Source organism: Phascolarctos cinereus, unplaced genomic scaffold (assembly GCF_003287225.1).
Source record: "Phascolarctos cinereus isolate Bilbo 61053 unplaced genomic scaffold, phaCin_HiC Scaffold_726;HRSCAF=1367, whole genome shotgun sequence".
NCBI classification, from domain to species: domain Eukaryota; kingdom Metazoa; phylum Chordata; class Mammalia; order Diprotodontia; family Phascolarctidae; genus Phascolarctos; species Phascolarctos cinereus.
In genome coordinates this window covers 179059518-179347875 of record NW_027556098.1, presented here as the reverse complement: position 1 = coordinate 179347875, position 288358 = coordinate 179059518, and the positions used below count along the sequence as shown (strand labels likewise).

Below are 288358 nucleotides of genomic sequence, written 5' to 3'. Positions count from 1 at the left end.
TTATTGTGAAGATATAGGAAGATTGTAAGTACAAACTCCCTCTCCCCACTCCTCTACACACACACACATACACACACACACCCCAGATCAAATTTCCCCATACTAATTTTTTTTGGTCATCATATCATTTCCTTTTTTTTAGATTTTTTTTTGGCATTTGGGGTTAAATGACTTGCCCAGGGTCACACAGCTAGTGAGTGTCAAATGTTTGGTTTGAGGCCGGATTTGAACTCAGGTCCTCCTGACTTCAGGGCCGGTGCTCTATCCACTTTGCCACCTAGATGCCCTTCCTTTTTTTTTTAAAAGTAAATAGTATTTTATTTTTTCTTATTACATGTGAGGATAGTTTTCAACATTCATTTTTTATAAGATTTTGAGTTCTACATTTTTCTTCCTCCCTCACTCCTACTTCCTCTCCTTCTCTTCATCCCCCTTCCCAAGATGGCAAGCAATCTGATATAGGCTATACATGTAGCACTTTTTATTATTCTATGAATTAAGATTAGAAGGGACAGTAGTGATTATCCGGTTCAATTCCCTGGTTGGAATGAGGAAACTGAGGCTCATTGCTGGTCACAGGCAGTAACCAGGCCTTAAACTCAGCTTTTAAAAAAAATTTTCATTCCAAATCCAATGTTCTTTCTATAGCACCAAACCATCCCTTTATGTAGAGTATATCTCCCCACTTTCATCAATAGTTATGCTTGTTGAAGACTCCCTAGTACAAATATGGTGGTAGTAGAAAGAGCCCTGGAATGGGGTTAAAAAAGCCTTCATTCAAGTCTTCACTAGGCCACTCATAGGTCTACAGAGCCATTGTGGTGACCACATTGTTGTATGCTTGTGAAACCTGGATGGTATATTAGCACCATGCCAGGAAACCGAATCGATTCCATTTAAATTATCTTAGGAAGATTCTAAAGATTACCTGGCAGGATAAGATACTAGACACTGAGGTCCTTTCTCAAACTAAACTGCCAAGCATTCAGACTCTACTGCAGAGAGGGCAGCTGTGATGGGTAGGTCATGTTGTCCCAATGAAAAACATATACTTGCCAAAAAGACTATTTTATGGAGAATTCAGACAGAGCAAGCACTCACATGACAGAAGAAACGATACAAGGACACTATCAAGGTTTCTCTCTTTTTTAAAAAATTTATCTTATTAATTTATTTTGATCTATCAACAATCACTTCCATATGCTTTTGAGTTTAAAATTGTTCTCCCCCTTCCTTCCCACCACCCTCCCCAAAATGGTGCACAATCTGATATAGGCTATACATTTACATTCCTATTAAATATATTTTCACATTAGTGATGTAAGTAAAAATTAAAACCAATAGGAGGAGCCATCAGAAAGAGGAAACAAAACTCAACAGAAGAGAAAAAAAAAAGATAGCGATTCAACTTCCATAGTTCTTTCTTTGGATGTGGATAGCATTTTCCATCACGAGGCCTCTGGAGATGTCTTAGATCCTTATCTAGGTTTCTCTTAAGAACTTTGGAATTGATTGTGTGACATGGGAAATACTGGCACAGGACCACCCAGTACAAGCGCCCTCATGTCTGAACCTCTATCCTCACCTCTGCCCTCATCAGAGAAGGTGCTATGCTCTATGAGCAAAGCAGAATTGAAGTAGCTCAACAGAAATACAAGATGCACAAAATTAGAGAATCCACCCCAAATGTTCACATGGACAAAATGTGCCCGACCTGTGGTAGAGCATTCCAAGCTTGTATTGGTCTGATCAGCCACGGTCAGATGCATTATAACTTGACTCTAACACACTGATGTCATTTGATCCTCTTCCAGAATGAAGGACCATAACCAGGCCCCTCACTCAATTCCTGTATGAAGCAAATCATCTCAGTTTGCCGGGCTTGAGTTCCTGAAGGTGTAAAATTAGATTAATGTCATTTCCAGTTTGGGAATAGAGATTATTTAATTGTTTTGGTCTTTTTCTCCCCAGCGCCTGGTACACAGTTGGCCCTTTTGAATACTGATGATAATGTTCTACGAGTTTTGGCCTATTAATGGAAAAAAAAAGTTCCTGGCCCAGAAAAAGTGGTCTAATCTAGGTCATACAGCAAGCAACTGGCAAAGCTGAGACTTGGTATTCTTCCTTTCCTCTCTCCTTCCCTTCCCTCCCCTCCTCAAAAACCCCGGTGTTCTTTCTATTACAGTAAACTTCTCAAGTTTATCAAGGTTCATGTGTTGATCCAAAAAAGATGTGTGTGTATGTAGTGATGGGGGTTGGAGAGGTGAAGTTGTTTGGTAATGGAGGACTGGTGGCTAGAAACATGGAGGGCATCTAATTAAGGATGGAAGTGGGGAGGAGAGAGTTCTGATGGGACTTAATTAAATTACAATGGAGTAAATTTTTTTTAGGATGAAAAAATAGTGGTTTACTTTTTCCTACAATGGATGGGTAGGGTGTGGGAAGGTGGTTAGATACAGGTAAAGGCCTTTATCACTGTTTTATTAAGGTTGCTTTGGGTTGGTCCTTTGTCCACCAGATGGCAGTGTCTGTTTGCAATAGGAACTCTAGTAGGAAATGCTGCAATGTCCATCCCTTCCTCCCTCCTCCCCATTTAACAACTGCAGATTGCCATTTTTTTAATTATAAATTTAAAGACAATCAATAAAAGCAAATAATCAAATAAACAGACACAATAAGGTAGAAATCATGCATGAGATGCATCAGTTGGCAAGCTAAAACTAAACAGGCAAATACTGTTTTTGTTCTATTTCCTCTTCCAGGCTTTGCTGAAAGTTGGCTACCTCTGGCTGGCCTTTCTAGTTCTTATATGGCTGTAGTCATAGTCATAATCATAGAGGCAGCATAGCATTGTGGATAGAGAGCCGGCCTCAAGAGTCAGGGGACCATGGGTTCAAATCCCACCTCTGAGGCCTATTGACGTACGATTCTGGGCAAGTAATATAAATTCTCACTCCCTCAAGCAACTCTCCAAGCCCCTCCCCCTTTCTCCTCCTCCAAGTTGCGGAGACATCTGAATCGGAAGTTCTTTACCCAGAGTTCTATCCACTGATGAAATCAGTGTCTATCCAGTGGGGAAAAAAAAATTAAAATGGTTGTATTTGATGTGTCATGTACAACAGTTCTACTGATTTTGCTTCACAGAAGATTCTCATTTCAACGAGGCTGTAATCTGGAATGTAATGAATGCTGTTCAAGGAACTCAATTCTGAACACACCCAAGGCATAGCATGTGGCATGTTAATAATGAAAGGGCAAGAAATAAGTATGTCTAGCTGCTTCCAAAACATAGGACTGAAAAGAATAATCATAGCGGTAACAACAGCAACAGCAACTAAATAAATACAGCACTTCAAGGTTTGCATAGAACTTTACAAACACTGCTTCACTTTGTCCTCACAATGATCCTGGGTGGTAGGTGCAGAAGAAACCTTAAAGCTCAGTAGTTCTACGACCTTATTTTAGACATGAGGAAACAGTCTCACCAACGTGAGGTGACTTGCCCAGACCCACACGGTTGCAAGGGAAATCTTCAGGAACGGCATGTGTCTGGCAGTTCAGAAAACAGGTTCCTGAAACTAGTTCTTGATGAGGCTGCTGTCTGATCTGGGGCTTTTGGCTTGGCCCTGTTGCTACTCAGCTGTTTCAGTTGTGTATGACTCTCTGTGACTCCATTTTGAGGTTTTCTTGGCAAAGATACTGACGTGGTTTTCTAGTTCATCTTATAGATGAGGAAACTGAGGCAAACAGGGTTAGGTGACTTGCCCAGGGTCACACATTTAGGATGTGTCTGAGGCCAGATTTGAACTAAGCAAGATGCCTCTTCTGAATCCAAACCCAATGCATCACTAGGCACACGATAATATTGGTTTCAGAGCAGTCCTATGGACCATAGGATCATAATTTTGGAGCTGGAAGGAATGACAGAAGTCATCTACTCCAGCACCCTCATTTTACAAGACCCAGAGTGGTAAGGGGATTTGCCCAAGGCCACACAGTTAATTGGCCCATCTGGGATGAGGGCAGTGTGGAAAACAAGAAAAGCTAAGCCATACGACATGGAAATTGGATTGAAGCAGCTGCATCCTTAAGAGTCCGAACTCAGTCTTCTCCATTTCTCTCTTCTTCCCCTCTCCTTCTTGTCTTACCACTCCCCCACCCCACCTCTTTTCCCCTAGGCTAGGAGTTTATAATGTGTGTGTGGACCCCTTTGGCATTCTGGTGGGGGTGACTTGCCCAGAGTCACACAGCTAGTGAGTGTTACATGTCTGAGGTTGGATTCGAGCTCAGGTCCTCCTGACTTCAGGGGCGGAGTTCTATCCACTGCTCCACCTAGCTGCCCCTGGATCTCTTCAGAATAATGTTTTTAAATGCATAACATAAAATGCATAGAATCACAAAGGAAACCAAAGGTTGGTGAAAAGAAAGATTTTTTTTCTCATTTAAGTTCATGAATACCCAGAATCTCTTCATGGATGCCAGCAACTGATTGGTTTAAGATTGGAAAAGGAGTATGATGAGGCTGTATATTGTCACCTTGTTTGTTTAACTTAGATGCAGAGTACATGATGTGAAAAGCCAGGCTGGATGAATCAAAAGCAGGAATTAAGGTTGCTGGGAGAAATATCAACAATCTCAACTATGCAGATGATACCACTCTGAAGGCAGAAATTAAAGACAAATTAAGAAGCCTCTTGATAAGGGTGAAAGAAGGGAGCGTTAAAGCTGGCTTGTAGTTTAACATTAAAAAAAAACCCATTGGGTTCACATCCTGTTTCTGAGAATTTACTGGCTATGTAATCTTGAGTAAGCCATTTAACTTCTGAGCATTCTCTGTCATTCTCTAAGATGGTATTGCTGATGTGTATTGTTAAAGGGAACCTTATCATGGGAGTTCTTTACATTGATTGAAATCACAGAGAAGAACAAAAAAGGAGGAGGGCAGGAAGGATTTCACAAGCATATCCCCAACATATGCATATTTTTTGTACTGCTTAAGTTTAATATTTTATATGCCAAAACTTTTTGCCATTTAAAAAACCATTAAACTTCTTAAAATGGATTCCATGCTGTGTTCAAAATGATAAATATCTTTTGTTTTTGAAAAAAAAACCAACAAAAACAAAACCTAAGATCTTGGCATCTGGTCCCATTGGTGGTGGAGCCATTTTTCAGTCATGTCTGACTCTTTGTGACCTCCATGGGGAATTTTCTTGGCAAAGATACTGGAGTGGTGATGAAATATTATTCTGCTATATGAAATGATGAGCTTGATGATTTTAGAAAAACGTGGAAAGACTTGCACGAAATAATGAAGAGTAAAATGAGCAGAACCAAAAGCACATCATATATAGTAACGGCAATGTTATTTTAAGAACAACTTTGAGTGATCAAGTCACTCTATTATAAATGTCCAAATTAATTATGAAGGTCCTATGAAGGAAGATGCTGTTTGTAACCAGAGAAAGAACTGAGTGCACACCCACATATACACATACATACACATATATACATATTTGTGTCTAATGGTAGCCATCTCTAGAGTGAGGTGGGGAGAAAGGGAAAAAAAGAAAGTTACATAATAACTTCGTTGTGTATTTAAAAGGCATAGCAAGTTGTATATAATATGCAGTTTCCAGTGCAATCCTTTTTTTCCTATTCTACTTTGTTATGGAAATATTTGTTTTATTTCTTAAGTTCAGAACAAAAAAAACCCACTGAAATTGTTTGCCATTTCCTTCTCGTGCTCATTTTACAGATGAAGAAACTGAGGCAAACAAGGTTTAGTGAATTGCCCAAGGTCACACAGCTAATAAATGTCTGAGGCCAGATTTTAAACTCAGGAAGACGAATCTTCCTGACTCCAGGCCTGACGTTTTATTTACTGTACCACCTAGCTACTCACTGGTCCCATCATTTCTTGGCAAATAGAGGGAGCAGAAATGGAAGTAGTGTCAGATTTTATATTCTTGGATTCGATCACTGCAGCCATTAAATTAAAAGATGCTTGCTCCTTGGAAGGAAAGCTATGGCAAATCTGGACAACATAAAGTCCATGCAGCCAAAGCTTTGGTTTTTCTGGACTTCAGTGACTCCAGAGGAGAGAGTGAGGCTGACAACTTTGCTCAGCTCTGCCTCACTTAAATCCAATTAATTCAGAAGTCCTTGGTCCTCTTCAAGAATGAAGGAAGAGCAGTCAATACTTAAAGAAATTAATTAGGACTGTTCACTGGAAGGCCAAATACTAAAGCTGAAATACTTTGGCCACATAATGAGAAGACAGGATTCACTGGAAAAGACACAGATGTAGGGAAAGATTTAAGACAAGATAAAAAAGGGGTGGCAGAGGATTGAGATAGGTAAATAGTGTCATAAAAGCAAGGAAGTGAGCTTGGACAGACTTCGGGGGCCTGGTGTGTCCATGGGGTCACAAAGAGTTGGACACACCTGAAGGGCTGAACAATAACAAACGCTTAACCCTCCCCCTTTCTCCCCTCCCCAAATCAGACTCCTACAGGCTGAAGCATAAATCACATGCCTAATTTCTCCTAATTATTCCCATCAGCCTGTACTGAAGTAGAAAGGAAGTATTATAATAGCCAAAGTCTATATTTTTGTTCTTCTAATTGCAATTAAGGAATTAAAAAACTGTAGTCACATAGAGGTATTTGTCTTTTTTCCCCCATTTTGTTTGATTTTTTTTCCCATTTTTAAAAGCATTTATTTTCTCTCTCTCCCACTCCCATTTAAAAGCAGAAAACAAAACGAATGTGCATAGTTAAGCAAAACTCCCCGATTGGCCAAATCCAAAAATATGTTGCTTTCTGCACCTCTGTGTCAGGAGGTATGAGTCATCACCAGCCCAGCGGAATCATGGTGGGTCTTTGCATTGATCAGAGGTCTTAAGTCTTTGAAAGTTATGTCCCGTTAGTACCAACACCCCTCCTCCTCCAGCCCCTGTCTGTCTTTTAGCCTTTGCTCTAAGACCAAGGCACCTCCCTCTTCAGACGACCCTCACCCCCAGTCCCTACCATCCCTCCCAGCTCCTTCCCCACTTCCCAGCAACGCCTAATTCTATTATTCCGAGTGATTTCCCTGTGGGCAGCAGTTTATTTCTGTCATCAAGTCTCTGATGAAATCTTTAGCCAAGAAATGTTTAGTCCAATCCCAACAAATCGCATATAGTGTTAACATGTCACAAGCCGCCCGCCGGCCTGCATTAGGGAGTAATTTGAAAGCGAGCGAAGCGATAATGCGCGGCCAGGCGGCTTCTGTGAGCTCGCATTAATGGAGCTGCCGGCCTGGCAATTGACAGCCCATCGACTGGCACTAACCGTGCACCGAGGGGGCGGAATTGGGCCGAGGCAGGGGAGAGAGGATATCGACTGGTCGGGCCGGCGGGCGGGGTCCCGGCAGCTTTTAATCTATTATTGCCCTCGATGGGGCTCTTTTAATGCAACTTCGAGGTCAAGTGCATTTACTTCCACCCACTTTGCCCGCTGCGCAGAACTGGGAATGGGGGGTGGGAGGGCACAGCTCTCAGAGGGGCCCAGGGCTCCCGGGCATCGATCCTGCGGGGGCTAGGGGGCATGTGTGTGAATTATAATTATTTCATTAAACCCATTAACGGGGATCAGAAAGGAGCCTTCAGATGGATTCCCTCCCCCTTTTACCCCCGTGGCTGGGGTGACCGGTAAGTCGGGATTGCATTATCTCTGGCCACCGAGATCTTGTTGGCACTGAGTCCCGCCTTCCTTGGCCCGTAGGGTCTTCCCCTGATTATCGCAGTTGTGGTCTTAGCCGGGAGCTGGTCAATTGATTCACTGGAGACAGAGGCTGATTTGGGAGGGGGGCGGCGGTAAAGAGACCACAGCCCAGCTGATTTCAACTCCTTTAATTAAGTCTAAGTGACTACTACTAATTACTGCTTCGAATCTGCTAGCTAACTGTTTAACTGTTCCCACCTGTGTTTAGCACAGTGCCTGGCACCTAGTAGGCGCTTAATAAATGTTTATTGAATTGAAAATAGTCTTTGTTGGAGGCCTTGGGAAAAAGGGAGACTTCTGTGAAGCCTTTGGGGTCCTTAAGCGGGGAAACCACCTCGGTAACTTTCTCTGTCCTCTTTACACACCTCCTAGAGTTGATATATTTATGCGAAAGAGCTACATTAGTCTGGCAGGCACTGGGTGGTGATTTTAATGTCCATTAAAGTGCTTTTTTTAAATATGCAGCCTGTTTATTGTTGTTTTTTTAATGCCCAGTCTGTCTCAACCTTTCTGGGTCTCAATTTCCATATATAAACAGCACTTAGCAGGGTGGCTGCCATTTAGTAGGTGCTTAATAAATACTTATTGACTCACTGACTGATGTTCACACTTGTTCCTAGAATCTCAGAGTTGGCAGAGAGGTCTCAGAGGAACCCAAGCCTAATACAGAGCTGAGGACGAATACTTGACAAAGGGCCATCTGATCTTCCCTTGAACACCTCTGTGATGCTGTTCACTATCTCTTAAACCCAAATTATTAGGATGTTTATCGTGTGTCAAGCTGAAAGGTACTACCCTGTAACTTGGACACATTGTTTCCAATTCTCTATTCAGAAGCTAAGCAATGCAAATTGAATTCCTCTTCTGCCATTTGCTAGCTCCATTGCCATAATCACCTAATCTCTAAGCCTCAGTTTACTCATCTGTAAAATAAGGGTAAGGATAGTTGTAGTATCAGAGCTAAAAGCAATCAATCACTTAATCAGTGTTTATTTGTGCTAGGCACTGTGCTAGGTGATGGAACACTTTGTAAAAGCCTTTGTAAGCTAGCAAATGCTCTTTGAAAAATTTGTACCCATGACACACTTTTTTTCAGTTTTTCTTTTTTAAAATTCATATTCTCATGGCCTAGCAGAAAGTATGGGAAATGGTGACTGACTCTAAAATTGCCTTGCTATAAATATGTTTAGAACATCAATTAGAAGAGTAAAATATTAGAAACACTTAATGGTCAGCAATTTTCACATTAAAGGTTTAAACATTTTTTACTTATTTAAATTTTAATTTGTGCACCCATGACACACTTTTAAATTTAATCTCCATGACTAACATTTTCTCCATTACTTTCTTCTAGACAATCAGCAAAACACTAAATCAAGCCCTGATGTGTAGTGTTTGCGGGTTTTGAGTTATGAGTTCCACCTGTCTGGCTATTCCATTTGTCCTCCTATGAAGGGAGCTCCAGCTCACCTTTTAAAAATGTGGTGCCTTCGAACTGACCACAGTAGTATTCCACAGGTAATCTATTAGTATGTAGTAGGACTATCATCTCCCTTGTTACTTTTGCCTGAAATCACAATAGCTTTTCGGCTGACACGTCTCACTGTTCAATTAAATTCACCAAACATTTATTAAGCACCTACTTTGTGCTTAGGGGTGGGGTGGGAGGACATTACCACTCAACCGACTTGAGCTACTACATTAGTTGAAATGAGATCACCTGATTAACACATCACCTTTAAATATTCCCAAAAATAACTTTGTGGGAAAGGAAGTAGTCCCCTGCAGTGGGATAATATAAAGTAAGGAGAACTTCCAAATTCTGTCTAAATCTAGTCTTTCGCATGTGTTCTGACTCTCCCTTAAGCCTCAGAGATACGAAAATAGTTTTCCCCTATTAGACTGAGAGCCTTGTTAGAAGAGGATTTGTATGTCTCCCAATAAAACAGGAATTGTCTCACAGTGGAGATTCTGTGTTCTCTTTCCTCTTTATTTTCCCCATAGCATTTAGCAATTAATCAGTGAGTTAATCAACCAGAATTTATTAACCCAGTACTACTTGCTAAGTTTGAGGATACAAAGAAAGGCAAAAACATGTCTCCTCCCTGCAAGGAGCTCACATTCTAAGGGGGGAGACAAACATGCAATTATACAATATACAAGCTAGATATACCATGTAAATGTAAGGTAGTCTTAGAGGGAAGGTACTGCAAAGGCAGAGACAGGGGAAAAACCTTCTGCAGGTAAGATTTGAACTGAATTTTGAAGGAAGCCAAGAGTTGACAGTGAGGAGAAAGAGCATTCCAGGAATGGAGGACAGTCAGTGAAAAGACATGGAATTCAGATATGTAAATTCTTACTCAGTGGGAAGACAGTATCTGATGCCAATTGATTAAGGCCCTTCAAGCTTTTGGCCCCTTCACATAAAGTGGTGGTTCTTAGCTATTCACTTTCTTAGCAACCAAGTCGCTCTCTGTCTCTGCATCTCTTTCATTTCTCCCCTTCCTCAATCCTTCGACTTACAACGAATATATGAAGAAAAGTTCAGAAGTGCTTACATCAAAATCAGCAAACATGACACGACATGAATACAACATGCTAAGACACACCAACAACATACTAAAAACATATGATGCTGCACCAAGAAAATACTACATGCTAAGAACATGTGATCACATTGTGAGGCATATTGTGGTGTGGTGGGGCTCACTGACACGCTGTAGGATCACGTAGTATAGTGTAGCAAGGCGCGACACAGACACAACACGCCAACAAACATGCCATGACACGCGCACAACATGCTAAGAACATGTGGTGACATGCCAAGGGCATGCGATAGCTTGTGATGCCATGTCAAGAGCGTGTGGTGGCGTTGTGGGGCGTGTTTGGGTGTGGCGCGCCAACATGCTGTAGGGTCGCGTAGTGTAGCGCAGCAAGGTGTGACATGGGACAAAGACACGACAGCCCAAACATGCCATGACACGCTCACAAACATGCTAAGAACATGTTAACGACACGTCCTTAACATGTGGGAAACACACACAAAGAACATACCACAACACACCAAGAACATGCGACTGCACGTGATAACATGTTAAGAGCGTGTGGTGGCGTTGTGGGCGTGTTCGGGTGTGGTATGGCGTGCCCACGCTCGGTAGGGTCGCGTAGTGTAGTGCCGCAAGGTGCGACACGGGACAAAGACAGCAGCCAACAAATATGCCATGACAGCCACAGCATGATAAGAACATGCGACAAACATGCTAAGACGCGACAACAAACCATTAAGACCACGTGATAAACATACAAAGAAACACATGGCGAACATACTGAGAAACATGTGATAACATGCTAAGAACACGCTATAGTGTGGTGCCATGTCAAGAGCGTGTGGTGGCGTTGTGGGGCGTGTTCAGGTGTGGTATGGCACGCCAACATGCTGTAGGGTCGCGTAGTGTTGCGCAGCAAGGCATGACATGGAACAAAGACACAACAGCCAACAAACATGCCACGGCATGCGCACAAACAACATGTGACAACATGCTGGGAACATGCGTCGGCATGCCAAGAGGATGTGGTGGCATTGTGGGGTGTATTCGGGTGTGGTGTGGCGCGCCGACAAGTTGTAGGGTTGTGTAGTGTCGCAGCAAGGCGTGACATGGGACAAAGACACAACAGCCAAGAAACATGCCACGGCAAGCTCACAACATGCTACGACATACTAACAACACGCTAAAGAACATGCATCAAACATGTCAAGACACATTAGCAACACGTGGTGATCATGCTAATAACATGCGACAACATGTCAAGAGCATGTGGTTGCGTTGCAAGGTGTGTTGCGGTGTGGTGGGGTGCGCTGACACGCTGTAGGCTCGCATATCGTAGCAAGGTGTGACACACGACAAAGACACAACGTGCCAACAAACATACCATGATGTGCCACAAACATGCTAAGAACATGCTATGACATGCCGAGAACATGCGATCGCATTGTGAAGCGTATTCCGTGTGGTGGGATGCACTGACACGCTGTAGGATCGCGTAGTGTAGCGTAGCAAGGTGTGACACGCGACATACACAACACGCCAACAAACATGCCATGACACGCTCGCAACATGCTAAGAAACATGCTATTGAGGGCAGCTAGGTGTCTCAGTGGGTAGAATGTTAGGCCTGGAATCAGGAAGATTCCTCTTCATGAGTTCAAATCTCAGATATTTACTATTTATGTGACCCTTGGCAAGTTACTTAACCCAGTTTCCTCAGTTTCCTCAACTGTAAAATGAGCTAGAGAAGGAAATGGCAAACCACTCCAATATCTTTGTCAAGAAAAGACTCTACAAGAAGTCAGAAATAACTTTGACATATTTATGCCGAACTTAACTTTTCTCCTTTTCCATCCCACTTATAGGGTAAGCGATTTATTCCTACTCCAAGAAAGCTGTGATAAGTGCAAGAGAATCATAAGCACTCATTAAAAAATGACTCAGTTATTATTATTAGCACAGTCAGTTGAAAGGACAATATTTAAGCCGTTGGGACATAGAAATTTCTGCAATACTAGTAATTAGCTGTTTCATATTCCCCCTCTGTACCGAGCATTGTCCCAATCAAATAGTCCCAACATGATTTTTTTTTTTTTTGTGAGGCAGTTGGGGTTAAGCGACTTGCCCGCAGTCACACAGCTAGTGAGTGTTATATGTCGAGGCCGGATTTGAACTCAGATCCTCCTAACTCCAGGGCCCCCAACATGATCTTTTCAGTGGTCTCTCTCTGATGCCGACGCTTTCTTTGTCCCAAGCCCAGTACTATTGTTGCTGTCACAACTGTATTCACTCCCATAGATTCTGCCTTGGTTAGTAGTCAGCTCCTGCTACTGCTAAAACCTGAAGAACCACCAACGGCGGAGCAGCCAAAGTCCCCTTGGATAGGTTCACTGGGTTAGTTTCCAAGGCCTAGATACCATATGAGTGAACTCACCATGACCCCAAGATGGGGAGGGCTGCCTATATACAGTATAGTTGTTGATTGTTGTTCCTGAAGAGGACCATGACATCGGGGAGGTGAAACCATGACTTACAAGTGAATCGGATTTAAGTGAGGCAGGACTGTGCAAGGTCATCAGCCTCACTTTTTCCTTTGGAGCCATCTGGATCTAGTGGCAAGATATAGATCAAGTCAACTGGAGATGGCTCTGGAGGCAGTAGGAGGCCTTGGCCTTAGGTCTCAGTCAAACTGAGACAATACCCATTCAGCCTTTAAGACTAGGTAAGAAATGAGGCAGAGAATGACCTCTTTACCTACACACACACACACACACACACACACACACACACAATCTGGGAGAGGAAAACCCTCAGGATTTCTGGCCAAAACAGAAACAATTGCTATTTACATTCACTCTGAGCCAATCAGGGCCCAAACAAAGATCAAGCAGGGGTTGGGACCTATTGGCTAATCAATGAGAGCCAGAGTGATTTGGGTTTAAGGCATGGTCCTTAAGAAAAAGTTTCCTCGGTCAAAATTTACATTCCTTTGGGCACAGCAAGATGAAGAGAGAATCCTTGAATTTACCCAAGGAGAGGTTCCCCAAAGCTTCTGGTATAGCAAGCTGGGAACAGGGACATGATCGAGATTGCCTGCTCCTCCTATGTCTTTCTTCCCAGACTCTTTTCCTTCAGTTGCCAGAAGCACCCAAAATTAAAAAAGACTCAACTCAAAGAAAGCTCCATTTTCTCTCAACAACTCCTACCTACTCCTCAAGCCAATGAATAGAGAGTCCCATACCAATGGGAATTTGGGACTGGAATTACACCAGTTTCTATACAGAGTTTCTATATTTCCTTTTAACATTAATCTTCTCCCCTTGTCTTATAAGTAGTCACGTGCTACACAATTTTTACTTGGCATAGAAACACTAGTGGGCCTAAATCCTTTTTTATACTATGATTGTTACTTTCATGAAGCTATTGAGGACTATTCTAAAAACCATATTTCTTAGGGGAGGAAAATTTTCACCACAGTAGTCTTCTGTAAAATGGGAATAAGACCTCACCGTGCCTATGCATGGGATTCTTATGTGGACAAAAGAGGACACATATGATGATGCCCTGAGTTGTTCAGTTTAAGTGGCAGAAGGCACATAGGAAGGACTATATGTGCTACCCAGAGCAGAAATTATGTTGAACCTGAAAACCTGGAATAACAATATTTAGGAGAACAGATAGATACAATTCTAGCCTGGTACTCTTGCTCTCTGAGGAGAGTGGCTAAGCTGCTGTTGGTCTGAACCACCTGCTTATGCCCCTGGCAGGAATTAAAAGTCTCCCTTGGAGAAGGGGATGAGGAGGGGGAGAAGTCTCATCTCCCTCTCTTCAAACCACTGAATGATATCCCTACGCTGCACACACGAGTGGCCAGCCCTTGCTAGCCACACTGGGATTCAGTTAGGCAGAAATGTCAGCACATAGACTAGCTTTGAAGAAAATGAATCATCCCCAGGACAAATAGTATAAATGGTTTCAGGGAGCGGCCCAAATGGATTGCACAGAAAGCTGGAGAGAAGCTTGATAAAGGAAAGACTGATGGGGAAAACCACTGAATTGGAATTGAAGTGACTGCAGAGAGGACAGTTTCAACCTAGAATTGAGGGCTGGACTCAGGAGCCACTAACCTTTGCCCCATTGGGTGGTGGGTGCTGGAGGAGACAGCTACCCTGGGCTGGTTTCCTCCCATGCCCATTGAGTCCCTAGGAGGGAAGGTGGTTTGTGCCAAATCAGACAGCCAGATGAGGGAGCTCAGCAGTTTCAGGGATGAGGCCACTAGGAAATCTGTATTCTGCGGAGCTGCCATGGGCAACACATTTGTTTCCCTACCTTTTCATTTACAGCAACCTGACGACAGACGTGGCTTAATTTGAACAATGCGGAGCTGGTTTCCCAGGGAGAGAAGCCTGTGCGTTCTCAGCCCTCTATCAGTATTCTCTTCAATCCTCTGACAGCTGCTCGCTCTAGGCTGCCTCAACCTGCACTGACCCCATCTTCTCTCACAGAGCAGCGGAGGATTTGGACAAAATTAGTTACATTAGCAACTCCCTGAAACACTCCGTTTATTTGTGATATGACAAATATTTCAGCCATTAGGATCTCTCTCTCTTATCATCTTAAATGCACTCACTTACATTCCAAATCACTGCTTAATTTAAAAGCCTATTTGTTGAGATTGTCATAGGCCCAGGGAAAAGGGGAGATGCAAGGCTTGCTCGGCTCCTTTGGAAATAGAATCAGACCTGGAACTTTGATTGAATCTTTCTCCCCAAGACTTTATGCCCAGTCAAGTACTACCTAAACACTGAGTAGGCAAAAGAAGCTTAAAGGAGAACCTATCCTGGAGAAGTTTCAAAGATCTCTCATGCTGCTTAGCACAGTACCCAGCACATAGTAGGTGCTTAATGAATGTTTATTGATTGATGAAGTGACAACAGGACTTAGTGGAAAGAGAACTAGAGTGGTAAATGCTAAACAGGTCACTTCAGGTTTCTGGGATGCACTATCCTATTCTATAAAAGAAGAGGGGCAGCTAGGTGGCTCAGTGGATAGAATGCTGGGCTGGAGTTGGGAAGACTCATCTTAAGTTCAAATCTGGCTCCAGACCCTTATTAGCTGGGTAACCCTGGGCAAGTCACTTAACCTTTGTTTGCCTCAGTTTCCTCATCTGTAAAATGAGCTGGAGAAAGACATGGCAAAACACTTTGGTATCTTTGCCAAGAAAACCCCAAATGAGATCACAAAGAGTCAGACATGACTGAAAAATGACTGAACAATAACAGTAAGGACCAGAACAATCTCCAATGTTCCAGCCAGCTCTAAAATTCTGTGATTATACAGCTCAACAAATTGGTTTCCCAAAGTTATTAGGCCTGTTCCACCCAATGCCTCAGACTAATTGAAGTAGCTAATATTGCAAAGAGCTTTACATGTATTATCTCATTTGATCATGAAAAAAAACCTATGAGATGGGTGCATTTATTATCTTGGTTTTACAGAAGAGGAAACTGAGTTGCGAGGGATCTTGGAGGCCGCTGAGTCCATTTTACAGATAAAGAAACTGAGCTATGAAGAAGTTAGTCAACTTTCCCAAGGTCACCCAGCTAGTAAGTATCTGAGATAGGATTCAAACTCGGGTCTCTATCTACTGGAAAGTCAGCTAGGTACAGTATATAGAGTGTTGGAATTGGAATCAAGAAAACCCAACTTCAAATTCTGCCTTCAGCTCTAACTGTGAGACCCTGCAGAAGTCACTTAGCTTCCCTTAGCCTCAGTTTTCTCATGTATAAAATGGGTCTAATAATAGCACCTACCTCCTAGGGTTGTTATGAGGATTAAATGAGATAACCTATGTAAAATGCTGTGTAAAGGCTAGCTATCATAACTATTATCATTATTGTTATTACTAGTGGTCTCTACTAGATAATCTCTGAAGTCCTTTCCAAGCCCAAGATTCTGTGATTTCAAGTTTATGCAACCATCTTCCCTGAAACAATAAAGTAGAACTTCCCATTCAATTTGGAATGTGTGGTGAAGGCCTCCACCTCCATGCAAAGGAAAAGGGACTGGAATCAATTCATTTGAATTCAAATAGCATTTATAAAGCTCTATTATGTACTCTGTAATTATATTAAGGCCCTGGGAATACAAAGATGAAAACATGACACAGTTCCTACTGTTAGGGAGGTGAAGGAGATGCGTACACAATAACTATCATTGAAGTCAGGATGTGATGGATTGCCCAGGAGAGGTCGGAAGGGCAGGAGAGATTCCAGGAGGAGAAATCACGTCTAGTTGGGGGGGGGGGTCTGGGAAAGCTTCATGGAGAAGATGGCCCCTTGAGCTGGATATTGAGGAGGGGGAAGATGTCAGAGAACGAGGATAGGAGTAGTCACTCCCGGCTACGAGGGACAGAGCTGTGCAAGGGTCTAGAGGAAATGTGGAGGACAAGATTGAAGAATAGCTAAAGTCTATTTCGGCTGTACAGCAGAAAGTGGATTCAAGCTCTATATCTCTCCTCAACTCCCAAATGCTGATTTTTTTTTAATTCCTTTTCCAAGACCCCAAGCCAAAATGTTCAATACAAACCAGCTTCCAGTCTCATCAGCATCCATTTAACACTCCACACTCATATTCACCTTTCCACCTTTGCTCATTTTCTTCTTTCTTGACATGCGATATATCCATTCTCAATCTTTTCAATTCTCCTCCATCTATCCACAACCTTTTCAGATCTTCTTCCATGAAGGCCCATTGATTACTTCAGCTTGTAAAGCACTTTACATGTATTATCTCATTTGATCCTCACAAAATTCCTGTGAGATGGGGCCAGTTACTATCCTGGTTTTACAGATGAGGAAACTGAGGTAGAAGGTACCTTTTCCTCCTCTGAACTCCTATCACACGTTTTCTGTAACACATCAGTTAATTGTAATCAGCAGGCCTTTTCATCTCCCTGGCTTATACATGGTCCTAACATAGACTCAACAATTTCGTAATGGCTGGTGGTTGCAGGAAATCTCCTTCCCTCTCTTTTGTCTTATTGCGGATTTCCCTGCTCTCTTCCCTCCCCCCTCCTCCTGTGGCTGCTGCCATCTGGGACACATACCCCTTCCTAGTCTCCACTTTTAAGTTTCTGTTAGGGCAATGGGTCTTTAGTAGCAACAAAGCCATTCAAACTAACATTTTCCACATCTGGGGCAAGTGTCACAAAATGTACCTGAGGCAAGCAGTGTGAAAGCAGTCTCATATCAACTCTGTAAGGCCAATCAGTTGGGGTGGGAGGCAGAGCTTCCCAGGAGACAGTGAGGCTGCTATGGAGGTTGGGGTAGGGGATGGATATCAGCTGGGGTGTGGCAACAGAAGGAAAGTAAGCCCTTTCCATCTGCTAGCTTCCTATTTTAAATAACTATTTTTCCTAACTAGATACCGTCTAGTTTCCTAACTAGATACCAAGTCCACCCCCAGCCAGAAGATTCATTCTCTAAAGCCCCGCCCCTCTGCCTCAGTTCCTGAAGTGAATACTGTATAAAGTTACAAAGGCCTACCATTCACACCAATGTGTTACGTTTCCCCTCACTACTACAAGGAGTCTTAACTTGTGATCTGTGAACTTGTTTTGTAAAATATTTTTGATAAATGTATTTGACTTTCTGTGTAATCCTATGTATTTCATTTTATGCATTTATTTTTGTGCATTTAAAAACATTCTGAGGAGTACCTAGACTTCACCAGACTGTCAAGGGAGTCTCTGTTACAAAAAACAAACCAAAACAAAACAAAAACCAAAATGGTTAAAAGAACCTCTGCTCTACGGTATTTGTGAAAAGAGAAGGGGAAGAATAGTGGTGGTGATGGGGAGGGGAAAAGGGTCTTTTTTTTATTTCTTGTTTCTTTTTTTGTTCTTAACAGTTAGAAAAGAAAAGAAAACTCTCAGGAAGCTTTAAAGGGCTGCTCATTACTATTATGAAATGGTCCAGAGAAGGAATGTTGGAAGAGATAAGTGATCACAACGGAGAGATGACTGTGAGACTGTGGGCAGATCCCTTCATCTTTCTAGGCCTCAGTTTCTTCATCTGTAAAATGAGGAAGGTTGGCCAAGATTACCTCTGAGGTTCCTAAAGGCCTTAGTGGATCAATCATCCCTCAGGCTGGAAGAAGAAAGGAGATGAACAAGCTTAAAACTTAAATTAAGCTTCAAAGTGATGATAACTTACGGTTTACCAAGCGCTTTACAGACATTGTCTTATTTGACCCTAGAAACAGCCCTGTTGCCAATGAGGGCTGTAAGCCCTACTTTACAGATGAGGAATCTGAGGCTTGGAGATAAAGATGTTCAAAGACACCCAGCTGGTTGGTGGCAGAACAAATACAAACCCAGGCCTTTTGACTCCAAATCAGGTGCTTTCCACTAATGTCAATCAGCTCCAATGATTTATACCAGGAGGAGGTTCCAGCCTGATACTACTTCCTGCATCCCAGGCCATCACCAATTGTCTCAACTTTTGTCTCGTCACTGAACTTTGATGACTCAGGAAGAGTGAGGCTTTGTGAAACTCCACCTCATTTAAATCCAATTCACATGCAAGTCAAGACATTACCCCATGATGTCATTGGTCCTCTCTGAAAATGAAGGATGAACGACAACTTTATTGACACCTCATCAATCCCCCCAGACTCTCTGTTCTTAAGCTCTTCTCATTGCTCCTACTAATTATTATATACCACTCAAACGTCAGCTTACTCAACCCCTTGGGCCAAGCCGTGCCCTGCACTGACTTACCAACAGGCGGCCACAGGAGCTGCCATTACTACCAAAGCCTTGGAGCTGGGGGCGTTTCTACTTCCTCTGCCCACTGTGGTGTAGTGAAGAGGAGTAGCCCCACACGGATAGAGATGCCCATGAATTTTGAAGCCTGTTGTTGTGTGGCTCAAAGGGAGGCATAATAGGCATCTGTAGCTTCTTTTCCCCTCACCCTTCTCTAAGGGAGATTTTAATTCCTGGCCGGAGGAAAAGCAAGAGGCTACCATTCTGCTCTCCTCAGAGAAAGGGGGTACCAGGCTACAAGCCTGGTTTATCTGCTTATTTATTTATTATATTATATATTTGCTTATTTATTTATCCCATTTATCTGCTCCCTTAAACATGGTTCATTTAGGGGATATGATTGGATTTGAACTAATTTTGGTTGCTTAGTCACTTCAGGGGAGCAGGTAAAACCCTAAGCCCTATACCTAAGGCTTGACCCCTTTCCCACCTAATACCAGTTCCACAATGAACACATATAAAGAATAGGAAAGAAACCCATGTATCAAAATCATAACAAAATAGAAATCGAGAACGTTCACACAGGAAGATATATACCAGACAATACAGAGTGAAGGAGCTCTCCCATCGGGATCAAGGTCCTGGATCCCACCCAAGGGGAAATTCTCCAAAGCTTGTAGAGTAGCAATCTAGCAACAGGGACATGATGAGACTACTCATCTCTCTCATGTCTTCCCAGAGTCTTATCCTTCAGCAACCTGAAGTGGGGTTGGCATCCTCCATCTTCCCTCTCAAAGCCGGAAGTCAGAAGCACCTGAAGCAACTCACCACTCCAAGAGTCCTGAAGATGTCTGGTGCTTCAAGCATCCCAAAAGGGACTGGCCCTGCAGAGTCCAGAAGGGGACTGGTGAAGGCTGAAGCTCTTTTGCCTCTCTCCAACTTCTTCCTGCCTTCACAAAGGGCAAGCAATTCATTTCCACCAATAAAGAGAAAGTCCCATACCTACGGGCTTTGGGACAGGGGTTACAGTGGGGAGAAAGAAAGTCTGTAATCCTACAACCACAGCTTTGGAGATATATATGTTTTTGTCCTCCCAAGTTGGAACTTAAGTCATTTTTTCATAGAATCATGGCTGTACATAGTTTGTGGGTCAAATAGGCTTTTGTTGACAGAGCTGGGGACCTAATAATTATGTAAAACATAGGGAAATTATGTGGTTTGGTGAAATTAGGACTAGATTTGGGAGCCAGAAGACAGGTTCAAAGCCTAGCTCTATCACTTATCAGCTGTGTGACAATGGGAAGGGGATGCCCCTTCTAAACCTCAGTTCCCTTATCCTCCATATGAGTGGTACAGTGGAAAGAATCTTGTGAATCAAGTCAGAGGGAATGAATTCAAATCCTGACTTTGCTACTTAGTACTACCTGTGTAACCTTAGACAAGGAACCTTCTGATCCCTGAATTCCTGATTTGCAAAATGAGGAGGTTGGATTTGGCAGCCGCTAAAGTTCCCTACATCTGTAAATCTATGCTCTATAACTCCCAGCTCTTGATGTTTAAGATTGTTTTTTTTTTGTATGTGAGGCAATTGGGGTTAAGTGACTTGCCCAGGGTCACCCAGCTAGTCAGTGTCAAGTGTTTGAGGCCAGATTTGAACTCAGGTCCTCCTGACTCCAAGGCCAGAGCTCTATCCACTGCACCATCTAGCTGCCCCAAGATTGTTTTTCTAATTGGAAGTATGTTCTTAGAACCAAATAACTGACTCATTTATAAAATATTAGAACTAAATCAAATTCTCAGTTAAGAGGTAACAAATCTCACCTTCTATAGGAGACCTTTCCTTGTCTCCCCATATGTTAATACCTTCCCTTTGAGTTTATCTTCTGTTTACTTTGTATATAACATATCTTTTCTATTAGTAAGTCAGTCAGCCAGCATTTACTATATGCCAGATGGGCAGGTAGATGGCACAGTGGATAGAGTGCCAGGCCTGGAGACTTGAGTTCAATTCCTGCCCTAGACATTTACTAGCTGTGTGACTGTGGGCAAATCACTTAACCCTATTGGCCTCAGTTTCCTCATCTATAAAGTGAGCTGGAGAAGGAAATGGTCAATCACTCCAGTGGCTTTGCAAGGAATGCCCATAAAAAGGGGTCACAAAGAGTTGGACACAACTGAAATGACTGAACAACAAATGTGTCAGACACCGTGCTAAGCACAAAATACAAGCAGAAAGAAAGTCTCTGCCTTCAAGGAGCTTACATTCTAATGATGGAAGTCAGTATATAAAAGGAAGCTGAAAAGTGAGAGCATAGGGGAAGAGATGAAGGTACCTTAGGTGTGGGCAAGACAGAGAAAGTTCAGAGTCAGAAATGAAGCTGAGAGAGGAATGAAGACGTGGTTTGACCTAGGCATCATCCTTAAAATGGAAGTTCCGGGTGGATCCAGCCAATTAGAGGGAAAAAAATCAAAGGGTACTTCTAATGCGTAAAGTCTAGGGGTGGATTAAGCTTCCAGGATGAAGAGATTTCTGGGGCCTTGCAGAGAAAGTCAAGAAAGTCAGGAGTGTAGCCTGGAGAGGAAAGAGAATAGGGGTTCCTTGAGGACAGGGACTGGTTTTTGCCTTTGTTTTCTTAATTCTTAGCACAGTGCCTAGTACTTACTAGGGGCTTAATGAATGGTTGTTGACTGACTGACAGTATAACCACTTCTTACACATATGGCCTTTCTCACAGTTGAATTATGAGCTCCTGAAAAGCTAGAGCATTTCTAGCACATCCTTGTGTCCGCCACAATAGCTAACCCAATACAGGCCACCTAACAGGTATTTCTTGAATACTTTTTCAATTGAATGAAAGATGCAACCTGAATGTTTGGCCTTCCCAACTTGATTTTGTTTAATTTTTTAATTTGTAATTAGTATTTTATTCCCCTCCCCCCAATGTAAAGATAGTTTTCAACACTCTTTTTTATAAGATTTTGAGTCCCAAATTTTTCTCCTTCCCTCCCTCCCATTCTCCATTTCTAAGCAATCTGATATAGGTTATATGTATATATGCAATCATGTTAAACAGATTTCCATATTAGTCATGTTGTGAAAGAAGAAACAGAACAAATGGGAAAAACAAAGGGAAAAAAGTGAAATTATATGCTTCAATCTGCATTCAGACTCCATAGTTCTTCCTTTCTTTTTTTATTGTCTACAATTATTTTAATTAATTTTTTTCACTTTTATAAGATTTTTGAGTTCCAAATTTTTTCTTCCTCTCCATCCCTTTCACCAAGATGGCAAACAATCTGATATAAGATATACATGTACAATCATATTAAAATATTTCCACATTAGTTATGTTGTGAAAGAAGAATCAGAACAAAAGGGGAAAACCATGAGAAAGAAAAAACAACAACAACAACAACAAAGAGAAAATAGTATGCTTCAATGTACGTTCAGACTCCATAGTTCTTTCTCTGAATGTGGGCAGCATTTTCCATCATGAATCTTTTGGAATTGTCTTGGACCATTGTATTGCTGAGAAGAGTTCAGTCTATCATAGTTGATCATCACACAGTGTTGCTGTTACTGTGTACAATGTTCTCTTGCTTCTGCTCACTTCACTCAGCATCAGTTCATGTAAGTCTTTCCAGATTTTTCTGAAATCTTCCTGCTCACCATTTCTTATGGCACAATAGAATTTTATTACATTAATATACCACAACTTGTTCAGCCATTCCCTAATTGATGGCCTTGACTTGATCTTAAGGACATAGTCTATGATTTCTATATTTTTTATTTGTTTATTTGAGTCCTCCCCAGCAGCCAGCACTGGGTTCTGCATTTGTTCAAAGATAATGAATGCTTCTCAGTGAAATGAATGGTTAGTTAATCTTTTGTGTCTTTGCTCACCTTGTCCCGAATACCTGGTATGGATTCACCCTCACTACTTTTTTCAAGGTACAGCTCAGATATCGCCTTCTCCATTATTCCCAGGTCTGCTTGCACCTATATTACTTTGGCTTGTATCATAGTTCTTTGTGTGCATGTCTTTCCCCTTAGATTGTAAGCTCCTGGAAGCTATCAGCTTCTAGAACAGACAAGGCTTTGCCTGGAGTAGGCATTTGATAAATATTTGTTGAATTGAATTGGCAAGATTTTACCTGCCATTTGTATTCAAATTTCTCTGCACAGGTCAAGAAGCCTGCCACTAAATTGGCCAGATTCTCCCAGTATATAAGTTGTCCACTTAAGATTATAACTCACAAGCCTCTACTGATGTGCTTTTTTTCTAGTCAGCTGGAGGGAAATGAGTTAAAAGGAAAGGCATTTAATGAATATTATACCAAGAAAACTTTAAACATGACATTCTCCCCATAAACCCAGGGTACATGCTCTCACAAATATATGTATGCAGGTATTTATTTGATGTATAAACATACATACATATATATGACACACACAATACACACACACACACATATATGTGTACATACATAAGCATGTGTAGATGTATGTCAGTAGGGAGAGTGAATACTCATAAGTCTATGGATAAGGAGTTCACACATGGAGATGGCGTCCTTGTGATACTCTCACTTGAGCCTCTCCAGAAAAGGCCCATTATTGCATTGGGCTGAACAGACCTCCTCCTCACTGAGGTACCATATCTGCTGGACATTGCTCCCTGCTGCCATCTTCTGGGCTCATTTCTTCAAGACTAGTTAAGTTCCAGTAGCTTCATTCTGCTAGGATATAGTGACTAGGAACTTTCTCTAATAAGGGTAACCAAGCCTGTTGTTCATAGCCTCTACACCCAGCTGACAAAAACCAAGCAGGGTGCCCCAGGCTAAGATTAGTTCTTTCCTTTTTTGATTCCTGTATTTGGGTGAAGAACAAAGCTCTTTGTCACAGCAAACTATTATAGTGTTATGATACTCTGACATATTCCAGAGATTCTTACTGACAGCTGCAAATGAAAATGAGCCTGAACAAAAAGGTAATGAGAAGAAATCCTCTATTTCCTTAGCTAGAATTCCTGTCTTTATTATGAAGATCCATCAGTAGCAAAGGCTAATTACTTGGATGCTATATTTTGGACAGGGAAAACCCAAGTTCTTACAAAGTCGTTAATGCCAATTAAAATAAACAAATATATGCAGGTATGGAGATAGAGTAATAGAGTAGAAACAGCCAATCCTGCCTCTGTCACTGAATCTCTCTGTGCCTCAGTTTCCTCATCTGTAAAATGAGAGGAGTGGACTAGATGGTGTCAAAAGTCTCTTCCAGATCTGTGACGTCTGTTTTTTTTTTTTAACAATAGACATTTAATGCCAATTATTTCCTAGACTCCAAGTCTGTCCCAGGCACCATTTAGGTGACACCCAGGCACCCAAAGGGCTCTGGCTATGGAGAAAAGCCATGATTGCCATAGCCTTTGTACTGACCAGTTACTCCTTCCATGTATACCCATCTTAATCCCTCGATGATCTCCACCTCCTTCTGTTGCTCTTTTTGTTACCATGCTAAGAGACTATAAGTATGTGTCTATATACAGAGTGTGGCTGTGGGCTCCAAAGAAGTTCTCATGAATAAGAAACTCAACAGGGACAAAAAAACAGTTTGTCATCTGTATACTTAAAAAAAAATCATGATTCAGTAATGTTTAACATAATAAATGCTTAATTATTTTATTCATTCATTCATCCAGTTTGCTCATTGAGCATTCTGATTGACATAGTTAGTGGGACCCACTGACTGTTTCTTTGTTCCTAGATATATGATTCTTTCTCCAGCCACCTCAGTGAGACTGTGACAACTTCATTGAAATCTTGAGTCTAGGGGGGGCAGAAAAAACAGAGAAAAGTGTTTGGAATCATTACTTCAGCTGATTATAGAAGAGATCCTGTCAATTGAGCCAGAGAGGGATAGACGTACTCAGAGGAACACAGCTAGTAGGGGCCTGGAGCAGTTTCCCTGGCAAGGAGTCCATTACCTGGGTTGCCACCCCGGTGACCTGAGCCCCCTGGCACTCCTGGATATTTTTAATCTCAATGATAATGGACGGTGACCAAACCTGAAAACTATTTAATTCTGTTAGACAGTCAGAGAGGTGCTTGATGAAGCCATTAACTGGGGTTCGTGTCTCCATTCTACTTATAAGACTCCAGGAGAGCAAATGCTGATGGAAATTTATTGATTTATTTTTCTGCCTTTACCGAAAGGTTCAAAACCATGGTATAACACTGCTGGTTCCAATTAAAATCACCTGTTAACTTACAAAGGTTCTTTCTCTTCACCCCCTCCCCCACCCCATCTAAAAAGGGTTTAAAAGATTTTCATTTAATTGATTTGCTGTAAAATGCCCTTTACAATTACCCAGATAAACTAGGCATCACCTGTGGAGTAAGAGCCAATTTGAGCTGTTTATCAAGACTTCGCCTCTGCCTACTTTTCACACTGTGATCTCAAGTCTCTGTATTGATAACTTGCATCTGTCAACATCGGATATTTTTAGTGGGCTGTTGAAAGCTTTTAGGGAGATTGGGATGATGGGGTGGGCTCTGGAGCAGGTGAACAGTCACCAGAGAGCAAGATGGTGGTTTTCATATGAAATAGGAATCTACAACTATGCTGGCAGCTATTTGGAAAAAAATCTGTAATTGTACCATGAGCCTAACACAATGGGGGTGGGGTGAGCTCCCTACCAAAAAGCAGGCAACTAGAAGCATGGTTAAAAGAAATTGGTAAATTAAATAAATATAGAGTGCCTGGTATGTGCAAGACACTGTAGTAGGTGCTGGAAATGCAAAGACAAAAACGAAATGGTTCCTAATCCTCAAGGAAGTTGAATTTTACTGGGATGATACTACATCCATTTTTCTTTCTTTCTTTTTTTCTTTCTTTCTTTCTTTCTTTCTTTCTTTCTTTCTTTCTTTCTTTCTTTCTTTCTTTCTTTCTTTCTTTCTTCTTCCTTCCTTCCTTCCTTCCTTCCTTCCTTCCTTCCTTCCTTCCTTCCTTCCTTCCTTCCTTCCTTCCTTCCTTCCTTCCTTCCTTCCTTCCTTCCTTCCTTCCTTCCGTGATACTACACATTTCTAATGGAAGAGACAACTTTTAGCAGGAGAGTGACATGGTCAGTTCTGTTGTTTGACAAATATTAGTTCGAGGCACAGATCAGTAAATACAAATAATGATTTTAAGAGGAAGAAAGTACTAACAATTGTGAGAGTGACAAGAGAGGATCAGGAAAGATTTTGGGTTTGAAGGGGCTCTTGAGCTGTGTTTCAAAGGATGTTAGGGATTCCAGAAGGCCATTGACTGGAATGAGCAGGTAGCCCATTCCAGTTATGGTGTATCCCCTGTGCCAGTGCACTGAGGTGGAAGATGGAATGAGGATGAATTAAGGTGGAGAATGTATAGACATAATTTATAGGAAAGATAGGGTGGGGACCAGATTGTGAGGGGCTTTAAATGCCAGGTTGAAGATTTTGTATTTTATCCTAGAGGCAACAGAGAGAGACTGTTAGTATACGCCTATGCTCAGAGAGAGTGGTCCCGGCCCCAGAAGTTCCCACCTCCAACAAGGAGACACTGAAGATTTTTGAGTAGAAAATAACCTGGTCAGATCCATGTTTTAGGAACATCAGTTTGGTGGCTGAGTGAAGGCTAGATGAGAGAGAGAAGAGATTGGAAACAGGGAGACTAATTAGAAATCCAGGTGAGAAGAGATAAGGGCCTAAATAAGAGAAAACATTCCAAGTATAGAGAAAGGGACAGATGCTGGAGAAGCTGTGGGTGACTACAGGATCAAGGACCACATGTCTAGTTCTTCCAAGTTGATTTTTCTTTCTTTCTTTTTTTTTTTTAAAGGCAATTAGGGTTAAGTGACTTGCCCAGGGTCACACAGCTAGTAAGTGTCAAGTGTTTGGTCTGAGGTCAGATTTGAACTCAGGTCCTCCTGACTTCAGGGCCAGTGCTCTATCCACTGTGCCACCCAGCTGCCCCTTCCAACTTGGTTCTTCATGAGGATTGATGCCTGGGGTTGGGGAAACCGAGTAAGTTAGTTGTAAATTTGTATTCAAGATTTGGAAACAGAAGGAACCTCAGAGGTCATTCAGTCAAACCTTTTCATTTAAAGATGAAGAAACTGAGATCCAGTTACTTGCCCAACATCACAAAGGTCACAAGTGTTAGAAGCAGGATTCAAACTCAGGTTCTCTGATTCCAGAGCCCTTACTCTTTCTTCTGAACCATGGGCTGAAGGAGAAAGGGAGCATGAGAGGAAGGTGACAGGAGAGGGAGAGCCTTGGGAAACACAAGGCCAATGAAGGAAAAGGTGACTTCTGAGAGTACAATGCAGTAAAATGATCAGAGAAATATTATCTATAATCTTTGAAGAATCCTAGAGAATTGAAGAGGTGTCAGAAGATGAGAGATTGAGGTAGATCATGGAAACTACCCACTAGTGATATTGTAGAATGAATTATTAAATACTTTGTGAACATTTTTTAAAAGGAAATAATCACTAGAAGCTAGCATGCATTTACTAAAAACTAGTCATATTAAACTAATTTCATTTCTGGTCACTGATAGGGCCAGCTGAGTGCTACTGGAGTAATGATAAGAGTGAGATAGAGAGGATCATATACCATATAAATCTGAGGCATACAAAGCACACACACATTGTATGACATTTTTAAGTGTTTTAAGATATTTATTCCTATCTTTTGTTTTTAGATCATCTAAATGTAAAGACATCTTCCAGAAAACCATCCCTTATAATAAAGGATATCAAAAAGAGAAAAAATTCAGTCAATCTAATTGACACATCAAAAAAGAATAATACTATATGCAATGATTTACACCCATAGACCCTCACCTCTGCAAAGAAGGTAGGGAGATGTTGTTTTATATCTCTTCTTTGAAATTGTGCTTGGCCATTATAATTTCACAGCATTTGGTTTAGATTATTTTGTTGTTATTATTTTTTCCATTTACATTGTTGTAGTAAAGTTGTCAACAAGCATTCATGAATGATACGCGCTAAGCAAATAAAGGCAAAAAGCAGTCCCTGCTCTTAAGGAGCTCACAATCTAATGGGGGAGACAACATGCAAACAACTACGTACAACTAGACATGTATTAAATAAATTGGAGATAATCACGGACCGGAAGGCTCTAGCGTTAAGGGAGATCTGAAAAAAGGCTTCTTGCAGAAGATGGGATTTTAGTTGAGACTTTAGTTGAAACCCCATCATCCCAATCTCCCTTAAAAAACAAACAAACAAACAGGGAAACCAGAAGGTGGAAATCAACAAAGAGCATTCCAGGCATGGGGGACATCCACTGATAATGCACAGTCGGGAGCTGGAGTGTCTTGTGAAGGAAACAGTCTGGAGGCCAGCGTCATTGGGTCTGAGGGTATGTGTCGGGGTGTAAGGTGTAAGAAAACTGGAAAGATAGGGAGAGTCCAGGTTATGCAGGGTTTTAGAAATCAGAGGATTTTATATTTGATCCTGGAAGTAATGGAAAGCCACTGGAAGTTTTTTGAAGGGTGGGGTGACATGGTCAGACTTGTGCTTTAGAAAAATCACTTTGAGAGCTGAGTGGTGGATGGGTTGGAGTGAGGAGAGACTTGTGGCAGGGATACCAACTAGCAGGTTATTGCAATAGTCCAGGTGTGAAGGCCTGTGCCAGTGTGGTAGTCACCGTGTATGGTGTTTTCCTGGATCTCCTTACTTCGATTTGCAACAATTCATACAAGTCATTCCGTACTTCCCTATCTTCATCATATTCATGGTTTCTGTAAGAAATGATTAATAGATAGGTAATATTCTTATAGTCATATTCCCTTACATTCTTTTTTTGGCAAGGCAATTGGGATTAAGAGACTTGCCCAGGGTCACCCAGCTAGTGTCAAGTGTCTGGTCTGAGATTGGATTTGAACTCAGGTCCTCCTGACTGCAAGGCTGGTACTCTATCCACTCTGCCCCTACCTGCCCCACCTTTACATTCTTGTACCACAACTTGTTTAGTTATTCTCAATCGATGGACATCTTCTTGGTTTCCATTTCCTTGCTACTACAAAGAGTGCTGCTGTGGACTCCTTGGGGAGGTCGATACGCCTAGCAGTGGGAACTCTGGGTCAGAAGGTGGAGACATTTTAGATGATTGTGATGGTTGTTTGGATGGTCGTGGGAATGGCCCCACAGTGATAAATAAGCCCTTGGGTGAGACTACATGGAACATTGCTGCACATGTTTGGGACATCTTCCTTCCTGGCCAGAGCATCAGTTCTCTCCACGAAGTCTTCTTTGTTGGAGCAAAGGAGAACCCATAGCTTTCTTGAATGGTACACTGGCTGGATCTGGATCTCTTATGACTAGTAGACCTCTTTCTTCTTGTCACGTCATATGTTTGATGTGAATGTGCATATCACAACATGTTGTGTCTGGTTTGGTTTGCCTTCCCATCTCACAGTGGTGTGTCCCAGTGATGTGGCCATCCACTAGCCAAATGTCGAGAGCAATGTTGTCAGCCTCAGAAGAATAGGGCCGTGTTAATCCATAGGAATTGCCTTTATACAGTGCCAACAAGTGCTTGATAAACACTCCTTTTGATGATGCCAAAACATGACCAGCTAGCTAATATTCCTCTCCACCAGAATACAAATGAACCATCTAGTGTTCTTTACCTCTCACCTGGCATAAATGTGACAAATGGCTGTTGGCAGATCATGAAACTGATTCCAGGAAATGACTCTTGGAAATGGAAATGGCCTTGATTCCAGGTTTCTTTGCTTATATTCCACTCTTCCCGTATGACCTCCTCTTCAACTTTTGAAGATTCTTTGACACATAATTTCTGATATCTTTCCCTCCCTCTCTTCCCATCGATGTCTTCTTCCCATTCAAATTGTTCCAAAGATGCTTTCTGAACCCTGAAATATAGTGTCCCCCTTTAAAAATAATGATGAAAACAGCAACATAATCTCAAGTGAATCTGTGGTTGGGGGAGGAGTTGCCACTATGTTTGCACTTAAATGGCCAGGTCTGCTAGAATAGATGAAAATATTTGTGAACAACTGGGCTGTTCTTATTCTGGAGTGTGTAGGATGCTTGCCTCTACCTCCTTCATCTGCCAGAGCACCATGATTGGTGAAGGTAAGGGAAGGTCATTTCTTTTCTCCTCTTCCTGCTTTGTCCACCATCCCCAGGCATCCTTGGCTTCAATTTTAGGCAGAGTAACATGCTGGTAGGAAATATGGAGATCAAGATGGAATAACTTAACATTTTTTGTATGTATTTATATATGTATATGTCTCTCCAAAAGAATGTGAGCACCTTGATGACAGGAACAGTTTCATTTGATTATATATATTTCGTCATCATCATCATCATCATTGCTAGACTTTGTAGAGTACTTTAAGGTTTTAAAAGTGCTCTACATATATAATCTCATTTTATCCTCACAACAATGTTGGGAGGTAGATTCTATTATTATCCCCACTTTCCAGATAAGAAAACTGAGGCTAGGAGAAGTTAAGTATCTTGCCTAGGATCATACAGCTGCTAAGGGTCTAAGGCAGAATTCAAACTCAGGTCTTCCTGCCTGGAAGCTCAGTACTCTAGCCTTTATGTCACCTAGTTTAGTTAATAGAAAGCTAGCCTCAAAGCCAAGAAGATCTGAGTTCAAATCCTGCTTCTGACTTGTATTGGCTATATGACTCTCGGCAAGTTATTTAGCCCCTCAGTTCTCCTGGATAACAATTCTCAAACTTTTTGGTTTCAAGACCCTTTACATTCTTAGAAATTATTGAGGACCTTAAAGAAATTTTGTTTATGTGGGTTATAGCTACTAAAATTTACCACATTAGCAATGAAAGTGTCTTAGTATTATTATAAAAATAGTTTATGGGGCCTTATAGGGCCTCCCAGGAGTCCCCCACTGCACTTTGAGAACAGATGCTCTTGTCACCTTTCTAAGTTGTAGAGAAGGTATTAACCTATATGGCTGGAAGGAGTCTCCTCACTTGGAGGAAATGACTAATGCTAATGAAATCACAAAACTAGTCCCTATCCCTAACTCTAGTACCTAACACAGAGCCCACATAGAGTAGGTGCTTAATAAATTGACTGAATATAATAAATTAATTGAATTAATTAATAATGATTGACCAAGGCTCAAGGGCTGAGACTGGCCTGCACAAAGTCATATAGCCAAAGTCTAAGCAGAGCTCCAACTGGGTGGGACCCAGGTCTCAGATCTTTTCCCCATCATTATAATGTCCACAATCAGCCTTTGTAAAGACCTTTGAAGGAGTCTCCTTAGGTGCATGAAGATCCTCAGTGACACTTGCCTTGGTGTGGGTACAAAAATAAAGAGAGAAGAAGGAAGAAAGGAAAGAAAGAAGTAAGGGAGAGAGGGAGATAGGGAAGGAGGAAGAAAGAAAAGAAGGGAAAAAAGAAAGGAAGGAAGGAAAACGGAAAGAAGAAAGGAAAGAAGAAAGAGACCTCAATGAGACATTATAGAAATACACAGGATACAAACAGAAGCCCAGAAGGGGACACAAATAGGACAATTTTGTTTCTTCTGTGTTAAATTTAGTATAATTTTAAAAATCCAGAAATTTAAGGTTTCACACACAATCTTTTAAATGTTCATGTTTATTGATAATTGTCAAGGCTCAGCTAAAGTCCTTCCTTCAACAAGAAGCCTTTCCTCCTCAAGTTTAGTGCCTTCCCTGAGACTGCCCCAATTTATACTCCATACAGCTTGTTCATGTAGTTGTTTGTAGGCTGTTTCCCCCATCAGACTGTGAGCTCCTTGAGGACAGGTACTGTTTTTTGCCTTTCTTTGTGTCCCCAGTGCTTAGCACATTGCCTGGCACAGTAGACACTTAATAAAACAGTCAGTTGACTAATTAAAAAATAAAATTTTAAAAGGAGGTTCAGGAAAAAAAAATCACTAGATGCCCTTTAAGGGCTGTAGCCACTAAATCTCACCTTGACCCTTTGCACTAAGCTCACACATGTGACCTCTCATTTCATACCACCTTCCTCCCCACGGAGTCCATCTTTCCAGTAATCTGACCCACCGGGAATGACCTACCTGTTTTGATCATGGCACTGCCGCTTTCTTTCCTGCTTGAGCTAGAAAAAACCACCAGGTGGCCCCCCAGAGTCATCTCTTGTCCAGACCTTTAAAACAGAGGCAACCCTTTTCAGCCAGAAGAATAACTCTAGGAAGCCCTTCTCTCTGTGTCTGGCCATGACAGAGGGCTTTCCTGGACTAGATTTTCTGACCCAATCCCAATAAAAATGGTGAAGTAGGCAAAAGTTGTCTGGACCTGGAGTCAGCAGTGACCTACAAATCCTGCATCTGGTGCTTACTGGCTAGGTGACCATGGACAAGTCTCTACCACCGTCTGAGCCTCAGTTTCCTCATTTACTAAATGAGATTAATAGCTGTAGAAACTAGTTGGTGGGGGATCAAATGAGAAGACGTATGTAAAGCTCTTTGTAAACCTTGAAGCACCGTATGTTAATTATTATCATTATTATTTATTATTCAGTCCCCGAGCCTCACCTTTCTTCCTAACCACTGGCTTCCCTAATTTCTTCCTCTGTCCTCATCCCAGGTGCCTAGGGCTCTCTCACTTTCTCTCCCATCTCTAACCTTCCTTAGGAAAGGAGCTGACAAATTTAACTATGTTCAAATGAAAAGGGCTGATAAGTCATAATATGCTATCTCCATCGATTTGGAACAGCTGCTATATGACCTATGGGGAAATGCCAGGCCCTGGGACACAGGAAACCTGGATTCCAATCCTGTCTTAGCCATTAACTGTTTGTGTGGTTATGAGCAAATTGAACAACAAACATTTATTAGATACCTTCACTCGCTGTTCAGTTGTTTTTAAGTCCTGTTCAACTCCTCTAGACTCCATTTGGGGTTTTCTTGGCAAAGATACTGAAGTAGTTTGTCATTTCCTTCTCCAATTCATTTTTATTTAAAAAAAAATTTAAAATTAATTAATTTATTTTTAGTTTGCAACATTCACTTACACAAGATTTTGAGTTCCAAATTTTCTCCCCATCTGGTCCTCCCCCCACCCCAGGATGGCATGCATTCTGAATATCCCTTCTCCTAATCTGCCCTCCCTTCTATCTCTTCCCCCCTTCTCTTATCCCCTTCCCCTTCAATTTTCCTGTAGGGCAGGATAGATTTCTATACCCCATTTCCTGTATATCTTATTTCCCATCCAACTCATTTTTACAGATGAGGAAACTGAGGCAAACAGGGTTAAGTGACTTTCCCAGGGTTTCACAGCTAGTAAGTATCTGAGGCCACATTTGAACTCAGATCTTCCTGAGTGCAGGCCTGGTGCTCTATCCATTGTGCCACCCCACTATATACTAAATGCCGGGAGGACACACACAAAAATAAGGTAGTTTCGCTTGTCTGGGCCCCAGATAAATAGAGTTTTCCAATCTTTATAATGAGGGGGTTGAATTAGATAATCTCTAGGTTTTTTCCTCATTTCACTTCACCTCTGCTTCCTCATCTGTAAAATGAAGAGATTGAAAGAGACCCCTTCTGGCTCCAGCTCTCACATTCTCCATACAACTCCACTCCTGATTGTGAATCCTCTGCTCCAGCTGCTCTCCATTGTGTTCCTCCCCCACGTCTCTGCCCTCAATATACTCAGTACATTCCCACCCTGGAGCCTTCAGTTTGTCCTTCTTTCCATATGGAATGTCTTTATGGAATCTCAAAATTGAAAGGGACCTCAGAGGCCACCGAGTCATATTCATACCTGGAAAAGAAACCTCCATGCAGCACACCTGAGCAGTGCATTCAGCCTTTGCTCTATGAGCAAAGTAAGGGCAACCTCACTGCCTCTGGAGACTGTGCATTCCACATCTGGATGGAAGGTTTTCCTTACACCAAGCCCAACTCTGCTTCTTTGCAACTTCTATCTATCATTCCTAACTGTGCTTTCTTTCTTCAGGGTTAAATGATTGGCCCATGGTCACACCGATAGTGTGTCTGAGGTCACATTTGAACTCAGGTCCTCCTGAATCCAGGGCCTGTGTTCTACCTACTGTGCCACCTGGCTGCACCACTTAGTTGTGCTTTCTAGAAAAACAGATCTAATCCCTTTCACCTTCAAATACAAAGAGAGCTACCATGCCTCTCCTATGTCTTTTCTTCATTTCACATCCTTGTTTCTTCAACCATTTCCCATATGGCACGAACTCAAGGCCCTTCACAACCCTGACTTCTCTTTTCTAGATGCTCTCCAGTTCATCAATACTTTTTTCCCAAAACTTTTTTTTTCCAGTTTTTCCAGAACTGACCACAAAATTCCTCAGGTGGATTGACCAGGGGAGACAACTGTGAGTACTCCATATTTCCAGACATGCCTCTCAATGTAGTCCAAAATAGCTTTTTTTGTCTGCTTTATCACAAATAGATTCAAATTAATCTTTCAGACCATGAAAACCTTAGGTTTTTTTTTCTCTTCCAGACACATTGCTATCTACCTACACCTTTCCCATTTTGTACTTGTAAAAATTGGCTTTACAAGCTGAACTCAATAAAACTTTATACTTAATCTCTACTATACGTCATCTTATTAGATTCAGTCCAACCTTTGCTCTAATCCAAACCCTATCTATCCTTCAGGTCTGAAACTCTGGTCCTGCTTTCCCTCTGTGACCTCCCCAGGCTATAATGGTTTGTTTTCTCTGAACTCTGAAATACCTATTGCCTGTACCCTACCCTTGGTACTTAATCACATATCTCCCTGTATTGACTATTTATCTTTTTTTCAATCAATCCCTAAACATTTATGAAGTGCCTACTATATACCAGGCACAGAGCTAAGTTCTGGCGACACAAGAGGGAAAAGACAGTTCCTGTCCTTGAGGAGTTTACAATTTAATGTGAATGTCTTCTCTCCCAAATGAGATTATGAGCCCCCAGAAGGAAAAGAACCGCTGTGCGTTATTGCTCTTTGTATCTCTGACAAAGCCTAACACACTCCTGGGTATATCATAGGCTCTTTTAAAAAATTTAATTTATGGAATAAAACAAGCATTTTCACAACATAGTACGATAAAAATATGATTGTACATAAAACTTCAAATCTACTATGTATAACTTGCTATTCCTTTCAAATATACCACAAAATTATCATGTAAATTTCTTTCCGCATCACCCTAGAGATGACTACCATTAAACACAATTAGGCATATATATAATATATAATATAAACATATGTGTATATATATAAAATTAGTGTATACCTAATTCTATTTATCAGTTTTTTCTCTGGATGCAGTTAGCATCTCTCTTCATATGTCCTTTATAGTTAATTTGGTTATTTATAATAGGCAGTATAGCTTATTCACTCAAAGTCATTCTTAAAACAATATTGCTGTTAATGTTCTTTTGTTTCTGCTCATTTTGCTCTCCATTATTTTGTGCAAGTCTTTCCATATTTTTCTAAAATCATGAGCTCATTATTTCTTATAGAACAGTAGTACTCCATTAGAATCATATACCACAACGTGGTATATTCAGCTATTCCCCAATTCATTTCCCATTTGTGAATTTCTCTTCATCTTGTTTGTATGCACTGTTTTCCTTCTCAGCCTCTTTTCACCCTATTCTAGTTACCTTATCTTCTCCCTTTATCCTCTTATTCCTTATATTACCCTCTCCTCTAAAAGTCCTTCCTATTTACTCCACCCTCCTAATCTTAATCAATATACCCTTTTAAAAGTCCCTTCCCCACCCTATCCCCCAGTTTTTTCACCTCTCTAGAATTTCGGAAGACTTCTAAACCTCTTCAGATGTAATACGTTTTTTCTTCTTCAACCCAGATAAGAGTAAGATTCCAATGTTATCAGCCCTCCAACCTACCTGCTTCTTCTGCATTAGTTCTTCCTTTCACACCCCATTTTTATGAGATAATTTCTCCTTTCAACCTTTTCCCACCCAATTTTAATTTTTTAGAGTCACCTCATCATTATACGATTCAGCCCAGCCTTTCTTTCAAACTACTTTAGTAATGATAACAATTTTAAGAATACTATTATTAATAATAATTAATAATCACAAATATTAACATTTTCATAGCTCATAAGTAAATAGTTTGATCTTAATCAGTGCCTTATAATTAGTCTTTAATGATTTCCTTATGTTTCTTCTGAATCTTTTATATAGAATTTTCCATTGAGTTCTGGTCTTTTTGTTACAAATATCTGCAAGTTTTTCAGTTCATCAAATGTGCATTTTTTTCATTCAGGATTATACTCGTATAGGCTCTTAATAAATATTTGATTGAATGATTTTTGGCTTCCAAAGAGAGGCAATGTGTATTAATGGAAATAGTTCCGGAGTAAGGAGACCTGAATTTCAATTCCATCTTCAACTCTTACCATCTAAGTGACCATAAGTGAGTTATCACCTCTTCTGATCCTCAGTTTCCTCATCTGTAAAATGGAGATGGTTATATTTTCACAACAGTGTTGTCCTAAGGCAAGCATCTTGCAGATCCCAAAGCTTTAAAGCTGTGAGTACTATAGAAATGTGAGCCATTATTGTTTTCAAATGGGATAAAAGCCCTAATTAACCTGAGCCAAATGAATGAAGCTCAAATTAGAGAATTTCAAGAACTGGAGCTTGGGGGGGGGTAAGTTTTGTTTTTGTTTTTGTTTTTTAATAATCACAAGGCCTTGGACATTTATTGTGGTAAACAGGTACATCAATTGTCCACACATAGGGCTTTTGATTATATCTTACATGAAGACTTTGCCAGAGATTTAAAAAAAAAATTATTACTAATGGAAGCGATCCAAGCCAATAAAATAGCACTAATAGCTTCACATGGGGAAAAACAAAATAAAACCAAAATGGGTGTTTTTTTTCCTGGAATAGTAGACGCGGAAATCATCTTATGGTCGCTACTGCCTAGCCTTCTCCTCTTCTACAGACCCACAGAGTGTTAGAACTGTAAGGAAACTTAGAAACATCTAGTCCTACTCCCTTATTTCACAGGAGATGAAACCCAGCCCAGTGATTTGATCTAGATCATATAGGAAGAAAGTAATAGAACTACTCCTAAAACCTAGGTTTCCCTACTTCCAATTCAGTCATCCTTCCATAAGATCCAGACTTTGCCCTCACATGTGACTAATTGAACACTTCCCAAAAAAATGACACTTAAAAATTGATTTAATAAGGATATCATTAGAGGTAAGAAATCACCATGAAGGCAAGGAATTGAAACTTCAGAAGGAAATAATGATTGATATTTATATACATTATAGCACTTTTTAAGATTTGTGAAAATTTTTATATACATTAATCTCTTTTGAGCCTTGTGATAATCCATTGAGGTTGGTGCTATTCTCCCCACTTTACAAATGAGGAAACTGAGATTTGGAGACATTAAGTGACTTCCCTAGGATCAGCTTGGTAAATATTTGAAGCAGGATTCAAAACTAAATCTTCCTGATTTCAAAACCAGGACTATATCCACAAGGTCATGCTATGTATGCTACCAACTGGGTAGTCCATCTGTAGCTTCTTTAATGAAGTGTCCATAAATGGAGTGGAATACCTCAGGAAGTAGCAGGATCCTGCTCATTGGTAAAATTCAAGAAGAGGCCAGAAGACCATTCTTGGGCATATGTAATTGGATTACTTCATTGATTGTTGAAGTTGCTTCCAATTCTGAAATTCTGTTATTCTCTGATTAAATTGTACAGCCAGCTCCAAGGACCTCAGGGGAAAAAAGGTAAGCAGTAGGTTTCTTTCTCATATTTTATTCAGTATCTCCTTACATAAATAGTTGACATTTTTTTTAACTACTTAGACTCACAAAACTTTAGCACTTTTGGAAAGAGGCTTGAGGGATGACCTCGTTTGAATCCCTTATTTGAAATACGCATAATGTCCCTGAGGTGGGTACGACAGGTACAAAACAACCCTTTTTCTCATTTTCAGATGAGAAAACAGAGGCTCAGAGAATTGACTCATCCACCGTCAGTCGCTGGCATTCCTTCCCCGCCCGTTTTCACTTGTTAAATTTGCACTCACCATTTTAGAGCCCAGTTGATATGCCACCTTCTCTTGGAAGTCTTTCCAATATTTCTAGCTAGACAGAATCTTTCTTTTATCTGACCTCTTTGCCCTTTGCACTTCTCTTGATGCCAGCTGTACTCTAGGCTCAGGTTGGGCAGTGATGTGTGCAGTGTCACACCGATTAATTAGCTATGGAGCCCAAACTGTAAGACACCTCTTTGGGATCCTTCCTCTCTCCAAGTAATGCTGAAAATTCAGCAGAACTAACTGCAGGGATTCCTGGAGCTTGTAGGACTGAGAACTGGAAGGGAGTTTAGCAATTGTCTAGTCCAACCTCCTTCATTTTTTTCAGATAAAGAAACTGAGGCACTGAGAGTGACTTTGGGCCTGTTTTCTCAGGGTTTACTTAGGAGGACCTTCCCATTTGTCTACATGCTATATTCAGGAAACAGCCTTCTTGCCTTAACAGGAAAAGGAAAGAGATGGTCTCTAGTCACACACACACACACACACACACACACACACACTCACATACCTCTATGAACAAATGCCCTTCCCCCCACTGCCCAGACATCCATACACACACACACACACACACACACACACTCACATACCTCTATGAACAAATGCCCTTCCCCCCACTGCCCAGACATCCATACACACACACACACACACACACACACACACACACACACTGCACTCCGCCCCTAATTACAAGAGCGACTGTAGGTTAAAAGTGCCCAATTCAAAAGCACTAAACATGCGCCTAATTACAGGTGACTGTAAAAGTCTAATTAGGGGAAGCCTAATTAGCAGCCAAACAAGGGAAGAGAAAAGGCACCGGGAATAAAAAAGACTTGAAAGGCAAATGCATCCTTAGTGCAGGGTCACTGAGAAGGAGCTTAATTGCCCTTTGATAAGCCTGGAGAACCAAAGGACTGGAAGCAAATTCAGACTGTGTTTACATCAGGGACCCCCTTCTATTATCCCCTATTTCTCCTCTCCCTACCCCCCCCACCTCCACTAGGAGAAACAAGCCTGCCTCCCTGCACACTTAGCCCCACCCCTCCCACTTTCAAGTCTGTGCCCATGAAAATCATGAAGTGGGTGAAATCCCCGTCTCCCTTTCCACTTCCTTTCCCTCACTCAGTGGTATCTGTCTGCCATCCTGCTCAGGCAGCTTCCAAGCCCTCCTTCTGCTTCCTCCAAACCCTCTCTCAGAAAAGGTCATGACCAATTCATTCAGAAGGGGGAGAAGGAGAAGGTAGAAGAAGAAAGTACAGTGGAGTACAGTGGAAATTAGTATTAGACTTGGAAACAAGAGCCCTGGGTTCAGATCTTAGTTCTGGGAGGGCTGTGGTCCCTGATGCTGGGGAGGCTGAGGCTGGTGGATGGCTTGAGCTCAGGAGCTCTGAGCTGCAGGGGGGTGGAAAGCCAGTTGGGAGTCTGCATTAAGTCAGACACCAGTACGATGAGCCGTCCAAAGCAGACAGACAGTAAGACTGCTTAAAGAGGGGCCAAACTGTCCAGGTCAGAAAACAGAACAGGTTAGAACTTCTATGCTGATCAGTATTGGATTAGGCCCATGAGTGGACACTGACTTCTGGCCTGGTTGAGGTAGGGAGACCCAGTCTCAAAACACATTCTATTAATGTGATGAAAAAATTAATGGTTAATTAATAATTAATTATTAAAAAGAAATTTAACATGTTAAAATTAACACACCCCAGAAAATATTGGCTCTGACTCTTATTAACTGTGTGACCTTGACCAAATCACTTTATTTATTTCTTTGTAAAATGGGGTTCGTGATACTTGTACTGTCCACTTCAAAGAACTATAGAAATATGGTCCTTTGTTATTAAGGCTTAAGATATTTTGCCATCCAAAGGTAGGGTATCTACATTTCAACAAGTGAGGAAATCCTACCAAAGGAATGAAGCTATAGTGGTGGTTTCAGGCAGCAGGTGAGTGTCCTGACTGGTTCCTCTGGAATAATATCCAAGACATAGTTCCCACTCTGCCATTGTATGTAGACAGCCTTGTGACCTAAGCTGGGTAGAATTAAGAGAGCATCCCAATGGTGTTCTGGAGCCAGCTTGTGCCAGTTTGGGAGAGCTGATTGTTAATATTTTCCACATGAGAATTTATACCTTGGAAATTGGCAAATACTACAAATCAGGGGTTGATTTATTGTTTTGTTGATTGTCTAGACTTGAGAAAGTGATGGAAAAGATGTCAATAATGCAGATTAAACTTAAAAGTGTGTGCAATAATATTTTGGGGAAGGGGAGAGACAGTTGTTAAACACTTAGCAACACAACCTCTGGAGCAGCCCTAATGGGCAAGAACTGATCTAACCCAGAATGAAAGACCATGATAAAGGACCATATTTCTATAGTTCCTTGAAGTGGACAGTATAAGTATCACTATCCCCATTTTACAGATGAAGAAACCAGCTCAAAGAAATAATGTGATTTGCTCAAGGTCACACAGCTATCATAAAGACAAAGGAGAATTTGTTATGTTTAACCCCAAAAAGCAGAAAGGACCAAATGAATGGAAGTTATAGTGAGGCATATTTCAATGCAAAATAAAGAAAAATTCCTAACAATTAGAACTGGCCGCTGAATGGATTACCCTGGTAGGTAGTGAGTTCCACATCACTAGAAATATTCAAGCAGAGGCTGAAGGACCATTTGTTGATGCAATTCATGCTTCAAGGAGGGACTAGATTAAATGGCCTCAGATTCCATGATTCTATGAGCATCACCTCAGGATTCCCCAGCCAGAGGCAGCTCCAAGTATTCAATTAGTTCACCTTCTTTTCTGGCAGTTAGTGATTCCTTTCCACTGCTTTTTGTTGTTGTCGTTGTTGAAATGTTAATTTTTATGAGAAAAAGTCAGACCTGTACATTTCACCCAATTTGGTTCCAAGTTCCTTCATTTTTTCCAGCTTGGCAACATGAACCATCGATTTTGAACCTAGCTCATCCTACCTGTCACTGTAATTCATCTGGATGCCTTTACCAGGGTCACCGGGGCTCCCTTAACTTCAGGCTTAACCTGTGTGAAGGTTTGTCTGGCAAGTCTCTCAGTGAACTAAGTGACCCAATCTGTCTCTACTTTCTATATTATAAGGAGTAGACATTATTCAGCTCAAGGCAGATAGGAAGACCACTGGCTCAGTGGGGTCCACATCATGTACAATCATCACCAACTGAATTTCCTTGTTGTTTAGCAGGGTAGTAATAGTGTTGACACCTGCTTGGAGGACAGGTTGTCTCATAGGAGATTCATACCCCTTGCCTATAGCTTTCTACCCTTCCTTCCTTCCTTCCTTCCTTCCTTCCTTCCTTCCTTCCTTCCTTCCTTCCTTCCTTCCTTCCTTCCTTCCTCCTTCCCTCCCTCCTTCCCACCTTTCTTCCCTCCTTCCTACCTTCCTTCCTCCCTCCCTCCCCTCCTTCCTCCCTTCCTTCCCTCCTCCCTCCTTTCCCTCCTTCCTTCCTTCCTCCCTTTCTTCCTTCCTTCCTTCCTTCCTTCCTTCCTTCCTTCCTTCCTTCCTTCCTTCCTTCCTTCCTTCCTCCTTCCTTTCCTTCCTTCCTTCCTTCCTTCTCTCTCTCTCTCTTTCTTTTTTCTTTCTTCCTTTCCTTCCTTCTTGTACTTCTGGGCCAGTTCAATCACTTGAGTAGCTGTCTGATGATCTGAAGCCTAGTTAATCACTGATGGCACCTTCAAACCCTTCTAAAGGAGACAGTCTTGATGCTGCAGTTGGCTGTGTGCAGACCACTTGACAACATGGGTGAGCTGCCTTTTGGGGGCTGGGCATTTTGACTAATACCCAAGCCTCCTTTTCAGCCTCCTGCTTCTTTACACAGCAGGGCCCAGGGCCACTTTCTTTAACTTGGCCTTCTTCCCTTTTGGCATCTCAGCTGGAAGAATAAGAAAAGTGCCAGCGGTTTTTGAAATGTGGTCTAGTGACCCCTGGAAGGGTCCTAATGGTCTAAGTGATCGTAGGCCTGGTCCAAAATCCAAGACTATCTCCTTCACATATTTATATCTGTACCTTGTACAGGTTTTTGTGTTTTTGTTTTTTTTTTTTTTTTTTTTTGGCACATGGTACTATCCATAAGTTGGTCCAGCCTTGGTGCCATTTTTTTCCTACTTTGTTAAGTAGGGAAGGGTGTTCTATAGGAACTTTCCTCCTAATTCCTTCAAAGGCCTCTATAGACCGAAGTTTGAGGACTGTGCCAGAAAAAAACAGTCCTTGTTTTCTAGGAACCTATAGTCCAGTAGGAGGTGTTATACATGTCCTAATATGTACACGTGTATATATGAATATGCACATATGTGTGTATGTTTATATACATAAGTTTGTGTATATGTGTATATATATATATATATATATATGTAATATATATTCATCCTGATAATAAAAGCTAGCATTTATACTACACTTCAAGGTTTACAAAGTACTTTACAAATATATCTCATCTGATCCTTGCAACAACCCTGGGAGATGGGTTCTATTATTATTCCCGTTTTACAGATAAAGAAATGAAGCAGAGAAAGGTAAAATGACTCGTCTAGGATCACATAGCTAGTAAGTGTTTGAGTTAGGATTCGAACTCAATTCTTCCTGATAGACTGCTGCAGGCCCAGCCCTCTATCCATTGCGCCACCTAGTTACCTAGGTAAATATACACAGGTATATATAATACAAATTAGAACAGAGGGTCTCAAGAATAGTTCAAAGTGCTATGATATCAGAGAAGAGAAAAATTCTGTCTAGCTAGAAAAATCAGGGAAGACTTCTGTGAGGAGACGGCACCTCAAATGGGCTTTAAAAGTGCGGGTGTGAATTTAATAGATAAAGACTGGGGAAGGGGGCGGTAAGGGAATTCCAGCTGCTGACCTTGGGCAAGCCAGTTTTTCTCTGAGCCTCGTTTTCCTCATCTGAAAATGAGGAAAAGAATACTTCTTGTGCTACCTATGAGGTACTTCATGAGGAGTTCAAATGCCCAAGTGAATCTTATCTGTGTGGGTATTCCTCCAACAATAAAGTTCACGAACCATCCATTTCAACCTGCCCCATATGACTCTTGCCCATGCATGGCCTCTCCTAAATTAGCCATAGGTGATCTAATCCAAAGTGCTAAAACCATCTTTGATTTCCTGTATAAAACAGGAATAATATTGATAGATTCTGCTCCAGCTCCTTATTTTAATTCTTTGCATATCTTTCTGTTTTAAATGTGTTTCTAGGGAAAATGTCGACGTTAAAAAGATGGGCTTTTGTTTTGGTACATCCATTTGGAATCTACTGTGGTATATATCATAAATCTTGATTTCAACCTTTTTTTTCTGCTAGACAATGGGGTTAAATGACTTGTCCAGTGTCACACAGCTAGTAAGTGTCAAGGCTGGATTTGAACTCAAGTCCTCCTGGCTCCAGGGCTGGTCTGCTATCCACTGTGCCACCTAGCTGCCCCTGTTTCAACCTATTTTTTGCCCAATTTTTTTCCAGTTTTCTCAGCTCCTGTTGCATAAAGAACTCTTCCTTTCCCCATGTAATTTATATTCTGGGGTTTATCAAACACTAAGATACTGGCCTTAAATTTTTTCTAATTCTTGCTTATCTAGTCTTTCATTGATCTATTTTCTATTTTTTAAACTAGTAAAAAATAGTCTTGGAGTGGCTTAGTGGATATGGTGCCTGACTTGGAGTCAGAAGTCCTAAGTTTCAATCCTGCCTCAGACACTTACTAATTGTGATATTCTGGGTTAGGTATGCACTTAACCTTTCTTGGTCTCAATTTTCAAATCTATAAAATGGGGATAATAATACCACCTATCTCAAAGGGTTTTTATAGGGATTGAATGAAATCAAATATATAAAGTACTTTAAAAACCTTGAAGTGATAATTAAATGTTAATTATTATTATATCTGTTTTATAATGTAATTTGAAATTTGAAAATGATATTCTTTCACTTTTACTTGCTTTTTCATTATTTCCCTTGAGATTCTAGACCTTTGTTTCTCTAAATGGATTTTGTTATTATTTTGTATAGCTTTATAAAATAATCCCTTGTTAGCCTGATTGGTATGGCATAAAATCTATAGCCCAATTTAGGTAGCATCAACATTTTTATTATATTGACTGGTGGACATTTTTTTTAGGGAGAAGATTGGGGCAACTAAAAGAACCATGCAATTTCCCAAAGGCAATCCAATCTGTGCTACTTCTTCTCTTCAATTCTGGGCCCAACTCACTGGCTGTTTGCCATGTTTGTCCAAGATAGAAATAAACAAACAAACAAATGCATTTATGAATGTGCTCTGTAGATTGTATATTTAACTGCTTAACATAATTTGGGGAAAATACATTCTTCATCCACTTAGTTTTTCCTTTATGGATAGTTAAGCCAAACTCTTTATCATAATTATGAGCCTCAAGAGGCTTCACAATGTTTTTGGGTTTGATGCGATCAGTACAATGTCACAGTTACAGGACAATCCAACAGAGTTGATTATGTATGGTGAATCTCTCTTCAACTTGAACTCTGCCCTGAGTTACCTCTATGAGAATGTTGAATGCTTAAAAAAATGCATCTTAAAATCTTCCATACATCTTCTAGGCCTCACTTGAAATTATCAGAAGTTTATTAAATAAAGTCATTTTTGTTATTACATCTTAAATGGAATTTTGTATAATTTTTACATAAGCTTAGTAGTCACTTTGTTGGAGATGAGGCATTAAAGTAGCATTTCATTCTATCACATAAAATGATTTTTAATAGTCAAATGAGCACAATGAGATTGTGTCTTCTCTGCATCTTTCAGTCAGTTGTGTAATGGTGAAAATGGTATGTACTCTAGACTATTGCTTGCAAAATCTAACATCCTCATCAAAGATGCCCTCACTTATTCTCATAAAAATTTTATATAGCTATGAAAATGAGTATATGTTTTAGTATAGTGGTTATTAATGTTTTCTTGGCTACATTTTGGGGGTAATAATAATATGGTCTGAGATTCCCCCCCCCCAATCTTATGGTATCTTTCCTTTCTTAAGATACGTTGAAAATCAATTCCTCAACACTCTCGAATTATATTGCCTTTATTTCATATCTGTCTATCTATCCATCTGTCTCTCTAAAATAAAGGCTATATATATATAATATATATATATATATATATATATATATATATATATATATGCTTATAACACATCTATGTACACACACACACACACACACACACACGTATATCCTTAGTCTAGTCTAACTGCTTTTCCCAACTTTGTTTTCTAAGTACCAGTCACATTTCAGTGTGATGTTAGAACATAAATGTAGTAACTTCACTGTTTTTTAAAAATTTATTTTATTAATTTATTTTGATTTATCAGCAATCACTTCCATATGCTTTTGAGTTTAAAATTTTTCTCCCCCTTCCTCCCCTCCACCCTCCCCAAGATGGCACACAACTTGATATAGGCTATACATTTACATTCCTATAAACATATTTTCAAATTAGTGATGTTGTAAGTAAAAATTAGAACCAATAGAAGGAACCATCAGCAAGAGGAAACAAAACTCAACAGGAAAGAAGAAAAAAGATAGCAATTCAACTTCCATAGTTCTTTCCTTGGATGTGGATACCATTTTCCATCACAAGGCCTCTGGAGAGGTCTTAGATCCTTGTGTTGCTGAGAAGGGTTAAGTTTATCAATATTAGTCATCACACAACATGGCTGTTATCGTGTACAACGTTCTCGTGGTTCTGCTCACTTCACTCAGCATCAGACCATATAAGTCTTTCCAGGTTTCTCTGAAGTCGCCCTGTTCATCATTTCTTATAGCACAATAGTATTCCATTACATTCATATACCATAACTTGCTCAGCCATTCCCCAATTGATGGCCATCCTCTCAATTTCCAATTCTTTGCCACCGCAAGAAGAGCTACTATGAATATTTTTGTACATATGGATCCTTTTCTCATTTGTATGATCTCTCTGGGATATAGCCCTAGAAGTGCTATTGCTGGGTCAAAGGGTATGCATATTTTTATAGCCCTTTGGGCACAGTTCCAAATTGTTCTCCAAAATGGTTGAATCATTTCACAACTCCACCAACAATGCATTAGTGTTCCAATTTTCCCACATCTTCTCCAACATTTATCATTTTCCTGTTTTGTCATGTTGGCCCATCTGATAGGTGAACTTCACTGTTCTTAATGGTGGAAATAGTTTGTCATAAAAATATGTGCAGATCTTTTCTATCTTTTGTATATTTGTGTCTTCTTTCTATTTTTATCTTCAGATGCCCTCATGATAATTTTGCTTACTTGAGTTTCTTTTTAAGATTTCATTAAACAAGTCTTCATTGTTTCTCAATGGTTCATGAGGTAAATTTGGCATTACTGATTATAATAATTCATTATCCTTTGAAATAAGACTTTACAAATGAGTTTATATCATAAACTAATACTACCTTTTACTGCCATCTCCCTCCACTTGCCAAGTAAGTCAAGTGTTTGCTGGCTAATGTTGTTTTTGAATTCTTTGGACCTTCTTACTAAGGTAATTGATTTACATTAATTAAATTTCTGTATTAAATTGCAATTGATGTCAATATCCTTTCTTACACTGATTTGCCATTGTTTGATATCAACAATGTGTTTAAATAGGTCAGGTTGGACTGGCTTTAATTACATATATCAAGTTTTTCATAGTTTTATTTCAACATTCTTATTCTATTAATTTTTACTCTAACAAGTTGATAATCTGAATGTACACAGGCAAAAACTCAGAAATCACCTCTACATTAGTCACAAGTTGTTTCTGTTCCCTTAAAATGTAATTAATTTCAGTTTTCATTAATGTTACTTGGTGCTCTTGATTTCTAACACTTTCTAATTATTTTCTCAAAGTATTCATGATGTAGGCTGACCTTTGCATTGAAGTTGCCCACTATTAAAGCATGTGTTGATTTAATTTAGGTCTTATTGAATTCTTTGTAAATGAGAAAACATGGTATAAATTAAAATAACTTGACCTATTTAAACAAGTTATTGATGTAAAAAATGAGACATTTATGGAAGAATCCGTATTTATGCCAATAGATCTTCTGTATAGTTTAGAAGTCATTGGCCTATCTCATTCCTTGTTCATGAACCATTCCCCCCCTCCAACATTTTAAAAAAGAATTTGTCAATTTTTATCTGCTGTAATGATTGTTGCTACATAAACTGCAATTATTTTCCCAGTGGTGTTTTTGTGAATATTTATTATGAGCCGTGTCATATGAGAAATCCAAATGTCCCATGAAAAGATGTTTCTTGTTGCCTTTGGACAGATGACAGGACCAACTGAGCCAATTCAGCCTTTATATGATTTTCGAAGGAGAAATTGTGAACCATCTTTCAATGCAATTTCCTTTTATTTTTTGATTTTTTATGTAGACAAAATATCAAGATTGATATGATCAAGCTTCTCCAGTATTAAATCCACTCACTGGTAATTGAATGACATTGCATTTAGAATGTCCACAGCTAAGTAAATGTTTGTAGATGGTCTAAAAACTGGATAATCTTTGGTATCCTTTGTCCCTCTTTCCTCCACTCTCCCACTGTCACTGCAAAAGTGGAAGGGGGAAGGTCATATTTCCTGATGAAGAGCCTTTGGCTATTTAGCTAGACTAATTCTTGGAAATCAGACACTGTCTATTGCTGAACCATCCTCAAATTCTTTTCAATATGGTAGAACCTGATAGAGTTTGGTTGTGGTTGATCAGTATAACTTTCTTTTTTTTTTTACTATAGGATGTATTATTTTTTAAAATTAATTTATTTTGATTTATCAGCAATCACTTCCATAAGCTTTTGAGTTTTAAATTTTTCTCCCCCTCCCTCCCTAATTCCCCTCCCTAATTAAACATATTTTCACATTAGTGATGTTGTAAGTAAGAATTAGAACCAATAGGAGGAACCACTAGAAAGAGGAAACAAAATGCAACAGAAGAAAAAAAGTAGCAAATAGTGTGCTTCGATCTGCATTCAAACTCCACAGTTCTTTCTTTGCATGCGGATACCATTTTCCATCATGAGGCCTTTGGAGATATCTTAGATCCTGGTATTGCTGAGAAGGGTTAGGTCTATCAATATTAGTCATTACACAACATGGCTGTTACTGTGTACAACGTTCTCCTGGTTCTGCTCACTTCACTCAGCATCAGACCATACAAGTCTTCCCAGGTTTTTCTGAAGTCCACTTGCTCATCATTTCTTATAGCACAATAGTATTCCACTACATTCACCTACCACAACTTATTCAGCCATTCCTCAATTGATGGGCTTCCTCTCAATTTCTAATTCTTTATCACCACAAAAAGAGCTGCTATAAATATTTTTATACATGTGGCTCCTTTTCCCATTTGTATGACCTCTTTGGGATATAGCCCTAGAAATGCTATTGCTAGGTCAAAGGGATCAATATAACTTTCAAGAACCCAAGGTTACCTCCCATAACACAGTGAGGAATTGGAGTAGGACATTGTGAAAGACTGATCAATCAATCAATCAATCAATCAATCAATCATCATTAAGTGCTCACTATATGCCAGGATCAAATGAGATATTAGTGTAAAGCACTCTGTAAAGCTTTTTAAAGCTCTACATAAATGTCAACTGTTAATCATAAATATTTGTTTAATTGAAGAAAAGCCCAAGTCAGTCATCCCATGATCAATCTCTCTTTCAATGAGTCCTTTCTATCTCCCTACTGTGTGCACAGAGTAAACCGTGCTGTTGCTTCACAGCCCATCCTCTCTAGAAAATGCTAATCTAAAGCCTCTTCTCAATCCCTCCCATCAGCAAATTCAGTCCATTTCACAGCCTGTGGTCCTCAGCCCACTTCTAGTGCCCAGGCCCAAAGGAAAAAGCACAGAAACTCTCTAAGTCACAAGGGGAGTTGGACTGTCTGAAAATTTTCAAGGCCCCAGACCACTCTACCACCTTAGAAGCTTTCATCTCCTGCTAGCCAGCCCTGCCTTTGTAGCTGGCAAGAACTAAATCTCTGCCTGATTACTCCTGCTTGGGGGTGGGGGTGGAGAGGATGACCCAAGATAGAGGAGAAGAAAAGACAGGCCTTGTCTCCCCCTGGATTAGGATGCTCATTTCCCAAACCTGGAGACTTGCTTGTTTGACCAGCACGGCAGATGAGCCTTGAAGATGTCCTTTTTCTTGTTCATTTAGGGGTGAAAAATTACCAGCAAAAACTGGATTAGCAGCCTCCATGGGCTAGTCACAGTCCTTTCATTACTATAGCCAATACTTTCATTCCACCCTCCTCACAAAAGCAGCATCTGCTTTGCAATCCGCAGCCTAATTGAGTCCAACGTGCAGTTATTATATGTTAACCACGGCCTCTGGAGAGAAGAGTTAAGAAGGGAGGGGGGCTGTGCTCCTCCTTTGTCTTGGGCTTGAAAGAGGAACCAGGGCTTTGAGCCCTAGGGATGGCCAGCTGTAGGAGAGCAGTGCAGGGGAATGGAGACTAGGGCAAAGCAGGTCGTAGGTCAGGGCCAGAGGGAGCGGGCTCAGCTTCTGCACTGGAGCTTTCCATGCTATGATAGCTAAGTCCTTTTCCTCTTGAGTCCTTGCTAATGAATAAGGAAGCTTAAACAGAAAGATCACTGCATCCTAAATTGACCTACCTGCAAGCTCTTTGCTGGGAGAGCCATCAGAGAAGCCCCGACACAGTGTTATAGTAGCTGAGACCTGCCAGGTTGGGGAGGGAAGGGGTTGGAGCCTCTGTGCCTGCTTTTGATTAGTTCTTAATCAAACATAGAAACATACATGCATGAAGAAAATTTAGTGTTGATAAAGGACTGAATAATCAACCAACAAGCATTTATGATGTGCTTACAATGCATCAGGCACTGTGCTGGGTGCTGGGGATGTGGCAGCAAAACAAACAAAACCCCAAACCCAAAAAACAGCAGTCCTTGCCCCCATATTTTATTTTATATACATATAAGTAAATATACATCTACATATATGTGTGCTATATACACATATACACACAAAGTAAATACAAGTATGGCTGGACCTATTCCTTTGGGCCCCAACCCTTTTTTCCATTCTTCTTTCCTACCCTTCTCAAAACCAAGAATCACATAATGTTAGAGCTGGAAGGGATATGTCATCTATCCAATTCACTCATTTTACTAATGAGGAAATTGAGATCTAGAGAGGGGAAAAAATTGTCCAAGGTCACATAGCTAGAAAGAGACAGCAGTAGCTCTCAAGCCCAGTTCTTCTGACCCCAAATCTAGTGATCTTTCCTTTATGCCACGTGAAGCTACCTCAGCCAGAGTGGACTTTAGAAAGTTCCTTGAGCATAGCTCACTTATTCCTGCTTTCTCATCTCTTACACTGTCTGTCTCTCTTCTCCTTGTGCCCACTCCTGCTTTCTTCTTGGATTTCACCAGGATAATAAAAAAATCAGATAATCTCAGAGTTGGAAGGGACCTCAGAGATCATCTGAACATGCATCCTTTCTGGAAATATACCTGAGGAGTTATTAAGTCCCAGCTTGATGAGATTTAGTAAGTGGGTATTCCTATCTTTAGAAGCAGCTCATTCTAATGGGAGGCAAATCATTGGGGTGGGGGGCAGAAAGGGGGGCATGTGTGTCATCAGAATAACTTCCCCAAAGCACAGAGCTGGTGTGGCTTACTGAAACCTAAAGAAACAAAGTCCAAACTTTCCAATCTGACATTGAAGACCACCTAGTCTCATCCAAACCTAGTCTCATTTTGACCTTGTTTTTAAAAAAGGTGATGGTTAAGAGAATGAAATAAGTGTACTTCTGTATATGCCCTTGACCAGAAAGAAGTTTCCTGAGATATGTATGGGCATATGAATTTCTTATTTTATCTTTCTTATAAGACTGATAGAAGGTGAAGAACTACTGCTATTATAGGTTTGTTTCACCAAAACCAAACCCATGAGTTAAGGGAAGTTAAAATCATAGAAACTAATAGGTAGTCATCCAGTCTCTTCTTGAATATCTCCAATGTTAAAAAACTCCTCCCAATAACCCAGAAGGTAAGCCTCTTTCATTTTTGTATCCCCAATGATTTTTCAGTATGTAATTGTTCTTTCCATTTACATTGTTGTAATTACTGTGTATATTATTTCCTTGACTCTGTTTTTTTCACTCTGCATCAGTTCCATATAGATCATTTCATCCTTCTCTGTATTCATTACACACATCATTTCTTATAGCACAGTCATATTACATTACATTCATGTTTCACAATTTGTTTAGCCATTCCCCAATTGTCAGGCATCTATTTTGCTTCTAATTTTTAGCTATCACAAAAATTAGTAAATTAATAAATTTAAAAATTAGTAAAAAATATGTATTTCGGTATATATAGGGACTTTATTTTATATATATATGTATATATATGTATGTGTATATATATATATATATGTATATATATGTATGTGTATATATATGTATATATATGTATATGTATATATGTATATATATACATATGTATATATATATGTATATATATGTATGTATATATATATATATATATATGTATATGTATATATGTATATATATATATACATATACATATATATGTATATACATATATATATATATATATATATATAGTTGCCCTCCTTCAGATATAAGCCTAGTAATGGAGTCTCTGGCTCAAAGTGTATGAATATTTTAGTCATTTTACTTGCATAATTCTAAATTGCTTTCCAAAATTATACCATTTCACAGCTCTACAGTAATGAACTAGTGTACCTATCATTCCATGCTCCCTTCAACATGGAGTTTTGCCATTTTAAAAATATTTTTTGCCAATTTGCAGGGTATGAGGTGAAAATCCAGGTTGTTTTGATTTGTATTTCTTGTATAATTCATGACTTGGAGCATTCCTTTTTGTGAATACTTTGCACTTCTTTTGAGAACTTTACAAATCTTTTAATATGATTGTTCACATCCTTTGATCACTCATCGACGGGGAATGGCTATCAGTAGAAAAATTATGTATTTTGGATACCAAACTCTTATCAGAGAAATCTGACACAAAGATGTTTTCCCCCATTTGACCACTTCCCTTCTTATCATGGGTGCATTAATGTTGTCTGTACAGAAGCTTTTCAGTTTCAAGTAATCAAAGTTTTCTATTTTGTCTTTTGTAATTGCCCTTATCCTTTGTTTGGTTAAGAATACATATCCTACCCATAGTTGTGAGAGGCATATGATCTGCTTCTCTTCTGACTTTTTAAAACAATATAATCTTTAAAATTAAGGTCCCATATTAGTTAATAAATGCTTGTTTATGGATCAATTGATTGATCTTCTCCTGGTGTCAGCCAACTACAGCCTGATAGGCTACCTGTTTTTATACTACCATGAACTTTTACATGTAAAAGCCATTCTTAGCTCATGGCAGTACAAAAAGAGGGGGCAGGAAAGTTTGGCCCAGCCGACTGCAGTTTGCTGATCCCATGTCCACTGCCTCTTTCACCTGATAGCCCTTCAATACATGAAGGCAAAGATCATGCCTGCCCTTTGTTTTCTCCAGGCTAAAGACCCCCAGCTCCTGTGTCATAGGACAACAGTTCCACACATGACATGTTTTAGCATCCTCTTTGCCATCCTGTTTGTTTTGATTTGAACCTGCCCTAGCTTTTCCCTGGGAAAAAGTGGCGCCTAGAACAGAATGTTCTAGATGTGGTGCAACTGGTACATTAAGAGCAAGTGTATATTACTTATGTACCTCATGTTTTTCAGCACATGGTTACACCTTGGAAGTATACAAAGGAAGTGTACTTTTCTTTACAAAAATGTCATTTATATTCGAGGCATACATAATACACTGATTTTGTGAGGCCAGATACACTTGCACTCTAATGGTCTGCTGCTTTTTTAGACTCCAGAGTGCAGGGTCCTTCATCATCTCTCCAACTCATCCTACTCAGGTTGGGTTTCCATATTGTTATTTTTATTTCAGATTGGGGAATATGCTCCTCCAAACTCCTCTCTCAGGCTTCCCGTCATTGCAATTGGTTGAGCTGCCTGATTGCCTAAATGCTTCTGGCCAACAAGATGCATGTAGATGTTGGGGCTTGAGTCTTTCCTCTCTCTTCTTATCCCAGAGGTGCCATCCCCTAGTCAATGGGAAAGGCCAAGTCACCTTCATTACAGTGTAGCATCTCTATTTCCCTCCAATATTAATAATTATGACATTAGAAGGGTGATCTGCCACGATTCAGCCTTTCTATTTGCAAGGCAGTAGTTGCATATCAATGGCATGATTAGTCAAATGAAATCGGAGCAGTACCATTATAAAATGTTTACATGGCCAGAATGCATATGCCACAATCTCATTGTTCCCATTATTAAACCATTTTATAATCTCATAACATTTAGACTCACACTTTGCATTTCTAATTAACTTGAGGAGTGCCTTTGCTGGGAATTAATTGTAACTTGCGCATTCTTACACACACAAACTCATGCAGATGACAAAACTTAGGTAGGCAACTATGCAATCCACTGCCAAGATGGGCCCCAGACAAACTCGTCTTAATAACAATAACTCACATTACTCTTATGCTCTAAAGTATACAAAGTGTTTTCTTCTGAGAACCCTTTGAAGTAGGTTTTGCAAGAATTATTATCTTCTTTTTACTGACCAGGCTGAAAGAGATTAAGCAATCTGAATAAAGGTGTAGAGTAGTGGGCATGGAGTTAGAAAAACTCTTTTCCTGAGTTCAAATCTTACTAGCTGTGTGACCCTAGGCAAGTCACTTAACCCTGTTTGCCTCAGTTTCCTCATCTGTAAAATGAGCTGGAGAAGGAAATGGCAAACCACTCCAGAGTCTTTACCAAGAAAATCCCAAATGGGGTTAGGAAGAGTCAGACAAGACTGAAACGACTGAATAACAATAAACTCTCCATGCTCCAGGTTCAGTGCTCTCTGCTGTGTTCTAAGCTTTCTCCTTTGGGTCCATGAGAAAAGTGAGTTAGAAGACGCTGGTTCTCCTTATAATTTAGTTCAAATGCTATAAGCAGGTATACTCAATAAACAAGGATGTCTTTCTTTTCCATTCCTTCTTTCATACCTTTGTTCACAGGATCCCCTCACCTGGAATGCCTTACGTCTCCTCACTGCCTAACCAATTTCTTGCCACTGGACTCAGATAATTCTGGAGGAGAGAGTGAGGCTGATGACTTTGCACAGCCCTGACTCACTTAAATCCAATTCACTTGCAGGTCAAGATATCACCCTCCTGATGTCATTGGTCCTCTTCCAGAACAAAAGACAAACATCGACAACAATCTATCTATCCTTCAGTGCCGTTCTCTGCAAATGAAAATGCTCCGACTGGTGTGCTTTAAGTAGTGGCGACAGGTTTACACTGAATCATCCACCTTCTCTTTTGGCCAACAGTAGGTAAGACAAAGAGCTGGACTAATGGAAGGCATTAGTGTCCATAGAGAAGAACAAACTGTAGCCCATACATACATGCTGAGCTGGTGACCTTGCAGTCGTTGGCTTCGTACTCTAAGATACTGAGTTAACGAGGGGAATAGCTATTTTTTGAGGCACTAGTGAGAAGGATAATGAGCGCAAACATACTTTTTCTAGCCTCATCTCATGGGGTTAGGCAGCACTTGCTCAGGCATTCTCTCTATAGGATAGATTTAGAGCATCTATGAAGTGAGCCCACTTCATAATGAATTCATATTAATAATAGCTAGCAATTATAGAGCTTTTTAAGATTTGCAAAGCACTTTACATAGGTTAACTCGATCCTCATGACAACCCTATGAGGAAAGTGCTGTTACCACTCTCATTTTACAGATGAGGAGACTGAGGCAAATAGAAGTCAAGTGACTTGTCCAGGGTCACACAGCTAATAAGTATCTGAGGCTGGATTTGAATACAGGTATTCAGGGCTCCGAGTCCCGTGCTCTGTGTCACCTGGCTGCTTTCATCTCATTTTTTAAAGCCTTAATCACTGAATGCGCACAGCCTCAGTCGAACTGAGATTTGTTAAAGACCTTAGCTTGAAAAGGCCAAGGACCCTACTACATCCTGGATCAATTCCAGTTGTCCTGATCCATGTTTGGCCACTGGACCCAGATGTCTCCAGGGGAGAAAGTGAGTCTGGTGGCTTTGCATAGCCATCCCTCACTTAAATTCAAATCGCTTGCATGTCATGGCATTTCCTCCCTGATATCATGGTCCTCTTCTAGAATGAAGGACAAGTAGCAGCAGCAGCAGCAACCTTGAAGGGTAAGTTCTTCCCATTTCGAAAATAGAGCAAATGAAGGAACGAGGAATTGACGGGACCACCATCACACAGTGAGAAAACAATGTTAGGGCTAAATCTTAGGTTTACTGACCTACAGTCAGGAACTTCATTCATTAGACTCTGACATCTACTAAAAAGTAATCTCTGTTGAAATCAGAAAAGAATGGAAACAGGTCTTCCTGCTGATACACAACCTTTCTTTGCTCTAGTTCCCTGGTTGCTTGGGACTTAGCCCATTAAAAGCTTTGAAAGCCTTTCTCTCTCCTCTTCCCAACCCCCCAAAAGAGCAAGAATTGGTAGAGAGCATTTTCCTTATCAAACTGTACCTGTCCAACAGGGTTTACCCCTGAAAATGATATGACTTAGAGGCTGAAAGAGGAAAGCATAAGAGATTAGAGCCAAGAGTAGGAAAGCGGGGATGCAAAATGCTGGCTGACTGGCTTCTCTCTAGGGCCATCAAGAACCTGTGAGTGTTATTATATATTATGTATTTTTAATTATTATTATAATATTAATATAGTTACATAGTTGAAATGAATGGGAAGTTATACATCACAAATTCGAAGTTTCATGTGCAACCATGTTTTTTTGTTATACTATGTTATAGAATTGCTTGTTTATTCACAAATTAAAAATTTAATTTAAAAAAAAAGTTTAAAAAAGAACCTAAGAATGAAAATGAGAACATGAATGTTGTAGTCTAAGGGTGATCTTTGGAAAATCAAGTAGAGATTTCTCTACTCAGGATGAATGATGTTAGATCAAAGTGATGGTAATCAGAAAAAAAAATAGTTGGGTGGACCATGGGATTTAGGGTCATCTGGTCCAGTTTCCTCATTTTACAGAGGAAAGAACTAGAACTCAGAGAGGTCAAATAATCTCAGAGGTCATCAAGTTCATCACCCTGCCTCCACACAGGGTGGTGTTTTCACTTTTCTAGGCTGAGCAGATGGAGCTCTTTCACTTTCTCTTGATCAATTCAATCCATCCTAAAGCAGTCATTAAGCACTTACTTGTACCAGGCTTTGAGGGAACTAAAGATACCTCCGAAATAATCCCTGTCCTAGAGGAATTTACAGGGAAAACAAAATGTTCCTGGATAAGCAAATACGAAATGAATATAAAGGTGAGAGGAGGGAGGATAGAGAAAGGCTTTAGCAGCTGGGGGCATCAGGAAAGTCTTTACATAAGAGATTGTACTTGAGCTGAGCTTTGAAGGAAGTTGGGGGTTCTAAGAGATCTAGATGAGGAAAGGTTGCATTCCAGCCAGACATGGGACTGTACACAGTCTCTGTAAATGGGTGACAGAATGTCATATATGACATGCATTTAGAAAGATGAAGACATTCTCCGTTAGCTGCTCTGCTGGGCTTCTGCTCCAAAGAACAGCATCCTCCCTCCCTTGCTTTTCAGCTTCCTTTAGAGTCTTGTCTTCTCCCACTAGATTGTAAGTTACTTGGGGACAGGTAACTTATTTGTATCCCCAGCAGTCAGCACAGTGCCTGGCAAATAGTAGGTGCTTAATAAATGCTTATCAGAACTGAATTGAACTCAGAAGAAGTCATTGGACTTGGCAGTTAAGGGATCTTGGGGGGGGGGAAGAAGAAGAAAAAAAAACCTAAATAAATAAAACTAAAAAACCCTCTAAAATAGGTCACTGTTAGGTAATTGGAGAAAGTGGTTTAGTTTATTGACGAGGTTAGAAACCAGATGCAAGGAGTTGTGAGGTGAGAGGAAAGGAGAGGAAGCAGAAGCACAAAAGGATTTTTAAAGCAGTTTGTAGAAGAAAAAAAAAGAAAAAGACAGACTTAAGGTGGTAGCTGGAGGGGGTTGGAATGTGTGAGACCTGAGCATGTTTTTAGGTAATTGTGAAAGGATCCAGTAAATAGAGAGAGATTGAATATTAGAGTGGAGGGAAGGTAATTTTGGGGACAATCTGCTAGAGTGGATAGAAAGAAATGAGATTAAGTATACAAGTAGAAAGGATGGCCTTGTCAAAGAAAAGGGTCATACCTTCATCAGAGACTGGAGTAAAAGAGGAGAGAATAGGAGATAATGAAAAGGAGGTTTGAGAGGTATAGTAAGGGAGAAGTTCACTGTAGATGGCCACTATTTTCTCAGTAAACTGAGATAAGACCTGAGAGGGAGAAGGTGGTTGTGAGAGCCTTGATGGGAAAGGATATTCAATTAGGAAAGAGTGAAAGGTTACCTTGTGGCAGTGAGAGTGCCAATGAGATTAGATAACATAGATTTGTAGTGGCCTTCCTTCAACACTGTTCATTTTCCCCTTGGCTGATCTTCTGGACTTCACCTTTGTCTCTAAAACCTCAGCTTCCTGCAAGATCACATCAACTCCGCAATTCACAACTCCTCAGTAGGGTCAAGGGTAGATATCAGACCGCTTCTCCCATATCACTTAAGGAGGGGATTCAAGGCAGACATCTCTTCATTTCTCACCCTACTGCAGAACTTCATCATGTCCCTGGGCTAGGTAATATCTTTTCACTTCAGAAAATGTCTCAACTATGAAAGGATAGTTATTTTTATCAATTAAATAATAGAAGAGATCATTGCTTTGGAGGGAAAATCAGTACTTTTGTTCCTTTAAAGATAAAAGGATTTTGCCTAACAAAAGACAATATTTCTAAAATTAAAAGAAAAGAAATAGACTGGGAAAATATTTATAATAAAGATATCAGACAAAATTCTGACATTCAGAATCTGTAAGGAATTACAGCATCTCTATACATAGATAAGACTAATAATTCAAACTCTCCAATGGAGCAACTGACCAAAAGATATGAACAATTTATAAAAGAGTAAATACAAAGTGTTCACAAATGTGACAACTGTATGGGCTTCATGTGATACCTTGTAGGCATTCCATATGTACAGTAGTGAAGCAACCTATATCAGCTTGGGTCCTGCCTTTATCAAGTCCACAAGATGGCTAGATAGCATGCAAGATGCTCCACATCTAATTTGTCCACCAGGTGGCATGATACTCAAGCCACCATGCAGGTAGTTATGAGAGTTTTTCTTTGCATAAGCATATGCTTCCTACCTCAATATGAGTTCAGACTACTGGACAAATAACAAAACCTTGATGGCAGGGTTCTGATTTATAGCAGAGAGGTGAATGTGATATTTGCTTAGTATTGTATAGTATTAGTATAGATCCAATCCCCGCTTAATATCTGGGCTTTCCTCCATCTTATTTCAACCCTCTACATGTATATACCCAGCAACTAGTTTATTTAATTTAGGAAAAGAAAAAGTTTCAGCACTCTTACATGTGTACTTGACTCTGATTATATCCTATAACCTTCTTTCACTATATCAGTGCTGATGTTCAAGGCTCAATTCCATGTCCTGGACTGAAATGTTAAAAATAAGGGAGTACCTAGGAGTGCTGGCAGATGGATCAGTCTCCCTCTTCATCTAACTAAGAGACTTTTTTCAGAAGCTGTCTGTCTCTGCCACTAGTCCAGAGTCTGCAAGCTGGCTCCTGAAGGTTACTCAAGGGAGAACAGATGCTTATAAGACACAATTCTGATGGCATAACTACAAATTATTCAGATGAGGAAGAAATTGTAGAATTACTTAAAGAGACCAATGTGACTGTACAGGGAACTAATTGGCCAACTTGGATTTTAAAGAGACATATGCAGAAGATGGAAGCGAAGGGAAGGCAATGGAGGGGAATGATAAAGTCACCTTAGAAGAGGAGCATTAGGCTGGCTAAGATCTAGAATAAACTAAATCTTGTGATGAGTGTTCAAGACAATACAAACAACTTTTAAAGCTAAGTTTGGGGCAAGAGGTAAGAATAATATGGTATGATATTGCAGCTTGACATAGATGATGTTAATGTACAAGAGAAAGAAGGAAGATGTATTCAGCTCTCTTTTTTTTCTTCTGATTTCTCTATTAAGAAAAATGCTGGGCAGAATCAGATTTGTCAAACAGAAAGTCGCCATGGAGCTGTAGACCAAGATGGTAGAGCAGATGGTAAAGGAGCAGGTGATTGCTCTTGTTGAGTTCAGGTCTCTAGGACAGACCTGTCAGATGTGATTGCTGAGCTTCTGCTGCTGGTCTTTAAAGGAGCATGGGAGAAAAGGAGAAGCGCTGGAGTATTGGAGACAGGAAAATATGGTCCTTAGGTGGTCTATGTGGTGCAATTTAAAGCTTGATGTCTGTCTTGGTCAGGATAAGTGGCCAAACTATACTTACTGGTCAAGAAGTGGTCAATGAACTCCTGTTTGGGATAATGGATGGTACATTAGCAATCATACGTTGCTTTTATGAATTAGATAATGCTTACACCCTGATGAGAATAAACTTTGTTGATTTTTGTATGTGTCCATCTCACTGTACAGATCAAAGATGGAAAGGAGCCCACTTCTGTTTATTGGCCTAGAGAACTTTGCACATGGTACATATTTCCCTAAGATGGGTTGGCTTGGGGAAAATACAGCCTGAGATGTAGTTCCTTTGCAGTGTGACCAATCAGCACTGAGATAATTAATTAATGTTGTGCTTCTTCCTCCAACGAGACTATGATATAAGCCATGCTTTTGTCTATCCCTATGGGCATTGGCGAGTCCTTCCCAGAACTGCCATTTTGAGGACAGGCCCAAACCAGCCATGCTTCACTATCTAGAATTTGCCATCATGCCCCAGCCTAGTAGCCCTTTCTCCCTTTCCCTGCACTTTTCAGTTCCCTTTTATTTGTTATCTCCCCCCATTAGAATGCAAAGGCATTCTTGAAGGCAAAGGCTCTTTCTTTTTGCTCATATTTGTATCCCTAGCCCTTAGCACACTGCTTGGCACATAATAAGCACTCGACACATGCTTGTTGGCTTGACTATAATAGATCTTGGCAACAAAGCAGAATTAAGTCATAGCAACTTGGGCTTCTGCTGTGAAGAGCCCTCACACTTGGACAAGCCTATTGTATAACCCAGGGGCAACAATCTTGGGGGAATTATGTGGTTGATACAGCTCAAATACTCATGTAGTCTGTCTTCCTTCCTTCCTTCCTTCCTTCCTTCCTTCCTTCCTTCCTTCCTTCTTCCTTCCTTTCTTTCCTCTTCACCCCCCCTCCCCAACTGGACTTGCAGTTTCTTTGGTACAGGGAGTTCAGAGTAAGGAACTTTTTCTAACAATGCAGTTAGCACTGAGAGGTTAAGAGAATGTGCCTAGAGTAACACAACCAGGTTGTGTCAGAAGCAAGACTTGAACCCAGGTCTTCCTGACTTCAAGGCTAGCTCTCTATCCGTTAGGATACACTGCCCCTCTTTTCCTACTGTCTCTATCGAATGATTCAACCCTTGATATGAGTGTAACCATTGGCTCCTTTCTCTACATCAGCCAAGAATTTAATCAGTTGGACTGATATAGATCATGATCTTCAGAAAGGAGAAGAAAGTAATTTATTCTAACTACAGGTCAGTGAGCTTGACTTTAATCCTGGAAATACTTGGTTGCATCATTAAGCAGATGGTGTAGGCAAATTTGGAAAGAAAAATCGTGGCTAGTTCAGGATGGAGTCATTAAGAACAAGTCATACCACTAAATTCAGTACTTTTTTTGCCATTGGTACTAGGCTGGTACACCAAGGAAATGCCACAGGACGTAGAATACCTGACTTTATTAACAGAATGTTTGACAAAATCTCTCATGATTTCTTAGTGAGCAAATGGAAAAATGTAGGTTGAATCATAGGAGTTACATGGATTCAGAAGCTTTGATGTTTAATTTTAAATCACATTGAAGATAAATTACTTTGCCAATATACTGCAAGATGACATCTCAACCCACATGCTCTTTGAAAAGATTTTATTATTATTATTAGTCAAGTGATCAGGTCCAAACCATAGTGATCAGTGGACTCAGATAAATCTGGAGAGAAGTATAGAATGTGAAGTGCCGCTGGGCTTTGATTTTGGCCATGTTGCATTCTCCATCAGTGATGGGAATGGAGACATAACCGTTATGTTTATCAGAGTGACTGATGATAAAAAGCTTGCAAAAAGAGGTAATACTGTGTATGACAGAATCAGGATTCAAAAGAACCTTGACAGGTTGGAATGAGAAACTGGGTCAAGTGCCCCATGGAAATCCAGGTATAAATTACCCTAGAGGATTTAGAATTGGAAGGGATCTTAGAGGCTGTCTAGAACAGGGGTGGGGAGACTGTGGGCTCGAGGCCACATGTGGCCCTCTAAGTCTTCAACTGCAGCCCTTTAACTCGATCCAAAATTCATAGAACAAATCCCCTTAATAAAAGGATTTGTTCTGTAAAACTTGGACTCAGTCAAAGCGCTGAAGTTGAGGATCTAGAAAGGCACAAGTAGCCTCAAGCCCACAGGTTCCCCACCCCTGCTCTAGACCATTCCCCTTATTTTACAAATGGGGAACCTGAAGCCCAGTAAGGACAAATGCTTGGCCATTGTCCAACAGGTAACATACTCAGCAGGATTTTAATTCAGGTTCTCTGATTCCAAAGTCAGTACTCTTTCCACAGTAACACACTAGTTACTCTTTTTAAAAAAGGAAATGAAGCTAATTATGTAAGGTGTGCTTTTAATAGGAGGGTTGGGAGGGCAAATGAATACATGCTAGATTTGTAACTGTTTTCCTTTTTAAATGTAGAAGGTCAGTGTAAGCTTTGCTGTTCTTGTTTAGTTGTGTCTGACTCTTTGTGACTCCCTTTTTGAGGGCTTTCTTGGCAAAGATACTGGAGTCCTTCTTCAGGTCATTTTACAGATGAGGAAACTGAGGCAAACAGGGTTAAATGACTTGCCCAAGGTCACATAGCTAGTGAGTGTCTGAGGCCAGATTTGAACTCAGGAAGATGAGTCTTCCTGATTCCAAGCTCAGTGCTCTATCTACTTCGCTACCTAGTTGCCCCTTGGTGTGGGCTAGGAGATAGTATACTAGGCTTGAAATCAAGAAGACCTGGGTTCAAATTCTGCCTCCCACACTCACTACATGTATGACCACAGACAAACTACTTAACTTCTCTCAGCTTCAGTTTCCTCATCTATAAAATGAAGGGATTAAACCTAATGGTCTCTAAGGTTTCTTCTAGATTTAAATCTTAAATCCTTTATTCACACCCCATTCATTTAATATTGTATTATAGAATTTTACCAGTCATCAAAGTTAAGCTCATGGCCTCTCAGAAGGCAAGTCTATCAGATTGTATGCATCCTATATAGATATATAGCTGTCACTTCACATACAAATACATAACGCATATACACACACATATGTATGAACATAGTTAACATTTATATGGCATTATCCAGTTTATTAAAGTTTAAGCTGCACTGAGACTTTTGGCACACCCTGCATTGCTCTTTAAAGTTATTATCCTCATTTTATATCTGAGAAAGCTGAGGTGCAGAGAAATGATGGGACTTTTGGGATGGGTTGGAGTTAGCTCTAACCACCTCACAGAGCCAATTGCTAAATTTTCAGAGTGAACATTTACAACCTGGAAACTGGCACTATAAGTCAGGGCTTGGTTTATTGTTTTGTTGAGTATAATTCAGATTAAACTGAAAAGTGTTTGTGAATTTTTGGAGAGTTGGTTGTTAAACATTTAGCAGGATACCACTGAGTGACCTGCAAAGAGGTCACAAAATTAATAAGTGACAGGGGCTGCATTCAGACCCAGGTTGCTACTCATTCCATGTCTAGTGTTTGTCCTACTACATTGCCCTACTTCGGAGGCTTACCTGGAGAAGAAAAAGAAAGGCTCAACATAGCTGTTCTCAAATATTTGAAGAGCTATTGCATAAAAGGAGCAGAGTATACAACCAGTAGGACCAATAGGTAGAAGCTACACTGAGGCAGATTTTCATTCCATAGGAATTAATTTTAACCATTAGAGTTGTCCAACAATGGAAGAGACTATTTTACATATAATGAGCTTCCCATCACAAGAAGTCTTCAAACAAGGGCTGCAAAGATAATTCATTTGTTGGTTGGGAGGGCTAATTAAGTGACCTCTAAGATAGCTTCCAGTTCTAAGATTATTTTATGATTGAATGGGTACAGAGGAGGCAAATGAGGTTAGGGTGTGGCTAAGAAGGGAGAAAATGCCAATGAAGATGAAACTTATAACAGGCATAATAGGTGATGATGAGGGGCCATTATGGTATAGTGGATCGAGAGCCAGCTGTGGAGCCAGGAACACCTACATTCAATGTGGTACATCACGGCCATGTGGCCCTGGGCAAATCATTTAATTTTTAGTGTTCTAGTTAACTCCTTAAGATTCTAAGGTTCCGAAAAGGTGCCATCCTACATTAAGAAGAGGAGTTTCCATAAAGAAGTCTGATCTTATCTCTATCTTAAGTTCTGGAGGGGTTGAAATGAAAGCGTTGCCTGCTTAGCAGGTCTCTGGGGAGAGGTGTTTGACAAATGTTGATTGTATATCTAGGATGGGTTATAGAACATTTGATCTGTGAGTGAGTTTTTTTAAAGTTTTATTGGTGTCTTTTGTCTTAGCATCAATCATTTCCCATAGTCCTGCTCCACAATGAATCTTTTATATATATCAAAGAAAGCAGTTAAGTAAAAGCACCCAGTAGGAGTTGGAGAAGGAGTATATTGGGAAATGTGTGTATCAATAATAGTAATAATAATATTTACCATTTCTATGGAGCTTTAAGATTTGCAGAGAGCTGTACGTTTTTTATTTCATTTGATCCTCACAACAACCTGTGAGATAGGTGTTATTATTATCCCTGTTTTAGAGATGAGGAAACTGAGGCAGAGGTTAAATGACCTACCCAGGGTCACACAGCTAGCATCTGAGGTAATGTAAAAATGAAAGATAGCAATAAATAAAAAAGGAAAACATCCAATAGAGTGGCTATACTTGACAGTAATGTTTTTGTTCCAGTGATTTCTTTCCTCTTCCACCTCCCCTCTCCTACCCCATATTCCCCTACCTCTATGCCTGAGGGAAGAAAAATTTCCTTATCCACTCTCTGGGAAATGTATTTTTCCCCCCAGTTTTTTAGAGTTCAACTTCCTTTTATTAATCCTTTCACTTTCATTCTTAATAGTCACAAGTGAATTGAATTTAAGTGAAGGAGGGCTGTGCAAAGTCACCAACCTCATTTTCTCCTTTGGAGCCATCTGTGTTCAGTGGCCAGAAATAGATCAGGACGATTGGAATTGGGCCTGGATATAGTGGGAGATTTTAGCCTTTTTAAGCTAAGGTTTTTAACAGGTCTCAGTCTTGCGTGTCATGGCATCACTTCCCTGATGTCGTGGTCCTCTTCGAGAGTGAAGGACAAACAACAACAACGACAGCATAGTCACATGTATGCGTATTTTTTTTTGCTTCTGCATCATTTCATACAAACCTTCCCACACTTCTCTGAATTCCTTTTATTATTCATTTCTTGCTACACAATATTTCATTTTATTAATACAGCATAATTTTTTCATCCATTCCCTGACTGATGGGCATTTACCTTGTTTCCAGTTTTTTACTACCACAAAGAATGCTCTGCTACATATTGGGGAAGGGAATAAGTATTTACATAGTGCCTACTAGCTGCATGCTTTACAAATATTATATCATTTGATTGAGCAAAAGCCCTTTGAGATATGTGTTGTAATCATTCCCATTTTACAATTGAGGAAACTGAGGCAAACAGAGGTGAATTGACTTGCTCAGGGTCACACAGCTAGGAAGTGTCTGAGGTTGGATTTGAACTCACGTTTTCCTGACTCCAGGCTCAGTGCTCTATCCACCGAGCCACCCAGAGAACCTTTGTTTCTTCTGTCTTTGACTTCCTTGGCATATATGACCAGTACTGGGATTGATCAGTCAAAAGATGTAGATGGTTTAGTCACTTTTCTTGTGTAAGTCCAAACTGAAATTCGGAATGCCTGGTCACTTCATGGATTTACTGGCAGTGTATCAGCATGCCTCTCTAATATCGACTGTTCCTATCATTTTTTTTTCATCCTTGCCAATTTGCATAATAAGACGTAAAAATCTCAGTTGTCTAAATTTGCATTTCTCTTTCTACTAGTTACTTGGAGCATGTTTTCATGTTGTCACATATTATTTCAAAGCTTGCAAACTCTGCTCTCCCCACTCCCCCTCCCATCAAATACTATCTTATCCTATAAGCAAAAGTATTGGAGTGGATTGTCTCCGCTCATGTCCAAGGTCACAGAGACAAACCTGTCTGGACCTAAATTTTCTTTTCTGTAAAAGTAGGGAATTGAAGTATATCACCTCTGCTAGAGATGAATAACTTGAAGAAGAGAAGCTATAGGAGGAACATGATAGTCATCTGTAAGTATTGGAAGACTTTCCCATAGAAGAAGCACTGGACATGATCTGCTTGGACCTAGAGGACAGAACCAATGGACACAAGTTTCAGAGAAGGAAATCTAGGCTTGAATTTAGGAAAATCTTTCTAAGAATTAGAAGTAAGAGGAAGCCCATTTCACTCATAGTGAACCAGTTACGACCACAGAATCATAGACTTAGAGATGAAGGGATTGGAGGCCATTGAGCCCAACCCCCAAATCTGAGGCAGGATCTGAACCCATGCCTTCCTGTCTTCAAGTCCAGGGACCTATCCACTATCATCATGCTGATCCTCAAACACTATCATCCCACAATGTCGTCTGGAAATCTGTGTCCATTCCTGGGTGCCACAGTTTGATAAGCTGGGCAGTGTTCAAAGGAGGGCAATCAGAATGGTGAGAGGCCTGAGTTTATGTCATGTGAAGATCAATTTGAAGGAACTGAGGTACGTTTAGCCTGGAGAAGAGAAGCTACAGGGAGGAAATTATGCTGCATATGTTGTAGGATTTTTATTCTTTTGAGGTTGGATTCAATTCCCTTTGAAATCCCTTCCAATTCTAAGATTCTGTGATTGAGCACTTGACCCTCTCCCCCATTTCCTTCCTTAGAAAGAAGCCCAGCAGACTGAAAAGAGCACTGGTTTATGAGGTGAATTTGTATGTGTCCGAGGTGTGGGCAACATAACAAAACCAGCATTTTATAAACACATGCAACATTTCCTTTTGGACAGTACTGGTGATTTCACTGGTGGCAAGGACCAGTGATTTAGTTATCGTAGGGAGGTTCTGGTGAAGAAATTCCCTCTACCAATGCTGATCTGTGCCTGCTCTGTAACCTCTTGTCTCAAGAGGGTAGTCTGAGACACACAGAATTCAAGTGACTTGCCAAGGTCACAAAGTCAGAATGTGTAAAAAAAAAAAAGACCTTGAACATGTCTTCTTGATTCTGAGGTCAGCTCTTTATCCTACACCAGTTGCCCCTGTCTCCTTCCAGGCTATCTGTTTATCACATACACTTACTCTCCCCTTTATGCATTGTCTTTCCCCATTAGAATGTAAGCTCCTTAGAGGTAGGGACTGTCTTGCTTGTATTTGTACCTCCAGTGCTTAGCATAGTCAGCGCGTAATACTTTCTCTGTCTCTTGTCTTTCCTTTCTCATACATACATATATATATATACACATATATATATACATATACACACATACATATGTACATATACACACCCCCTACACATCTACACACATATATAAATCTATCTGTCCATCTATCTATAGATATAGATATGCTGTATTTATACCTAGAGACAAAATATTTCCAAACCTGCAATAATATTTCTATTTCCATATCAATATGAATGCTCCAGGGATAGATGCCCTGGTTAGGTCTCAGTTTCCCTCCATCAGCTGGAGAGCAGAGGCTCAGAGATGCTTGCTCCTGGCTTTTTCTAGAGTTGGCTGGATCCTCCAACCTGAGTTTTCTGAACAAGCTCAGCCTGGAATGTTAACAACCAACGAGTTCCCTAATTGGAGCAAATGAAGTTTCCAGTGCTCTGGTGGCTTGCCTTTTTTTTTTTTTTTTAAATAAATGGATGAAGATGGCAGGGGAATAGCTGGACTCCTTTCAGCCTCCCCAGGGAGCAGCCTGAGGATGGGGATGACTAAATGTGGGGAGATGGTTTCTATAATTTGCCTCAAACAATCACTTAATGGGTCCAGCAAATTTCTGTGAAATGGGTGAATAGTACGGTCCCATTTGATCCATCCCTCAATAAAGCAAAGCAGACAGGCTTTTAAAATTAAAGCAGCAAACAAAAAGTGGTATTTATCCTCACACACCAAATTTGTACATGGATAAAGTGCAGGCACTGACAGGAATTTCAATTATTTAATCAAAAAGAAAATGAAAGAGGCCTTAAGTGTTCAAAGGCAGCCTTTTCATAGACCAATCTAGTGTGGGCTCACATTGAATATGAGGCAAGATGGGGAGGAAATTAAGGCAGCTTGGGCTTGAATCATGTGATTGCAAATAGTAAATTAGTTTCTCAATGTTTTCATTTAAGTGTTTAAGTGGAAGGTTTTATTCCTAATGTAGTGTAGTGACATAGAAGAAAACCCCATCCAGCCCCCCCTGCCATGCATCTGCCCTAGGGAGAGAGCTACAGGAAAAAGGAGGGAGGGCGGATGGAGGGGGAGGAGAGTGGAGGGAGAGAGGAACGCTAAACTAAGCTACAGTAAGGTGCTTTTGTTTCCAGTCCTTACCAAAGTCTGCTTTCACGGCAAACTCATTAATCTAACGTCTGGCGAAAATGTACTAAGCTAAATGAATTGAATTTACAAGGGAGATCAGGAGCTGCATTAGCAACAACAAACAGCCACCATGGTAGCATCAGGGAGGCCTGGATTTTGTTTTGTGACCACCTTGTGAATCATCTTTTTTTTTTCTTTTAAAGTATCAGGGATAGTAGAGTAGAAAATGGTCAGCACCAAGGCCAGAAGAAAAAGGGGGCTGCCAGGCTTCCCAAGGAGGTCCGAGGGCATTGCCTGAGGCCCTTAGACTAAAGGGTGAGGGAGGCACCAAAGTCTCCTGGGAAAATCATAATCCTATTGGACTCAGTTGACTTTGAGACACACCTAACATGTAGTTTGGGTATCATTTCTTTGCAAATGAGCAGCCCTTTGTGTCTGTAATTAACCGTGCTTGTTATTCTGAGAGCTTACACAGTGCACAGCTGGAGGTCAGGCTGAGAGCTGGCTCAGTAGACCAGAGGTGAGTGGACATTTAATCCCAACCCTATGCTGCCCAGTGGCCTCTTGATAAGCAGAGAGGGAATCGAGCTGTGAACTCTTTAGATCAGATGCCTGAGCACCTAGCCTGCAGTTCCGGGTGGAAGGATTCAGTTCAATTTTGCAAGACATTTCTGATGATCCCTAGGTGTGGTGTTTCTTTGTTATTTTCATCTGCATTTCTGTCTCATAGTCCACAAGATCCCTGATTTCATTGGCAACTCTCCTGAGATGCCACCCCTCCCAAAAGGAGTTGCTGTGGTCAAAACAATCCATCATCTAGTAGCCAGTGCCTCTCTGTGCTAATCATGGCTGGTCCTCTGCAGGCAGCCATGGTCCAGCCTTTCTGGCACTATAGGACCTATGCCTGTATTTTCACAGGCAGAGCCTTCAAGAGCCTGGGTCACCTCCATGACAAAAAAAAGGGGGGGGGCATGGAAAGAGGACTTGGGTGGAGGGATGTCTGTGTTTCCTTCAACCTTAAAGAACAGGTACTTTTTTGAATGGATTTTTCTGCTTGCCTTTCCCTCTGCTTATCCAAATTCTATCCGTCTGCAACCCTAGTGCCAGTCCTGGTCTCCCTAACCACTCCAGGCCACAACAACTTCTTGCTTCAAGCTGTAGCACCGGCAGCTGTACTCAGTGCTCATCTGGCACCCACCCACCCCTGCTGTTCTGGTTAGCTCCTTGAGTGTTTCTCCTGTCCCTGGTCAGAATGAAAGTTGTCCTCTGTCACAGACTATGGAACCTTTAATATACTCATAGAGCTGGAAGGAATCTGAAAGATCTAGTCTGGATTTTACAGATGAGGAAACAGAGACCCAGAGAGGCTGTGTATCTTGCCTACAATCCTCTAGCAAGTCAGTAGCAGATTTGAGTTAAACATTTAGATCTACCAATGCTCAGTCCAGTGCTCATTTTATTATTTCACATTGAATCCTTATACATCCTTCTAGGTATCACAGATCTTTGCAGTACTAGGCACATCCAGTAATTTGATCAATTCCTAGACCAACTGAGGTGTTTTTTTCTTCAAAAATAAAAGCTGAGGGATTCAAATTCTAAGGACAGATATATGTGTGTGTGTGTGTGTGTGTGTGTGTGTGTGTGTGTGTGAACACACCATGCCCCAGGACACGTTGAAGTTCAGTGTAATAAAGCAGGTGGTGAGGCTGGGGGCATGAAGTGCCATCTTAAATCAGGACTGTTCATACACATGGTTGGCTTCAGTGGCTTAATAAGGTTAAAGATCACCATAGCAACATCTCAGCTTTGTATCCAACAATCCGGCAAGCAGGCTCCATTGCCAACCAAACTCCAGGGCCCCTGACCTGTACTATTGACATAGAATGGAGGCTTGTGTTCTGGGACCAATCAGCAGGACACAGGCTTTAATTCCACGGGGCTTAATTCTGTCTCCATTTTAGTAATAAGATAAATTATAGGTGTGTGTGTGTATGAAACACTCTCTTCTGGGCAGAGGGGAAAGTGCCTGAGTGTGATAATTTGGGAGTGTACTATTTATATCAGCATGTTTAGGGCCAATCTACCAACAAACACTGACTTTTCCACCTATCATATTCGAGGGTTGTATAGTGTGGTAGAATAGTAGAAATAGTATCATATTTGGGAGTTAAAGGAACATACAATCCAGCGCTGGCTCTGATGCTATAAACTGCGTGAATACAGGCAAATCATTTTCCCATTCTGAATGCTAGTTACCTTATCTATAAACTGGGGATCATAATCCCCTTAGCATGATTGAGGAAAAATTCATAATTAAAGAAGGGATAGAGCTGATCACATAAGATAAAATACATAATTTTGATCATGTGAAACAGAAAAGCTTTTGTAGGAACAAAATGAACATAGCTAGGATAAGAAAGGAAATTGCCTACTGGGGAAAAAAGCTTTGCATCAAATACTCATAGTTGTCTGATATTAAGGCTATATAGGGAATTAATATAAATATGTAGTAACAAGAGCCATTCCCCAGTGGGTAAGGGGTCAAAATATGTGAATGAGCAGTTCACAAACGAGCAGCACTCTATTAACAACCATATGAAAGATTGCTCAGAATCACTAATGATAGAAATGCAAATCAAAACAACTCTGAGGTTTTACCTTACACTCAGAAAATCGGTGAAATTGACAAAAGATGGGAATAGTCAGTGTTGAAGGGGCTATGGAGAGATGAGCACTCCAATATGCTGTTGATGGAGTTGTGAATTAGTCTATCTAACCTTTCTGGAAAACAATTTGGAATTATGCTTAAAGAATGACTACAATTACGCTTCTTCTAACCCTAACTCTAACCCTAATATTGTCATATTATGTACACAAAATAGAATGTTTGTAATTCCAAACATAGAAAAGTGACTCCTAAGAAAAATGCTCTAGCTATACAAGAATTCTGTGTATGCACAAGTGGGTTTTTTTTAAATGTTTCTAGTCTTTCACTTTTTTTTATCTGAGTAAAAATAAAGAAAGCTTCTTTCATTTAGGAGATTTTTTATGTTGTAAAAATAATCTGAAGCAACACAGAAAATGTCTCGTTAAGATGTAAAGTATCTCATGTAAAATACCTATAAGATCACCAGTGACAACAAAGTAAGTACTACTGGATCTGAGCAGTTACCTTGTTCTTTTTCTTTAAAGGGTTCCAAGATCAACAATGGACCAGAAATCCCACGGCTAAGCATATACTCCAAGGAGATAAAAAACAGGAAGACCTTATGAACACCAATTAATCAATCAATTGATCAATCAGCAATCAACAAGAATTTATTAAACACCTACTATGTGCCAGATGCTGTGCCCTGGGAATAAAAAGGAAATGAAACCTTGCTGTTAAAGGATTTTGTTGGGGGAGGGAGAGGAGAAGATGATTTATCTATATAAGTATACACAGAATTAATTCAAAATAAACACAATGTAGTTAAGGAGGGGCAGCTAGGGGCATAGTGGATAGCATGCCAGGCTTGGCATCAGGAAGGCTTATCTTCCTTAGTTCAAATCTGGCCTCAGACACTTACCAGCTGTGTGACCCTGGGCAACTCACTTAACCCTGTTTGCCTCAGTTTCCTCATCTGTAAAATGAACTGGAGGAGGAAATGGCAAACCACTCCAGAATCTTTGCCAAGGAAACCCCAAATGGGGTCACGAAGAGTCAAACATGACCAAAAATTAACAATAAGAAAAAGTTAGGGGGGAAGGGCACTAGGATTTGGAGAGATAGGAAAGGCTTCATATAGAAGGTGGTACTTGAGCTGAGTCTTGAAGGAAGTGAGGAATTCTCTAAAGCAGAAGGGAGGAGGGAGGGCATTCTAGGCAAGGAGCGTAGCCAGTACAAAGCCCCAGCCAGAGTCAAGAGGTGGAGGCTGTAAAGAGCTTCAAAAACCAAACAGGAATTTAGATTGTAGTTTAGAGGCAATAGGAATCCAGTGGAATTTATTGAGTAGGGAGCAGTGAAATGGTTAGATATAGCCATATGGTTAGATAAAAATGATGAAATGGTTACTCACAGATGTGCTTGAGAGACCAGAGTGGGGTGAGATGATGCAATGAGACCAATTAAGAGATCACTGCAATAGTCCAGGCAAGAGGTCTACCAAATATTCATGGTGACACCTTTTTTTCTTTTTTTTTTTTGGTGGTAAAGAACTGGAAACAAAATTGGTGCCCATAAACTATGGAGTGGCAAAACGAATTGTAGTACACACATGTATTTTTTTTTTCAGGCACCTGGGGTTAAGTGACTTGCCCAGGGTCACATGGCTAGGAAGTATAAAGTGTCTGAGACTGGATTTGAAGTCCTGGGCCCCTGCTCTATGTACTACACCACCTAGTTGCCTCTGAAGTACACACATATTAAGGAATATCATTTCACAGTAAGACAGCCTGTTGAAGCATAAAGAATGCTAGGACTAGAATCAGAGGGCCTAGGTTTAAATCTTGCTCTATAACATATATATATATATATATGATATATAATTTATTATTATATATTTATGTAATATAATTTAATTATCTTGTGTACTCAATCTCTCTGGGCCTCAGTTTCTTTATCTGTAAAATAAGAAGACTGAACTAGTTGACATGTGAAGACATATAAACTGGCACAGAATGCACTAAGCACGTTGTTGTCGATCAGTAGTTCAATTGTGTCTGACTCTTCATGATCCCAGGCTCTTCTACCCTCCACTATCTTGGTCCAAATTCATACTGGATGGATACTACCTATCCATCTCATCCTCTGCTGTTCCCTTTTCCTTTTGCCTTCAATCTTTCCCAACAATCTTTTCCAATGAGAAAGTAAACAGAACCAGGAGGATCATATACTTGATAGCTACAACAATGTAAACAGCAAAAACAACAAAACCCTAAATGCTTTGTAATTAAAAAGCTTCGCTACAAAGAAGAGTTGAGAAAATGTCCCTACCTTTCCTCTTTGCAGTAGTGGGGACCTATGGGTATGGAATACTGCATATGTTCTCAGAATCAACATGGCTGGTTTGGTTGAACTGATTTCCTTCTTTCTTCTTTCAAAATCTTTATTACAAAGGATGATTTGCTTAGGAGGAGAAGGGGAAGAAATATGTTTGGAAATGAAGGGGGTTTTTTTAAGCAAAAGGTAGCAATAAAACTAAGATTAACATACTGCTATTACCTACTTTTGTAGACTTAGTTGCTGAGGGGAAACACAAAGATTAATGGGATGTTGAGGTGATAAAACATACACATAACGAGATAAACCAAACAAGGTGGCAGGCGTAAGGATCAAATGAGTTCTACTGATAGAAAGTATAATCAAAGTTCAGAGGAGAGAGTCTTACTGGGATGGGAGTGGTCAGGAAGGACCTCATGTAAGAGGGGCTTAGCTGGGTATTGAAAGATGGGTAGGATTTACAGATAAGAAGAAAGAATCCTAGGTAAGGAAGAAAAGAAGCCTTCAGCTGGTGGACAGTCCATTGTTGTACTTATACTCAGAGTTTTCAAGAACCCAGAGTGATCCCTAAGTCATGATTTTTGTATTGTAAACATCCTTGTTTATTTACACATTGTCTCCTCCGTTAAAACATAAGCTCATTGAAGGCAGGGACCGTCTTTCTTTTTGCTTGCATTTGTATTCCCAGTGCTTAACACAGGACCTGTCACACAGTAAGCACTTAATAAATGTTTGTTGATTGATAGGTAACAAGACATCAAAGCAGGCTATTAGTGAGGGAGGAGTCAGAACCACAGATTTATGGTAGATTTGTGGTTAGAGTTGGAAGAGACCCTAGAAATCACCATTTTACAAATAAAATGTAGTATCCTAAAGTGGAATAAACATTATCACCAGGAGGCCTAGTTCAAGTTAAAAGCTGTATGAGCTTCAATTCTGGGTCTCAGTTCAATCCTCTATAAAATGAGGTGATACCTGTCTCACAGAGTTTTTATGAGAATCATTGAGATGTATAGAGCCTTCTTTGTAACTATATATGACATATATTTTAAGTATACATTTTATATACATAGCTAATTTATATATGATAAGTAGTAATAAAGGAAAGAATTAAATTTTATTTTATTTTCAGGTCCAAATGCTCTCCCTCCTATCTTCCTCCTTTCTCCACCTCCCCCATTTAGAAAGCAAGAAAAACAAAACCCATTTCAAATCCACATAGTCAAGCAAAACTAATTCCTGCCTTAGCTCTGTCTAACAATAACCAAAAAGTCCCATAATGTACCATGAGTCCTTCACCTCCCTGGGAGGGGTGGGTATCATGCTTCACCATCAGTCCTCTGGAATCATGGTTGGTCACTGAGTGGATTAGAGTTCTTAAGTCTTTCAAAGTTGTTTCTCTATAGAGAGAAATAAATTGTCTAAATTGTCTAATTGTATAAATTGTTTCCTGGTTTGGCTTACTTCACTCTGTATCAATTTGTATAAGTCTTCCTAGGTTTGTCTGAAACCCATTCCTTTCAACATTTCCTTTAGTACCACAATAGTACATCATTACATTCATATTCTATAATTTCTTCAGCCATTCTTCAACTGATGGGCACTACTCACCCTCACCCCCACTTTCCACTTCTTTGCCATCATATAAAGAGCTGCTATAAATGATTTTATACATATATGTCCTTTTTCTATTTCTTTTATCTCTTTGAAGTATAGGCTTAGTTTATTCCCACCTTATTCTCTATAAGTAGAACCATTCAAAGCTTCTTTGGGCATAATTTGGCAAATATAGAGTACTGGACTTAGAGTTAGGAAGAACTGAGTTAAAATACTACATCACACACTTACTAGCTGTATGACCTTGGGTAAGTCACTTAAATTCTCTCAGCCCGAGTTTCATTTTCTGTAAAATGGAGATAATAATAAACAGTCCCATAAACATACTTGACTATGCTTCAGACTCTGTTGGACTTCACCACCATGATTCAGCTGCCTTTTCAGCCTGGAATTTCCCTTGAGCTCTTGGAATATCTCTCTGCTATGCCAGTTTCTTCCTCCCATTGGTGAATTTCTTCTATGGGCTTTCATTTTGGTTGGCCTGGGCTAACCATGCTTTGTTCCCCTTCTGGCTTTGCTTTTGACTCTCCAGACGTTGGCACCATGTTCCTGTGTCTATGTAGGTACCTTTTCCCTCTTCTTCCTCACTCCAAACCTCTTTTTATATATTGTCTTTCCTTATTAAAGTGTATGTTCTTTGAGGGAAGAGGTTCTTTTTTTTTTTTGCCTTTATTTGTAGCCCTAGCACTTTTCTCAGCACTTGGTACTTAATAAGTACTTAATAAATGCTTATTGCTTGCTTAATAGCCCATATATCACATGAAGATTAAATGAGACAATACATATATAAAATATTTTTTAACCCCTAAAGTGTTAAGAAATACCAGCTTTTATCATATCATCATCATCATCACATTACCACAATATTTTTTCCAATTCAGTAAAGAGAGGTGTTCTCTTACTTAGTAAGATTTTTTTATACTTAATTCAGTAAGCAAACTTATAAAATGCAAGCAATCCTTTGATATCATTTTGTTCTACCTAGTCAAATACTTTTTTATAATCAACAAATTATTAATACAAAAGGATTTTTTGTTCTTTACATCTGCCATTTTAAAAAAAAATTGCTAAAACAGAGCCTTCTATAGAAATTAATCTGTGAAAGCCTTTCTATTTTCTTTTCATGTTTTCATCAAGTAAACCTTGGATATGTGTATAGACCTTTCTCATAATGATTATATAGAGAAAAGAAAGGAGGTATATTGGACAAATTATTGATGTCTTCTCAGTTGCCTTTTAGGGGATAATAGTGGGCCCTTTTATTATTTTGGAGTTTTCCCCTCTTTAATAAATCTTGAAAATTGACTACTAAGTAATTCAAAAATTGTATCATCTTTGACATACATTTCTTCTTGTATTTCTAATCAGTTCCAGGTTCTCTTCCATACTTCTTTTTCTTTCTTTTTCCTTTTTTTTTGGTACTTTCTTTTATTTTTAAAATTAATTAATTAATTTTTTGTTTTCAACATTCAGTTCCATAAGATTTTGAATTCTAAATTTTCTCCCTTCCCTAACAGAGTGTGCAATCTGATATAGGCTCTATATATACAGTCATACTAAACATTTTCACATTAGTCATGCTGTAAAGAAGAATTAGAACCAATGGGAGAGATCATGGTAAAGAAGAAACAAAAAAAAAAAGAGAGAGAGAGCAAAGAGTATGCTTCAATCTGCATTCAGACTCCATAGTTCTTTCTCTGGATGTGGATAGCATTTTCCATCATGAGACTTTTGGAGTTGTCTTAGATCCTTGCATTGCTGAGAAGAGCTAAATCTATCAAAGTCAGTCATTGCCCAATGTGACTGTTAACTGTGTACAGTTGTACAATGTTCTCCTGGTTCTGCTCACTTCACTCAGCATCAGTTCATGTAAGTCCAGGTTTTTCTGAAGTCTCCCTGGTCATCATTTCTCATTTAATAATAGTATTCCATTACATTCATATACCACAAATTGTTCAACCATTCCGCAGTTGATGGGAATCCCCTCAATATCTAATTCTTGGCCACCACAAAAAGAGCTACTATAAATATTTCTGTACATGTGGGTCCTTTTCCCATTTGTATGATCTCTTTGGGAAAGAGACCTAGAAGTGGTATGGCTGGGTCAAAGAGTATGCACAGCTTTATGGTCCTTTGGATATAGTCCCAAATTGCTCCCCAGAATGTTTGGATCAGTTCACAACTCCACCAACAATGCATTAGTGTTCCAATGTTCCCAAATCCTCTCCAACATTTATCATTTTCCTGTTTTGTCATGTTAGTCAATTTGATAGGTGTGATGTGGTACCTCAGAGCTGTTTTGATTTGCATTTCTCTAATCAATAGTGATTTAGAACATTTTTTCATATGACTACAGAAAGCTTTAATTTCTTCATCTGAAAACTGCCTGTTCATATCCTTTGACCATTTATTGATGGGAGAATGACTTGTATTCTTATAAATTTGACTCACATGCGTCATTTTCTTAAGTGGCATTGCAATTTCCTCACATAGGATATTAGGTACTGAGAAAGCAGAAGAATCCAAATGTGATGGATAGTTCTACTATTATTGCTGATATTACTAGACCATTGATAAAAATGCCAGCAAATCTGTTTTAGTTAATGTTTATTTGTTATCATCTTTCATGTTTCATGTATAAATGCTCTTGGGATGTTCTGGTTTAGTTGGGTTTCATACTGGCATATTTTCAGGTTTGTTTTACCTTTAGCTTTCTGTTGCTTTTTAATTTTTTGAGGGAATATTACTTGCAATTTTTCGTCTTTTTCCACTGTAATATTTGGCAAATGAACTTGTACTGTAGCTGATGTTAGCCTTAGTTTATTTATATTTCCATTTGCAAGTATCACAGATAGTAGGATCATAAATTTAGAGATAGAATTAAATGCATGCACTCTGTGGCAGTTTCTGAACTTTTTTGACCTTTCAGCTATGGTGACTGTTTTTGCATTGGCTAAAGTACTCCACAAAATAGTGACAGTAAGAGTCAGTATATTTATTTTTGGACAATTTAGCATTTCCATCCCCCTTCCTAGAACTCTGCCTTTAAAAGTAGACAGCTTATTTTTTTTTCAGCCAAAGACAAGGTTTATTAGAACATCCTTCATATTGGGCAGACTCTTAAGGAGTCTGAATATTAGTAAACTATCGGCTAGATTATAAGAATCTGACCAGTGGCTAGATTTTAAGAATCAGAGCCTAGACAGCTTATTTAAACAGCTTGGGATGAAGCTGCTGTAATTGTACAAAGTGTCTTCTTAACTTCATTCTTATTTTATTTTAATTTGATATTGATTTTTATTTTTTTTTCTCTGCTGAGCAGATAATCTGACTATTCACAGATGATTCTAAAATGATTACTAGGTTAGTTACCAGTCATTTCCTGTCTGGAAAAATATAGTATTTTTTTTAAATGGATGAGGAAACTGAGATTTAAAAGTTCCTGATTTCTGGAAGGCTACTCCACTGGACTAACCTTCACACTTCTCCAAGTCTCAGTTTCCTTATCTATAAAAACAGAGATAATAATATTTTTACCACGTACTTCATAGAGGTACTGTGAGGAAGAGGCTTTATAAACTTCAAAGCACTATATAAACATGACCTATTATCATATAAAGGTGAATTATTATCATAGATGTCATATGAAGTTCTAAATTTAAGCATATGGTTATTTTATTTGAAATGAAAAAATCAGAATCTTTTTTAAAGGTCTAGTTAATATCTGTGGGGAGTTGATGGGAATTACTGTGGGACATCTGAGGGGAGACTTTTGCATAAGGAGGAATGAAGAAAACAAGAGCCAAGTCATGAAAGTTCACACTAGCTATAACTGACCAATGGACATGCTACCTTTATTACAAAGTACCCCCTAGCTTCCTTGGTTTCCATGTCCTTTATCCCCTTCTAGGGGAATCCTTGGAATAAGTTTTCAAAGACTTCAAGGGAGAAACAAAATGGGGTTTGCACTGAACAAGTTGTCCTACTCTGAGTGGGCCAGCTTAGCAGTTCTAAAGCTCTGACATTACATTAGCCCCCTCATTCTGAATATCCTATCTTCCATCATGTTTGTATGCAATTTCACAACCTAATTCCAGTTTAAAAGCATTATTTGAAGATTCATTTGCAGGATGCTGTCTGAAGCCTCCTTCCTTGCCAATTCTTGTCGCCCACTTTGACAGTGCTTAAAATAAAGTACCCAGAGACAAGGTAAGTTGAAAGAGACAACAAGCGATATAATACAAAATGTTTTTAGTAAAGTGTGTTACTCAGATCCATCTAAAGTACATTTCTTCCTTTATTGTGGAGGCCTGGATATAGGCAACTTGAGCTAATGCAAGTAATGGAACCAATCTTGTCCTTTGATCATTGAAAAGATTACCTTTTGGGAAACTAAGTCCCAGCTCAGAAGATAGTCTCATATGGGGCTGACATAAAAGAGAAAAGTTGTTTAATTATTGGCTCCCTGAGAAACACTACTTATCTTTTTAAATTAAAAAAAACCCCTTCAGATGAAATAGCACATGTGAGTGAGTCTGCATCAGGTTTGTGTGCTTGTGTGTACACGTGTGTGTGTGTGTGTGTGTGTGTGTGTATTTGTTCAATTTGTAAGTTACCCATCTCAAGCAAGGAAAATACCTGGCAAGCTTAGTTTTTAAGCATCCCCTCCTTGCCAATGGTGGCAATTTTAGGTGTCAAAGCCTTGCTGATAAATAAAAATAGATCCTGGCTTCTTTTGCTTAGTAGCTCACATTAATATGGCACCCTTTAGTATCGTCATGGATAAGATATCATTTGATCATCACAACAATCCAGGGAAGTGAGCAAGGCTTAGAGCCTTTTCCTCATTGTACCAATGATGGAAATGGGAAGTCAGAGAGGCAACATGGTGTTGTGGGAAGAGAACAGGATTTGAAGTTAAGAAATGAGTTCAAAATTTTTAGCTCTCCTACTATGCATTCCTGGGAAAAGCCTGTAACTTCTCTGGGCCCAAGTTTCTTTATCTTTCAACATTTGAATTAGGTGCTCTCTAAGGACACTTCCAGTTTAAGATCCTGTGATTCTATGACTCTCCAAAGGCTTTGATACTGTCAGTCACTTTCTCTCCTTGACACCCTCCTCTAAGTTTTTGGGACACCACTCCCCTCACTCCTTTTGTTGTTGTTCAGCTGTTTTCAGTCGTGTCCAACTCTTTGTGACCCCATTTGGGGTTTTCTTGGCAAAGATACTAGAATGGTTTGCCATTTCCTTCTCCAGCTCATCTTACAGATGAGGAAACTGAGGCAAACAGAGTGAAGTGACTTGCCCAAGCTCACACAGCTAGCAAATGTCTGAGGCCAGATTTGAACTCAGGAAAATGAGTCTTCATGACTTCAAAACCATCACTGTATACATTGTGCCCTCTAGCTGCCCAGTTCTTCTCCTACCTATTTTTAATTCAATTCAATAAACATTTATTAAGTACCTTCTGTGTCCTGGGTATTGGCTTCTCAGTCTTCTTTGTTGGGTCTTCATCCAAGTCACACTCAATAACTGTGAGTCTCTACAGGATCCTGTCTTTTTTTCTTCTATACTACTTTGCTTGATCTCAGCTCCAAGGTATTTAATTACCATCTCTGTGCTGATTATTCTCAGTTTACCTATCCTGCTCTAACCTATCTGCTGGCTTCTAGTCTTGCATCTCCAATTGCCTTTCAGACATCTCAAACATCCAATAGACTTCTTAAACTCAACTTATCCAAAACAGAAGTCATCTTTCCTTTTCAATTCTCTCCCTTCCAAATTTCCCTATTACTGTGGAGAGAACCACCACTCTCCCAGTTTCCCAGGCTCAAAATCTAGGTCTCTTACTCAATTCACTTTCATTTACCTCCTCTGTCTAATCTGTGGCCAAGGCCTATTGATGTCATTTTTTTTCAGCATCTCCTGAATATACTCCCTTCTGTCCTCTGATACTACCACCACCCTGATGTGGGCCCTTATCACCTCATGTCTAAACTATTGCAATAGCTGCTGCATGGTCTACCTGCCTCAAGTCTCTTCCCATTGCCATCCATCCAGTGTCCAGCTGCCAAAGTGATGTTTTTTGAAATGAATGTGTCACTCCCACACTCAATGAACTCCAGTGGTTCCCTACCACCTCCAGGATCAAATGCAAAACCTGATGTTTGGCAAAGCCCCTCAAAACACCCCCCCTTTCCAGTCTTTTCATACCTTAACTCCACCCCCCACTCTTAGATCCAGTGACATTAGCTCCCTTGCTGTCATATGAATAAGACAGTCCATGTCTCAGCTCTGAGCATTTTCTCTGGCTTTCCATCATGCTTGGAATACTCTGCCTCCTCATCTCCACTTCCCTGGCTTTGTTCAAATCTGAGCCAAAATCTCACCTTCTACAGGAAGTCTTTGCCAATCCTCCTTAAATCTAGTGTCTTTTCTTTATTGATTATTTTCTGTTTATCCAGTATATGTCTTTTATGTACATAGTTGTTTGCTTTTTATGTCTCTCATCAGATTGTGGACTCCCCAAGGGCAGGGATGGTCTTTTGTTTTTCTTTTTATTCCCAGCACTTAGCACAATGCTTAGAACCTAGTAGGCACTTAACAAATACTAACTTAGTTTCCCAGGGTCATAAGTCTATGAAATGGCAGAGTAAACACAATCTTATGACCCTAGGGTCTTTCCCCACTATATCCCTCTCTCTGCTTCAGACTTCTTGTAGCTGAAAATGGAGGATAATAAAATGTGTGCAGGAGTGGGGAACCTGGGATTTCGAGATTATATATGGCCTTCTAGGTTCTCAGGTGCAACCTTTTATCTGAGTCTGTGTTTTACACAACAAATCCTTTTATTAAGGGGATTTGTTCTGTGAAGTTTGGATTCAGTCAAAAGGCTGCACCCAAGGACCTAAAGGGCCGCTTGTGGCCTTAAGGCTGAAGGTTCCCCACTCTTGGGCTAGTGAATCTTCAGGAGGTGCTTGCTAGGTTGATTTTAAATTTACCGATTTCCTTTGAACTTGTGTCTTTCTGCATAAGGGAATAAGAAAAAAAAATTGAGGGTGGGGAAAGATCCTTACTATGGAGGGGAAAACTGCTTTCCCTCCCCACAACAATCCACAAAGAAAAACATTCATCAGATTATTTATTTCTTCAAGTTTTAGTCTCAATAGTATTAGAAGTCTCCCCTTGGACAGATTTTTCCAGGAGTTTGCAACTCCTGGTAACAGTCAAACTAAGATAGACCCTATCTTCAACTGAAGGCTGAATAAGGAAACTTGACACCTGGGGTCACATTTGAAATAACTGAACTCTTTCAGTCTTGGTCAAATGTTGAGACACAATATGGAATTAGTTAGTGAGTGTGAAGTCACTAGGTTTGAGTCCTGGCTATTCTACTTTGTAACTGTGTGATCTTGGGCAATTCATTTAAACTCTCTGAGTCTCTGTTTTGTTACTGGTAAAATGCTTCATTGGATTATCCCAAAGAATCAAATGAGACAATGTCTGTAAAATGTTTTATTAACCTCAAAGCCTTATATAAATGTCAATTATTGTTCATATTACCATTTTGAATAGACTTCAAATGTTAGCACTATTTTCCCTATTATCTGTGGGGCCACCTCAAACATTTGATAGGGAGGCTTCTCCCCTTCAAGTTATTCTCTGCCTTCACAGGTTTGCTGGGAGTCTCAGATGCCAATGGACCAGAAAGTGCTTTCATAGTTTCTTAGACTCTTTTGCTTTTGGGCTGAGCCCCAGGGTTGTTGTTGTTCATCCTTCATTCTCCAAGAGAACCAATGACACCAGGAGGGTGATGTCTTGACTTTTGAATGAATTGGATTTAGTGAGGCAGAGCTAATCAATGACTAATAGGGTTAGGTAGAGCTGGCCTATCAAGGGTATCTCCCAGACCCTGGAACCTAGGATGAAGCCATTACACAACTGCAAGAACCACGGAGACAAAATTAACAATTGAACTTTACATAGTGCTTTACGATGAAAAAAATACATTCACATAGATAACCTCATGTAATTCACAAAATCCTATAAAGCATTTTAGGTCAAGTTTTCCTAGCTCCATTTCAAAGGCAAGGAAACTTGTACTCAAGTCTGAGTTCTAAGTCCTCAAACACTTCTCCCTTCTTTGTGTTCCAGCACTGAGGGACTCTTTAATTGATAATGTTGAGTTCCTGAATGTGTAAAGATGTCTCTGAGAGGTGTGCCCAGAAGATAAGATGGGAGAAACCTGTGACCTATGTCCAGAATACCAGTCTGGGTCTCTAGTCACTAGCCAGTGCTCTTCTTGCCTTGTTCTTTAGCTCTGCTTCTTTGCAGTTCTTTGCTCTTCTGTCTTTCTGTACTACAGAGAACAGAGTAAAGTAAGCTAGAAAGAGTTTGCATCTCTGTACCTGTTCGCCTCTCTGCTTCTGCCTCACCTTACCCATGCCATATGGAAAGTAAAACAGAAGGGAAGCAAATGTCCTTTTCTCCAAGGAATGGGCCTTTCTTCTCTCTGTTTCTCTCTGCCTGAGTCAGAGCAATTAGTTCTACAAGAAATCTTCTGAGTTCCTTCCAGTCTCCTAGACTAGGAATGGGCTAGGCAGAAGGACAATAATAGCACCATTTCCCTCTGATTCTGGACAGATACCTATTGTCTCAGTATAAATTGAGGGTAAATTGTTCACCTCAAAGCAAGAGAAACAAAGCATAATGTTGTGAGCACTTCCAGGATTGGATTAAGGTCCTAAAGGTCTCTAACCCTTAATTCCCACCCTTGCTTCTTCCTACCCTAAGGGACAATCTGGATAAACTGGATATAAAGGCAGGATGTATGTTGTATAGAATGAATGCAACTATTAGTTACCCAGCCAGTCAACAACATTTATTAAGCATTTACTATGTACCAGGGAGGCTACTAGGAGTAAAATAATTGGGAAGTTTAAGATTTCCTCATATTCATGAGAAAAACCTAATTATTAGAGCTATCCAGTAAGGGTTGGGATGACCACTTGTTGAATATATTACGTATGGGATTTTTGGTCAGGTAAGAGTTGGTCTAGGACGGCCTCTACAATCCTTTCCTATGTGGAATTTTACCTGGATTTTGACTCAAATTGTGTAACATCTGCCACTATATTAACTACATATATCCCCCAGAATGTTGGGAGAACACTTTGAAAACCTTAAAGAATTATGAAATATTAGGTCCATAATGTGCTTTCCTCACTACAGCTCTGAGAGGTAGGTAGCATTTTACCGATGATAACAGAAAGGTTAAATTACTTGCCCAATGTCACCCTGCTACTAAATGACAGAGCCAGAATTAGAACATAAGTCTTCTGATCCTGTCCAGTATTATTTATATCACACAACAAACGCTTCCCACAGATGTACTTACCTGGCTAACATGGTTATAACTGCCTTTTCTTTCCCTGATAGGGACATTAGTAACTAGAACATTAGCCTTTCCAATTAGGACATCAGGAGTAATTCCTGGTCCCAGGCACGGGCTCCCATCTGGCTATAATAAGCCTGGGGATGGGATTCAGTAGAGGCATAAACCACTTATACTTGTACGTATACTCAGCGGGCAGTTCATATGATAACCCATGGCTCAATCACTTGAAGAGAATGGATGGAGGTTTTCGGTTGGGCTAGTGACTAAGAATATAATTTCTTTTTTAATCTTTGTGTTCTCAACACCTCCTACACTCAGTAGGCACATAGAAGGCGCTTAATCAATGTAGAATTGAATGTTATGGCAAGTCCACTGATGGCAGTCCTTTGTTCAAAGAACAGCAGGCCAGGGAAGGACTTCATGAGGCTGCTTCAGCTTCATAGAGCTTGGTTCCGTTTTCCCTATTAACATATCAAAGCTCTCAGTAGGGAAAAGTTCTTACAGCTAATATGAGGGAGGGATACAGTTACACTCCTGGACTGCACTGCACTGTGTCTCTGGCTCCCCCGTTCCCCATAGATGTTTGGACACTGGAGAGTGTCTGTGAACCACAAACGAAAATATAATGCCTCCGTGCACTACTCCTTTCTCCACAGCTGCAGGTCCTTGAGTTTGCCAAGCCTAACATTAGAGACTTTTAAGAAATCTTTTTGCGAACTGTAGGACAACACGTTCCCAATTTCATTAAGAATCCTACTTACCAGAATCTAGTCCTTTAAAGCATTCCCTCCTCCCTTCCCCCTCTCCATCTATTTACCATTTACCAGCTCATCCGTATGGAATACGAGGCTCCCACTTCCTGGAGAACTGTAGTTTGAGGTCTAATTGATTCTGGTAATTAATTTGTTCTACCTGCTAGATCAGATGGAAATCCTACCCGTGCGCCCAAGGATTAGCACTTGGCTTTCTAACACCTCCTCTAATTATCTAATAGCATGGGTTGTGAGGACTCAGTCTCTATTAAAACACTTTTACTATTAGCAGTAGTGATTGGAATTGTGATGACGACTAGATTTCAACAAATTAGAGCTTAAAAATCGGGAGATGGAAGAGAAGTGGCTTCTTTTAATTTCCCTGAGTTTAACATCAATAATTAGAGCAATTTTCGGAGATGCGAGCCGAAATTACCCCTGCTGTGCTGTAGACTGTCACCTTAATTTTAGCAGATCGACTCCAGGGAAATAAATGGGACAGATTAGAAAAAGATAAACATAAAAAACCAAAAGATTACAAGAGCACAAGGGAGAAAATGAAAGGCGAGTGGGTGGAAAAGGAAGAGAGGGAAAGACCCTTGATAGGATACAATTGGGGGGGTGAGTGGGAAGTGCAGGGGCTATATAGTGGAAATAACACGGGGAGTGAATGTGGAGGGGGAGTAGAACGGAAATGGATGGGGCCAGGAAGTGGAGCTAGGCGGATTCACGCGGCACAGATTATCCTGATAATTTATATTTAAAATACCCCCGCATCATTCTTACCACATAATTGAGGTAAAGAAAGTATCATCATTATCATTATTACTATTTACCTTACAGATCCAGCTAATCGACCAGCCCTCCACTTCAACTGATGGAGCCCAGTTCTCCCTACGTTACCCCTTTTCCCTTTGCTGTCATCCCCACAGACGATTTAAGCCTGGGCCAAAGTCCCTGGCTTTGGCACCCTTCCTCACTCACTGGGCCATTGTTCCTGAAAGGATATCCCCGACTCTCCTAAGACTTCGTGTATTTCCTTTAAAAAATTATTTCAAAAGAGAGGAGCCAGAAAGTGAGACAGCCGTTTTGGGTGTTTAAGGCAGAGACTGAAGTATCCAAAGCCTCGCAAAAGGCTATTTGGGTTTCCTTCTTTCTACGTGAGTCGGATTGGGGAGCCTTTCAGCACTTCGGACAGCGCTCCCGCCCCGCCCAGCCAGCTTACTTTCAACTGCTTGGACCGAGGCTTTCAGCTTCCCCCTCCCATCCCACCCTCCCCTCCCCACCGAGGTTTGCAGCTTCGCCATTGGCTCTCCCTTCTGCAAGCAGCCAACTCTCCAGCCACAGAGACTCAGCCTACCTTGGAGTTCTCTCCTAGCCTCTCCAGCGTTGGGGGTTGCCCAGGCCAGAGGAGAGAGAAGAGGGGAAATTGAGTACTGAGAGGGTAGCGCCTCACGACCCCCCGGATAACCAGACGCTATCTATTCCTCACTCTTCCCCCGCCCCCAACCTACCTTGGTATTACCCCACTTTCTTTCAAAATGAACCTCAATTTCACCTCCCCTCTCCACCCCGTGTCTTCCCAGAGGCCCACGTCCTTTTTTATTGAGGACATCCTGCTGCACAAGCCCAAGCCGCTTCGGGAGGTAGCTCCTGACCACTTCGCCAGTTCCCTGGCCTCCCGCGTCCCACTGTTAGACTATGGTTACCCCCTTATGCCCACGCCGACCCTTCTGGCTCCTCACCCGCATCATCCTCTCCACAAGGGCGACCACCACCACCCTTATTTCCTTACTACCTCGGGTAAGTGGCAGGCACTATGGGGATATGCGAAGGGAGGGAGGAGGGGACTGAGGGTAGAAAGAAAGAGATGATAAAGGTCTTTTTCGCTCCTAGACCTTCCTCGGGCGATTAGCCCTGGGAGGGGAAAGCCCGGGGTTCATGCTCCTCGCCCCCTTGGTAGCATCTCTCCCTAAGTAAAAGCGGAAGTCGGACGGATGTGTTGGGTCGATGAGTGAGGGGCACACCTGAGGAATCTAAGATTAGAGATATCCCTAATGTAAATCTTTACAAGTTGTTACGAGTCCCGAGGCTCAGAGAAACGTGGTCATAATGCACCGGGAGGTTATTAAGTATTATTAACACGGCCATTTGAGTATGATAGCGGAGTTTCGATTTTTTTTCCCAAAAGGACTCTGGTTATACAATTTCATCTCCTCGTTTTCCCGTCGCTCCTACAAGATTTCACGATCCAAGGGATCGGGAATCCAGAAGCAGATGACTTTGTCATTGTCTGTATCTCTGAGCACCCCTTCTGTATTCCTGTGGGAATTTTGCAGTAGAGAATGAGGCTGCCTAGGGTTGGGCGCCCTATCAAGTCCTTGCCAATTCAGCCCGGGCTTCAGAAAAAAAAGTTCAGAAGCTTTTGAAGACGGATAGCTTGGCCCCGAGGCTGCTGCAAAAACGCGTGGAGAGAAGACAGGTGGAGGGACGCATGTCCTCTTTGACCTTTCTGCCCTGCCCAAGTGCTGCTCCATCTCATTTACAGTCATGGGCAGGGCAAGTTGCCTCTCTCTCAGTTCCCCACTTTGGCGGTCCAAAGTTATTTCAGCCCTGAGCGCTGCTGACGAGTCATTGTCAGACCAATGTCCGAATGGAAAGAGGGCAAGGGAAATAAAAGCGGTCAGGTAAGCCTAAGGCATTTAACTCTCAAACTAAGAGGCTCGAAATTCTTTCCCCAACTCATTTGCGTCCTACTCAGGGTATTTCCTAGAGTCGAAGAGCTAATTCTAGCTCCAGAACTCTACCTTAGAGGCTGAGGAAAAACAGGCTGAGGTAGTGGAGATATGGTGAGAGGGGGTAGGGGTGGAAAGCAAAAAAGAGAGATTTCGAAATAAGGTAGAACAGGAACTGGGACCGGGATCGGGACTGGGACCAGAACTGGAATGGATTCAGTTCCCGGAAATGCAGTTGACACTTGGACTCTAGGGTCTTTGGCTAATTTCCACAGGAGATCGAAACATTTGGAATCTCAGTTGCAAGACTCATATTCACACTTCCTCCAAGCAGTCCACGATCTCCTTTCCAGTCCTGAGGAGAAGGCCTTTGACCACGCTCACAAGTTCTGTTCCACTGCTTACCTTTCTAAAGAATAGATCTAAATTCTTCCCCCTTGTTCTATCTTCTAGAAAAGCGGTGTTTCTTGAAGACAGACGAATGATTTGTCTAGAGAAGTCAGGTCAGGTGGTTGACGCAGCATCTGGCCGGAACTTAGAGAACGTTCTAGGGGTCCCAGTTCAAACCTCTGTCCTCTGGCACCCCCGAAATAAACCCGAGAACTAACGTGCCAGGCGGGAAATGTCTAGTGAGGCTCAGTAAAGAACTAGTCTGGACGTTAAATATTTTTGCCTTGATTTTGTTCTCTCCTCCCTCTCTCCCCTCCCCCATTTTAGGGTAAGGAAGATGGGCGAGCCCTCCAGATGAGGGCGGCTAGGCTAGGAAAAAGGTGGGAGAGGAAAGATCTCATTGGCCTTGTTTTCACTTCTTGAAGGGGTTCGATCTGAGGGAGCATACCGAGGGAAGGTGCTTTTAAGGGGAAAACAGGGCTTCAGTAGCTGACGGATCAGGACCTCCAGAGAAAGAAGAGAAAGGTTATGGAATACCGGAAAAGAGAGCTTCCCCATCTCTCTCGAATTTTCCTTTGAAGTCTCCACAAATACAGGATTCTTTGAACGTCTGAGAAGCTATTCTCGTTTTCTACTACTGCTGCTGCTACTCTATACATTAATTCAAAAGATACCCAAGCTTTCTTTTCTCGGGCATCTTTTCCTTTCTACCCCACGGGTTCTTGGGCTGCACTTCCAAAGCGAAAATTGAGGCTTCAGAGAGGGGAAAGAACTAGCAAGGGACAGGCACAGAGTCCAGCGTGGAGGGTCAGTGGAAAGGTCCCTGGGGTCTAGGGTTGCTTCTTAGACTGGGGCCTCTCTCCCACACCGGATCTCCTTCCCTCCTCGCCAGGAGTGCCAGTCTCTGCGTTGTTCCCGCATCCCCCTCACAGCGATCTTCCGGGGAAGCATTGCCGCCGTCGTAAAGCCCGCACGGTCTTCTCAGACTCTCAGCTCTCTGGCCTCGAGAAAAGGTTCGAGATCCAACGTTACTTGTCCACCCCTGAGAGGGTGGAGCTGGCTACGGCGCTCAGCCTGTCGGAGACTCAGGTAGGGAAGCAGTGAGGAGTTACTCCATTCTAAACTCTTCTGATAACCCAAAAAACAATAGCTCACTATTGTATACCGGCTTTAAGGTTTACAAAGCACTTTCCTTCCCAAAACCCCGTGAAGTAGTCACCTAAGGTATTATCATTCCCATTCTGCTGACTAGGAAGAGGAAACTCGGAGAGGATAAGTAGCATGCCCACAGTTAAACCCAGAAGAGTCAGAGAGCCAGGCTCAGAACCAAGTTGTCTGCCTCCCAGCAAGTTCTATCTTCCCTACCTGTACCCTGCTCCCACAAAGCTTCCTCTTCATGGGAAAGATTCAATTGTCTATGGTACGGCCAAAGGTCAATTAGGAGTCTCTGCTCTACACCTAATCCAGTCCAGACAGTGACTTGCCCAAGGTCACACAGATAGTAACTAGAAGAGCTGGAAACTGAACCCAGTGCTGGCAATACTACATCGGTGCCTCAATAAATGTGCTTTCATCCATCTTATTCCTGACTCTGTAGTTTTCTACCAAGTTTTCTCCTGGGTGCAGAATTTTCCCCCAGCTCCTCGGAGAAATTCAGCAAGGTATAATAGAATGACTGCTGGTTTTTAGAGTGATAGGACGTGAATTTGACTTCAGACACTATGTATGTGACCTTGGGAGAGTCATGTCACTTCTTAAGCTCCTTTGTAACATGAGAGTAATAGCACTTGCACTAATCTCTATAAGTGTTTTTTTGGTGAGAATCAAAATATGTAAATCTCCCTGGAAACTATAAATTTTAATATGAATTATTTGCAAAAGAAGCTAAGAATTCAGTTTACCCTGCTGTAAAATGAAAGATATGGACTAGATATCTGATGTCCCTTTCAACTCTGACAGCTTACATGATTCAGTGCTTCAAGAGCCTTCGGGATTCTCATTTCCAGTCTCAATCTTACCCATTCCTTAACTTTTTCTGGTACATTTCTTTCCCTGGCCCTTTCTCTAACTCTTTGTGCATTGAGACCCAAGCCACTCCGAAACCAAGAGCCTGCCCTGTCTCAGTCCCCAGGGTTGAGGGAAGTGGCTTAGTGAAAATCGGACTTTGCTGTTTCCTAACAAATCTCCATTCTGTACCACACGTTAATCAGGACTGGGAAGGTCTGGGGAGGTCTGGGACTTAGCGGTCGCTAATAGCAATAGCTGATAATTATTAAAATTATTTATCACCATCATCCTTATTTCAGGGTTATTAATTTTAATAGCCACGATGTTTTATTCCTCATTATTCATCATTTCTAGTCTGATTTTAGAATTTTTGGTTAGTAACTGAACTGAGTTTAGGTTTTCACTGTTATCAAATAATTAGTGAAGTGTGTACTTGACTGTTTCGAACATCAGTATTTCAGGTGTTTGTAACGGTAATTACTTATCGGAATGAGTGACGCGGGTTTTATTCTTTCCCTGGGGGAAGGTGAAGACGTGGTTCCAGAATCGGAGGATGAAGCACAAAAAACAGCTGCGGAAAAGCCAGGACGAGCCTAAGGCACCTGGCAGCCAGGAAAGCCCACAGCGCAGCCCACACGCCTCCGAGGCGGCGCCCGTCGAGCCCCGGGCTGGGCCGCCCCTAGCCGGCCCCTTCGTTCTCACTGAGCCCGAGGACGAAGTGGACATCGGGGACGAGGCAGAGCTGGGACCCGGGCCGCATCTGCTCTGAGCTGTTGAGTCCGAAGGAGGAAGGGAAAGGTGGGGACCGGGAAAGGGAAGCCAACCCTCTTGGGGTCTCTTGGGGAGAGGACAAGACTCCCGGGTTTTGGGGGAGACTAAGACCGTTTAGAGGTAGGGCTGCCTTTTTCCTGCTCCTTTGAAAAACAAACAACCTCTTCTACAGCTACAATTCTCACTGACCCTTCATAGATCGAATTTGGCCCCCAGCCCTGGACCATATTTCAGGGTGTCCATCCCTAAGGATCATCTCCTCTTTGCACCCGCTCCCAACCCAATCCCAGTAGTCCCTCCTTCATCGGCTAGTTCTAGTTAAGGACTGAGGAAAGCACTTGAGGGTATGTTTATACTGCGCCGGCCCCATCTGAAGACTACCCCAGTAGGAATCAAAGGAGGCCGGGACAGAAGATATTCGAAACTGGCTGGGGAGAGGGATTCTTTCTAACCCGAGTCCCAGGACCGTTCTCAGACCTTGTGCCTCCTTTGCTCAGGCATGGCCGTTCTGTCTCCAGCAACCTGGGCCCTTCCGGGTGTAGTAAGACCCGGTTGCAAAGAAGTGAATGGGAGTAAGAAAAAGCAACAGGCAGCTCTCGCTAGAGATACCCCCTCCAGGATCAGAGATCGAAGATCAAGAATCTATACGCCTACAGACTGTCTCCCTTCTCGGGTCCTCAAGGAGAGAGAGAGAGAGAGAGAGAGAGAGAGAGAGAGAGAGAGAGAGAGAGAGAGAGAGAGAGAGAGAGAGAGAGGGAGGGAGGGAGGAGGGAGGGAGGGAGGGAGGGAGGAGAGAGAGAGAGAGAGAGAGAGAGAGAGAGAGAGAGAGAGAGAGAGAGAGAGAGAGAGAGAAAGAGAGAGAGAGAGAATAAGAATTCTAGCCTGATTGTCCTCTGTATGGAGTTATTACTCTTGCCAATGGCACGTACCCAGCCACAGGTACTTTGACACCTTATCCCGACACTCAAATATCCAACTGTCGAATGGCTGTCGGGAGAGCAGAGGAAGAGGTGCACGAAGCACTTCGGCTTCAGATTCCAATTAACTCCCTTTGAAAGGCAGGGCAGACACTCTCTCCCTGGGCCATTTTTTTTTAAAGGTGAGATCTCTATTTGTATATTGAAATCCTCCCACCTGGTTGCAACGTCGCCTTTTAATTCACGTTTTTAGGAACAGAGAATTGTGTTTTGTTTTAACTTTGTTTGAGGGCAGAAGGGAAGTTATTTTTTCTCTACGGATTTGCACTTGTTTGGAGGGTGCTGGAGTAGAGAAGGGAGAGAATCATTGTACTTTTCTTCTGTCTCCTGCCTGATACGGAGCTCGGTTGAATGTTGCCGTTTCTCACGCGGGGTTTTCAGTTTCTTTAGGAAAATAAAGGGCTCAGCGGGAACGCTGGGAACGATCGACAGGCTCCTGAAGTCGTTTGTTACCGAGACCTGCTAAAATGCCCCATCCGCGCATCTCGCGCATCTCTCTGCGCTCCCCCCGCCTCACCGGCCCTTCTTCAGGCAGCTTCCAGCGCCCAGTCTAGGATAGATATAACTTCTTGTAGTTCTCCCCACCCCGGCGTAAAGCCCATTCCCTTCACTTTCGAATTTTTATCCGTTTAATAAATAGACATGAAATACCACTTGCATGGAAAAGGAACCAACCATTTTTAGACTTCCAGCTCTGAAATTGACAGGTAGTGCATTCTTTAGCATTGGGAATTTCTTTAAAAAAATGTTTTGCAATTTATAAATAATTGTTTTATATATCTGTATGTATATATAGATATATACACACACTTTATATGTCAAAGGGTCGCCCTCAGTCTTCTTTCCCTTGCTTCTAATGTCTCACTATTTCCTTGAACCGGAATTATTTCAATTCAAGTGAAGCTACCAAGATTGGGAGAAGGTGAATGTGTCACTTGATTTATTCTTTCTAGAGGGCCTGATGAGGCTGTAGCTCTCTACCTGCTTCTGTCACCATGACTAATTACTTCATCTTTCAGCCTCAGTTTCCTCAATTGTAGAATGAGGGAGTTAGGTTAGAATAGATGATCTCTGAGGTTCCTTTTAGTCCTAACAATTTTGAAACTGTAAGCCCACGATCTCTGCTATTAGGGGCAGGGTAGGGGAATCATATAGCTCATTTAGAAAAGTGATACTGTTATTCTGAATATTGTTTGCAGTTTCAAACTGCTTTGATGTAGGTTTCATCTCATTTTATCAATCAACAAGTATTTAACTGCCTACTACATTCCAGGCTCTGTGAGAAGTGCTGGGGGTGGAAAAAGAAAATGATACAGTGCCTGCCTTCAAAGGGCTTTTATCCTGTAATCCTCAAAATTATTTACATTGAGGAAACTGAGGCTTTTAGTGCATTTAGATCAGAGCTCTAGGAACTGGAAGGAACCTCAGAGGCTATCTAATTTAACCCCCTCATTTTACAGATGAGCAAAAACTCCCAGAGAGGTTATGTTACTTGTCCAAGGCTACACATAGTAAGTATGCCTCAGAGATGTATGTGAAACAAAGTCCTTTGACACCAGAACTATTGCTCTTTCAACTGTACCATGATGCTTCCCAATAGCACTGAAAAGGTTCTTTGCCTTTATTTTTGGTTGGTTACTTCATATCTGTAATTTGCTCTGTTTCTGTAGGTAGAACTATTAAAGCTCAGCCTCAAAATCCTTCCCCACTCCCAATATTAAGATTGTTAATTTTAAGGTGGGATTTAAAGTGTGGGTGTGGTGAACAATAAGGTATGACAAAAGACTTTGTTCTGGAAATAATACAATCAGAGAATGAGAGCTTCTCTGGGATCTTGGAGGGAAAGTAAATGATACCCATAGGATAATAACTTCGAGGCAGGAAAGATATCTTAAGTGCTTCCAGATCCAGAAAATACAGCAACTAAATGTGATTTGGGAAAAGTCTGTGAAGTGAGTGGGAATACTGTGTAATTGAGAAAACAAGTAGCATGATTTTCTTTAGGTCCTTGAATCATAGAGAATACAGACATCCAAATATGGGGATGATTTTCTCTCTTCTGCCCTTGTATTTTTAGCAAGGTTCCAGAGTTGTACTAAGTGTAGCAAGCTTAGGTATAGCTTTACCTTGCCCTTGGAAATAAAAGTAAATGGAAGATGCTTCCAGTGAAGGTCCAATTCTGACTAATTGGTGGCATAGAGAATTTAAAAACAACCATGACAACACAAACAGACAAACAAAAAACAAAGAACTTACAGTCTGTGGTTTATTAACATTCTATATGGGAAAAGTCCCGAGTCACTTTACCCTAAAGTTTCCATTACTGGTATGCCTTAAGTTAAAAGATGTGTGCACAGCATGGCAATGATGCTGTCAAGTCTGTAGTGGGCTGGCTATGGCATCCTTTGGCTTCTTTGGATCCAAATTCTCTAGTCGGCTAGCACTACTAAAATTAGTGGCATCATATTGCAAGCAGAAATATGTAGTAAGTTTCTCCTGTTTATACATGGGGATGGAGTGGGCAGAGGGAAAAAGTCACTCTCAATTTAATGCAGAGATCCTTTGCATTTAGGTAGCCTTTAAGGTTGGCTGATAAGAGTTTCCAGAAGCTGAAAAAAATGAATTTTATTTGAATTTCTGAAGAAAGAACTACTCCAACTCTGTTTCTCTGGTTATGAAGATTTAAGGCATGTTACTCACTGCATATTTTACAGAAATGGACAGACACCCAGCTCTGGCACTGAAAAGCATATATCTTAAAAACAACAACAACAACAACTGGACAGACCAACCTGGATAGATTTAAATCACCACACAAATGCTTCGATCTATATTCATTTTAAATGTCAAACTTTTCACTCAGGAGTCTTTGCCCTTTATGGATTTTGTCTCAGAGCAGTGGCATTATTATTCATTCATTTATTCAACAAATGTTAATTAAGTGCATATTATGTTCGATAAACTATGCTAAAGACTAGGGGAGATTCAAAACGTGTTTTCTGCCCTCAAAAAGAATAAACCTATGTTTAGGTATGTCATACGACATACATCTAGAAAGGGCTTTATACTATTCTTATTCGTACCATATCTGTGAGGTTTCTATGAGATCACATTTTTGAAGAATTAGTGAAAGAAATTTTTGACCTGGATTTTGAAGGTTAGGTAGAATATCAACAGAGATGGGGCAGGAGGGTATTTCAGTTGTCTAGTACCTGTGAGCAAAGAGAAGAGATGGAAGTGTGATGGAAGTGATTGGGGATAGAGTATTTGCTAAAGTGACTTTGATGCCACCATTTAATATATGCTTAAGTTCTAAGTGAATTATGTAAATAGTGTTATGAGGTAACAGAAAGGGGCATTTTAAGCAAGGGGATCCTAATGACAAAAGGTACAGAAATGCATATGAACAAAATATGTCCTGGGACAGTGAATAAATAAATCAGTCTGGCTGGGGCAGAGAACTCATGATAGGAAACTGGGAAATTGTATTATTGAACTTCATATGAAGAATGCTGGATCTGTATCGAAAGGATCTGGTTTGAATCCCAATTCTGCCACTAACCAACTGTGTATCTTGGGCAAATCACTTAAACTCTACAGGCTTCTGTTTCTATAGTGGTAAAATGAGGGAGTTGGACTAGATTACAGCAAAGGTCCTGTCCAGTTCTAAATCCATTCTTCCATGTGTCATACTGGATCAGATAATTGTTCAACTCAGTCCTGCTTTTATGGAAGCGCACAACTACATTCTATTACCTTACAAAAAGGAGAACAAGCTGATTTGGGGCCAGAAAACATAGATTCAAATCCTGACTCTTCCATTTACTAATTGTGTGACTATAATTAGGTTACTTAACCTTTCTTTGCCTCATGAGGTAATAATATTGACACTAGCTACCTAGGGTTTTTGTGAAGAAAATGACACAAATGCCTATTATTATTATTATTATTATTATTATTGTTATTATTATTATTATTCCTCAGTGTCCAAGCTGGGAATAGGATCTGGTTGGTTAAGCTGTGGGCCCTGTAGTGATAAGACAACTCTACAATAGGATAATTCATCCTAAGCCAAGCCAGGCTTTGAGAATTGGATTGTACATGCCAGTCAACAAGTATTTATTAAGCACCTACAATGTGCCAGACAGCACGCCAAGTGCTGAAAACATTTTGGATTATTGAATATTAGGTTAAGTTCAGAGGAATGCTAACAGACCAAAATATGCCTATAGGTTAGTGACCAGGCTAGTGAGGAGACTGAAAACCATGTAATAGGAGGAACAAAGAATAAAAGAACTGGGAAAGAACTTAATTTAGAACAGCCAAGGTCATCCACTGCATCCCAGGCCATCACTAGTTGTTTTGACTTTTGTCTTGCCACTGGACTTCAGTGTCTTTGGAGGAGGGTGAATCTGGTGACTTTGCACAGCTCTACCTTACTTAAATCCAATTCACAGCAAGTCAAGACATCACCTTGGTGATGTCATTGGTCTTCTTCTAGAAGGAAAGATGAAAAACCACAAAAGTACTGGATAGGTTTTGCATGGTGAAGTGAAGACTAAAGGGCCCATGTTGCTTTTCATTACAGGTGTGCGAAGTGTGCCCAGAAAATCACTAATGTGCCAGAAGCCCTCTCATTGCTATATGGCTACCTAGGGTCTGGAGCCTCTGGGGACTCCCTGGCCCTCTGATTCTTCTGGATACTTAGTTTTCTGTGACTCATCCAATAGCATGTGGCCCTGGGGCTCTGATTGTTACAGGCAAAGAAGACAAAGCAGTGAAAATGTTGTTTTAAAAGGATGCACCTCTAGTCACCAATCCTTAAACTCTACCATTGGTCTTTTATAGCAAAGTGCAGGGCTAGGGAAGCAAGGTCCAGCTGGAAATGTGCTTTTTTAACCAAGATCAGGCTGAAAAGATTGTTCTATATTTTAGGAAAAAGGGAAGGATTTTATTAAAAGGAGTCCTTTGCAAAATTTATGTTTTTTAAATTTTGTTGTAAATTTACAAAATCTTTAAAATTTTTAGTTCATTTAGTTTGATGAATTAAATGATGTCCTTTATAACTGAGTATTCAATAAATATTCACCTTCAAAACAGAAAAAAATTCCTTATGTACACATCCTAATGAAATGTGCTGCATATACCTATGACATTGTCCTAAACTACTTGAAGGGCTGCCATGTAAAAGAAGGAATTTTCTTTTGCGTAGCCCCAGGGGACAGAATTAGAATTGGGGAAGCTACAGATAGGCAGACTTCAGCACAATATATGGAAGAATGTTCTAACAGTTAAGAGTAGTCAAAAATGTTACAGGCTGCCTTGAGGCACGTCAGAAGTGCCTTATCTTTGGATTCTTCTAGCAGAAGCTGAATAGCCATTCATCAGGAATGTTTTTCAGGGGATTCCTGCACTGGGCAGGAGACTAAGATAGCTCCTAAAATCCTATGAGCTCTTAGAAAAAATGGGGCCATAAAAGTCCAAGAAATTAATCTTATTCGTCACCTCACAAAGCAAAAGATTTCAGGCCGTAGACTTTAATGAACATATTCATCAACAACTGAGAAAAATGATAGAAGATAGGAAGAGGGAGTATGTAGGAATGTTTAGCATTCATTAAAGAAACCTCACAAAAACTTTATTCTAGGTATTCTGTGAACACACACACACACACACACACACACACACACAACTTCCATCACAATGTCAGAGGAACAATTCATGGTCAAGCACTGGGAAGCCTTAATTGTTAGACTCTAAAATGACCATTCTAATCTCCTGTAGCCCTAAGAACAACTCTCTCTCTGAATAACTCAAGGAGAGGATTTTACTTAGGATTCTGGGAGACAGAAAAACTGTAGAATTTCTGAGCCACAAGATATCCTACCAATTCTATATACTCCAGCATCTTCATTTTAGAGATGAAGAAACTGAGTCTGAGGAAAGCCAACTGACTTGTTTAGAATCAAAAAGCTTGTTAAATGACCCCCAAAGGACTCCCCTTTGAGAATCGCAGTGGTCACTTAGGAACTCTTTTCAGTCAAATTCATGTATCCATACTTCTCTTTTGTGAGATTTCACATAGACCATTACTCTAAAAAATTTCTGGTCTCCTTCAAAAAAATTTTTTTAATCTTTAATCCAGTTCATTTAGGCAGCTAGGTGGCACAATGGTTGTGGCACAATGGTTGGGCCTGGAGTCAGGAAGACCTGAGTTCAGTCCTGTCTCAGGCACTCACTAGCTGTGTGACCCTGGGCAAGTCACTTAAACCTGTTTGCCTCAGTTTCCTCATCTGTAAAATGAGCTGGAGAAGGAAATGACAAGCCACTGCAGTATCTTGGCCAAAAAGCTCAAAATGAGGCCATGAAGCATCGAGCATTACTGAAATGACTGGACAACAACAACAAAATCAGTTCATTTATTTCAGAGATTCCAACAATTTTGGGTTCTCCTATTGCTTTTGTAGTACTGGCTTGCATTAATTGAATTTGGTTGAGTACTGATACTTGGATTCAAAAATAAGACTAAAAACCTACTTTTGCTACTGGGCAAGTCACTTAGCTTTTCATGCTTGGTTGTCTATGAAACGGGGAGAATAATATCTAACATTCTCATTCCAGGTTTAAGAATATTGTGAAGACATGTGAGATGAAAGATACAGGGTACTTTGAAGAAATGTTGCTAAAGAAAGGTTAGCTTATGCTATAGTATAACTCTGCTACAGTATAATTCAGTGCCTACTTATCACTGTTAAAGTGCATTGCATATTAGACAGATTAGATACCTAGAGGTTGATAACATCCCTGAAACAAATCCTTGTTCAGCTGATATGACATGGTTAGCCCACAGGGTTAGTTGTATCTCCTCATACTGGCATTAAAAAGTAGCTCCACTGTACTCTTATCCAAAATACCTCCAAGGTACTTTATTTTTGTAATTTGATTCTCATTGATTGTCCACTTTTTTCTTGCATACCAAGACTACCCAGCTGTATTGCAACCCACAGCCTGATGTGGTCAGTTCAACCCATAGTGGAGGCCAGGAAATCACATTGGGAGCCAGTAGAGTGACCAGGTTGTAGCCCTTCTTTCCCTACTTTCTCTTTCCCTTTCCCTAATTGCAGGATTTGTACCATTCCTTTTGGTGTTAAACACAAGCCTATCATTTAAGGAGGATTTTTAAAATGATGAAAGGCTATGAGGTCCCCCAAAAAGTGGCTGCATGATTGAGATGGGTCCTTTAGGGTAATCTCAGATTTAGAGTCCTTCTGAAATTCCCTCAATGTGCTTGTGTCTTCCCTACTCATCAACTTTCCTCCAAGAGGGTGGAACAGAAAAGCAAAAGGAAATGGCCTGGAGACCAGTAAATTTGATTTCTTGTGAGTAATTCTCCTTCAAGAATAGAGGGGGAATTGGAAATGCTGCCATGGAGGCATATTTGTGATTTTCAGCTATTCATTCTTTTCATGTCTCATTTTGTTGCCTCCCAACAAGTAATGTAGTATAAGCTTCATGTCCTTTATATATTTGCCAATGCATTTGTTCACTTGTATAAAATTGGTCAATTTCACTTTATCCTTTCTAGGTCTCTTTGGTTGGAACTAGGTGGTGCAGTGAATACAGCTCTGAGCCAGGAGTCAGGAAGACCTAAGATCAAATCAAATAAGAAAATATGGCACATAGTAGGCACTCAATAAATACTTGTTCTTTTCCCTTTTTTGAACACCTATATCTGTTGGGTTCCAGCAGAATTTGCATCACTGTCAGAATATTTCAAAAGGTGGGCTTTGCCAAAGCATAAAGTAACAAGAAATGCTTCTTGCCTATCCTAGCTGAGAAATAACCATACTGATGGTGATAGCAATAAGCTCATATTTCACTTATGCAATCCTTTAAGATCTATAGAGTGCTTTCCTCACAATAACCCTAAGAGGTCGGTAATATAAGGATGAATATCTATTTTTACAGATGAGGAATATGAGGTTCAGAGGTCAATTGACTTGCATGTGTGGCCTATGATTCTTATCGTTGTTTCTCCTTTATTCTCTAAGAGGACCATGACATCAGAGCTGGGACTCAAACACAGGTCTCTTCACTTTAAAGCCAACATCTTTTGCAATATCCTATGCTTCTGTGCTGCTGCCTGGGAAGTCTTTTAGGCTAGAGAATGGAGGATGGATGAAGGAGTTGAGGATGGAGGTATAATGAGAGCATTCTGAAAAAAAATAGCCTGAAGAAAAAGATAAAAAAGGATAAAATTCTATTTCCTTTAGGTTACCATTTTCTTTAAAACCTGGACCCCCAATTTACTGCAGAGGATCCAGAGAATGTTTGAAGGGTACAAACGGGACAAGGAGAATAAGCCATGTGGAAGGTGACCAATTAGGACATTAAGCATTTTGTGACACATGGACGCATCTGCATTTTGTCCTAATAACAAGGCCATCAGCTCATTTTCAGAGGGCTGCTGCCTCCTTCAGTACAATCCTCAGATCAAAGCAAAAATGTCTGCTTGCATTTTCCAATCAGAAAAGGGATGCTAATTTGTACTCCTTAATGTGTGATGGTAAGAGACTCCTTCAATTAAATGAATTCTATAGCTGGCAAAACAAAAGGCATACAAAGAGGCCGCAGGCTGGAAGGCCGAAATTCTCATTAAATCAAAAGGTCCAGTATTCATTACCTCTTGCATCTGAGGCTAAACACTAAATGTGGAGATCATCAAAGGGGGTTTAATGGGTTAAATTGAGAATATAATCTAATTAAAATATTAGACACCCGGGTAAATAGCTCTTTGATATTCATCTAACAGTTTCATTAAAAATGGGTGCTTGAAGTTTGCATTATTAGGGATTATCACTTCTAAGTAGAGACAACAAATTTAGTGACTTCATCAGAACTGCTTCAAAATTTTGTGAAAGGGGGAAATAAGGCAGAAAAAAATCATTATCTGGGAGACAAGTTGGAGACAGCTGAAAGAAGTTCTTCCTGGGTCACCACAGTCAACCCAACTTCTTGATGCATCTGAGAGTTCTATGGCAAAATTAAAGGAAGAAATATGATTTTTAGGCCCCAAATCAAGCCCTGAGCAAAAGTGGGTTAAGCTCCTGAATGATTTAGACCATTCCTCTAGATTGATTGAACACACTGGATTCAGCTTTCTGCTTCCAGTTACCCATGGAAATTATACAGATTCCTGAAAACTGATTTAGTTAAAAATTTTTTTTCTTGTCTCCATTACACTTTTTGACCATCAGAGGAGCAGCTTTATTCAAGTTGTATTGCTATTCAGCAAGGGATGTTTGCAAGGCATTAGCAAAGACTTTTAAGGCTTTGGGCTAAAAGACATAAGCTTAACCTTCTAAACTAGTGATCTCCAAACTTTCTTAATTAACAACCCATCAAAAAAAAATTGAACATGAACTCCATACATGTAATATTTAGTATATATACTTTTGTGATAGCATGTTATGCACATTAAAAAATTCACACAAAAAGTAAAAAAAAAAAGATGAAATAAACAGTATTTCAAGTTTTTTTGAGTGTTATAAAAACCATCTTTTATTCTCACTAAATATGTGACTGTATTGTGATTTGAATTTGTTTGTTTTTTTTAAAAAAATCTTAGTTTAACACTATGATTCAAAAGTCTGGTTCTCAATTGGCTTTATTTTTATTCTTGGTTTTAACGGCTGCCATAGCTGAAAAAGAGATGAAGACCAAATAAAAGAAGTTCGCTGTTGCTTGTGTTTATTAGGTCATGATACTCATTTTCCATCCTATCCACCAATTATGCAAAGCTTTTTGTTTAAATTTGGCTAGTACATTTACATTTTCCTGATGTCAATGCAAGCTAGTTGAAATATGTTGCATTTTAAAATTGTTAACAAATGGGTTAAAACTCTTCATTTTAAGCAGGTTTGGGGGGGGGAAGAAAAAAAGAAAGAAAAAAGTGAAGAATTGGGGGAGGGGAAAAAAGAAGGTTAGGTGAAAACTTTGTTGTATATTTGAAAGGAAGAGCAACTAGTACATAATAGACCTGCAGTTTCAGGTGCAATCCTCTGTTTTTCTATGGAAATGCTGGTTTTATTTCTCAAGTTCAGAATAATAAAAAATAAGGTTTGAAAATTCTGTTTCCAGATTTTAAATGTATGCAGACAAGAGTTTTTAGAGGTGACATATTTATGTCTCTTTGATGACAAAATCTTACTTTTTAAATATCTTGCTGATAGTGATAATTTCAGATTATTATTAGCTAATATCTAAAGGCACAATGCACACTTAGGATCAGGTCTCTTGTGAATGGTGATAGGTCTAAATACATCTTTCAAATAATCTTGATCATTTTGAAACTTTTTTTGGCTGCCTTCTTGTCATATCTGAAAAGATTGTCGTCATTTTTTACCTCATAATGTGGCTGATGAAGAGCTTATTACTAAGGAGTAGGACCAGTGTGGGCTTCTGTTGTTCATTAATTTTTTAAGTCACTTAACCATTTTGTGAGGGTTAGTTCAGTTTAGTTTTTAGATTTGAAATAAACAGAAGTCTTACTATTTTCTTTCTGTACCCCAATGGACTATTTTGTACATACTCTAGGGTATACATACTACTTTGAAGACTACTATTTTAGACTTCTAAGAGCGACCTGATTGCTGAAGGTGAGTCACTTTAATAAGGGATAATGAGTCATGGATTCATTCCATGGGCAAAAGGCAATGGTGGATAAGCTAGACTTAGCATGGGAAACAATCTCTGCTAGGTACCACCTTGTCCTCCCTCAGGATGTGTGTCCATGGCATTGGAAGTGGGATTAGAGATTTATTTTTGAGTTCACACCATTGGAGCTGTTGCTGAAATTTCATTCCTTAAGGCTTGATATTTTTAACGATGCAACTTATCTATACCCATGAGAGAATGGGAATATTTCAAACTGATATTTTGAAGAGTGTTTCTTTAATACAGGTTTCCATAATAAATGGAAAAATCTTTTGTTTTCCATTGAATGGTTGTTGTGCTTATGAAACCGAGTGGTTGTCTGCCTGCTCAGTCTGTTGATGAGAACTGGACTCTGAGGAATAGAGCTAGAGGAAGAATTTACCAAAGGTGTTTGTTCATTCTAAAAATGAACAGTGTCTTCACCCAGTATTTTAAAAAAAACTGAAGACTATTTTCCACTTGAATCCATCACTAAATATAATTTGTTTTCTTCATGTTAGAAAGAGTTCCCCTTTCCTTTTTTTTTTTTTTTTTGGTTTCTTATCTGCTGATACACTAATTCCACATTGTCCATGGTAATCAAAAGGGAACAGAAGATGTTATGGGTAAACGAAATGTACTGAGAACTTAAGTTTCTTTTTGACCTATTGTTGATGCTTCTCTTCTCACCAGAGTATATACTGCAGAGGCAAACGGACCCATGCAAGTTTCCTTTCATTTATCGGTTCTTGGTCATTCTCAACAGTCAAATTATTAAAAGGAGTTGAACAGCAGGAGAGTCAAAGCACTATATAATTCCTAGTCTAGATAATCACACTCTGAATAACAGCTCTAACAGTTGAGTAAGGTAACTATTGCGCTGGCCCTTATTATCCCTTTCTCTAAGCAGGAAACAGTGACCTATTCTGCACTAAAGGAGTATCACTGAGATATAGTCACCCTTGATACAAACTGGATAGAGGCCTTTCTTTAAGAATACTTTTGATTCCAGGTAGAAGCTGATATATTTCTAATAACAGCTGGAGAGATAGTAAACTAAACCTGCTGTATTTGATTCTGTAAATAAGTTTAATGCAGTATTATCAAATTTAGTTCAATTTTTCTTTTTGCTTTAGTTTTTCAATCACAGTTTTGTTTTTGTTTTAAGAATCCCACCTAAGGATTATAGACCTTTGACTCAAAGTTCTCAATTGGTATCAATGTTATTCTAATTACTAAACATGTTTTCAAACAACTCCTAGCTAATAACAGATTATGGGGGAAGAAGTACCATTTTCTGTCTATAGATTCAGTATATCCTGTGAACATGCAGCCTAGCCACTGTTCCTATAGTTTCTGTAAGACCCAGCTATTGAAGAATCATAGAAAAAAGTTATTGCCACCAAAATCCTTGGAGCTATTATATGGTTTAGCATCAGAAGCTGATATGATTTTATCAGTGGAAATTACATTAAACAAGAGGCATTAACATATGCTTTGTCACTGCCCCCTAAGGGTGATGGAACTTTTCCATCTGACTTGCAGCTGCAATCTTCCATATGCATTGTAGTCTTCATTGGCATATGAGCTCCTTGAGAGCAGATACTGTCTTATTTTTCTATTTAGCCCCAGAGCTGAGCACAGTGCTTTGTACATAGTAAGCACTTAATACTTCATTCTTTCATCTTCTGATGGAAATGGTTGACATAATCCTGGCACCTCCTGCAGGACTGATTTTACTGATGTTGGATGTTATGGGAGAAGCCATCCCTTTGCATTGGCGTATAAAAGGGAGTTGAAAGACCTGGATCTTTTTCCTTTCGGGGGAGAGATCTGGGAGCACCGTAGAGCTAATCACGGATTCTAGTTCATTGCTGCCTTTACCCAAAGCACATAGGAGTTGCATGTGCTCTAACCTGTGTCCAGAGAGAATTCTTGGTCCTAAACTTGAAGACATAGTGAAGTCCTAAACTTAAAGACATAAACCTGAAGATTTCTCAACCATGTGACAGCTACAAAGAGGAAAACCATGTAGTCTGAGAGGAGAGTTTCTGAACTCTAGCATTGGAGGAATGTTTAAAGTTCTTCAGGGGCTGTCTCTTCAGCAGTCCCAAGTTTGAGAGTCCCAGAATTTAGCCTTATATTAAGAGAAGAGGGGGTTTTCGAGACTTCTTGAAAAGTGCCAGTCTCTTGGAAAGAGGTCTGCACGCACACTCAGCCGTCTCAGCTGGAGAATAGCAAGGCAATAAAGGTGTGATAAAGAAGAGCAAAGAATCAGGACTTTGAACTCTATTACTATGCGTGTTTGGATTTTAAGGATCCAGTTAGAAGGGAACTGTATGTCTAGCAACCTCAATTTTGTTTCTCTTCTGAGGGAAATCCAAGTCCTCAGAGTAGTACCATTTAAACTATATGCCTGTATGGATCTCTGTGGGGTGATAGTGAGGGTCATGAAAAAGTTGGGATGCGAGGCATGTTAAATATGTTTCCCTTCTGAGGGGACTCTAAGTCCTTGGAATAATAATATATGGTTCAGTGTCTATATAGGTATTTGTGGGGTAAAAATTGAATTCACAGTCATGTCAGGGTGTTATCTGTCTAGCAGCACCTTTCGAGGGGATTTTACTATTGGGGGGCACTATGAGTCTGGAAGACTTGAGGATCCTGGAAAAGTGGGACTCACCAAAGAGGAAAAAGAATTGTATTAGTCGTTTATGGGTCACTGAAAATCCTATGTTTTCTGCATTTGTTTATGAGTGTGTGAGTTCTTTGTGCTTTCTCTATCTTCTGTGGGGTGGAATAAAGACTGTCCTGTATCTGTTATTTGCATTGTTCTCTTGAATGCTTATGTCTACAGTATATCCTTGAGTGCTAGGGCTGGGAACCCTTTTTTCCCTACACTGGGGGAAATCTGGATATATATGAGATATACATGAGTTATAGCCTGAGATTTCCCAGTACATGAGCTAAACAGATTTATTACTTAGTGGAGGAGGGAAGGGTAATATTCTAAGATTGAACTCAGTATGTATGAACTCAGAGCTGGCAGAACACGGGGAATGGGTTACATAAAGAAAGTGCTTTATAAACTTTAAAGCGCTTTATAAATGTGAGCTATGCCAACCACCTACCCTGAAATGGCTTCATTATTACCCTGGAGAGTCTCTACTTTTTAGAGACTCAAACACTTCAAGGGTGCTTGGGTGGCAGTTATGTTAATACTCAGAAAGAAGTAAGTTGGAGTAAATGATTTTTAAGATCTCCTCTGGCTCTAAGATTCCAAAATCCTGACTTTTTGCACCCTCATTTGTTAAATTAAGTGATGAAAAAAACCCCTAGGAATAATCTTCTAGTTCTTCATATCCTTTTCTTCTTGATATGATTGCTACTTTGCCTCTAATAGCAGGGAGGTTTTGGGAGGGACGTATCTAAATTTCTGTGTAGCTTTTATTTTATACCAAGTTATATAAAAGGTTTCTATGCCTTGAATGAAACTGAACACATATATACCTATATGTAGGAAAACACAACTTTGCCTCTATATAGAATTAATATTAAGCATAACTAGATATGGCCATGAATATCTAAATTTTCCACATGGGACTGGGTAACTTAAGGAAATCAGTAAAAAATACTATTCTCCAAGAACGGTTTATTTTAAGAAATGGAAATTTTACAGATGCACTTCAGGTGTAACAAGTAAAGCTAATTATCAAAACTTACATTCAATATATGACCCAAGTATGAATTAGCAACTGTACAATTATTTTAAGTTTGCCTAGAATCACCTTGGAAGTGATGGTGGTGGCATAAGAGTAAAAACAGTTGACAATGTTTTGAATTATTTGAGATGTACAGATGCCTAAGAAAATTTACATAACCAGATAAAGATGAGTCTTCCTGAAACCTGTCCCTCCTCCAATTTTCTTTTCTGTTGATGTTCTACCATCTAGCCAGTATTCACGTTCAGAACCTTGAAGCCACCTTTAATTTTTTCCTTTCCTTCTCCCTTCTCTCTCCTTCAACTACTTCCCCCGCCAAATCCATTTCAAGGTCCTGTCAATTCAACCTCTACAACATCTCTTCCATCTGCCCCTTCTTTCTCCATGAACATTTCTACTACCTATCTGAGGTCCACATCATCTCTTCCCTGGACTTTGGCACTAGCCTCATTTCTTCCTCCAGTCTCGGTCTCCTGTCCAATCCACCCTCCAAAACAATAGTTTCAAGCTCTAATGTTCAAAAGTGCACTTAAGACTTTTGGGACATCCTGTATAATCAAATCACACCCCTGCATTAGTGGTTCTATTGTCTACAAGCTAAAAGAAAAACTCCTTAAACTAGCATTTAAGGACCTCTGTAATCTAACTCCACCTAACTTTTTTTCATCACACTCTTCCCCCTTCACATCTTCTGTGTCTCAGTCACATTGGACTGGCCAGAGTTTCCCCCATCTTACCTAGACTCTCTAGCCGCTGGCATTTGCACAGATCATTTCCCATGCTTGAACCACCTCCCTATCTTCACCTTTTGAAATTCTCTTTCTTGAAGACTCAGTTCAGGTGTCATCTCCATGAAACCTCCCTTATCTCCCTGAGCTGAAAGGGATTCCCCTCTAATTTTCTTAAAGCATTTTATCAGGCTTTCTCCTTTGCTCCTTGAAGATGTGGACTGGGCTGTTTTTCATCTTCGTATTCCTAGTACCTAGTACTGCATGCAGGAGGTGATTCATAAATGCCTGTTGTATCAAAATGAATTTTTCAAGCATATTTCTTTAGATCTGCCTGAATTAAGTTGGGTAGTTCTGGATCCACTCAGTTGAATCTAATAATATGCTTTACCTTGATGCTTTCTTAGAACACTGAAATCTGTTCATCTTGAATGGGCACAACTAAATGTGCTCCCATTTCTGGATTTTTCCATAAGACATATACACATATATGCACACACACACACACACACACACACTTATATTATATATGAAACTCCATCTATGATTTTCACAGTTTTGTGAAATATTGATTCAACATTTACTTGTTTTATTGTGGAAGAAAAAGAAATTCTTTTAAAAATATTTTCCTTAACAAGAAAGAGACAAAGTATGAGCAAATTAATTTCATGTAACATCATTGGTGGCATTTTGTAAAACAAAAATAGGCATAATTAAAATATCAAAACATCCAGTATTATTAAACTAAAAAGCTTTATTGTCTGGTCATTAGACCCAATTCTTACTGATTTGAAAAGTAAATTATTTCAATATGATTTCTGACCTAAAGGAAAGGAGATTATGAAACCATGTAGTATGGCCCTGTATTTTTAAACCTATGGAAACACATAAAGACTGCATCCTGATTAGAATGAAAGACAGTCACTGTCTACACCTTTTTTTTTTCATATATCTTGCCCCATTAGGTCTTCATAAGGACACATTTTCTACACGATGTGAAGGACTTTGAAAGCAGCCACAGCCTGTTTTTCTCTTTCGTGTCTGCTCTGTAGCACTTCTAGCAAAGAGATTTCAGGTAAATTCCTTTCTTTTTCAGAACAAGACAGATTTCCCTTTTGCTTTGATTCTTGATCATTCAGATTCGATGCCAAAACTGGTTTAGGTTTCGGAATTTTCCTAGCATATTCCAAAGCCTGAAAATATGAAGATTAAAATTCATTTGAAAGGGAAAGTGAGACCAGACTGCCATCTTTAAAGTCAATTTTAGAAAATAGCTATTTGTATTATAAAGGAACTTTTTAGCAGTAACCTGCTCTTCCTGTATCACACTCAAAATCATGTGAAAATAGAGATCAAATTGAAAATGCACATAATTCAACATAATGCAACACAATTTAAACAAAATAAACTAAGCACAATACAATGCTGTGTAGGAAAAATGCACAGACCAAGATTGAATCACGTTTTCTTTTATTCTTGGAATGACCTCATAATAAAATTCAGCTTCCTCAAAATGCCAGAGATGTGTATATCTAATTTAGTCTGACATTCTCATTCAAACCAAGTTTCTTTTACAGAAATAGCAAGACCTTTTCATCCAAAAAGGACTGATTTCGGCTGGAAACTGAATGCATAATTTCAGGTTATGTAAAATATAGCCATAGTGATAGAAGCATTACTGTTCCTAGAGTTCCAGAATTCCAGAAACTTTTTGATAAAGGAAATCACTTTCCTTTTCTATTTGTTGTACCATTAGAAAACCTAAGTGCTTCTGAGAAACATTCAGTCTAATATATATATATAGTCAATATTTAGAAAGATATTTCATTGTTTATAAAATTGTTGAATGGAATGTTAAAATTTATAGTACCCAGCTTTAATATTTAATAATACCAAATACAAAATGAAATAATATTAAAAAACATCTTCAGTAGCTGAAATGAGTATAAACAGTATACTTAAGGTCAGCAAGTGGGAAAAAACTCCCTAATAAAATTTCAGATCTTTTAATGTAGATCAATCATAATCACAAAACCTTTTTATATTTGGATATATCAAGAGGTATCAGGGTAGGGAGATAGAAGATGAGCCTTGAGGTCAGGATGACTTGGGATCAAATCCTACTTCTGAAACATAACAGCTGTGTAATCCTGGGCAAGTCACTTAACTTCTCAGGATCCCAGCCATTAATTTAAGAATTGCAGAACAGGCACCAATCCAAAGCAATAAAGAAAGTTTCCTAACTGGAGAGTTCTCCACATGTTTGGATCAAAAACTTTTTTTTTCAATAGCACATATTAAATAGCACATATATATAGCACACATATATGCTATTATATAATATTACTGTGTAATAATTATAATGTGCTATGTAATATAGCACAATAAACAAAAAAGGTATTTTGTGATTGTTTAGTCATTTCAGTAGTATCTGATTCTTTGTGATCCCACTTGGGGTTTTGTTGGCAAAGATATTGGAGTGGTTTGTCATTTCCTCCTCCAGCTCATTTTAAAGATGAGGAAACTGAGTCAAATGGGGTTAAATGACTTGCTCAGGGTCATACAGCTAGTAAATGTTTATATACAGTTAGTAAGAGGCCAGATTTGAATTTAGTCTTCCTGACTCTATCCCACTGCACCCTATGTTATCTTATTTGATTCTATAACAACCTTATAATTTATGTGGAATAGGTGGTACAATTTCAATTTTAGAAATGAGGAAACTAATATTCAGAGAGGTCACAAAGCCCCTTAAATGGTAAAGGTGAGTTTGAACTCAAGTCTTCCAACTCTATATGCAATGTTTCCATTGTGCTGCCCTTCTTAATCAATCAATCAATCAATATTTATTACATGTTTTCTATGTGTCAGGGACTGTGCTAAGTACTAGGAATATAAAAAGAGGCAAAAGACAGTCCTTGACCTTAAGGAGCTTACAATCTAATAGAGAAGTCAACATGGGAACAAACATATACAAAGCAAGCTATATATAGGATAAAAAGGAAATAATTAACAGAAGGAAGGCACTAGAATTAAGAGAGATTGGGGAAGGTTTCCTGTAGGAGGTGAGATTTTAATTGGAACTTCAGAAAAGCCAGGAAGATCAGTAGTTAAAATGGAGGAGGGAGAGTGTTCCAGACCTAGGGGACAGTCAGTGAAAATGCCTGGAGCCCAAGAGACGGAGTGTCTTGTTCATGGAATATTCAGGAAGACAGTGCCACTGGAGTATGTGTTGGGGAATAAGGTATAAAAACGGTACGAGGGGCCTAGGTTATGAAGGACTTTAAATACTAAACAGAGCATTTTGTCTTTACCCAAGAAGCCACTGGAGTTTATTGAATGCTGACATGACCAGACCAGTACTTTAGGAAAATCACTTTAGTGGCTGAATGGGAGATGGATTAGAATAGGGAGAGGCTTGAGATAGGTAGACCTGCCAGTAGGCTACTGAAATAGGTAATAAGGGTCTTGCACCAGGGTCAGGACTAAGTCAGAGAAGGGAAGCAAGGATATTCAGGAGATGTTGCAAAGGTGAAATTGACAAGCCTTGGCAACAGCTTGTATAGGATGACAAGAGTTATTGAGGATCCAGGATGACTCCTATGTTGAGAGTCTGAGGGACTGAGAGGATGGTGGTTCGATCTACAGTAGGAGGAGGGTGGGCAGTAGTTAGTGGAAAAGATAAGAAGTTCTGTTTTGCATTAATGAGTTTCAAATATCTAATGGACATCCAGTTCAAGATGTCTGAAAGATAGTTGGAAGTCAGAGGAGACATTCAGGAAGAAAAGGTAGACTTAAGAATCAGCATAGAGATAGTAATTAAATCCATGGGAGCTGATGAGATCACCAAGTGAAGAAGCACAGAGGGAGAAGGGAAGAGGACCCAGGACAGAACCCTGAGAGATACTTTATGGTTAGATGATGTGATCTGGAGGATGATCCAGCAAAGGAGAGAGAGAAGGGGTGGTCAGATAAGCTGAAGGAAAACTAGGAGAGAAGAGTGTCCTGAAAACCTAGAAGGAGAGAGTATCAAGGAGGAGAGAGTGGTAAACAGTGTCAAAGGCTTCAGAGAAGTCAAAGAGAATGGACTGAGAAAAAGCCATTGGGTTTGTCAACTAAGAGATCATTAGCAACTTTGGGGAGGAATGATAAGTTCAGAAGCCAAATTGTAAGAGGTTAAGAGGAGAGTCAAAGGAAGTGACTTCTGTGGGAATTCCTTGTTAGACAATCTGCTAGTTTGAATCTATTCATGAATAAATAATAGATTGTAAAAATAAAAAGGAGCACCATGGAAAATCAATCAAGTGGATTAGGGACTTAGGATAGAACGCTTAATTTAAACATTTAAAATATGACGGCCCTGAAAAGGAACATGAAGAACACATTTCTAAAATCACCAAAGTATCATTTGTTCCTCATTCAAAAGGCCTGACCTTACTGTCAAAACTGGATGTCTTTATTAAGTTCGAGGGCTGTGTTTCAAAGTTTTGTGACTTTGTAATGCATGTTTCACTGACTTCACAACTTGTGGTTGGGTGACTTCTGAGAATAATAGCATTTTGTGTTTTATGAAGTCTTTTTTTTCCCCTGGACAAGTACTATAAATATGTTCCTAATATTATCCTAACCTGGGGGTTGAGCTAGGGAGAAACAAAAAAGGAATTCTTTCTAACAAATGAACAAGAAATAAGAAAGGATTAATTTCTTAGGTTATTTATGGTGGAATCAGAGAATGAAAGTGCTAATGAATTCATCTAGAGGTAGAAAGGCCCTTAATGATCACATAGTCCAACCCATTATTTTACAGATAAGGAAACAAAAGTGATAACCTTCTTTCATAAAGACATTTTCTTATTTTACTTTTTACATATTAGAGGCTGCAGGAAAATCCTACATAGAAAAAAGTACATGTAGAGATTTAAGTATAATGAACAAAGAACTAGGTGGCTGGCTTAAGACAGTACTGTATGTCTGTTGTTAAATATGAATTAATAACATTATGTAATTACTTTAGACTGAGTGTTTCTTCGGTAGGAAAAAAAACCCACCAATATTTGAGACCTCAAAAGGGAGAAAGGGATGAAAATTTGGCTTATGATTAAATCCTTGTTGGAACCCAGATCCTGGTGTGAGAACTCATCTTACCTTCTGACGAGAAATGGAAGGTTTACTCTCTGGTTTTGCTGTTTGTGGTTTTGACCCAGAGGACAGAGCTTTCATGTTGTATTCTTTAACTTGTTTTGCATATTCCTTCTGCTGCTTTAATGTTTTGATCTGTTCAAAGAAATAGATTTGTGGTGAGATTCTGGTCACCATTCAATACCAGATCTTCCTGTTTTAAACTTATAATCATTGCAGGCCTCAATGACTGATTAACAGAGAAAAAAGTATGATAGTGATGAAATAGTTAAATTAATTTTCCCTCTACAAGCATGATCTTTCTCTGCTCAGCAGAATCTGCTCTGCAATAGCATATGGTGTACTTTGCAGTATATAATTCACATATATCCATTTCTCTGCTGCATTCATCCTACCTATTTTCAATTTTGCTTCTGACTTTAAACAATATGCTCCTTCTATGCTGTGTTTCCAAAAAAAAGAATAAAGTAGATTACTGAGTTGGAAATGGTTTACTCTTAAGTGGTTTCTCTGTAGCCATTCTTAGAAATTAAAAAAAGATTTGAACTTAAATATCAAATAAGATGAGAATTTCTGTGCACAAATCATCACAGAGAGGCTTGAACACACAGTCATGTATCTGTACCACATACAGTTTGCTTCTGTCTGCAAGCATATAACAAATTTGACATGTTATCTTCATTTTATTTTTCTTATTTATTTATTTATTTTTAGGCAGTTGGGGTTAAGTGACTTGCCCAGAGTCACACAGCTAGTGAGTGTTATGTGTCTGAGGCCACATTTGAACTCAGGTCCTCCTGAATAGGGCCTGAATAGTGCTCTAAACATGTTATTTTCAAAGCCATCTTATTTAACTATGTTTTCTATTAACCTTCTTTCTGTTCTTATTTGTGCATTTTATTTTCCCCAAAGGAATGTTATATGGAAGGCAGTGGCTATCATTCTAGATGTAAACCCTACAATTAATTTTTTCTAACATTAAGAATGGTAATATGTACATTCTTTAGTTCTTTAGCCCTTTATGAGTGGAAATTAATCTTTTCATTACCTATAAAAATTAGTTTGCTAAGTAAACAACATGTAGAAACAGTTTCAAAGGAAATGTTAGATCCATTCAAGGGTACAAATGAAACATTTTATAGAAAATAAAAGCAGTTTTAAAATCCTTCAAAGGCTTTGTATTTCTTTCTGGTTTATTTTTTCCATTTTGGTAACCCTATTGCTAACCCTTCTTCCTCCTAACTTTCCACCCTCCAAACTGAAAGAAAAACAAAACATCTGTATCAAATAGGTATAGTTAAGCAAAACAAATCCCCACATTGGCCGTGTCCAGAAATATCTGTCTCATTCTGCACCTTGAGTTCATTATCTCACTAAAGTGGCATGTTTCATCATTGGTTCTATGGAATTGTGGTTGGTCACTGCACCAATAAGAATTCTTTTCTTCTGAAAAATTTTTAAATTTATTTTTAACATTAAAAAATTTGAATTCCAAATTCTTTTTCTCCTTTCAGCCCCTCCCCTATTTATTGAAAATAAAGCATATGATATCAATTATACATGTGAAATCATGCAACACATTTCCACATTACCCACGTTACACACACAAAAAGAAAAAAAAGAAAATGAAAAAAATTATACTTTCTTGCACTCAGAGTTCTTCAGTTCTCCCTCCGGAGGTGGAAAGCATTTTTCATCAGGAGTTCTTCAGAACTGTCTTGGATCATTGCATTGATCAGAGCAGCTGAGTTTTTCACAGTTGAGTGATCAGAATTCTTAAGTCTTTCTTGATTTTCTTTATAGTGTTGTTGTAATTGTATAGTTTTTTTTCTTGGTTCTGCTCACTTCACTCTGTATCAGTTCATACAGGTCTCCCTAGGTTTATCTGAATCTGTTCTTTTTGTCATTTCTTACAGTACAATAATATTTCATTACACTAACATACTATTTGTTTGGCCGTGACCCAATAGGTAGCCCATAAATATCCAGTTTTTTCTACTACAAAAAGAGCTGCTTCAGATATTTTGTACATGAGTCCTTTTCCTTTGATTTCTGGGGTGGTGTACACCCTAGTAACAGTCTTGCTGACTCAATGACAGCTTGGTATCTTTTTGGGCACAGTTCCAAATTGCTCTCTGGAGTGGCTGGACCAACTCATGGCACCACCAACAGTGCAGTAGTGTGCGTATTTCCCCTCAGCTTCTCCAACATTTGTCTTTTTCCATTTTTGTCCTCTTTGCCAATCTGACAGGTGTGAAGTAAAACTTCAGAATTTTCATGTGAATTTCTCTAAATTTTAGTGATTTGGAGGGTTTTTAAACGTCTATTACTAGTTTGAATATCTTTGTGAACTGCCTGTTATCTTTTTATGGTATTTGGGAATGGTTCTTGTTCTATATCTAAATCAATTCCTTATATATCTTAGATATGAGACCTTAATCAAAGAAACTTGCTACTAACATTTTTCACCCAGTTAACTTTCTACCCTGATGATTTTAACTGCATTAATTTTGTTTGTGCAGATTTAGACCTATTTATCCAGCTCTAAATTCTCACCTGACTTTGTTTTTCATCTCCAACTACCTCCTGGACATCTGGTATAGCATCTTAAAAATTTATTGTGTTCATCCCTTACCTCAAACTCTCCCCTTTCCCTTACTTGTCCATTACTATTGAGGGTACCACCCTCCTTATGGTCACCTGGGCTTACAACTTAAGGGTCATCCTTGACTCTTCACTCTTACCTCCTCACCCCACATCCAAGCAGATGCCAAGTGCTGTTGATTCTGCCTTTGTAATATCTCTCCTATATGCCCCCTTCTTTCATCTGACACCACAACTACCCTGGTACAAACCCTCATTAGCTCATAACTTGACTATTCCAGTAGCCTAGTTGGTTGCCTCAAGTCTCTCCTCACTTCAATCCTCTTAAAGCACAGGTCTGACCATGTCACCCTCATATTCAATAAACCCCAGTGACTCTCTAGTACCTTTGGGATGAAATATAAAATCCTCTGTTTGGCTTTTAAAGCAGGTTATAACTTGTCCCCTTTCTACCTTTCTAGTCTTCTTATACCTACTCTCTCTCACCCCTAATCCTCTACAATCCAGTGATACTGCTCTCCTTTGCTACTCCTTAAATAATGCACTCTATCTCTTGACTCCACAAAATTTCTTTTTTTTTAAATTAAATTTTATTTTCAAGCAAAGATCAGCCTTCTCCCCTTCCCACTTTCCTCCAACTTGGGAAAATAAGAAAAACAAATCTCTGCCACAAGCATACAGAGTCAAGCAAAACAAAATTTCCTATTGGTACACACACACACACACACACACACACACACACACACACACACACATCTGTGCTCTGCGTCCATCACATTTTTGTCAGTAGGTGAGCAGCAGGTTTCATCATGAATCCTCAGGAATTGTGGTTGGTTATTGTGTTGATCAGAGTTCTCAAATTTTATATATACATATGTGTGTGTATATATATATATATATATATATGTATATACACATATATTTTATGTTGTTTTAATCATCTAAGATCTACCTCCTCACACTGTCCCCTCACCCCCCCCCATTATGCACATGTATAGACAATCAAAACAAATCTCTACATTGGCCATGTCCTAAAAAAAACTTGTCTTGCTCTTTACTGAGTACTTGACTTCTCTATAAGAAGGTGAATAGCATGTTTCATCATTAGTCCTCTGGAATTCTGGTTGGTCATTACATTGATAAGAGTTCAGCACAAGTATTCTATTATATTTATATGCCATAACTTGTTCATACACTCCCTCATTTATGGGCACCCTCTTGGATCCCCATTCTTTGCCACCTCTAAAAGAACTATATTTTTTTGTATATCCTTAGAATTTGTTTTGTTTAAGACTAATCTCTCCCTTAATCTATCGTCCAATTTCCTCTCCTTCCTTCTCTTTCTCTTCTATTTCCCTGTTGAGTTAAATGTACTTCTGTATTTGTGTGGATTCTTCCTTCTTCTGAACTGTTTCAGATGAGAGTGAGGTTCAAGTGTCAACCACTCCCCTCTATTCCCTCTCCTCGTTTGTATATATGTCTACTTGTATACCCTGATTATGCGAGATGATTGCTCCTAACCTTTCTTTCCCTTCTCTCCCCTCTGGACTCCCCATACAAGGACGATTTTTATAAATGTGCCATGTATATGTATATATGTATATGTGTACACATATACACACTCCTTTCTGATCCTGTCCAGTAATTGCCAAAGACCTATCATTTCTAACTTTTCTACTTAAAGAACCCTAAATTGTTAATTAAAAAATAATTGAAACAGTAGCTTTAGCGAAGTAGAAGGGTATAAAATACACACAAATCATCAGCTCTTTTTATGTTATTGACAAAATCCAGCAAAAGAGAGAAAGAAAAATTCCTTTAAAGATAACTACAGAATGTATAAAATATTCGGTAGTCTACCTACCAAGGCAAATCAAGTGAACAAGCATTTAACAACTACCTATTTAGTACTAAGCCCTGGAGATATGAACAAAGGAAAAAACAAAACAGATACTAGTCCTTGCTCTAAAGGAGCTCACAGTTGGACAGGGAGTAGACAAAATGAAATCAACTTCTAAGATTAACTCCATTTTATTCTAAATAATTTTTTTTGTACATAGTTGAATTACTTTCATTGGTAGATTTCTTTATTATCTTTTCATTAGATTTGTCTAGGATGGAGGTATACTGAGGTCCCCAATTATTATAGTTTTACTCTCTTTTTCTCTAAGTTTTTCCTTTAAGTAACTAGATGCTATGCCATCAGTGTATATACATTAAGTATTGATATATATATTTCATTGGTTGTGGTATGTTAGAATAGTCTCTCCAATTATCTCTTTTAATCAAATCTATTTTACTTCACTTTGTCTGAGATCATGCCTCTACTCCTGTTTTTTTTTTAGTTCATCTGAAACAGCCCCTTATTTTTATTTCTGTGTGAGTCTTTACGCTTCAAGTGTGTTTCTTGTAAACAACACATTGTTGGGTTGCTTTCTCATATGTTCTGCTATCTTGTTTTACTGATAAATTCATTACATTCATGCTCACTGCTATGACTGTTAATTTTGTATTTTTGCCTATCCTATCCTCTTATACTTTCCTCCCCCTTTGTTCCTTTCTCCTTTCTTTACAAAGAATGAAAGGAATATCCTTTTTTTAAAGTAATATTTTATTTTCCCTCAATTACATGTAAAAACAATTTTTAATTTCTTCTTTTGTAAGTTTTGAGTTTCAAATTCTCTCTCTCCCTTCCCCCTCCATCCAGATGGTAAGCAATCTGAAAGAGTTTATACACATGCAATCATGTAAAACACTTCCATATCAATCATTTTGTGGAAGAAAACTTGAATAAAAAAAAAAAAGAAAGTGAAAAATAGCATGCTTTGGTCTGTATTGAGACTCCATCAGTTTTTTCTCTGGAGGCAGATAGAATTCTTTATCATGAGTCCTTTAGGACTGTCTTGGATCATTGTATTGCTGAGAATAGCTAAGTCATTCGCAGTTGATCATCCTACAATATTGCTGTTACTGAGTGTATTTTCCTGGTACTGCTCACTTCACTCTGTATCAGTTTATGTAAGTCTTTCCAAGTTTTTCTGAAATCATCCTGCTTGTCATTTCTTATAGCACAATAATATTCCATTACAATCATATACTTGTTCAGCCATTCCTCAACTGATGGACATCCCCTCAATTTCCAGTTCTCAGTCACCACAAAAAGAGGTGCTAGAAATATTTTTGTACACATAGACGTTCTTTTCCTTTTTTTTTCTATCTCTTTGGGATACAGACCTAGTAGTGGTATTGCTGGATCAAAGGGCATGAATAGTTTTATAGCCCTTTGGGTATAGTTCCAAATTGCTTTCCAGAATGATTGGATCAGTTCACTACTCCACCAACAATGCATTAGTGTTCCAATCTTCCCACATTCTTTCCAACATTTATCATTTTCCTTTTTCGTCATATAAGCCAATTTGATAGGTGTGAAGTGGTACCTCAGTTGTTTTAACTTGCATTTCTCTAATCAACAGTGATTTACAGCATTTTTTCACTTGACTATAGATAGCTTTGATTTGTCTGAAAACTGCCTTTTACCATTTGTCAATTGAGGAATGACTTGTAGTTTTATAAATTTGACCCAGTTCTCTACATATTTGAGAAATGAGGCCTTTATCAGAGATACATGCTGTAAAAATTTTCTCCCAGTGCTTTTCTTTTAATTTTGGTTGCACTGGTTTTGTCTGTGTAAAAACTTTTAAATTTTATATAATCAGAATTATTCATTTTGTATTTTGTAATGCTTTGTATATCTTGTTTGGTCCTAAATTCTTCCCTAATCCATAGATATGACAGGTAAGTTATTCCATGCTCTCCTAAATTGCTTATGCTATCAAGTTTTATGTCTAAATCACGTACCCATTTTGGTCTTATCTTTTGTGAGATGTTGGCCTATACCTAGTTCCTGCCATACTGTTTTCTGATTTTCCCACAAGCTTTTAATCAAATAGTAAGTTATTGTCCCAAAAACTTGGATCTTTGGGTTAATCAAATACTAAATCACTATGGTCATTTACTACATTATATTGTGTACCTAATGTATTCCATTGATCCATCACTCTATTTCTTAGCCAGTAACCAGATACTTTTGATGATGACCATTTTTATAATACAGTGTGAGATCTGGTATGGCTATGCCACCTTCCTTCACATTTCTCCTTGCACAGACCATTACCACAGATTCTTGCTCTTTTAAAATTTCCTTTTAAACCTCATTTGTAATCCACTCTCTGAAGTTGAGGCTTGTTTTGCTTATGACTAATCCCACCCTGGACCTACTGTCCCTCTTTTCCCCTGCTCTCCTTTCTCTCAGTTCCCTCCTGTTTCCCTGTGAGGTCAAATGTATTTCTACACCACTCTGTGTGTGTGCGTGTGTGTGTGTGTGTGTGTGTGTGTGTGTGTGTGTATGCATGTTCTACCCTCCTTGGTCTGGTACAGATGAAACTGAGGTTTAAGTAATGCCCATAATTCCTATTCTTTTACCCATGTTTGTATAGTATTCTTGCACACTGGTGTTATATATTAATTATATTGCCCCTTGTTATTCCCCTTTTTCTTCCCTTTTATATTCCTTTTTGCCATTCTTTTCTCCCCTTAAGACTCTCAACACTTAACAAAATCATCCCTGTATCCTCTGTCATATGTGACTCTATCAACCTTGATAACATTAAAGTTCTGAGGGAGATATGCTTCTTCTCCTCTTAGACTCTAGACTCTTTATCCTTATATAGTCCTTTCCAATTGCTGGAATATATTTACCTTTTAGTGTTTCTTTTGAGTCTCATGTTTGTATTTTAAAAAATCATTCATTTATTTTTTAATATTCATTTTAAAAAATTGAGCTCCAAATTCTCTCTCTCCCTCCTATTCCTCCCCCACTCATTAATTATACATGTGAAGTCATACAAAAATATTTCCACATTAGCCATGCTGCAAAAAAACCACCACAACAATAAAAAGCCAGAAACAAAGTGAAAAAAAGTATGCTTCAATCTGCACTGAGTACATCAGATATCTCTTTGGAGGTGTATATTTTCATCGTGGGTCCCTTGGAATTGTCTTGAATCATTGTCTTGATCACAGTAGCTAAGGTATTTCACAGTTGATCATTGTTACAATATTGTTGTTACTGTGTGCAATGTTCTCCTGTTCGGCTTACTCCACTTTGCATTAGTTCACATAAGTATTCCCAGGTTTTTCTGGGACTATCATTTCTTATATGATAGTATCCCATCACAATTACATACCAAAACTTGTTCAACTGTTCTCCAATTGATGGGCATCCCCTCCATTTCCAATTCTTTGTCACCACAAAAAAAAAGGTGCTATAAGTATTTTTGTATACATAGGTCCCTTTTCTTTGACCTCTTTGGGATACAGACCTACTAATAGTATTGCTGGGTCAAAGGTATGTACAGTTTTATAGCCCTTTGGGTAGATTTCAAATTGTTCTCAAGAATGCTTGGACTAGTTTACAACTCCCCATGTTTGCATTTTAAAGTTCCTGCTTAGCTTTGCTGTTTTCATAAAAAATGACCGCAAGCTCTCTATTTCATCAAAGATCCATTTCCCCCCCTTAGAATTATACTCAGTTTTAAGGAGTAATGTCCTTTGCTCTCTGGAATATCATATTCTAAGCTCTCCTCTTACTAACAATGATAGCTTATAGAAAGCATAGTGAGGTACAAAATGGATAATTTTGATTACATTAAATTAAAAAGGTTTTATATAAATAAAGCCAATGAAGCCAAGATTAGAAGGAAAACAGAAAATTGGAAGAACAATTTTATAGACATTTTCTCAGATGAAGGTCTTGTATCTCAAATATGTAAAGAATTCTGTCAAATTTATAAGAATATGACTCACTCCCCAATTGATAAATGGTCAAAGGATATGAACAGGAAGTTTTTCAATGAAGAAATAAAAACTACATATAATCATGTGAAAAAATGCTCCAAGTAACTATTAAGAAAGAAATGCAAATTAAAACAACTTTGAGATGTCATCTTACACCTATCAAATTGGGTAAAATGATAGAAGAGGAAAGAGACAAATACTGGAGGGGATATGGAAACATTGAGACATTAATTTACTGTTGGTGGAACTGTGAACTGATCCAACCATTTTAGAGAGCAATATGGAATTATGCACAAAGAGTTATAAAACTGTACATGCTTTGACCTAGCAGTACCACTATTACATTTGTTTCCCAAGGTGATTAGGGGAAAAGGAAAATATCTTATATGTTTTAAAATATTTATAGTTGCTCTCTTTGTGGTGGCAAAGAACTGGCCCATCAATTGTGGGGAATGGCTAAACAAGTTGTGGTATATGAGTGTAATGCAATACTACTGTACTATAACAAATGATAACCTGGTTGATTTTAGAAATACATGGAAAGACCTACACGAAATAACGAAGAATGAAATGAGCAGAACCAAGAGAACATCGTACACAGTAACAGCAACAGTGTTCTAAAAACAACTTTGAGCAACTAAGTCATTTTGAGTGTTATACTCAAATCAATTACAAATAAGCTACAAAGAAAGATGCTATCTACCTTCACAGAAAGAACTGACAAACAGAAGTATGTATAGTATGGTTTTACATGCACACACACACACACACACACACACACATGTTTGTATCTAATGGTGTCCTACTCTAGGGTGGAGTGGAGAGGAAGGGAGAAAAAAAGTACACAGCAGGGAACAAAAAAAAGACACAAAAGGAAGCACAGAAAAGCAGGGTAGCTTTGAAAATGATGTGTGGTATTTATTACATAGTTTCAAAAAAGTAAGCAGTGTGAAATAGAAATTCATGGTTTTATACTGCATCTTCCCTTTTATATTGTGCTGCATACATGGTAATGTTCTTTTTTTTTCTTTTTGTATTTAAGTTCAAAATGAAAAACAAACAAACAAACCTTATGGTGGAAGCTTCTAAATCATTGTGTGATTCTGACTGTAGCTCCTTGGTAATTGAACTCTTTTGACTCCTTCCAGTATTTTTTCTTTCACCTAGGAGCTCTGAATTTTGGTTATGACATTGGTGGCAGTTTTGATTTGGAGATTTTTCAGGATCTGACTGGTACATTCTTACTTATTTTCATTTGCATAGTTATTCTAATAGGTCTAGGCAGTCTTCATTAATAGTTTGTGAAATATGTTCCCCAGGCTTATTTTTTGTTTTGTTTGGGTATGGTTTTCAGTTACTCCAAAGATAATTAGACTTCATCTCATTGACCTATTTTTCTAGTTGTACTAGGTATCTTTATATAAGAGATACCTAACATTTTCTTCTATTTTTTTCCCCCAGGTATTTGATTTTGTTCCAGCATTTCTTGTTTTTTCATGGAGTCACTGATTTCTGTTTGGTCCACTTGGATGAGTCTGTTTCTTGGATAATGTTTTATACCACTTATATTAATCTGTTCATTCTCCTTCCAAGTTCTTTCTCTAAATCTATCATTTATTTTTTCGATTCACTCCTCTAGAGCTTTTCTTATGATATTATTTAAAAACTTTTGCTTCATTTTTTCCAGGAATTTCAAATGACCTTGTGGCTAAGCTGTGTTTTTGCTTGAGATTTTCTTTCTACAAGTTTTGGAATTGTTCTCCTGAGTTTGTATCGTGGGTGTCCTAAGAGTCATAATAATCACATCTCCTTCTCATGCTTCTCCTCCTTTAAGTTTTCCAGCCTTACTTCCTGAATTGAGATTTTGTTTGAGCCCAGCTTGACTTCTAGAGGGAGTTTGTACTTGGATTTCCTTATCGTTGTGTAGTCTGAAGCTCCTTCTCAATCTTTACTGGAATAGCTGTGCAAGAGAGCCAGGCTGTACCATTTCATCTCACTCAGACCTCTTGTCTAGCAACTGTTTGTTTTGTTTTAAATAAATTTTGTTATTTTACATCACCATAATTCCCCCAAGTGTATTTCTTCCTCTCTTTCCCAAAGAGGCATCCTACATAACAAATAGTATTTTTTTAAAAGACAAAAAAAGAAAAAGAGGAAAAAAAATCAGCATAACTGATCAATAAATTGAAAAAGTTTGAAAGTATGTGCAATGTACAACACTTGCAGACCTTCTACCTCTGAAAAGGGATAAGGGGAAGTTGTCTTCTCATGTATCTTCTTTGGAATCATACCTGTTCTTTATAATTTGGCAGTATTCGGGGGTGTTTTTTTTGGTGGCTGTTCTTTGAGTTACATTGTTCTAGTTATTATGTATATTGTTTTCTTTCCCCTCTCATCTAATAGTATTTTATTTTTTCTAATTACATGTAAAGATAGTTTTCAACATTCACTTTTATAAGACTTTGAGCTCCAAATTTTTCTCCTTCTTTCCCCTTTCTGCCCCCTTCCCTCTCCCTAAGATATCAAGCAATCTGACATAGGTTTGTACATTGCTTTCTTGGTTATGCTTGCTTTTCTCTGAGTCAGTTCACAAGGATCTTTTCTTGCTTCTCTTTATTCATCACATTCATAATTTCTTACAACATAATTCATGTACTACACTTTAGCCAGCTTCCCAACAGATGGGCGTCTACTTTGTTTCCAATTCTTAGCTATCACAAAGAGTGCTGCTATAAATATTTTGGTGTATATGTGGACTTTCTTCTTATCAATGGCCTCCTTGAGACATAAGCCTCATAAGCAGAATCTATTTCTGGATCAAAAGGTTTGGATATCACTTTATTTGCATAATTCCAAATTGCTTTCCAAAATGGCTGTATTGCTTTATAGATCCATCAACAATGCTCTAGTGTATCTCCCCACAATTCCTCTAATATTAAGTACTCCCATTTTTTGTCATCTTTGAAAATTTGCAAGATACGAGATGAAACTTCTAGGTTGTTTTATTTTGCATTTCTCTTAATATTAATGATTTGAATCATGCTTTCATGTAGCAGGTAATAGTCTGTAATTCTTTTTCGAGAGCTTTTAGTTCTTTTGACCACCCACCTATTGTGGGGTAGCTTTTTGGCTATATAGACAAATGAACGAAAAAACAAACACACATATACATGCATTATGTGTATGTGTATATATATGTAGGCACATGTGTGCGCATACCTATATATATCTAGATAAGTAAATCTACTACATACATCTAAGTACACACATGTATTGTTTATATATTTTAGATATCAAACCCTTTTTTGGGAAATTTGATACAAAGATTTCCCCCCCCCCCATTCAACTGCTTCTCTTCTTATTTTAGGTTCATTAATTCTGTTTGTTCAGAAGCTTTTCGGTTTCCTATGATCAATGTTTTCTATTTTATCCTTGATAATTACTTCCATCCCGTGTTTGGTTAAGAATATATCTCCTTCCCATAGCTGTGAAATATACATGATCTGCTTCTTCTCTTTTAAAAATAATATGATTTTTAATGTTATGATCATGTATCTATTTGGAATGTATCCTGGAATACGATACAGGGTGTTGTTCTAAGCCTAATTTCTGTTAGACTACTTTCCACTCTTTCCTAAGGTTTCCCAAAAGCTTATATCAAATAGGGAGTTAGTTCCTAAATAATTTGTTTTCCAGTTTACAGAACTGAGTCAGTTCCATCGTTCCTGATTCTTCCTTGCCTATTCTATTCTGCTAATCCACCCCTTTTTTTGACCAATACCATATGGCTTTGATTAACTGCTGCTTTATAATACAGTTTTAGGTCCAGAATATTCCCCCTTTGTCCTTACCTCTTTTCATCATTTCTCTTGATATTCTACATCAGCGCTGTCAAACTCAAATAGAAATGGGGGCCACTAAGCTGTATATAATGATCCCTGTGGGCTGCATATTGGCTTAGTTTTAAAATGTAATGTGATCTATGTTTTATTGTATTTTTATTTATTTGGTTAAATATTTCCCAAAATTACAATTTAATCTGGCTTGGGCTACACTCAGGTGTATTGTGGGCTGCATAAAACACACAGGCTGTGTGTGTGACACCTCTATTCTAGATCTTTTATTTTTTCAAATGAATTCTGTTATTATTTTATCAATTTTTGTAAAGCATTCCTTTGATAATTTGATTGGTATAGTATAAAAATTGCAAATTAACTTTGGTAGTGTCACATTTTTATTATATTGGCATGGTACGGACAGGAGTACAGACTATTCCTCCAGCTATTTAAGTTGTTTTTTGTTTCTTTAATGAGCACTTTGTAATTGAATCTAAACAAGTCTTTTGAGTGCTTGCTTAAATTGATCACCAGATATTTTATGTATTTTGTTGTTATTTGAAATGGGATTTCCCTTTCTATTATTGCCTCTTGGATTTTTTTAATAATTACATAAAATGCTGTTGACTTTGGAGGTTTTATTTTATTTTGCTGAAGTTATTGTCTCAGTTTGTATTTTTGATGATTACCTAGGATTTTGTAAGAAAACCGTCATTTCATCAGGAAATAGGCATTATTTCTACTTTCTCTCCTCTCACTCTTTTTCCTTACAATCTGGTTTTTGACCTTATTCCACCAAAACTGCTCTTTCCAAAGTTACTAATGATCTCTTAGTTGACAAATCTAATGACTTTTTCTCAATCCTCATCCTCCTTGACCTCTCTCAACCTTTGACACTCTGTTGATCACTCTCTCCTCCTTGATACTCTCTCTTTTTTAGGTTCTCAGGACACCATTCCCTCCTGGTTCTCTTCCTACCTATCTGGCCACTCCTTCTCTGCCTCCTTTGCTGGATCCTCCTTCAGATCATGCCTTCTAACTGTAGGTGTCCCTCAGGGATCTGTCCTGGGTCCTCTTCTCTTTTCCATCTATACTACTTCACTTGGTGATCTCATCAACTCCCATGGGTTTAGTTACCATCCCTATGTTGATGATTCTTAAATCTACCTGTGCTGCCCTAACCACTCTGTTGACCTCCAATCTTCCATCTCCAAATGTTTTTCAGATATCTCAAACTAGATGTTCAATAGACACAGTATTGGGTGTCCAATACTCACAATGTCCAAAACAAAACTTATTTTCTTTCCCCCAACCCTACCCCATTCATTATTGTAGAGGGTAACACCATCCTCCCAGTCCCTCAGGCTCATGGCCTAGAAGTCATCCTGGTTTCCTCAGTATCTCTTATTCCCCATATCCAAGCTGTTGTCCAAGATTGTTGATTTTACCCTCTGCAACGTCTCCTGACTGTGCCCCCTTCTCTCCTCTGACACTTCTACCACTCTGGTGAAGGCCCTCATCATGCCTAGATATTTCAATTGCCCACTGGTAGATCAGCCTGCCTCTTCCCACTCCAATCCATCCTCCCATTCGGCCACCAAAATGATTTACCTAAAACCCAAATCTGATCATGTCATCCAGTGGTTCCCTATTGTTTCCAGGATCAAATACAAAAATCTTCTGTTTGATATTCAAAGCTCTTTATGACCTAGCCTGCTTCCTATCTTTCTGGAGTTCTTACATCTTATTCCCTACAAGGTACTTGTCGATCCAGTGACACTGGCTTCTTGGTTGTTCAATGAACAAGACACTCCATCTTTTGTTTTAGGCATTCTCTCTAGCTGTCCCCCATGCCTGAAACACTGTCCTTCCTCCACTCCTATTAATCTCCCTGGCTTCCTTTAAGTCGCAACTAAAAATCCCATCTTTTACTGGAAACCTTTCCCAACCCATCTTAATTCTAGTGCCTTTCCTGTTAATTATTTCCTACCTATTCTGTATATAGCTTGCTTTGTATATATCTGTTTGCATATTGTCTCCCCCATTAAATTGTAAGCTCCTTGAGGGCAGGGATTGTCTTTACCTCATTTTGTATCCCCAATACTTAGCACAGTACCTGGCACATATTAGGCACTTAATAAATGTTTATTCATTGATCTCCTCTTTACCTATCTTTATGCCTTCAATTTATCTTGTTTTATTACTATTGTTAGCATTTTCAGTACTATATCAAGTAACAGTGGGGAGAATGCTTTACTCCCATATTTACTGGAAAGGGCTGCATGTGATGCTTTTGATTTTAGACAGATATTTTTTATTTTTAGCATTAATTTCATTTTATTTCCAGTTCTAAGTTCTCTCTCTCTCTCTCCCTCCCTCTCTCTCTCTCTCTCTCTCTCCCTCCCTCTCTCTCTCTCTCCCTCCCTCTCTCTCTCTCTCTCTCTCTCTCTCTCTCTCTCTCTCTCTCTCTCTCTCTCTCTCTCTCTCTCTCTTCTCCCTTCCTTGCCCTTTGAGGTAGACCAAATGCTTTAACATGTATCCTTTGGAATTTTGGTGGTCATTGTATTGATCAGAGTTCCTAACTTTTTCAAAGTTAATTATTTTTACAATATAATTGTTACTGTATAAGTTGTTCTCTTGGTTCAGCTCACTATCATTTTGCATCAGCTCATACAAGTCTTCCTAGGTTTTTCTGAAACCATGTCCTTGATCATTTCTTATAGCACAATAGTATTCCATCATATTCATATACCCTAACTTACTTAGCCATTTTCCAATTAATGGGCATCCCCTTAGTTTCCATTTCTTTGCTACCACAAAAAGAACTGCTATAAATAGTTGTACATATGGGAACTTTTCCTTTTTCTTTGATCTTCCTGGAGTAGCTGTATTGCTGGGTGAAAAGGTATGTGCAGTTTAATAACTTTTGGGGGGCATAGTTCCAAACTGCTTCCCAGAATTACTAGACAATTGTTAGACAAAGTTCACAGCTCTACCAACAATTCATCAAAGTATCTGTTTTTCCATAGTCCCTGAAGAATTTGTCAACTTAACCAATCTCATGGGCATGAAGTCTTACCTCAGAGTGAATGATTTAGAACATTTTTTTCATGTGGCTATTGCTAGCTTGATTTCTTCCTCTGAAAACTGCTCATTCATATCCTTTGACTATTTTTGATAGTTTTTTAATGATAGGTCCTTCTGTGCCTATACTCTGTAATTTTTAAAGCATAAATGAATGTTGTACTTTGTTGAAAGCTTTGTCAACAACTGTTGAGATAATCATGTGGTTTTTGATGTTTTTGTTTTCAATAAGATTAGTTAACATTGATTATTTACCTAATGTTGAACCATTTTGGGGCAGGTAGGTGTTGCAGTAGATAGAATGCAGGGCCTGGAGTCTGGAAGACCAGAGTTCAAATCTGGCCTCAGACACTTAATAGCTGTGTGACAAAGTCACTTCATCTCTGTTTGCCTCAGTTTCCCCATCTGTAAAATGGGTATGTTGTAATTTTTCCTTTGTTTTCAAAGAGGACCAATGACATCACAGAGTGATGTCTTGACTTGTTCATGATCGGGATTTAAGTGAGGCAGAGTTCTACAAAATCATCAACTTCATTCTCTCTTCCAGAGTCATCAAAGTCCAGAGGCAAGAGAAAAGTCAGGACTACTGGTGATGGCCTGGGATGCAGTGGATGACCTTGGCGTCTTCAATGTCTGACTGGGCTCTAAGTGTGCTTCAGCCACCTTTGTGGCTATTGGCACAAACTGTTCTCATCTGCCCGTTCTACCAGGGAAAGTTTTTACATACTTTGGGTAGACACCCCCCTAACTCATCGACATGGTTTGTGGCCATTTGGTTACACTCAGCTTGATTTAGCTTGTCTGCTGAGATGGTTTACTGGGGTGTGGCCACTGAGCATGCTACGGCTTCTTGGAGCCACAAGTGAGAGCTGAGTGCCAGATAGACACCAAAGGTGGATGAGAAGCCCTGAAAAGGGTTCGGTAAGCCTTCACACCAGGGGTGTGAACAAAAATTGGTATAATAATAGTACCTACTTCCCGGGGTTTTTGTAAAGCTCAAACAAAGTAATACTTGTTAAGCTATTAGCACAGTGCCTGGCAAATTGTAAGCACTATATAAGCACTATATAAATGTTAGATATTATTACTATTATCATTATTATTATATCTTTGGAATAAATCCTATTTGGTCATGATAAATTTGATGACTGATGATTTGAACATGATGATTTCTTGGATGAATTGCTGTAGTTTGTCTGGATCTTATTTAGAATTTTAGAATCTATATTCATTAAAGCCTATAGTTCTCTTTCTGTTCTTTATCTTCCCCTGGTTTAGGTTTTAGATATTTGTCTCATAAAAGGAAATGGTAGGGTACCTTCTCAGTTTTTGAGAATAATTTGTGTAATATTAGTACTAACTCTTCTTTAAAAGTTTGATAGAATTCTCCTGTGAATCCATTAGTACCAGGGACTTTATTTTCCTTTGGTAGTTCTTTCACAATTCTATTTCCTTTTCTGAGATTGGGTTAAGATCTCTATTTCATCTTCTGTCAGTTTGGTTATTTTATATTTTTGAAGATATTCCTCTAATCCTTTTGTGTTCTCAGTTTTGTTAGCACAAAACTGTGCAAAGTAGGTTCTGATAATTCTTTTTATTTCTTGGTTTTTTTTTAATTGTGATTTCACCTAGTTTGTTTGCTACTTTATTGATATTCTTAGTCCTCTTCTTTTTAATCAGATACAGCCACTCTTGAAAGCTAGTAAGATTTATCCACCAGCAAGGACCAACATCCACATAACATAACATTTATGGCTAATTTTTCAATTTTTTTTCCAATAACAAGTATTTATTTTCTCTTCCTCTCACCTTCACCCTACCCCCTGGAAAAAGCCTTGAAACAAATATTCATAGTTAAGCAAAACAAATTCCTATACTTGTTATGTACAAAACTGTATATTTCATTTTTCATAGTTAGTACATTATCTCTCCATCGCAGCTGGGTAGCATTCTACATCATTGGTCCTTTGGAATTACGGATAATCCCTGCATTGATCAGAGTTCTTACATCTTTTAATATTGACCTAATTTTAATTGTGGGAATATTTTGCATTAGATTACAATTTGGGGGCTTCACAACTAACTGAAATGCATACAAGTCGATGGTTTGGTTTGTATTTTTCTTGGAAAAGGAATGGTCTGGCCACTATTATTCCTTTTGCTAGACATGGCTGTTAAAAATTCTATATTCAGGTGCAGTTAAGCACTTATTATGTGCCAAGGACGATGTTAACTGTTAGAGATACATCAAGGAGCTCGCATCCTAATGGAACTAAAAACAAAGAATTAGGATTAGGGGTTGGTTTTCATATAATGTTTGACTTAAACATATAACGTTTGGCTTAAAAATACAGGAACAGCACAACACCTCAGTTTTATAGAGGGAGGGTAAACATTGTATATTATACTCACTTTGTCTTTGATGGACTCAAAGTCAGGTCCAAGGCCTCCAAGCTTCACATCTTTTTTCTGGTAACCTTTCATCCTGTAATTCTAAAAATGCAATTACAGAAAAAGAGTTAGAGAGTGTTCTTTAAATGCTTACATGTATCCCAGTCCCCTATAAGTTTGAAAGGGAAAATTATGAAAATGAAGAATGAATTGAGAGCTTTAGAGATTTGCATCTTAGCCATTTCTGGATTCTCAAACTCAATATTAACACTGTGATTTGTGATCTATGAGTCAATATCTGTCTTAATTTTTCTACTTCTAAAACAGGAATGATTTAAACTTCTGAAACTGTTTCTAAAACCATGTGTATTATTATTATTACTAACAAGTAATAAAAGTGGGTGTTATTATTACTAATAAAAGTAATTTTGTTTGTTTTTATGTGAGGCAATTGGGGTTAAGTGACTTGCCCAGAGTCACACAGCTAGTGAATGTTATGTGTCTGAGGCCGAATTTGAACTCAGATCCTCCTGACTCCAGGGCCGGTGCTCTATCTACTGCGCCACCCTGATAAAAGTAATTTTAAATTATTTACTATTACTACAACTTCATGGGGTTGCAAGGAAAGTATACTGTATACCTGAGAACACTATGTAAATATAACTTTACAAAACTGAGTTATTTACAGCTAAGTCCAATTTGGTAGTAACTAAACTAAATATATTTCCTAGAAGCAATTTAACTGAAATACATAAGCATACCACTTAAATGACAGTATATACTTTTGTCTTACCTTTCCATAATATTGTACATGAATAATACTATAAAAAATTTGCCAGAAAAGAAGCAAAGGAAGGAATAATTATACCAATTTTCCAGTGGAACACAGAAAAATGATTGAAAGGCAAAAAAAACCCCTTACTCATAATTCATTTATCCTATTCAAAAGCAAGCAAGCAAGCATTATTATGTCTTAGAAATTCCTTTTGTTTAGTGACTATTTTAGATAATTTATAGGACATAGAGAATATATTTCATAGTATAACTTGTCAGCCATTTCATTTTAAGAATGCAACCCAATACAATAAAGCTTCTAGTTGTTATTGGATCATTGGTATTTTGGAACCATCATAAGAAATAAAACAAAACACTATTGTTTTCCTGAACTTGATGGAAGGCTAGGGAACTGATACAACTTTTGCTTTTACCATTATAATGTGAGCCCCTACTTGCCACAAGCAGTAGAAGTGGTAAAACCTATTCCTTTTTCTTTTGCCTTTGAGACAGTCAATTCTAGACAGTATTGGGTATTATATCAAAGACAATGCAAAAAGATTTCGAACAGGATAATTAGTTTAGTGTATGTCTACATTGACTTACAAGTCACAGTGAAGGATTAGATCCTTTGTACAAGCTTAATTGAAAGTGGGTAGAATATTAATTCTAAATAAATACTAAACAGTTTTGGTGGATTTATATCCATCTGTTAAGGTTAAGCAATAAAATTTACACTTTGAAAGCAACTTTTATTTTCATGTGCATGTTGATTAGAGATTTAACTTAATGTAAACCCTTTCTTTTCCTGATCTTACTAATTAAATAAAAATTTGGCAGAGATCATAGGATCAATGATTTGGAGCTGAGAGAGAACTCAGAGACAGAATCCAACCCTCTTGTTTTACAAATGAGAAAAATGAAACCCAGTGAGGTTAAATTCATTATCAAAAGTCACATATAAGCAATAAATTTCCCAAGCAAGAACTGAACTCTGGTCCTTTAGCTTTCTGTACCTCACATACTTTTTAAAAAATTCAATTTAATGATATTACATATAGCTTGGTATACACAACAGTCAAAACTATAAAAATGAATGCTAATATGCCAATATAATAACCCACAGGCATAACAACAAATATATTCTATGGAATTATCTGTGTGATATTTATGTTTCAACAGCATATTGGCAACTATTTAATGCCTAGACCTTTCAATAGTGATTTAAGATGGAACAAGATTAAGGGACATAGGGTCAGTATAAATGGTACCCTTTCCTTAGAAAAGGGTAGAAATTTCTTCATTTGAGTAAGCTAATGAAGATACGAAGTTAGAACCTCACAACTTTTAGTGTCACTTAATTGCAGTCTGTTTCTAACTTCAAAAGCTAGGGGAGGTCTTTTATTTAGGAAGCCTGTGAATTCCTTGATACCTCAATTTCCTTACAATTCATTCACTCAACTCTTGGCAATATAGCATCTGATCCTATCACTCTACCAAAATAAGTCTTTCTTCCCTCCCCATCATGCCTACAACATGGACTCCCTTCTGATTTCCACTTTTCCTTTACTGAAATTTCATCCATCTCTTTCCTCCTTAATGGTTTTCCCTCAAGGTTCTCCCCTGGTCCTTCCTTCTCTCTATGTTCTTTCCCTTGTTGATATTTGCTTCCATGGGTTCAACTATCATCTATATGCACGTGAATCCTACATAGACATATATCTTTATATAGCTACATCTTTATGCATAGGCCTAATTTCTCTCTTGAACTCTTGTCCTGCATTGTTAATTGGTGATTAGACACCTCTATGTGAATGAGTTACCCTCTCCACCAAAGAAGGATACATCCTTCCTCCAAAGTTTCCTATTTCTATTGAGTGTACCCAGCATCTTCCAGGTCACCCAGGTTCACACTTAAGAGTCATCTTTGTCTTTTCTTCCTTACTCCTCTATATCTAATTAGTTACCCGTTGATTTACTTGCACAACATCTCTCACATACGTGCCATTTCCTTTACCCACACTGCCACTGTTTTAGTTAAGGTTCTCCTCATATTTTGTCTGGACTATTATAATAGTCTCTTTTTCTTTTTGGTTAGTTAATGAGCATTTAATAAGTACTTATTATGTGTCAGACATTATGCTACATGCTAGGATTACAAATACAAGCCAAAAAATAGTACCTATCAAGGAGCATACATTCTATTGGGGACAGACTCCATGTGAAAGGGAATGAAAAGGGGCAAGGTAGAGACTCATTTCCTGAGATTAGTCCAGCAGTACAGCCTGGAAAGGGATAAATACATGGTTGACTTCCTTAAAGTAAGAGGTTCTGGGAGGAACCAGTAAATCAAAGGGAGAGGCTGAAGGGGCTTAAGGTACTTTTAAATTGATATTTTCTGGTTTGTTTTTTTTAATATCACCATAGTTACCTCATGTATCTCTCCCTCTACTCCTCCCAGAAAGGCATCCCAATATGACAAATTGTATTTTGTTTTTTTGGTGAGGCAATGGGGGTTAATTGACTTGCCTAGGGTCACACAGCTAGTAAGTGTCATGTGTCTGAGGCCAAATTTGAACTCAGGTCCTCCTGACCAAGCCCAGAGCTCTATTTACTGTGTCACCTAGCAGCTGGCAAGTCACTTAACCCAGATTGTCTCACAAAAAAAAAGCAAAAAAAAAAGTGTTAAGAGAGAAAAAGAAGTTAGCACATCTTCTGAATGCATTGCGAAAGTCCAAAAATGTGCAACGTGTAACACCTGTGGATCTACCACCTTTACAAAGCAGTAGTTTGTGTTGGGGGTCTTCTCACATCTCTTCATTCAAGTCCCACTTATCTTTAGAATTTTGATACACTGTCTTTTGATTTTTGATGTATCCTTCTTTCCATTTACACTGTTGTAGTTACTGTGTATATCTTTTCTTGGCTCTGTTTACTTCACTCTGCATCAGTTCATGCGGAGCTTTCCATGCTTCTCTGTATTCATTGCACACATCATTTTTTACAGCACAATAATACTCCATTACCTTTCATGTGCCATAGATTACTTAGTCATTCCGCAATGAATTTGTTTCCAATTCTTAGCTATCACAAAAAGTGCAGCTATAAATATTTTGAAGTAATACATGGACTTTTTTCTTATCAAAGCCTTCCTTGGGATATAAGCCTAGTAAATGGAGTCTCTGGTTCAAAGGATACAAACATTTTAATAATTTTATTTGTATAATTCCAAATTGCTTTCCAAAATGCCTATAACATTCCACACCTCCACCAACAATGCATTAGTGTGCCTATCTTTCCACAACCCTTCCAACAGTAATGTTGCCATTTTGGGTCATCTCTGCTAACTGGCAGGGTGTAAGGCAAATCCTTAGAGTTGTTTTGATATGCAATTCTCTTATTATTAGTGATTTGGTGCATTTTTTCCATGTGGTCATGAATACTTTGTAGTTCTTTTGAGAACTGTCTGTTTTGACCATTTATCTATTGGGGAATGGTTATTAGTCATAGTCTCACACACAAATCTACATATATACATACATAAATTGTTTATATAGTTTGGATACCAAAACCTTATCAGAAAATTTGATACAATCTTTTCCCCTTATTCAATCACTTCCTTTCTTATCCTGTGTTTGTTAATGACTGACTGTGCAGAAGCTTTTTTCAGTTTCAAATAATCAAAGTTACCTATTTTATCTTTTGTAACTTCTGTCTCTTGTTCGGTTAAGAATACATCTACCTCAAATGCAGATCAAAGCATGCTATTTGCTCTCCTTTTTTTGTTTGTTTCTTCTTAGGGTGTTTCCTCTTTTTTTTTGAAGAACAATTTGTCAAGTATGAGTACTAACTGTTCTTCAATAACAGTTTGAAAGAATTCTGCGAATCCATCGGGGCTAGGAGTTTTTTCTTTGGCAGTTTCTTTACAGTTAAATCTATTTACTTTTCTGAGATAGGGGTTATTTAAGATCTCCACCTGGTCTTCTGATAGTTTGGGCATTTTGTTTTTGAAGGTATTCCTCTATTTCTTCGGTGCTCTAGGTTTTGTTAGCATATAACTTTGCACAATACGTTCTCATTAATCTTTTTATTTCTTCTAGTTTTACTGTGATTTCACCTTGTTCATTGCCATTTTATTGATTTGATATTCTGCTCTCTTCTTTTTAATTAGATTAGCTAAGGGTTTATCCATTTCACTAGTCTTTTCAAAGAACCATCTTTTAGTTTTATTTATCATTTCTTAGTGGATTTTTTTGTCACCATTTTAGGCATTTCCCTTCTGATTTTAATATCTTCTTTTTTGTGCTTATTTTAAGTTTATTTGATGTTCTAACTTTTAAAAATGCATATTCAGTTCATTAATCCTCTTTTTTGTGTGTTGTTAATAAATGATTGTAAGGACATGATTTTCCTGCTGAGGACTGCTTTGTCCATTTTGGTATTTTGTTTCACCATTATCATTTTCTTTTACATAGTTATTATTTCTATGAGTCGTTCTTTGATGCACTCATTCTTTTAAGATTTCATTGTTAAGTCTGCATTTAGGTCTGCATCTTTTGTTTGTGGTTCCTGAACCAATTTCAATTTTTATTATGTTATGTAAATGATGTATTAACTATTTCAGCCTTTTTACATTTGCAGTATTTCTGTGCCCTAATACATGGACAATTTTTGTAAAAGCTCCATGTGGTGAAGAGAAATATTCATATTCCTCTGCTGTCTCATTTACAAGATGACATGAGTCTTTTAACTCTAGTTTCTCCAGGAATTTGTTCAGTTCCACATTTTACATTTGAGTATTTTTTTGTTAGACTTATTAAAAACTGACAGAGGGATGTTGAAGTCTCCTGTCAATGTTGTATTACTGACTATGCCTTCTTGAAGCTCAGATAATATTTTCTTTATGAATTTGGAATGTATAGGCTTATTAATGATATTGGTTTGTTGTCTATGGTTCCTTTCAGCATAATATAGTTTCTCTGTTTATCCTTTTTTATTTTTTGAATGTTTTTGCTTTGTCTGATAGAATAATAGCAAATCCTGCTTTTTTGGATTTAGCATAGTAAAATTTCCCCCCCATCCCCTCAGTTTTCTTTTTTTTTGTCTTTGTTTTTAAAATGTCTCATGTTAAACAACAGATTGTAGGGTTTTGTTTTCTTATCCAATCTGTCACTCTTTTTTTGTTTTATTGGATTGTTTAATTCACTTACATTTAAAGTTATAAGACTTCAGTTTATATTTTCTTCCATCTATTTCTAAAATTGTTTTTTCAAGTTATAATTTTCCCCCTCTTCTACTGTAAACACAGTTATTATGTTCCTTCATTTACTTTCATCTTTTTTTTTTTTTAAAGATGGTCTTGTTCCCACGGACTCTCTTCCTTTCATCCCAGATTTTTCACTTTTTTACCCCTTTCCCTTTAGAGTTTTATTGATTTATTAGTTCCTTTTTTCCTCCTGCTTTTTTCTGGTTAGGTATTTCTTCCTCCTCTTTTTTACTGCCAGTCAAATACATTTCTTCTTCCTCCTTCCCCATCCCAGCTATTCCTGTTCACTAATTTTTTAAATTTCATTTTTGCACCTCTTTTTTTTTTAAGGCAATTAGGGTTAAGTGACTTGCCCAGGGTCACACAGCTAGTAAGTGTCAAGTGTTTGGTCTGAGGCTGGATTTGAACTCAGGTCCTCCTGACTTCAGGGCTGGTGCTCTACCCACTGCACCACCTAACTGACCCCCTTTGTACCTCTTTCCAGAAAGGGTTTCTCTCACTCTCTTCATTATTCATCCTCTCTTTCTGTCCATTCTAAACTCTCATTCTCTGATTCATAACTCCCATATTTTTCCTGATTAAGATATACCTACTGCAAATAAATTACACATTTTCTGTAAAATATAATTTATATATAGTCAATATTTCACACACACACACATCCAATGGTTTCAGATATTTAGGCATAAACCTATATCATTTTCCCCTCTCCCTCCCCATTCCCCAAAAGGCAGAAAATCATGAAGGCCCACTGTAGGGAACATTACAAGATAAATGAGAACTTAGTTACAGAAGAAAGTGAGGTAAATATTATAAAAATATTGTCATCAATGACTGGTCTTTCTCTTTTCTTTGTGTTCTTCATGTAATCAAAGCTTCTAAAAATACTCATTCTAGGCTCTCCCCTCTAGGCATTTTCTGCCACTGTCTTGCAGAGCCTCACGGATTCTCCTTTTCCATTGTGTCTCATTCCAGAAAATGCCAATTATTGCAGGTGTCAGAGAAGACAATGCCCGATGGTGGGGCCCTTCCCCTATTACATCCCTGATTTTGTAACCTACCAATGCAGACCTACCTCTTTACCTTTTTTCCCCCATATATGCCTGAAAATCTGCTGTGTCCATGCTCTCTCCCTCCTACACATGCCAGTTGACCCCAGGGGTTCCAACTCCCCCACTCTCAATGTAGGACAAGTAGACTTTTCAAGCATCAAACTCCCCAGGCCTCATCCAGTATAAGGTCCTCACCTCCCTTCACTGACCATCTCTCTTCATCCATAGGAGCATTCCCATCAGTAGAACCCTCTCCCATTTCCAAAGCAAGACCTCCCTATTCCTCCTTTTAAACTTTCCTCCCTCCTCCTCATTAACTCCCACGTAAACTCTTTCCTTCTGAGACCATAGAGGTCACCTTTTCCACTTTGCTAGCCCTTGATTTGACTCTGGCACATCACACACTCTTCAATATCTCCCTTCTGCCTCCCCCCCCCTTTTCATGAATCTTCCCATGCTGTAATGTAGTCTCACAAAAGAAGACATCTGTAGACAGAGTGAGGTCAGGTTTGTCACAATGCCCCCAAGTCCACCTCTTCACTGTTACCTCTACCAGGTTCCTCCCTTCACCCCTGTCCTCTTGTGCACATTTACAAAGAAATCTCTTACTAGTCTCTTTGTTGTCACTCGGTTGCAGTTGCCGTCCTTGCCTGCTGCATTTAATTCACTCTTCCATATTTCTGTTGCTTGCAGTATTCAAGAGGCAAATAATAATCTTAGTTCTGAAGAAGTGAATATTTAAGCATCTAAAAATGTTTCAAACTATCCTTTATTATTGAATGGATATTTTTTCCCTCTATGATCAAGCTCAGATTTGCAGCATAGATTAACTTGGGCTGCATCCTGAGCTCCATTGCTCTTTGGAACACATTACCCCATTCCCTCCTACATTTTACAGTGGGTACAGAAGAATCTTGCATTATTCAAATGTCCCTTGTTTTGTATTTGAAGGTTTTTTTTTTCCTGATGGATTCCAGAACTTGTTTCTGAACTGAATTGTTAAATTTAACCACTATATGTCTTGAATTCTGTAGCCTTGTTTTTTTTTTCTCCCTGGAGATGATCAATGAATTCTTTCAATGAAATTTCATTTTCTATACTCAAAGTTCTAGACAATTCTCTTCTATTATTTCCCTCATTATGGTGTTAAGGTTTCCTGTTCTGTCATGTTCTTTTGGTAAATCTATGATCCTTAGGCTGTCTTTGATGTTAGTGTGTTTTGCTTGCAGAGTGAACATATTTTCTTTTAATGTTATTATTTTTTGCTTCTCTTCTTCTAGACTATCCTTCACTTCTGTGTATTTGCATTTAATGCTCTTCACAGCCTGATTCTACTATAACTTTTCAACCTTACTCCCCTTCATGCACTCTTTTCTAACCATGTTGATCTACTTAGAATCTGACATTCCATCTCATATTTCTCATTACCTCCTTCTTGTTTGGAATTTTCATTGGGTTCTGATCCAGTCATTGGAAAGGTGAAAAACAAAACAAAACAAACCTAGTCCTAGTAAAAAATCCAATATGTCTGAAATGGAAGAGAATGAAGAGGTTAATAATGCCTTGAAGTTTACATATGAACCAGCTTAACTCTTGATCATTCATTGACCACTCACACAAGAGACAATCTAAGTCTGGAGAATTATTCTTTACTCCGTCCACCACAGATATTCCAGTATCAATTGGGAAAAATGTCTCAGTTTTTAAAAAAAGAAAGCTTGAATTTTAGTCAATGGCAAGGAGGGAAAGTATGATGAAAAAATGGGGCTTCCATCAAGTGCTGGCTACCATTCCATAATATGTGCTATTTATATGAAAGATTTAATTTTCAAGTGATGAGCTAGAAGTATGTTCCAGGTAGCTGAACTGAAAGTCCTGTGTCTGGATTTACTCGAGTCTGGCTCAACTGCCTTAGTTGGTTTTCAAAGTAGAGCTACTTTTAAAATCTTGCCAACAAAAGTCCTTTGTAGCCTTTTAATATTGAAAAGTAAGATTCAAAATTTTCTTTGTTTTATGTCTTCTTTGCAGTTACAAGACTATAAACGTTTCTAACTGTAGCACAGGGCCACAATATTTTTAAAAAAATCATTTATTTATTTTTACCAACAGTGAAACCCCTATTCAGAAACCATAAAATCAAGGAGAAGAAACCCTGCTCTAAACAAGATATTTCCAGGATGTGCTACTGTATGTATTTGAGTAAGCAGCAACCACTGACATCAACCAAATCTGGTAATGTATAAATATTGCAACATTACACATTTACCCTCTAAATTGTGCACCTAGTTAGTTATTCACCTTTGTAGAGAACAGTATAGGACTCTTCTAATGGAAGGTTCTACAAAGCATGACCATTCGGCAGCCAGTGATTAATCAAAACTCTTTTCAATTGTAGACTTGGAACAAAGTATGTCTGAATTGAAAATGACACTGGGTGCTTTGTGAGGACTTGGCTTAACTTTGAAAAGTTGTGCCCTGCTGTGGGGACACAGCAGTGTAATTCTCCAAGAAATTCTTCAGATGTGTAAGTGTGAGAAAGTTACTTGAAAAAAAGACAAAAACAATGCCTCAAACACTGGGGAACAGTAAATGAAAGAAATTTGCACTGCAGTTGACAAATCTAATCCAAATAATGCCTTCTTAAATGCAGTCAAGCAGCAGTACATAAATTGCCTGCTATAACAAATATATGAGTAATTACTTTAGCTTAAAACAGGTTGCTTTGGGGTTTCTAGAAAACTTATTAAGTGTTTGTATGTCATGGGCACAGAAGGATATTTTTATACTGTTGTATCATCTCTTACATATTGATGATTACAGTATAAATGACGAGGATTCATAAATTAGTGACCACAGAACTTCCAGGAGGAATGATGGTTAAGGCTCATTATTTTTATAAATCCTGTAACTTTTAATATGGTTCAGTTTGATTCCCTTGGAAACTGAAAGATTTGATCTGACTAACAAATGGGCATAACACGGATAATGATTCACTCCATCTGGTGCTGTGGCTACCTGCTGTCCCTACACAAATATCTTTATTCTAAGTCGTTTTAGCCCCTGGAATAGCTTAAAGGACAAACATTGCTTCTGCGTGTTTGTCAGATAAGGCCCTAAGTTCTTTAAAACCAAAGGGGAAAAACAGCCAAGATATAAATGGATAACATTGTTTGAAAGAAGTAGTTTTTGTTAAAAATGAAAGATTTGGAAAGAGTCAGAATCTGATTTTGAAAGTTGGAAATTGGAGTTAATATTCTCTTGGTGACATGTGAAGCACCCAAGATATATCTGTGTGTTTTTTTCCTGTGAAACAGGAACATTAGGTTTTTTGTTTTTTTTTATGAAGCTAAGTTTTCAGAGTCTTAAATTAAAAGCATTAAGCAGAATTGAATTCAAAATACATTTTTTTCAAGGGCAATTCCTGATTGGCATGACTCCTAAGTGAGTGCCCTTCCTATTCAGCATTACTGAGGCCCTTATTTTAACCCTACTAATCCACAAGGTTTGAAAAAGCTAAGCCACCTGTACATTACATAATTACAATCCAAACACTCTGTGTATCATTAAAAATCTAAAGGTGGTTTAGAAATGTGATTTTCTTTTTTGATGGGTAGACATTCTTACCTTACTGGAAACTCTATCCTTATGCTTTTTCTGCCTCTCCAGTTGTAGCAAGTAGCCTTCAGAATTGCAACGGCTAAGTGTTGTCTGACTTCTCTGGCTTCTTCCAGTATCGAGCTGGGATTCGCTGTCCACTCTCGAGAATAGTGATGGAAACGTAGTGTTGGAGGAAGTCACTTCACTGGGTTGTACTTCTGTCAGCTGCACTAAGGCTTGTTGATGCTGCTCCATTATGTGGGTGAGCTGAGTATCTGGAGACACCCTGGCTGGCTGATTTTGAGATGAAGGACAGAATTTCCTTCATAGAATAAAATTAGTAAGACTTTCAGTTATCAAAATACTGATGCATAAAACCAATAGGCTTAACAGTTTTTCCCAAAATATGAATATGATAGTTATATATACATATATATGTATAAAGTTCTGTTGAACTCTTAAATGATTTAAAAAATTCTTTGTACCCAAATTGACTCTCTGGGACAGCAGGAAATTCTGGAAAATTTAGGTGATATAAAAATAAAAGATACAAATACATTTTTTAAATGGTTATTATTAACTATATTCCTTTAGGTATTAAGTATACATACTCATAGACTAAAAGATCTCTTGAGGGCCTTTCTATTCTATCTCCTGGCCTCCAAGAAGGATGAAAATTAAGGTTCCTAAGACAGAAAAAGTAGAAATAGTATATTTTTTATAATTGGCCTAAATAAATTATAGGGTTATAGGATTTAGAGCTAAAAAAGGACCAAGTGCAACCAACTCATTTTATATATGAGGAAACTGAGGCCCAGAGTGATGAAAAGAACTTCACAAGGTCTCACAGGCTGAAAGTTAAGAAAGCTGGGATTGAAGCCCAGTTCTTTTTTAGGCAATTGGGGTTAAGTGACTTGCCCAGGGTCACACAGCTAGTAAGCGTCAAGTGTTTGGTCTGAGGCTGGATTTGAACTCAGGTACTCCTGACTTCAGGGCCGATGCTCTAACCACCGTGCCACCTAGCTGCCCCCCTCTTGTACTCTTTAATATCCTTTGACAGTCCATGTGAACATTCTCCAAACCCATTTTCCTCAAAATGAAATTGTTTTTCCTTTCCTAGGCATCCACCTCTGATAGTCCTTTTGATAAAATGAATTCCTTACCATAGCATATCTAAGTTACTATAGCTTGATTCTGAATAGGTCTGTTTCAGTTGTCTCAGAGGTGAAGTTTTATTTTCAAATGGTCCTTGATTATCCACATTAGAAGTGGATTTAGAACCTTTCTGATGTCCCTTAGAAGATCCATTAATGTAGCTGAAGTCCCAATCTGGTTGAATGTTGAACCTGTGAATCAAAGAACTACTTTCTTGGAAGTGCTGATGTCCTCTTTCTTTATTAATATGCAATAAGGAATTAAATTCAGCAGGATTTTTATAAGTGGATTTATTAAAAGGTTGTTTAGATAAAGTAAAGTTACTGGGTGCTTCTTTGTAATGTTGGACTCTAAAAGCATTCAAGTCTTGTAAATGATTGACAGGCTTATTCAAATTTACACCTGTTTCAAGATTTATTGAAGGACCAGCTGGTTTAATCTGTTTATGCCGTCCTCTGGGTATAGAATTCTGGTTACCTTGACTTACATCTAGTTCTTTAGGCTTAATATGCATGTTTGGTGATTTGGGCCTACTCCAAAGTTTATACTGTTTTCGAACTTTACGTATGACTTTTCTTCTTGAAGGTAGCCGGCCATTGGTACTTTCAGAAGTTAGCTGTCTAGGCACTTGGGTGAATTTTGTTCTTTCAGATTGAGACCACTGTTCTTGGTAATCCTAAAAAAGATATTCGCAATTAATGTAAATAAAATGGAAGGAATAGTACTTCCAGGGCTATATACAGGAATTCCATACTAATGGACCCAGACTCTGAAGGATATAATGGGATGGGGAGAGAGAACACTTCCATGTAGGGTCTGGGAATCCCCAAATAGATTAATATTTCCCACAAGACCAGCCCACACATGCTTTATTATTATTTTCTTTTCAAGTAGTCTAAATTAATTTTTCCTTACATGGAAGGTTGACATTCTCAAGTACGTTACCAGGGAATCTGAAAGGGTCCTCTGGTTCTAGGAAGAAATATAGTAATGACATTAAAGGAGGTACCTTTCCCCTCTGTATGCAGTAAAGTCATGTTCTATGAACAAAGAGAATGATTGAACTAAATAGTTTTTGCTGGTGATTTTCAAACATAAGAGAAAAGGAAGGACACTGGAAGATCAGAGGAAAATAGTAAGCACTGGCAGGTGTGCCATACTTCTAATAAGGAATACCCTGAATAAACTATAAAGCAAAAAAAAATAAAAAAGAAAGAAAATAAAGCAAACTATGAAGCAAAAAAAGTAGCCACACCATTAATAAGCTGAACAATAAAAGAGTGAATAGTGAATTTTAAAAAATGCATTAAAAATTCTGATTGACTGGCCAGGCACAGGTTTAACATGAAATGCTGTTCAGATGATCAGATTTTCTTACCTGTACAGGTCATAAGCTAGAAATGACCTCTTCACCAGATGAAACAAATTAGATTTCATTCAGAGGAAATATAAAAGAGTCTGTGCAGTGATAGGTCATTTATGAAACCACAAGGGTTGTTTTGCTTCTCCCCTTAACATAGTTCACGCTTAGACAATTAAACATCTGGGGGAAGTATTTCAATTTAAGAATATTCTCTATGTTTTTCAAAATCTTGTAAAAATAAAATGTACCCTGGTTCCTAGTATAATAAATACACTATGCAGCCATATAGTATTATCTTCATTTAGAAATATTTTCTAATGAATAAAGCATGTATTACTTTACTTTAAAAAAAAGTACCTCTGTTGAAAGGACTTCGGAAAGAACAAATATTTGATTATAGAAAAATAACACATGTTTTCCCTCTTAAAACACATGCAAGAAAATACCTTCTAGTCTAAATGTTACATAGGCTGTTTGGAGAACTGACATAATTGTCTAGATAATTCAGGTAAAAAAAATCTGCTACTGGGGAAAAAGTTAGGTTTTTGCTTCAAGTTATTATGCAATAAGTCATGTTTATATATACATTTTCAGTTTACAGAGCATTTTCTTCACAACCCTGTGAGGCAGGTAGGGCAAATATTATCTCCATTTTGTTGATATGGAAACTATGAGGCTGCATTCAACAGTGGAGAAAACATTTCACCTAGAGTCAGAGAAACCTGGGTTCACATTTTGCCCCAGCTACGTACTAGCCTGTAAGGAGCCTAGTAAAGGGCAGCTAGGTGGGGCAGTGGATAAAGCACCAGGCCTGGAGAGTCAGGAAGACAGGATTTCAAATGTGGTCTCAGACACCAGCTATGTGACTGTGGGCAAGTCACTTAAACCTTATTACTTCATATTACCTCTGTAAACATTGCTCAAGTCTTCTGTGCATGTAACAGTGAATATTATGTTTATGCATAACAAAATCTCATTATAATAAGGTTCATTGTGGAGTTATTACTGTTGAATCAGTCACATCTATAAAACTTCAATGATAAACAATGAGGAGAAAAAATACTAATTTGGAAGTTCTGGAATTTGAGTTTTTTAGCAGACCAGCTAAGATTAGATTTTTCACACAGTAACATTTTGAATATGCAGTAAAAAGAAGGACTTACTTATTCTGCAGTCCCTCCCTCAACACATTTAAACTGACTCGCATACACATGCAAGAGAATTAGCTATTCCAAGCAGACATTTTTCTATAAGGAAAATCCAACCATCCAGAAGAAAATTATTATTTTAAAATCCCTGTAGATAAGTACTATGTAACGCTGATAATGTGTTCCTTTTCACAAGTGTTTAGCCCTTTAGTTTAGGACTTGAATTGTTATAAGGGAAAAAAAACACCATGACTTCCTATCCCAGTGCCATCCAACTCTATTTCTTGGCGTCTTGTTTCCGTTACCAACCAAAGATAGCAGAATCATTCAAAGAAAAAAAAAGTCAAGCATCAGATCTGAGATCCTGTGTTGCCACTTGATTTAAACCCTGTTATTACTACTATTCTAACTACAACAGAGATTATAACAGGGCTCTTCACAGGGTGCTAGGTCAACAAAGTACAAGGACTCATCACTTTATGAAACTTCAATTGTCTCAAGTGTTAAACCCTTGGATCACACAAACAGAAGTGCCCTAAGAAGGTATTTCAGGTTCTAGAAATGAAACAGGTTAGGGACCTGATGAGATTTTAAACATCTTCCAAGAAGCCTACTTGAGATATGGGGTTTGCTGAAGATTTATTACCTTATAATTAAGGCATCAGGTGTGTCACTCTTTAGGTGGCAAAACCTGGGTTACCTGAAGTTAATATACAAAGCTAATCTCAGGCCATTTAATCTCCATCAGCACTGAAATACTCCATTTCATCACAGTCTCACTAGGGTTCTTTTGTTATCAACACTTAGAGTCACTACATACTAGATGCACTCAGAACTAACAGCTTAATGGTAGTATGTATTAACTTCTAACACAGAGTAGGAGCAGGACACTTTGGCAAGAGCTTTAACAATGGGAATCCTGCCTCCTAGTGCCAAGATGATAATTTGTCAGTAAGACTTTTTTTTCGTGGAGAGAGGCAGGAATTGATGTTTGTACATCCTGTTCCATCAAAGGGAAATTTTTCCTCAGTTCTTTAAGAAATAGTGCCTAACAGTTTCTTTCTTACAGATTTCAAATTTGGATGATCCAGATAGCAGAGAGCATGCATTGTATTGTCTTAAAACAAAAATTTCACTTGTCTTAAAATAGAAAGATGTTCTTAATATTTTATGATTCTGATCCAATTGCCAGAATTCTATTGTTAGTATAATATAGTAATCAGTTTAGGACTATAAAATGAGATCTGGGTCAGTTTCCGTTTTTTGTTTCAACTTTTGAATTAATATTAATTTAATAATAAAATATTATCCCTTGAAACTTGGTTTACAATTCTCATTTTATAATCCTAGGACATTTTAGAATACAGCATTATTATCTAACCATACCTCTTGATTCAGTTAGGAAACATACAAGACAGGGAGTGGAGAGAGGAAGCCTATCTATCAATGGTGAAGAGAATCCAGTTAGTTGATGGAAAGCTATTTAATGTATCCTGGAGAAGTTGTGAAGTTCCATTTGGCTTTTTTTTTTTTAAAGAACTTTGAGATCCCTCAGTGAAAAGTCCAATATAAGCACTATCACATTATTTCCTTGTTAGGCAGCTCTAGGTGTGTTTTAGAGCATCAATCATGCAGTTTTCTCATTTTAAAATGGTTTTCTATTTATAGTTTTTCTTTTCCTAGGTAGAATCGTTCATCTGCTAAGAAGAATATGCTCTCAAGTCTTTGTCACCTCTTTGTGGGACTCCTGAAATAGCTTCTTAGACTTTCATCTCCTCTCTTCATACCATTGCCAAACTAATCCTTCTAATAAATAGATCTGATTACAACAATCCCAGCTCAAAAGCCTTCAGTGACTCCCCTTTGCCCAATAAATAAATATGCAAATTCTCTAGCCTGCCATTCAGAGCCCTCCACAATATTTCCTCAACCTATCTCTCCAGCCTCCTCTGAGGCAGGGATTGCTTCTTTGTATCCTTGGCACAATGCCTGATACATTGTAGGTATTTTAACGATGCTTGTTGGATGATTGAAAAAATTCTTGCCCATTTGTATCATTCTCACGTGATCTCCCCAGCTATAAGTCATTCTTCATCCTTGACTCTCAAAGCAGTCACTTTCTTTTACTTCTCTTGTGCATTTCATCTTATTTTAACTTGTGTATAGCTATTTAGTATATGCTTAATTCCCTCGGCTAGACTGTAAACTCTGAGATAAGACTGTGTTGTTTTCATTTAAATGCTCTTTAATATTTATTTTATTCTGAACTTAAGAAATAAAACAAGCATTTTCCTTAACATAGGAGAATTGAAAAAAAAGATGATTGTACATGAAACTGCAAATCTATTTATGTACAACTTGCTATTCCTTTTAAATATATAACAAAATTATCATGTAACTTTCTTTTTTCCTTATTTTTCTTCCCTCTCCCCCCAAGAGATGGCTACCATTAGACACAAATATCTGTGTGTATACACACACACACACACACACACACACACACACATAAATCATTCTACACATATTTCTTTTTATCAGTTTTTTCTCTGGATGCAGTTAGTGTCTTTATTCATAGGTCCTTTGTAGTTAATTTGGGTATTTATAACAGTCAAAATTACTTATTTGCTCAAAGTCATTCTTAAAACAATATTGCTGTTACTATATTCAGTGCTCTCCTGGTTCTGCTCATTTTGCTCTTCATTATTTTGTGCAAGTCTATCTATGTCTTACTATGACCACTGAGCTCATCATTTCTTATAGCATAATAGTATTCCATCACAATCATATACCACAACTTGTTCAGCTAGTCCCCAATTGATGGGTATCCATGTAATTTCCAGTTCTTTGCCACCACAAAGAGAGCTACTATACATATTTTATAGGTTCTTTTCTTTTTTCCCTAATCATCTTTGGAAACACAGCTAGTAGTGGTATTTCTGGATCAAAGGGTATATTGACTGTGTTGTTTTTAATCTCTGTATCCCTGGTGCCTTTGGAAAGTTCCTTACATAACAGAAGGCACTTAAATAAATGATTGTGGAATTGAACTGGATTTCTATACCTCTTAGCAATGGTCAGTAAGAATATGGTGTCTAATTCAAGGCTATACAACTAAAGGCAGATGCAGAAAACCTAAAGAAGTTCTGGGGAGAGCACAAAAAGAAAGAAATGAAGACTAATGAGGAATTATTAAAGGAACAAACTACTCAGCTTGAAGAAAAGGCCTCACATTGATATATGAAAGATGATGAAGAAAATGACCAGCAGTCCTTAATCTCCTCTGGGAAGAGAATGATAGATCAAATGTTTACCTTTTAATATGGAAAATTTAGAGTATTAAGTTAGTGAATGTATGGAAGTGTGGAAGCTCCTCTTTTAGAGGTCATTAGAAAGAGGACAGATTCTCATCTGTCTCAGGAATTTTTATGTGGTTGTGCTTATCTCCATGTTTTCCCCTTTTTCCCTGAATATATTGTAAACTCCTCGATGGTAGAGGTCTATTTTGTTGCTATAGCATCTAATCAATCACTTTCAATTAACTGACAAATATTTATTGCATTTACTTAGAAAACACTGTAAGATGCAACAAAATAGGCCTCTACCCTCAAAGAGCTTACAATATATCTGGGTGAAAGGGGAAAACATTGTGTACATCTATCCACTTTGCCTGAGTGTACCCCAGTACTCTATCTCGGGCCTGCTTCTCTTATTTCCTTATGCTCCTTCCTGGTGATCTTCCCTTCCCATGGCTTCAATTATTACCCGCATGCAGAAGACTCCTTGATCTAACAATCAATCTCTCTATCTTGCCATTGTCTCTCTTTTTTATTATCTATCAATCTGTTTATCAACAAATAATTATTAAGCCCTTAACATAGGCAGAAGCTCTGGACTAGGCTGTGGGAACATCAAGACAAACATGTGCCCCTCCATACAAAGCGGATACAAGGTAACTTTGGGGAGAGGGCCGTTAGTAACTAGGGATATAATGTAGAAGGGGGCACATTTGAGCTGAGCTTCAAAGCTTAGGAGGCAGAAAGGAGGCACAAGTGCATTCTAGGTATAGGGACAGCCTATGGAAGGGCACAGAGATGGGAAAAGGAATGTGTGTGAGGAGCAGTTTATTTTGGCTACATTATAGAGTACATGAAAAAATAATGCATAACAAGCCTGCACAGATAAATTGGAGCTAGCCAGGCTGTGGAGGGTTTAAAGGCCTAAAAGTAGTTTCTATTTGATCCTAGAGGTGATAAGGAATTATTGGAGCTTTCTGAGGGGAGTAATATAATTGGATTTATTACTATAGGAATATCATTATGGCAGCTATGTAGAACTTAAGTTCCACAACACCAACTGTGTATTTGTTCTTTGGTCATTTCAGTCATATCTGTCTCTTCATGACCCCTTTTTGGGGTTTTCTTGCCAAAGACATTGGAGTGGTCTGCTATTTCCTTCTCCAGCTTATTTTACAGATGAGGAAACTGAGGCAAACAGCATTAAGTAACTTGCCCAGGGTCACATAGCTATTAAGTGTCTGAGGCCAAATTTGAATTTAGGTCTTCCTGACTTCAGGCCTGGCACTCTGGCCACCGTACCACCTAGCTACTTCCAAATGGATGTGCTGTAGGCACATCTCAAACTCAACATGTCCAAAACAGAATGTATTATCTTTTCCCCAAAACTCTCTTCTCTCTTCCTAAATTTGTCTAGTTCTATTGGGAACACCACCATTCTTTCCTTCACCCATATTCATAACCTCAAAGTTGGTCTTTTCTCTTTTCCTCACATTCAATGAGTTGCCAAATCTTGTCAATTCTACCTGCACCATATATTTCACTTTCACTTCTCTTTCTCCTTATGTGCTCACCACCCTACTTCAGGTCCTCATCACTGTCATGGACAATTACAGGTGACTCCTAATTGGCTTCCTTTTTTCAATCCTTCTTCCAAACAGCTGCCCAACTGATATTCCTAAAGCATAGGCTTGATCCTGTCACTCCTTTTTGCCTCTAGCATAAAAATGTAAACTCCTCAGTTTGGCCTTTAAAGATCTTCACAATATGGCTCCACCCCACCTTTCCAGGCTTATTAAATACTTTTTTATGCACCTTCTGTGCATGAAACTTGTTCCTCTGCTTTTGCACAAGCTATCTCGTATGTCTCTGTAGGTAGTTGAGAAAACTAAAGCAATGCCATTTGACTGAAGTTCCTTTACTTTTTTCCTGACCTTGTTTGTATTGCAGTCCTGCCTTGTCTGTGACCTTCCTTTTCTACTGAAACAGCAAATATTTGGAACAATCCTATTTATTAGGGTCGGGATACCATTGCTATTCCTATCCTGGAAAGCCCCAGTAACAAGCCTGTCCAAAAAAGAGGTGCTCAGTACTCAATTTGCCTCCCACCTAATTAAAACCTATTTAAGCTAGGTCCTTTTGTTCCCTCAGGGAGTCCCTGCCTGCACAGGAAGTGCTGGCAAACTTGCTGGCAAATTCAATAAACCCTCAGTGGTTCCTAAACTTTCTGGTTCTGGTACTGGTTTGTGCTGGCACCAACAATTTTACCCACAGCTCAAACATATTTCCTCTTTACTTGTGCCTCATGGATTCCCTAGCTACCTTCAAAGCTCATTTCAAGTGTCATCTCCTACATACAAGAAGTCTATCTTGATCCCCACAGTTGCTACTGCACTCCCTCTAGAAATGATTCTCTATAAATACACGTACATAGAGGCTATTCGGTGGCACAATAGAGATAGTGCTGAACCTTGAGTCAAAACCTGTACTCAAATAATCTGAATTCAAATCTGACCTCAGATACTTACTAGTTATCTGACTGCACAAATCATAACCTGTCTCAACCTGTCTGCCTGATTTTCCCATTCTGTAAAATGAAGATAATAATAGCACATACTTCCTAGGGTTGCTATAAGGATAAAATGACACAATACTTGTAAAGCACTTTGTAAACCTTAATGCACTATAGAAATGCTAGCTGCTGTTATTATTATATTTCTTATTTAATTATGTACGTGTTACTATTCTCCTAAGAGAATACAAGCTCCTTGAAGGCCTACTTCATTATTGTCTTTGTATTACCAATGCCTTGTACAGTAGTGCAGTACAGTACAGTACCTAGAATGGTGGGAATGTGCATGGTAGGCCTGGGAACCTCCTCAATACCTCTCTTTATTGCTGTCCTTTCTGGGTCTAATATTCAATAGTCACAGTGTTCCTCTTTGCATTTAGTACTGTATTAGAAAAACATAGAAGAAAGGAAAAGTCTCAATTTTGTTTTCCTCTTCTGTGGAAGTCATCCTTACGTAATTTTTTAAATGGACTTTTCCATACTTAGGAGAAGTAGTGAGGAATGCTAGACTTGGCATCAGAGAGAGCTGTGTTTAAATCCTGTTACCACAACATACTGGACATATTATTATGGGAAAACCACTGAATCTCTATGAGCCTTAGTTTCCTCATATAAAATGAGACAAATAATCTCTGTGGTACAGGGTCATGAGGTTCTAACGAGGTGATGTACGTAACGCACATTGGAAACTTTGGAGAACTATGTAAATGTCAGGTATTCTGATTAAAAATTAGTTAGCATATTCTTACTACCTACTTAACAGAGTTGTGAGGAAAGTATTTCATAAAGCTTTGAGGTATAGATAAATGTAGGTTATTGATATTAGTTGGGTCCTTTTCTCCTTTGACTGAAATTCCTATTCATTTTTTTTTACAGAATTAATAAACTTACGAACATTGCATATTACAATAATCTTACATGGTTCCGATGTATAATTTAAGCAAATAGGAATAAAAAGTCTTCCAGATCTTGGGGGTGGGAGTGGGGTTGGACAGGCATGTTGTTTTGCCTTCCTTCATTTCAAAGTCCTCGTTGTGACTATTTTCAGAGCATTTTTATTATAAGTAGCTTAACATGGACTAGTTATTATGATATGACAATAGTCAATAATTTGTGATTTTACTGGTATGAGAATGCTGTCAAACAAGTAAGAATGATAATAATAATAACATACATTTATATAGGGACCAAAAGTTTGCAATATATTTAACATGTTATTTCATTCAATTCTTTCAATGACCCTACATCATAGGTACAGTTATAGTCCCAATTTTATAGATAAGGAAACTGAGGCTGAAAGAAATTAATAATGGCCATGGTCAAATATCTAAGTAAATCAGAAGTGAGACTCAAACTCAGGTGTCTTAATCCAAACACTTTATCCACTACTCTAAAATGCCTTTCTATCACAAAAGATTCTATTTTCTGGGTTATTTCGAAAGTGCTTCCTCTCTTAATTAGTGATAAAACTTGGTCACCAAACAATGACTTAATATATAAATTCAAGAAGAAATCACCTCCTGGAGCTTTTATAAGAATTGACAAGTTCAGTAAAAATCTTTGAGTTAAAAAAGGATGCTTTGTACTTCCAATATCCATAAAAATGATCTCATTTCTAAAACAGTTTGTAGTAATATTAAACTAGTAGGTATAAGATACATTCTAGTTGTGTGATGATGGGCAAGTCACTTAACCTCTCAACTCCCTAAAACTATAATTTACAGATCAGTTATTGATGTGTATTCATGGAGGGAGTTTCCACATTAGGAGCTTCCCATACTAATGAAATCATAGGTCCAGATTAAAAAAAAACAGACACAACTTTTAGATATAAGTATGGCAGGACTGGGGAGAGGGAGAGAAGGGATAATCATTCAAAGGCACAGTCCTACTACAAATTGAAAAGAAAAAGTATAGATTGATGTAGTTGGGGATATGGAGTCAGAGAATGTTCCAGAACAATGATTTTCCAAAACATATACTATATTCTTCTGGAGGCCTTTAGCAATATATACTTAAAATGTGGATTATTAGTTTCCTTCTAGGCACGTAGCTATTTGGTTTCAAGTACAAAAATGATCCTGTAAGTGATAAGTGAGTCAACAAAATATTTTATATTCAATGTGACCTCTGAAACACATTTAAATTCCATAGAGCAAGTAACCTGTAGTAGCCGGGCTCTCTGATGCCATTTGTCTTCAGGATTCACAATGGGATTGTCAGCCTCTTCAGGGCTCTCAGGCTTCGTGCCAGTCACCACAGTGCTGGATATCTGCGTGTGTAAAACATATGCAATATGTTAACTTTATTCATTTTATTCTTAGAGGTCACAGGGATCAAGTCCATGTATTCTAAAAAGACAACCTGTGGGGCAAGTTTCTATTTTCAACTCTGCTTAGTTTATTCAATCGACCAATCAACAAGAATTTATTAAACACTATTCTTTGGGAAGCACTAGCTAGCTAGCCAAGGCATCTCCCTCATGATGTCATTGGTCTCCTTCCAGAAGGACTCTCAACAACAAACAACAATAAGGGATACAAAGAACAAGCAAACACTTCCTGGCCTTGAGTAACTTACAGCTTAAAGGGGGGACCCACGTGTACAGAAAAAGACTATCTAACTGTCTGTCTTTATCATCTGTCTATCAAATGCAGAGTAGATGGAAGGTGACCTTAGGTTAGAAAGTGTTAGCAGCTGCATTGGGAAAAGGTCTCCTGCCCGCAAGTGGCATTTGAGTCTTAAACGAAGTGAGGGATTCTGAGAGGTGAGGAGGGGCAGCATTCTAGGCATGGGAGACAACCAATACAAAGGCAGCAAGATGAGACGTAGAGGGAGACAGAGCATCTGCATGTCGAATATCAAGGAGGTCTACGTAAGCAAACTTTCAAACACATGGAGAGAAATAATTTAGGATTAGAAAAATAGGAAAGAAGAGCTTTAAACTGTTGAGAAGAGCTTTAAATTCCAAGAGATAGATTTGATTCTAAAGATAACAGGGAGTCACTGGAATTTACTAAGTTGGGACGTAGTTAAGTCAGACCTCAGATCCAGGAAAATCACTTTGGCAGCAGTGTGAAGGATGGATTAGAGAGGGGGAAAAACTTGTAGCAGGGACAGTGATTGGGAGGTTATTGCAATAGTCCAGTCAGATGAGGGCCTGAACCAGGACAGTGGCTCTGTGAACGAAGAGATGTTAAGGAAAAAGATAAGACAAGATTTGCTGACTGGATATATGGTGTGAGAATGAGAGATCAAGAAGGACACTGAGGTTGTGAGCCTGTGTGCCTGGAAGAATGGTGGTACCCTCGACAGTAATAGAGGGATGTTTAGAAAAGGGGAGATTCTTTTGGAAGGGGTAAGATAATGAGTTATGTCTTGGACAGTTCAATTTTGAGATACTTCTGGGACACATGCTTTGACATCCCTGTAACAGGGGTAGAGGGTAGGGGTGGAGGGCCTGAGCAGGTGTTAATATGCTAAGTTGATGCAATTCCTCATGCAGAAGAGGTGAAAGAGAGCTTGTTTCCAGAGAGGCATGATGATGTGCAATAGAAGTGCTTAGGAGAGATTTGGAGCAAGCACAGCTATTACAAAATTCCAAAATGCCTTCTAGAATGGCTAGACTAATTCGTAGTCCTACCAATAGTGTCTCAGTGTGTCTATTTTCCAATAGTCCCTTCGACATTACTTATCTATCTTCTGTCATCTTTTCCAATTTCAACAAGCATTAGAGAGTGTTCACTATGTGTAAGTCACTGTATCTAACAGAATCTGGCTGCAATAATATAAGCATACTATAATAATAAAAGTGTTAACAGTCAGCACAAGCAGGGTGACAGTCCTGCTGAATCCCTAATTAAAGCAGTTATGTGTTCAGTATTAGGTACTGCATTTTAGGAATGAAAATATCAAGCTGGAGTTCAAATAGAGAAAGGCAAGCACAAATGAAAGAGCTTTGTAAACTTTCCATTCACAGGGCCACCTCTGTGGTTAAGGCCCTCATTCTCTCTTACCTGAACTGGTTATAATAGTCTCCTCATTAGTTTACCTATCTCTCTTCTCTCCTCTCTAATCCATCCCCTGCATGACTGTCAAAATAATCTTCCTAGGGCATAAGTATGATCATGGTCAAAAACTTTTGCTCAAAAAACCAACAGTGACTCCTCACTGATTACAGCATAAAATAAAAACTGCACTCTGGCATTTAAGACCCAATCTAGCTCCAAACTACCTTTTCCAGACTTATTTCACATTATTGCTCTTTGTTTCAGCCAAATGAGACTGCCAACTGCTCTCCATGCTCCATGTGCACCTCTGACCTTTGCACAAGCTTTCCCCCATGTGTAGAATGCGTTCCTTCCTCATCTCTGCCTTTCAGAAGCCCTATCTTCCTTCTAGATTCAGCTCAAATGTCACCTCTTTTCTGGAACCTTCTCTGATTCCCACTCCTATTTTAGTGGTCTCTTCCTACTCAAAATATCTTATAAATTTACTTGTCTGTTTATATATTTTATCACCTAGTAGAATGCAGACTCCTTGAGGAAAGAGACGGCTTGCCTGGCATAGTGCCTTCCTGATCATAGGCACGTAATATATATTTGTTGAATTTTTTAACTGAAGAGTATAATTTGAATACTCTTCATCAGAGGTTGCTTTCCTCTGCATATCTCCTGGTTTGTCCAAGTTCCTTATTAAGTATGTATCTCAGAAATGGAAATAAAATATTCCCAATGTGATTTGACCTGCACAGAGGTAGTGAAACTATTACCTTAATTTAAATATCATAATTCTATGACTAAACTTAAGGTTGCATTAGCTTATTTTTTTAAGCAGTTTCATTACATTTTAAAAATTCAGGCTGAACTTGTGGTCAACTAAACCACTCAATTCAAGTAAATAAAACATTTAATAAGGGCATAGTAGTGTCACATTTTACAGATGAGGAAACTTCAACCAAGAGAGGTTAAATGACTTGATGAAAGTCACGGAGGAGGCAGAGCTGAGTTTAGAGCTCCAGTCCTCTGCCTCAAAATTCAATAGTTTTTCAAGGCACTCTTAAGATGCTAGGGATGGAAAGATTCTCTGCCCTTAAGAATCCTACAGTGAAGAGGAGGAACTGAAATAACAAAACTATATGATGTTACAAAGTAATTAAGTGCATAAGAAAGGTTAAACAATGGCATGAGGGATCCAAGGAGAGAAGGATAATTTCTAGCAGGGAAAATCAGTGAAGGTGTCATGAATGAAACCGTAACCAATCTAGGTTTTGAAGGAGAAGGATTTCAACAAATGAAAATAGGTAAGGAAGTTCATTGCAGGCAGGCAAGATATATGGAAATGCAGAGAGGTTGCAGAAAGCAGGATAAGTTAGGGGAATAGTAATATAATTTGGCTGCAGTACAAAATATACAAACAGGAATAATATGAAATAAGTCCAAAAAGATAGGTTGGAAATAGACTATGGAAAGTCTTAAATGGTAGGCTTAGAAACCCATATTTTATTTGTTACATTTTAGGAAGCCACCTAAGTTTTTCTGAGCAGGGGAGTGAAAAGCTGAGATTGGCAGTGGTGTGAAAGACGTATTCTAGAGGGGACTAACAGTTAATCAGTTAGCAAGCTTTCAAGTTAAGAGTCAACAAAAGTCAGAACTAGGGTGGTGTTAGGAGTATAAAGAAAGGAATAAATGTGAGATGTTTTATAGGTAGAAACAACAGGACTTGATAACTAGTTACATGTTGAGGTGAGAGAAAGATCACTTCAAGCTCTGGGCCTGGGTGACTGGGAGATCAATAGAAATATGGAAGTTAAGAGGGGACTGTTTTAGGAGAGATGATGATAGGTTATAGGTTGGACATAATTAGTTTGAGGTATCAGTAGAACCTCCAGGTGTAGATGTGCAGATGCCAGTGGGAATGTGGAATTAGAGCTTAGGGGAGATGTCAAGACTGAAAATAATAGTATGGATGTCTAGAGAGATGAAACTTGAAACCACAGAAGTTGATGTGATTGCTAAGGTTAAGAAGTGGAGAAAGAAGAGAAGAGGCCATAGGACAGTGCCTTGGGAGGTGGTCACACTTAAGGGGTGGAAGAAAGAAGAGAAATCAGTGGAGAATGAGAAAGAACAACCAGAGAGTTAGAAGAGGAACCAGAAGAGAGCATATAGGCAGAATGGAAGGAGCTGGTTAGCAGTGTCAAAAGTCATTGGAAAAATTCTGAAAAGAGGTCACTGAATTTGACCTTTTGGCCAATTAGCAGGCCACTGGTGAGATTAAAGAGAATAGCTTCCATAAAGTGGTAGGGATGTAAGCCAGATTGAAAAGGTTTAAGGAAAAGATAGTGAAAAAGTACATTCAGTGAGTGTGCATGGGTCGTTCTCGGGGGGAGTGTGGGAAGATGAGGAAGACTTTGGGGGCAGCTAGATAGTACAGCAGATAAAGTACTGGGCCAGGAGTCAGGAAGACTTCAGTTCCAATCTGGCCTCAGACACTTAACAAGCAGTGTGACTCAGGGCAAGTCACTCAACTGATGTTTGCCTCAGATTTCTCCTCTGCAAAATGGGGATAATAATAGCATCTAGTTCCCAGGGTTATTGTGAGGATCAGATTGTGAAGTGCTCAGCACAGTGCCTGGTACATAGTAAGTGCTATACAGATGTTAGATATTATTATTATCGTTGCTGTTGTTACTGATAATTTTTATTACATCAACATATACACAAAAATGTTTTTAAATGTGCAACCTCTTGAGAGCAATATTAAATGATATAAATGTCTAATCCAGGAGTGGGGAACCTGTGGCCTCAAGGTTATATGTGGCCCTCTAGGTCCTCAAGTGTGGCCCTTTGACTGAATGCAAATTTCACAGAACAAATCCCTTTAATAAAAGTATTTGTTCTGTAAACTTGGACTCAGTCAAAAGGTTGCACCCAAGGACCTAGAAGGCCACATGTGGCCTCAAGGCTGCAGGTTCCCCTCCCCTGATCTAACCAGTAAGGACTTTTATTTTCAGTTTATGTTTCAAATTCAGTCATGAAAAGATACAGAGAAATTTTAGGTATCATTCTAAGAATTTTTAAAAAAGCCTCTTTGTGTCTGGAGGCATCAGGTAAGTCTAGTTCCCAACTCATTTATTGCCAGCATGTAATAATATGAATGGGTAAGTTTATGTGACAATACATATTTCTTTTCTCTTCTCTGATAAGTGGGCTGGTCCAAACTCTTGGGAGATAATGACTCCAGATTTACCTACTTTAATTAGGTAGGTAAGCCTCATTTTTATTGTAGAGTTGTGCCTGACCCCATTTGTGGGTTTTTTGTGACCGCATTTGGGGTTTTCTTGGCAGAGATACTACAATGGTTTGCCATTTCCTTCTCCAGCTCATTTTACAGATGAGGAAACTCAGGAAGATCAGTTTGCCTGGCACTCTATCCACGTGCCACCTGGAAGCTAGGTGGTGCAGTGGATAGAGTGTTAGGTCTAGGAAGACAGCGCAAACTCAGCCTCAGACACTTCCTAGCTGTGTGACCTTGGGCAATTTACTTTACCCTGTTTGCCTCAATTTCCTCATCTATAAAATGTGCAGGAGAAGGAAACGGCAAACCACTCCAGTATCTTTGCAAAGAAAACAGAAAATGGGGTCACAGAGAGTCAATACGTAACAAGCAACAGAGTAGTTGATCAGTAGAACAGATTGGGTATACAATACACACAAGTAAATGGGCACAGTAATTTAGTGTTTGATAAACTCAAAGATCCCAGCTTTGGGGATCTTATTACTTGACAAAAACTGTTGGGAACCCTGGAAAGTAGTCTGGCAAAAACCAGGCATAGACCAACATCTCACATTGTATATAATAAGATCAGATCTAAATAGGTACATGATTTAGACATAAAGGTGATATCATAAGTAAGTTAGTGGGGTATGGAAGAAATTACTTGTTAGATCTATGGGTAGGAGTTCATGACCAAATAAGAGAGACAGAGTTTCTCAAGAGGTAAAATGGATAATTTTGATCACATTAATTTTTTTGTACAAACAAAACCAATGTAGCCAAAATGAGAAGAAAAGCAAAAAGCTGGGGTAAAAATTTTATAGCATTTCTCTGATAAATATCTTATCTCTCAAACATATAGGGAACTAAGTCAAATTTATAAGAAGAAGAATCATTCCCCAACTGATAAATGGTCAAGAGGGGAACAATTTTCAGAGGAAGAAATAAAAGCTATTAGTAGTCATATGAAAACAAGCTGTAAATCACTAATAATTAGAAAACTGCAAATTAAAACTACTCTGAGATACCACTTCACACATCAGAATGGCTAATATCACAAAAAAATGACAAATGTTGGAGGGGATGTAGGAAAATTGGTATACTAATGCCCTATTGATAGAGCTGTGAACTAATCTAACCAATCTGGAAAGTACTTTGGAACTATGCTCCAAAGCTATTAAACTGTGTACATCTTTAATCCAGCACTGCTGCTATACTGCAAGGAGATTTTTAAAAAGGACTCACATGTACATAAATGTTTGTGGCAGCTCTTTTTGTGGTGGCCAAGAACTGGAAACACAAGGGATGTCCATCAACTGGGAATGGTTGAACAAGTTATGGTATATGAATATGATGGAATACTATTGTGCTGTAAGAAATGCTGAAAGTGATGGTTTCAGAAAGACCTGGGAAGACTTACATGAATTGCAAAGTGAAGTAAGCAAAATCAAAAGAACAATTTACACAGGAACAGCAATATTGAAAAGATAATCAACTGTGAAAGACTTAGTAATTGATCAACATAATGAACCACTACAATTCCAAAGGAATCATGATAAAAAATGTTTTCCATATCCAGATAGAGAATTGATGGACTTGGAATGTAGACTGAATCACATTTTTTTCCTTCCTTCCTTCCTTCCTTCCTTCCTTCCTTCCTTCCTTCCTTCCTTCCTTCCTTCCTTCCTTCCTTCCTTCCTTCCTTCCTTCCTTCCTTCCCTGTTTTGCTTTCTCAATGAATGGTAGAGGCGGTAGAAGAAGTGAGAGAACTGGAACTAATTAAAAAAATATGAAGAGGAGCTGCATCAGATATTGCCAATATCCAACAGAACGAGGAACTTAGTACCAGTTAACTGTGGAAGTTTTATCCTCAGTATTTCAAAGGCCCAACCAGTTAGCACAATAAGGTGTTAAATTCACATCACCAAAGCATCCCTTACATAACAGTCACTCTATATCATTTTATATACATTCTATTTGGCAGTGAATCAATAATTTTTGGTTTCATTTTGCTTTCACACATATGGGGTTAGGATTATATTGATGTCCACTGACAATAAGACATGGAGCAATGATGAGAAATGTCCTTTCCCTTGTGAGAAGGAAGAATCAAATTGTGGTGCTTGTAGAATGTGGCAATAGCTGATTGGTCAATGCCAGGGCTAATGCTTTTCTTGCCTGGATGAATCATAGACTACTTTTGATTATTTAGCAGGCTTGGCACTTTTTGAATTGCTCAGTGGGTTGGGAGGGCAATGCAGAAAAAGAATAAATATCACACTTGGCTCTCTGGGACTGACAAACTGACCGAATGTAAGCAAAGATGTTTGGGAGACAGAAGGAGGAATAAAGTAGGAAGTGAGGTTGAGGCAGATGTGGTTTGTCAGGGATTAGCAGACCAGGCACCATCATGAACCCCTTGCGTAATCAGTCATACTTAACTAGGAATTTTTTAGTAACATCATTCTTCTTAATGTCAGTTAATTTGATTTTATTTCCTCCTAACTACTTATGTATGTAATTAACTAGGTAGCCATTGCATACTGAGCTCTGTGGGATCTATGCCACGAGCCAAAAAAGTAGTTCATCATTGTGTTTTCCCTCTTTGAGTAGTTGTCTGGTAGGGATTGCCTCACTGTACATATTAGAGTGTGCTTTTGGCTGGTTAGGATGCAAAACACCCACTTTTGCAGAGGAATAGCTTAGATCCTGTATGCCTGCTCTCTTTCCCACTCCATTAAGTTTGTGGATTCCCTCTTCAAATACTTACAGAGTGGATTCTCCCAATGGGTGAAGTAACCAAATCAACAAGCATTTATTAAGTACATACTATGTTTCAGGCTCTGTGCTAATTGCCAAGGATACAAAGAAAGGTAAAAACATACTGCCTCCAAGGAGGCTACAGTCTAATGGAGGAAATACCATGTAAATAATTACATACAAACAAGACTTACACAGGATAAATTGGAGATAATCTCAGTAAAAAGGCACTAGCATTAAGGGCAATAAGAAAAACTCCTTGCAGGAGGTTAGATTTTCACTGAGAATTGTAAGAAGCCAGGAAATCTAGGAGAAAGAGATGGAGGGAGTGTATTCCGGGCAAGAGAGATACCAGTGAAAATGACTGGGGGAGGGGGAGGAGGATGGAATGTACTTAAGGCCAGTGTCACTGGATCATAAAGTATACAGAGGGGAATGAGATGTAAGTAGACTAGAAAGGTAGGATGGGACTAGGTTATAAAAAAAATTTAAAAGCCAAAGGGTTTTATATTTGAAACAACAGGGAGCTGTTGGAGTTTACTGAATATAAAGCATTTTACATATATTAGCTCATTTGATTTTTATGATGACCCTAACAGGCAGTACTATAGGTATTGTTATCCCCACTTAGAGATGAGGAAAATTAGGTTCAGAGCAGTTTGGACTCGATTATCCATGACCAAACAACTAATAAGTGTAAGAGGCAGGGTTTCAACCTGGGTCCCTATAATGCTATCTTTCCATATAAAAATTCTTTTTTTAAACAAATAGTCTTTTTTAAAAACAAATAGTCAATGTTCTGTTTTGGGGGGGTTAAAAATTATTTTTAAAAAATTATTTATTTTTAGTTTTCAACATTTGCTTTTATAAGATTTTGAGTTCTAAATTCCCCCTCTCCCCAAAACTGAATGCAATCTGATATAGGCTATATGTGTATGATCATATTAAACATATTTCCACATTAGTCATGTTGTGAAAGAAGAATCAGAACAGGGAACAGAACAGAAAAGGGAAAAACTTATGAGAAAGAAAAAACACAAAAAAACACAAAAAAGAGAAAATAGTATGCTTCAATCTACATTTGGACTCCACAGTTCATTCTCTGGATGGGGATAGCATTTTCTATCATAAGTCTTTTGGAATTGTCTTAGATCGTTCAATTACTCAGAAGAGCTAAGTCTAACAAAGTCGGTCATTGCACAATGTTGCTGTTACTGTGTACAATGTTTTGTTGGTTCTGCTCACTTCACTCAGCATCAGTTCATGCAAGTCTTTTCTAGGTAAAAAACTCAGTGATTTTTAACCCAAGATATTGGATTCAAATGTATCTCTTTTAAATTTCATCTTGTTAGTTTTGCATATTTCAAGCCTATTGAAATAAATTTGAATCCTGATTCTGTTATCCAGAGAATTATCTATATTTTCTTACTTCAAATCACTTAAATTTCATAAACTTGCTTTTCTAGTTTTTCACCTGAGTCACCAATAAAAATGCTGAGTAGTCAGGGCAGATTTACAGGTGACCCCTAGTAGAGGCCTCCTTTCACAATGACATCAACATCTCAGTACAGTACAACCAGATTCATAAATATATCTAGCTGTAATATTATGCAGTACACATTTCCCAACTAATTTGTAACAATATAATGAGAAACTTAGGACCATAGGGTCACGGAATTTAAAGCTGTAAAGGGGCCTTGAAGTAAAGGGGCCTGAAGAAGTAAAATGACTTTTCCAAGGCAGTACAAGCTTTTCCAAGCTACAGAGCCAGAGGACTTCTGACTTCAAATCTAGTATTTTTTTCACTATACCACAAAAGACCTTCCTTAAGTTCAGATGAACAATACTTATGTCATATTCCCCTTAGCTATCATTCCAGAAATCTAATTTAAAAAGGAAAGAAAGTTATCTTAGCATTAAGTTTTTTAGTCAGCCTCGGTAGTCTCTGCACTGTCATTTGACAATGATTTGTCTCTTCCCTTACCCTTCAATGTGGCACAGATTCCATCGAATAGAAGAAAGACACTTTTAAAAATTCTATTCTAAGCTCTACTTGAATGCCTATTTAATTATTTTGGTCACAAAACAGATATTCTAGTGTTAAATACTTATGTTGATCTGAAAATCAGCATAAAAGGAAATTAAACTTAAACCTCTTGTGAAGAACATATGCTCTTTCCTCACCTGAGCTATCTGTTCCCTCATTTGAATCTAACCCAACCTTACTCTCCCAATGTCCTATTGTCTATCTGCCCACCCTCTTCCACTGTGCCTTCTGGAACGTCTACTCCATAATAAGCAAACCTCCTCTCACCTCAAACAACTTCCTCTTTTCCCCCTCCTATCATCTGGCACTCACTGAGAGCTGGCTTCTCCTAGATGACACTACAATCCTGGTCAACCATTCTTGTAGTGGCTACTCTTTCACTCAGACTCCCCAATTCACTGGTTGCAGTAAAGGAGTCAGCATACTCTTGGCTTCCCTTTGCCACTACCAAACTCTCTCACCACTACTGTCACTCAGCAACCTCTCCTCCTTTGAGGCTCAATCTATCCAAATGTATTGATTCTGGTAGCTATTATTTACCAACTCTGAGGACATTCTTTTTCCTTTCTCAGTGCCTGGCCCTCAATATTTTTTTTTTGAGGCAGTTGGGGTTAAGTGACTTGCTCAGGGTCACACAGCTAGTGTCAAGTGTCTGATCTGAAATTGGATTTGAACTTGGGTCCTCTTGACTCCAGGGCCAGTGCTCTATCCACTGCACCACCTAGCTGCCCCCCTCAGTATTCTTTTGTATCCCAACTTCCAACCTTACTCAGGTAACTTTAACATATACGACCATGTTCCCTCAAATACTCAAACTTTTCAGTTCTTCAAACTATTCAGTTCTCCTGATTTCTTCTTTCACTCCACTTTAGCTACCCACAGGAATGAGCATACTTACTATTTTGCTGTCACTCACAATTGTCCCACTTTCATGTTCAAGAATTTATTCTAATCAATCTGATCATAATCTTTTCTCTTTCTATATCCTTTACTACTCTCCCAGAACTACTCTTCAATTGCACTATGATCTTTAATCCTTCCATCCCTCAGTCTTTTTTCCCAGGCCACCATCTCTGCTCTGGTTACATTTTCTTCTTTTTCTACTCCTTGATAAACCATTTTAAATCTACACTATTAAAGATGGCTGTGTGAATGGAGGCCAACCATCCAACTCCCACATACCCACTCCAGCAAAATCATAAAGTTTACACAAGATGAAATAATGATCAACAAATTCAATTAGAATTTTTTTCAAAAAGGCGCTTTTTTTTAAATTCCAGAACAGCAGAAGAGATCAAGCCAGATGCCCGGAAGCAATTGGAAATGGGGCTGCCAATAAAGCTACGTCAGCCAAGGGTAACCTCCCAGTATGACCAGAGATCTATATAGGCTAAAAGACTCTGTTTCTGGAAAATAATGATGATGATTAAAAAAAAAAGATGATGATAACAACAAACCAGCATTTATATAGCACTTTAAGGCTGGCAAACCACTTTGCATATTAACTCATTTGGTCCTCAGAAAAGCCCTATGAGGTGTTATTATTATTCCCATTTTAGAGATGAGGACACAGACACAGAGAAGTTAAGTGATTTGTCCAGGGTCATACTGCTACTGTCTGAGGCACTATTTGAACTTATCTTCCTAACTCCAAGTGTGTTTTCTATCCACCAAGTCACTTTACCACAAAATGCCAGCCAGAGGCCCACAGGCAACAGGAAGAGGGGCTGCCAGCAAAGCCAGAGCTAGCACAGGAAATAATAATGCCTCTAGTCTGTGACTGCAACTGGAGATCAGCCAGGAGCACACAGAGCTGCAAGGCTCCCCTAAGAGAGACTCAGGATGATCAGAAAGTCCCAGGATGGGGACCTTAGAAGCCCTGGAGAGAGGCAGTGAACATTGACCTATGTGACATAGCAGCATTCAGACTAGGATACCCTTAGACCCAGGGGTTCTTACATTCTTAACATTCTTTCCTGAGATGCCAGACAGGCTTCCAGATTCCAAGATTCCAGAAGTGGCTGGGACTAGCTCTGGGAGGTGGAACCCAGGAGATCCAGGGAAACACCAACAGAACCAACCACCTCACCCAAAAGCATATCAGGGCATAGAGACTGGCCATGGCACAAAATCTCAATTCAAGAACTAAAGCTGGAAAGATGAGCAAATCAAAGAAAAGACCCAACTGACAAAAATAAAATAAAATAAAAATTATAGTTCTAGAGACCTTCCATAAGAAGGAACAGGTAACTAATTTTTTAACAAATGAAAACAGGGACTCAAAGGAAAAAAAAACCTGCTCTCCATAAGCATTATATATTGATATAATTTCCTCCAGAAGAAATTAAGAGATAAAATTAAAGATCTGACAGAGAACAAATAGCTTAGAAAAGAAACAAAGAAATGTACTATATGAAAACCAGAATAGCACAAATAGAAATCAATGACTCTGTGAGACAGCAAGAAATATTAGAACAAAATCAAAAGATTTTTTAAAAAATCAAACAAAATGTAAACTATTTGATGTAAAAAACAATTGACTTAGAAAATAAGTCAAGGAGAGATAACTTAAGAATCACTGGGTTCCCTAGAACTATGATTTTTTAAAAAGCCTAGACATTATACTTTGAGAATTCATAAGTTAAAACTGAACAGATTTAATAGAACCAGAGAGCTAAGCAAAATTAAGAATACACCAATTGCCTCCTGAAAGAAAACCCAAAAGAGAAAGTCTTAGGAATGCCATAGCCAAAATCCAGAGTTCCCACATCCTAGAAAAAAAATGGGTGGTGCAATAGACAGAACGTGGGGCCTGGATTCAGGATATTCTGAGTTCAAATTCAGCCTCAGACGACAGCTATATGACTCTGGGTAAATCATTTAAACTCTGCCTTAGTTTTTTCATTTGTAAAATGAGGATAATAATAGCACCTGGCTCCCAGGATTGTTGTGAAGATCAAATAAGATATTTGTATATCAAATAAGATATTATAAAGTGCTTAGCACAGAGCCCGTCACCTAGTAGGCTTTATATAAATGTTAGCTGTTATAATTGTAAACACTACAAGCATTCAAACTCTTCTGCAGAGACTGCAACTCCCATGGGCAGGTCATGTAGTCTGAATGCCAAACATACGCTTACCTAAAAGACTATTTTACAGAGAACTCATACAAAGCAAGCATTCACACACTGGTCAGAAGAAAAGGTACAAGGACTTTCTTAAGCTCTTTCTGAAGAACTTTAGTATCAATTGTAAGACTTAGAAGATGCTGGCACAGGACTGCCTAGCATGGCATTCCCATCCAAGAATTTGCTGTATTCCATGAGCAAAACAAAATTGCAGCAGCACAAAGGAAACATGTGATATGCAAATCTAGACATATCTCTATCCCAAATGTTCTAATAGACTATTTGTGCCTGACCCATGGTAGAGTCTTCACACTGTGCTCTGACCCCAACATTGTGACGTCATTGGTCCTCTTCAAAAAGGAAGGATGAGCAACACTGCCAGCATACAGAAAGAAATACTTCAAGTACAAAGGGACCAGAGTTCCAAGATCACATAGGATCTCATAGCTTCTACTAAAAATGAAAAGAGAACTTAGATATAATATTCCCACAAGCAAAAGATATAGGTTTACAACCAAGAATAACTTACTGAACTGAATATAACCCAATGCGGAGAGGAGGAATAGGACTTCGGTGGAATAGAGGATGAGCAAAGCAGAACTGAAATAGCTCTAGAGAAACACAAGATACACAGACTTAGAGAATCCACCCCAAAGGTTCACATGGACTATTTGTGCCCAACCTGTGGTAGAACATTCTGAGTTCGTATTGGTCTGATCCGCCACAGTTGGACACACAAAAACTTGACTCTAGCATAGTGATGTCATTTTGGTCCTCTTGGAAAATGAAGGGCAACAACCAATCAACCAACCAACCAACGAAAGAGCTATGTAAGAAATTTGAAATAAAACCACAATAGTCAAAGAGAACCTAGAAAGGTAAATTTATTTGAGCAATTAAAAGAAGCTGTATGATAATGTAGTGCTAATATTCTAGTGGGGGAGAAGAAACAAGGGTTCCTTCAGAACCTTAATGTTGTCAAAGGATTTAAAAGAAGTTAAATAAGAAAAACAGAGGTCCTGGGCAAGGTTTTGCTTTGTTTTGAAGCTTGAACAGGGAAAAGAGAAGGGAGGGTTAACAAAATATGCTAGTGTAGATAGGAGGAAGAAGGGAACAAATGGGCAGAAGAGGATATAAACATAGAAAAAGAGGTTGGCGAAGCAGATGTCAGAAGAACCTAACTCTTACCTGAAATGGACAAAGAAGGCTGAACACACACACACACAATTTGGGGTAGAAATACTACAAATTCAACAGGGAAACAAGTGGGTATGTGGAGGGTGGGGTTAAGAGAGGATAACACACAAGGAAACTTCATCATCCCAAAGGGCAGGTTAACAGGGGAGATAAAAAGAAAGGCAAAGAACTAAAATCTAAGGAGTTGTCTTAGACTGCCTCTTAGACAACTGGAGAATGACTGAAAATTATGGTATATGAATGCAATAGAATAGTATTGTTCTATAACAAAGAAAAATGACAATGTGAGAGAATCTTGGGTACTATGAGCTGACAGTGAAATGAGCAGAAGTACAATTTATACAAGGACAGTAATATTGTAAAGAAAAGCAACTTTGAAAGACTTAAGAACTCTGATCAATGCAATCACCAATCATGTCTCCAGAGGCTCTATGGTGAAGTATGTTACCCATTTCCCTTCTGAGATGATGGACACAACATGCAACAAGAGACATGTATTTGCACGTATGGGTGGATTTATTTTGCTTGTCTATGCTTGTTTGTTACAAGGGACTTAGGGGTTAGCCATAGTTACGTGAGAAAAAGAAGCATGATTAAAATGTACATATTTTTTCAAATTCAAGAGAACAGAAGAGAACAAATGGGAATCTTGAAAATAACTTTTAGAATTTATTATTATACTTCTTTTTTTAAGGTGAGAAGTATAAAACAGAGATCCATGGTTTCCAAAGAATCCTCTGTATTTTGTGTGTATGGAATTGTTTCCTTTTTGGTGTTTTAAGTTCAGCATCAAAAAAAAAGATTTAAAAGCCCCTATCCCCCCAACCTTTGCAGTAACATCTACGATCAAATTCCTTATTCTCTTGTCTGGTATCTAATCAACCTAGCTAAAACTCCATTCTGGATTACTTCTGTCATCTTCCGTCTTCCTTCCTACTCACTGAAAGGAAATTTACTCCTGCTACTGAATGAAACTTTGGAAAATTAAGAAACCATACTGATTGGCTCCAGTACAAATTTATGCTAGTTAATTTCAACTGAGCTCTCACTGTACCAAAGCAATCCTTCCTACTCCATTTCCCATCCCACTTGCCAGAGTAGCTGTTTCAAACACTCTCTTCTTTCTTCAAGTCTCCCACAACCACCCTCTCTGCTCATCACCTCAGCAAAGGACTTCACCCTATAATTTACAAACAACAAAAAAACATCAAAGCCATTCACTCAAAGCTTTTCCTTGGCCACTCCTCCCTTCACATCCCTCTGACATCATTCCCCACTATCACCTTCTTTACATCAGTCTATGATGATGATGGGATTGCCCTTTTGCTTGCCAAGGCCAGCCCTCTACATGTACTGTGATCCCATACCCTCCCATATTCTCCCATGGTGCTCACAAGCTTCCCCTCCTTCTCTCTAACCTAAAACCTCTCCTTATATATATAACTTCCTTCTCTACTGCTTACAAACATAACCTCACTCTCCTCCATCTTTAAAAAAAAAACCAACCCTCATTAGATCCACCATGTCCACCAGTTATCATCCATCTGTTGAATCTGTAGCATCTGTAGGATCCTTAAATAAATTCCTTGAAAAAGACATTTACACTTGGTGTCTCCTCTCACTCTTCTAAATCTTCTATAAACTGGCTTCTGATCACATCATTCAATTGAAACCTCTTTCCAAAGTTACCAACTGATTTTGTAATTGCCAAATCTTAAAACCTTTTATCAGTCTTCAACCTTTTTATTTGCAGAATCGATGATACTGCTGACCAGCTCTCCTCCTGGATACTCTCTGTTCTCTGGGTTTTCATGACTGCCCACTCTCTTTTGATTCTCTCCCTACTTGTCTGACAACTCCTCAGACTCATTTTCTGTATCTTCATCCATATTTATCACTTCCACTAATTGTAGATATCCTATGCCTACTCCTTTTTTCTATACTCTCACTTTGTGATTTCATCAGCCCTCATGGATTCAATCATCATCTCAATGAAGACAGACCTATTTATCTAGCCTCTTCCCTAAACTCCAGGCCTTCACTACCAACTGCCCATTGAACCAACTGGATATCCCAGTCATCTCAAAATTAACCTGTCTAAAACAGAACTTGTTATGTTCTCTCCACTCCCCAACCCAAATCCCTTTTACAAACTTCCCTTTTACTATCAAGGGTACAACTACTCTTCTAGTCATCCACACTTGCAACATAAGAGGCCATTCTCAACTTTTCAATATTACTCCACATATCCAATCATATGCCAAATACTGTAATTTCTTTTTCTACGTTCTCTTAAATGCATTCCTTTTTGCTCCCCCCACTTACATGGCTGCCATTCTACTTCAGGCTCTCATCACCTCTTGCCTGAATTACTATAACTATATAGCCTTCTAATTGACTTCACTACTTAAATCTTTCTCACTCTAATCTACCACACAAGCTGCTAAAGTGATTTTTCTAAAGTGCAAGTCTTATCATGTCATTCCTGCTTCTAATGAATCCAGTGTATCTCTATTATTTCTCAGATTAAATATAAACTATTAGTCATTTTCATCTCTTCACAACCTGGTTCCTTCCTACCTTTTCAATCTTCTTACATTTTACTCTCCTCCTTAAGTTCTATGTTCCAGCTTGCTGTTCCTTGTACCTGATTCTCCCCATTCCAACTCTGGGCTTTTTTACTGGCTGTCCCTCATGTCTGGAATGCTTGCCTCCTTTGCTTCTGCCTCTTAGAAACCTCAGTTTCTTCTAAGACCTGTCTTAGGTACCACCTTCTAAAGGAGGTCTTTCTCTTTTACCTCAGCTGCCTCTCAGTGTCTTCCTCTCAAAGATTATCTTCAATCTACTCTGTATGTATCTTTTATAATCCAATTTATGTACATTGTCTACATCATTAAAATGTAAACTCCTTGAGGGCAGGGACTGTTTGTTTTTTTCCTTGTATGTTCTGTACCAACTGGTGGAATCCTGATTGGGGAAAATGCCATAATACACAGTAAGGAGTAAAAGTCATAAATTTAAACTCTGTAAAAGGTGGAAGCTCAGTCATGGTGGCCTGTTGAAAATCATAATTCAGACACTGAGTCATAAGTCAGATAATGTGTCTGGTAAAAGTCATAACATAAAGAAGGTGACCATTTTGTGACCAGCATATGACCTGTACACAGCCTTGTGTTTGGGCATTTACCCAACAACACTGGCTTATTGCCCAAGCTCAGAAATGAGCTCATTAATAAGCAAAAAATACAAAATATCCACCAATCAGTAGCGATGCACTCCATTGCTCCTCCTCCCTTTGTCTGATTTCTATAATTACCACAGGGATTTTGGGAGATCCAACCTATAGTCTGGCCATCGCCCCAGACTGATGACTATCAAACTTGGCAGGGAGCCATCATATTAACCCAATGTGAGTATCCAATTGATTAAACTACCTATAATCAATCTGGAGCTCCTTGGCCTCTTCCTTTGATATTGAATTTGTCCCACTGTTTGGGAGGGAGGTATAGAGTTCCCTAAGTAGGGGAATTCTGTACCCTACACTAGCACAGAGCTATGCTCATATTATGTGCTTCACAAATGCTTGTTGATTGATTGTCATTGGTCTCTCCTGCATGAGGAAGAAGTTTCTATAACATTTTTCAGTTTATAAGTAATAATACTTGTTAACATAGATACTAATTGATTCAATATTACACATGGCTTGCAATCCTTTCTCCTTCAGATCTCAAATGACATTTAATTTGCACCTTTCTTATGCACCTTTGTTAAGTTTTATATTGGTTACATATGTAATGGAGGGCTGGTGAGCATGTAGAGCATGTTTGGCTAAGTATTACCCACATGGAAGAGGTTGGGAAACCTGGTTCTGGAAATAAATCATAACATATGGAGGCTTCTGGGCAATGTTACAAACAAGACAGAGGACTAGACATTTTCTCTGATTCCTTCAACCTTTCAAATCTCTCCAAAACAGAAATTATATGCCAAAGATAAGGAAACTTTTGCTGTATCCCTGATTTTGGACACCCAGAATCTAAAATGAGATAAAAAAAATAAAAACAAATGAAAAGACTTCTAACACTGAGTTCACTCACACTGCCCTATCACCCACAAGTCTTCATCAGTCCACCCATGTGGACTTGCAACAAAAACCAACCCCATATTCTTGTCTCTCCTCAGTTCCAGATTCCAGGCTGCAGAAGTTTGTTTAGGCCAGGGTAGACTTATAAGGAGGGCAGCATCCATGCTGTAAAAGATCTCTGTAGGAAGCCAGGAACAGAGGGATACTTGTCTGGCTGCAAATAAAGCTTAATACCACATTTCCACCCTCCCTGTCTCAGAGTCTCAGAAACCCAAACTACAAATATCAATTCCCAGCACCAGTGTGGCTGTTCTCTGAACTGCTGGTTTGGGGCCAGAGATTTGAAGAAGGGAGAGTCAAACAGGACATAAGGACAGGACATTGTGTATTGGGGGAGGGCAGCTCTGTGGACATTCCACTAAACCTGAAGCATCAGCTAAGGCCATCCAAAGTCATGTGGGGCAGAGGCCTAGGTTGGTATACTGTGAATTGCCCAGTATGAGGGGAGACTGAACCATCTAATTCCTAAGGAAATCACCATTAGAGGGGAGAAATAATAAGAGTCAGAAAAAGATTGAAATTACCAAAGATCTCAGAAAGAAGACTCAAAGACTTTGAACATAAAGCAGATAAAATCAACAGGAACAACATTTACAGCAGAAAGAAATATGGATTTTAAATCTAATAATCAAATTCAGGTAGCTATGAATAAACACTACAAAACAAAAGAAAATGATTCAACACTGATGAAACAGAGGATCCTGTGGAGGAGAACATAAAATCACAACATGTTGTTCTTGACTGGTTTTTAAAGAGTAATGAGAATTATTAGAGCAGAATTTATGTCATACACAGCAAAAATAATGAACGGAATAGAAAAACTATAATCTGCAATGACAAGCCTCACCAAAGAAACAAAAAAGAGAATAGAGTAGAAATGCAAATACACAGAAGTAAAGGATAATCTAGAAGAAGAGAAACTAAAAAACAATAACATTAAAAGAAAATATGTTCACTAATACAAGCAAAACATACTTAACTCAAAAACAGGATGCCCAGAGACAGCCTAAGGATCATCATAGATGTTCCCAGAAGAACATAACGGACAAAAATTTTTAGCATCATAATGCAGGAAATAATATAAAAGAATTGCCCAGAACTTCTAAATATACAGAATGAAATATCAATCGAAAGAACTCATAGGAGGCCTCCAAAAAAAAAAATCCAAGGCTGCAAACTCACACATAGTGGTTCAATTTAACAATTCACTTTAGAAACAAGTTCTGTAAGCACCAGGAAAAAGACCTTAAAATACAAAGGAATGGAAATTAAAATAACTTAAGTTCTACATCCACCAGAAAATGTAGGAGGAAATGGAATAATATGTTCTGAAGAGCAATGAAGTTCAGGATGCAGTTCAGGATGCAGCCCAGGATGACCTATTCTGAAATTCCGAGATTAACTATAAATGAAAAAAGTTAGACATTCAATAATAAAGAGGCATTTGAAATATCCTTAGAAAGAAAACCAAACCTGAAGAGATTGTTTGCTTTTCAAATGCCCCAGATAAGAGAAATGCAAGAAGGGTGAACAAAGGCAGCAGCCAATGACAGCAACAGCAAAAGAATGGTAGCAGAGAGATCCATAAGAGACTTCTTTCTAAATGTACACAAAAAGACAGGAGTGAAGGCAACAGTCAGGTGGAGGTAACAGCGAAGAGACAGGCCTGGAGCATTTTGGTCAGAAACTGGAGACACTCTGCCGATAGGAAAATGAATGTTTGTGAGACTACATTACAAAATGAGAAGGTGCTTAAAAGGGAAGGAGGCGAGCAAGGGACAGAGCAGAATGTGTGATGTGTATGGATCAAATTGAGGGTTAGCAACAAGAGGAAAGTGATCCTGGTGGTCTCAGGAAGAAAAGAACCTGGGGGCGGCAGCAGGGGAAGGTGAGGGTAGAAAGAAGGACTGAAAAAGAGGAAAGAAAGGAGGGAGGAGGTTCCAATGATGAAGCCTCCTATGAGGGAAGAGAGATGATCTGTGAAGAAAGATGGAGATTTTGTGCTGGGTGTCATCTGGGCAATTTGGTGCTTGAGAAGATCTCCTTGTCCTAGGCAGCTAGGTGGTACAATGGATAGAGTACAGGGCCTGTAGTCAGGAAGATTTGAGTTAAAATCTGACCTTAGACACCAGTTGTGTGACCCTGGGCAAGTCCCTTAACCTTGTTTGCCTCAGTTTCCTCATTTGTAAAATGAGCTGGAGAAGGAAATGTCAAACCACTCCAGTATCTTTGCCAAGAAAACCCCAAATAGGGCACGAAGAGTCACACATGACTGAAATGACTTTAACAACAACAATAAAAGGCTCCTTAGGCAACTGATTCCTGGGAAAGTGGGAGGGCGTGCACATAGGGAGATTCTGAAGCAAATGGAGAAAAGATGGTAATTGCTAGGCTGTTTAATCAAGTTTAGGGGTGGGGGAGTGGTGAGGTTGTGCCTTGGAGCAGGGTCTTCTCTGTCACCTGAAGGAATTGGCTTTGTTCTAGGAGTGAGGCATGCTGGAAAAGGGGAATCCTTGGGGCAAACTCTACAAGGCAGTGACAAAGACTGCCAAAAGAGGAAATTCCAGAATGGAATAGCTTGAAAGTTATGGTTCCATGAGGAACATAGAGAGTCGAGGGAGACTAGATAATTAAAAGGGCTAGGAACCAGAGAATAAGAGTCTAGAGTAGACAGAAAGAGAAGATAGATAATGAAGAGAATGAGAAAAATACTCTCTGGAAAGGGGTGCAAAAATGAAATAAAAAAATTAATGAATAGGGATAACTGAAAGGGAGGAAAGGAAGGGGGACTCCACCTGATTGAGAAGAAAAAAAAGGGAAGAATTAAATGACCAGATAAAAGCAGGAAAGAAAAAGGAAGTAATAAACAAAACTGAAGAGGATGGGATCTAGTCCTAAGAAGGAAAAACCCTGGATTTTCCCCACAGGTGTTTGCCTGAGGCTAAAATCTCATCAACTGGCCTTTCATTGCGGCTACACTCAACCTCCCAATTCTGTTACCCTTGACCTGCCCCTAGCTCTCCACTGTCTTACCTCCCTATGGCCCCAGGCCACTTCCCGCCCTTACTCCTACCTAGGCTGCATTCTCCCTTGGCCACATGGTCCAGGTCCCTGGAGTTCTATTACCTCATAGACTACTTGGCTGCTCCTAGGTCCCTCCCATAGTCTTTCTGTATGTAAGGTCCATCTTGTCTCCATTAACATGCTTAGAATCTTAAAATCTAGCCACTGTTCATATTCTTACAATCTAGCCACTGCTCAGATCTTACAATCTAGCCAACAGCTTACTAATGTTCAGGCTCCCCCATATGACAGATGTTCTAATAAACCTTGTCTTTGGCTGAAAGAAGGCTTGGGTCAAATTCTTTAGGCAGGACCTGTGTATTGTGATTTTTGGGGTCCCAGCACCCCTGAAACCTTAAACCTTAACAAAACCATAAAGGGAAAGTGATAACTAATGGGAAGAGGGGATCAGAGGTAAGGTGAAAAAGAGTCATTGGGAATATGGCCACCTTGAAAAAAGAATAAGCTAAAGTAACTGAAGGAAAATGTTTACAGAAGAAGAGGGAAAAACATGAGTTGGAGAAAACCCAATATTGGAGATAAATGTAGGAAAATGTAAACATAACACTCATAACTTTAAATATGAATGGATTCAGGAGGAATCTGTAGGTGAGGAACCTGCAGCCTGGAGGCTACATTTGGCCCTCTAGGTCCTCAGGTGTGGCCCTTTGACTAAATCCAAATTTCACAGAATAAATCCCCTTAGGACTTGTTCTGTAAAACTTGGACTCAGTCAAAAGGCCACACACATCCAAGGACCTAGAGGGCCACATGTGGCCTTGAGGCCACAGGTTCGCCACCCCTGGTAAATATTCCAATAAAATGAAAAAGAAGGAAAGACTGGATAAGAAAACAAAGCCCCACAATCTGTTGTTTACAAGAAACATATTTAAAAGAAAAAGACATAAAATTAAGGCAATGGGGAAAATTTCCCTACACATCAAGTGAATCTAAAAAAGAAGGTACAACCATGCTATCTGACAAAGCAAAAGCAAACAACACCCCCCTCCTCAATGGATAAACAAGGAGACTACCCTATAATGAAAGGAACCACTGACAAACCAATATCACTAATAAACTTATATGCCTCAAATACCTTAGCATTCATATTCATAAAGGAGACATTAACTGAGATGACATTGAGAGTAACACTATAGTGACAAAAAGCTTCAATATCCCTCTCTCAGTTTTAGATAAGTGGAAAGATAAACAAAAGGGAAAATATGGAACTGAACAAATTGCTGGAGAAACTAGAGCTACAAGACTTATAGCATCTTTTTAAATGGGACAGCAAAAGAACATACATATTTCTCTGCACCACATGGAACTTTTACAAATATTGACCATATATTAGGGCAGAGAAATAGTGCAAGCAAATGTAAAAAGTCAGAAATAGTTAATACATCACTTAGAGACCATAACAGAATAAAAATAATTAGTTTAGGGACCACAAACAAAAAACACAGACTCAAATGGAGATTTCATAATGAAATCCTAAATAATGAGTGGGTCAGAGAAGAACTCATGGAAAGAATTCATAATTATGAGAAAGAAAATGATAATAATGAAACAACATGCCAAAAATTTTGAGATAAAGCTAAAGTAGTCATCACATCCCTACAAAGATATATTAACAAGATGTAAAAAGAGAGAATTAATAAACTGAATGTGCGTTAAAAAATTAGAAAGCTAACAAGTCTAAAATAAGCATGAAAAAGACATTAAAAATTAGAAGAAAAATAGATAAATTAGAAGCAAAAACCAAAACCCTACAGAAATGATAAAATTAAAGTTGGTTCTTTGAAAAGACTAACAAAATTCATAACCTTTAGTTAACCTGATTAAAAAGGAGAGGGGAGAAAATTAAATTAATAAAGTAGCAAACTAGTAAGGTGAAATCGCAACAAAGCCAGAAGAAAACAAAAACAATAATCAGAACTTATTGTATAGTTATATGTTAAAACCAAGAATACAAACAAAATAGAAAATTACCTTCAAAAGTACAAAATACCCTAACTCAGAAGGCCAGATAGTAGCTCAATCTCAGAAAAGGAAATAGATCTAGCTGTAAAGGAACAATCAAAGAAAAAACAAACGACAATTCCTGGTCCTGATAGATTCACAGGAGAATTCCTGTTTAAACTGTTAAAGAACAATAATACCAATATTTCACTAATTATTCTCCAAAACTGAGAAAAAACACCCTACCAGAATCCTTTTATGATACAAATATAGTTCTTAGGCACGTATGCTAGCAAAGAAGATAGAGTGCTGGGTCATGAGTTAGTAAGACCCAAGTTCCAGCCTCAGACACCTACTAGTTATATGATGTTGGACAAGTCACTTAACTTCTGTTTGCTTCAGGTTCCTTAACTGTAAAATGAGGATAATACCAGCACTTACCTCCAAGGACTGTTGTGAAGATGAAATGTGATACTATTTATAAAATGTCTAGCATAATGTCTGGTATTTAGTAGGTGCTATATAAATGCTTATTCCCTTCCCTTCTTCCTCCTAGCAACTAAACCAGGGAAAGATAAAAAACAGAAGAAATATACTATAGGTCAATATCACTAATAACTCAAAAATTTTTGACAAAATCCTGTCAAACACACTATAGTGATTCAAAAAATCATTCCTTATGACCAAGTGGGATTACTATCTGAGTGCAAGGGTGATTCAATATTAGGAAAACAATCAACATGACTAATCATATTAAAAACCAAAACATCCCAAACCATCTAATTATCCCAACAGGTGGAGAAACAGCCTTTGACAAAGTGCAAAAGTCTTTTATGCTAGAAACCCTATGAAATATAGGCACAGAGGGACCTTTTTCATTCTCATATAAACCATCTATTTAAAACCAGAATCAAACATCATATGCAATGAGGATACATTAGAACCTTTCCCAATAAACATGGAAGTGAAGCAAAGATGCCCACTTTCCCCACTATTACTTGATATACTGGAAATGCTAGCAACAGCAATAAGAAAAGAGAAAGAAACTAAAGGCATAAAAGGAAGTAAAGAGTAGACAAAATTTATCTATTTGCTGATGATATACTTGGAAAATCCTAGAGAATCAGCAAAAATACTAATTGAGACAATTAACTACTTCATCAAAGTTGCAGGCTACAAAATAAACCCACAAAGTCAACAGCATTTCCATATAATAACAAAATCTAAGACAAAAATAGAAGGAAACATTCCAATCCAAATAACTATAAAATGCATAAAATATCTGGTGTCTGACCAAGCACACAAAAGACTTGTCTAGGTTCAATTACAAAATGTTCTTTAAAGAAATAAAGAACTTAGATAACAGGTGGAATATTCAGTACTCATGGCAAGGCCATGCCAATATAATAAAAGGACAATGGGATACTTTATAGAACTTGATGAAATAATGATAAAATTAATTTGGAAAAACAAAAGATCTAGAATATCAAGGGAAATGATGAAAAGAAGTAAGGATGAAGGGGAAATAGCACTTCCAGACCTTAAACTATACTATAAAGCAATGGTCATCAATACCATCTGGTACTGGGTAGAAAATAGAGATGGATCAATAGAACAGATGGAGATTAATAGATCAATAGAACAAGGGAGATTCAGAAATAATGGAACTCAATAGCCTAGTGTTTGATAAAGTGTGCAAATATAAATTGCCTAGGAAAAAAATTTCTTATTTGATAAAAACTTCTGGGAAAACTAGAAATCAGTCTGGCAGAAATTGGACTTAGATTAATACCTTTCACCACATTCCATAAGACATTCTAAATGTATATGTACCTTAATATTAATTAGAATATAAAAAAGTTAGAAGAGAAGCAGATCATATATCTTTCACAGATATTCATAGGAGATGTATTCTTAACCAAACAAGAGATTGAGGTAATTACAAAAGATGAAATAGATAGCTTTGATTACATGGAATCCAAAAGCTACTATGCAGACAAGATTAATGCACCTAGAATAAGAAGGGAAGTGGTTGAATGGGATAAAAAAAATTATATCAAATATCTCTGATCAGAGTTCAGTATTTAAGATTTATAATCAATTTGCACACACACACACACACACACACACATACACACACACATCTTATAGCCATTTCCCAATAGTTAAGTGGTCAAAGGATAGTTCTCAAAAGAACTGCAAATTATTCACAACCCCGTGACAGAATATTCCAAATCATTAATGATATCAAGACAATTATGAGGCTTCATCCCATACCCTACAAATTGCCAAAAATGACAAAAATGGCAATACTCAGTGTTGGAGGTGGGGCTGTGAAATGGCACAACTATTTTGGAAAGCAATTTGGAATTATGCAAATAAACTGACTTTAGAAGAGAAATAGAAGAAATGAAGACAGACAGCTTTTCCTTGGGGGAAAAAGAAGAGCTAAAGGATAATTGAGGTTCATACCCTTTGAACCAGAGATTCCATTACCGGGTTTATAATTTAAGGAAGTTATATATAAGAATTAAGTCCTCATATACACCAAAATATTTATAGCATCACTTTCTGTGATAGTTAAGAAGTGAAAACGAAGTAGATGCTAATAGACTGGGGAACAGCCAAACAAATGGTGGTACATGAATATAATGGGATATTACTTGTGCCCTAAGAAATTACATATGTGATGAACATAGAGAAAAGCATGGAAAGATTTACATGAATTGATGCAGAGTAAAGTAAGCAGAGTCAAGAAAATAACAGCTATAACAATGTAAATGGAAAGAAACACCACACAACCAAAAACCCAAAAGTGAATGTAACAAAATTATAAAGATTAAGCCTGACTCAAATGAAGAGTTAGGAGAAGACAACCCCAACCTACCCCTCTGTGGAGATGGAAGGTCTACAGATGTTACACATTGCACATATTTTCACACTTTTTTCAATTTATGGATCAGTTGTGCTGATTTTTCCCCCTCTTAATAAGTATTATTTGTTATATAGTTTGGTCTTGCGAGGGGGAGAGAGAAAGACACTGGGAATAGTGATGAAAACGTAAGAAACTGAAGACACTAATAAAAACATTTTTAAAAATCATAACAGGTAATGGAAGTACCCTTCTTACTTTGGAGCATGCACAGACATTCTGTAACTGGTTCCAATCTGCTAACTATGTGGAGAAGAGATGGATCGTTGATTGGCTATGTAGCTAGAAATGGAGCTTGTTCCAAAGGACAAAGCAAGGCCTTATCTTCCTTCCAGCCTCTGTATGTTCCAGTGAATAGGCACAGAAACTGTTGAGATCCCTCAGTCAAGAGAGAGGTCTCATGGTTGCTTCCCCCACTCTTACCGCCTACCTTCAGCCACAAAAGGTAGCCTGCTTCTTTCTCTGTTGGATCTATTCTTCCCTGTTTTAGCTGAATTGGTATTTGAGATAGTCATGACCTTACAAACTTTGAAAGGTCATAATGGTGAGCCACTTTGACTTCCCACCTCATCATTCAGCTGAAAGCATTCTCTTCAAAGTTACTAAAGATCTCTTAATTGCCAAATCTTAAAGACTTCTCAAATCTCTTTCTTTCTGACTTCTTTTCTGCAGCCTTTGGCACTGTTGATCACCCTCTTCTCCTCGATCTTCTCTTCTGTCTTCTATTTTTTATGACATACATCATTCTGTTCTGGTTTCCCTCCTTACTTATATGACCAATCTTCAGCCTCCTTTGCTGGATCTTCATCCAGGTTATGTCTGATAAAGGTGAGTGTCCCCCAGGGTTCTGTCCTAGGCTGTCGTCTTTTCTTTCTATATACTATTTCACTGGCTGATCTCATCAGCTCCCACAGTTTTAATGACCATATCTATGTTGATGATTCTCAGATCTACTTCTGTAATCCTAATTTCTCTCCTAACCTCCAGACTCACATCTCCAATTGCCTATTAGACACCTCAAACTGAAAGCCTCATAGACATCTTAAACTCAATACGTCCAAAACTGAATTATCTTTTCCCCCAAACTCTGAACTCTCAACTGCTCCATTACTGTTGAGGGCACCACCATTCTTCCAGTTGCCTCGGCTTGTAACCTAGGTGTTATATTTGACTTCTCATTTTTTCTCACCTCTCATATCCAATTAGTCATTAAGTCCTGTGGTTTCTACCTTTGTAACAGCTCTTGCATATACCCCAGTCTGTTCCCCCTCCCCAATTTATCCTGTATGTAAGTTTATTTGTACATAGTTTATATTTGTTGTCTATCCCATTAGACTACTGAGGGAAATTAATTTTAATGCTATACCATTTGATTATTAGTAATAATAATTTGTAATATTCCCTTCTCTGTCAAAAGGATAGTTTAAAGAGAAGTCCCTTCCTGGTTAAAGAATGTCATAAGCATTAAAGATCTTCTCAAGACATCTGTTCAAGGTATTTGTTAGGCCCAACCCAGCTGGGAGCCTGAGTTCTGTCTATGGCATAAACAGGATCCAGTTTGAGTTAGGTCTGCCTCCAGCAGAAAGAGCTCCTGTTCCTGCTCCCTTTCAGTAGAGTTTAGGGCAACCCAGTTCATGAAGGAGAAACCAAAGCAGAAAGAACCTTCAGCCCAGATTGCTGAAGGGGGGCTAATACCTCATGACCAGGCTATATTCTCAGCTGACCTCCACCTTTCTACAAAGAAGAGACTGAGAGGGGCTGAGGGCTCTTAGCTCACCTCTTCATTAAATGTCCACCAATCAGGGTTGAGTTTCACTTGTCAGTTGAGTTCCTTGTTAGACGGAACACACCTGATTTAAGGTGTTTCAAAGTCTCCCTTGGTGTCTTTGGTTACCAAGAGAAACCAGTGACTATCAATTTATTGATTATTGGCTAGGCTAGTTAGTAAATTGATTATTACTGTCTGGAAACTTTTTCTCTTGGAATTTTACCAGTGATACTGTGACTGCTGGAGATGCTGTGGGAAAATTGGTACACTTAATACACTGTTGATGGAGCTGTAAACTAGGCCAATCATTCTGGAAAATAATTTGGAACTATGCCCCCAAAGCTATTAAAATGTGCATACGTTTTGACCCAGCAATACTGCTACTGTGTCTATACCCTGAGGATCAAATGAAAAAGAAAAGGACTCATATATACAAAAATATTTATAGTAGCTCTTTTTGTGGTGGCAAAGAATTAGAAACTGAAGGGATACCCATTAACAGGTGAATGGGTTGCTGTACATGAATGTGACGGAATTGTGCTTTCTTGTGCTCTAAGAAATGATAAAGGGGATGGTTTTGGAAAGACCTGGGAAGACTCATATGAACTGATATAAAGTGAAGTGAGCAGAACCAGGATGCACACAGTAAAAGCATCTTTTACATATTAAAAGATAATCAACTGTGAGAGGCTTAATAACTGATCAACACAATAAACTACTACAATCCCAAAGGACTAATGATGAAAACTGCTATCCATCTGCAGAGAGACAACCTAGAGTGCAGATTGAAGTATATATATTTTTTTCTCTTTCTTTTTCCTGTCTTTCCCTCCCAGAACATGGCTAATGCGGAAAATTGTTTTGTATGACTTCCTATTTGTATGGGTTTTACATTTCTTGCCTTCTGAATAGGCAGGTGAGGGAGTAGGAAGAGAGGGAGAGAACTTGGAACTGAAAATAAAATTGAACTTAAAATAAAATAAAGCACAAAAAGCATTGCAAAGCCATATTTTTTTTCCTCTAAAGACACCATCTCATCCTCACTTTCCCCTAACAAAATAAAATATCAGAAGGCCCAGAGGAAAATAAACCACTTTTACCTGAAGGAGAAAATTGATGTCAGGATTGTAAGCTACTAAAAAGACTGTTAAGGGATGACTATGACATATAAGACTATAATATAATAAGACTATGAAATATAATATGACATTAACTTTTAAAAGAATGTCTACCCATTATCAGGCTATGATAGAGTAAATTAAGTACTACCTAAACATAGGATAATATTATAAATTAATCTCAATTTAGCATACCGTCATGTCTATAATTCTTCCCTTCTTGGTTAAATAACTGATTAGTAAGTTAGTGAGTGACCAGAGGTGTCTAGTTCTATGATGCATATAATATGCACACATGTATCTTTTTATGTCTTATTCATATCAAAATTGTTTATGGCTGAGGCTTTATATACCCAATAGAAAGAATCTTAACACGGCAAATAGATCTGAGTCTTGTATTTGGATTCTATAATTCTTAAACTGTTAGAAAAATCCAATAAATTCCAATATTCTGCAAGAGATATTGTTTTAACTGGCAATGAGGGAAGCTATAATGTATCTCTGATATGAAGTTAAGAAATTAGAGAGCACTAGCCTAAGTTTCATTTCCCAGAGAAAATAGAACATACAACCTTTTTCATTCACAGGCTGTTTTGGTGGAACTCACTGACTGAATCATTGTACTGATAGTTTCTGGGCAAGTAAAGCATACTTCTACATTATCTCTTTGAAAGTGGAATGGGACACAACCTCTGCCAGCTATTTTTTTTGTGAACTATTCTATTAATACCAATCAAATTGAGAAAATGATCAAATGAAATTGCATTTTGAGCATCATAAGCTGCGTAATGTCTATTCTGTTAAATTGGGGCCTATAATTGCTTCTCTACTGAAAAGATACAACAAAGACAGCAATCATGGCATGTCATTATCCCAGACTAGAAAACCGGCCTTTGCAGCGAGGACTTCAAAGGCTTGTGGTTCTCGAATTGCATTTGGCTGCTATTGTTGGAGCTCAGGCAATCTTGATTAGGTGTTTACACTGAGGTAAGGCTCAGAGCACAGAGAGTCTGAGTGCCTGGGTCTAGAGCCATTAAAAAATTGTACATTATGTTCCTCTCTTTGAAGTGAGGGTTTGTAGGTAGGAAAGCAACTCAGATTGAGTACAGCTGAGCTAGATTGGGCTGCTACTTCTCTCTCAAAGAAATTCATCAGGTTCTTAAAGAATCTGAGTGCACCACAAAAAAGTTGATGTTTTACCAAATGCTATGTGAATTAGTGGGTTTATAAGGAAAAACACTAACATACACACAGACAGCATACTGCTTTTAATTTCTGTAATTACTGAAGGTTTTCTCTTAAAAAAAAACACTTCTTAAAACTAGGGTGTGGTAAGCCCATATTAACTTACTATTTTCTTTGTTTGCACTTTAACAGGACTGACAGTTATTAAACATCCAACTTAAACCAAAGAGATCTATAATGAAGCATTGGCTTCCAAACATATCATAAAGTCTCTAATTCTTTCCTTCTTGGTTTAATGACTGATTGATAAGTTGGTGAATGATTTGAGGTATCTGTTTCTATAATCCATATGTAATATGTATACATGTGTGTTTGTATGTCTTATTCATATCATAGTTACTTGTGGCTCTATCTTTATGTACCCAGTAGAAAGAATCTTAAACATAGCAAACAGTCTACTGCCTCTTCATGACCAGTCTTCCTGACTGATCATTTATCACAGTCAGGTTATACACAACAAGACTTCAAGGATCTTAGAAGTCATCGAGTCTAATTTCCTTATTTCACAGACAAGGTAAGTTATATGACTTGCGCAAGGGCAACATGGATAGTAAGTGGCGGACCCAAGATTTGAAACCAGCCAGGTCTTCTGATACCAATTCCAAATCCTGTGCTCTTTATTCTTGGGTATGAAACTGAATTGACTGTTAAAATCTTTCATAAGAAAGCATATAAACTGTTTTGGCTGTGCTGCAACTTACTTTTCAAGTGTCTATCACTATAGTCTGTGACATACAGCATGATAGGGTACTTTAACTCACTTGGTATAACCCAGCATTATGTTATAAACATACTTAAATATTTTGCTGGAAATAAAGTTTCCTGTCATATTATTTGAAACATTCCTTCTCAATGTGAGATCCCTGGGAATGTTTTTGGCATATTAAAACTTTTTACTCACATTTTCTCATAAGAATTCTGCTTATTCCTTTGGATCAAATTAGGATGTATACTAAATTCAGGCAGCTACAATTCAACAAAACAGAGACTACGAACTAATGGAATAGATACAAGGGTTAGCACAGCACTATGTTTATAAAGGAACAAAATATTCTAAATCTAACCCATCACTTACATGGAGTCAGCCAGATTGTAACAGTTTTACTTTGCTCTTTTTTGTCTCTAGCTCCTAGCGTGGGACCTGGCACAGAGTAGGTGCTGAATAAATGCTTGCTGATTGACTGATATGGTAACCTTAACTATCAGACACACAGTCGGGAGCTTGGAAGCAGCAAAAATAAACTCTGAAGACATTTTTAAATGCCCATAATTAAAGCTAATGCTGTTTAGAGTTTCTCAGACTCTTACTGCGAGCACATTTATTTGTATTTTAGACATAGGATGCATAGATTGCTCACTTCAAGTCCTAATAATTATCTTGACAATGACCTAAAATGAAGCTACCATGATTTTGACTGGGTTGGGAGTGACGGGAGAATGGGAAGGGGAAAGAGATGGGGAAGTAAAGCTCAATAAGCTTCTTGCAAAAAGAGGAAATTAAAAAAAAAACCACCCCACCGAAATTTTAGGATACAAATTAAGAGGCTACAAGTAGTACATATCAATGCTCTAATGGATATGCAAAAGGATTTCAATAAACTATACTAAATATAATGGGTAGCTAGGGGGCAAAGTAGATAAAGCAAGTGTGCTTGGAATCAGGGAAACTATTTTCCTGAGTTAAAATCCTGCCTCAGACAGCTGTGTAATCCTGGGCAAATCACTTAATCCTGTTTGCCTCAGTTTCTCACCTGTAAAATGAGCTGGAGAAAGAAATGGCAAGCCACTCCAGAATCTTTGCCAAGAAAGCCCCAACTGGGATCACGACGAGTCAGACATGATTGAAACAAATGAACAACAACCACAAATATAGATATTTCTTCTGTTAAGGAAAATAATCTCCCAAAATGTAGGTTGCATTTTTAGTTTCAGTTTACAAAAAAGTAATAAATGCAGGGAGTTGGCTCATTTTTATGGGCAGAAATTAATATATCAGTAGTTCCTTAAACTGTGACATGAGTGCATAACATTTTGAAATGTGGGGTGGATCATAGCAGTTACACTGTCAAAGAAAAAGGCCTTTCAGAACAGATATAGTCTAAAAATTTTAGGCTTTATAGTGAGTTTGATTTTGATTCCTAGAAAAATTATAAAATATATTATTAAATGGATAGTTTGTGAGCATTTTGGAAAGATAAGCAGTAATCACTAAGAAGCAGTAAGGATTCACTTAAAACAGGTCATACCCAAACCTCATTTCCTTTTTTAGCCTGATCAGGGAAATGTGGTAGATACATAGTTTACCTAGATTTCAGTCAATCAAGAAACATTTATTAAGCACTTGCTATGTATTGGGCACTGGGCTAAATCCTAGGGGCACAAAGAAAGGCAAAAAAACAGTCTGGCTCACAAATTGCTAAAGGAAGCCTAATGGAGGAAACAACATGCAAACAACTGTATACAAACAAACCATATGGAGGATAAATTAGAAATAATAAAGAGAGGGAAAGCATGAGCCTTAAGGGAGATTGAAAAAGGCTTCCTGTAGAATTTGAGATTTTATTTGGGGCTTGAAGGAAGCCACAGAAGCCAAGAGGTAAAGATGAGGAGGGAGAGAATTGTAGGTCTGGAGGATAGCTGGTGAAAATGCCTAGGAATGGAGAAATGAAATGTCTTTTTAGAGGAGCAGTGAGGACAGTGTCACTAGATCACAGAGTACAAGAGGCTGATTAAGGTGTAAGAAGACTGGAAAGGTGTTTACCTGGCAGGGAGGGAGTGGGAGGGGGGAGTCATGAAGGGTTTTGAACACTAAACAGTATATTTTCTAAGTGAAGCCACTGGACTTTATTGAGTAGGGGAGTGACATGTCAGACCAATGCTTTCTTCTTGATACTCTCTTTTCTATAGTTTTCTGGGACCGCTTGTATCTCCTTGTTCTCCTCCTGACTATCTAACTGCTTCTTTTTGGTTTCTTTTACTGGATCTTTATCTGGGATTCACCTAATTTTGAGTATCCCATAGGGCTCTGTCCTGAACCATCTTCTCTTCTTCCTCTATACTTTTTCATTTGGTGATCTCATCAGTTTTCATAGATTCAATTATCATTGCTATGCTAATAATTCTCAAATCTATCCAGATCTAACCTCTCTACTGATCAGTCTTGAATCTTCAATTGTCTCTCGGACATCTCAAAGTGGAATAGACATCTTAAACTCAACATGTCCAAAACAAAACCAATTACCTTTTCCCCCAAATCCTCCCACCTTTCAAACTTGGCCATTACTGTGGAGGACAATACCATCCTTCCCATCCTTCAGGATTACTTGACTCCTCATTATCTCTTATCCCCCATATCCAATCTATTGCCAAGGCCTGTCATTTGCATCATCTCTCAAATACACCTCCTTCATTCCTCTAATATAATTACCACCTTGGTGTAGGCTCTAATCTTACCCCTGGACTACTTAGCCTGTTGGTTGATTTTGGACATGTTGAGTTTAAGATGTCTATTCTACTTTGAGATGTCTGAGAGACAATTGAGAGGGAGATTGAGGTGCTGTGGAGGAGATAATAGAGCTGGGAGTAAAGTGAAACATGGGGAGTTGATGGGGTAGGGAGGATTGGACCAGGATGAAAGTTTCTCCAAGGTAAGGAGGAGGTGGCTGGAGAGACAGGAGTGAACTACGAATAGAAAAATTAAGTGATTTGCCCAAGTTAGTGCTACAGAGTCAAAAGCAGATCCCAAAAGTCCTAATGTTAACCTAGTGCTTTACCTCCTTTTGTCACCATACTATATAATAGCTTGTCTAAGAATTTTTCCAGTTTTCATTTCCCACTTATTTGGTAGCAAAGTAGGACAAGAGCAAAGTTTTACAACATAATCTTAGCATCTGTACATATTTTTCTTTGAGCTGTGTGGAAAGGATAAAATAAATCCAAATAATAACTGGTCCTCCTGCATTTAGTCCTTTTCCTCTTTGCTCCATCCCAACTGGTTCTATAACCATGAACCATGATCAAATCAGCTCTAGCAATATTTCTAGACAGGGTGTGTCAATCTATTCCCCTATGGCCCAACTAACCAGGCCCCACTCACCATCCCAGTTATATTTAGAACCAAATCTCCCTCCCTGGCTACAATTCTCCTTTGTACTTTGTCTCTGTCATTAGAGTATAAACTCTTTGAGGACAGAGATCGTCTTTGCTTTTTGAATATGCATCCCTACTGCTTAATACATAAAAGAAAGCACTTAATAAATGCTATTTCATTCATTTAACATTTATAAAAATGATTGCCTCTTATTTCAGAGAAATAAAGGATTGAAGTCCTATTATAAGTCCTATAATGTCTCCTTCTTCCAACTTCTTAGTAGAAAAGAAATGGATACACACAAATTGACCAACTTTGTCAGTCTTCAAAGTCCTATTTGAAAATAAACAAGAAAAGTTCACTTTCAATATTTCTTTTCCTTCAATGATCACAGACTGATGACACTTTATAAGCTTCAGACATAAAATTTTGGTTATTGAATAAGTCATGATCCAAAGTAAGTAAGTGCTTGGAATACACACTAGAAAAGCCATTCTGTTGACTGTGATGCATAGGTGCCCTCTAGTGTGGTAGCTTTTATATGAGATCTTTGTCATAAAAAATATGCACACATCTTATATTTCAAAGTCCTAACCTGGTGATCTTTAAGGACATTTTAATGGGACTGAAGAAATAATGTAACTGTGAAATAGGGTAGAAAATATGATGATCTAGAGTACATTAAATTCTCCATAGTGGTTTTGATCTTAGTCTCTTTCTTGTTCCCATATTAAGATAAATAACAATTTTGGAGGGATGAAGCTCAGAGAATGTTACCTGGGAAGTGTTAAAGTATAACAAAATTTTTAAATCTTTTTATACTTATTTGAAGTTTTTGTTTATTTTTAACCAGGTCTATGATGTCATCTGTGTAAAAAGCTCCTGATGAGGAACTTCCTCAACTAAGGCAGATCAGTACCTTCTCTGAAACTTAAAAGTTGCTTGGGGCACTAAGAGGTTAAATGACTAGCATGTGTCAGAGGCAGAACTCGAACCCAGGTCTTTCTAACATCAAGGCTATGTCCACTATGCCATGCTGCCTCTCATTTGGAAAGCTACTGATAAGCAGTGCTGTAAAGATGACAGAAGTAGTATACAAAAATAATAAAAAATAGCAATAACAGTGAACATTTATGCCAAGGCTATAGAAAGAGTATCCAGTAACAGCAGCAGCAACAACCACAAGAATAACAGCAAGAAGAACTGACATAACATTTCAAACTTCACAAAGAACTACACGTACTTGAACTCCTTGGTGCCTTACAACAATCCTGTGAGGTCAGTCTGAGAAGTGTTGTAATGCCTGTAGAATCATGGTGAAAGGCAATGTTGTGGCCAGAGCGCTGGACCCGTATGTATGAAAAACTGGGTTCAAATACTACTTCTGATGTCTACTCGATGTAGGACTGTGAGTAAGGCACTTAAGCACTCCGAGCCTCAGTTTCCTCTTCTTTAAGTGGGGATAACTTCAGCACTTACCTGTGTGAGGCTGGTGACTTTGCACAGCCCTCCCTCACTTAAATCCAATTCACCTACATGTCACGGCACCACTTCTCTGATGTCATGGTCCTCTTTAAGAACGAAGAACAAACAACAACAATATGGGACTGCTTAATCATTTGATCAACAAGTATGTTTCTTACTATGTGTGAAGCATTTTGGGATACAAAGACACAAATGAAACTGTTTCTGCTTTAAAGGACTCACATTCTAACAGTGAAGACAAATGTACACATATACATTCCATACAGAATAGATGCAAAATGAATATAAGTTAATTTTGCGAAGGGGTGAAAGCCTTCATGAAGGAAGTGGTGCTTAAGCTGAGTCTTGAAGGGAAAGGTAACACAGTCTTGAAGGGAACCCATGGGAGCTAGTAAGATCACCAGTTCTAAGAGACAGAAGTGAGGAAGGAGTATATTCCAGGCATGAGGGATAGTCTGGTACAAAGGCTCAGAAACAGAAATTGGAATATAGTGGGTATGAAGCAGGAAGTGGGACAGTGTGGTTGTAACAGAGAGGAAAAGATTAGAAGTATAAGAAACCTGAAAAAGTAAGAAGTGTCTAGGTGTAAAGAGCTTTAAGTGTCAAAGAGAGGAATTTCTATTTTATCATAAAGGCAACAGAGACCCACTTGGAGTTTGTTGAGAAGCAGGGGTGACATGATCTGATCCATGCTTTAGAAAAATTATTTTGGCAGCTGCGAAGAGGACGGATTGGGGTGGGATGAGAGTTGAAGCAGGGAGGGCAGTTAGAAGGCTGTTTTAGTAGTCTAGGCATGAGTAATGAGGGCCTGAATTAGGGTGGTGGCTTGTGAATAGAAAGAAGAGGACATATAGAAGATATATTATGAAGGTAGGAGGGAAAGATTGGTTATATGAGGTGACAGTGAGAAACTGAGGGTACTTTACAGGTAACTAAAAAGATGACAATAATAGGGAAGTTTGGAAGAGGAATGAGTTTAGAGGGAAAGACAGTGGATTTGCATTGCCCCTGAAGTCAGGAAGACCTGAGTTCAAATCCAACCTCAGATACTTACTAGCTGTGTGACCCTGGACAAATCGCTTAACCCTGAATGCCTCCAAAAAAAGAAAGAATGAAGGAAAGAAGGGAAGGAAAGAAAGAAAGGAAGGAAAGAAGAAAGGAAGGAAGATAATGGGTTCTATTACAGATGTGTGGAGTTAGAGATGCCTCTGGGACATCTTTTGGGCTTTGAATGCCCAAAAGGCAGCTAGTGGTGTGGTACCAGAGCTCAAAAGACAGACTAGGACTAGATAGATTCGAGAATCATCTGCCTAGAGATGATAATTGAATTCATGGGAGCTGATAAGACCACCAAGAGAGAATATAGACAGAAAAGATAAGAGGGCCCAGGACAGAGCTTAGGGGATACCCACAGTTAGTAGGCATGAAATGTATGATAAATCAGACAGGTAAGAGGAGAATCAGGAGAGAGTAAAGTAAAAAAAAAAAAACCCAGGGAAGACAGTATTCAGGTGGAGGGAGTGGTGAGTGTCAAATGCTGCAGATTGGTCAAGAAGGACTGACACAATGTATGTAAAGTGTTTTACAAACATCAAAGTGCTATATAAATGCAGCTATAATTGTTGCTATTGTTATAATTATATTGATTTTATGAATGAGGGAACTGCAACTCAGGTTAGAGACTTACTTATGGTTCTAAAGCTAGTAAGTGGCACAGGTAGGATTTGAATCCAGGACTCTGTTGACTCCATATTCACCAGTTTTTCCATTGTACCATGGTTCCATAATAAAGTGTGTTTCCCTTAGCTGAATTATGGCAATTGATATTCAAACTAGAAAACATGGAAATGAAGGCCATAGTTATCAAACACTAGGTCAAATGAACTTCATAGGAAGATGGCTGATTCTCATAGATCAAGATGGTAGAATGAGTGGTCATGTCTAAGCCTAGCTCCAAATGAACTAGACAAAGTCACACAGGAAAGAGCACTCACACTATAGTCAGCAGACCTGTGTGCCAATTCAGTCACCTCTGATACTTAACTATCTGTGGGACCTTGGACAAGTCCCTTAAACTCCCAGGGCCTCAGTTTTCTCCACTATAAAATGTGGAGGTTGAACTAGATGGACTTTGATGTCCCTTCCAGATCTATGATACTCTGACCCTAGGACAGTCACTGAAAACAATAGTGGTGATTAAACAGTACCTTAGAAATTTGACAATATTTTAGGTAAACTTTAGAATTTTTAAAGAAATCCTTATTTTGGATCCTTTTCTAATATAAATTGTTACATAATATACTTATTATAATTATAGATTATATAATTTTATATATAATAATATAATAATTACATACATTAATTACATACTACTAACCAATATGAATTTAAAGGCCAGCTAGGCAGTACCACTGAATAGAGTGCTAGGCAGAGAGTCAGGGAGACCTGAGTTCAATTCTGCTCTCAAAAACTTACTAGCTATGTGACCCTGGGCAAGTCATTTCACCTCTGCCTGCCTCAGTTTCCTCAACTGGAAAATGAGGATCATAAAAGCAGCTACCTGCTAGGTCTGTTGTGATGATCAAATGAAATAATATTTATAAAATGCTCAGCACGGTACCTGGCACATAATAGGTATTATATAAATGCTTATTCCCTTTCCTTCTTCCTTCCCCCTATTTAGAGATGACAACTATTAATTTAATAAAGACTGCCTTAATGTTAACTATGTGTTGTATTAGAAGCAATTATCACCTCAATTCTGATGATTTTCAAAACTACTTATCCCGCCCTAATCTCTCTGTTGACCTCCAGGTGTCGAATCTAAGCTGGATCTCCTGAAGAGATCTAATCTAAATGCGCACAAAACTTTCCCCCCAAACTCTCCCCGCCTTCCCAAAGTTTCCTGTCACTGTAAGGGCACCACTAGCCTCTCAGTAACATAGGCTCATAACTTATATGTTATCCCCAACTTCTTACTCTCTTTCACCTCCCACATTCAATCTGTTGCTAAAACCTGTCTATTTTACCTTTGTAACATCTTTCGAATAGGACCCCTTCTCTCTTCTGACCCTGAAACCACCCTGGTACAGGCTCTTACCATCTCATGCCTGGACTGTTTAGACAGCCTGCTGATTGATCTCTCAGCCTCAAGCCTTTCCCCACTCCAGACCAACCTCCACTCTGTTGTCAAAATGATCTTCCCTAAAACCCAGGTCTAATTATGCCACTTCTACCCACTGCAATAAACTCCAGTGGCTCTCTATCACTTCCAAGATCAAATGTAAAATCTTATTTTGCATTCAAAGTCCTTTATAGCCTGTCCCTCCACACCCCAATTTTCAGTCTTACATTTTATTCCTTTTCTCCCTTACCCTCACCACATACTTACTCTGTGACCCAGTAACACTGGCTCCCTGGCTTTTCCTTTACACAGTCCATCTCCTGACTCTGGGCATTTTCTCTGGCTGCTGCCCATGCCTGGAATACTCTCCTTCCTCCACTCTGACTATTGACCTGCCTGGTTTTCTTCAAGTCCCAGCTAAAATCCCACTTTCTACAGGAAATCTTTCCTTATCCCTCTTAATTCTAGCACTTACCCTCTGCTGATTGTTTCCAGTTTATCCTGTACGTAGCTTTTTTGTACATAGTTTTTTATATGTTGTCTTTCTCATGAACTTGTGAACTCCTTGAGAACAGGGGTTATCTTTTACCTTTCTTTGTATCTCCAGGGCTTACTTAACACAGTGCCTGGCACATAGTATCAGGCACTTAATGAAAGCTTACTTACTATTATGGTAGGTGCTATTAGACATATACATAAAAATATAGCTATAATATAGAATTTCCTATGCTTGAGGAGTTCATAATCTAACTTGATAGATGTGAAAATTCAAACAATATGTAAAAGCTCTCCGCTATCCCTCTGGCACAAAAATATCAAATAAAATATGGCTAATTAGAATATGACATCAAGTCAACATTACTCTGGTCAAATTAATTTCCAAGGATAGATTTTTTTTTTTTTTAGGCAAGGCAATTGGGGTTAAGTGACTTGCACAGAGTCACACAGCAAGTAAGTATCAAGTGTTTGGTCTGAGGCTGAATTTGAACTCGGGTCCTCCTGACTCCAGGACTGGTGCTGTATCCATTGTGCCACCCAGCTGCCCCTCCAAGGGCAGAATTTTAAAAGAACCTTCAATGGCTCCCAGTTATCTACCTAACAATATCCAAACTCCTATTCTGGGCATTTAAAGCCCTTCATAATCTGGCTCCTCCCTACCTTTACAACCTTACTTCTCATCATTTTCTCATCTAGCCTACATTCTAGACAGATTAGATGTGGCTAATCTTACACATGGCTCCCTTCCACATGCTTTATGATCCAACAGTATTTACCTTCTCACTGTTCCAAGAACCAGACTTGATGCCTTTTCACTGCCTGCCCTCCCCATGCATGTAACGCTCTCACTTCTCTCCTCTACCTCCTCATCAAGACTCAGCTTACATTCTATATTCTATTGGAGGCCTTTTTAGGTCATTTATACTATATATATCTTGCATATACACAGTTGTCTGCATGTTATCTACCCTTATTAGAATGTTAGCTCCTTGAAGTCTGGGACCTTGTGTTTTTGCCTGTATTTGTATATCTAGAGCTTAACACAATGCTTGGCACACAGAAAGCTCTTAATAAAAGGCAACAAAAATTTATTAAGCACTTACTATGTGCCAAGCACTATACTAGATGCTGGGAATACAAATACAAAAATTGAAACAATCTCTACCCTCAAGGAGCTCACATTCTATTGAGAAAGCATCACAAGTACAGACAAAATAAACAGAAGGCAATTAAAATACAAAGTACTTAGGAATGGGAGGGCACTAGCAGTAGAGGTTAGAATAGGCTGCATGTACAAAGGTGATGCTTAAGCAATAACTTGAAAGAAGTGAGGGGTTCTATGAGGTAGAAGTAAAGAGAGAAAGAGAATTTCAGACATGGGTGATGACTTGTGTGAAGTCATAGAATTGGGACACAGGGTATTGTGTATGAGGAACAGAGCAAAGACTTGTTTGACTAGACCATGAAATGCTGGAAGGGGATTAATGTGAAATAAGGCTGGCAAGATTGCTGGGGTTAGGTTGCAATGGGCTTTAAAAGCCAAGCAGACTTTATATTTTATTCTAGAAGAAATAGGGACTCACTTATATTTACTTAAAGTAGTAACATGGTCAGGAAAAACATTTGGCAGTTGTGTGGAGGATATGTTAGAGTTGTGCTCCTAAAGCCAAAAATGATATGATCTCAGGCAAAGGCCTGGGGTTGTCCGGTCAGGGCCCTAGATACCATGATTAGGGCTAGAAAAACTGGTCTCCCCAAAGGCCTGATGCTAGCCCAACTGAGGCCCAAGACATCAGAAAAGATGCCAAAAGGATGAGGACCTTGGAAGTAGACCTGACACAAAGCCAAATGCATGTTCCATGTGTTGTATATCCCTTGAATGTACCTCTGTCCCTCAAAATGCTGGAATGTGGGTTCTGAGCTAGTGCTATAGCTTAGCATTATGACACCTAGGGACCCAGACCTCGGGCCCAAATTCCTTACCCCTACTTAAAGTGTCCTAATATTTGTAGAGATATACTCCTACCAAATCTGTTCTTCTTCACCACTGGACTCTGGAAAGGATAGGTTTCAACCAAATGATCCTTTCTTAATTCTACAGTTAGCAAATTCATACTTTTAGCTACCCAAATTCCAGCAATTCAGAGTTATGTCTTCTAGGGTGAATGGTCTATTCTCCTGTCTCTTCTCTTTCACTCAATCCTGTCACTCCTCATTACATTTTTACTTTGCCTTTCCCATTGTACCCTCTGGAACCTATGTTTTATCATTTTAAAAAATTCTCTTCATCCTACATCTGTTCTTTTTACAATTTTTCCTTCTTGGCACTCACAGAAGCCTATCTGTTCAAATAAGCAGCTCTCAAAAAATTTCCAACTGTAAAGCACATATGAAAGATTACTCCAAATCACTAATATTAAGAGAGATGAAAATCAAGACAACTCAGGCTTCACCTCTCAAACTGACACAGATGATAAGAGATGGGAATAGTCAAGGCTGGAAGCATAAGAAAAAGACAGATATATTAACACATTGTTGGTGGAATTGTGAATTAGTCCAACCACTCTAGAAAGCAATTTGTAATTTGCTAAGAAGCTGACTAAAATTTTCATACCTTTTGACATAGATGTCCCACAATCAGTCATATTTATACCTCAAGGACACAGAAAGAAAAGTCTCAGGAACACCAGATTGTGCAAAGCTGCACTTTTTGCAGTAGCAGAAATTGGAAACAAAGTGATATTTATTGATTTGAGGAAAGGCTAAACAAACTGGCATGTGAACGTAACAGACTATTACTGTACCATAAGGAATGATGAATATTCATTAAATAAACATTTATTAAGTGCCTACTATGTGCCAGGTACTGTGCTAATTGCTGGGGATACCAAAAGAGGCAAAAGACAGTCCTTTCTCTCAAGGAACTTACAATCTAGTGGAGGAGACAACATGCAAACAAATATATGCAAAGCAAGCTATGTGACAGGATACCTAAGAAATAATTAAAGAAGAAAATATGATGAATACAGAGAAGCACAAGAAGACATTTATGAACTGCTGCAAACTGAAGTAAACAAAACCAGGAAAACAATACACATTATTGATGAGGACAATGTAAATGGAAATAACACCACCACAAGAAACTGAATGCTATGACATAGTAATGATCAAGCTTAGCCAAAAAATGAAGGAAATGTGTATCCTTCTCTGCTTTGCTGAAGTGAGAGATGATGGGTGTGGAATGCTGTATATTACTTTAAGACTGGGTAAATGGATTCGTTAGTTTTACTGAACTGCTTTTTTCCTCTCTGTTTTACTCTTTTGTTACAAGGAATGACTCCATGTCAAAGGAGAGGAATGAAGAAATATGGAAACGAAGGTTATGTAAAAACAAAACATACTAGAAAAAATTTAAATTATGTACTTTTCTCTGCTTTCAAGGTAGTATGATAAAATAAAATGCACAGACACAATAAGACATGAAATTTGTTTTAAAAACAAATGTGTTCAAGTATAAATTTGCTTCAGTAACCTTGAAAGCATGCCTTCAGAACTGAAGCATTCATCTTGATAACTCTGCTAAGATACTGCAGCAGTTCTTTTTTTGTTTGTTTGTTTCATGATTATATTACAAGCACAAAGATGCAACCTAATTCTCTAAAACTACAGCGCTGGTTCTTAATCATTAAGTGACTCACCAACTGTTTATCTGTCTTAGCTATAATAGCAAAAAAAAATGGCTAAAGGGGTTTCAAGGTAGATCATTCTGCTTGCCTGATTGAAATAGAAGTTTAATAATAAAACCTTGGATTCTGAAGTGCTCTAAGAGCTTTCACATTTAATATAATAATGCTATCCTTCATATTTGAAGATGACACTACCAACTGCTTCCTTGCCTTCCCCCACCCCCCATCATTACAGCATGAAGTTTAAGTTATTTTTTCCAGTAATAGTGATGGATTTGTGTTGATTCACCTATATTTACTTGTTCATGTCTTGTTTTAATCATGAGCATATATGTGAAAGAAGTCTGGCTCATATTGAAGGCATACTCTATAGTCACAGAACATAACAAAGATAACTGGTTCCACCCCCCCCCCCACCTCGCTCCTTGATTTGAACCAATGACTTTAATGACATAGTGGGAAGATAATGTTGATGCAAAGGAGAGAACACTATTATTTATATACGGAGAACTTGGGTTCAAATCCCAGCAGTATACTACCTGTGTAACTTCAGACAAGTCACTAAGATATTCCATCACATGCACCAGTCTGCTACCTTTGAAGTAAGGGGAGAAAATGCTATTTAATCAGGCCCCATTTACTGCTCTATCAAAATTCTGACAGCTGTTGTCTATCAACCTCCAGGACATTCCCTTTCTATCCTCAATTAGATCAGTGCCTGGCACACAGTTTTTCTTTCTTGCCCAACTCTTGTCCTCATATCAGGGAACTTCAACATACATAATGATATTCTCTCAAACATCCTAACCTCATAGTTCCTCAACTTACTCATTTCACATTACTCTCCTCCCCATCTGAGGTATACACAAAGATGGTCATACCCCGATCTTTCCATCACCCATAAATGCACTACTTTCCAGGTACATGAATTCTGAATCTTCCTTATCTGATCACAATCTGTTGTCATTCCACTTCTCTTTCTGCCTTGCGACTCTCGAACCCTATTCTTCATTCTCACTGGGACCTCCAATCATTCAAATTCTTTCTCAGATCATCACACCTGCACTAGCTTCAGGCCCCAACTTTCCCTATCTTGACTCTTTGATAAGTAAGTTAAATTCCATACAGTCTTGTTATCTCAGGTCAATTGCTCCTTTATCATATAGCTGACAAAGCTAGAGAAAAATCACAAAACCATGATGAGTCCACTACAAATTTATGTTATGTAATCTCAGTTGGGCTCTCATTATGGCAAGAAAATCCTTTTATATCTCCCTAATTAACTTACTGTCCCATTAACCATAGTGGGTCTTCCAAACTTTTTTGTCCCTCCTCAAACTTCCTGAAGCTCACTCTCAGATGAGAATCTTATATTTCAATGAAAAAACAGAGGCTATTCACCAAATGCTCCCTCTTTACGCCTCCTCCACTCTCATTTCACTTACATGATGCCTTCTGTTACCTTCCTTCATCTTTGTCTCACATAAAGTAGCACTCTTTGTCTTTGCCAAGGCAAACTCCTCCATATGCACACTCCATATTCATCTTATCCAAAAGATTAGAGAATATCACCTCTACTCTCTCACTAACCTTCAATTGCTTCCTCTCTATTGGCTGCTTCCCTATTACCAATGAACATACTCATGTCTCACCTATCCTCAAAAAATCCTCACTTGAGCCATTCATCCTCACCAGCTAGCATCCCATATCCCTTTTCCCTTTTGTGACTAAATTCCTTGAGAAGGCTCTCATTTGCCTCCCATTTCCTCACCTCTCACTTTCTTCTTGATTCTCTGGCTTTCAACCTCATCTTCAACTGAAACTCCTCTCTTGAAAGTTACCAATGATCTCTTAATTACCAAATCTAATGACCTTTTTTCAATCCTCAAACTTGTTGACCTCTCTGCAAAGACACTGTCCATTACCCTCTTCTACCTGATATCCTCTTTACTCTAAGTTCCCATGATAAGACTCTCTCTTGGTTCTTTTCCTACCAATCTTTAGTCTTCTTTGCTGAATCTTTACCCAGGTTACACCCAGTAAAGATAGGTGTCCACCAGGGTTCTGCCCGGAGCCTTCTTTTTTTCTGCCTCTATCTTATTTCACTTAGAAATCTTACACGGTTTCAATATAATAACTTAGGCTACTTGGTTCTAATGCCCATAAACATAAAAGAAATGATGGACAGCTTATACTTTTCCACTGTCCTGACCCTATTTCAAACAGTTAAATAATCACAGCTCCTGATTGGTTGGGACCCTGGCCAACTGCAGCTTCAAGCCACATCCACCCCTGGGTCTCTGATTGTCAACTCAAACTCTCACTCAACTTCTGATCCCCATAAGGGAACTCCCCTCATCTGAGCCTAGTATTGGTAAGTGATCTGGGTGATTTCCCCCTCCCACATTTGAATATGATTAGGAATGCCCCCTCCCACATCTAGCATCGATTACCTGTTCTCAACCGAGCACATTTTTAAGGCATAAAATGTCCCTGCTCAGATCTCTACTCCAAATATGTACTCCCACTGAGATCTTTGTTGCTGTATCTCTCTCCTCCTTGAGATGGGTGAGTTTCTTTGCATTTATGGGGGCCAAATCTTTATCTCTCTGTATTGTTCTGTCTTTCTCTCTCTCTCTCTCTCTCTCTCTCTCTCTCTCTCTCTCTCTCTCTCTCTCTCTCTCTCTCTCTGTGTATGCTTTTTTGGGTTCTGCTTTCTGTGCCATATAATAAAGCTCATGTTTTTATTAGTTTTCCGAGTACTAATTTGCTATGAATCCCTGAACCCAGGTCTTTGTTTTAACTGGCACCATGAGGCCAAATATAGCTCTTTACTTTATTGATTATCTTCAATTTATCCTGAACATATCTTATTTGTACAAAGTTCTTCTCATGTTCTTCCCTATCAGATTGTGAGTTCCTTGAGAACAGAGACAACTCTTTCCTTTCTTTGTATCTTCAAGGTTTAGTACATCCTGGTACACAGTTGGTGCTTAATAAATGCTTACTGACTAATCTCTCTAGGCCCTTATTACCTCATCTGATAAAAGAGGAGTTCAGATTATAGGACAATAAGTGTGACTTTAATTCCTAGCAAAAGTCTAGAACATATCAAAAGGATGATTAATGAATATCTTCAAAAGGAAGACAGCCATATTATTTTCAATAAGAAAAGGTAATGCATGATATATAAATAGTTTACCAAGATTTTTAAGCAAAGCACTTAGCCAATTCTCTCATGTTATTCTTGTGAAAAAGATGAAGGATTTGGGCTAGGTGAAGGGTATAATTAGATGGATATGGAACTGGCTTTGTGGCTGGACCCAAAGAGTAATCATTAATGGTTAGATATTGACTTGCAAAGTCTCATAGGGATTTGCATTTGGTCTTCTACTGTTTAATGCTTTTATCAAGAATTTGGATACAGGAATAGATGGCATATTTATCAAATATGAAGAGAATCTAAGATTGGGGCACAGCTAACTCAGTGGATGACAGAATCAGATTAAAAAAGAATCTGACAGACTAGAATATTGGGCTGAAATTCAACTTTACAACACGAGATGGGGGAGGTATGATTACACAGTAGCAATTCATGTGAAAAAGATTAGGTAGTTTTAATAGTCTGAAAGTTCAATGAGTCAACAATGTGATACCATAGTCAAAAAAGCTAATCTTGAGCTACATGATATTCAGGACTAGGAAATAATAATTTTGCTTTATTCTGTGGCAGTTAGTCTATATCTGTAGTACTGAAAGACAACCAGAATGGTAAAGGACCTTGACATCAATATGAGGATCAGCTGAAAAAAACTAGGGATGTTTAGCCTAGAAGAGAGAAGACTGGGATAAGGCAAGTGAAAGGATGTTGTTCAATCATGTCTGACTCTATGGGACCCCAGACTTTGTCCATGGGTTTTTCTTGGCAAAGGTTCTGGAGTGGTTTGCCATTTCCTTCTCCAGTGTGTGACTGATTAATTGATCTCTCTAGGTCCTTATTTCCTCATCTAATAAGAAATGTGTCCGCCTTTTATAGATGAGGAATTGAGGCAAACAGGGGTTAAGTGACTTGCTGACGGTCAGGTAGCTAGTGAGTGTCTGAAGCTGGATTTAAATTCAGTATCTTCCTAACTCCAGGCCCAGTGCTGTAGCCACTGTACCACCTAGCTGCCCAGTGGAAGGGCTGTCACGTCGAAGAGTAATTAGACTCGCTCTTCTTGACTCTAGAGTTCAGAACTAGGAACAACTGGTGGAAGGTGTACAGATGAAATGTAGGCTTCAGGTAAAACTTACTGACAACTAGAACTATTGGACTGGACTGCCTCAAGAGTCAGCGGTTCCCCCTTACTGGAGGTATTCAAAGTCCATATAACCATTTGATGCAATATTATAGGCAATATGAGTATTCAGGAATGGGTTCAACTAATCTTTCTCTTGAGCTTCAATCTCACATCATCAATTGCCTTTTAGACATTTTCAACTCAATGTTTCATGGGCATCTCAAATTAAACATATCCAAAAAATGAACCCGTTATCTTTTCTCCAAATCCCCACTTCTTCAGGATATCCCTAATTCTGTCAAAGGTAATACCACTTCCCCCATTACCCAGGTGTACAGTCCAGGTGTCATCCTGGACTCCTCATTCTACCTCACTCTCAAATTCAATCCACTTGACAAGTCTTGCTAATTCTACCTTCACATTTCTCTTATCCATCCCCCCTACTCTCCATTTGCACAGACAATGCCCTAATTCAGTCACTCCTAACTTCTGGCCTGGGCTTTTACGATAGCCACCCTAATTGGTCTCCTTTTATTCAGTTTCTCCCACCTTCAATCCAACCTCCACAGAATGGTATTCCTAAAGCATGAGTCTTATCATATCACTCCCTTTTCTCAATAAACTCCAGTGGCTCCCTATCACCTCTAGGATCAAATATAAACTTTTCTGGTTGATATTTAAAGCCATTCACAACTTGGTTCCAATATATCTTTCCAGGGCTGTTATATGTTACTCCCCTTCATGCAGTCTTCAGTACAGCCAAATTGGCCTTCTTGCTCCTCACCCAGGATATTCAGTCTCCTGTTTCCATGCCTCATGCCTAGAATGTATTCATTCCCTCCTAACATGTGTCTTAAAAACCTTAATTTTCTTCAACTTTCTGCAGAAATACCATCCTTTACCTGAGGTCCTTTCTGATATCCCCAGCTGCTGGTGCACCCTCACATAACCACCTTGTATTTATTTTGCACATATTTTTGTGTTATCTTCCCCAAAAGAATGAGACCTTAAGGATAAGGACTATTCCATTTTTTTCTTTATATGCTCACCTCCTAGAATAATACCTGACACACAGTAGGTGCTTAACAAATGCTTATCAATTGATTGAGTAAACTAAATGGCTTTTGAAGTTCCTTTCAACTTTGAGATTGTATAATTCTTCCTGTCTGAGTCACTAGCTCCTTCTCTCAGAACTGGTCCAGAGAATCTTACCTTAAGCCCATATCGTATTCTTCCTCATCTTTCCTGATTCCTGAAACATCATTCAAGGTACCAACACCCAGAGACTTTACTGGCTTTCTTCATGGCCCCAGATAAGAACTTTACCTTTTTTTTCTGAACATATTAAGGCAAATTTGGGATTCTTCTAAATGGGCTCTTTGGACCCAGCTCCATTCCTCAAATTCTATGTTTACTCTCAGACAATCAAGAAGACTCATGATAAAATGGCATGCTTGTGACACTACGGTATACGGTATTGAGGTACTGCAGTAAAAAAATTCCTTAGCTAAGTAAATATTTAATACATTCTGTTACCCAAAGGGGTGGGGGAGGAGGGAAAGGAATCATAAATATGCAAATAAGCCAGTTCACATCACTTCAAAATCTGAACCCCTTAGCATGACATAGTTTACAACAAGCATCCCCATTTTTAGAGAGACAAATATAATTACCTTATTTGGCCTTACAATGACTGCATTAGATATGGGAAGCAGGTTTTACCATTCTCCTTTTTAAGAGACTTGAGACACTAAGACTAACTATATTAAGCATTTTGTTCAAGAGGCAAGTAGTAGATAGAGTGCTGAGCCTGAGTTAGGAAGACTCCTCTTCCTGAGTTCAAATCTGGCCTCAGACACTTATTAGCTGTGGGTCTCTGGACAAGTCACTTAATCTTGTTTGCCTATGTTACTCATCTGTAAAATGAGAAGGAAATGGCAAACCACTTTAGTGTCTTTGCCAAGAAAACCCTAAATGGGGTCATGAAGGATTGGACAAGACTGAGTAATAAATTTTGCTCAAGAATATATAATATATTCTAGTTGCTCAAATATCCTAATTATCAGCCTTATGTTTTATCCAATAGATTATGTTGTTGTTGTTGAGTCATATCTGACTACATGATCTCATGGACTTGTCCATGGGGTTTTCTTTGGCAAAGATACTAGAGTGCTTTGCCATTTCCTTTTCCAATATGTACCTATTTTATAGATGAGGAACTGAGGCAAATAGGGGTTAAGTGACTTGACCAGGGTCACACAGCTAGCAAGTCTAAGGCCAGATTTGGACTCGAATTTTCCTGACCAGGCCTGGTGCTCTATCCACTACACCACTTAGCTTAACTCAAGAGAATGTATATTGCCTTTAAAAAAATTAGTGCTTATATGAGCCTTCAGGCATTGAAGAACGTTATCAAATAACAAAACCAATCAGGTTCTAGTTGTATTGAGTATTATTAATTATCTATGCATCTTATATGAGAACAGAGCGTAATAACTTCATTGACAGTGAAAAGAGGAGAAAAACATAGCATACTATGTGAAAATATTTATTGTGTTTTTTGTAGTTTTATAGATGAAATTACTTTGTGGACTCAAAGCACAATATGAGGAAAATTTGCATTTCAAACAATGACGTTTCTTTTTGTCACTTTAGAAAGTTTTAAGTAGTAAACCACCTACCTTCTTTGGACAAATGCCACCCATTTTCTTATTGTGCTGATGAAGGTATGAGCCTGTCTTATGTGTTGATAATCCTAATGTCACTTTATTTTTTTCCACAATATCTTGTTTAGACTTCCTTGGTCGAGGCTGTGGTCCTGGCAAGAAGACATCATTATGGGAACTTGAACTCTTGATGTGCTCTGATAGACCTGACTTGTCTCCTATGTCACTACTACTCAGAAATGAAATTGACTCACTGTTGAGGTCACCACGTTCATAATTAGAGTTCAAAAATTCACTGCCCATTAATGTAACTGAACTTTGTGGGCTTTTCTCCAGGTCACTTTTTTCCCTTGACAGCTCAAACGAAGTTTCCTTAGAAGAACAGAGGAGATCCCAAGCAAAGCTTTGTGTGGAGCTTTCTTCAGTTAGCTGCAACCTTTTCAGAGTTGAAATTTCTCCTTCTTCTTTGTTATTCTTCCAGTTTGGGTCATAGCGAAGGTCTGAGTATTTGTCCACTAACAGTTGCTGACTGCCCAAAGCAGAAAAGAAATGTTGAATTTTTAAACAGATTTACCATAAGTTTCAGTTTAGTAATTTATCTTAAAATAACCATTCTTTTCTACCTTATTTCCTTTCAATATTTTTATGTCTGTCAATAAAGAGGCATCTTAGGTTCAAATTTAACCTACAAAGATAGCCTGAACTTCAAAGATTAATATTTTAAAGTTAACTTTCCCAGAAGAAAATAATATAGTGAACTTGAGTACCAAGAGCTCTTATTTATCCAAACATCTATATATGGAATAAAAATCTTACAATTTACTTGTAAACACCAGAAAACAAAACGCAGAAAGTAGAGAAAGGAATTCTGTAATAGTCTTTGCTACTGAATCTTTGTGACCTACAATAACCAAAGATAAATACACACTGACAAGGATTAAGTAATCAGTTACTATTTTTTTTAATATAGTATTTTATTTTTTCTCAATTACATGTAAAGACAATTTTTAACAATCATTTAAAAAAATTTTGAGTTCCAAATTTTCTCCCTCCCTCCCTTACCTCTTCCTTCCCCTAAGAAGCAATTTGATATAGGGTTTATATATATATATATATATATATATATATATATATATATATATATATATACACACATATATATACACATATACACACACATACACATACACACACACACACACAATCATGTGACACATATTTCCATATTGGCCATGTTGCGAAAGAAAAAAACAGACTAAAAGAAAAAAAATGAAAAAAATAATAAGGTGAAAAACAGTATGCTTTGCTCTGCATTCAGACTCTATCAATTCTTTCTCTGAATATGGACAGCATTTTTCATCATGAGATCTTTGGAATTGGAATTGTCTTGGGATCATTGTATTGCTGAGGATAGCTAAGTCATTTATCGCTGATTATAGTACAATATTGCTGTTGCAATCAGTTATTGTTAATAAAATTGTATTCAAATGATGATCTTAAAGCACTACTTTTTATACAAACATGTTCTTGTCTAAATAGGCAGAGTAAAATAGAGAACTGAGGTAATTAGCTGGGAAAACTTGCCCCAAAGTCTGATATTTTTAGGACAAAAGCAGCGTTATTGTTTTTACCAGAATAATCCATATTGTTTATTACAATGACTGAATTCCCTGTATAATTAATTCACACTTCATTTTGCCTGTGTAGATAGAATATACATGGATTTAAATCAAAACAAAAAAAGGAAATCCAAGACAAAACTGTGAGTGAACACTGAAAATGTCACACAAAACCTAGGTTTACTTCTTTTTTCAATTCAGCTTCTGCACTGTCAGTTCTAAACAAAGTACCCTGAGAAGGCAAGGCATACCTTAGCATCTGAACAGTTTCAGATAAATACAAAGTTAACTAAACAGTTCTGACAGAGGAAAGTTAAGCAATCTGTAATCTACTTAGAACTCAAGGTAGAGCTCTTTCTTCTTTTTTTTCCACAGCAATCTCAATTTGTAAAGTATTTCCTACTCCCAACCAAACAAGAAAAAAAATGCAAGTAGTAATATGGCATATTTAATGGCATCTTTGATCTTCAAAAGCAAAATGGGGGAGATTTTCCTTCCTTGAGCACAGTAGCTGCACTAATCAAAAAGAAAATGTAAATCTTCTAGGCCTTTTTGTGCCATCTGATATACTCATTTGCAGAGGACATAATTTTATGCTAAGTAAACAAACTAACGGTCTACCTAATACTAATTTACTCCCCTTAATGTGGACTTAGAATTCTTTTATTTGTTGCAAACTAAAACCTGGAGCAAAAAGCCAAAACTCCCAAGTCTTGCTCAATTGTTACTTAGAATTTTTTGTTTTATAGATGTATGTTAAGAAGCAAAACCCCAGAGAGCACTGAAATTGCTCCCCCCCCCCCACTATCTTAATGTATGGTGGAAGGGATTTAGAGGTTATCAACAACCACATTTTACAGATGAGGAAACTGAGTCCCAGAGAAATTATATGATCTGTTCAAGGTTAGACTAGTAGTAAATGTCAGAGCTGGGATGTGAACCCCCAAATTCTCTGAATTCTCTTATCTATGCTTTTCAACACATAAAGTCAATAGCATCTTCTACACTGAATACCAGCATTGTAAACTTTCCATTTTCTTGAAAATGAATGGTGAAAAAACTTTTACTAAAAAATTTGCTTCATTTTGCCTTTCATATTTTCTGTTCCCAATGCCATATTCAATTGTATCACCCCCTTAGACATGTATGATGGAGGTCATCAGCCTTTCCTATTAAAAGCAGGCAGAGATATCCTCTGCCCACTTTCTGTTGGCCGTGAAGACTTGAAGCCAGAACTCTGAGGATATACTAAAGAGGAAATCTCTGTTGCTCAGGACTCTTCTTCTTGTCAGCCTGGAAGTTGAAAGAACAAAGGAGATCTGAAGGGTGAGGATATTTCCTCCTTGCCAAACTTCCCCACCAGACCAACCCTGTGACATAGTCTCCTAAGCAAAACTGTGCCTGGGATGGGACCAATACAGGGCCTTATTAGATCTTGAAAGGCAGTTGCATCTTCTCCTCTTCTTGGGCACCAGAACACCAGGGATATTGGCTACTGGAGGAGTTAAGGCCACAACAGCAGCAGAAGCAGAAGTACACTGGCCAAGAGTAAAAGAGTTGCAGAGAGAAAGTGAAAATTGAAAGAAATAGCCTACTTGGCATAAATAGGACTATATTTGGTGAAGGTGAAATGTAAAATGGATAGTGAGTAGGCCTATTGGAAATATCCCAACAAGGCTTTAATTCTAACCTCTCAACTATAATCTTTCTATGATTCCCATTTATTGAATTTACACTCTTTCAGTATGTGATTAAAACTACTTATTCCATATCTGATTCATGTTTATACTGGGTTACCTTTTTTATTTCCTCATTCCTTGCTAGGGAAGACAACAGCCAAAAATAGAACTTCCCTAGGAAGCTGAAGTGGGTATAGAACCATAGCACGAAGACAGCCTTGTTCTGCTATTGAAGAGACAACAAGGTAGCCACAGGGGCACAAATGCAGGGCAAACCATGAGGGCAGGTAAAGGACAGAGACTGGGGAAAGGTCACCAGCACTTTTGGCCTCAGTCTATTGATGCTTATCTAGCCTAGTGCTAGACAACAAATAACTACTACTAAAATAGCATCAGCAATTTACATTTACATACAGATTTAAGGTTTATAGGTCCCTACTGTGTTCAAGGTACTGTGATAAGTGCTCATAACATACAAAAAAACAAATAAATAAAACAGTGTCCATTTTTTAGTAATATAATTTAGAAGAGATAAGGCATAAATACAACTAAAGTGAAAAATAGAATATAAATACATAAAAGTCCCAAAGGATGCAAAACAAGGCCAGCATACTTAAAAAAACAAGATACACAATAATAAGAATTGTATTTTGAAAGAAAAGGCAACAACTGTTAAAGTACAGAGATTAATTTGGAAGGTAGAATTGAATAGTTATATTATTATTTTAAAAGTTATATAATTATTTCTCCAAAGTGTAAATAGTTCAGATTAATTCCATATTTTACTTGATTGATTTGTTGAGAATGTTACTAAATTCATAACAGAACCATTTTTTAAAGGTATGGATAAGGTACAATAAAAGTTCACAGAAGAAAGGGATTACTTCTGATTGGGGGAACCAAGAAAGGTTTCATGAAATACATCTGAACTAAATTTTGAAGGATATACATGATTTAGTTAAAGCTTACACATATTTATTTTGTACTTACCATGTGGAAAATACAAAGAAAAAAAGCCAAAATAGTCTTAGTCTTCATTCTACTGAGTTTACATCCTACTGAGGGGATACAACATGCATATAAATAAATATGGTATACAAGTAAAACTGAGGAGGAAGAAAACACTGACCCCTGGAAAGGAGAAGAGGGAACATCCACAGGGAAGGTGGCACCTAATCTGAGGCTTGAATATATGATTCTTGTCTTCAAGAGTTAGGCAGGGGAAGGGAGTGTATGCCAAGCAAAGAGGGGCTGTTTCTGTGAATTAATGGAGGGTTGAGGTTGGAAAATAGCTAGTTGTTTATGAAGGACAGTAGTTTGAAATAAAGTCAGAAAGCTAGTTGTGAACTAGTTTGTACAGGACTTTAAATGCTAGGCTAAGCAGTTATTTTATCCCACAGGCAATGGAAGCCATTGAAGTTTTTTGAGCAGGGAAGTGACATGGTCAGACAATAACTTAGGATGACTGGGCAGCAGTGTGAAAGATGGATTGGAGAGGGAAAAGACTAAAAGCAGGAAAACCATACAGGAATTTTTAAAAATTAAATCTTTTTTTCAATTTCAAAGCATATATTTTCTCTCCCTCTCACATCACTCCCCCACCCTACTGGGGGAAAAAAAAGAAAGCAAAAATATTGTAACAAATATGCATAGTCAAGCAAAACAAATTTCCATACTGACGATGTCTAAAAATCTATCATTTGACAGGGATTGGGGAAGGTCACCAGAACTTTTGGTCTCAGCCTATTGATGCCTATCTAGCCTAGTATGAGGCAGACATGGCTACAGTGATAGGCCTATGGTGAAAATGAGTGCATATGGTATTTGTGATATGTGTGCTGCAAAATACCCACCCCTGATTTAGATGTGAAGCTGCCAGATAATTTTTTTAAGGTCTCTCTATGTTAAATACATGCAAAAGTCAGTTATAATGTTTCCTAATTTTTAATTCCAACTGGATGTCATCATCTGCTAAATCTGTTATGGTAATAGAAATTTCTGAATTCATTTTTGAAGCTATTCTTAGTTCTAATGGCAATGTTCAGTCAGATATATATACTAAACAAAAAGTGGTACCCTATATAATAGGTTGGCTTCTCTATTTTAAACATATTTAATATATTTCATCTAGCAAATAAGAGTTCTGATGTGAACAGTAGTTCCAATAATAATAACTGATATTTATATGGTATTTTAAAATTTGCAGAGCACTTTACATACAGTAGCTCATTAACGCCTTACAACAATACTTGAAGTGTGTCCCACATATATTATCGTTCCCACTTTGCAGACGAAGAAACTACGCCTCTGAAAGATGGCTTACATGTTTACAGAGCTAGTAAGCATAAATTCAAATCTCCCTGTATAATGCAGAACATTATTTTGCCATTTAGGTAGTAGGGCCCTTTAAGCCATGGAAAGCAAAAGTTGGTGCTTAATCTTGCCCCAGACCTCTTTCTTCCTAAATCTAAACAATAGTGAAATGTACTCTTGCATAGCTCAGCATAGCCCGTACCTCCAACGCAAATGGATAAGAAAGCTTGCAATATAATTGCTTTAGATAATTATGTTTACACCAGAGACCAGGACACCTGGTCTGGTTTGTGTGATCTCTGACCCGTAATAATGGAGTGCTCGGGTGCTTCTGCTTGTACTTATGCCCCAATTTCTCCCTAGTCTCAGAAACACTGTTTCTAACAACCATTCCCAGCCCAAGGACACTGTGCCTAGCAGTTATTCATGCATGGGCCTCAGCATGACCCTTATCTCTCTCCCTGGTACAGCTACACAGAGCTGGGCTGCTCAGGCCCCAGCCCTCAGATCATGTCTCTGGAAGCCTCCCAATTCCTCAGTAAGTTCCTGTGTTGTGAGAAAGCTTTCCCTTGTTGCAGAGCATTCTCTCAACAAAACAGAGGGAGAGGGGTGTCCTTGACCAGCCCAAGGACTCTTCCTCCTGCCAGACTCCAAAGATCCATCCCCCTCCCTGTCCGGTATACTCCCTGTACTTTCCCATCCATATCCCCCAAAGACACCTGCACCTTTGGATTACCTCATCAGTGTTCCTGGCATTTCTTTCCCATGCTCTTTTCCATATAAACCCTAGCTCGACCCCTGATTGGGGGCTGCTTGATTTGGATGTGCATACCCCTGGCAGCCGTGCGCTGATAAATCCACAGCTTAAATTACGTCTGGGTTTTGCTCGCTGATTTCTCGGTACAACACCTGGCTCCAAGCCTAGCACTCTATTCACTAAGCCACATTGCCTCCTTGCATGTTGTTCCTTACCAGCCTATACATTCTAAAGTCATATGAAAAGTCAATAGTACTTTGGTTTTCAGTATAATGAATTCAATCACCATTCTTTGCTTTCTATGTGTCACATTCAGTAATCATTTGATATAATTGCTAATTATCCTGTTGATAGGTTTCAAGTGTTCTTTTCTCCTTAGTGTTTAAGTTACTCTTTGGTAGAAAGTTGGAAATACACTAAGTGGCACCCCAGTGGCCTGGAAGAATTAACATGCCTCTCTGTGCACCTAACTTTCCATGGGGGGAGAAGGGGAGAGGATAATAGACACTTCCAAGAATCTGGCTCCACAATGTAATTTTAGCAATCAGGTGGAGATTAAAATAATTCAACAGCATTTATTTTTAATTAGATGCTGAAAGTTTACCTAGGGGGATAAAAATTAGTAAAATTACATTGTTTTTACTTTCTGAGAAAAAAGTAATTCCTTTTCAGAGAAAATGATAGCTTTAAGTGGAAACTAGACAAAACTTAAGGGGTTTGAAACCAAATTATATGAAAATTAGTTGTTTTGGCTGAGAATGGGATTTTTGAACCAGAAAAAAAAATCAGAACCCCTCTTAGAATAATAACACACACACACACACACACACACACACACACACAGAGGTCTTCACATATGAAACTGTAGCTCTCATTAAAAGAGCTCTATCTACAATTCACAGCCATTTATACCTGCCAAGTAACAAGGACAGTCTTAAAACATTCATTTCACCTTTGTTGATGAAAACTATGTTAAAACAAATAGGTGATGGTGCTTTTGCAATAGCATAAGCACAGAAAGCTATAATACTCCACAGGAAACAAATCTAATGGTTGAAACAGAATATGATACTGAAGAACCCCATTGTGATGAGATTGTGTGCTTAGAAGCTCAATTGTATTATGTGGTCCAGGTCACTACACTGGAACAAAATGAGTGTAAAGTACCCCTTCATCAGTAATCATCTGCACACAAAAGATGCACCTCTTCCCCCCCACCCCCAATTTGATAAAAGGTTAGATGGACAATGCGTACACAACCACTTTTGTTACTAAACAGACAACAGATGCCAGGTCTCCTCTTCAGATTCCTAGGTTAGTAATGGATGCAGAAAAGTGGAGGAAAGGGGGTCTCATATGCATATGCCATGATATTTGCTGGAGTTAATGGACTATATTTGAGTACTTACAGTGATAACTTCAAACAAAATAAAATCAAATTTCCATTTAATGAAGAGCCTCATATTCAGCATAACATTCAGTCAAAAAATTACTAAAATTAGAGCATGTTTCTAGTACAATTAACATCCTTTGCACTCACAATAAAATATTCAATAACTGGCCATTTTGCCTGTCGAGGAGGTGAATAAAAGCATTGCTATTAATCATTTAGCTGTTATTTGTTTGCCACTTTATTTTAAGTAGGCAGTTAAATTGAAACTGCACATGTTATTATTGATTCAGGTTAAATTTAATCCTTTTAAACAGAACAATTATTCTTAATTTATATGGCATTAAATCTTTTATGTACGTGAAAAGCAAATTCAATTTTATTTAAGTATAAAGTTTTTAATACTTCTTTAAAGTCATGTGACACTGACAATGGTTCCTGGATTTCTGAATTCTATGTTCAGCTTAACTACCATCTAAAATTGCTTAATTAATGGCATTTTGTAACATGAAATAAACCCAAAAGATTAAATATAACTTCAAACATATAAAATAAATGGTTACACAAATAATAAGCTGAAATATTTCATGCAGGTTTTTTCACACTCCAGAAAACAGAGATGAAAACCTTTATCTTCTGTAGTCATTTATAAGGTCTCCAGGGCCAAATACCAATATCTTCTATAATGACAGAAAAGAGAGGTTTAATGAACCAGACTAGTTGTGTCTACACAGGTAAAGTGAAGAACTAAGCAGTAATCCTGTTAAATTGAATAGTTTCAGTGACATGTTGATACACTCTAAATAATTCCACCCAAAGTCCTTTTTTCTTCCTCAGTCACAGGCTTTGAGTACATAAATTATCCAGATATTTGTCTCAAATGTCTATTTGTATTCATGGATACAACCCAGGAATAAAATGAAAACAATGGAACAAAAGATAATATGACACCAGTTACAAGGTGAATTTTATTGTCTCACCTCCACTAAGATGATCACTTTGTATAACATAGATTGTAGCAATGCAAGAAAAATTAAGTACAGTACTTTATTTAGAGAAAAACTCATCTTGTGCCCTGAAACATATAGTACATACTGATATCTGGAGCTCAAATTTTCCATAGAAGCCTTATAAGTTCCTTTACTTAGTTCTAAGTAATACCCAAGCAACAAAGATCACAGCTTTTTAAAAACAAGTCTGTTTAAAAGTATATTTTCTTCCTCCAAGCTTGTATTGATCTTAGTCTTTGGTTTTGCAGATTTGAGAGTTAATATGCTCTATATTTTGGTTAACTCTATTTTGCAAAACCCAACAATACATATAAATTCATTTCAATGAAAATCCAGATAATCAAAATCCATAGCAAACAAAATTTTCTACATTTTCAAATGCTTTCCTGGTTTGAAAAGAAATAGTTAAATTAAAGATCATAGAGATCACAGGGTTTAGAAGTAAAGGGGAACTTAGATCTCTAAACTCTGATTAAGCAATTTTAGATGATACCTAGGTTGAGTATAGAATCTAGTCTAACCCTTTCATTTTGCAGATGAGAAAGCTAAGGGCCAAGGTGATTAAATATTTCACATGTATTAAAACATCACTTTAGTAATTTGGTCGTCATTGTCTAAACCTCTTTAATTGTCTAATGCATAGTTTTGGTTTCTTTAAATGATCTGCACTATGGGTGTCAGCCAGCATTTACTATTTTTGAAAAACTCAGTAGTGAATCCAAGTTTTAAATGAATTAAAAAAGAACTAGTGGGCAATCTCTCAGGCAGTAAAGCCTGAAATCACCACAGATTTCAGCATTTCTAACTAGTAATTTTGCCTTTAATAAACATAGTTCATAACCACACAAAATCTTCTACTTGCTCCTAAGACTACTCATCTGTTACGATAATACTATGTCTAAACAGAAAACAAATATCAGAGAGTAATTAAAGCAGAATGACAATCAGTTTCTCAAAGAATAATACTGTAATAACAGCTACTGGAATTTAATAGCAATACTAATTACTAGTATTCATGTAGTACTTTAAGGTTTGCAAAGCACTTTATGAAATTATCTCATTTTATCTTATTTATTTAGGTGCCAGTAGTTATGAATGTCATGAATAGTTTGGGAAATGTAAGTTTCCTCCTTTCCTTTTCTCCCTTCTTCCTTCTTTCTTTCCTACACTTACTCCATTCCTCCTATTATGCATACCATTAGGCAATGGAGGAGATACAAAGATGAAGAAGACATGAAGTCTCTGCCTTTAGGGAGCTCATAATCTAGATAGGGTGATTTATACATCCAAAGATCAGCATAAAAATCATAATACAAGTTCATAAGAAGAGAAGTAAAAAGTGCTATGAGATCAAATGAGGAAGAAATCATTGTTCCAGGTTAAAGGAACATAAAAGCCTTCATGTAAAAGAACGAGTTGTTTTGGACATGTAGAATTTGAGATGCCAATGGGATATCCAGCTTGAGATGTTCAAAAGGCAATCGATATGCTGAGTGAAGTGAACAGAACCAGGAGAACATTGTACACAGTAACAGCCATGTTATGTGATGACTAACTTTGATAAACTTAGCTTTCCTCAGCAGTGCAAGTATCTAAGACATCTCCAAAAGTCTCATAACAGAAAATGCTATCCACATCCAGAGAAAGAACTATGGAGTCTGAATATAGATAGAAGCATAATACTATTTGCTCTTTTTTTCCCTTCAGTTTTGTTTTGTTTTTTCTTTCTTGTGGTTCCTCCTTCTAACTCTTCCTTACAACATGACTAATGTGAAAATATGTTTAATGGGAATGTATATGTAGAGCCTATACCAGATTGCATGCCGTCTTGGGGAGGGAGGCAGGGAGGGAGAGAGAGGGAGAAAAATTTAAAACTCAAAAGCTTATGGAAGTGATCATTGAAAACTAAAAATAAGTTAATAAAAAAAGGCAATTGGTGATGTGTGACTGTAGCTCAGGAGAGGGAGTGATTAGATGTAGGACAGATTGATAGGAAAAGTACAGTTATTTCTTCCACATTGCAGGGGTTAGGGATGTGGCACTCCTGCAATTTGGAAAATCCACGTAAAATGTTTTGGCCCACCCTTCACACCACAGAAAAAGTGTGAATTTTTTCTTTTTCTTTTATGGGGTATTTATAGTAACTTATTGTGAAATTTGGGTTGATGTTACATAATATTATACATATATTTTATGCATTTCTGAGTTTCTAAACCTTTTCTGTATCACCTGCTGACCTTCTCATGTCATCTGTGGCTTCTATAAAATTCCCCTAAAAATTCCCATTTAATTTCACGATACAGTGAAACTGAGATGGGGAAAAGTTGTGATGCGGAAGGGATAACTGTGGACTGTTAGAGGAAAAACCTGACATTATTTTAATAGGTTATTATAACAACTCATTCAAGAGTTAATAAACAGCTAAAGGGGTGGTGGTGAAAACTGAAGGGATTATGTATGTGTATTTGATAATGAAGATATAAAATCTTCACCATTTGGTGATTGACTGAACATATATGAAAAACAATGGGGAACATCAGAAGACAACTATGAATGATTATGAGTATGAGGCACTTGAAGAAGGATGATGCTACTGACAGAAGTGGGGAAATAAAGAGGAAGGACAGAGTTCATTTGTTTTTTTCCCTTCCTTTTTTTTTTCATGCTGCTCCCTACTCCCAGAATGCGCTCCCTAACCTATACGTCTTTTGCTGTTAAATTCCTATCATTCTTTAAAACTCAACTCAAATGCCTCTTTCACCATTACAACTTCCCTGATGTCCATTAGTAATATCCTTTTCCTTTGGACTTCATATAGTACTTTGCTTTTTACCTCTCTGTAATGCCTTTTTATGTATTATTATACATTATAGTTAACTATGTATGTGTGTATATGTACATAACATATATGTATGCATGTGTGTGTGTATATTCATCTGTAAGTCTCTATCTTATTCCCCAATTTTACTGATATTTTTATGAGGTCAAGTACCATAACTTACCTAAACTCTATTTCATAATGCTCTGTACACAATAGGTATTTAACAATTACTCAATATTCAGGTATAATACTCAGGCGTAAATGCTCAGATTTTTAACAGTTACTCAGTTAGATTTCTTGATGGGGGATATTATGAGTTTGCTTTTAGATACATTAAGTTTGAGGTCTCAGGTGGTCATTCAGGTAGAAGCGTTCAACAGGCTGGAAATGCTAGCCTGCAGCTCTAGAGAAAGGTCAGGGCTGCAGATGTATGAACTTACATGCATAGAAGGAAAGTTAAAATTGTGAGAGTACAGGAGGTCATCAAGGATTTAGAATAGAAGTTCCTTACCATTTTTATATCATAGAATCCTTGGGCAGTCTGGTGAAGCCTATGGGCCCCTTCTCAGAATAATGTTTTCAAATGCATAAAGTAAAATACATAAGATTACAAAGGAACCCAATTATACTAAAATACAATTATCAAAACTTTAAAAAAAAATTCCTGGACCCCATTTTAAAAGCCTCTGGTTTAGAGAGGGAACAAAAGGATGAAGCACCTTGGGGAACACCTGCATTACAGAATAAGACGGATGAGGATCCAGCGAAGAAGACAAAGGGAATAATCGGAAGGGGAAGGGGAGAACCAGGAGAGTTCAGAAGATTTAATGATGTTTTTTGGTTAAAGGCCACATCCAAAAGGATATACCAAAGTGTAAACATTAAAAAAACATATTTTGAGAGTTCCTTGTACATTTCAGTTTTATATTTTATGAAGCTTATTAGACAAACAGTGGTATCTTATACTGACATGAGAACTTGAAGACTATACCTTTCTATTTGCAGACTTAGACTCTGAGACTTGGAAGGGACCTTACAAGTTATCTAGTTTAAACTCTCATCCAATGTAGGACTCCCTTCTCTAACATCTCTAACAAATAGTTACCCAGGCCTGCCTCTGGCACTTAAAAACTGTGTGACCCTCAGAAAGTAGTTTAAGCTTCTTAAGCTTTAGTTTCTTCATCTGTAAAACCAGAATCAATCACTCAATAAGCATTTTATTAAGCTTTTACTATATGCCAGGCATTCTTCTAATTACTAGAACAAAGACAAATGTAGAACAGTCCCTGCCCTCAAGGAGCTTACATTCTAATGAGGGAGACAACAAGAACATATATAAGTATGTACATAATGTGTATAAAATGAATATAGCAGCTGGGGGATCAAGGAAGGCTTCATGTTGAAGATGGTACTTGACAAGTGCTTTGAAGGAAATCAGGGATTCTAAGAAGCAGAGATGAGAAGGGAATGTCGTCCAAGCATGCAGGGGCAGCCATCATAAAGGCAAGGAGACTGGAGAAGTGCCATGTTCACCAAATAGCAAATAGATCAATATGGCTGGAGCACACAATATGAAGAAGGGAGTAATGTGAAAAGATGGAAAGGTAGGAAGGGGCTACGTTGTGAAGTTATTTAAATGACAAAGGTCAAGAGGAACCACTGAAATTTATTGGGGGGGGGGAGTGACATGATCAAATTTGCACTTTAGAAAAAACATTTTGGCAGTTGTATGAAAATGGATTAGAGTAGGGGTTGGCTTGGGGCAGGATGACCATATAGGAGGCCAGTTTAGGTAAGAGGTGATGAGGACTTTAACCTGAGTGGTAGCTATGTGAGTGGAGAGGAAGAGAGGTATGCAAGAGATGTTATGAAGATGGAAAGGACAAGCTTTGATAACCTCCTATCAACTGGTTCCTTCCATACTGCCTTAAAACACATCTAAATCTTCCTCATCCTTTAAAACAACAAAAAAATTCACTAGATTTTGCTATCCCCTCAAGTTATCATATTATATCTCTCCTTTCTTTCTCAACCAAACTCTTTGGCTTTTTAAAAAATTTTATTAATTTATTTTGATCTATCAATAATCGCTTCCATATGCTTGAGTTTAAAATTTTTCTCCCCCTTCCTCCCCATCACCCTCCCAAAGACGGCACACAATCTGATATAGGCTATTCATTTACATTCCTATTAAACAAATTTTCATATTAGTGGTATTATAAGTAAAAATTAAAAGCAATAGGAGGAACTGTCAGAAAGCGGAAACAAAACTCAACAGAAGAGGAAAAAAAAATAGCAATTCAACTTCCATAGTTCTTTCTTTGGATGCAGATAGCATTTCCTATCACAAGGCCTCTGAAGATGTCTTAGATCCTTGTATTGCTGAGAAGGGTTAAGTTTATCAATATTAGTCATCTCACAACATGGCTGTTATCGTGCGCAACGTTCTCTTGGTTCTGCTCATTTCACTCAGCATCAGACCATTCAAGTCTTTCCAGGTTTTTCTGAAGTCAGCCTGTTCATCATTTCTTTTAGCACAATAGTATTCCATTACATTCATATACCACAACTTGGTCAGCCATTCCCCAATTGATGGGCATCCTCTCAATTTCCAATTCTTTGCCACCACAAAAAGAGCTGCTATGAATATTTTTGTACATGTGGGTCCTTTTCCCATTTGTATGATCTCTTTGGGATATAGCCCTAGAAGTGCTATTGCTGGGTCAAAGGGTATGCACATTTTTATAGCCCTTTAGGCATAGCTCCAAATTGTTCTCCAAAATGTCAACCAAACTCTTTGAAAAAGCTGTCTACAACTTGATAGCTCCACTTCTCTTCTCACTCAATTCTGCCTTTCAGCATCAAATGTCATCACTCAATTAAAGTTGCACTCTTCATAACAATGATCTCTCTCTCTCTCTTTTTTAATTCTTTTTTTAAAATATTATTTAGTTAGGCAATGGGGTTAAGTGACTTGCCCAGGGTCACACAGCTAGTAAGTGTTATGTGTCTGAGGCTGGATTTGAATTCAGGTCCTCCTGAATCCAGGGCCGATGCTCTATCCACTCTGCCACCTAGCTGTCTCAACGATGATCTCTTAATTGCTAAATGTGATAGTATTTTCCTAGTCTTAATCCTTATTGACTTATCTGCTTTATGCTGCATATATTTTTGTACGTACTTCTTGTCTCCCCTTTTAGACTAAAATCTTTGTGTATAAGGACTAATCCATTCTTTGTATTTGTGTCACTAATGCCTAGCACAGTGCCTGACACATAGCAAGCACTTAATAAATACTTGTTTGTTGGCTGATCCTTCCTCAGCGCATCCAATTCTTTGCTCTTCAGAAAGATAGAGTGCTGGATCTGCTACTTATCACCTGTCTGATCCTGGCTAAGTCACTTAATATTTCTGCATCTCAATTTTCTCATTATAAAATAAAGAGGTTAAACCAAACGGCTTTTTAAGGCCCCTTCCAGTTCCAAATCTATGATCCTATCCACCTATGACCCTACTTAGAACCCAGTTCCCTACTTTTTACACATCATCAAACATAATAAGTGCTTAACACCATTTGGTACATATAGCATCCATTTTTATTTCAATATCTCATTAACTGATTAGCACAATGCCTTGCACATAGTAGGAACTTGATAAGTATTGATTATTTGATTTTACTTATATTTTCATATCCATGTCAATTTAAGCTGTTTTTAAATGATAACTTCTAAGTTTTAATTACATTTTTATATTACTTGTTCTTTGGCCACACTGCTTCAGGTTATTCTAAATATTTCTTAACAGATTATGAAATACAAAGTACTACTTCTATTCTCTGATTTCTTAATGTTTAAGGCTTTGGAAAAATTTTTGAGACAGTCGATGCTGTTTATAATGCTCCAAGAATTAGAGTAATTTCTTTTTTTCTCTGTTAACCTTGAGTGCCATCAGACTAATTCTAGAGCTGGGTTTAAGGATTATTATAAGATGATCCTCTACTTCTGCCTCATTCAGTACAGTCAATGCTACTTCTATTTCCATTAAGTAAAAGGTTTTCTCTAATCCATATACATTGAATTATGGATTGACCATGCTGAGCTACAAGAAAGTAAATGCTTTGAGAAGGCTATAGAAACATCAAAACACAAGAGCAAAGGCTCAAGTGATTTGTCAGGCTGCTTTTAAAACTGTAGCTTATAAAAGCAAGAAGAAATATATTTTCTTTGGTTCTCAGAAAAAGCTTTGCTTTGTTCATTTTGAACTACAACTATTTAGATGCATAACTAACTTGTAGAAATTAAACCATATTCTAGTCTTACATTACAAAAGGTGCCTTAAAATAAACTTTTACCTGATTCTCTGCTCCTAAAATAATCTAGATCAATGCAAAAAGAATATATTTGGCGAAGTTCTCCATGGGTAAAATGAAGCAGAAAACAGAACATTTAACTAAACAATTCACTATCTGAATTATACAAATAATACTTTTGATGATTTGTTCAAAAAAGTAACTGCCTCAATTTTTTGTTTTATTTTGTCAGTGTAGGATTGGCTTTGCATATGATGAATATAATCTTATTTAGATAATTGCACCAGTTTTCTGTTTTACTTTGCCATTAGAGAACTCATCTTGCTTATGGTGAACGTAATAAATACCAAAAATAGTTACTAAAGGTAGTATATACTATACCTCTTCACACAGATAACAATATAAATAGGGAAAACAGATCACTGAATCTTAAGAGTTGGAAGGGACTTGAGAGGCCATTCCAGGGGTAGGGAACCTGCGGCCTCAAGGTCACATGTGGCCCTCTAGTGCGGCCCTTTCACTGAATCCAAACTTCACAGGATAAATCTTTTTATTATATTATTATATAATTTATTACATCCCTTAATGAAAAGATTTGTGAAGTTTGGATTCAGTGAAAGGGCCGCATTTGAGGACCTGGAGGGCCACATGTGGCCTTGAAGCCACAGGTTCCCCACTGATGAAGGCCAACCTATACCTAAACAAGACACCCCTCTACATCATGCCAAACAAGTGGTCATCCAGCCATTGCTTGAAGTCTGCTAGTGAAGGGAACCTGTAAGATAAGGCATGTAAAATGCTTTGCAAACCATAAACAGCTAAATAAATGTTATAGCTCATATTGTTATTTATTACCTCCTAACTCAGCCCATTCTACCTTTGGATAGCTCCAGTTATTATGAAATTTTTCCTTATAATACACTTAAATCTGCTTCTTTGCAACTTCTACACATTATCCCTAGTTCTGCTCTTTCTGACCAGAAAGAAAGTCTAATCTCTCTTCAAGCAATTGAAAGCAGCTAGCTTTCCCCTACCCTATCCCTTGAAAAAGGGTCTTTTCCAGGTTAAACATTCTCATTTTATTCAACTGATCATTATATTTAATGATCTCAAAGCCTTTTTCCATATTTGGTTGTTCTCATCGGACACTCTAATTTTTCAATAGCTTTCCTAAAATGTGGTTCCCCAAAATGAACACAATACTCCAGATATGATATGATCAGAGAATAGTACATCAGATCTATCATGTCCCTAGTCCTGGCCACAATATTTTTCAAAAGAATTTAAAACTGCATTAGCATTCCTGGGTGCCATATTATAATGCTGACTTGTACTGAGCTTGAAGTTCACTAAAATGCCCAGATCTTTATTCAGACAAATTGCTGCGTAGCCAAGATTCTTCTATCTACTTAAGTTTAAAAACAGTGTATTTTTCCTAATTCTTTTAGATACTAATCTAATTAGTAGCTTCCAGCAAGGGCCTGGAGGTCAGGAGACCTGGATTCTAATCCCTTCGGTTTGCCATTCTGGGAATCAGCCTCTATTCTACAGTGTATTAGAGGTCAGTCAAGAAGAAAAAGTAGGAGGAAACATCCAGAAAAAAAACTATGGAGTCTGAATGCAGATTGAAATATATTATTTTCACTTTTGCTTTTTCTTTCTCATGGTTTTTCCATTTTGTTCTGATTCTTCTTTTATACCATGACTAATGTGGAAACATTTAACAGGACTGTATATGTACAACCTATATCAGATTCCCCCTCTGTCTTGGGGAGGGGGAAGGGAAAGGAGGGAGGAAGAAAAATTTGGAACTCAAAATCCTACAAAAATGAATGCTGAAAATTACCTTTACATGTACTTGGAAAAAAGTAAAATACTATTAAATATTAATTTAAGAAAAAGAAGAAGTAGGAGGAAGTACTATAGCTCAGCTTTCCTTCGAAACTACTCAAAGATCGAGCAAGAGAATCATACTGAATAGTGACTGGGAAATCCAAAGAGAAACTACAGTGAGTCATTTGTTGAGCCCAGGAATCAGGAAAATGAGTCAGCCATCAGTTGTGTCTCTCTGAGCTATAAAGTGGGTTATAGAGCCAACATGGACCTACGGAAGGGATCTACATCTAGGTGCAGGGATAGCCTGCAATTGTGTTTTAGGTCAAGGAGAGGTTGAAGATCCAGCAGGGACTGGGTCTGATCCTTACTGTATGCCCTGCCAGGAGCAGGAATAGAAGCCAGCTAGCCACAGCTGGCTTTGTGCCTCTATCCTCACAGGTATGTTAGGGACCCATCTTGGACTAAGGTAGGGACATAAAGTTGAACTCTGAGTTTACCTGCAGCTGTGTATTAGAACAAGGAGTGGTCACCAATCCTGCTCAGATCTGGCCTGGGCTGTGTCCTGGGAAAGCGACAGGAACAGAAGTAAGCAGTAGCTATGCTGCACTGACACCAGAGTGCGGTCATAGATTCAGCCTACACACCTGAGCTGAGAGCCTGAAGTTGAGGGAGTAGGACAGGGAGTTCAGATGAAGAGAGAACCTAGAGTTTTGTTATGCTGAGCCTGCAAAACTTCCCAGATAATCAACAGGAGCTGAGGCCATCAGTAATTTATTGGAACTTCAACCAGGACAAGCCCACAGCTACGTCACTCAGATACAAACTAAGGTCAGAAGCTTCAAAAGCTGAGACCAGGAAGACAGCGATCAGATTATGTCCTAACTCAGATCACTTAGTGTACCTGAGGCACCCTTAATATCCTTGAAGCACAGAACACTCAATACACAAAGAATGCAGCAATACGGCCCTAAACAATACAAATAAGGATCAAATAAAACCCTGGCGTTCCCTCTGGAAGTGCACAAAACTTGGCCTTAAAACACAAAGTGCCAAAATGAGAAAGAAGACTGGAAAGAGTTAAAAAAAAGATTCCCATAATAAAGAGATAGTATGGTACCAGGGATATCCAAGACACAAACCAAGAAGAAGAGAGTAACTTCAAAATCTTCACAAGCAAGGCTTCAAAGAAAAACACAGCTTGGACACAAGGTCAACTTAGATTTCTTTGAAAAGCTGAAACAAAAGTTAAAAATTATTTTCTAAATGAAAAGAAAGCTAATGAACTCATACATTCTTCTCTTTTCTTTTGGACTAGGTTAATGCAAAAATCTATTTTGTATAACTATACACATTTGTAATGGATCTTGTTTTTCTTGCCTTAATTGGTAGGTAAAGAAGAGGAGGAAGAAAGGGAAGGAGAAAATTCAGAATTGAAAACAAAATAGAATTTAAAACATACATGTAATGTATTAATGTTGAAAAAATAAAAAAATGAAATGAGAGCACTAGAGAAAAGGAAAGAAAAAGAAACGGGAGTTTTGGAAGAAAGACTTGATTGGATAATTAGCAGCTTAGTATAAGAAGTCGAAACCTAATTCGTGAAAAAGACTCCCTGAAAATCAAAATGGTCCAAACAGAAGTTAACAAATCCATAAGAAACAAGAAATATTAAAACAAAGTCAAAAGATTGAAAAAAATGAAGACAATGTAAGGCATTTTGTGACAAAAATAATTTGGAAAATGGATCAAGAAGAACTCAACATCACTCTCAAGAAAACATAAAATAAAACTGCTCAAGTGTCTCAAAACCAGAGGGCAAAGTAAAGATAGAAATAATCACTGGCCACCTCCTGAAGGAAATGCCCAAAGGAAAACTCCCAGACACTATGGTCCTAGCCATAATCCACTGGCTTGAACTCATAGCAGAGAAGAGAGATGCCCTAAATCCTTGAGGGAAGATGTAGTAGTCCAGCTTTGGGAGAGAGGATCAAGACCTACCTATTGCAGTTAGAAACAGAAATTTCATTCAAAATAATTACAGAGGGGGCAGAGCGAAGATGGCATAATAGCAGAAAGAAATACAGCCAAGCTTCTCCCTACTACTTTTCCATATATATATTTAAAATGTACCAGACAAAGTTCTGATGGAGAAACCGAAGAATTGTACTAAGTTTTTTTTTCCCCCATCCAAGGTTGGCCCAGGGAGAGAGAAAGGGAGAAGTCTATTGATACTGGAGATCAATGCCTAGCTGGGAATGCCCACATGGAACATTCTAGCACAGGGGCCGAAAGAGATTGCAGATTGTGTACCAGGGCAAGAAGAGATCCCAGATATAGCACAGAAGGGCTTCACCTTGTGCAGGACGCAGGAACAGGTGCCGACAACCAGTTCTGTATTTTACTGTCCAGTTCCAGGTCATTGATCCAGGGTGGACCTGCACTTAGGGATAGTATTCTGGTTAAGGAGTTGTCATGAGCTGGGGGGGACAGAGCCAAGTTGGTGGAGTGAAAGCATTGACTTGCTTGAGCTCTCCTTCAAACCCCTCCAAATACTCATAAAAAATGGCTCCAAACAAATTCTGAAGCAGCAGAACCCACAAAAAGACAGAGTGAAACAAATTTCCAGCCCAAGACAACCTGGATGGTTAATCAGAAAGGTGTATCGCACGAGGCTGGGAGCGCAGCGTGGTGTGCAGGCCGCAGTGTGGGCACACAGGCCTCAGCAAACCTGGAGCAGGCCTCAGAGGACTGAATCTTGGGCAGCTGTGGAGGTTTCCAGACTCCTCAATCCACCAATGCCAAAGACAACTTAGAAGGTCAGTGGGAAAAGTCTGTTTCTGTCGGTGCTCAGAGAGGAAGGAAGGGTCTCAGCTCCATTCCCCAAGAGCATGGCCCTGTGGGGGGCAGCTGCTTCCCGAGCTTCCTGCCCACAGACTGAGAGGGAATCCAGTGGCTGATCAGAGAGGGATCGCAGGGATCTCTTTGCCAGTGCTGAGGCAGGAATCTCTTGCTTTGCCGGTGTTTGGATCTGGGCCACAGTGCTGGCGTGAGGAGTAGTGCTGGCTTGGTGGACCTTGTAGTGGTTGTGGAGAGGAGCCCTCCTCACAGTTACAGGACAGAAAGGAGGACTTGTAGTTGCAGGCCACGAAAGGAGTAAACACCTCGCCCCTTATCATACCACCCTGGAAGAACTGAAAATTTACAGGGCCCTACAAGTATCTCCGAAAACAGCTGTACAAACCCCCCCCGAAGCTTGGGACAGTACATTCTCCACATTGGAAGCAGATTCATACCTTAACAAAGAGTTTAAAACTCAAGTAATTGGCCGGGATCATGAGCAAGCAGCGTAAAAAGAGTCAGACTATATTATCTTACTTTGGTGAAAAAGAAGATCAAAATATACAACCAGAAGAAGACAACAAAGTCAAAGCTCCTACATCCAAAGCCTCCAAGAAAAATATGAATCAGTCCCAGGCCTTGGAAGAGCTCAAAAGGGATTGAGAAGCAAGTAAGGGAAGTAGAGGAAAAACTGAGAGTGATGCAAGAAAATCACAAAAAACAAGTCAACAGCTTGCTAAAGGAGACCCAAAAAAATACTGAAGAAAATAACACCTTAAAAAATAGCCTAACCCAAATGGCAAAAGAGGTCCAAAAAGCCAATGAGGAGAAAAATGCCCTAAAAAGCAAAATTGGCCAAATGGAAAAGGAAGTCCAAAAGCTTACTGAAGAAAATACTTCCTTAAAAATTAGAATAGAGCAATTGGAAGATAGTGACTTTATGAGAAATCAATGTACAAACAAATCCAAAAGAATGAAAAATTAGAAAACAATGTGAAATATCTCATTGGAAAAACAACTGACCTGGAAAATAGATCCAGGAGAGAGAATTTAAAAATTATTGGACTATCTGAAAGCCATGATCAAAAAAAGAGCCTAGACATCATCTTTCAAGAAATTATCAAGGAAAACTGCCCTGATATATTAGAACCAGAGGGCAAAATGAAATTGAAAGAATCCACAGATCTCCTCCTGAAAGAGATCCCTAAAGGAAAACTCCTAGGAATATTGTAGCCAAATTCCAGAGTTCCCAGGTCAAGGAGAAAATCTTACAAGCTGCCAGAAGGAAAAAGTTCAAGTACTGTGGAAACACAATCAGGATAACACAAGATTTAGCAGCTTCTACATTAAAGGACCGCAGGGCATGGAATTCAATATTCAGGAGGGCAAAGGAGATAGGATTACAACCAAGAATCACCTACCCAGCAAAACTGAGTATAATCCTTGGGGGAAAAAATGGTCATTCAGTGAAATAGAGGACTTTCAAGCATTCTTGATGAAAAGACCAGAGCTGAATAGAAAATTTGACTTTCAAATACAGGACTCAAGTGGAACATGAAGAGGTAAACAGGAAAGAGAAATCATAAAAGACTTATTAAGATTGAACTGTTTATATTCCTGCATGGAAAGATGATATTTATAACTCATGAGACCTTTGTCAGTATCAGGGTAGTTGGAGGAAAAAAATTATATGTATATGTAAATAGATAGATAGAGGGCACAGGGTGAGCTGAAGATTAAGGGGTCATATCTGGAGAATAAAATTAAGGGATGAGAGAGGATTATACGGAGAAGAAGAAAGGGAGAGAGAGAATGGGGTAAATTATCTCACAAAAAAAACCAGAAAAGTCTCTCACAGTGGAAGGGGAAATGGGGGAAGGTGAGAGGGAATGAGTGAATCTTATTCTCACAGGATTTGGCTTAAGGAGGGAATAACATACACATTCAATTGGGTATGGAAATCTGTCTTACCCTACAGGAAAACAGGGGAAGAAGGGGACAAGAGAGCAGGGGGATAACAGAGAGGAGGGCAGGTTGGGAAAGGGGGTAACCAGAAGTAAATACTTCTGAGGAGGGATAGGGTCAAAAGAAAAAATAGAATAAATGAGAGGGCAGCATAGGATTAAGGGAAATAGATTTAGTTTTTCATAACATGTCTACTATGGATGTGTTTTGCATAACTGCACATGTACAACCTATATTGAGTTGCTTGCCTTTTCAATGAGGGTGGGTGGGGAGGGAGGAAGAGAGAAAATTTGAAACCTAAAGTTTTAAAAACATGTTTAAAAAAATGTTTTCACATGCTACTGAGAAATAAGAAATATAGGAAATGGGGTACAGAAGTCTATCCTGCCCTACAGGAAAGTAGAAGGGGAAGGGAATAAGAGAAAGGGAGAGAGATAGAAGAGAGGACAGACTAGGGGAAGGGATATTCAGAATGCATGACATCTTGAGGTGGGGGGAGTGGGGAGATGGGGAGAAAATTTGGAACTCAAAAACTTGTGGAAGTGAATGTTGAAAACTAAAAATAAATAAATTTATATTTAAAAAAATTTAAAAATTAAAAAAAAAAAGAGTTGTCATGGGCTATGAAATGAGTAAGAAGCAAGTTCAGAAACGAACTGCAGCTGTGTGGCTCTGACCTCAGGAGCAGACTGGAATCTCAATACTTGCCTCCAGACCCATCTGAAACCTGAAGCAGAATAACTAGGACAGAAATCTGAGACCAAAGTGAAGACTGCAGCTCTACCACTCTGAATGAGCAGAACTATCCCCAGTTGTTTGATAGTATCTGAGTCTAGTAGTAGTCTACTGAAATTCCAATGGTGCAAGCCCACAGGTATATTGCTCAGATATACACCCAGGTCAGGCAATTACAGAACTCAGACAAGGAAAGCAATGAAGAAGGGTCTTTTTGGGAACACTGAAATCTTGCAAGTAAGTCCCTAGCCTGTTCTTGAGATCCTGGAATAATGCAATACTGAGTAACTCAAGAAAGCAGCAGCAGTACCTGAGGACACAAGATCAGCCTACATATTACCTGCAGAAATACATGGAGCCTGGCTCTAACATAGAGTCCAAAGGCAGGAAGCATGCTGGAAGAATGAAAACAAAAAATCCCACCATAAAAATCATTTATGGTGACAGGGATGCTCAAGACACAAACCCAGAAGAGAATGACTCCAAAACATCTACAAGCAAATCCTCATAAAGACAAACAAAAAACACAGTTTGGGCACAAGTTCAACTAGAATTCCTGGAAGAGATGAAGCAAGAGTTTAAAAAAGGAGTTTAAAATGTTTTTACTAATTAAATAAGAGTACTAGAGAAAAAAATGAGAACTATGAAAGTAAAAACTGGAAAGAATATTAATAGCTTGGCACAAAAGGCACAAAACTTTATCCAAGCAACAAACTCCATGAACATCAGAATGGGTCAAATAGAATATAAAGACTCCATAAGACAAGAAGAAATATTAAAATGAAATCAAAACATTGAGAAAACAGAAGAAAATATAAAGTATCTCATAGCAAAAACAACAGACCTGGAAAACAGATTGAGGAGAAATAATTTAATAATCACTGGATTGCCTGAAAGCCATGACTAAAAAAAGAACCAGATATCATATTTCAAGAAATCATAAAAGAAAACTGCTTGAATTTCTTAGAATCAAAGGGCATAATAGAAATAGAATCTACCTATCACCTCCTGAAAGAAGTCTCAAAATGAAAACTCCAAAGAACATTATAGTCAAAATCCAGAGTCTAGGTCAAAGAAAAAATGCAGCAAGCAATCATAAAGAATTCAAAAGCTAAGCAACCAGTCCATTTGCTTAAGGACTATGCAAGATTTAGCAGTCACCACAGTAATGAAATGGAAAGCCTGGAAGTCAATATTCCAGAAGACAAAAGATGTAGGCTTACTACCAAGAGTAACTTACCCAGCAAAACTGAGTACAGAGGAAAAAATAGGCCTTTAATGAAATAGGGAACTACCAAGTATTTTTGATAAAAAAAAGACCAGAGCTTCAAAGAAACACAAGCACAGTAGCCAAGGAAAATATAAAAGGGCAAACATGAGTGAGCAATCACAATGGACAAAATAAAAAGTACACAAGGAATCTAATGTGGGGAGATAATACATATGTCCCTTCATAACCTTATCATGGGCCACAGAATAAATCTAATTGGGCAGAGGGCCTTGGAGTAAATTTGTTGTGTTTTGATGATCATAAAAGAAGAATGGAAAGGAAGGAGAAGAGGAATATACCAGGGAAGAAAAAGGAAAGGAAGAATGGGGAAAACAGTCTGTCAAAATCTAGGTGCACTAGTAGAAGCCTGTACAAGCAAGAGGTGGGAAGACTGATTAACACTTGAACCTCATTCTCATCTTAACTGGTTAAAAAAGAGAAGAATATACACACACATTTGGATACAGAAATATATTTCATTCAACAAGGAAACAGGAGGGAAAGGAGAGATGGGAGAGGAAGAAATAGAATAGAGAGTAGATTAAAGGAAGGACTAATCCTAAGCAAAACAAACTCTAACTACGGAAAGTGGATTTTGAAGAGGAAATTTAAGGAAAAGAAAGGCTAAAAACCTGTGATTGGGCTGTGGGGCAGGCAAAGAGAAGAGGCAAAGGAAAGCAGAAGCAGACTGCACCAAACCAAGAACACTAGTGCTGAGCACACTACTTCTCTCTACTATCCTTTTTTTTTTTTTGGCTAGGCAATGGGGTTAAGTGACTTGCCCAGGGTCACAGAGCTAGAAAGTGTTATGTGTCTGAGGCCACATTTGAACTCAGGTCCTCCTGAATCCAGGGCCAGTGCTCTATCCACTGTGCCACTTAGCTGCCCCTATCCTTTTCTTTCCAAAGAAGGGGTGAGAAACAAAGAGCAGGAAAAGTATTCAAGATGATAATGAAGGGAAATATACAAGTGACAATCATAACTGTGAATGTGGATGAGGTGAACTCACCCATGGCACCTAGGTGGCATAGTGGAGTCAGGAAGACCTAAGCTGAGATCCAGCTTCAGACACTTACTAGCTCTGTAATCCTGGGCAAATCACTTAACCTCTGTTTACCTCAGTTTGCTCACCTGTAAAATGGAGATAATGATAGTACCTACTACCCAGGGCTGTTAAAAGGGTAGAATGAGATAATATATGTAAAGCACTTTGCAAACCTCAAAGTACTATATAAATGTTAGCTATAAATTATTAGCTATTATTATAAAATAAAAGAGAATAGCAAAATAGATCAGAAAGCAGAATCCAATAATGTGTTCTTTGTAAGAAACACTTTAAGCAGAAAGATGAACACAGCTGAAATAAGGAGCTGGCACAAAATCTATTATGCTTTAGCTAAAGTTAAAAAAAGGCAGATGTAGCAATCATGTTTAGTCAAGAGCAAGAACTGACTTAATTAAAAGAAATAAACAGTGAAACTACATTTTGCTGAAAAGTTAAATAGACAATGAATTAACATCAGTACTAAACAGATAAGCACCAAATTGCATAGAATCTAAATATTTAAAGTTACATGTGTTATAACGAGAAATACACAGTAAGACTTCAATAGTGGGGGAACCTCAATTTGCCCCTTTCAGAATTAGATAAATCTAATAAAAAAAAATAAGAAAGAAGTTAAGGACTTAAACAAAAATAAATACAAAAAATGTAAGATATATGAGAGTCTACCTACCAAGATACACATAAGAACCAAATGAATTCAACTACAAGATATTATTCATAGAATTAAAGATAGACTTGAAAAATTGGGGAGTCAGTTGTTTATTGTCAAGGTAGGCCAATTTAATAAAAGTGACAATACTATCCAAATTAATTTACTTAATCAGTGTCATACCAATAAAACTACCAAAGGATTACTTTATAGAGCTGGAAAAAGTAATAAAGCATTTCATCTGGAACAACAAAATATCAAGAATCTCAAGGGTAACAATGGAAAATAAACACACAAACCAACCAACAAACAAACCATACAATGAAAGGGGACCTAGAAATGCCAGATCTCGAACTATACTGCAAAACAGTAATCATTAAAAAGATCTGGTATTGGTTAAAAAATAGATTAGTTCAATAGAACAGATCAGTTACACAACCTACAAAAGAAAACAAACCTAGTCATCTATTGCTAGGTAAACTCAAAGACTCCATTTACTAGGATAAGAACTCACTATTCAAAAAAACAAAAACAAAAACTGCTAGGAAAACTGGAAAGCAGTGTGGCAGACACTAGGTTTGGGTCAACATGACACATCATATATAAGTTCCAAATGACTTTATATAAAATATCACATTATAAACAAATTAGAGGATCAAGAAAGAAATTTTCTCTTGGATCTATAGCTAGATAAAATGGACAATTTTTATTATATAAAGTTAAAAAGTTCTTGTACAAAAAGCCCCAATATAAGCTAATAAAACAAGAAGGTAAACATTTAAGTAGCAATTTTCTGATAAAACTATTATTTCTAACACAAACACATATGGAATAGATTCAAATTTATAAGAATAAGAGCCATATCCCAACTGATAAATATTATATAAGATAATAAGAAGATATCAACAGAGAGCTTTGTTTATTGCTGTTATTGTTTTTAAATCAATTTTTCTCTATTAATAAAACTCTATTTTCTTCTCTCCCACTTCTCTCCTAAAAAAATAAAGAACAAACCCCTTGTAACAAATAGGCACAACCAAGCAAAACAAATTCCCATACTGGCCAGTCCAAAAAATATATATCTCAATAAGTACCCTAAGTCCACCACCTGTCTAGAGGTAGGTAGCAAATTTCATCATAAGACATCTGGAATCATGTTGACCATTGTATTGATGAGTTCTTTTCAATTATGTTTCTCTTTGTAGTGTTGTTTTTATTATGTAAATTTTTCTATTGGTTTTGCTCACTTCATCTTTCAGCAGTTCATACAAGATTTCCCAGGTTTCTCTGAAATTCTTCCTCTCATCATTTCTTACAGCATACTAGTATTCCATTCCATTTATATACTATAATCTGCTCAGTCATCTCCAACTGACAAAGACCCCCATAGTTTCTAGTTATTTGTCTCTATAAAATTTTTTGTATCTATAGGTAGCCAATTTCTAAGGAAGAAATCCAAGCTATCAACAACCATATGAAAAATTCTTCAAATTACTAATAGTCAGTGAAGAGTAATTAATTCTGAGGTTCTACCTCAGACAGATTAGATTGGTAAAGTTAATTAAAAAGCTGAAAGGCTCCAGCCTCAGACACTTGACACTTACTAGCTGTGTGACCCTGAGCAGGTCACTTGACCCTGATTGCCTCACCAAAAAGCAAAAACAAAACAAAGCAAAAAAAGTTGAAAGGCTACAGGAAAGCAGGCATGTTAATGCAAATGCATTGCTGGTGTTGCCATTTTGGAAAACAATTTGGAATTATAGCCAAAAAATATGCACCAAATTGTGCATATGACCCGGTAAAACTATTACTAGGTCCTATATCCTAAAAAATTAAAGAAGAAAAGGACCTATGAATACAAAAAGATTTATGGAAGCTTTTTGTAGTGGTTAAAGACTGGAAACAACTGGAAAGTACCTATACAAATTATGGTATATGAATATAATGGAATGCTACTATATCATAAATCTGGGAAAGACTTGTATGAATTGATACAGAGTGAAACGAGTAGAACCAGGACAATTTATACAATGGTGTAAAGACAAACAACTCTGAATGACTTAAGAACTCTGATCAATGCAATGCTAAACCATGATTCCAGAGGACTAATGATCATGCTTTCTATTTACCTCTCACCTACTCACCAAGGAGGGCTAAACATGCTGGACCAAAGGCAGGTCTTATATACATAAAAAACCATAAGTGGGCTGGACTATAACATAATCATTTTTAGGCCCTGAGTTACTATTTCCACATTTGGGATTTCTTGGGTCCCATGGGAACAGTTATTGTCTCAAGTCTTGGGGGTCATGATTACTCAGAAGTACAGAACCAGAGTTCTGTGACCAGAATAGGAGTACGGTACAAGGAACAGGGATTATAAACATGGGAAGGATGGCCCTGGGAAACAGGGGGAGCTAAATCTCTCAGTGAACACCTGGTGCTGGTCCAAGCAATACACTTTGCCAGAAGGTGAGGTCATTCCAGAGTGCAAAGGATTATTGTTACGCCAAGCTTAGGGCATAGCCTGCTTTCTGGGCCTTAGCTCTGGAAAACAGGGTGTCTCAAAAATGTTTTGACATGACCAGAGGCTTAATGAATACTTGTTAGAAATATTGTAGAGCTGATTCCTACCTCACACATAGAGGCTAGAAGAGATGACTTCTAAGGTCCCTTCCAACTCTAAGAAAGGAGGCAGTGCAAACTCTAGTGAAAAGAGCACTGGCTTTAAAGTCAGAGGAACAAGGTTCAAATCCCACCTCTGGTACTACCTGTATGAGTCTGGAAAAGTCATTTCACCTTCCCTGGGCCCAAGTTTTCTCATCTGTAAGATTAAGGAGCTGGACTAAATGTCTTCTGAGGTTCCTTCTATCTTGGTTTCTATGATGCCATGATTTTGGGTCCACTATTTCTATTCAATCTTATTTCACACCCAACAAAACCCCTTGCATCAGGAAACTCTAGGTACTGTGTTCCACACAAGCCATGCTAAATTCTATCTCCATGTTTTTATTAAGGTCCTCCTCCCTCAGAGGAAATCAGAGGAAATGTCCTTTGCCTTTTTTCACAACCAAGCTCAAGATCCATCTCCAAAGAGATGGAACAAAGCCAGCCCAGCCAGCTAAGACTTGGGCAGTTTCCAATACACAAAAATGGTTCTGTGATGCCTGGAATGGTGCTCGCCTATTAAAATCTTTTTTGTTGTTGTTTTTCACTAGACAATGGGGTTTAGTGACTTGCCCAAAATCATACAAAGTGTCAAATGTCTGAGGCCAAATTTGAACTTGGGTCCTCCTGACTCCAGGGCCCGTGCTCTATCTACTATGCCACCTAGCTTCCCTCTCCTATTAAAATCTTTAACAAAACTTTTTTTTTTTTTTTGCAGAAACAGCAACTACAACCACCATTCCTCCCCCTCCCCTTCACCTAAGCCTTCCCTGATGCTTTTATAAGTGTTCTTTTCCTCTTTAAGTTGCCTTATCTATGCATGTATGTTGTGACTCCTGACCAGCAGAAGAAAAGCTCACTGGGAGAAGACATTGCATCATTTTTGTTATTTGTATCCTGAGAAAGTAGCACAGTGCCTTTCACACAATAGATACTTAACATTAGTTGAATTTTCATCTATAAAAGCTTTCCTGATTTCTCTGGCCTTGTCTTCATTTTTTTTCTTCCTTTTCCGAATTTCTCCTGCACTATATTCTACACTATACTTTACCTATTAAATTTCACATGTTAGCAGGCTTATCTTCCATAGCTGAAATGTAAACTTCTTGAAGGTAGCAATCATGTTATACTTCTTTCATACTTCTTCACAACTTCTAAGCATGGTGTTAGTAGTAAAGCAAGCATGTAATGAGTGCCTGATTGATGGAAATCTTAAAACTAATAAACCCAAAAAGCTAGTTGAGGCATCCGCAATTGATCTGGCACAGGGAAGTAAAAAGATTGTAAATTAATGATATCCCTGGTCTTTTTTTCTTATGTAGGCTCACCGAAAGTAGAGAGAAAAAAAGTAGCTTCAAGTTTCCCTCTGTTGACTACTCAAGGATGTCTCATTTTTAAGTCAACCCTTGTTTCTTCCCTCTTGAAACTATACCAGTGATCTGAAATAGCACCTTCAGAACTATGGATTTATATAACATACCTTTTGTTCTCACCAGGGACCTCAGATTGGGGTTGCTTCGACCTGGACAACTTAATTATTTCATTACTGGCCTCTTCTGACTTGCTCAGATTTTGAAATTGTGGACTTTCTTCTTCTAAGCTGTCAGGCTCCATTTCCTCAAAAACTTCCTTCATTAAGGATTCATGGTCTTCATTCTGTTTCTGAAGATTAGACTGGAATTTTAGTTCTTGGATGGAGATTTCTGAGTCAGATTCAAGAGAGTCTTGGAAAATCTGATGTAAATCTTTGTTTAAAGGTGGTTCACTGGATCTGACTTTTAAGTCGGCATGATGGACAGGGGGGTGAATGGAGAACATTGGAACTGGTTTAATGTTATTCATGTTGTAAATATGTGAAGAGCTGCCGATCTGGAGTTGGGTGTACACATAAATTTGAAGTTCATAACAGCACTGCCTGAAAAAAAATGCTTATTTTACTTTCTATGTCTACTGAAAATTATTAACAGCTATGCTGAGCAAAAATTAAAATGAATCACTAAAACAACTGTACTAAATTACCTACAGGCTTTCATATTTTTCTTTTTTTCTCAAGGGAGATGGGAAGGTCTATACTTGGACATTTGTGGTTTTTCTCTCTACAGAAACACATCCTTATGTGAAGCTAATAAACAACCTTAGTAATTGAGTGCAGTTTATGGAAGGAACCAAATTGCTGTTTAGAGGCAGATTCCCATTTTCAGCTCCCAAAGGGTTTGTTATAAATAAGCCGGGACAAAGCCAAATGGTTAATTATGGACAGCACTTTAATGAATTCATTTCAAAGAACCTGGACAATTCAAATGAGTCATGTTCATTTATATTCATGTATGGAGTATTAGGTCACCATTTGTTAAAGCAGAACAGGTACAAGGTCAATGCTTCAGGGAGGGAAGGAAAGGTAGTATACTCCCAGAGCTGGAACTCTGAATAGGAAGCCTGTTCTATTCCTGGCCTTACCTTGACTGGCTGAGCAATTTGGAGCAAATTACTTATCCCTTTTATGGTTGTAATATGAGTCTAATATGAGATCCCTTCCTATCCCAGAAGTACGACATAAAGATAAGTTGGAGTCCCTCTAGGGATTAAGAAAAATGCATTTATTCATTCTGACCTAGACTTCCTTTTTCTTTTTCAGAAATCCACTCTTTTGGAGTCTCTTTCCTTTGCCCTCCTGGTATCTTTGCAAATTTTCTACAGATCTGATGACTACAGTCATCTTCACTATTAGCAATTACTGAATGGCTTTTGCTGTCATTCTTTTTAGCTAATCATGACTTCAATCAAATAACTGTAGCTTTACATATCTCACAGGCAGTTGTAAGAGTTAATGTTAATGTTTCCAAGGAACACCATAAATTCCTTAGAGGAAAAGTACTATGACAAACATAAGAGGCCAAAAGCAATACTTAAACTGCTAACAGCGGTTCTTATCAGCATCTATCATTTCCAGAACATAGTTTTAGGGAATCAAAATTTCATGAAAATAGATTATATAGCCGGATTCCATAATAATTTTTATTTCACTACTAATAAACATGTTATTCTAATGCTGTTTTTGAAAAAATAAACGTATCAAATGATAAATGGTTTCACTCGAAAATGGAAAATATACTCTAGCTAATCTTTTGTGGTAAATTTTAATGGTTAAAGTTAGTATATTTGGAGGTCCATATAATGAGTATTTTGTAGCTAAAAAGGTTCATTATGTCCCTTTTCTCAGTGACATAAGAATTTAGTCTTTTTGATTTATCTTATTACTTTAGAGGTCTCAATATATAATCTCTGGAAAGAATAAGCTGATGAGAAAAATAAAACTTCAATACTAGAACAAATTACTTGAATGTTTACAGATGAATATACTTTGGTAGGGCAAAGTCATGAACTACAAAAAGCAGATCTTCAACAGAGGGCTGCTTTTACAAAAGCATAAAGCTACAGAAAGCAAACACAGAAATCTTGAATAAACTGAGAATATTTTAAGGACAGCTCATTGGACACAACTCTGGTTAAATAACCTTAGTCTGTTTTCACAGTATGGTGAATGGTTAGAATACCTTTCTCTTTATGATAAAGGATGAACGACTATTTTTTTAGTGCTATCTGGAAATAAGAACTTATAGATTCACAGATACTCAGAGAAATCCCTTCTACCTTTGGGAGTTCGAACACTACAATTCTTTTCCATTTTTTGGGGGGGAACAAGTATTTAAGTCCCAAGTCCACTTAACCAGTGTCTTCTTGGGCAAGACTCTTCATCCCTTGGGGCCTGTTTCCTCCTCTGTAAATAAAGAAGCCTTACAAAGTCTCTTCCCACTTGGATGTTCTGTGAATGCATCACAGAGTGAATCTGCATGGCAAAATTATTTTCTTCAAGTCCCAGATAAAATCCCACCTTCTATAAGATTTACGCACTAATAGCAGTGCCTTTCCTCCAACATTACCTTCCTGGAGGCCTCAAAACATGAGTTCAAATCCTGCCTCAACTACTAGCTGTGTGACTCCCCCTAAGTTATATATCCTCTTTCTCACTGAGTTTCTCTATCTGTAAAATGATGATAATAAAAGCATTTACTCCAGGGTTGTTGTGAGGATAAAATGGGATATTTGTAAAGTGCTTTCAAAACCGTATAAATGCTGTTATTATTTGTATATAGTCGGTTGCATGTTTTCCTGACTGGTTTCCAGGCTGTACCATAAACAAGGCACTCCATCTCGCCTATATTCTGACTGTCCCTCACGTCTGGAACACTCCCTCCTCCACTCTGTCTACTGACCTCCCTGGTCAGCTGGAATTTTAATCCCAAATAAAATTCAACTTTCTACAGGAAGCCTTCCCCAACTCCTCTTAATTCAAATGCCTCCCCTTTGTTAATTATTTCCTATTTATCCTGCATGTTGCTTGTTTTGAATGTATGTTTGCATACTGTCTCCCCCATTAGATTGTAAGCTTCTTGCAGGCAGTGGATGTCTTTTTGCTTCCTATTGTATCTCTAGCAGGGCCTGACACAGAGCAGGTGCTTATTGACTGCAGGTTTATTGATCATTACACTGTGAACTTCTTTAGGGCAGGGCTTGTCTTCTGCCTTTCCCCGCAACCCCAGAGTTTGGCACAGTGCCCCGCACACAGTCGGTGCTTAATAAATGCTTGTCGACTGATTGGGTAAAATACTTGAAGGACCTCTCAAAGCGGGAGATAAAGAGGCACCTTCCGCCCCGGTGAGGCCCAGTTGCTCCCCCTGAGCCCGGACACTCTCTGGGCTCTCTGCGCCCGCAGGCAGCTGGGGATGGGGGGCTCGTACGACCGGCCGCGGCCCCGCCCCCACAAGTCCCAGGTTTCTTGCTCTAGTTCCACAGGTGCCCCGCTCCGCCCTCCCAGCTGGGATTCGGCCATGTTCCCTCCACGCTTCTGCTTCTGCCCCAGCCCGACTCCCGGCCTTCCCTTCCGCTCCGCCCGCCGCCGACATTTCCCCCAGCTCAGCGGCTGCCCCCGGCCTCAAAATCCACCGCACCGCCAACGGCCGGTCAGTCACCTGCCCGTGCTCCTCCGCGGCTACGGTCGAAGCACCCCCACATCCTGCTCCTCCTCCGCCGCCGCCCCGCCCTGTCGCCGCGGCAGGAGGACCGCTAACACTGCCGGCCTCATTCTCGGAGTGATGCCCCCGTCCCGCAGCCCTACCTCCCTCTCGCTTTGTGGTTGCCCCGGCGCTACCGTGGCGACCGAAGCACAACACAGATTCCATCCACATCCACCCCCACCCCCACCCCAGGTGGGGCGTCTGGACGAGACCATCGACGGCTTCTCTGAAGGGAGTGAGGAATTGAGGCAAAGGCGGCGGGACGGCGCGAAAGGAAGGAGCCGAGACGGAATCGAAAGCGCTCTCAGGGCTTAGCCCGGCGCCTTCCCTGCCCCACGCACCGCCGGTGGGATAGAGGCGAGGGGCCACCCTGAGGCCCACGATGGTAGCTCCCTGTCCCTCGCTCCGCTGGGGGCGGGGAGCCGGGGTTGATGTGACTCTGCCCGACCCCTGTGCCCAGGGATGTGCTTAATGTTTGATAATCGGCCTGGGGCGGGGGAGGAAATGCCTACACAACACACGTTATTAACTGCGTCACTAACATTTTTCTCCATCGTTTGAAGAAAACATATCAAGCCCGGATTTGTAACACTTGCCGGTTTCGTAACACTTACCGGTCACCCCAAAATCGGTTCTTCCAAATAGGTACCAGCTGGCTCCTGCACACCCCAATACTCCTTGGGGTTTGGGAGAGTTGGAGCTGGAGGGAATGGAAAGGTAGGACAGAAAGTAGCCAGTGAGGGGGAGACTGACCTCCTAAAAAGCGGTCCCCTGGATAGAGCACCCTGGACTTGGAGGCAGGAAAGGCTGTCTCAGACATCTCTCCACCTTGATTATCTCATATGTAAAATGGAGATCGTAAAAGCAGCTACTCCTACGGAGTTGTGGTGGGGGTCGAGTTTGGTGATATAAGGGTAGCAACCCCCTCTCCACGTTTTCTCAGTTCTCACTCGCAATGACTAGCTGGATCCCCAGAGAGAAAGCACTACTGCTACCCTCACTGTCTCAAGGGGCAAGTAAACAAGGGTTTACTTAATGTGCCAAGAGCTGGGCAACGGGCAGGAAATCAATCAATCAATATGTACCAGGCACTGTGCTAAGCTTTGGGGATACAAAAAGAGCCAAAACGCATCCTTGCCTTCCAAGAGCTTACAATCTAATGGGAGATATGCAAACATATGTGTGTGTGTGTGTGTGTGTGTGTGTGTATACACACACACATACACACGGGATTAATGGGGGGGGGAATAAAAGGGAAAGCACTGGAATTAAGAGGAAAGGACCTCCCGTGAAGGTGAGGATTTAATTGGGATTTAAATAGAAAGGCAGTCCCTGCCCTCAAGGAGCTCACATCTAGGAATAACCCAGAGGGGCTGGGGTTTTATGAACTATTGAATATAGAAGTCCGCTGGTGTGCTTCTCATTGATTATCAGCCTGATTGAGTTATCTTTTAGAAAGGATATTTCTTAAGCAGGTAGAGCAGAGACAGTGGTTTCAAAAAATGATCCTCTCCCTTACTCAAACCTGGGACCATAGTCTCTCTCTCCCCAGCACACTCATAAGGTCCTTGGGAAGAGTGGGCTCAAACTTGCAGTAAAATGGTAGTGAGGTACGTGTGTAGAGAACATATGTGACAAAGCCTTTGGTTGCTGGCAGTTCTTTTTTTTTCCTGTGTAGAGTCCTCAGGTGTAGCTCTTCGCTAGGTTTCAAGGGTCCGTATCTTTGCAGAGTCCATAGCTTGCATTCCCTTCACCTTGAAGGATCACAATCTTGGGGCTGCCATTCCATGATGTGTCATCATGCTTTCAAAGGAGACAAAACAGATGTTCCTGTTAGCCACAGCTGCCTCAGGGATTCTCAGTCCTCACCATGGCTTCAATTCCCTCTACCCCTCAATTTTTTTTCCCCAACGTCCATATACTGGCCACAGTCTCCTCTCTTCCCTATCTCTACGCCCTTGATGAAACTGCTCAACTCTACGCCATCCTCTAATCTGGAATTGCTCACTCTTTTGTCCTATTGCTTATCACACCTTCCCCAAACCCCATCCTGGCTTACTCTCACCATCTGCCTACTTGGTTCCTGTTGAGGTACTACTGAATGGAACTACTTTCATGAATGGAAATCATGAAAAGAGAGTTGACTGCACCTACTAACAGTTGTCTTATCTAATGTCAACTGGGCCCTCACTGGAGTAAGGCAAACATCCTATTACTCTCTAATTGATTCCATATCCCACTCTCCAACAGTGGCTATTCCAAAGTGCTTACTTCTTTTTAAGCCTCCCATGGCACCTGTCACCCCCTATTCTCTCAGTTTAAGACATTGCCTCTTACCTCACACAAAAAATGAGATCATTATCATTATCTGAGAGCTCTATCTTCTTGCTTCCTCCTCATATCCCATCATCTGGATATTTTTCCCCACTTCCTTCTTCACTCCTGTCTCACATGAAGAGGTAGCCCTTCTCTTTGTCATGACCAAACCTTAATTCCATCTGCTCTTCACTTCTCCTGAAAAAATTGCCTCATTATTTTAAATCTCACTCTTATCTTCAATCTCTTCCTATCTACTAACACCTTCCCTCTACATATATACATACCCATGTCTCTGGAATGCCCTTATTGGTTTCCCTGCCTTCCTTCAGGCTCAGAAGTCATTCATTCACATGCTAAAATGGTCTGATGCTCAAAGATTCTGCATCTTCATATGTCAAGGTCATTTATAGAGCTACTGTTATAGAGGTACTGTTTTCTTTAAGCCATTTCTCTGAGAACAGAACCAGTTAAGATGTTCCCATTTCCTTATATAATAGAACCTCATCATGGCAAGAGAGAGAGCCCCTGGAGTTTCTTGAGCAGGGGAGTGACCTGGTCATACCTCTGCTTTGGGATATAAGAATGGCAGTTTGGTGGAAGATAGATGGGAGCTCTCCCTGGAGAGCTCCTGAAAGGTGGGAAGGGGAGTAATTAGGCATCAAATGCCCTAGTCCAGATGAGAGGTGATGATGTCCTGAAATGGAATGAAGAGGGAGACAAATATGAGAGATGTGGAGGTAAATTGACAAGACTTGGCAACTGATTAGGTGTGGGAATTTGTGTGAGTGCAGAGTTGAGAATGATTCCTAAGTTGTGACTGGAAAAATTATTGTGTTCTCAATATAAATTTGGAAGTGAGGATGAAAGGAAGGCTTAAGAAGAAAAATAAGTAATATTATGGATATGTTAAGTTAATTAAGATTCTTTTGGAAAATCTAATTTGAAATGTTTAATAGGCAGTTGGTGATATGGTGCTAGAGCCCAGGAGAGAGACTAAAGGTAGAAATAAAGATCTGGGAAACATCTGCAAAGAGATTATAATTGAACCCATGGTAGTTCTTGAAATCATTGAGGCAGTGTAAAGACAAAAGAAGGTTAAGACAGAGTCTTGGGGTGCACTCCATAGTTAGAGGGCAATGCGTAGGTAATGATCCACTGAAGGAGACTTCAGAAAAACTGCCGCAAGTTGGAAGAAAACTAGGAGAGAGTACTGTTATGAAAATTGAGAGGGGAGAGAGAGTAGTCAACAGAGTCAAGTGTTTCAGAGAGATAAAAGATGAAGACTGAGAAGAGGTCATTGGATTTGGCAATTAAGAGATCACTGGTGAATTAATGTTGAGGTCGGGGAACCAGATTGTAAAAGATTGAGAAAAGAGAGGAAAGGAGGGGAAGTAGAGAGAATGAGTGGAAGAAGTTTTTTTGTTTTTTTAAAAAATTGTTTGAAATGGAAGAGTTATTATAGGACAATAGCTTGAGGGGATAATAGAGTTCAAATTTTTTTTTAAGGATGGAAAAAGTATTGAGTATGTTTGTAGACAAAAGTAAAAGTGGCCAGTAGAAGGGGAGAGTTTGAAAATTAGAGAGGAGAGAACATTTAATTGCAAGGATATGCTTCCAGAGAAGAAGGAACAGGAAGGGATGAAGGACATAAGTATAAGGATTGGCCTTCTTTTCATCAGAAAGTGGAGCAAAAGTGAAGATTGGAGATGTAGAATAGAGGAAACCAGGGTGCTCAGGACAAATAATCTGTTTTCTCAGTAAAATATGAGCCAAGGCCCTCTAAGGGGAGGGAGGTAGAAGGGAGTGTAGTGGGAAGCTTGAGAAGAGAAGAACAGATTTGGAATACTTGTTGTGGGAAGTTTAATAAAGAGACAATTAGGATTGTCTTGATGTAATGAAGACCCAGCTAATATTACATAACAAATTTGTAGTGGTCCTAGTCATCATGGTGACTTCCTCCAGCTTTGATGTAAGATCAGAGAAAACAGATGGTAGGGATGATACAGAATTGGGGTTAATAAGGCATGGTATCAGTAGGACAAGGGTGAAGGGGATTTGCGTATAGAGCACAGTATATAGCTGAACTAGATAACTATTAAGTCCAAGGTTAGGAAAAGAGGAAAGTAAAGCCAAATCATGGAAGAGCCCTAGGGGATGGAAGACCTGGAGGTCATGGTAGGGGTAGAGAACAGGTTCCAATGAAACAGTTATTTCATCAACCTACTCCATATTATTATCAACTAAAACATAAAATAGGAGAGAAAAGGTCATGAAAGGCGCTTGCCACTCTTATGACAAAAATAATGTCCAGAATTCAAATGGAAGAGGGATTATCTATAGATATTGAAGTCCTCCAGTCCTCTTGCTTATGGATGAAATTCTATTGATTGCCCCAGGGCCCCAGAATATTATAGAGCCTTCTTAATGAATAAAAGCAGACTGGAAGAATTGGACAAGGAAGCCAGGAATACCTGGGTTTAAATCCTATCTTTGTACGTGACCGTAAGCACTCACTCACCTCTCAGTGCTTCAGGCAACTATTATAATTTGCAAAGAAGGTGCTGACCTACATTCGGAGAGAGGGTTTCCTTCTCTGAGAGTCCCCTATACCAGAGGTGTCAAATGTGGTCTATGAGTGGCACCTGTAACACTTTAGGGTGCAGCCTGAACTAGATCAAAAATGTATTTGGGAGATATTTAATAAAGTAAAATTAAAAAACCCAACAAACATAGATAATACTACTTTTTAAAACCAAGCCAATATATACTCAGCAGGGATTCTTATGTGGATTAGTAGCCTCCATTTCTATTTGAGTTTGACACCATTTCCCATCACAGGTCCAGATCCTATCCCAATACTCTTCTCAGTGAGATTCATGACTGCTCAATAGAGATCAGCTGAATAATCCATACAGAAAAAGCTAAAAGGCTGAAAATTTGTTATTGGCATAACTGTGATATGTTGTTGGTCAGACATCACATTGAATTAGTGTTAGTGTATCAATATATAGCTATAGCCTGCACAGGTACAATAAATGGAGGGAGAAGTGAAGAGAAAGAGAATGGGCCAAATTGCAGTTAGGAAATTGTGCAATGCATTCAATAGTTCCAAGCTGCACCATGATGCAAAGCATTATGTTTTTAATATTAGTATTCCCTCAGTTATACTGTATTGTTGCAAGTCCTTGAACACTACAGTCTTCAAAGAATCAAAATGATGGGTGACCCAAAGGCAGTGGACAGATACGTGATACCGTGTATTTCTAGTGATGACCTATCTGCAAGAAATGGAGTAAAGGCTGTCGTCCAGGAAATGTATGATTGAAAAAGAAATAGGCTCAGCATGTAGCTAACATTCAGATGAGCCCAAGAAACACAAAAAGACCTAGAGAAAGTCTTCTAGTGCATTAAATAGAACCTCTGAAAAGGAATTTTAGCAGAATACGGACAAGAATTACACAGGCTACTGGTGCCTTCACTTCTGTCTACATGAGAAAGCATGTATGTATAGCAATATTCATTGAGAGATTAATGAGATCACTGATCCATTGAAATACACAAGGGACAAAAATCAACCAACTACATTATATGTGGAGATGAGGGGAGGGAGGCCTATATTTGAAGTAGCAACAAACTAGATAATTATATTAATAGCTAATATAGCACTTACTATGTGCCAGGCACTATGCTAAGATCTTTATAATTATTATCTAGTTTGATCCTCACAACAACCTGAGAGGTAGATGCTATTATTATTCCTATCTTACAGATGAAGAAACTGAGGCAGAGATTAAGTGACTTCCCCAGGGTCACATAGCTAGTAAGTATCTGAGGCCTGATCTGAACTCATATCTTCCTGACTCCAGACCCAGCTTTCTGTCCGCTGGACCACTTAGCTGCCTTTGGCTCGTATTTGGGATTTTTAAGCACTGTATATAATACATCATGAGGCTTTTTTTTGTTTGTGAATCTCTTGTAAAGGAAGATCTATAGTTTTGGACACAGTTATTAGGCTGGTAGACCAGTGGAATATTAAAGATAGAGTATAGTACTGTCTAAATTTCAGCAAAGTACTTGACAGATGTCTCTCTTGTGGAGAAATTGTTGTTGTTTGTCCTTTTTTTTGAAGAGGACCGATGACATTATGGCATGATGTCTTAACTTGCGCATGAATTGGATTTAAGTGAGGCAGAGTTGCACAAAGTCATCAGCCTCACTCTCTCTTCCAGAGTCATAAAGTCCAGTGGCAAGACAAAAGTCAAGATGACTGGCAATGGCCTGGGATGCAGTGGATGACTTGGTATCTTTGATATCTGACCAAGCTCTCAGCTCTCAATAGCACCTGCTTCAGCCACCTTCATGGCCTTTGTAACAAATTGTTCTCATCTGCTGGGGGAAATCTTCACATGCTTGGGGTAGACATTCCTCTAACTCACCAAGAGGTTTGAGGCCTGTTGGTTACAGCCCTCAGCCTGGTTTAGGCCATCTGCCCAAATAGTTTTGTCAGGGTGGCCACTTCAAATACTACAGCTTCTTGGAGCTACAGGTAAGAGTTGAGTGCCAGGTGGACACCAAAGGTGGATGAGCAACCCTGAAAAGGGGTTGGGAGCCCTCATCTCAGAGGTGCTCGTCTTCCCTGAACATCCTGTACACCCCTGTGGACAGATATGGGCTAGATGATAATATAGTTAGGTATATTTAGAACTGATTGGGTGACTGTGTCTGAAACTTTTAAATTGATCATTTGATGCCAACCTGGAGTATTTCTTTAAGAACATGTATGTATTTGGATTGAATAAATGAAGCCAATTAGCTTTCTTCAAACTAGGTTGGCAGAATTAGAATACAGTATTTTTTTCTAAAGGGACCAACTTTGGGAGGGGGTGTGTATATTTTAATAGTTAATCTAGAATAAAACTCTATGTCTTATGTTCAGCTCTTAATAAACTACTACCCATAGGTCTAGAGAACATCTGATAGGTAGCATTTTCTCCACAAATGCCCATATGTCACCCTCCCCCATAGACCACTCCTAGAATTAGACTTTCACATTCATTTGGATAGATTTTAAGATATTTGGGCATTTGGGGATATGTGATGTTTTTACTGTTTTATTTTTTTCCTGTTCCCTCAAGTTTGCAAAAGAGCAAAGACAGGGAGGAAAAACCAACACACATCAACAGGTCTACCACAATAATGACCACAGATGACAAATTTGCACATGAATGCATTTCAGGAAGGGAGAGGGCTCCTTCCCTTAGAAGGTGCAGCATTGTAAAAATAGAATTACATTTCATCTAGATCAAAACGCCATTATAAATATAGTAAATTACTATGACTTCAACCAGGAGATGTAATAGGAGATTATGTTGTTGGCTTAAATTAGTGGACCCATTAGTGAACAGCAGTTCAAGCCATCTTCTTCATCTGTTACTTAGTTGTATGTAGACTAAACATGATGTGTGCTCTCAGTATGTTGGGTAGCATAATTTTCTTTCTTGATACTCTAGTGTAATCATGGACTGTATAGTTAATGCTTAGAGCTTCATGACTTTAGCATATATTACCTTAGATAATTTGGAGGAAAATAAGAATTAAGTAAAAAATAAACATGGCTTTGATTTGTTGTAAAGTTGAGGCATCATTTGTTTTTCATATTTACATCTATGAAGAACTATTAGTTGAAGATTGCTAATTAGTTGTTCACAAGTTCCATATTCTCTGAGCAAGATAGAGTTTTAATTCATTGTCAGGGATTTTAGCTAAGTATAAGGGAGAACTTTATGACTGAAGGTTGGGGAGTAATAGAATAGGTTATTGAGAAAGGATATGAAATCTTCCCTAGAAAACTAAGAATAGAACAGATATTTATGTGAAATGATTTAGATACTGATTCAGGGCAATAGATGAAAAGGCTCCTCAAACTTTCTTTTTGCAGTATTAGCCTGTGGTCCGCTATTAAAGTGAAGCTGGCTGCCTAATTTTCTATGGGAGGTTTTGGTTTGCCTTACAGAAAAATCATGTCTAAGCATACTGTCCATGGTACTGTAAAATGTACTATGCAGGAAAAAAAAAAGATCATGATACTTTCTACAATAGATAGGTGGTCAGTGCACATGAATAAGCAGTTCTGTAAAGAAGAAATGCAATTGAGGGGCAACGATATGAAAGATTGTTCCAAATCACAAATAATACAAATCACCAGCATCTCAGAGTTTTCACCTCACAACTAACAAGTTGGCAAAGAAAACAAAAGATGAGAATAGTCAATATGGAGGGGTTGAGTGAAGACAGTCATGTTAACACCATTCCTGAGGCTATAAATTGGTCCAACCATTCTGGAATTAGTTTAATAGATTTAGAATTATGTTTCTTAAGTGACTAAAATGTCTCTTTGTCTCAGAGATCCTACTTCCATACATATACCTCAAAAAGGTTCAAAAAAGACAGGAAGTTCTCAAATATACCAATCATTTATGGCAATGCTTTTTGTGTTAGGGAAGAACTGGAAATAAAGTGTCTGCTCACCCATTGGGGAATGGCTAAACAAATTATGGTATATGAGTGAAATGAAACATTTTTGTGTTTTAGAAACAATAAATATCAAGGACTCAGAAAAGATGCGAAGACTTGTATGAAGTGATGCAGAATAAATTAATCAAAACTGGGGGGAAACATGAATCCTATAGTAAAATATATGAAAAGAGTAAAATATGACGCTGACCTTTGTATTGTTTTAATGATCAACTTGGCCTAGGAGAAGAAAATGCAACTCCATCCTTTGTTGAGGGGCAGTACTGTGAGTGTAGTTACTGCATATTCTATCGGATACAGTTGGTATGTTGATTGGTTTTGCTATTTGTTTTGCCCCTTCTTAAAAAAATCACTGTCACAAAGGATGTCTCCCTGGATAGAGGAGAGTAGAAAAATATATTGGGAAATGTACGAAAAGATATAAGATTTTTAAAATACCATGAGATTAATGTTGCTAGATTGTTTTGAGTCCCTGAAATGGGAGGATTCAGAGCAATGTAACATTGCTCTGAGGGGCAGCTAGGTGGTGCAGTGGATAGAGTACTGGCCCTGGAGTCAGGAGGACCCAAGTTCAAACCTGGCCTCAGACACTTGACACTTACTATCTGTGTGATCCTGGGCAAGTCACTTAACCCCATTTCCTAGCCAAAAAAAAAAAAAAAGAGAGAAAGAGAGAAACATTGCTGTGGGTTTTTCAACTTGGTGAAAGAGAGCTCACTACTATACAGGCAGAATGTTCATTGGACATTAAGAGGCAGCCACCTCTGAGGGGAAAATGGTTCTCCACTATGTACTGCCTTTGGAATACCAGATGGTTAGAGAGATCTATCTCATATAAACTGTAAGCTACAACAAAAAGCAAGCTTGATCTTGCTGTTCTTATACTTTAAAACTCTCATGGAAATCCAGCCAGTAGCCAAAGTTAATCCCTTAAAAGTATCAGATCACCAGGTTCCTCAAATGAAAAAAGGTTTTATTTTGGATTCAGTTTATTCAGTTCTCTACAATCAGAAAGTTGTCACATTGGAAATATGGCATCATAAAAATGGCAGAATTTTATTGATCTTAAATAAACCCTGATAAAAAGGGAGAGAGTAAAGTACAAAGTAGTCAGCACAATTTGAAGCAAAATAATTTTTAAAATCTCATATTCTCTTTATTAAACATGAAATGATAAGTTATAAGTGTAAGGGTGGGATCAAAATCACCTCATTTTGTTTAGTTGACACATTTATTAAGTGAGAACACATCTTGATGATTTCTTGGTCATGAACAAGGCAGGGTCTCTCCCTAGGAAACCTGGTTGGGTTGTCTGAGTGGCTTGATTTCATCCTCTAGGGCCTCTATCAAGTTTGTTGGAAATGTGTATTAGAATGAGTGAAGAGATTGGAGAGAGTAGTTCCAGCCAATCCTCTGAGAAGTCATAGGTGGGGGTAGGGGAGTGGGGAGAGAACACCTCAGCCCTAGCCTCAATTTCCTTTCTCCCTACTAGGCTTTATAAGGGCCTCATTAACCCTGAAGGACCAGAGGACTGATACATTCCCATCAGCATCCTAGTCCATGCAGTGGCCTGGAAAAAGTTGATGCAGTATCTTCATCGGGAACTGAGGGCAAACTGGAAATCCTGAAAAAGTGCAAGCTCAGGATTCTACAGAGACCCCAGAAGGAAAGCAGTACCATATGTAAGGTGAATGTCTTGAGGACTCCAGCAAAAGCACTTCCAAGAGCTGTGAGTTACCTTTTTTTACCACATTTCCTTTCTAACTTTGAACCCACTTTACTTTACTCTGGACTTTGTGTTTACTTATTACAGAGTATGTAACAGACTTTTAGAGGTATGCTTTGTACCACTTGTTCCTAAGCCCCTTTCTAAAAGCCAATTAAGATTGGCTAATTAATATCAACTCATAATCATGGGGAAGAGCACAATGGCGGGGGACTCATAATCTATAGCATTAGAAAAATAACCTCCCAACCCTTCAGGGCTTCCTATAGACTCGAAGGGGAATAGGAATAGCCTTGCTTTGAGGACCCAGCCTGGCAATACAAATAGGGGTAGGGAGAATAACTCCAGAGCATGTATTACATGCACACAACAATGCATAAAGTGAACACACTTTTATTTTCGTAAATTTGTTCAAGGCATCTATGATTTAAAATTGTGCACTCCAGAGCAGCATGTTATTTATCAAAGGTCCACCTTCACCTTCTCATATCCAGGGCAGAAGAGGGTGGTATCAAGTAAATGTTGTCCAGGAGTCCCAGGTATTAATATGCACACCTTTCACATGAAATTTTATCACTTTTCAGAGTCTCTCTTTAAGTATGACCTGTTTGGTGACTGGAGATCTTACAATCTGTTTTCACCCTATGTTTCTTTTATCCTGATACCATTTTGGAATTTCCCATTTTTACTTTTCCATCCAGCCCAGATCAGAGAGTTTATAATTCCACTCTCCATATGGGAAGATGTGTACTTTTAAAGTTGTCCAAACCCAAGCAGGGTGATTTCAGAAAAACCTGGGAAGACTCATATGAACTGATGTATAATGAAATGAACAGAACCAGGAGGACATTGTACACAGTAACAGCAACGTTGTGCAATGAAGAATTATGAATAACTTAGCTATTCTCAGCAATACAATGATCCAAGACAATCCTTAAAGGATTAATGATGAAGCATACTATCCACCTCTAGAGAAAGAACCAATATTGTTTGAATACAGACTGAAGCATGCTATTTTTCATTTTTTTTCACTTTTCTTTTATTTGACTCTTCTTGTACAAAATGACTAATATGGAAATGTTTTACATAATTGCACATGCATAGCCTATATCTGGTTGTTTACTGTTTCAGGGAGGGGAGAGGGAAAGGAGGGAGGGATAGAATTTGGAACTCAATGCTTTAAATAAAAATGTTAAAGAATTGAAAAAAAAATAAAGAATTCCCCAACAACAAAAAAGTTGTCCAAACCTGTAATCCAAAAAATTTTGCTATTCACCATAAGTCGGCTGGTCATGTTGACCTTGATCCACAAGCCTCAGTAGAATCCTCTTGCTCTGAAGTAGTGTTTGGCATAGAACTAGGTAAACAAAAACCCCATTTATATCCACAGTTTGCTACTCTGACTTGGGTCAGATTGTCTTAATGGGGTACTGCTTACACTGTACTGTTTGAGGACAACAGTATTAATGTCCTGTACAGTCTGTTCCACTGAGGTCAAAATGAGCTCTTAGGTTCTTTGGATAAGCTATTGCTTATTTTCTTTTTAAAGTCAGTTATGATACCCTGGGTCACCCTGTTGTGCTATTTTTAACATGGTTTCAAGAATTATACATTAGTTTCTGGTAGATGATTCTGTTCTTGCTTCGATGTAGCATCCTGTATGTTTTCTTTTGGGTTCTTGGATTTTCTTTCCATATATGATGTTATAATATATTTCATACCACACTTGTGACTGAAACCTGGAAGAAACACAATACCCAGTGAAAATTTGTTTTAGTTTTTAAAAAAATCCTCCCTCCAAGTCCACATCCCCTAAATGACAATAACATATCAGTGAAAATTCATTTTAATTTTTAAAAAATCCTCCCTCTAAGTCCACATTCCCCAAATGACTATAAGATACAAAGACAATAAAAGTTTCCATTATCTGTAGTTCAATTGATATTTGAGGGCAACAAATACCTCCTTGTTCATTTATATAGGTGCAAGAAGACCCATTGTAAATGATTGATATTTGCAGGTTAATGTGTTAAGGGATTTAAAAGTTAAAACTAAAATTTACCAGCATAAATTAGTCATCTGAGTATACCATGATTCACCTGATTATTTTAATTCAGAGGTTTTTAACCTTTTTTGTGTCATAAACCCCTTTGGCAGTCTGATGAAGCCAATGGATCTCTTCTCAGAATAATGTTTTAAAATACATAAAATAAAAGGCATATGATTATAAAGGAAACTAATTATATTGAGATACAATTGTCACAATATTAAAAATAAACAAGTTCAGAGACCCTAGGTTGAGAACTCCAGTTTTGTTGTTTTGTATGCATAATATATAATATTAATAAGCATGGCACAAAACACTAAAATAGGCTGTGGGCATTTTCTCCTTTCTCTCAGGTTTTCATCCATTCAACTCATTCATATGCCTTCAAGTACACTCATTCTTTGATATTGTTTCTCACTGCATTAGGCCAGACAAAAATAAGCATCTATCACCTACAAGCCAAAATTCCCAGGAGAATTCAAATGCAATAGAAAAGACAGCCAGACTTTATTGCATTTCTTTTAGGAATTGATAGGTACAAACTAATTTATAATCATTGAAATAAAGTGGGTTTTAGTTAGGGAGATCAGAGAATCATAGAATATCAGGGTAGCAAAGGACCTATGAGATCACCTACAGATGAGGCCCAGGTAAGTGAGCTAATGACAGAGTCAGAAGGTGAAGCCAGGTGTTCTAAATTTCATCATCAGCATTCTTTCACCTATATCATGCTTCCTGTCTTTACACCAAAGATTTTGTGTTTTTGGGTACCAAATTTTTTTACCAGAAAGTTAAAGGGAATAAGTAATAACAGGATTATTTGCATAATTCACTTCTAGGAAAGAGGTGTTCAAGTAATTTTCTATGTAATTATTTATTATTTGTATATTATATATAATATATAACATATATATTTCTATGTAATTATTTATTAGAATCTTTAATTAAGGAATCTTAAGATCATAGGATCATCTGAAGAACTGCATTTTCCATCATGCATTTATTTCTCTACATCTAGGAGATACCTGGGTTGCAATATGATCAATGGGATAGGTTATAATAGCTTACAATAGGGTAAGTTACAATAAGATTTAGAGCTAGAAGGTGCCTTAGAGGCCATCTGGTCCACAGTCCTCATTTTGCAAGTGAGGAAACAGACCCAGCAAGTAAGTGAGAGGTGGGATTTGAAACCAGATCAGTCAATCAGCTCGCATTTATTAAGCACTTACTATGTGCTTCCTGTGCTACAAAGAAAGGCAAGAACAATTCCTGCCTTCACAAATGCTAATAGTATGATGGGATAGACAACATGCAAACAACTGCGTACATACAAGATAGGTACCAGATAAATTGGAGATAATCTTAAAAGGAAAGAAGTAGCATTAAAGGAAATCTGGAAAGGCTTTTTCTCAGAAAACAGGATTTTAGCTGAGACTTGAAGGAAGCCAGGAATGCCAAGAGACTGAGATAAGGAGGGAGAGAATTCCAGGTGTGGGAGGCAGCCTTTGAAAATCCACAGAGTGGGCAGATGGAGTGTCTTGTTTGAGAAACAGCAAGGAGAGAGAGTATGTGGAGGAGAAATAAGGTATAAGGGGACCAGAAAGGAAGGAAGGAATTGGATTATGGAGAGATTTAAAGGCCAAAGTCAAGGCCTTCTGACTCCAGATCCAGAACTGTTTATACTTTATGTACCATTAGAGAATCTCCCCTTTTAGATGCTTCATCCTAAATTCTTTGACACGTATTACACAAGTTCAATGAATTCAAAGAGGACAAAGAGATTTCCATATAAATTCACAGTCTTGTGTGAAAAGCTCTTCCTCAGAACCTCATTTTTGTGAATTTTCCCACTATGTATGTAAACTGGGCCTCCTACAATGAATATCACCAAGACTTGTTAGTATGGGGCTTATGACTAGAATATGGCTCTGTAAGGGCATATTTTCTTCAAAAGGAACAAAATATAGAGTAGCCCTAACTTGTAATAGAAAAGGGCAGTGAGATAGCAATAAGTATTAAGGAGATATTGAAAATCAAAAAACCTCATTCTTCAACTCTTTTATGGTCCCTTAGAATTAACTTACTGCGACCATTCTTCTCTTGGGATGATGTGTCATCATTATTTGACCTAGATCTATAACTTTCCAGTGTCAATTCTGAAAGGTTGTTTTCTGTGTATATAAAAAAAGAATAAATTAGTACTTCCTAGGGGTTATATAGATTATATAGATATAGAATTTCCCACTAGTGTATATAGTCGTATAAAATACATATTACTTCCCTTATTTCATCACATAACTACATGGAATAAGTACATTCAACCAAAGTGTTGGTATGAATAATATGCCACATTTACATACTGTTTTTAGGTTCACCAAATGCTGTCTTCAACAATGCTATGTGATAGTGAGAGATTTTTCCTATTTTACTGAGGAGGAAATTAAGGTCCAGAGAGGGTCATGGGATCAGAGATGTAGAGTTGGAAGGGTTCATTTAGTCCAGAGACCATTTAGTTGAACATGCTTATTTTAGGGATGAAAGGGAGGCCGAGGGCACTTAAATGATTTATTCAAGGTCACACAGATAGTAAGAGGCAGAGGTGGGATTTGAACCCAGATCCTTGAATTGTAGAGGGTCTTTTCTACAGTCACACAGCTAAACTGTAGGAGAGTTCCAAGTTCAATAATTTTTCTATTCACACCATCCTGCCTTTCTGATCTTTGTTTCTTTGTCTGTAACATGGGGGAACACAATATTCGCAATGCCTACTACCCAGGTTTTTGAGAAAAATCACACTGTAAATGTAACTCTCAGCTCAAAACCTATTTGCATATGACTCTTCTCATTGGTGGAGATTGCTCAATGCTCCATACCAGTATGAGGGAAGGAGTTGGTGAGCATTTCACACAAATATAAGCTATTTTTTGAGTGTCTATGTGTCCAGCACTGTGGTTAAGAGTATTAACAGTGGACAGGAAGTGATAGAATAGTAGACTCAAATATTGTTCAGAAAATACACATTATGATGGTTCCTGGCCAGCTTTGAGAATGGAAAATTGAAAAGAGAGGTTTTACTAACAAAGATAATATTTTCTTCATTTGTACAAGTACAATGGAGAAAACGAGTGACTGGGGTATTCTACAGCATTGTTTCTAAAATATGATGCCAAGATCACTGAAATTCTCAGAGAACTAGATCTTTAGGTATTAATCTAGGTAGAGCAGTAAGAACAGGATTGTATTGGTGTCAGTAAAACAGGGAAGGGACAATCAGGCCCTCCTATAATAGCACTTTTATTGTTGTAAACAATACAAAAAAAACAACTCCTAAGGACTGAAACCACTAATCATGGTGCCTCTAGCATACTAAATTTTGTTGTGTGCTATCAGTGCTGGTTAGAAATCATCCTTATCCCCAAATTCATTTTTTGTTCAGTCATTTTTCAGTTGTATCTTATTTTCTACGACCCCATTTGGGGTTTTCTTGGCAAAGATATTGGAATGGTTTGCTATTTCCTTCTCCAAACCAGTAGAAATGCAGAGGCTACCTTCATATTACAAGCCCAGTACTCTATTCACTGCGCCACCTAGCTGTTCCTAAGTCCATTTTTAGCCTACCTAATAACCCACAACATAGAAGATGTTTAGTTTTTCATAATAAAAACATATAGCTCTGATAAAGAAATTATTTATTTGTGAAGCATGGATATATATTCAGGGTTCAAATCCTTTCCAGTACCTTGAGAGAGATAATAAAAGGGACAGATTGGATTTTGATGTGAAATTTGACCATTAGAAGTAGAACAAGGACAACCGCTCCCTAGCCACTTACTGGTTAGGTGACTATGAACACATTATTTAATTTCTTTGATTGTCATTTTTCTCAACTGTAAATTGTAATAATACTTAGTCTATTTACCTCACAGGGTTGATGTTAGCAGAGCGTGCAACATAAATGTGAGCTGTTATTATTATAGCCAGTCCATCTTATACAGCCATAAAAGTGGCCATCTTTGGACCTGCTTAGGAAACTTTCTTATCTTGCTATAAATTCCCTGAACTACTTTGGTCTCCTGTGGCATTGCAGCCTATAATCACAAACTGGTACAAATGCAAAGACTACCTTCATATTGTTAAAAAAAAAAAAGTAGCTGAGCAATTTAGAGAATTCAGTGAGAAAAATTAGTCACCGGAATTGTGTACACAACCCTACAGGCAGTGTCCCAAAAATCTTAGTGCGGTTTTAAGCTTCAATGGCTTACAACTCCACCAAGACTTCTGGAATACTGTATAGGCAAACAACTAACAAAATGAAATATTACCTTTCCTTCCAGTTGTTTTTGACATAATGGATATAATATAAATGTAGCTATATTGTTTAGAAATTTACCTTTCTTCCATGTCACATGTGCTTTCCGTAGCTTCATTATAAAGAGTTGTACTATAATGAAGAGGACCAAAATGAGGAGGGACACAAGAGTAAGCAACAGAATTCCATGTTTCTTCTTTGTGATTTCTAGAGAGCTTGGATTTGCTTCTGTAAGAAAAAGTAGAGCAGTTTAGATATGAAGCATCTAAAGCTTCATATCATGCAAGTCTTGTATCTGACACTTAACTAGCTAGCTGTGTGACCATGAGCACTTAGTGTCCCTGAACCTCAGTTTCCTCATCTATAAAATGTCAATTATGATACCTATAGTTCTTATCTCACAGGGTTGTTGTAAGACTCAAATGTGATGATGCATGTAAAACACTATATGCAAGTGTCCCAAAAGTCTTAGTGCAGTTTTAAGCTTTTATAGTATTATTATTACTTATTAAGTATTTGACTCACACCACTTTATATTGTTATTTATTTATTAACATGTGGGCAGTGTGAGGACATAAAGAGCAGACTGTCTTATGCCTCAAGCTTCAATAGCTTAAAACTCTACTAGGACTTTGGTGACACCTTGTGTAAATGATAGCTTTTTTTCCCCCTCAAAATTATTGAACCACTGAAGTGTCTTTTAACATGCAATGTAACTGATTAGGGAACTTGGGAAATGATTCAAGGAGAACCTCAAGGGAGGGCATGATATTGTTTCCTACACACACACACACACACACACACACACACACACAGAGCTGAAAAGATGAGGACATTTTTCTCAACATCATCATAATCATTATCTAAATCAAACATGTACTTACTACAGGTAGGGCATTGAGGGAGGTAGTGTAGATACAATGAAGCATGAGATTTTGTCTGGGCTCTTTTTTAGGGCCTCATAATTATATGAACATAAACAAATAACATATGAGGTGAAGAATGCTAAATATCAAATAAGTAATGATAATAATATGAATAGCTCCCAGATCTATCTGTGATAGGGTGGGGACAGGTGACACTTGCAGTCCCCATAAAAGGGGAGACAAGTGGAGTCAAAGCTGAATCATGAGGGACTTCTGTACTCTACTATTGGACTTGGCCACCATATGAATCTACAGCACATTCAGACTGTCTTGGCAACTTGGTTGATGCCAGCTGGCATTATTTTTAACTAGTTTTAGTCTGTGAGGAAAAAGAGAATTAGGCTTGTTCTGCTTGGCCCTAGAAGCGACAACTAGGACTAATGGGGGAAGCTGCAAAGAGGAAGAGTTTGGCTCATTGTTTCCTAACAATTAGAGCCACCCCGAGGTGGAATAGGCTGCTTTGGGATGTAGTGGCTTCCCCTCACTAGAAGTCTTCCAGAAAGAAGATATCCCCTTATTGGTGATGCTTGGGGGGGGGAATTCTTATGTCACTTTAGGTTGAATTAGAGGGTTTCTGAGGTCCCCTGTGATGGAGACTCTCTGATTAAACGTCTATAAGTTCAGAGAAGAGAGTGATCCCTGAAATCTGAGGCAGCTGGAGAAGGCTCCTGGGGATTTGAACAGGTCCTCAAAGGAAGGATAGGATATAAAGTGGAGAGAAGGTCTGAGGGCATTGTGAATAGGGGGAATGACATAAACAAAGGCATGGCGGCTTTGCATCTAATGGTGTGCTAGAGGAATAATGATCTCTTTCTCTGTCTCTTTCTTCCTCTCCCTCTTTCTCCCTCCCTTCTCCCCCCCCAAAAAAAGAGAGCAGCTAATAATTCTTGACTTGCCTTAGTGATAATGTTATTCTTCAAAAAGTGAAGAAACCAATGAAGGGAACTTGTTCCAGATCTGATTGTCATCAAAAAGAACTTTTTGCTAGTGATGGAAATCTTAGAGGGAAGGAGCACTCCATCTTAGAATTTGTGATAAAGGAGAGAAAAGCCATACATAATTTTAGAAGCCCCTTAGATTTAGGGAGTATAAATTTAAAGGGTTCACAGAAAAATCCTAAAAGAAGCCTAGGAGGGATGAGAAGCTCTCAAGAATGATATTCTGAAGACACAAAGAGAAACAATTCTGATATAGAGGAAGGGGGGGGGAGATTGTCAGAAGAGAATATTGTGGAGTCACATGGAATGCACTGACAAACTTATGTTTTTAGAAGATACACACTAAAATATACATTCAAAAGCAGGTAACAGAGAATGGAATCAAATCTATAAAATAGTCTACATAAATAGTGCCAGGAGTTCTAAAACTCAGAATAAATTGAGGCTGGCAAGATAATAACAAAAGGGTTCTTGGAGACCTTTTGAGACCCTTAGGCCTCTCTAAGTCCAATAAGACTTAGTTTCAGGCTAACTGCTCTGGACCTGAAGATCTTACTGAATAATAATTAAGAAATCCAAAAAGAAACTATAGGAAGTGAATTATTCAAATTCAGAAATGCCCCAAACCAAAACCAAAACCAAAACGAAAAAGCCAGTGAGAAGCCCAGGGACAACAGGAAAGGAGGCCAACTGCAAAGCCCTGCAAACAAACCTACAGCCTCCTACCATGGCAAGAGAAACCAGTCAGAGGCGCATGTAGTCTTCAGGATTCTGTGAGTGGAAGCAGCAAGAACCAAGCTCTGCACCCTCAACCCTCATTGAAAAAGAAAAGGCCTCAGGGTGGTCAGAAAGTGCCAAGATGGGAACCTTGGAGAGCAGTAGCAACCAGAGCAATAGCATTTCAAGCAGAACAGCCAAGGCCCAGGGGCTCCAAGCTCCCTAGTACTGTGAGATACCTGAGAGGACCCTAAAGATCGAATACTCTGAACTTCAAAAATCCTGGGAGGCCTAAGCCCAAGAAGAGAAGGTCAGGTTAAGAATCTAGGAGACGTATGGCAAACCCAAGCAGGGCTGACCACCCCACCCAAAAATGCCACAAGGGAAGGAGCCTGGTCTGGCACAAAACCCCAATTCAGCATTTAATTTTTTTTTGTAGATCTAAAGATCCCAAAAAGGAATGAGTAACTCCATAACAATTGCAAGGAAGGACTCAAATAAAAAAATGGATTTTTTTCACAAGGATTATATAAATACTTATAGAAGAAATGAAACAAGATAAAATTAAATGAAAGCTCTGAAGGAGAACAAACAGCTTAAAAGAGCAAGGAATAAACTTTATCCAAGGAATAATTTCCATAAAAACTCTAGAACATAATGAAATTAATGATTCCATGAGGCAGCAGGAAATAATAGAAGAAAATAAAAATATTGAGAAAATAGGAGAAAATTTAAGTTATCTGATATAAAAAAACAACTGATCTGGGAAAAGAAAAATCAAGGAGAGAGAATTTAAGAATCATTAGATTCCCTAAAAAAATGATTTTAAAATATCTTGAACGCTAAAGTTCAAGAAATCATAAATGAAAATTCCCCAAATCTATTAGAACCAGGAGAGAAAGTAAAAATAGTAAGAATGCACCTATCACCTCCTGAAAGAAACCCCAAAAGGAAAAGTCTCAGGAATGTCATAACTCAGACCCAGAGTTACCAGGTCAAAGGAAAAATACTGAAAACATCCAGAAAGAAGCAATTCAAGTACCATAGAAGCACTGTCAAGATTACACAAGACCTGGCAGTTCTACAATAAATTAGAGGAGATCTTGGAATATAATATTCTAAAAGATAAAAGAGATTGGCATATAACAAGACTAACTTATTCTACAAGGTTGAGTATAATCTTACAAGGAAAAAAATGAATCTTTAATTTGATGGACAACTTGCAAGTATCCCTGATCAAAACACCAAAGCTGGGGAGGAACTTGGACATTTTAACACAAGAGTCAAGAGAAACTTTAGAAAGGTAAACTTAGTTGAACATTTGGAAGGAGCTGTATGATGGTGCAATGCTAACAGTCTAAGAGGGGGAGAAGAAACAAGTATCCCTTCAAAGCCTTAATGTGTTCAAAGGGTACTGAGGGAGTTGAATAAGAAAAACAGAGGTCCTGGGGGAGAATTGGTTCTGCTTTGAGACTTTGAAGAGGGAAAAGAGAAGGGAGAGTAAAAAGGAACATAATAATGTTGAAAGGAGGAAGAAGGGGTTGGATTTGCTATTTTTCATATGTGGGATGTGTATAGAGTATACAAACATGAAGGAAGGGGTGGGGGAGCAGACATTAGATTAATCTCATTCTTATCTGAACCAAAAAAAAAAGAGGACTGAACACCACAAAGAGTTTAGCATAAAAATACAACAAACTCAACAGGTAAACAAGTGGGTTGGAGGAGTGGTTAAAAAGAAGGGTAATAATACTGGGAAAGAAATTTGTTGTTGTTCAGTTGTTTCAGTTGTGTCTCTTTGTGAAAACCCCATTCGGTCTTTCTTGACAAAGATACTGAATGATTTGCCATCTCCTTTTCCAGCTTATTTTACAGATGAGGAAACTAAAGCAGATAGAGTTAAGTGACTTGCCCAGGGTCACATAGCTAGTTGAGCATCTGAGGCCAGATTTGAACTTGTGAAATTGAGTCTTCCTGACTCTAGGCCCAGCACTCTATCTGCTGTACCACCTAGCCACAAGGAAAACAAATTTATTCATATTGAAGGATGGAATTAAAAAGGGGGATAAAAGAACTAGAATATAAGGAGGTGCCTTAGATTGCCTCTTAGATGATTGAAAATGACTGAACAAATTGTGACATATGAATGTAATGGAATATTATATTATATTCCATAAAGTAATACAGTATTAGTCCATAAGAAATTACAAAAGAGATGCTATCAAAGAATCCTCAGTAGTATGAACTGATACAGAATAAAATTAGAAAAATTTTACAAACAGTAACATTATAAAGAAAAACAAATTTGAAAGATGTAAGGATTCTGATCAATGTAATAACCAAACTTATCAACTTAACTTAACAAACATGTTACCCACCCCATTACATACATTTTTGGTTATGGCCACCATGTGGATTCATTTTATTTTATCATGCTTATTTCTTACAAGTTTGTTTCCCCCTTTTTTTCTCTCAGTTTTTAATAGGGAGAAGGGTGGTTGGAAAGAAAAGGGTTAGCAATTGTGGTACCAAAGAAAAAGAAGGCCATCGAAATATTTTTTTAAAAATGAACAGTAGAGAACAAAAGTAAGTTCAAGAGGAAAGCCAGACAAGCAGGAAAATTTTGAAAGTAATATATAGAATTAATTACATACTTTTTTTAAAGCAAGTGTGAAATGGGTATTTGTGGTTTCATACAGAATCCTCTTTTTGTGTTCTTTTCTCTCCATTGAAAATTCTCTTTTTGGTGTTTGAATTGTGAATAAAAATACTTAAAAGGAAGAGGTGACCATCAGTGTCTACTATTGCAAAAAGGTCATTGAGAACTGAAAAAAAAATTCAATGAATTTGGTGATTAGGAGGTTAAAATGTCAAGTGCCTATTCATAGTGGGATAAGTGAACTTACCAGTGGTGAAGTCAGATTTCTGACTAGTTTGTTCATGTCCTGTTGTGTTAATATCCACAGAACTGAACTCTTCCATTACTGTTAAGTAGAAAAGAAGGCATGTTAGTTTCATATTTTTTTATTCCAGAGTAGTTTGGAGAGTTAATAGCAATGAGAACAACCTCATGTTTCTATAATTCCTTAGGATGGGAACTGGTCTTGTGATTTTCCTTGGCATAGAGAGCTCTCAAATGAGATGCAGGGCAATGCCTTCTCTGCTACTTAGTCTTTGAGTGAATATGAGATACCTTTTTGGTGTCATGGACCCCTTTGGCAATCTGGTAAAGCCTAAGGACCCCTTTTCAGAGTCATGCTTTAAAATGCATAAAATAAAATGCATAGCATTACAAAAAAAAGTCATCCATATTGAAATGCAAAAATCAAAACATTAAAAAAAGTTCATGGGCCACAGATTAAGAACTCTTGTAAGAGTTGCCTAGAACCCTGAAAAGTTAAGTGATTTGTCCCAGGTCACATAGCTAGTATATTTCAGAGGCAGTACTTAAACCTGGTTTCAAGGCCAGCTCTATGTCCACTACTCCACACAACCTTTTATAATTACTAAGGATTTAAAAAAATAAGTTTCTCACAATGATCTGGTGAGGTAGGTAATTGTTTTTGAGGGGATGGAGAAAGGTCTCAGTCTATGTCTCCATTGGTGTAGGGAACTCCTAGTAAGGAAATTTCCTCTCCCAAAAAGTGATCAAGTGTCAGCAACTGTTTGTCACTTATAGTTTTAGAGAGTTTTCTATGGCACTGAGAGGTTTAGTGACCTGCCCGTGGCCACAAAGCCAGTATGCATTCAGGGGCTTGAATTCAGGTTTTACTGATTCATATGGTAGCTCTCAATCTTCTATTTACATAAATATTCCTACCTCCAGAGGTAGTTATCTCTCAACAGTCACATAGATCATTTGTCTCTGAGCCAGGATTTGAACCCAGGCCTTCTTACTCCAAATCCAATTCTCTTTCCACTAAATTATGCTTAAATGAAATAAATAACATTTGATATCCTTGATATCCTTTCACTGTAAGGGCTTTCTATTATTTTTGAAATAGAGATTTCCTAATCAAAATATTTGGGGAAAATGTGCAAACTAACCTTGACTTCCTAAATCAGGGATAACTAAGGTAGGAGTTTTCTTTTTTAGCATGTAGCTGTGTAAGTGGCATAGGAGACAAAAATAGGGCAGTGAGGCAATAACCTCTTCTGTTCTATGAACAAGGAATAGAGGATTTGCAATACCTAGAGGCATAAACCAATTAAATAATGTTCTGAAACATAAGCTAATTTACTTTTTAGCCCTAATATTTGCTTACACATCTGTATAGACTTTCTTGTATTAGCTAGATGAAAGTGACATTTTAAAAGCAAGTAGCACCCTCTCTGAATAAATATGATGTCTTTGTGTAAGGATGTCATCGTTAAAACCATCTGGACCTACAGTTTGCTCAGCCCATCCATTGTCAGAGATTTCACACTGTTGCATAGTGCCACTGTGTGGTTTCCAGGGGAAGTAAGCAAATTGTGGCAAAAAATGAATGTCATGGTTCTGCTAGGAATGAGTATTCATCATGGAAGAATTATAGAATGATAGAAGGAGGAGGAGGAAGAAGAGGAGGATGAGGAGGAGGAGAAGGAGAAGAAGGAGAAGGAGGAGGAGAAGAAGAAGAAGAAGAAGAAGAAGAAGAAGAAGAAGAAGAAGAAGAAGAAGAAGAAGAAGAAGAAGAAGAAGAAGAAGAAGAAGAAGAAATAGGAGGAGGAGGAGAATCATTTAAAATCTATAATGATGTAGATAAACCTAGTCAGAATGGCATCATACATGGTATAGCATAGTGGATAGAGGACCCTGCCTCAAAAGCAGTACAAGTCTGGCTATGTAAATGCTATGCAAACCTTCAAAATAGATTTTGAATGCTGAATACATTTGGCTTTCATATCTTTGCAAATTTTGCATGTCTTTAAGTAATAAAAGGGGGGATTGAATTGACAAGGAATTGTAGTATCCCAGAGTCCATTATACTGGGAGTGCATAATGAAAGTAGAAATATTCCAGAACATCATAGTTCTAGAGCCATAATTCTAGGCATTGGAATTTTTCAATCAAAATTTTAAAAAGTTTAAATATCAGAAAGACACAAAAAGTAGGCATCTCAGGAATAAAATCTACCTTTTTAAGGCCTGCCAGCTTAAGGACTTACCAGGTAGAGTGGGATACTGAGAGGACTGAAAGGACAATGTGCTGTGCTCCATACTATCTGAATCTGAATCTGGACCTGTCAGAATTAAAGGGGAAAAAACCCCCCAAAATCTAAAAATACAGAGATTGACTTTTTCCAGATTGTGTCTGGAAGAAATTCCAGAATGAGTTTGACTCTTGTCTGTTTATTTTACAAAAGCCCTAGAACTACATGCTTTAAGGGACTTGCACCAGTTTTTGTCTCTCCCATTAGATTGTAAACTCCTTGGGGGCAGGGACTGGCTTTTACATCTTTTTGTATCCCCAGCACTTAGCACAGTGTCTGGCACATATAGGCATTTAATGAATGTTCACTGAATTTGGAACTCAAAGTTTTAAAAGCAAATATTGAAAATTGTTTTTACATGTAACTGGTGAAAAATTTAAAAAATAAAATACTTAAAATACCAAAAAAAGAAAAATGTTCATTGATCAATTGATTTCTACTTTGCATCCTATTTTTGGCCTATCTGTTGACCTGCTGGGCAATCTTGATGCATTCATAAGGTAAATGTATGTATTTAGGATTGCTACTATTTAAGAGGCAGAATGGCATAGTGACTAGAGAGCTAGCCTTGCAGATAGGAAGACCTAGATTCAAGTCCTACCTACAACCCATACTACCTATGTGACCTTGGGCAAGTGTTTTAACCTCTCAATGCCCCAGGCAACTCTCTAAAACCATAAGTTTCAAAGAAATTCCATACCTGGGAGCTCCCTATTCCACTGAAATCATAGGTCCAGGCAACAAAGTATATGTGGTGTGTGTATGTATGTATGTGTATAAGGATGCAAATCACATACTCATTATGTATAACACATCTAGATGTATGTGAATATATATTTTTTAAATTTATAAGTGACTATTCTCAAACAGTAAGGACTTAAATAGATTATGTGGATAGGAACTAGACATGTGATTTCATTGGTATAAAGAACTCCCAGGAGAGGAACTCCCTTTACTAATGTAAGTCAGTGCCATCTCTTCAACCATACTCTTAAGAGAGCTGTCTGAAAGGTTAAGTAAGTGACTTGCCAGGATCATTCAATCAGGATGTATCAGAGATGGGACTTGAACGTAGGTCTTAACATCTTCAAAGCCATCTCTCTGTTCTCTCTGTGACTTTGCCTCTCTCGGGTGCATAGTATTGCATTAAAATCTTTCTTTCTTTTAAGCCTAAGTTCCTTTTTAAAAGAAGGCATATAGAAAGCAATGCTTCCTTAACCTCTTAAGTCTTCCAGATTGTCATAAATTATTCTTTTAATTTACAGGGTCAGCTTAGTTCCTTCTGGTCAGTTTCATTTTCAGCATGGGTAATAACTAAATTATTTATATCCCATATATTCAACATGCATTCATCTAATATTAGGTGAACATTTACTAACCAGAGAATGTTTTGATAGGCATTAAAGGAGGTATAAAGTTTGGATTACACTCTATCCCTACCCCTGTAGGGGTTGCAGTCTAGTACATACTCGTGTAATTTATGAGAAGTCAAAGTGGCTTGGGTACTTAAGTCAGGTAAGGAATTATTTTAAAGATACTCCCCAATCTTTTTCACTTAATCACCCTTAAAAAGCTATGCTACATACTACCTCCTGTAATAAGAAAGGCTGAATGTTATTTATTCTCCTTTCTTAGACCCATCTTTACTTCAAGGTATTGCAGCTCCCTCTATTCATGTTTTCTGCCTTGATGAGGGAGGGGAAATCCTTATTTGATAAAAATAAAATATAATAATCAATTAGTAAATTCAAAAGCAGTATTTTAAAAAGAATTACTAGAATTCTTTTAACATCTCTTTGTACCAATATGGACTTATTAGCTAAATGAAAAAATGACACATAAAGTTCCTTTTTGGATACTTGGAGTTATTGTAGTGGTGGGTGCCAGGCCAGCTGTTGGTACTAGTTTGGATTCTAAACAAAAGAGCCAAATGTATTAAATGTGGAATCTTGATCACTTACACTAGGGAACCTGCTTTATAACCTTTAATCTGCATCATTGATCTACAATGACATAATACAGTAGTTGCATTTCTAGAAAATAAAGATTAATTTTCTCATGTTATACTTTGTCCTTATTATGTACAAGTACTTACTAAACACTTTGTTTTTTTAAAAAAGTGTCTTCCTACCTTTAATAAGCTTCCTATGATCCCCTCCTACCAAATAACATTTTACAGGTAGAGGTGGAGTGCAGACAATGAGTCATGAAAAAGTAGGAACATTTGAGTAAGCTTACACTATTTAATCAGGTTTCATGGGTCTAAGGGTTTTTTAACCTAGCTACTCAAAGAACTCTATTCTTTGTCTGAGAAGAAAGTGACCATTGGCGAATGCTTGGTGTGGAATATTGGGATGTTGGCAATTCAACTCCACAATTAAAATATGAAAGTGTTTCAAATAAGGGGCTGTCTTTACTTACCCCATATTTAGGAATTTTGTTAGTCATTTGTTCTTATTTGCATGAAGAGACAGATTAATATCATGTGAGCAGACAATTCAACACACATTTATTAAGCCCCTATAGGTACAAGGAAGGCACTGTGCTAGGCATTGTGGATACAAAGATGAAAAATGAAGTAATCCTTACCCTTAGGAGCTCACATTTACCTGGAGATATAATACATATAATAATATACAAGGTTCTCAGGGCTTCTGAAGCTCCTTGTAGAACCATAAAGTTCATGTTTATAGTATTTACTGCTTAGTCTTTACATGACATACATGATCTATGTTACTATTCAAGAGGAAGCTGAGTGTAGTGGGAAGAGCAGTCAGTGAACAAGTATTTATTAAGTGCTCACTACATGCCAGGGATACAAAAGAAGGCAAAAACACAGTCCCTGATCTCAAGGGGCTTATATTCTAAAGGAGTACAAAAACATGTAAAATATACATACAGAATATATGAAGAAAAAAATTGAAGGTCATTTCAGAAGGAAGGCACTAGCACAGGGCTAAGGGCATAGGTCGCCAGTAGAAGATGGAATTTCAGCTGATTCTTGAAGGAAGCCTGAGAAGCCAAGAGGTAGAATTGAGAAGGGAAAGCATTCGAAGACTGAGGACAGCCAGTGAAAAGGCACAGTTGGAGACAAAGCATTAGGTGCACAGAATGGAAAGAAGGTATATGGAAGAGAGTGAGATGTAAGAAGACTGACCGGGTTGTGAAGGACTTTAAAAGCCAAACAGAAGATTTAAAATTTGATCCTGGTGGTAACAGGGAGCAACTAGAGTTTACTGAGCAAGGGAGTGACGTGACGGGACCTGTGCTTCAGAAAAATCCCTTGGTATCTGAGTGGAAGATGGATTAGAATGGGTAAGGATTTGAGACAAGGAGACCAACCAAATGGTTATTGTAATAGTTTAGCCATGAGGTGATGAGGGCCTTCATCAGTGTTGGCTGTGTGAGTGAGGTTAGAAGGACATTCATGAAAAAGTTTTCTAAGGTAGAAATGACAAAACTTGAAAACCGGTTGAACGTGTGAGATGAGTGAGAGTGGGGAGCTGAGGATGATGCGATTGTGATTTTTGAAATATGTTGTTGACGTTTAGTGTAAGTGATAGGACTCAAATGTGGAGTCAATTAGGCTAAAATGGTCTTAAGGACCATAAATATATAAGCTTTGACAGACAATCTGTACTTTTCTATTGTCCTGACTCAGTTTAACCCTATGTCAAATATATAAATGATAATGGTTCCTGACTGGATGAGGCTTTGGTCAATTGCAGTGGCTATATGCCAATACCTATTTCTGGGATCTCTAATTATGGATGTAGACCTTTATCCAATTTCCCCAGGAGGGAAACTTCCCTACCCAAGTCTGCTATCAGTAAGAAGCCCAGAGAATTCTTACCCCCCCCACATACCACATCTGGGTCTTATTACCAAAGCCTCTTTTCACATCTGGCATTGATTACCTATTTTCAACCAAGCCCGTTTTTGAGGTATAAAACTGCCCTGCTCAGACCTCACCAATATTTTGCCACTGTACATATCTCTTTCACATGAGTGATCCTGGCTCTGTGTGGTCAAATCTCTGTCTATGTTACCATATAATGTGTGTGTTTGTGTGTATTTCTTTGCCTGCTCACTGTGCCAGTGGAGTAATAAATTTCTGCGCTAGCTTCCCAAGAACCAATTTTATGTAAATCCTTGAACCTGAGTCTTCGCTCTTACCTAGACTATGAGACCAAATAGCACAAATGACATCAAGTTTTAAGCCGTTGTAACTATGAGAATGTAGTGATGTTGGCAATAATAGGGACGTTCCAAATGTTGTGGAGAAGGATCAACGTTTGGAGGGAAAGATGATGAGTTCTATTTTGGACATGTCGAGTTTGAATGTCCAAAAGACAGATGGTAATGTGAGACTAGAGCTCACGACACTGGATCTTAGGGATGGATCTGGGAATCATCTGCATGGAGATGATAATTCAACCCATTGAAGCTGATGAGATCAACAATCAAGATGGTAGAGAGGGAGAAGAGAAATCTAGGATAGAGCTATAGGGGACACTCATGGTTAGCGGGAGACTGGGTTAGCCTCAGAAAACCCGGGTTCATCTAAGTCCTGATACTAATTACCTTCATCATCTAGCCTTTCTGAGCCTCAGTTTCCTCACTTGCACAATGGAAATAATAATAGTTGTTCCACTTATTTCACAGAATTATTATGAGGTAATTGCTCTGTAAAGTTCTGTGTAAATCTGATCTATGACTATAGAAAAGATTACATGGAGTTTTTTTCTTTGACAATAAATTGGCTTTCAAAGATAATCTGATGTTAAGGAGATTCCTAGGCCATCCTACAAGTTTTCAAATTCATTATCTAATTTATTAAATATTATTTGGCTGTTTACTTGTTTAAACTCAAAAGTTCCAAATATTAAGGAACACGCTTCTCCTATATACATACACAAACACACAAACCTAAACAGCAACCACATCACAAAAGTGGTAAGAAAGGTAAAATGCTAAAGCTGTCATCTTATTTCTGGCTAAGTACAAATAAACAACTTTCTTCTTTTAGACGCTTCTACATGCTTACCTACAATAAAATTGAGGTCAATTTATGTAAAATCATAATAGAAATGTATTGCCAAAGATTTATTTGTATGCGGTTTTGTGCTAGTTGTTAATCTGTCGAAGGCCTTTTCTTCCCTCCCCTCCTCTTTCCTTCTTTCCTTTCTCCTCCATTCCCTTTCCCAACAGTTACATCCTCTAGACCCAACTAGAGAATTTCTCCATCATGATAGAATTTGGGTCCTGAAAATGATCTTACTCTGGAAGATTTTGCCATCCCATTTCATTTGTTAGTATGCATACACATAATGTTAATTAACTGTTCTTACCCAAATCTTCAAACCAAAATGGCACTACCAGTTTTTCCCCTTGCAGGCCTTCGTGTCGGACAAGGCAGTTGGCTGTTGCATTTTCCCCATATGCATGAATTCTAAGAGTGCTTGTTGTATTACACTTTTTTCCATCCTGTTCAAATGTATGTTGAGTTTCACCTGCATGACAATTTGCAAAGAAATTTAAGTGGTGACTTTTTTTTATTTGTAAAGTCAGTTAGAGCAACCAATTTGTAAACTTGTGGGTTAAGTTCCCACTGATACCAGTCAGGCAGGCTCCCAGGTTGCACAATTAAGCTCAGACTTTTCACAAGTGGATGTCATTGGTCACAAGGATCACTTAAAAGACCATGGGTAGATCACTACAAACCTCTCAGCACTGAAGATCCAACTTAAAGCTCATGCCCTATCTATGATGGGTTTGTAGCATTATTGATCAAGGATAGTAAATTATTATTGTGAATGGTGAAGACAGAGGAGTTAATAGAGATTGTATCTACAGAAGCAAAATAGAACAAAAGTTTATTACCTGAATATTTACATATAATAATAGTTGAGATGTATTATCTGATCATAGCCTACAAATAATTACTAAACAATTATCTCCTTGTTATTTTTACATATCAAATTCTGAGAAACTAATAAATTCTTGAAATTGCTTTTTTTTAAAAATATATGTTATTTTCCAGAAGGCAGAAGTTGTAAAGATTTGGAAAGAGAGGTCCGGTGAAGTTCCTTCAGTCTTTACTTGGGCCTATGCCACTTAACATTTTATCCAAGATTTGGATAAAGAAATAAATTGCATCATTACTAATCAATTAATATTTATTAAGCCTACTATGTACCAGAAACTGTGCTAAGCACTGGGGATATTTAAAAGAAGCAAAAAATAGGCCCTGCCCTCAAAGAACTTACAATCTAATGGGGGAGACAACATATAAACAAATATATACCAAAGAAGGATAAATAGGAAATAATTGACAAAAGGCTTCCAATTAAAGATAAGATTTTAGTTGAGACTTAAAGGAAGCCAGGGAAGTCAGTAGGCAGAGCTGAGAGGGGAAATTTTAACATCTGATTTTCAGATGACCCAAGGCTAGGATAATGTACTGGATGTAAGGGTCAGTATCCTCCCAAAATGATCTTGACGAAGTAGAAAACTGGGATAAACCCTAGTAAGATAAAATCTAATAGGGACAGATAAAGAGTTTTATACTTGGGTTCAACAAACTGATTTCCTATACTCATGAGTATAAGATAGGGAAGGTGTGGCTAAAGGACATTTCATCTGAAAAATATCTCAGGATTTTAGTGAAATGAAAGCTCAATTTGGGTCAACAGTATTTTATGACAGCACCACCCTCCCTGCCCCGCCACCACAAAAAAAGGATATTACGATTTTAGTCTGTATTGGAAGAGGTATAGGTTCTAGTAATGAGGAAGCGAGAATCCCTCTTAATTCTGACTTGGTCAGACCACATCTGGTATATTATTTCAGTCCTGCTAACCACATTTTAGAAAATACATTGACAAGCTGGATAGCATCCAGAGGAGGACAATCAGAATTGTGAATGGCCTCATGTCTGTGACACATGAAGATTTGCTTTGGAGGAATTAGAGTTGGTTTTCTTATAGAAAAAAAGGTTCTGAGAAGAAATGTTAGTTGTCTTTAAATACTTAGAACTCTGTAAAGGGATTAGACTTTTTCTGCTCGGCCCTAGGGGACAGAACCAGAAGAAACAGGCAAAGAGACAGATATAGTCATGATGTCAGGAAAAGCTTACAGTTAGAATTATCAAAAGGGGGAATAAGCTGCTATCTGACCTCATCATTCAACTGAAAATATTCTTTCCAATAACTTAATTGCCAAATCTAATGATCTTTTTTTCAATCCTCATTCTTCAGCTCAGTATATTATGGAACTTCAGAGTGTTCTGCCTTATGAAATAATGAGCTTTCCATGCTCAAGAAGAGGCTGGATGATCATACATAAGGGATGTTGTCCAGGGGAATTCTGCATGGGGTAGGAGGTTGCATTAAAGAATAGATAAGGTTCCTTTCAACTCAAGATTCTATAATTCAGTGACTGCCATAATATAGTTACTTTGTTAATAGAACATTTTTTCATGCCTTTTGGTGGTATTGCTCTCTACATTATGTAGAACTAAAATCATATCTGCTCTATTTGTGAACATTAAATCAAATCTATTTTTATTATCTCTGAAAATGTTCAAGCATTATGTAAAGGGTTAGCTGTTTAATTCCTTTTATTTTAGGATAATGGATCAAATGTTGCTGAGCTATCTTAGACAGTACATTTTATGTTTTTGGCTTGTTTTTAATGATTAATATCCCCACAATCTGCTAATAATATTTAAAAGATTAAGGCATAATATCAGCTGGTTAGAAAGAATGCTAGATTTGGAGACAAGATTCCTCTTTTTTTTTTTTAAATGAGGCAGTGGGGTTAAGTGACTTGCCCAGGGTCACACAGCTAGTGAGTATTACGTGTCTGAGGTCAGATTTGAACTCAGGTCCTCTTGACTCTAGGGCAGGAGCTCTATCCACTGAGCCACCTAGCTGCCCCAAGAATACTAGATTTGGAATTAGAGTACCTGGATTTTAATTTTGGCTTTGTTCCTCATCATTTATGTGACCTTAGTCATCTCTCCGAGCCTCAGCTAATGCAAAGTGTAAAGGTTAGACTAGATAAAATTTAATATTCCTTCTAGTTTATTCAATGAATGCATCTGACAAATTGGCAAATTATTTTATATTGCCTTGTTTTTTCTCTGCCACTAGAGGGTACCAAAACATTTCCAAATACTTTGCTATTGAAATTAATGGAAATTTATGGAGTAAGGAAAGCTTGGAACTGGGAAGCATTTTTCATACTTACCATAAAGTTCAATGCCATTGCTCAAAAGCCAGGTTATCTGTGGAGGGGGTTTGCTTCCTTTTGTGAAACATTTTAGTAGTACCTCTTTCCCATTGAGAGTGCTGATGGTTGACACTTCCATTGTTGGCTTGGAAGGAGTTGCTGGATAAAAATCATTGAGGAAATTGGAAAGAAAGCATTATGATTACTAAACCAAACAAGTGTTGAAGGGTATATTATAATCCAGGATCTTGCAATCTCAGTACTCCCATCAGTGAAGCTTAATGTTGGACTTTTTAATGGGCCAGGCAATCTTTATTTCCTGTTCTGTTTCTTGTTCCATAGTAGCTGGTCAATTTCTGACTAATTGGTATATGACTAAATTTCATTGACCAGAGCTCTGCTACCAAATATCTGTGTGACCCTGGGCAAGTCACTGAGCCTCAGTTTCCTCACCTGTAAAATGAAGGGGTTAGAAAAGATGTTCTGAAAAGTTCCTTCCATATGCAACTATTTATAATTCAATGCTCTCCCCACTCCTATCGCCATTAAATCACTACATTCTTGATCCAGAAACACTATATTGTTACATCTTGGTCCTTTCCTTCTTTATTTGCATTGCATCCCACTCTTCTGTGTGTTTTCAGGAACACCCAGGAGCCATTTTTCTTCTCTCTGTCACCCCAACCCTTAGGTCCTTCTTTGAGTAGCAATGTAATTGCTAACTATATAACTTTATCATTAACCAGTTGGGCTTTATTGAATTTTTGTTCTGCAGACCAAAAGTCAACCTTTCAGAGGTAACAGTATAAAGTCTTCATTTATTTACTTTCTCTGGACCTTTTCCATTTTTAAAATGGAAAAGATACCTTTTAAAAATGAGGAGTCACACCTGAAATATCATCAGCCAACTATACTACTCTTACTTCCTCAAGCGTGAATTTTTCTTTCCCACCAAAACCCACCCATCCTTCTAGGCCCCATTGAAATGGTACTTCCATGAAGTCCTCACCAGCCACACCAGCTGGAAGCAATATTTCTCTCCTCTGAACATTAATAATACTTCATTAATACTATCTGTGACATTTAACTATAATTCAAGACAGCATGAAATATGTCTGTAAAGATCTTATCACATTAAACTATAAACCTTTGAGGGCAGGGACCATGCCTTATTCTTCCTTGAATTTTTCATAGGACCTACCAATATACCTATGTAGTGTATTGTATAAGCATTTGCTGAACAAATGAACAAATAGTTATTTTCTTACTACCTTTAGCACACATGCCACAGGTTGCTCACCCCTGCTATAGACGATGGTGATTATAAGGTGAGATAAACAGAAAACATTTCTTGGTTGCAAACAAGATTTTTGTAGCTTGAATTCAAATAATAATTTATGTCTGTGGACCATGTCAATCAGTCAACAGACTTTTATTAAGTGCTTACTACATTGGAGAGAAAGCATTATGATTACTAAATCAAACCAGTCTTGGAGGGCATATTATAATCCAGGAGCTTGCAATCTCAGCACTCCATCAGTGAAGCTTAAGTGTTGGACCATGTTAAGTGCTATGGATAAAAAGCAGTTCTTTCTCTCAAAGAACTCATATCCTCATGGGAGATAATATGAAAATAACTAGATTAATACAGAGTAGATGGAAGGTAATCTTAGAAAGGAGCTGGGAAAAACAGGAAAATTCTCCTGCAGAAGATGGGATTTGAGCCGTCTTGAAGAAAGCCAGGTAGTTTATTTGCTATTATAATACATACCTAATACAATCACATTCACTTCCTTGGTTCTCACTGGTTTGCTATAATATAAGCATTTGTATATGCCTTCATCCTGAAGAGTTACATTCAATATGCTGATGGTAAGCTGATCATTGGAGTGATGTAGTAGTTGGTATTTTCGATTTTTTAAAGCTGCAAAAGGAAAAGAATCATTGTACAGGAAAAAATTGATGATTAGATGACCCTAAATCAGCTTAGCAAATGATTAAATCCAAGAAGAGGGGTTTTTGTGGGGGTTTCACACACACAATTTAAAGGACAAAATGTCATTTATTTTCATTTAGCTGTTTTTAGATGCTAGTGTTAATAGCTGGGTTTCCTGCTACAGAATAAAGTTGCTTCTGCATTGATATTTAAGAAGTGATGGATATTTTTCTGTTTAGCTGAGATCTAAAATGATTCTGTTGATAGATTGGTAAGAAAACTGGCATAAGGGTTCTGTTTTGGTCATGGGTTAGAGAAGAACTGGAAGAAGACTGGACTATATTATATAATATATTCCCTCCTATGATTTATCTCTTTGAATCTGATTCAGTTTAAACTGTATCATTGTAATAGAGATGACTAGTGGGAAGAAAAGCTCCCGTAGATTCCATTGTTTTATCTATGTGCTATTGTTTTGTCATCAATACTGAACGGTTTCTAAAGGATTTAGACTTAGTACTTCAGCATTCAACAAAGAGCAAGGAGGCAACCCCACTGACAGTTAAAACCAAAAGCAAGTGTTTGAGCCAAAGTACATGCTTGACTGGAACCATAATCTCAAGCCAGGAAGTTATAGTGTGTTTCAGAGGTGAATTAAAATGAAAAGAATTAGGTCATTTTGAGGTACACGAAGGAGGGAGGGACAAAAGCTTCTGAAATGCTTTGATGTGTTTTTCAGTTGGTATGATTATAAAATGGAATGAAGAGAAGGTGGTGGACAATGTGGACAATTAACAAGACAATGACAAGAATTTTGGATTTCACCTAGAAATACATTCCACCCCTGGCCTTCTCATTTGTCTGATTGATTAGTTCCTCATAGAACCTTCATTTTAAGTCATTTCTCCTGGGTAGGCACATTTACTCCTTTATTCCTCTCTGGGCTCTGCTCCTGTTGCCCCAGTTTTTCTCCACTATGCCCCTGAAGGGTATCTTCCCTCTCTCCTCCCACTTTTCAGCTTCCTTTTACATATTGTTTCCCTCTGTTAGAACATAAACTTCTAGAGGGCAGGCATTGCCTTTCTTTTTGCTTGTATTTGTATTCCCACTGCTTAACACAGTGTCTGGCCCGTAGAATGCCCTTAATAAATGATTATTGACTGACTAGAGTATGAGGACATAGGCTCAAACTGTAGCTTTGCTAACTTACTAGATTCTAATCAGGTAGAGCCATTTGAAAAAATTCTGTAAAGATTCCAAAATGCTATCCATATCCAGAGAAAGAATTATGGAGTCTGAATGCTGATTGAAGCAAACTATTTTCACTTTCTTTGTTGGGTGGGTTTTTTTTTTGGTGGCTTTTCCCTTTTGTTCTATTTCTTCTTTCACAACACGACTAATGTGGAAATATGTTTTCACGATTGCATAACATATAACCTATATTAGATTGCTTGCTGTCTTGGGGAGAGGGGATGGGAGGGAGGGAGGGGGGGAAATTTGGAACTCAAAATCTTATTAAAAATGAATGTTGAAAACTATCTTCACATGTAATTGGAAAAAATAAAATGCTATTAAGAAAAGAAAAAATTCTATAAAGATGAGGCAAACATAAAAATTAAGGAAAGGAGATCATGCCCCATTCCTCTTTCCTCTAATGGTTTTGTCTGGCTGATCACATTAAGCCATCCTAAAATGGTTTTAATTGGTTTTTATGCTGTCAGTGTCTGGCCCCAAGTAATTGGCAGCTGATGCAAGAATCTTAGAGGGCACTCAGTGGGTTCTCTTCCTTTTCCACCCTACAGATGATTCAACCTAAGAGGGACCTTAAGCATTGGCACCCCAGGATCACACATTCAAACAGAGCAGGGGGGCCACTTAGTCCAACCCCTTCATTTTACAAATGTGGAAACTGAGCCCAAGGAGGCTGTATATGATTTTGCCTAAGGTCCGAGGTAGTAAGTGTAAAGATGCCAAAGTAAAGTACCTGCTAAAAAAAAAAAAGTAAAGTACTTGCTACAGTTCTGGAAATGCTGGAGGAACACAAGATACTGTGAAATCCTTATACTGAAGCTTACTTCCATGTTAGGGTCTGAGTGTTTCAAAACAGGTCAGTGTCCTTAGATCCTCATAGATTTTGAAGAGACCTTAGGAATCATCTTGTCCAGTCCCCCTCATTTTACAGATGTAAGACCTCAGATCCAGATAGAAGTGACTTGCTCAAGGTAACACAGGAAGTAAATATCACTGACAATTCCACATGCCTTGTACTCACATACTCCTTATCACTATCTCATAGAATCCCTCTCTTCCTGCAAGGCCCAGCTCAAGCACTGCCTTCTATTCAGTGGCTTTCCTTATCCCCTGTACTCCATCCTCTCCCCTGTACTTTTTTTTTTTAATGAGGCAATTGGGGTTAAGTGACTTGCCCAGGGTCACACAGCTAGTAACTATTAAGTGTCTGAGGCCGGATTTGAACTCAGGTACTCCTGACTCCAGGGCCCGGTGCTCTATCCACTGAGCCACCTAGCTGCCCCTCCCCTGTACTTTTATTTATCTATATTTGTTCCATGTATACTTTTAATGTGTTCTTAATCTCTCCCCAATTAGAATGTAAAATCCTTGGAGGCAGGGATTATTTTTACTCTTTTTATTTGTACTCCCAGTGCCTAGCACAGTGCTTGTCACGTGGTACATTCTTAATAGATGCTTATACTTTGATTAGCAGGATGGCACTTGAACCCAGGTGCTCTAACTCCTAATCTAGCATTCTTTCCAGTGAACTGTGCTGTCTCTTCCACGTGTTCCAGCAGATTTATGTTCCTACTTAAGTGAAATTAATCCAGGGGAATGAACTGGGAAAACATTGAATAGTTCCTTTTGGATGTAGGGCTACCATGATTCATTGACTAAAGATGAAGAAATGCATAGAGGGATTTCTTTCCCATGGAATGAAATATATATTGACAGCTTGTTAATCATCTTATCTTCATAATAAACAAAACACGATAAGATAAATAAGGAACTAGCTTTGTGATATGGTTTTTACACAAGAACTTTTCTTTTAGTCAGGTTAGGAAAACAAAGGATCTTATTCCTCTTAGAGGTCAAAGATACACATTTCCAGGATAAATGAAGGCCATCAAAGCAGGGGTATAATGAGCCAGCTCCTGTGGGTTTAGGAGAAATGATTGTTCAATTTTCAGTGTGAGTATTTGCACCTCAGAAATCAGCAAAGCCATAAATCAAGGGTTGATTTATTATTTTGTTGATTGTCTAGAGTTAAGAAAGTGATGGATAAAATGTTAATAGTACAGATTAAATGTTGTGGGTCCATGCATTTCCCCTCCAGAGAACTGCTTGTTAAACATTTGCCAGTACACCTCTGCCCCAAAGTAAATCTTTTGTCTGTTATTCAACATTCAGCCAAACATTTCAAGTTGCAGAAGGTCAGAAAGTAAAAGCTGCTGGTGGTAAAAATGTACTCTGTAAGTTGGGCCCCCTTCACAAATCATTCTGGTGGGGTTTCCATTTCAGATTTCCTGTTAGTAGGTTAGTATACAGAGAGCCACAGAGAGGGATGATTCAGATGTTACAATAGATAGGGTATAAAAGCCCACCCTTTCAATGACTCACTCAGTACTTCTTTACCCACTGGCTTATTCTTCATTAGTGGAAAATCCTTTATGTCAAAATTTCTACATATATTTTTTTTCGTCTTGCACACTTACCAGGATGCTTGTCAAAAAAAATGGTAAACCCAGAGGGGGATAACCATTGGAGGGATGATTCCTTAGCTTGAGAAATGACACATTTTAGAGTAAGCATCTGGCCCTCCTCCACAATGAGAGTTTCTATGTGATTAGTCAAAGACGCCTCTGCAAAATAATAATGATTATGATGATGATTAATTGTAATGATGCTGATGATGATAATGTTTAGGAAGACCAGTCTGCTTTTCCCAGAGCTGTTCCAAATGTTATTTGGGGATCAGATATCAGTGTTGTACAGTGCGAAAGAGCAATGGATTTGAAGTCAGGAAGCCCTGGATTTGAATCCTGCTTCAGTCATTTACTAGCTGTGTGGTGGTAGTCAATTCACCTGACCTCTCTGGGCTTCAGTTTCCTTATCTGTAATAAAAGGGGGCTGGACTCAATGAGCTCGAGGGTCCCTTTGACCTTGATGTCTATTACTTTTTGATCCTATGACCTCTATGATCCCTTTTAAGCTCTAGATCTATTTTCACTTTGATTTTTTTTTAACTGAGGAAGATCTTGTAAGTGGACTTACCCTTTAGCAATAGAGTTCATCATTCAACAGATCAATTCAACAAACAGTTATATATTTACTATATTCAAGTTGCTATGCTAGGCACTGGTGGTTATGAAGATGAAAAAAAAAACTATCTTCAAAGAGATTATGGGGATAAGGCACATGTAATTAAATTGCTAGAATACAACTTAGAATGTGATAAATGCATAGGAAAGAATTGGGGAGAAGGGGATCCCTCTAGCTGGGTGGTTCAACATTAATAATAACAATAGTAGCTAACATTTATTTAGCACTTTAAGGTTTCCAAAGTGCTTTACAAACGTTATCTCATTTGATCCTCACAACTCTGAGAAGTAGGTGCTATAATTATCTCCATTTGACAGCTGAGGAACCTGAGAGAGGCAGAGGTTAGAGATTTGCCCAGGGTCACACAGCTAGTAAGGGTCTGAAGTCAAATTTGACATCAGGTCTTCCTGATTCTATGCCTCAATCTCTATGTACTGGGCCACCTGGCGGCTCTATCATAATTATTATTATTATTCATTCTATCATCATCATTATTATTATTCACTCAATAATTATTCATTAATTCAATGAACATTTATTAAGTATTAATTGCATGCCTGCTATGTGTCTAGCACTACACTAGGCATCTTAGGAGACAAAGAGGTGTGAGAGTATTTGATTCCTACCCTCTATGAGTTTAATATCAAGTTGGGGAGATTGGAGCTGTGCAAAAATAATTATGGTACTAGGCAGCTTATGGTAGGTGTCATAGTATAGTGCTATAGAAGTGTGGAGGAGGGAGTTATTTGGGAAATTTTCATGGAAGAGCTGGGTTTCCAATTAGTCCTTAAAAAAGGGATAGTATTTCAATAGAAGGAGATGGTTATTCCAGAAGAAAGAAACACATGGGCAGAGAAGCAGCATGGGAGGAGGGGAATAAACACCAGAAATGGAATAAAAAGTCTAGGATTCAAGTCTAGAGTCTCACCCCCATTAATTATGTGACCACAGGCAAGTCATTCAATCCCTCTGAGCCTCAAGATCTCCATCTGTAATAAGGGTAGTGACACACCCCTTACCTCACAGGACTGTAGTAAAGAAAGCTCTTCATAAACCTCCAAGTGCCAAAGAAATATGAACTATTGTTATTCTCAACTACGGGAAAGTGTGGGGCATGTTATTCTCTCCTTTCATTCTGCTGCTCAAAATCCTCTCTTTTTCAAAGCTCAGCTCAAGGTACCACTTCCTCAGTGAAGCTTTCTTTGACTCTCTGGTGGTTGGTATTCTCTTCTTGTCAGATCACTGTATATTCATTTATCTGTGTGCCCTCATATTTTCCCCCATAGAATGGAAGCTCCATGAGGGCAGAAATGGTTTCATTTTTGCCTTTTTCTCCCCAGTGCCTAGTGTAGGTACTTAATAAACATGCATCGAATCAAATTTAACTGGCTAATTGTGATTTTGTTTAGCTTGTGGATTATTTTTTTCTATTCTTAGATCCCTAGGCAGCAAATTCTTTTATATAAGCTTCATGAGGGCAGGTTTACTATCCTAAACCTTGGATCTTCCCAAAGTCTAGCAGAGTTCTCTGCATATAGTTGAAACTTAATAAAATTTTGTTGAATTCAAAGAGCAAACTACAACAACTCTGGATTATCACTGTTGTGGGCTTTATTTAAATCAGTTCTGTGACATAGAAATGCATTGAATTAATTCTCAAAGTCCCTAAAGCCCTACTTTTTCCCAGTGCTTGATATGCATTGCTGGGAAATGAGAAGAAATGGTAAACTTCCTTCTTGTCCATTTTTGAAAAGTTAAAATTCAGAATCTAGTCAGAATTTATAATCCCAACTTACAACTTGGATCTCTTATGAAAATGTTGTTCAGCCTCACTGATTAGCCTTCTTGTCCCCAGCAAACCTATTTTTAAGGAATTAATGAACAGAAATGAATGTGCAAGAGCTACAAAAATCAGCAGTTAAAAAAAAACATTTTTTAATCAATTTCTTTTTGGTGTATATATGGAATCTGGGAGAATCTTACAGATGCCTATGGCAAATGGTTCATTTATTATATTCCATGGGCAGCAATTCTAGGAAAACTGGGTCCTAGACATTCCAGTAAAAAAAAAAATCATGTCACAGAATGAAAGCTGGAAGTGAAGTTGGGCCCCAGTCACTCAGTCTCCTAGGCCTCTTTCCTCATCTGTAAAACGGGAATTCTATTTGTCCTCACCTACCTCACAGGGTTGTTTTAAGGATCAAATCAGATATTGTATGTGAAAGTACTTTGCAAATGGTAAAGCTGATGTGATATGAAAGTACTTCACAAATGCTTAATTCTGATGTAAGGTATCACTTATTGTAATTTTATTCCCTCTAGTATCTGAACAAAAGACTCCCCTAACTGTTGTCTGAATCTATTCTCATTTCACCTCAGACTTGGATCTCACAGTTAGTCCATCCTTTCAAATAGCTTCAATTTATACCCCTCTCTCCGAGTTTCTTCTCTTTTACCTTAAAATATCCACGTCTATTCTGTCTTTAAAAACAAAGACCTTTGATTAACTTGCTGACCCTTCAAGCTTTTGTCTGGTTCCTTCTTTCCTTTTGTGGCCGAATTTCTATCACTTACCCCTGCTATTGACATTTCTTTTGTACCCATTTTCTTCTTTAAAATTACAGATCATGTTATAGATTATGTTAGATATATAGATATCTATATTATAGATATATTAGAGCTGTCTGGGACTTCAAAGGTCATCTACTCCACTATCTTCATTTTACTGTTGACATGAAGGCCAGCAAAGGTGAAATGAGAGGCATGAGGTCACAGAAGTAAGAAATAGCAGAGCCAGAATTTGAACCCAGAACCCAGTTTTCCCACTGCACTCTTCTCCTTATGGTACTTTATAAGTAGCAGAAGGATTTCTACAGGTGACTGCCTTTGATTGCCACAGCCCTATAAGGTTGACACTCCTGGTGTCATTAGTGCCTATTTATAGATAGGGAAGCTTAGGCTTGGAGATACTGTGACTTTCTCATGATCACAGTACATTCAGAAGTGTGATTTGAGCTCCTGAGTCTGGGCCCATTGCTATAGCTATTAAACCACACTTCCTGTCTACAAACCAACTTAAACCCCAGTCACTTTGCTTACACTTTCCTCTGGAAGGTTAATCATGACTGCCTTCTAATTAAATCTAAGAGTCTCTTCCCATTCCTCACCACTTTTTAAACCTCCATCCTAGCATTTGACTTGGCTGACCAGTATGTATTTCTTGAAACTTTCTTTTCCCTTAGCTTTAGTGACACTGTGTTGCCTTGGTTTTCCTTTGACAGCTGTATTATTCCAAATCCTCTTGTTCCCTGCTATGTTTCCCAAGCCTCTGTCCTTGGTTCTCTATTCTTCTTTCTCTACACTGTCTCAAATAAACCACTCAGTCATGTATGAGCTCTTTAGGGGTAGAGATTTTTGGCCTGCTTGCTGTGACCTGTATGATCTCCCGTTTCTGTGTCCTTGCACAGGTGGTGTTACCATCACTAGAAAGCACTCCTTCCTCACCTCCACTTTGCTGAATCTCCTAGCTTCCTACAGGAAGCCCATCCTGATTCCTCACCCCACCCCCTGGTCCCTAATGCCCTCAGTTAATTTTGATATATTTTGTGTTTAATTTTCTATGTGTGCATTGTTCCCCCTCCACCCCACCCCAAACCCACGAGAATCTAAATTCCTTGAGGAAAGAGATCATCCTTTTTTGTATTTCCAGTGCCCGGTACATAGTAGGCTCTTAATAAATGCTTACTAAATGAAAAAATATCCTGGTTTTATTTTTGAATCCTCAGAACTTTGGATATAGTAAATACTTAACAAATGTTTGTAGAATTTAGTGGAATCAACTCTTCACATAAGTCAACAAGCGTTTATTGAGTGTTAGGCTCTAAGTCTGGGGATACGAAAAAAGGCAACTCCTTCCCCTGCTCCCCCAGTCCTCACAGTCCCTGTTCTCCAGTCACTTAATCAACTAGTATTTATTAAGCACTTGCTATGTGCCAGTGCCAAACACTCAAGGAGAGTACGTTCTAATGGGGGTAGACAGCATGTAGACATCTTAGCACATACAAAGTGTTGTTGTTGTTGTTGTTGTTGTTGTTCAGTTGTGTCCAACTCTCCATGATCCTTTGTGGGATTTTCCTGGCAAAGATACTGGAATGGTTTGCCATTTCCTTCTCCAGTTCATTTTACAGATGAGGAAAGTGAGGCAAAGTTAAGTGACTTGCCTAGGGTCACCGAGCTACTAAGTGTCTGAGGCCAGATTTGAATTCAGGAAAAGGAATCTTCCTGGTTCCCACCAGGTGCTCTATCCACTGAACCACCTAACCACGCTACATACATGCAGAGTATATGAAGGTAATCTGAAAGGCCTATGATGTCCATAAAAAACTATCTTCTCTTTCCAGATTTTCTATTTCTATCACTTTTGACTCTATCTGTCCTATTGACCAGTTACTAAATTTGATTGGATCATTCTTCCAAATGTGTTTTACCTTGGCTTTTTTCTGTTTCTGCTGCCCACATCTTAGTCCATAGAATCATAGAACAGCAAAGCTAGATGACAGCAAAGTTCACACAGTGATTTTATGGATGAGGAAACTGGCCCCGAGTGGTTAAATGACCTACGATCAGCTCACACTGGTCCCTTAAATTTTTCAATCTCAAGTTATCACCAAAAAAATAGAAGTTTACAATATGACTATATATTTCAAGTGTATTTCTATAGTCTTTAGTTACTGTGTTTAATAGGTTCTGAGATCTTCAAAGGATGCTGAATGACAGAGCTATTTCAACTTCCTTTGTAAAGATAGGATTCCAATTCTCAAAACTTAAGGGAGGAGGCAGAGAGATCGCTCCAGATTTGGAGTCCTGTCTTTGAGACACAAAAGCTGTGTGATCTAGTGCAAGTAACCTAAATTAGTGCCCCAGGCAACTCTTCATGACTATAATGTGCTGAGCTGCATGGGTGGAGAACTTTCCCTAACAGGAATTCCCTACAACTATGAAATCACAGGTTAGGATAACAAATAGAGATAACGAAGAAAAATATATAATTTAACAAAGGCTGCTAGGTTGTTCCCTTTTTAATTATAAGGAATCTTTATAGCCATCTATATATAAATATATCAATTTAGACTCAACGAATTTATGATAGAGAAGCTGATAATTCAGTTCCCACATATTCAGGCTCAGGTGGCCTGTTCCAGGAAATCTGCTCTGTCATTACTTTCATTTTGACTTGGGATCTCTACAGAATTTATCTTTCATCTCCTTTTTCAGCTAGATTTATCTGCTCATTTAATAAAAATTGTTGTTGTTGTCGTTGTTGTCCCATTATGTCCAACTCTTCATGATTCGATTTGGGGTTTTCTTGGCAAAGATACTCTAGTGGTTTGCTATTATTTCCTTCTCCAGCTCATTTTACAGATGAGGAAACTGAGGCAAACAAGGTTAAGTGACTTGCCCAGGGTCACACAGCCAGTAAGTATCTGAGGCCAGATTTGAACTCAGGAAGGTAAGTCCAGATTCCCAGCCCGGAGCTCTATCCATTGTGCCACCTAGCTGCCCATCAATAAAAATAATCCACATTTATAAAGTGCTTTAACATAGGTAGTAGACAACAACCCTGTGAGGTAGGTAATATAACTATTGCTATCTCCATTTTATAGACAAGGAGCTCATTACCTCATTCCTTCATCACTACAAGAGCCTCCTAGATGGTCTTCCTGCTCCTCAATTCTTCATAGACCTTTTTCATCTTGTCAATTTCTTTCCTTGGGAACCTAGAATCTCTTATGGTCTATTGCACCAGTCCAAGTCTCTCAGTGTAACATTCAGGAACTTCAATAATGAGGCTCATCCTGGTAATCCAATCATATCTTTCACTACTCTCCAAAACTTATCCTGTGCTCTAGCCAAGCTAGATTCCTTACTGTCCTTGGAACCCACCTCAGCTCCTTTGCTTGTACTATCCTCCTTGCCTGGGATACCCTCACTTCTTTCTGCTTAGTTAAATCCTTTTTATTCTTTAAGGCTCAGCTACAGTTCCATATCTATAATGAAATGCTCTCTAAATACTCGTTACCCCCATCTTTTTTCTTCTCTGAACTCCCGTAATCAGGGCCAACTTTAAAAGTATCTTCCAAGGGGCAGCTAAGTGGCACAGTGGATAGAACACCATCCCTGGATTCAGGAAGACCTGAGTTCAAATAAGGCCTCAGACACATAACACTTACTAGCTGTGTGACCCTGGGCAAGTCACGTAACCCCATTGCCTAGCCAAAAAAGAAAAAAAAGTATCTTCCAATGTGATATAATAATAATTAATAATAATAACAACTAGAGTTTACATAGCACTTAACTATATGCCAGGCACTGTGCTAAGTACTTTTAGATCTCATTTGAAATGATATAACTGATGTGAATGGGGGTGTATTATAAAGGTTCCACCCAATACGTTTTCTATAGCCCCATTGGTGACTCTTAAAATTTCCTCCACTGTCAAAACGCAAGTAACCCCCAACAGGGGTAACATAATAGTAATAATAAGAGCTAGCATCTACATAGCACCTCAAGGTTTGCAAAATGCTTTACGAATATTATCTCATTTGATCCTCATAATAGCCCTAGGAAGTAAGCACTATTAGTATCACTATTTTACAAAACCACTTAGCTGCTTACTGTTAGCTTCAGCGCAAACTAATTCATTGCATCCTTTCCAACAATAGCCCACTAACAGAATTTGGACTGAAGAAAACACAAAGGGTACCAGGAAACTTTGAGAATTAGGGTAAAAGAAACATGATTTGCTTCACAATTATTCCTATACTCAACCTTATTTTTTAATCAGTACCACATACTTCAGCACTTAACCATACACTATCCATACACTTAGGAAACCACAAAATAACATCTATATTGTATTGTAGAGTAGCTAGGTGGTACAGTGGACAGAGCTTGGAGTCAGGAAGATCTGAGTTCAAATCTGAACTCAGACAATAGCTATGTGACCCTGGGCAAGTCACTTACCTCTGTTTGCCTCAGTTTCCTCACCTGTAAAATGAGTTAGAGAAGGAATACAGTATCCAGTATCTTTGCCAAGAAAATCCCAAATGGGGTTACAAAGAGTCAAATACAACTGGAAAACAACAAATGCATTGTGTTTTAATTTATTTTGCTAAACAATTCCCAATTACATTTTAATCTGGTTCTGCCACCAGAGACTTTTGTGAGAGCAAGTTTGATACTTATGTAGGGACTGAGCAGAAATGACTTAGTACCCAGGATCACACAGCATATGTATCAGAGATGGGACCTGACTTCAAGTCTTCTTGGTTCCAAGGCTGGCTCCCCATCAACTACACCTCACTGCCTCTCATTGTAGAGAACACTTGTAGATGACAAATGTATTAGGGAAGTACAAACAGCAAGGTTGTCTTTGAATTATTCTTCTTTTTGTTCAGTCGTGTCTAACTCTTCATGACCCCATGAACCATACTGTCTGTGGGATTTTCTTGGCAAAGATACTGGAGTGGTTTGCCATTTCTCCGGTGGATTAAGGCAAACAGAGGTTAAGTGACTTGCCCAGGGTCACATAGCTAGTAGGCGTCTGAGGCTTTCCTGACTCCAGGACCAGAGCTCTATCCACTGAGCCACCTAGCTGCTAAGTTTCTGTACCTGATATCAAAAGTCTTGAGGAATTTTGTCCACAATTTTTCTTTTTGTAAAATGATAGCATTGGTGGGAGAAAGGAAGGGAAGATTAATCAACAGTGTATATAGTTCTATGTGGCACGTGTTCATTTAGGAAGCATGCAAAGAGATTAAAACCGACATGATGTAATGGAATAGGGCACTGGAAGACCTGGGTTCAAAGCCTGACTCAGACACTTATCAGTTTGGTCACTTATGCCTTAGTTTTCTCGTCTTCAACATGAAATGGTCGGATGCCTTTATGGCATAGAAGATAAGAGGTCTGACTTTTCTCTGGCCAAGTCACTTAATCTTCCAACACTCCAAGAATGTATGTAAGTTGAAGAAAAAGTGCTGACTTACATTGGTAGAAGGAGCTTGGGTATTTCTTGTACCAATGAAAACCATAGGTACAGTTTCTATCTCAATGACCTTATGCCAAACTTAGCTCTCATTCCCTAGAAAATCTTCTCCTCTGGTGGAAGTAGTGTTCCCCTGTCTTGTTTGTACTAGATCTATGAGTAGACCCCCAGACAGATTGGCATGTGGTTTCTGTATGTAAGGTTGACAACATGAGGCCTTCATAATTTCAAACAGAAACATGGCTTAGTTTTGATGATTTAGGAGGATGATTTGAGATTTGGGATGATGATCTGGGATTTGATCATATGGGATGCTACATCCCCACCCCTTTGTTCCAAATCTTATTCTCTCTTTCACTGTTATATCTATTATTATTTTGTTTCTGTTTTGGGCTAGGCAATGGGGTTAAGTGACTTGCCTAGGGTCACACAGCCAGTAAGTGTTATGTGTCTGAGGCCGGATTTGAACTCAGGTCCTTCTGAATCCAGGGCCGGTGCTCTAGCCACTGTGCCACCTAGCTGCCCCCTATCTATTATTATTTTGAAGAATACACTTGCTGACCCTCTGTTGAGGGCTGAAAACAGGAAAATGGTGTGGGAAGGTTAAACCCTAACCCACTGAGGGTTTGCTTTAACTCTCATGCTTTTACAAAACAGCTGAACTGGCCATGGCTAAGTGGCGGGGGAGGGGGGAGGTAAAAAAGGATAGTTTTGCCAAATATTTAAGGGTCACTTGTACTCAAAATATCCAATTTTAAACTATTTCCACAACCAAATCCCTACCCTCCTGGATACTCTCCACTACTTTTTTTTTTAAAAAATTCATTTCCAGTGGGGCTGTCTAGACAGTTCTTTGCTCTTTTGGGTGTTCTTCTCCTCTCCTCACTATTACCTTCCTTCTAAGGATCTTTGGAAGCTAGACTTCAAAATTTTCCCTTAGCGTTTCTTGTTTTATACACATATGTGGTATTGCTACCTCCCGTGTGAAGGGTAATGCCTTGCATATAAGAGGTGCTTAATAAATGTTGGTTGAATTGAATTGAATTCTTCCTGTTTGTGACTCTAAACTTAAATCTGCTAATCAGTCGTTATAGATCCCTGGGACATAGAGAGAATATATATAAAGGAATGACTATGCTGTCTTCCCTGTAAATAGATGATTTCTCATCAACACAGCATGATTTGGAATTTTTTTCCAATAATAGTGCTGGATTTCAGCCCCAGAACAATATTTATTCACATTCTCTTCTATTCCTTCTGTGATCAATGGTAGATATTGGTGAGACAGTGAATTGACTGGATATAACATTACTGTTTGTGACCTTAGAACATCCTGACATGTAGAGTGAAATGAGCTAAACCAAGAGAAGGTTGTATACACTAACAGCAATATCGCACAAAGAGTAACTGTGAAGGACTAACTACTCTGAATAATGTGAATACTCAGATCAGCTATGAAGGACTTATAAAGGAAAATGCTATGTATCTCCAGAGAAAGAACTGATGTATGAAAGTATGTACCATATGCCGTTTTTATATATATAATATATATGTAAAATATATATGTATATATGTATGTATACATACATTATATATACAAGTATACACACATATATGTATAATGTTGGCCTTCTCTAATGTGGGGTTGGGAAGGAAGGAGATGGCTTAGAACTCAAAATGAAAAAAAAAAAAGAAAAAAGAACATTCTGATTTATATGGAAATGAAAGCTACAGCCTTGACTTAATGAACTCCATACTCTAACTAGTGGAACTAATTGGTACTGACCCCTGAGCATCATATAACATAGCTATAGGACAACTCTGAGCAAAAGCTTCTTACACCATGAAGCAAAGTCACAGATGGTACCTGTTCCCTGTAAACAACCACCACAATCCAAACCGGTATAGGTGCTAACATCTATTTAACATTTTCAAAGTATTCTAGAGCTGAAAGATGTAACCCACCTTTTATAAATCAATACAGGGGACCAAATGTGGTCTCATACACTCTATTCCCTCGCCTGAACAGCCCAACAATGTTGAATTGGAAATAGCAAATTTTAGAGCAGATAAGAATATTCTTCAGTGGTTCAGTGGAGTCTTTCAGTAGGGCTTATGTCTAAACAAAGAACACTTTGGAAATTAACTTATTAGGGTATTTTCACAATTCTGTTTTTGATACATGAAGTAATTGTAGCAATAATAATACATGGCATCTATACAGTACTTTAAGGTTTGAAAAGCATTTTATAGGTATTATCTCATTTGATCTTTACAGCAAATGTGGGAAGTAGGTACTGTTATTATCTCTATTTTACAGATGAGGAAACCAAGGCAGACAAAGGTCAAGTGATTTGCCCAGAGTCACACAGCTAGTATCTGAGGCAGAATTTGAACTCAGGTCTTCCTAGTTTCAGTTATAGCACTGTATCCACTTTGCCATCTATTTGCCTCAATTAATCAATAAACAAGAATTTATTAAACTTGCTATATGCCAGGAATTGGGCTAAGCACTGGGGATACTGAATTCAGACCCTGTTGTCAGCAAAGATCATAGCATCATGGCTGAAAAAGACCTTGACAGTTCAATTAGTCCATCTCCTTGCCATCAACCTGTTCCTGAAAGATAATTATTCTAAAAACAAAACAAAACAAAACAAACCTCATAAATCCTTGTGGTAATTTATCACAAAGATCAGATATGAAAACAGAGGGAAGTTAAAGAGAAAAAAATAGATTCTATAAAATAAATGTCAGTTCCCTATATCATCAGTTCTGTTAAGTACTTGTATTTAGGATAAGAGAATTTAGGGCTCTATGCTAATGGCTCTCAGATCTATTTATCTAGCCCTGATCTCTCTGCTGACCTCCAGTCTCATATCTCTAAGTACCTATTAGACATCTTGAAGTGGATGTCCTGTAGACATGTTCAAAGCTGAACTCATTTTCTTTCTTTCCAAACCCTCCTTATATCCAAACTGCCCTGTTCCTATTAAGAGCACACCATCCTCCCAGTCACCTGGGCTGATAACCCTGGTGTCATCCTTGACTCCTCACTCTCACCCACCATATTCAATCTATTGTTAAGGCTTGTCAATTTCATGTTTGAAGATTTCTTCAATATGCTTCCTTTTCACCTCTGATTGGGCCACCACTGTGGTGCAGACCATCATCACCTCATGCTGGGACGACTGCAATATCCTGCTGGTGGGTCTGCCTGCCACAACTTTCTCTCCACTCTAGTCTATACTCCATTCAGTCATCAAAGTGATTTTCCTAAAATGCAGGTCCAACCACATCATTGCCTTCCCGGCTCCCTATCACTTCCAGGTTTACATGTCAGATGCTCTATTTGAAGTTCAAAGTCCTTCGTAACCTACTCCTCCCTACCCTACTCCTACCTCTCCAGTCTTCTTACGCCTTACACATATCCACACTCTTTGATCCAATGACATTGGCCTTCTGTTATTCCTCAAACAAGATACTGCATCTCCTAATTCTAGGCATTTTCTCTGGCTGTCTTTTACACATGGACTTCTCTTCCTCTTCATCTCTGTCTCCTGGCTTCTCTGGCTTCCTTCAAATCCCCGCTAAAATCCCACTTTTCTCCTACCTCTTAATTCTAGTGCCTTACCCCTGTTATTCTTTATTTATCTGATATATCAGTTGTCTGTACATGGTTGCTTGCATGCTGTCTTCCCCATTAGATTATGAGGTCCTTGAGAGCAGAGACTTATCTTTTGCCTTTCTATTCATCCCTAGCACTTAGCACAGTGCCTGGCACATAGAAGGCACTTAATAAATGCTTATTGACTGACTGACATTTAATCCATCTGTATCACCTTATGTGAACAGGGCAAATGATATCATTTATCTTTAGACAGTTCATAGAAATTATTTTAGTTGGCTAACAAATTAAATTATGCAACAGTATACTTCAAAAACAAGTTTGAAAGTTTTATGGATCATAGAGAGGATTAATAAAGATTTAGCATATCCAAGATCAAAACCAACCCACTTCTGAGATGTCTTCATACAGGTGTTCCCATAAAAACTGTTGACTGTTGATTAATTTACCAAGCTGGAAAATCAAAGGCTTGATTAAATAGTATACAGATAATCTCTTCTTCTAACTTTATTTCCTTACCTTGCAAGGGGAACCAAGCTAACAGGCTGAGAACTGTCCACAAAGTCATAGTGTGAAGAGTTGTCTGTGACACTATCAACTTCCTCTTACTTCTGAAAAAACAGAGTAGAGAGTGGTTTCTTTTTAAGGGAAAGAGGCAGAGTAACCATGACCTCATGTGGTTCAGGTCCTCCGTTTCCCCTCGTGGCCCCCTCATTAGGCTATAGCCCCCATAACCCTCACGTTGGAAATTTTTTAGGACTGAACTTGTGGTCTCTCCTTTGAAAGGTGTGACTGATGTAGCCACTATGAAATTAAATGTCAATGTATATGTGAAATATTGGCAAACTCAGTTAAATTTTTTTTTAATTAAAACTATTTGTGTTTGCATGTTAGCAATACTCTCATATTTCTTTCGTGTTTCAGTCTAGACCTGGGATTTCAAAAATGTGGAGAACTTCTGGTGTG

General features: G+C 38.5%; 3 protein-coding genes across 9 annotated transcripts; 1 reads left to right on the top strand and 2 right to left on the bottom strand.

Moving 5' to 3' along the window:
* Positions 1-86371: 86371 nt before the first annotated feature.
* Positions 86372-90780, top strand: BSX (brain specific homeobox). Its single transcript, XM_020984716.1, has 3 exons — positions 86372-86682; positions 88897-89093; positions 90538-90780. Exons 1-3 carry the CDS (start codon positions 86421-86423, stop codon positions 90778-90780), a joined length of 702 nt encoding a protein of 233 aa, XP_020840375.1. The 5' UTR covers positions 86372-86420.
* Positions 90781-106089: 15309 nt separating this feature from the next.
* JHY (junctional cadherin complex regulator) lies at positions 106090-236844 on the bottom strand. Of its 5 annotated transcripts, none has more exons than XM_020984876.2 (9): positions 236459-236844; positions 232909-233339; positions 202520-203033; positions 152199-152306; positions 141667-142334; positions 140531-140825; positions 129836-129916; positions 112050-112178; positions 106090-108097 (listed from the first exon to the last, which is right to left on the bottom strand). In XM_020984876.2, exons 1-9 carry the CDS (start codon positions 236672-236674, stop codon positions 107891-107893), a joined length of 2649 nt encoding a protein of 882 aa, XP_020840535.1. In that variant the 5' UTR covers positions 236675-236844; the 3' UTR covers positions 106090-107890. The 5 variants fall into 5 exon arrangements, with proteins under 5 accessions (XP_020840535.1, XP_020840537.1, XP_020840536.1 ...); XM_020984878.2 differs by having other exon boundaries at positions 232909-233343; positions 236459-236548; XM_020984877.2 differs by lacking the exons at positions 106090-108097; positions 112050-112178 and adding an exon at positions 121419-122610 and having other exon boundaries at positions 236459-236843.
* An 11275-nt stretch (positions 236845-248119) lies between these two features.
* On the bottom strand, positions 248120-288122 carry CRTAM (cytotoxic and regulatory T cell molecule). Of its 3 annotated transcripts, XM_020984883.2 has the most exons (10): positions 287912-288122; positions 275111-275257; positions 271218-271370; positions 269465-269605; positions 266563-266724; positions 261167-261241; positions 258926-259003; positions 253520-253666; positions 251214-251300; positions 248120-248821 (listed from the first exon to the last, which is right to left on the bottom strand). In XM_020984883.2, exons 1-10 carry the CDS (start codon positions 288105-288107, stop codon positions 248688-248690), a joined length of 1320 nt encoding a protein of 439 aa, XP_020840542.2. In that variant the 5' UTR covers positions 288108-288122; the 3' UTR covers positions 248120-248687. The 3 variants fall into 3 exon arrangements, with proteins under 3 accessions (XP_020840542.2, XP_020840540.2, XP_020840541.2); XM_020984881.2 differs by lacking the exon at positions 261167-261241 and having other exon boundaries at positions 248123-248821; XM_020984882.2 differs by lacking the exons at positions 261167-261241; positions 275111-275257 and having other exon boundaries at positions 248123-248821.
* Between the last annotated feature and the right edge of the window lie 236 nt (positions 288123-288358).

Excerpts from the sequence above, each read along its gene's own strand:
- BSX (XM_020984716.1), top strand. The coding sequence starts at position 86,421 with ATGAACCTCAATTTCACCTCCCCTCTCCACCCCGTGTCTTCCCAGAGG. Across the intron at positions 86,683-88,896 it reads TTATTTCCTTACTACCTCGG|GAGTGCCAGTCTCTGCGTTG; the intron begins GTAAGTGGCAGG and ends CCTCCTCGCCAG. Across the intron at positions 89,094-90,537 it reads TCAGCCTGTCGGAGACTCAG|GTGAAGACGTGGTTCCAGAA; the intron begins GTAGGGAAGCAG and ends CCCTGGGGGAAG.
- JHY (XM_020984876.2), bottom strand. The coding sequence starts at position 236,674 with ATGTGGATGGAATCTGTGTTGTGCTTCGGTCGCCACGGTAGCGCCGGG. Across the intron at positions 233,340-236,458 it reads CCGCGGAGGAGCACGGGCAG|TGCTGTTATGAACTTCAAAT; the intron begins GTGACTGACCGG and ends TTTTTCAGGCAG. Across the intron at positions 108,098-112,049 it reads CTTCCATTTCTCGTCAGAAG|GCTTTGGAATATGCTAGGAA; the intron begins GTAAGATGAGTT and ends TCATATTTTCAG.
- CRTAM (XM_020984883.2), bottom strand. The coding sequence starts at position 288,107 with ATGAGGGGGCCACGAGGGGAAACGGAGGACCTGAACCACATGAGGTCA. Across the intron at positions 259,004-261,166 it reads TCAGTATCCCACTCTACCTG|TAATGGAAGAGTTCAGTTCT; the intron begins GTAAGTCCTTAA and ends TCTACTTAACAG. Across the intron at positions 251,301-253,519 it reads ACATGTGACATGGAAGAAAG|AAAACAACCTTTCAGAATTG; the intron begins GTAAATTTCTAA and ends TTATATACACAG.